Raw genomic sequence first — 285025 nt, forward strand, 5'->3', positions numbered from 1 at the left:
GCCGAAGACAGATGCTCAACGACCAAGTCACCCAGGTGCCCCTTAGAGTTCCTTCCTAAGAGCCAGGTCCTCTCCTTGATGGTTTATAAGGAACTTAGCTTAGAAATAATGTTCCCTTAGGTGGTGCCTTCAGTGCGACCAGCTGGCTGTGGGGATTGTTTGTGCTACTGATCCCCCAGTGGGGGCCGAGGGACTCCTGCAGGCACCAGCCCCTTTGTCTGTGCAAGGGAGAGGGTCTGGTTCCCCCTTCCTCACAGGGTCACTGTGAGTATTCTGAGATCTTGCTTTGGCACAGTGCCTGTTGCCTGGTAACATACGCTCTGTTCACCATGTCTGCCTCCTTTGCTGCTTAGAGCAGACACGGTGGTCTAACAAGTCCCCCTCACCCACCGTCCAGGTCCCTGCTGCAGCTGCAGACAGGGCAAGAGGCTTCCAAGGCTAACCGAGTCGCAAGGGTAATGGGTATGCTGGCAAGAATGGACACCCAGCAGCAGCTGGGGGTCCTGCACGCTGCTTCTCCCCAGCCCCCTCCAAGCTGTTCAACACAGGCTGTGGAGACACAGGCGTCCATGCCCCGATGTGGCAGGACAGTTATCCTTGTTGGGCCTGTCCAGGGTCTGTTCTCCTTCCCAGCCCTGGTAAGCAGTCCCCTGCATGTGCCCTGGGCAGATGCCCTGGGATGGGCAGGCCTTTCGAGAGCCCCATAGCCAGGAGTCAGCAACAGTGCCTGTGAGAGGCACAGGGTGGGGTGGGGGTCTGGGATGGAGACGGTTACCAGCACTAGAGTTTCCGTGCCTTATTTCCTACCTTTCACAACAGTGCTGTCCGTTAAGGACTGGCAGTGCCCCTTATGGGTGAAGAAACTGAGGGTAAGAATTCACCCAAGCCACTCTCCTAATAAGGGACAGAACCAGCATTTGAACGCGGATTGTCCAAGTCCAGAGCCAGGGTCTGGCCTGAACTCCACAGCCTTTCTCCCCTCTGTGATCCACCCACACATCAAATTCACGGGGACAGAGAGCTCCCTGGGGCCTCTGGGAGCATGGGGAGCACTTGGCTTGGCCCAGCTAAGGCTCCTGAGTGCTGACTTTGACAGCTTTGAAAGAGAAGAACCATGCGGGGAACAGTGCCAACATTTTGGAAGAAAATACCCAAGGAATTAGCGGTCCTAAAGGGCACAGTCGGAGGGATCTTGGAGGCCGTCTCCCCACATCCCTCATTTTCCAGAGGAGAAAATGGAGGCCCCCGTGGGGAGGGGAGGTCCCTGCGTGCAGAACTTCTGACTACCCTGCAGACTGCCCAGTGTGCTTGGAAGCCCTGTACTGGTGCCCAGACACCGGCAGGGGGAACAGACTCAAATCCAGCCCCGCCTCCTCCTTGCTGGGTGGCTCTCGGCCACCGCCACGGAGAGTATCCCCAAGTCAAGTTCTGCAGGTTGTGGGGCTTCAGAGATCGCGGATGTGGGGAGCCCACTCAATACCTGGCCCCTGCTGGGTACCCAGTGAACCTCAGCTATTATTACCACCCTGGTTCAGTGAGTGCCAGACAGCACCAAATCTCTTAGGTGTCGCTTTGCTTCTCTGGTTCCGTGGAACTCCATTCCTAGGACCAGAGAGGAAACAACGCCCCCTGTCATCACTGAACACTGCGATCCATCTCAGGGAGGGCTGAGCTTCAGCGCTGTACCCATTTAGGATTCAAATCCCAGAAGAAAGCCCTTGGGCTGTAGCTGAGGTGGCAGCCCAAAGTTCCCAATGTGCCTGTGGCTCCAGGCCCATTGCTTAACCTCTGCCTAGGTCAGATTTCTGTCAGCCAAATGAGCATGGTAGTGACCTGCCTCCTTACCCCCTACCCCGCCACGGGAAGTTTACTGTGTCCATCTGAGGGAGGGATGGCTGTGAAGTCTAACGTCATTCAGAGAGGCTATGTCCCTGTGGGGGTTTGCTCGGGGTGGTGACATGGGGGTGTGTGGGGGCAGGGCAGACAGCCTTCTCTTCCAGACAGAGCTACCAGGGAGTGACAGTTGATACAGAAGTATAGCATCCTCACCACTGAACCCTGGGGATTAAGAGGTGAGACCTGTGGAAATCCTGCCAAATTCCACCTCTTCCTTCCTTCCCTCACCTCATACAGCCCTCCTTCTAGAGCCACCAGAAACCCCATCAGCCTGATTGCAGTTTCTAGCTTCATCCCCCATGCCTAGGCGTGAGTTTGGAGCTTCTCACTAGGGGTTGATGTAATGTCTTTGGGTCCCACGTCCTCTCACCTGGTTTTCTCAAGACTAAAGCAATTAGGCACAGGCCAGGCTGGGCTGAGGGAAGCAGCCAGTGGCAACAGAGGGCCATCCTCCAAGTCTTTCCACTCTGCTGCCCCGAGAGCCTGTGTGGAAGTGGGGCCACAAGGAGGCCAGTTCCCTTACATTTTCTTATGGTTTGGAAATGCCTGTGGGGCCTGACTCTTAGGCAGCAAGCTTTTCCTGGCTTCCCACAGAGGGCATGATCCCTGGATCAGCCTCGTGATTCCTGGGGAAACCAGGAATGGCTTGGCTTGACAGTGGTTTTCTCTATGGAGATGAATCCTGGCCCCTCTGGGGGTCTAATTAAACTTCCCAGGCAAGAGACACCCGGGAGAGCAAGGCTGGCCCACGGCTCCGGGGCCAGGGGCCTCCCCACAGCATCTCCTGTTGTTCCTGACCGCCACCTGCCTCGGGCCTCAGATTCCCTGCTAGTCTTTGTGAGACTCTCTTTGTACACTCTTTCCAAGGTCCTATTCTTGGGGCGGGGGGGGGGGCTGTTTCTGGACTTGCCGACGTGCCCTTGCGGTCTTGTTCGGAGTGAGGAAGAGGGTACTGCAGTAGCGACCATGATCTTTCTGCAGCAAGAACTCATTAGGCTTTTCTTTCTTCGTTTTCCTTCATTCCAACAGAAACGGAATGGGCCTCTCTTACACGCATGGTTCAGTCCTGCATGCTGGAGAAATGGGGGAAATGAGTGCTGCTGATGGCGGTGGTTGGGGAAGACCTGGGCTGTGACCTCACCTTTGCCTGAGTCTTGAGGCTGCTTCATTTAGAGTCAGGAACCTAATGTGGGCCAGGACCCTCTGTGAGAGCCAGTGTCCAGTAGCACCAGGAAGAAGCAAACTCCGTGCTAACTCTGCCCGCGTCCAGGGACCAGCCTGCCCAAAGTCAACTCCCAAGTCCCTTCCAGCATCCTGGGCTCCAGCAATTCCAGGCAGCTCTTTTTTCTGGAACACATCAAGCACTGCCATCCTCTGGACCTTTGCTCTCACTACTCAGGCATCCAACACCTTGCCCTGCCCTGCCTCTTAAGAATTTATTCAGGGCGCCTGGGTGGCTCAGTGGGTTAAATCCTTTGCCTTTGGCTCAGGTCATGATCCCTGAGTCCTGGGATCGAGCCCCACATCGGGCTCTCTGCTCCGTGGGGAGCCTGTCCCCCCCCCCCCCCCCGCCTGCCTTTCTGCCTACTTGTGATCTCTGTCAAATAAATAAATAAATAATCTTTAAGAATTTATTCAAAGGTTTATCCACCTTCTGTGAGAAGCCTCCTCTAAGACTACCTTGTAATGCATTATTCCTTTGTGATCCCTGCTCAGTTTATGGGACATTTACCCACTTCGAGTCTGCTCTGTGCCACACACTGTGTGGAGCCCACCTTGCCTTCTCCTCTGAACAGGAGCCCCTCACATCGGATTCTCAATGCCTCCGGGGCTGGGGCCAAATCCCTGTGATTTCTGTGTCTGTGTCTCACCACCGTGTTTTGCACTCTGTGGAAAGTGCAAACGGAGAGATGGCTTCTAGACTGGGCTCTGCCCACTAATTAGTCGTGTGGCCTCGGGCCAATCTTCCAGCCTCTCTGGTCTCCTTTCTCCCTGACAAATAACGGTGATGATACCCACGGTTGTTCAGGGGACAGTGAAAGGTCTGGAGAGAAGACTTCTGAAAGCTGGGAGCCCCAGGCCAGTGAAAGATGTGGGGGTAGTTTTACCCCCATCCTTTCATCGGCGGCGAAGTCGAGTCTCATCCCCTCCGCTCTCTTCGAATGTCAAGTGCACCAGCTTCCAATCCCTCCTCGGGGCGGGCCTTTGGGCGGCTGGGAATCCTAGGCTGCGGAGGATTCCGGGGCAAACTCTCGACTCTCCTCCCGCCCAGCCGTCCCTTCCTGAGGCCTCGCAGAACACACCTTATACCCGGCGTCAGAGCGCAGTTCCGAGCGCAGCCCAGAACCGCAGCTTCGCGGCGCGGTCCCGGGCCGGGGTCGCGCATCTCCAGTCGGTGACTCAGGGCCGCTTGGGCCGGGGGTGCGTGGAGGTAGGCGGGACCGACCAGGGCCGCGCGGGAGCAGGCGCTGGGCGCCGGGTCGCTGAGCTGTGGGAGCAGAGGCTGGCTCTGGCCCGTCGCCATTCCACCGCGGGCGTCTGGCTCGCGGGGCCTTGCTCCAGCGCCGCTTCGCACCCGCCGTGCCCCTCTCCCCGGGCGCAGCGGCCGGGGCAGCCGGCGGGGGCTGGAGTGCGGGGCGGGCTCTGCGCGCGAATGAATGGGCGCCGGGGGGACGCGCGCGCTCGGGGCTGAAGGGCATTAGGACCGTGAGGATCGCTCCGCGCTCCTGTCTCTCCCTATCACCCCCCCACCCCCCACCTCTCTCCCTTTTCTGCTCTGCAGGACTGAGCAGCCAGGCGCGAGCGAAAACAAACAGCTGGGGCTGCGAGCGCCCCCACCCCGGCCCCGAGAGCAACCGGCCCGGGCCCCCATTCGGGGCGCCCGCCCGCCCACCATGAGGAAGATCCGCGCCAATGCCATCGCCATCCTGACCGTAGCCTGGATCCTGGGCACTTTCTACTACTTATGGCAGGACAACCGAGCCCACGCAGCATCCTCCGGCGGCCGGGGCGCGCAGAGGGCCGGCGGGAGGCCAGAGCAGCTCCGCGAGGACCGCACCATCCCGCTCATTGTGAGTACGCCCTGCGCGCCGGGTGGCCGGCCGGGGAGCCTTGGCTCGCGTCCTTAGCCCCGCGCGGCTGCAGAGGGCGCGGGGCAGGGGGCTGCGTGCCCGCCGCGCCCTGCCGGCTTTGTATATGTTGGAGCATTCCTGTCCGTTGTTATGGCAACCTCTGTCGGGCCAGCCGGGCCAGGGCGCACGGATGGAGGGAGGGTGACAGCGGATGGGGGCTGGGAGAAAGTGCTGCAAGTTTGGTGGGCCCGGCGAACGCGCGCGACTGGGAACGCGGCTCTCTTAGCACTGCGCGGGCGGAGCCGGAGGCTGGGGGTCGGGAGCCGGGGACAGTCCGTACCTCGCCCGCCCCAGGAAGGCAGCTGGACCTTGCGCGTAGCGAGCCGGCAGTGGGAACCTCGCGCGGCTGAGCGTGTAGGAGGCGGTGCGCACCCCCTCTCTAGTCTCCGGGGGCAAAGGACGTGGGGTGGGAGCGCTGGGTAAGGCAGGGTCGCTAGGGGCTGGCCCGGGCTTTGCGCCCCTTTTCGGCTCGGATCAACTTGAACTTGCTTCTCTCTCACGGAGGACTCGAGTCCCCACTGCACCCGTGGCGTTCTCTGGGTCCGGGAAAGGTCTCTCTTCCTGTATGCGCCCTTCACCCCAACACGAGGGTCCATCACGACTGGCGAGCTGGCAGTGTGTGCGCTAGGGCTAGGAGATTCCCTCTCTCGCGGTCAACTCCGCGATGCGCCAGCGGGGAAACAAAGGTGGCGGAGCACGGCGGGGGCCTCCGCGGCGTTGCCGGGGCCCTAGGCGCTCCCGGGACTTGGGCTGGGGCGTGCGGAGCCCCCGCCGCCCTGCAGGGGGCGTTGCTGTCGCTGCCTCCGCCGGGGCCCCGGGTGACAGCCCGGTGTGGCAGGGGCACCTGTTGAGGCGGGAGGCTCTGGGACCCGCGGAGAGGCGCGGTCGGGGGACCGCGTTCTTCCGACAGGGGCCGGTGGTGGGCGAGAGCCTTGGGCAACCCTCAGGACAAGCTGCTGTGCTGGGGCAGCTCTGCCAGAAGAGGACCAAGAGGAGGGAGAGCAAAGTGAAGGGCCAAGGGGGGAGAGTAGAGCTGGGTGGCCATTCTGATGGAAAAGATCTGGGTCTGGGGAGGGAGGAGTGCGAAGCTCCTCTGGGAGGGGAGATGCAGGTTCAGGAGGTCGAAGGCTTGTGTGGAGTAGCATCTGGGATATTTCTGCAAAGGCAGCCGAGCCCCAGTAATATGGTGAAGGTGGGTGTCAGTGTGGAAATGTTCACATATTCCCAACCTGCCCCAGATGCCATGTCTTGTCAACCCCCCCCACCCTCCCCACCTTTGGAAGAAGTAAAAAAACCGCTGCAGGGGATCCTTATTTCCTAGCTTTGCCTCCGGAGACCTTAGGCTTTATGGGTTTTCCCCAACTCCCTCCCCCAACTCCCAGATCCCTGTCCAGCTGAAGTCTGTGGGTGAGCCTGATTAGGTGAGGTGGTCCCTTCTGAGCCCAGGGTCCCTGTCACTAGGAACTGTTTCCAGAGCACTTGAGGATGTTTGGATGGAAAGGCTGATGAGCTTAAATCCTCCAGTGTAGACTCCAGGGTATTGGGATCTGGGCAGACTGACAGAGTGGAGTGGGAACTGGCCAAACCAGTAGTGGCCCCAGACCTGCAAGGGAGCTTGTGCAGGACCCATCCGAGCGGCCCTGTTCTTTCACCCTGAGAGGGCCAGCCCGGATCTCAGGGTAGGTGGGCTTGGATCGGCTGGGGAGAGGCAGGCTGGCCAGATGTTCTGTCCTTCGCTCTGGTGACGCCCTGGTGACGTGTGGGGAAGAGGGTCTGAGCTGGAGCAGGAGTGGGAGGGGAGAATGGAAGGGAGAGAGGAAGGGGAAGGAAGGAAGAGAGCCCAGGGAAACTGCCGGTGGGAGCTGGAGTATGGGTCTCCTCACAATTGTCTCTCCTTCAGAATCCTGACCTTGCTCTTGGACCTCTCCTCACTCCTCCTTGCCCTCCGAGATCTGCCAGAGATCTGCCCGGAGGGCCGCTCAAACCCAGAGCCCTGGAACGGTGCGGGGCTGGCGAGGGAGGGGGTGGGCTCTGCTGGAGGCCCAGGCCGAGTTTTGAGGGGAGGAAATTGGAGGTCGTGAGGGGGCGCGCATGAACAACCTCCGGCCCTCTCCTTGTTCCCATGGGGTTCGACTTGCTGCAGATTGGAGCAGGGCTGTGAACTGGAAGCTAAGTTTAAAGTGTGAAGGATTATCAAGAAGATCCCGGGAGCCAGGGAGTGGAGGTGCAGGAAGAGAGGGAGAGTGGGAGTTCCAGGGCTTGAACCACAGCCTCTTCTCCGGCCACCGCGGGCCATGGCCAGTGCCCTCTCTGTTCTTCAGTTTTAGCTCTGTTCTGCTGCGTAGACATTGGTCCCCAGTCACACACCTCCCTGGACACAGCCTTGCATTGTCTTCCTATCTTCCGAGGTATTTCACTTCAGGAGGGTTCTTAGTCATATAGGCTGTCACGCAGGGACTATGCTGGAAGCTTCTTACATCTCCATATTGATGCACACAGCCAGACTTAATAAGTACTTGTTAGGCGAATGAAGTAGGATTTCTGCCCGTCTCTGGGAGCAGCCAAGCTTCACCCCCCCCCCACCGCAGGTCCCCCACCCTAGCGTTTTGTTCCTGGCTCCAACCTGAGCATAACTAAGGAGGTAGGGGAATGCATGTTCATCTTCCCCCGGGGGTTGAACCCTATGTCCTGCCTAAAAGAGGCAGGTGCCTCTGAGGGTTGTTCTCTCCCAGAACGCTGTGGTGAACCTCTCACTGGCCTCCCTGCCCTTCTAAAACATGTCTCTGTCTAGTTGGGCCAGGACGCTGCATGTGGGTTTTCAAATTCTTAGGGAGTGATGTGGCCAGCACTGCTGACAGAGGCTGAGAAAATTCAGACAAGCGTCATCATCACTCCCCTGGGGAATTGGAGAGCAGAGCTGGGAAAGGGAGGGTCTGCCTAACAGCCTGGGCCCGGGGGGGGGGGGGGGGGGTGGGGGTGGGGTGGGGGGGGGTGGGGGGGGCAGCTCTGCCTTCACAATGTCTGGGCTATTCGAAGCCAGCCAAGTTGCTTCTAGACCTTGGAGGCGCTGTTTGGCATTGTGGGGTGTCGGCATAGCAACCGTATGGCCCGGATTTCTCAGGGAGGTCCTGATTTTTAATATTCTGTCCTGCTGTCAGCCCATGTGTCACAAATTTTGATGTGAAAAATTGGTTACGGAATGTGTAAAACTACAGGGAGATACTGACTCCGTCCCTAAGTGGCTGCTGACGATGTGGCAGGACTCGTGATTTTTCCATGCCGTTTTTTCTGGGCAAGGCAGTGGATTTGGGGAAATCCACTTGAATCTACATTGATGCATGCTGGCCCTGGACGGCCGCTAAAAGAGGCGGCTGAGCAGACACGGCCGGCCTTCGGTCCTCAGACCTCGCAGTCGGGAAGAACATTTGTGATTGGTTTGGCACCCAGGTTTTCCATATGCTAGTTCTCTAAGAGGCATGGGTGGGATGTTAAGGTGCTACACGGAATTTCACTTCGCAGGCATATTTTTAAAAGACTGTCCATTACGAATATTTTCAGGAAAGGGGTACTCATTTGCAACATTGCCTGTTTGGAACCGTGAAAGTCTTAGGCACGAGGTTTGTTTTTTTTTTTTTTTTTTAAGATTTTATTTATTTATTTGACGGAGATAAAGAGCACAAGTAGGCAGAGCAGCAGCCAGAGGGAGAGGGAGAAGCAGACTTCTCTCGACAAGCAGGGAACCCGATGTGGGACTCGATCCCAGGACCCTGGGATCATGACCTGAGCCGAAGGCAAACACTTAGCCAGCTGAGCCACCCAGGTGCCCCAGGCACAGGTTTTCTTATCCTCCAATTCGAATCCTGCTGATGATCATGAACAAAGTATTTTTATCTCTGGACCTTGGTTATTTTATGTCAAATGGTTTAATGATTTCTAAGGTTTGTTGATCCTTAGACAAGCTCATGAGAGCTTCATTTCTAGAAGCAAATAAATTGGCTTCAAGGGAATTTTCCTGAGGGGCGTTGTGAGGTTTATGGCTTGTGGAGGGGCAGGTCCCTGTCAGGAGGAGGTCCTGCAATGACCCCCGAGGCCTCGAAGGGATCCCTGCTCATCGAGCAGGAGGGGACACAGGTGACGGATGGCTTTCCTGGTACTGTGCCCTGAGAGCGGAGGCTTCAACAAGATCTTGATGGGTTCATATTTTATTTATCATGTGTGCATTTCGGAACTGTGGAATAGGGTTTGCCTAAAGGACAGAAAATGATTTTATATTTCATTTATCTAGGTGCCACACACAAGACAGAGGATGGGGAGGGAGATGCGTGATCACCCACAGCTCCCCTTGCCAAACTGCTCAGATTGGGAAGCACCTGGTCTCCTGTCACTTGGGTCCCAGCCTGGGTCATGCTGAGATCTTCCTGTAGGACTTGGGGACAGCACATAGGCACCAAGACTGATAAGGGCCTGAGAGCCTAAGAGTCACCTCCCTGGGAGGCCTGAGGCCCGAGGTCCCAGGATTCCAAGGTGCTGCTCACTCTTCAGATGGCGCCATATTTCTGTGCAGTAGCAGCAGTTCCTGCACGGGCTGCTCCAGGCCTTGGCCCGGCTTTCTTCTCCGGTAGTCGAGTTTACCAGCTCTGGGAGCAGAGGAAGCCCTTGGGTCTGGAAATGCCATTTCAGGAGATGTGGAGGGGCGCAGGCCAATCAGACTGTTTCCTGGGTGCACTTGCAGACGGTGTGCAATGGCTCTGGAAATGGCCTGCAGGGCCTTGGTGTCTCTCCTCTAAATGGACACTTGTGCTCTTTGATCCCTACCTGTCTGGCCTCTGTCAAGTCCGTTACCTCTGTGTGATGTTTATGGAGGCTGCATTCGTTGGCTGCTTCTATGGTAGATGTCTCACAAACTTCAACCTCTCAGATTCCCCTCAACAAGCTGACGAAGTAGGTGCCATTATCAGGTCCGGCTGACATATGAGTAAACTGAGGCTTACTTATCCACAATCAGGCAAGTAGGAAGTGCCTTTAGAACGAGGTGTTTCTGTCTGTGAGGCCCGAGCTATGTCTTCTTTCCCCTGAAGCATCTTTTTTTTTTTTAAATATTTTATTTATTTGACAGAGAGAAATCACAACTAGGCGGAGAGGCAGGCAGAGAGAGAGGAGGAAGCAGGCTCCCCGCGGAGCAGAGAGCCCGATGCGGGGCTCGATCCCAGGACCCTGAGATCATGACCTGAGCCAAAAGCAGAGGCTTTAACCCACTGAGTCACCCAGGCACCCCTCCCCTGAAGCATCTTTAGGGCAAGACCAAGGCTGATGCCCCAGCGTCTCTTTCCTGGAGTACTTAGATCAGCTTTGTGTTTACTCCATAAACATTTGGTGGGGGGAAGAAATGCAAAAACCTTTGAGAACAAGATGTTAGCAGTAGAAAAGTAGGATTATGGGTAATCCCTCCCATCTGTCTTTTGGCTTTTTTGACAATTTTTTTAAGTAGGCTCCATGCCAGGATGGGACTTGAACTCACGACCACGAGACCTGAGCCGAGATCAAGAGTCAGATGCTTAACTGACTGAGCCATCCAGGTGCCCCTCAAAAAAATTTTTTTAAAAGATTTATTAATTTGGGGCGCCTGGGTGGCTCAGTGGTTTAAGCCGCTGCCTTCGGCTCGGGTCGTGATCTCAGGGTCCTGGGATCGAGTCCCGCATCGGGCTCTCTGGTCGGCAGGGAGCCTGCTTCCCTCTCACTCTCTCTGCCTGCCTCTCTGCCTACTTGTGATCTCTCTCTGTCAAATAAATAAATAAAATCTTTAAAAAAAAAAAAAAGATTTATTAATTTGAGAGAGAATGAGAGAGAAAGAGAGAGCGTGGTAGGGGCAAAGGAAGAGGAAGGGAGAAACCCAAGCAGACTGTGTGCTGAATGCAGACCCCGACGCGGGGCTTGATACTACGACCCTGAGATCAGACCTGAGCTGAAACCAAGAGTCGGGTGCTTTAACTGACTGCACCCCCCAGGTGCTCCTTGACGTTTTTTTGTTTTTAAGATTTTATTTGTTTATTTGACAGACAGAGATCACAAGTAGGCAGAGAAGCAGGCAGAGAGGGGGAAGCAGGCTCCCTGCTGAGTCCCTGTGGGGCTTGATCCCAGGACCCTGAGATCATGACCCGAGCTGAAGGCAGAGGCTTTAACCCACTGAGCCACCCAGGTGCCCCACCTTGACGTTTTTTATAATAAACATCTTTTAACATTATAATGACAAAGCCCTTTGGGATAAATATTTTAAAAAATATTCAGTGCTGAATAAAATCACTCTCGATTCCTCGATGGAAGTAAACTTCTTAACCACATCTCACACTTCTGACTCTCCCGTCAGTGCTCAGCATTGAGCCAATGGAAAAGGCGAGGTGTGGCTCGTTGTACATTAGGAACAGCATGTCCCAAGGCTCAGAGGTGGGTGACATCTTTCGACACGCTTAGAGTGTGACACCTGCCATTAGAGGTCCTTGCAGGGCCAAGAACTGGCAGAACAAAGTGGCCCGAGATGGAAACAGGTGTTGGCCACTGGGGTTGGAGGTGTGAGGGGGTGGAGAGATGATGTGGAATGAAAACCAAGTGACCCATTTCTAGGGTCAGCCTTGCCCCCAAGGGCTGATGTTTTCTTAGGTGAGTCACCTCCCCTCTCTGAGCCTTAGTCCCCTCATCTGTCAGATGAGGGTTGAACTATAGGATCTCCAAGGCGCCTTCTGACTCAAACTATCTTTAGCTTTGTTGACCTACTTCTGAGAAGTGAGGTGGCCCCAAACCAGGGCTCAAGGTCTGCAAGTGCCTAGATGAAGGAGAATAAGGCCAGAGGGTGAGGTGTACAAAGAGCCAGACCATTCGTGTGCAGAAGAGCATGAAACCTTCAAGTTCTCGTAAGGAATAAGCTGGACCTACTCCGTCCCCATTCTCTTCCCTTCAAATGCTGTCTGATGAGCTGCGCAGCTCCCTTTCTGCTACACTAGAAGCCTGCGTATTTGTGTCTCTCGGGTTGCTCACAGACACACATGTCGGGGTGTCTGTGGGTGGACTTCAGACATCTGGGCCATCTGGAGAGACCAAAAAGAAACCACACAGACCCCCCTCCCCCAGCAGAGAATGAATAGTCCTGCATCCTTACACTTGACTCAGAAGACAGGTATGGAATTGCCCTTAGGCCACAACCTGGAAATGAACATCATAAAAATCAGTTTAAGGAGATCAGGAGATTGGCCATCTCCTGGTAGCCTGTTGCTTTTCCGGGGTTACAAACCCAGCAGATTAGAAGAAGTGAGATGAAAAAATTGCTAGGAGCTGCGGCTACTCTGAGAAGGGACGACAGTTGACAACAGAGGACCAACCAGGAAGGGCTGTAGGAGTTTGGAGCAGTTCCCCGCTTCCTGAACAAACACACACTGGTCAGAAATGCTGATGGTATCATTATTTCTTCTCTTGACAATTATTTGCTGAACGCTTACTATGTGTCAGGACTGTTCCAGGCTCTGGAGATAACAAACTGGGTAAAAGGCTCTGCTCTTGACAAGCTCGCATCCTAGTCTGGGGGAGACAGACCATAAACAGATAAATATGCAATGCATTATGTGTGTGTGGGGGGGCAATACCATAAAATAAATACCATGAAAATAAAATAAAGCCACAAAAGGAGACAGAGAGATGAGAGAAGGATGGCCAGGAGAGGCCTCTCAGATAAGATGATGTTTGAGCTGTGGCATGAATGGAAAGAGAGCCATACGGGCATCTAGCGGGAGAATGTTCCAGAGGGCCAAGGCCCAGGGCACAATCTCTGCAGGGTGTGTGCCCAGGGCACTTGGCTGGGGCAGGCTCAGCAAGGGTATAAGTGGCCCAAGGTGGAAGTCTGGGTCATTAGGCCCGTAGGCTGTGGGGAGGAGGCTCAGGAATATGTCCCTGAGTCATCAGGAAGTGATAATTTACACCCAGTGTACAGGCTGGGTACATCAGCGGACTGTCATTCCGTTCAGAAAATCTTCCAGAAATGTGATCAATATAATGGGAAGTGTTGATTCTTAAAGAGATAACTAAGTTCTTCGAAAAACAGTCTATGGCTGGAACACTTCATTTCCTTATAATGTGAGATCAATGAGGTACTTGTGTGTGTTGTCTCTCTCTCTCTCTCTCTCTCTCTCTCTCTCTCTCTCTCTTTCTCTCGGAGGGGGAATGGAGAGTGCTGGTGCCTGAAGAGATTTAAAAGACAAAAGATAATGGGGCCCTTGTTGAAATACTGGAGTGAGGCAGGGTGGGGGAGGGCTCTCTCTCAGGGAGAGTTCTGTGTGGGAAGAATTCCTCCATATGGTGGTACGTGGTCGAGTCCCTCTTTGTTTCCTCGTCTGCTTCACTGCGTTCTCCTCAGGTGCATTTGGGACGCCGGAAGGGATGTTTTCTGGCAATGCAGGAACTTGGAAGTCTTGTCCTTGTGTACAAGCAGGTTCCCCCTCTGTACCGGCAGAACCCTGAAGGCAGAAGCATCCGGGGCCTTCCCTCAGACATGGCGTGGGCCCCTGAGGCCTGGCAGGATCGAGGACCCCACACAGCTTTTTATTAGGCAGGCAGTGGAAGAAAGGGGCTGCTTTCAGGGGCAAGACCGCTCTGCCTAGGCCTGTCTGAGACTGTGTCCACTGATGTCCAGGTGGCTTCCCCAGTGCCCCGGTGGCTGGTATGATAAGGCTTCATGTGTCCCTGGAAAGCCGCCAGTGCTCTCTCTGTGGTTCAGGTCACACACCCTCAATTCCAGACCGCTGTCAGTCATGCCCTTTCAGAGGCTGCTTTTCAGAGTTCAGACTTTCATCCTTTTATCTTCTCCCAGCAGCGCTGGCTTTTAGCTTCTTTCAACCAACTGTTGGGGAGTACTTCTGACATTCCAAGGTCTTTCATCTCAAGGGGGTCTGGCCCAGGGAGGCCACAGCCAGAAGGGACCCAGGTTGCCAAGTTGCCAAGTCTTCAGTCAGTTTTGAGGGGTGGGGGATAGCTTCTGGCACCTCACATGTCTCTGACCAGATTCTTTGCTTAGAAACAAGCTTTTCCCCTCCATGTGAAATTCCTCCTTGTGGGGTTAGGAGGGGAAGAGGCTGAGGAGAGTAGGAGAGGTTGGGGGTGTTATCCAAGGGTTTGGGGTAGAGCTCTGCCTGAGGCTTAGGGAGAAAGAAGATGCGATCCATTAGTGATGTCTGAGCTGGTGTTGATGGCTTAAAGGAGTCAAGTGGTAGGATTGAGCCAGAGCCCCCAAATAGTTCACCGGACCCGAGGCCAGAGGGAGAAAGGGAACCCAGGGAGAGAGCACACACACTGCAGGGACCAGGGAAGATGATGGAGGACTTTTGGGAACCATAAGCCAAAAGGGATGTGCCGATTAGAGCCTGGTCACAGGGGATCTGGTGGAGGGTGGCCCCTGTCCCTGGGTAGCCAGAGCCCTGCATGGTCCAGATGAGCACTGACCACTACGTGACCATAGCCACATGTGGCTACTGAGTGCTTGACGTGTGGCTGGTGGGACAGGGGGAACTGAGTTTTAATTTTATTTAATTTTAATTGATTTAAAGTGGAAAAGCAAACATTCATTTCAGTTATTGGGCAAATTTTAGGAGTGTTTGGAAGAACTGAAGTTTGTGGAATCCACATTTTGAACTGTAAAGTTTATGAACTGTCAATATGGAGCAAGTATTTCCGGCGAAAATTTAGTGTCTCAGTTGAAATGTGCTGTAAATGTGACATACACTGAATTTCAAAGACTTAGTACAAGAAAAGGATTTTAAAATATTGACTACATTTTGAAATGATAATATTTGGATGTATTGGGCTAAATGGTATATACTATTAAAATCATTTGTATCTGTTTCTTTTTACCTTTTTAATGTGGTTACTAGAAATATGTAAATTCTGTGTGGCTAGCATTCTGTTTCTTTGGGCTGCGCTGGTCCTTACACGTGTTCACGAGCCCTCTCTAAAGTGCTAGGAAGTTGTGGGCAGAAGGTTTTATGTAAAGTGAAGAATGTAGCTACATTCCCAGTTTACCTTGACTTCGGGGTAAGTCCTTTCCAGTCCTGCTGCTGCAGAGTCTGGTTCCTAACACGCCGTCATCTGTTGGGCAAGGACACCTCCCAGCATGGGCCTTCGTCCTCATACATCATTAAAACCAAGGCCAGTGTTTTCTTGAAGCCTCTTTTCTTTTCAAAATCCCTTCTAAGCTCTCGCTGTGATGAAAATGGGTTTTGGGTAGGAGGGGTCAGAGCAAGAGAAGCAGGGGGCCTTTTACTCCCTTGGAAAGTAGAGGGATTAGTTCCAGTCTGTTGCTTTCGGTGTTCCGTCTTTATCCTGTTAGAGCCAGAATGATAAATAGGTCTCGGCTCCACGGCCAGCCCAGAACCTGTGGAAGAGGCCGCCAGCAGCCCCGCGGGGAGAAGGCTGCTGAGGCTACGTCAGGACTGAGTGGGAAAGAGGCAGCTGATTAGCCATGTCTGTAAATGGCACGGACTGGGACTGTAGAACACGTGCTTTGTATACACTGATCCTGCCCTGATGAGGTTGTCTTCTTAGAATTTTCCTCCACTTTAAAGACCTGCGACATGTTTTAAGAAGTTGGCCACTTAGAAGAAGCAGGGATGAGGCTTGTGCTGAGTTAGATGTGCAGAGAGGAAGTTGATCATCTCAGCTGATCAGAACCCTAACCAAGGAGATATGACAAGAGCTTTAAAACACTGTGTGGACTTTTAAAACACTTGTTCACTGACTCAGGAGAGGTGCGTTGGCTCTTGTCTGGCACCAGTCTACTGGCAGGATAAAGACAGATCTGTAAGCCCAAGGAGAAGGGTATACACCTGGAGGGGCTGGGAGAAGAGAGGAGGTTGGTTCTTTTCCCTTTTTTCCATACCTTTCCTCCCTTAAAAGTGGGCTCTGAACTGGAGCACATTTGCTTCTTGGTGCCACATTTCTGGTTATGGCTTTGTTCGAGATGCGGAAAGAGAGTGGCCAGGAGCACAGCCCCTGGAGCCATGTTCCAGCTCTGCCACTTACTGCAACTTATTTAAACACGCCGTGCCTCAGTTTCCCTATATGTAAAGTGGAGATACCAGAAGTCCCCATTGCAGATGGTTGCCATGAAGATTAAATGAGTTCATCCCCATAAGGTGTTTGGAATCATGCCTCGAGCGTAATAAGTGCTACACTAGCATTGGCATACAAGTTAGTAACGATGATATAAATTATCATCATTTGTTAACTTGTGTATTACTTATTTAAAGCTGTGTAACAAATCACCCTAAAACTGAATGCCGGAAAGCTGCACAAATCATTTGGTCTCTCTCTTCTGTGGGGTCAGGTATCTGGAAGTAGCTTGGCTCCGGGTTTCTCAGGGAGGTTGTAGCCAGATGGGAGCTGGGATTGCAGTCACCCAAGGGAGCGAGAGTGACTTTCTCACGTGGCTGGCCAGCTGTTGGCCGGGGGCCTCCATCCTTCTCCACATGCGTCTCTCCACATGTCTGCTTGAGTGTTTTCATGGTGCGGGGGCTGGGTCCTCCTGTAGCCAGCAATCCAGGAGACCAAGGAGGGTATTGCAAAGACTTCTTGACCTAACCTGGGAAGTCACAGAAGCAAAGGAGTGATGTGATCAGAGTTACGTTTGGAGAGATCTCTGTGGCTGTTGCTTGGAGAAGAGACAGGGGAAGGGCAAGGACAGAAGCACTTTCTGACGGCCTGGTAAGTGTCAGAAGCTTACCAGCTGGGTTTCATATACTTTCCCCTTTATCCATCATAGCAGGCCTGTGGCCTGAGTTTTACTATCCCCATTTTACAGACAGGGAGCCTGACTCAGATTGGGCAGGTTACCTGCCAACAGAGCCAAGAGTTACCCGGGGTTGCCTGGCACCAAAGCCTGGGGAGACACACGAACTCTCAGGATGGCCCCCTCGTGATGCTGTGGCTTACAAGGGAAAACACTTTGTGAAGGATCTTAATTCCTCTATTTCTCCAAGTCAGGATAAGGAACCTGAGAAAGCCAGACAGGGGAGGAACAGGGCCCTGGTGATCTTGGCACCTGCCAGAGCTGGGGGTGGAGTTGGGGGAGGGGTAGATCAAGGGGCTGGGGCAAGGTTTGGAGGATTGTATGGACCAAAAGGTGTGAGCTGGGGTGAGACCCCCACACTTGGCTAAGTCTCTCCAAATTAGCAGAACTTTTGAGGTCAGGGAAGCCTTAGTGTCACCTGAGCCCTAGAGATTTCACACAGGGGGATCAGGCCTTCCCACCTGCCAGCCGGCAGTAGTGAAATAAATGAACTAGACCAATATATATCTGTGCAAATGGAGCTTAAAAACATGATGTTAGGGGCGCCTGGGTGCCTTAGTGGGTTAAGCGTCTGCCTTCGGCTCAGGTCATGGTCTCATGGTCCTGGAATCAAGCCCCACATCAGGCTCCTTGCTCAGCGGGGAGCCTGCTTCCCACTCTCCCTCCTTCTGCCTCTCTGCCTACTTGTGATCTCTATCTCTCTGTCAAACAAATAAATAAAATCTCTTAAAACAAAACAAAACAAAAAACAAACAAAAAAATGCATGATGTTAAGGATGCCTGGGTGGCTCAGTTTGTTAAGTGTCCAACTCTTGATTTTGGCTCAGGTCATGATCTTGGGGTGGTGGGATCGAGCCCCATGTCGGGCTCCACACTGGTCATGAAGCCTGCTTATGATTCTCTCTCTCCCTCTTCCTCTGCCCTTCCCCTCCCAGGCATGCACTCTCTCTCCCTTTAAAAACAAAACAAAACAAAAAAACCCACTTGATGTTAGAGGAGGGATTGCAGATGATCTTGTATACTTTTATGCAAATCAGAGTAATACAGTTGTGCTGTTGTTCCCGGATGTAGGTGAGTGTGTGTGCATATCTCTCTCAAAGTGTAACAATGGACTAAAGAGGAGAAGCAGCACACTTAGAGCAGTGAGTGTTCCTGGAGAGAGACGGAGGAGGGGACCAACAGGGAATTTGATTTTATTTGCAATGTTTTATTTCACTTGTTTTTGAAAAGAGAGGCTTGAAGCCAATCTGACAAAATGTTAATAAGTTGTTAATTCTGGTAGCTGTGCAGGTGATTTCTAGTCTTTGTACTTTTTAGAATTAAAAAACAAAAACAAAACCCAAAACCTTAGGTCTAAAAACATTTTAGAAGGAAGGGAAAGGAAGAGTGGGTGCCCCAAGGTTGCTGGGTCTCAGCTGCATGAAGATGGAGAAGGAGGGTAGTGGAGGGAGGGTTGAGGGCAAGATTCCTGCCCCCTAGCTCCCCAGAGAGCCTGACACCCACGCAACACTGTTTTCACTTGCCTGGAGAACTGCAAAACGATTCTAGGTTCTCAGTTCTCAGGGCTTAGGTGTGTCTTCTGCACCTGAAGATCAGCGGAGGAGGGGCCGGCATTGGAGGTAGTGGTGCTGGAGCACTCCCTCCAACAAAGTCCCAAGAGTTGGGGGTGCAGGGGTCCCGGGGGAAGGAAGGGTCAGGGAGGGGGAGCCCAGGCAAGCAAAACTAAGAGCCAGAGCCTGGGAGTTCCATCTGTGAAAGGACGTGAATAGTAAAAATGTGTTCTTCACTTCTGTTGGGGTGAGTGGATGACAAAGTCTTGTGATACAGATCAAAGGTATGAAGTTTCTCTCTATTGTTCTCTTTTCTCCCTTTAGACACTTACATGTTTAATATACAAAAGACAGGAATTTGAGAAGGAGACAAAAATCACTCCAAATCCCACATTTGGGCTTACTATTACTAACATTTTGATGAATAATCAATTCAGATCCTTTTTGGTGGATTTATTTATTTATTTGACAGAGAGGCACAGCGAGAGAGGGAACACAAGCAGGGGGAGTGGGAGAAGGAAAAGCAGGCTTCCCGCCCTGAACAGAGAGCCTGCTGCGGGGCTCGATCCCAGGACCCTGGGATCATGACCTGAACTGAAGGCAGACACTTAACGACTGAGCCACCCGGGCTCCCCGTTGGTGGATTTTTTAAAATGAAATCGTATGGGGCACCTGGGTGGCTCAGTCAGTTAAGCATCTGCCTTCCGCTCAGGTCATGGTGTCGGGGTTGTGGGACCGAGCCCTGTGTCTTGAGCCTGCTTCTCCCTCTCCACCTCTGCTTATGCTCTATGTTGCTCTCTCTGTCTCTCTCTCTCTCAAATAAATAAAATCTTAAAAAAAAAGAGAGAGATCATATATTTTATGCTGTTTTGTTACTAGTTTTTTTCATTTAGCACTGTATCATGAACACTTTCTCTGTCAAAGTTTTCTTCCAAATGTTTTTTTATGGCTGCCTAGATTTTCATTGGGTGAATATTCATAGATTATATAATTGCAATTCGTGGATCCTGGAGATTAGGTTAGATTGGATAATATGAAATTGTTGTTTTTAGGTAAAAAATGGTCACCTTGGCAGTTTCAAATGATCAACCAAATACGTTTTCCAGTTTTTCATTTTTATGAACAACACAGCAATGAACATCTTTATAGGTGAACCTTTATGCATAGCCTCAATTAATTCCTTAGATAGAGTCCTGGCAATGGAATTGTTGAACAAAATATCAAACATTCTGCTAAAGACAGATCGGATAGGGCTGGGATTAGGGAGAGGTGAGTGGGGTGAGTGGTTTAAGTCAGGACCAGATCTGTCCATATCTCAAATGTTAGTTTTTGCTTATTCTGGATATTCTGCAGTAATTTTGATTTTTAAAAATATTTCTTTAAAATATCTATCTTGGGGCACTTGGCTGGCTCAGTTGGTGCCCCTACAATTTATTTTTTTTTAATGGTAGACTCCATGCCCAGTGTGGAGCCCAATCTGGGACTTGAACTCACAACCCTGAGATCAGGACCTGAGATCAAGAGTAGGATGTTTAACCAAATGAGCTGCCCAAATAAAATCTTAAAAAAAAAAAAAGATAAAATATCTATCTTGAAGGGCGCCTGGGTGGCTCAGTAGGTTAAGCCTCTGCCTTCGGCTCAGGTCATGATCTCAGAGTCCCGGGATCGAGCCTTGCATCGGGCTCTCTGCTCAGCAGGGAGCTTCCTGCTACCCCCCCCCCCCCCCCCGCTTGCCTCTCTGCCTGCTTGTGATCTCTCTCTCTGTCAAATAAATAAATAAAATCTTTTTAAAAAAAATCTATCTTGATCCCTGAGTTCGTTTAGCGTCCTCTTACATTTCACACCCCTCGTGAGTACCTCGCTGCCTCCCCCTGCTCTGGCCCCGGATAGTGAGAGTGTTTCCCCTGTGGCATCATCATCATGAGTGAGGCTTGTAAACTTCTCAAAACAGTGTCGGTGTGCTCAATCAGCATGTTTATCTCGTTTCAGAAAACGTGTCGTCGAGCATATGGCAAGCGCTAAGCTAGAAGTTGGGTTGCCAGGGTGCGTTAGGTTCCTGCCCTCAAGCTGCTTGGGAGAGTAAGGGAGCCCACCGGGGTGGGGAGCGGGGTGGGTGCCATCGCAGGGCATGAGCTAGATACAGCGAAATCTTTGCCTCGCACAGCGATGGGGGGGTGATGATGTGGGCTGAGTCTTTCACCTGGGCACATTCTGGTTGCTCCCGGAGTGAAAGGGACATGAGGTAGGAGGCGGGTCCTGAGCCAACATGCTGTGCGGGAAGCCTAGTTCCAAGTCATTCTGTTAGTAAGGTCGTAGTCTGCAATGGGAGGAAGACCAGGCGGAGAATGAGCCTCAGCGGCGGTAGAGAGACACTGGGTTACTGGGGTTCTGCCCTGAGCCCCATATCCGTCTGTTCCGAAGTCACACTGACCATGGGAAGGCCAGGCTCCTGCAGTCCGCTCACCCTCCCAGGGGCGCCTCCTTCCTTGTATCATAGATAATGGTAACATGGATGCCAAAGGTTGATTTCTTCTTTTTCTTCTGATTTTCTTATTTTTAATCATGGCGTAATATACATAACATGAACTTTACATATTAACCATTTTTAAGGGTCCACAGTGGCATTAAGTAGCATGAACGCTCACAGGTTGTGCATCCATCACGACCGTCCATCTCCAGAACTTTTTCATCATCCCAAACTCAAACTCTGTCCCCATGAAACACGAACTCCTCAACCTCTCCTTCCCCACCATTCTACCTTCTTCTCTGTGAATGTGCCGATTTTAGGTGCCTCCTGTAAATGGAATCATGTGGTCCTTGTCTTTTTGTGACTGGCCTGTTTCACTGAGCATCATGACCTTGAGGTTCTTCCGTGTTGTAGCCCATGTCAGAATTTCCCGCCCTTTGGAGGCTGAATAATATTTCATCACACACATATACCACATTTTGCTTCTCCATTCATTCATGAATGGATACTTGGGTTGTTTCTGCCTTTTGGCTGCTGTGACTAATGCAGTCGGGAACATGTGTGTGTAAATATCTGTTTGAGACCCTGCTTTCAATTCCCGGGGGTATATCCCGTAAAATGGCATTACTGGATCATATGATAATTCCATTTTTAGTATTTTGGGGAACTACCATCCCGTTTTCCTATTCTGATTATTTTTGCCAGATCGGTCAGCTGAGGCACCCAGCACAATGCCTGACACACTCACAGTGCCTCGTGAGTGTGCAGTGGACACTGGTTGCCAGGATGAGGCTCTTTGAGATGGAGTAACTCACCCAAGGCCCCACAGCTGGAGGTGGGGGGGAGGGGCCAGAACACACTGGAACCCAGGGCCAACCCCAGAGGCCAAAGTCTATCTCCAGGCTGTACCTGCTATCTGAAAGGGCCTGGCTCTCCTTGGTTCTGGGAGAAGTCTCATCCTCCCTACTCCCCCCTTCCCTCTCCTGGGGGCAGAAGCTGAAGACACAGCCCTTAGGGAGCCCCCAAGCTTCAGAGCAATCAGCTGCAAACGTTGCCAGTGACAGTCGTGACTCTCAGGAAAAGAAAGGGGCAGGTGGGTCCAATTTCGATCACCAGAGTTCAGGAGGAAATCTCAGCTTGGGCAGCTCAGGGCAAGTGACAATGAGGAGCATTTGCCACATGTCCACAGCGTGCCCCGAGCACTAGAACTGTTGCTGCTGTGTCTCAGCCCAGCCATGCTGTAGACTGCTTTTCTTCAGCTGTCCCTCGCACACCAGTGGACAGGGTCAGCCCTCGTATGTGACCTCTGCGGCGCCTGGTACACGGTGAGCACTCCCAGAGTCTGCTAATGGTTGAGCCCGCAGGGCGCCTGCGATGCTCCAGGCCTGGAAGACCTTGATGCACGTTCTCAGATATAACTCTGCAAGCTAGGGACTGTCCCCATCTCCACCAGCTGGATGGAGATCGGAGGGTCAGAGAGGGAGTGACTTGCTCTTCTTGCTGACTTGTTTGATGTGTTTAGCTGATCAGTCAGGGTGCTGGGCTCAGAAGCAGGCGTCGGCGCTCCTCACCACACACTTGTCTAAGGAGAAGGGAACCCGGCTCAGCTCCAGACCTGGGCAGGTGGGATTCTGCAAGGGAAGCGCCTGCTTGGATCCCTGGCATGGGAGCGGTGGGGAAAGGGATGCGAGGAAAAGGCAGTTCCCAAGCCGGTGGACCCCAGCGCCCTGCTTGTCTGCCCTCCCGGCTCTTCAGTGTTCTGTGAGCTCAGGCGGTGGAAATCCCTTTCCTCTGGCTGTGTGGTCATGACACCAGCCCAGCCCTCCAGCCTCCCAGGCTCCATAAGCTCACGTGACCCCGGGGAACCCGCGCTTGCTTAAAAACGATGACATCACTCTCTTTTCTCCCAGGATACTGGCTTGTGGTGTTTCTGCGACCTGATATTTCTCAGGCCTGGGGACCCCATTATAGTCCCCCTTCACTCCAGACACAGCCCTCTGCCCGGGCATAGGGGTGCTGGGTAGGAGCCGAGCCTGTCTACACCCCATGCCACTATGGTCGTCATTAGAAAAACAATATTCATTCTGAAATGACTTCTGGCTGGTGAGAGTTTGCATATACAGACCTCTTCAAGGACCAAGTGCTAGGACTCTTACTTTGCATAAGTTACGTGTTGGGGTTTGCCCCAGAGGACCTCTGAGAGATGTTGGAATTGACATAGATTATGTCTACACTGGCTGATTTTTTTCTTCTTTACATGTAGACGGTTTAAGCTGCACGGTGAGGTTTTATATCCTTCAGAGGGGCTTGGAACCCCAGACCACCCTGGTCTTCCAGACATGAACTCTGTGTAGTTCCCCACACAGTCGGCTGGACATAGCATTGTGCGTGGGAGCCGGGCCTGATTCGAGACCTCCATCTTACTGATCTCTTTCGTTCCCTCCGTCCACTGTGCCCCAGCCACACTGCCTTCCTGTCTTTCCATGGGCGCCTCAAGGTGTCCTGCCCCAGGCCCGTGAGTCGTACCCTCTGCCCAGCCCCCTCTCCCAGCTGACCATGGCTGGCTCCTCTCTCCAGCCCTCTGCATCCCTTTACCTGTTTTACTGCCTTCCACACACTTATCACTCCCTGATCATGCTCGCGGGCCCTTTACTGCTCTCCATCTCACAGCTCCCATGGAATGTGCTGCACGTGAGAGGAGAGATGGTGTGGCGTGCACGTCTGTACCACCGAGCAGGGCCTGCCCTGTAGTTACCTGTAACTATGTGTCCTTGACCACAGATGAGTGACTGACCTCTCAAACCTGTTGCGTCATCTGCGCGGTGGACAGGAGTCACGAGGATTACATGAAAAGAGCTCTACCACCCCCATGGGCTGCGGCCCCCAGTAGACACATGAGCCGGGGACCGTCCGTCTGGTTCGCCCAGACAGTGCTGGCACCTAACGGGCTTGCCGGACGTGTGGATAGAACTGGAGGGAGCCTGACGGTTCGGGGCATGGCTGCTGTATCTTTGCTCACAGCACGGCCCCTTGCAGGCTGTATCACCAGGTCTGGGTTGTCAGGACGTCAGCGTGTTTGCCAGGTTCACACCTGGCCTCTTATAGGTCCTGATTCTTGGGCTCGCACAGGTGAGGAGCTTGGTGTAATCTGCCAGGACACTTTTCCAGGGTCAGGAAGATAGGGTGATGGGTTTCATGGATGCTGAGACTGTGGACTCTGCCAGAGTTCAAGTCGAGCTCCACGACTGACTAGCTGTGTGATGGCGGGCAAGTTACTTAACCTGTCTGTGCCTCAGTACCTGCATCCCAGGGTCGTTATGAGGATTGGATTACATACTCTAAGTAGTCTCTTTGAATGGTGCCTGGCACTTGGTAACGCCACCTTACCTGTGTTGTTGGTATCCCTCTGTTTTCTCGGCTTCCCTGTGTCATGTCTTCATGTATTAAAGCTGTAGTCATAAAGCACCTACTATGTGTCACGGGCTGTGCTGGGTGCTGGGGGGTCAGAGATGAATGACATGACCCAGCCCCTGTCCTGGAGGTGTGGGAAGAGATGATGACTGGGTCATGGACAGATGCCGGGTCATACCTACCTAAGAGTGATTCGGCTCAGCCGGGTCCCTCCTGCTTTGCAAAAATAGATTCTAGGTGATCACACCTGTTCTGCTGAACCATCTCTCTAGCCCTCTCCTGGGTCTAGCATTGTCTTAACAGGGCCATGGAGACCCTGCATCTCGTTCATATCTTCCAGCCAACCCCCCTGCTGAGTTCCTTCAGCCCCAGGGATCAGGGAGTGGTAGCTGACCTGCCGCTATCCAGACTCAAGGGGCCCTGGGCTGCCGCCATCAGCGAGGAGAGATACGCAGAGTTGTTCCGGGGATGGGGATGCGGGTGGAGTGGCAGTGTTGGCCGCCAACAGATGGGTATCAATGAGGGAAGCGCAGCCCCGGGTCCACCCTGGGCCACCACTTGATGTCGTCACCCTGCCTGGTGTGTTCCAAGAAAGGGGAGAGTCAGGAGCCAGAACCAGGAGGCCCTATCCACGTGGCCTGCTCACTTGGGAACAATGCTCCAGAGCAGAAAAGTTGCCCCCCACCCTGCACCCAGCGCCGGGGCCTCGACTGAGCACCTGCTCATATGCACGAGCTGCTCTTCCAGCAAAGCGTGGGCGCTGGCAATCCCTGGACGCAGCGAGCTCTGCTTCCACGGCTTACAGCGAGCTGGGGCAAATTATGTCTCCGTCCTGTGTCTGTTTCTTCACCTGCAAAACAGGGGCAATAAGAGCAAAGTGCCTCTGTCTGGAGAAAATTGCTGTGAGGATCAGCCGAGATTGTGCATTAAAAGGTGTAGTATTGAACTTGGCTTTATTGCCCTTATTAGGCTGATGTCATTTGTTTTGGCTGTCATTTTCCAGGGACATTCAGGTTGTACTCAGAGCTCATCTCACAGAGAAATAGGGTGGCTGTCATGTAAGAAAGATCCCTCTTTTCCAAAACAAACTGTCCTAGGTACCACATGGGTGTTTCTCTTTTAGGGGTGCTATTGTCATTGCACAGAGAGACCCATCCAGGTTCCCTCAGACTCTGGACACCCAAAGGAAACTGAGGGTCTCTCTCCTGTCCCTCCCTTAGTAACCATGTCGTCCCTCACACAGAGGTGCTCTCTCTCCTGGGTACACACCCAGCGTTCCTCACTAACTCTGACTTCTCTGTACTTCTGCTCAGTCCCGGCATGTGGCTCGGGACCACTGCGACTCTGTCCCCATATCTGCCTTTAGCTCAGTGTTTTGGCCCAGCCAGGGCAGCCTCACTTTCCGGCTTCCTGAGAGAGACTCTCATTGGCCCAGCTCATCCTGCTAAGCCAGACCACAGAGGTTAAAGGTCACTAGTGAACTCCTAGATGGGCTGCCTTTTCAGAGTCACAGACTAGGGCAGCCGTTGGTCTGGGGATGCTGGGTTGAAAGCAGGGCAGAGGCCTTTGGAAAGGGGTGGAAAAGGGAATTCTCTGGAGTGATACTGATGTTCAATTTCTTGTTGGAGATTTGTATCACACAGGTGTATGCATTTAACAAAATTCCTCTGAAGATACTCTTAAGATCTGTGCATTTTACATGCACTCGCACACAAGCTTAAACAGATGTTGACCTCTAGTTAATGACGTACATGCTGGCGGGATTCAGGGGTGAAATACAGTGAGGTCTACAGCTTCCTTTGAATACACTGGACCGTGCAGATGGACCGATTGGCAGATGAAAGACAGGATGAATAGAAGGACGGATCTATGAGGAAGTAAATACAGCGAAATGCTAATGGTAGAACCCAGGTGGTGGGTACAGGGGTGTTCACTCTATAATTCTTTCAACTTTCAAACATTCAAAGAATTTTCAAACATTCAAAAATGTTTATGAGACAGTGTGAAAGCTTTTATAGGAAAAGAAAAAGTATGTGAGCAGCCGGGCTCTGTCATCCCAACACTGTGCTCCTTCTCCAGGACATCTGTGCCCCAGGCAGGCTACCGAAGGCCCTGCACGGGCTGACCAGTATCTCACTCGCATCAGAAGCTTAGAGGAGTTGATGAATAATTGAGAGGCTCTAGGATATGTGTGAGGCACCCAACGCTCCTGGTTGTCCAGACCAGGCCCACATCCAGCCGGGTCACTGGAGAGGGACATACCTGGACACCATTCAGGATCCTGTTCACTTTTGGACGGTCTTTGTAGAAGTGCAACTCTGTGCCACACCCTAACTTTTATAGTGAGTGTCTCTTGTGTCGTCACTATTGACATCATTGTTGTATGTCCACAGCATGAGCGTCCCCAAAATAAAAATCTCTGTCTCAGAGCCTCGGGTCTGGTTGCTTTTGCAGCCCAGCATGGCGGGCCTCTCCCAGGTGCTCCGTCAATGTTTACTGGCTACATGCAAGGATGAGTGCATTGTAGAATTCAGCACAGAAAAGAAGCATCTCTCTCCCGACTGGTGGCAAGCTTTCTTTTAGCAAACAGCGAGGACAAAGCAGTGCGTAGTGCTTCCCTTTTGGTGTGGGTAGAAATTCAATATAGCAATTATAGCTGTTCTGGTGGCCTGGGGTCCCTCACTGGGAGTGGGAGGGCTCCCCACTCCTTCCCTTTAGTAACTCTGGGGTTTTTGCCTTCCTGTGTCTGATGCTACAGGGAATACATAATAAATAAATGAATAAAATCAAGTCCAATTCTTTCATTTTGCTGTGAGGAAAATGATGCAGAGAGGTCCAGTGACTTGCCTGAAGGCAAACAGCAGTCTGATGGGCAGCTGAGTCAACCCAGATCCCGGCTCTCCCTCCTTCACAGTTCTTTCTCCCGGACCACACCGTCTCCCGTGCTCAGATCTGAGCCAAAGCCACAGCGTGGAAATGACGCAGCTGGCCTGGAGTGAGATGGGCTGACCAAAGTCCGGACTGTGGGGCCCAAATCCAGTAGAAAATTCTCGCTTGATCCTTATCTGGGTAGTGAGTGATGAGTTCTGAGGACTCAGAGAGAGCCCTCCCTGGTACCCTGAGCTCTGAATGGCCCCTGAGGTCTCCTGAGTCCCGAAAGACCATGGTGCTAAGAAACCATGGTCTAAGAAACTTGGCATCGGTGACCTCACAAGTCCAAAGCAAACCAGCAAAAGTATCTGCGGCCACCTCTCTCAAGTCCTGGCGCCCTGAAGGCCCAGGAGGGTCTGAGGAAATGACCTGGAGGGCCACCTAGTGGTCTGATTTACAGGAGGAGAGAGGGTCCCTTGCTGAAAGTCACTGGGCTTGTTCCGGCCAGCTGATGGGGAGCCGAGGGCTGGGATCCAGGCCTCCCGGCCTCCGGCCACAGCTCTTCCCACAACAACATGCTGCCTCTTTAAAAAGCCGCAGGACAGTTGTTCTGCATTGGGGCAAACCAGAAGGCAGCTGGAACGGGCTGAATGCCAGCTGTGGAGAAACCTCTGATGCAATCGCTGGTGAATGAATTCAGCAGAGACGCCGCCAAACCTGACCCGCATGGACAGCTCAGGCCCTTGGGGCCACAGCACTCCTGCCAGAAACCCCAGCACCGGAGTGTCCCCAAAGCCCCACAGGGCTGATGGCACTGCCCCCGTTTACCCCTTCCTTGAGGGAGCTCCGAGGCTGGCCCAGCATGTTGTAGCCCCGGACCTTATAGGACTCCCTCGGACATGATGCGATTCATGGGCCTCTCACAGGGTACATCCTCGAAGACCAGAAGTCTCCATTAGGTTTCCAGAATGCTATGGATTGGAAAATAGTCTCTAGGGCATGAGACACTTAAAAACTCAACCCAGGGTCTGTAAAAGTCAGTACCTGGAGAATGAGAGCGTGCGTGGCCCAGGCTCCTGTTTTGAGTCTGATGTTGACGCGGACTTTTTTCCTGGCCAGTGGACAGAGATCATCATTGCTTTCCTTTGGGGCCTCTGAGGGATGCTGAGGGGCTAGAGGCCTTGGAAAAGCCGAAAAGGGCTGAGCCTATGTGTAAGTCATCGCTTTGATGGGAGTGCCGTTTTGGAGTCTCTGAGGGTAAGTTAACATGAAAACGAGTCATGGATAGGACTCGATAAACGAGGCACGTATAGGATACCTGGAAGGCTGGGAACCAGCCACATCTGGTGGTCCAAACCCCTGAAGGCCTCACTTTGCTGGAAGGTTGACTACAGTTCTCCTGCTGCCCACCTTCTGTCCTGTGGTTACCCTTTGGCAGGAAGAAGGGGGATGCCTCCAAAGGAGTCCGCAAGGACTACTTTGGCTTCCATGGTCATGTTGGAGGGGGTGGAGAAGACCCTTGGATTTCCCCTCCCAGTGAGGTTGCCTCAGAGACAGGAGGCAATTCCTTTAAAGGAAACCAGGTGCTCTTTAAGGGGTGCCTGGGTGGCTCAGTCAGGTAAGCATCTGCCTTCAGCTCAGGTCATGAACCTGGGGTCCTCGACCGAGCCCCACGTCGGGCTCCCTGCTCAGCGGAGAATCTGCTTCTCCCTCTCCCTCCACCCCCTCCCCCCATCTCGTGCTCTTGCTAGCTCTCTCTGTCTCTTTCAAATGAATAAATTTTTAAAAAGAACCTTAAAAAAAATAAAAGGAAACCAGGGTGCTCTTCAAAAGGGGAAACGGATGCTGGCTTCCCAAAACAGACTGTCTTCCATGCCCAGTGCAGAAATTGTTCTGAGCTATTTTTGTTCATTAACTTAATATGACCATATGCTTTGTTGGTCAGTGCCAACGATCTAATATGTATGATTATTTTTTTCTTTTTTTTTAAAAAGATTTTATTTATTTATTTGAGAGAGAAAGAGAGAGCATGAGCAGGGAGAGAGGCAGAGGGAGAAGCAGACCCCCCACTGAGCAGGGAGCCCCATGCAGGGCTTGATCCCAGGATCCTGGGATCATGACCTGAGCTGAAGGCAGACGCTTAACCGACTGAGCCACCCAGGTGTCCCAGTATGTACGATTCTTAAAAGCGAAAGACAGTGCCACAGGACTAATTACTGTTGCACACTGGTGCGTGCGTCTCTGTCATCAGAACTCTTTGTAGGTGTTTCCAAGTTTGCCCTTCAGCCCGCGCCGTCTTGCTCTGTCTTCCCACGGTTCCTGGGACACAGCTGTGCTACATTCAGTCCTCCCAGGAGAAGGACACTTTGCCTCTGGAAACCGACAACTTGGATGGCCTTACAGGCAAACAGGAAAGTGGGGGAAGAGAAAACTGTCCCAGGACATCAGCAAGGAACCGCCAGCTGCCTGAGCCGGGAACAGCTCTCCAGGCACCATCTCCACAATCATCTATCTTTGGTGCCTCCCCAGAGACACTAAGACAAAAACATCGGCGTGGGCTTTGCCCTTTGGTTTCACTGTTGATGATTTTAAACTGACGGAAGCAAATAAGAAGGTTATAAACATAACAAGGTTCTCATTGACCCCCAGATGCTATGGTGGAAAGTGATTGAAAGATTCGCATTAAGAATGTGCCTCCCGAGAGCACCTTCCGGCGCTCAGAGCTGCCGAGGAAAATTCCCTGTACGCTGCACCTCTGGGCTGGGAGCAAAAATCACAGCCCAAGGTAATGGTCTCAGAAAATCATCAGCCCTTGAAAATGAGGGTGGAGAATGAAAATGCGATTTCAGCCCTCTCTGGAAAGAATGAAATGCCCAAACCCTCCATCCCAGTTCCACTACCAATGACAGTTAAATGGTGTCAGAGGAAGCAAACATCACCTGGTAAGGCTCCCCAGAGCTTTCAGGATGCATGGAGCTCCCTGGAAGCCTGTGATTCTTGGAGGAGGTGGGGACGGTGGCCCACAGGGCAGGAGAGAGGATTGGAGGTCTTCCAGACCAACTGGGGCTCACTGATTCTCCTTTCATGTTTAAATTCTTAGCTTCAGTGGTCTTTACCTCAAGTTAAGGGATAAGAGAGATTCTTTTTGGAAGGACTGGTCTTTTTTGGGTTATATTTAATATTTTCAAATTTTACATAGAGATGTTTGAGGTTTGTCCGCAAAGTCTCTTGGGGGGACTCACGTGTGACCTTCTCACATCTTGACCCTGGGGGGTCTGGGTAGACCAAGTAGTGCAGACAGCTGGGCTGGGGCAGAGACAGCCTGGTGGGACTAAGGCCTGTCCCACCTGTCCTGTTCTTTGTGGCCAGGGCAATGGGAGGGGCCGCTCCTTCCACAGACATACATCAGGTCCAGACATTGGCCCTGGCCCACCAGGCCTGTGTTTGCTGACTGCTGGGCCCAGGAGCTCAGGCAGGATAGCCACATCAAAACTCCCCTCTGCCAGGAGGGCTGAGAATGACGTGGAACAAGAGCTTGATGTGCTGGGTTTCAGGCCCTCTTCACCAGCTATGGAGCCCCTCTTGAATTTCTCCATTTTCTAATGTGTAAGGTGGCTCTCATGGTAATACACAGAGGCTTATCAAGTGAGATCGTGGACTTGATGTTTCTTTACAAACTGCCAAGTGTCTTAAAAGCATAAGGAACCCGCCATCCTTACCGTAGTGGGTGCCCCAAGTCCCCTAATGGGTGTGATGCCACAGGCAAGGCTCTGTAGGGAAGGATGTGGGTGTCCCTCTTAGGCACAGACCGGGAGGCATCCTGTTGGGTCCCTCTTTCAGACGGGAACTTGGGATGGGGTAGGGGACATATGGATGGCTTGCTCTCAGCCTCAACACCAGCTTCTGTTTGTGGAACTTTAACTCGGTGCCGGGAACCGTGCTGAGCATTCTACACCCACCATGTCATTGTCTTCTCCCAGCATCCCTGTGGGGTAGGGACCGGGGCACGGAGAGGGGAAGTAAATTGCCCAAGGCTGCACAGCTAGTGACAGAGCTGGGACCGCCCCCACTAGGTTGTCCCCTTCTTCAATTAATGCCCTTAGCCTGTATGCCTGATCACCTCTTCATTTTCCATGATGACCTCTGTGCTGGCCTGGATGAGACACGGTGGATCGGCCTCTCATGGGCATTGCCTATGCTGGGCCCTGCGCCTCCAGGGAGAGAGGACGGAAGCCAAGGCAGGCAGGGTAGGGAGTGAGAGCACCATCCCAGGACCCTGGGGAGCATATCTGACGGCTCCTCCCCATTTATGCCCGGAAGACACCAAGCAGGACTCCCTCCATACGCTTTGCTGGTCTCAGTGGCCCTACCCCTGCCACCCTCCTACACCCACCTTGACCCGGCCACCCTCTCTCTGCTCTCTGGGGAGGTGGAGAATTATCCCATCCTCCCATACATTTCTTTTCCCAACCTCACAGAGCTACTTCAATTCCTCATCCTTTGCTCTTGCTGGCTTCCTCCCCTCCCCCGTTCGGCGGGCAGGCACCCTGAGCGGCAGCTGGCAGATGGCCCTGGGGAGGACAGAGTGGGCCCTCTAGGCAGCCTTGACCCAATGTGGAGAGGCGCTGAGCACAACGTTTCTTTGAGTGTTTGGTTCATCTTCCTCTACAAAGCGCAATGCTTTCTTAGTGATTTGCCATGAGCAGTATATCTGTAGGTGACAAGAAATTTAGAGAGAAGACATCACCTCCGTTTGTTAAGCCCTAAGTGCATGCTGAGCACCCGTGAGACTCACGCTACACATATTGCAGTCCTCAAAACCCCCAAACTGGCACTTTTCTTTTCTGACCCATTCTACAGATGAGGAAGCTGAGACTTAACTGAAGTATCTTGTCACTGGTCTGATGGCCAGATCAGAAGAGGAGACAGAGTCAAACCACCCTGTTCTGTCTTGCCCCAAAGTCTTGGTTCGAAACTTGCCAGCATACTGTCCCAGCACCTTGCAAAGGAACACAGGCTCTGAAGTACACATATTAGGGGTCGCGCTGATTCCCCGCTCCTGTCTCACCTCTGGATGTCTAAACCAGAGAGAGAAAGGAGCTCTTCATGGCTCATCTGTAGGGTTTAGCACTTTCCTTTCAGACAGACGACTTCTTTTTTTAAGGTGTTTTGGTTTTTGTGGGTTTTAAAATTTTTTTATTTTTTGAGAGGAGAGAGAGAGAGAGAGCACGAACGGGGAGAGAGGCAGAGAGAGGAAGAACCAGTTTGACCCCGGGATCTTGACCTGAGCCAAAGGCAGACGCTTAACTGACTGAGCCACCCAGACGCCCCCAGACAGACTATGCCTTAAAAGGTTTGGCTGTTTACTCCATAAATATTTCAGAATACAACTGGACAACCCCAAGCCATTTGAGTCAATTAGATAGTGGTTTCTTCCTTGGCTAGTGTTTATGAGTACTTAACATTTATCAAGCATTTTGTGTTATTTTTATTTTGTTCTCATACTACTCTGAGTTAGGTGGTGATATTGTGAGTGCAGTACATGGTTAAGCACTGGGCCCTTAAAATCAGGCTACCTTCTCTGCTGCTTGCTAATCATCTGACCTGTGCAACCAAGGGCAAGTCACTTAACCTCTCTGTGCCCTGTTTCCTTATTTGTAAATTGTCATCCACAAGAGAGTTGGGAGGCTTAAATGGATTAGCCATGTAAAATACTGGGACACCTGGGTGGCTCAGTGGGTTAAACATCTGCCTTTGGCTCAGGTCATGCATGATCCCAGGCCCTGGGTTTGAGTTCTGCATTGGGCTCCTTGCTCAGCGTGGAGCCTGCTTCTCCCTCTGCCTGCTGCTTGTTCACTCTCTCTCTCTGTATGTGACAAATACACAAATAAAATCTTAAAACAACAAAAACAATGTAAAGTACTTGGAACCACTAGTGCCTGCCATTGTAGTAAGCCTTAGATGCAAAGCTGTAAAGCTGCAGACCACTTTACAGACAAGGACGGAGGAAGGCAAGTAACTTGCCCAGCTACATTGGGAGAGCGGGCATTTCAATGCAATGAGTCTAATGCCAGGACTCATGCTCTTAACCACGACCACCTACCTCTCAGTGGCTCCAGTTCCCTTCCTTTAAAAAAATATCACTTTACTGGGATATTTGACTTGCTCAGTCAGGGGAGCATGAGACTCTTGATCTTGGGCTTATGGGTTCGAGCCCCACAGTGGGTGTAGAGACTGCTTAAAAATAAAATATTCAAAAAAAAAAAAAAAAAAAGAACAAACCCCAAAACCCATTTTACTGAGGTATAACTTACATACCATGAAATGCACTCGTTTTAAGTGTATATTTCGATGACTTTTATTAAATTTATAAAGTTGTGCAGCCATTACCATAATCAAGTTTAGAACATTTTTATGATCCCCCCCCAATCTCTCCTGCCTATCTGCAGTCACTTTCCAGTCCCACGGACCCGGGCAACCACTAATCTACTCTTTGTCTCTATGGATTTGCCTTTTTGGGGCATTGCATATAAATGGCATCGTTCGGTACAGGGTCACGTGTCTGGTTTCTTTCACTTCCGGTGATTCTTTTGCAGTTTGTATCAGTGGTTTTTTCTTTTAACTGATGAGTAGTATTCCGTTATATGCATAGATCACATTTTATTCACTCATTCGCTAATTGATGGACATTTAGGGTATTTCCACCTTTTAATTTGTATGAAAACCTTTTAAATTGTATTAACTTATTATGAAAAATTTCAAAGGTACCGTGAGCCCCGCAGACCCATCAACCACCTTCGACAGGGGCACCAGCACCCACACGGGTGGTTTTACATAGACCCCCACCCAGACATCGTATCCTTTCACTCTTCAACTTCCTCCAAGCATATGAATTTGCATTTACTTTTGAATAGATAATATATTCATAAGATTCAAAGATCAAAGAGTATAAAAGACGTACAGTGAAAAGTTTCACTGTGGAAACTTCTATGCCCTATCTGCTCCATTTTCACTCAGTGCCTTCCAATGACTGTTATTTTCATGTATTCTTCCAAAATGCAATAGAAGAAAATAGGAATATACAGTCTTTGCCCACTTTTTACACGAAACGTAGCATATATCATTATACTGTTCTGCACCTTGATTTTTTTCACTTAATAATATAGTTTAGAAATCTTTTCATATTGGAAGATAATTTCCTTACTTTTTCATTTTTATTTTTACGGCTTTGTATTATTCCATTGAATGGAGGCCCCTTAGCTTTATTCAGTCAGTCACCTACTGATGGACCTCGGGGCTGCTTCCAGTCTTCTATAGGCAATGAATGCCATTGTCCAGAAACTGTACACACATCATTTCTCACTTATCCCAGAATATCTGTAGGATAAATTTCCTAAAAAGGAATTGCTGGGTCAGGGTATATGGATTCGTAGCGTTTGCGATTTTCATTGATTTGCCCTCACTGACAGTTGTACCAATCGACAACCACCCCCCAGCAGCATATATGCAAGTACTTGATTTTAACTTTTGCACAGTAATTCAGTTCTTGCCTCTTTATCTTTCTTGCCTTACTCTCTTTCTTTCTTTCACTTGGTATTTCGCTTTAGTTCATACATCTTTATGTTCAGAAGTTTTGAATGGGTTATTATCTGCACACCTTGAGTCATTTTTTAAAACATTTTTGTTAACAGCTCTGTTGTGGTATAATTCACATACCATGCAATTTACCCGCTTAAAGTACACCCTTCAATGGTTTTTAGTCTGTAGCCCATTTTGAATGCTCATCTCTAACCTTTTAAAAATGTGGGTTTTTTTGGTTTTGTTTTTTTAAAGATTTTATTTATTTATTTGACAGAGAGAGATCACAAGTAGGCAGAGAGGCAGGCAGAGAGAGTAGCAGGCTCCCTGCGGAACAGAGAGCCCGATGTGGGACTCGATCCCAGGACCCTGAGATCATGACCTGAGCCGAAGGCAGCGGCTTAAACCACTGAGCCACCCAGGCGCCCAAAAATGTGTTTTTTCTAATTATGGAAGTAATACCTGTTCAGTTCAGAAAACTTGGAAAAAACAAAAGCGACTAAGAAAAATAATGTAGTGCCATCACTGTTAACATTTCTTTTTATTTTATTTTATTTTGGTTAACATTTGGTTAACATCTTTTTTTTTTTTTTTTTTTTTAAGATTTTATTTATTTACCTGACAGAGAGAGAGACAGAGAGAGAGGGAACACAAGCAGAGTGGGAGAGGGAGAAGCAGACTTCCCGCTGAGAAGGGAGCCTGATCCTGGGCTGCATCTCAGGACCCCCAAATCATGACCTGAGCCAAAGGCAGACACTTAACGCCACCCAGGAGCCCCTGGTTAACATCTTTTTAAACAAAAATGGTACCTGATGTATATATTATGCTGAGGTTTGCTTTTGCCATTCTCAGTCCCTTTAAGTCTGTCACTCAGATCTTCAACCCCTAGGGCTGCTAATTGACTTCATCACCATCACTAGGACAGCAGTGGCAATACCAATGCTAATATTCCCCACTCACACTGATCTGGCTGGGTGCCAGATGCTGGCCATTGCACGCTTTATGACATTGATACTATGCTCCTCCCATTTTACAGCTACAGAACCAGGCTCAGAGAGGCTAAGTAAGCGGCCCAGTGCTAATCAGGGAACAAGTTCACATCTTGAACTCTTATCTATGTGACTTCAAAAGTGCTGGTGACTAACCTATACTTCCAGTGAAAGATGTTCAGGCATGGTTCGAAACAACCAGCTTCTCCCTCAGGAAGATTCTCGGTAGAACCCGACTTCTGGGCCAGGTGGGGTGTGGATGCCTCTGTCCCTCTCTGCTCCTTTAGCTTCTAAAAAGAGAGTGGAGGGTGGGGGGACGGGTTGCTGGAGAAGGGAACCCACCACACCAGTCGGTTCATAGCTCTCCTAGCCCCTACCTGTTGGTACAGAATTATGGAACAATTCAGAAAGCACTGAACCCTGGGCTTCATGTTCCTTTTGTTTCTCACGTCCTCCCACCATGTTCCAGCCTCTCAGCCACTTCAGGGGTATCTTGCCCTAAGTTTGCTAAGCCAAATAGCCAGTGGGAGGCTCCTGCCTGTTAACTAGAACAGCAGGTTGGCTGCTTGGTTGCCGTGGCAACAGCTGTTGTGAGTAAGTGGTCCTTGTAGCAGAAGACAATTTAATAAACCAAATTCGGGGAAAAAAAACAAAAAACAAAAATAACAACAACACAAATTTGGGGGACCAGTGGACATCTACTGGAGGCTTTATTGGGTGTCTTCTGGGGCACTGGGCTGCGTGCGGGATGTGACCTTGGAGGTGCCTGCCTGCTGCTGCGTCCTCTGTCCTCAGAGATCCCGAGACTCAGCACGAGTCATCATCACCCAAGGCAGAAGCCTCGCCCTTCTGCTCCCAGCTACAGTGTGTGGGAGCAGCCCTCCTGCTCGGAACAGCCGGAAAATCTGGACAAAGCATTCAAAAGTCTGTGTGAGGTTGAGAATGAGGTGGCGAGCGCAGATGTCCACCTCTAGGGACCCATTTTAGTGCAGGTGCAGTGGCCCCGGGGAAGCCGGGGAAGCCGTGAGCCATGTGCTGCTGTGAAAATGGCAAAACTCTAGCAAAAACTTGTCGGTGCTCACTGCCCGGCTTCTCTCCTTCGGTTACTTTTTGATTCACTCAAGTCAGAGTTTTGTCCCCACCGTTCCTCTAAAATGCTCTTGTCAAGTTCGCCAGTGGCCTCCAAGTGACTAGATCCCTTCCCTAGTTCTTGGTCCTCCACTTTCTTTTTTATCAGCTGCCTTTGACACTGTCAGGCCCTCTCTCTTCTGCTGCTTTAGGGAAACCACACGTATCAAACCACCCTTTCAGGGGCGCCTGGGTGGCTCAGTGGGTTAAGCCTCTGCCTAAGGCTCAGGTCATGATCCCAGAGTCCTGGGACTGAGCCCTGCATTGGGCTCTCTGCTCCGCGGGGAGCCTGCTTCCTCCTCTCTCTCTGCCTGCCTCTCTGCCTACTTGTAATTTCTCTCTCTCTGTGTCAAATAAATAAATAAAATCTTAAAACAAAAACAAAACACCCTTTCTGGGTGCTAGGGCTTCCTCCTCCCTGACCCTTGAAACTTGGAGGGCCCCAGGCTCAGCGTTTGGTCCTCTGGCTTGTTCAGTCTTCACTTGCTTCCAGAGGGATCTCACCCAGACTCAGGTTCCCGGGAAACAGGCTCTGGGAGTGCCTTGGGATGAGTACCTGCAAGGCAGCGAGGCACTCTGGGTTGGAGGGACAAGTTGACCTATGACAGCAAACGCTTTGGCTCATAGCACTGGAATCTGGGGAGCGGCGGGCACTGGGCTCTGCAGGAATTCGCTCACTGAATTCACCTAAAGCCTCTGTGAAGGGGGTTCTGTCATCGTCTCCGTTTCGCAGGTGCAGGGTTGAGGCTAGGTGAAGTTATCCAGCCCGCCCACTGCCCACCGTGAGTAGCTGGGACTCAGACCCTGTCCATCTGCCCCCCAGAGCCCCAGCCACCTGCTGCTCTTGAAGGAGCATGCAGAGTCAACTCTTGGGCCAGGTCCCTCAGAGGTCCTGCATGCCCCTCACCATCAGCACCCCAGAACACACACCACGGGGCTCCTCAGGCCTGCCCCCAGAACCCTTCACCATGCCGAGGAGAGGACCCATGTCCCTCCCAAGGTCTGGGCCAGGGCCTCAGGCCCCACAAAACTGTAAGGGTCTCTTGTTTCCTTCAACGATGCATGAGAACTTTGTACCTGCTTCTTGGTTAATAGAAAAGTAATGTCCCATCTCCCGAATACTTGAACAAAAGGAAGAAGCACAGTGATTATCTCATGGCTTTGTGCTTCCCTGGATGGATTACCTCATACCCTTGACCCCTTTAGCTAGTAGATGTGGGGACTGAAATGAGGGCAGGTGAGCGGATTCTGCTTCCCCCTACCCCCCACCACCTTCCTTTCCTGTCCTTTCTCCTTTCTTTCCTTCCTTTCCTGCCTTTTCTCCAGGTGCTATGACTCACATCCCCCCTGGGCTGGCTGCCCTCAGGTTGGGGGTGGTGGAAGGTGCTGCTAGAGGGGCCTCCCTCGGATTCTAGCCCGATCTGCTCCTAACACACGGAGGCTGCCGTGTTTCAGGATCTGACAGAGCTCTTCTCTGCCGATCAAAGAATTCAAGCAGCCCCAGAGGCAAGGTGAAGGCATGAGCTCCCGGAGAGCCAGACCCCCCCTTTTCCCAAGTCCCCTAGTGGCTGCTTCCAGCACAGAGCATGTGGACTTCAGGGAGGGACGTTTCCTACCTTACTGCCATCTATCACGAACGGTTCCGAAATTGGAGGACAAAGAAAGTTCAATGTCATGCAAGCGTGCAGACCCAGAACTGGAGACCCCAGCCAGAGTCAGGACTGGGACGAAGCCGTTCGCACCGTTGCTGTTGGTGCTGCGGTTGCTGCCAGGTCCACCTCCAAGAGCTGTTCTTCCCCAGGGCCCTGGGGACGGTCTCTGATCCCTCTGGAAGCCGTTCTTGCTCTTGCCTACTCAGAGCTGAGGTGGTGTTTGAAGGGTGCAGGAGAGGCTTTGAGTGTATCTTGGGGGCATGCCCAAAGAAGCACCTGCAGAATCTTCACTGCATGCACCCTGAGGCGGGAGGGAGAATGGGGTAGGCGGGCTTTAGGTGTGATGGCCTGGGTGTCTCTGACTTTTGAAGTGCTGGGCATCAGTTTGGGGCCCCCAGGAAGAGGGCTGAAGACTAGGATTTTAGTTTAGTTTTAGGTGGGAGTTGGAGGTGGAGGAGGGGTGCTGGTCCACTGTGGAGGCCCTGGAGTGGGGTCCTGCCCAGACCGGAAAGAAAAGGAATGCCTGCCCAGTGGCAGAGGCCAAGGACATCGGTTGGCCAGTACCTTCTCAGGTAGCAGTGCTCGGTTTTAGGGCTGCACGCTGTGCCCCTAACCTTGGCCTAGCCAAACAACACAGGAAGGACTGGAGCTTGGCAGGTCCCTCCAGCGGGTCAACAGTCACATGGCAGGCACGGTCCGCATTTTACAGAGAGGCCATCAGGTCGGACAGCTCATAAGTGGCAGAACCAAGAATAAAAGCCCATGCTCTTTCTTTGAAAAAGATGATTCGATTTTTAAAAATCACAAAACCGTGGGGTGACGGCATGGTTCAGTCGACCGTTGACTCAGGTCATGATCTCAGGTCCTGGGATGGAGCCCTGAGTCTGGTCGCCCTGCTCAGCAGGGAGTCTGCTTCTCCCTAACCCCCAACCCATTCTCTCTAGCATGCACTCTCTTTCTAATAAACAAATAAAATAAAATCTTTTAAAAAATAGATAAACCACAAAAGCTACACATGCCCATTTTAATAAATGCAATAATACAGAGCTATCTCAAGGAGACATTAACTGTCCTCCTGCCCCTCCTTGCCACCCCACTCCAATACCTTCTACCTGAGCTTAACATTCACAGACTGCCATGTGACCTTCTTTTCCCGATCATCCCAGAAATGCACACACACAGACATAGCTAGCTCTCTCTCCCCCTGCGCTCTTTACACAGGAGATGGAATCTTACCCTTTACAAAAGATCCGTCCAATGTGCTTTTCCCCTTAAAATACTGGGGACATCTCTCCAGGACAGGGTGCTTTGATCTACCTCATTCTATAGAACAGCCTTATGACAGTTTGTACAATGGGTCCCCGCTAGTGGACCTTCGGGGTGTTTCAAGCCCTTGGCAATATACACAACGCTAGAAGAAACATGCGAATGTGGGGCGTTACACACTCGTGCTTTTCTTTCGGTTGTGTAAAGCTCCCAGACTGGAATTACCACTCAGAGCTCCATATGTTCTATTTTTTAAATTATTTTTTAAAAATATTTTATTTATTTATTTGCCAGAGAGAGAGAGCGCGCGCGAGCGCATGGGTACGAGCAGGGGCAGAGGCAGAGGGAGAAGTAGGCTCCCAGCTGAGCAAGGAGCCCGATGTGGGACTCGACCCCAGGACCCCAAGATCATGACCTGAGCCAAAGGCAGATGCTTAACCAGCTGAGCCACCCAGGCATCCTATGTTTTATCATTTTTTAAAAATTTTAAGACAATTTTTTTAAGCTCTGTAGGTGTTGTTTTTTTTTTTTTTTAAGATTTTATTTATTTATTTGACAGAGAGAGATCACAAGAAGGCAGAGAGGCAGGCAGGGGTGGGGGGGGAAGCAGGCTCCCCACTGAGCAGAGAGCCTGGGCGGGGCTCGATCCCAGGACCCTGAGATCATGACCTGAGCCCCCTGAGCCACCCAGGCGCCCCAGCTCTGTAGGTTTTAAATGTAAACACACCTTGCTAAATTATTTTCCCCGGGGTGGTAGAAAGGAATCCTGCTGGCTGTGCTGTCTGCAGCCTCCCCAGCCGTGCTCGGTGCTCTTCCTTTTCGTGTCTGCCTATCTGACAGGTGAAGACGGCGTCCTCTTTCACTTTGATTTTCTACCTCTCAGTTGTCCCATATGTTCATTTGCATTTCTTCCTTGAGGAATTGTCTGTGTCCTATGCCCATTTATCATTTGGGTTGTTTGTCTTTTTTTTTTTTTTCCCCCTGAGTAAGCTCTTAGGCCCAGCATGGGGTTCAGATTTGACCCTGAGAACAAGAGTCCCACGCTCCACCCACTGAGCCAGCCAGGCGCCCGTGTTCGTCTTACTCATATCAGTTTGGCAGAGCTCTTAACATATTTCAGGCATTAATCTTTTATCTGTCAAGTGTATAAATACTGACTTATTAAATAATAAGATATTATTCGTCTTTTGAATTTGTTAATAGTATTCCTGCCATGTGAAAATTCTTGATTTTTGTGTAACCCAGTCTAGCTACCTTTTTTTTTTTTTTAAACCTGTTTATGGGCTTCCTGCCCTCCTTAAGGATCTTACTCACTATTTGGCTATTATACTAACTTTTATTACAATATATATTCTTCTATAGGTCTATTTCATTTTATTGTCTTTTTCTTCAAGTTTTTATTTAAATTCTAGTTAGTTAACATATACGGTGAAATTGGTTTCAGGAGTAGAATTTAGTAAGTCATCACTTACATACAACACCCAGTTCTCATCACAAGTGCCCTCCTTTTTTTTTTTTTAAGATTTTATTTATTTGAGAGAGAGAGAAAGAGGGCACACCTGCGAGCACAAGCAGGGGGAAGTGGCAGAGGGTGAGGGAGAAGCCCCAGGACTCTGGGATCTGGACCTGAGCCCATCTAGCCCCACCCCCCGCCACCTCCCCTTCATCAGCCCTCAGTTTGTTCTACTTAAGAGTCTCTTATCATATGTATATTTTAAATTCATCTGGAATTTGTTTCAGTATCTGTTGTGACGTGAGGGCCTAATTCTGTTTTCTTCCATATGAATAGCCAGTTATGTCAACACTATTAATGCCAGACTCTCTTTTCCTCACCGAATTAGAATGCCGATTTGTCATATACTGAGTTCTTGTATATATTATTTCTAGATTATATTCTGTTCCACTGACCTGTTTGTCTTTTCCTCAGCCAGCTCCATATCGTTTTGATTAGAGAGGCCTTGGATTAGGTTTAATAACTGGCAAGGCAAGTCGCTCCCATTGTTTTTGGCTTTCTTTTTTGGGGTGGAGGGCGTGGGATGGAGAGATCAAGGCTCTTTTCAGATGTTTGTTCTTCCCAAGGACCTTTCAAATCTTTTTGTCAAGATGAAAGGAAAGAGAGAGAAGATGACGGGTGTTTCCCCTGGAAGGGTATCCGGCAGGTGTTGGCATGAGTTTGGGAGCCCAGTCTCCTGCCACGGGACCCCTGGACAGGGCTGTCGCTGGCCTTGGCTGGCCTTGTGACCCCTGGATCACACAGGAGCGCTGTGAAAAAGATAAAGGCAGCTTTAGGCTGAGCTGGGAACTTCTCTGCAGAGGATTGTTGTGTTTTCCCTCGGAAGAGAGACACAAATTCATATTATGGTCATTGGGTTTGGTGATTATCTTTTGGCTGAAAACCGATCATGGGTTGGAGAGAACTTTGTGCTGCTTGACAAACTTGAGGAAAATTGCCCTGTATCTGCCTTTTTGGGTATGCGGGTAAGTTCTGTTGGTGCATTTTAATAAAAGATGTCGGGAGGCAGAGTTGCTAGATGGGAGGGTGTGCAGAGTTAACATTTCAATAGCTCCAGCCAGATTGCCTGGCCCTGGGCAGGGGGGGCGGCCCTCCTAGGCTCCCAGCATTCTCCCCACCTTGTCCAGGGTGCCTGCTTGGTTCTCGGAGTGGAATCCGGGTTGGTTCACTGAACAGCTGCTTGAGAGAGCTACTGCAGAGAGTGGGCGGCAGACGTGGGGCTGACACAATACTCCTTTATCCATTCCCCTCCTCCCTGCCCCTTCACCCCTCCCAAAGGCACAGATCACACAAGTACGAGGCACCAATTCTGCATTTCCCTTCTGGTTCTTCTTCCTGTCTGTGGAACCCGGGCCAGCTTGAACACTTTCCAGCAGTAATTCTCCTTCTGCCTCGCAGCTTCCCACCCCCCAACCCCCCCAGCCCCCCCTGCCCCATTGCTCTGGAAGCACTTGCTGTGTGACAGTGGCCTGGGAGCACTGGGCTAGATTCTATCCCTGGCTTTGTCTGTTTTTTTTTTCAAAATCTATATTTAACCAGTTTGGCCCTAAGGGGAATTAGCCAAGTCAGGGCTCGAGTGAGTGCCAAAGGCTTAGGATTGCACCAGGAGTTCCGAACCCAGAGTCCAAGAATGGACCTCTGGGAGTTTGTGAAGGTCTTAGGCCGCCCACAGAAGCATGTGGGGTTGGGTGACCTCTTTTTTTTTTTTTTTTTTTTCACTTTTTTCCCCCCTGAGGAGGGTCCTTAGCTTTTAACAGGGTCTCAGAACAGATGTGTGACCACACCCCTTCTCCCCAAAAAGAACCCCTGCCATGAGGACAGGATAAGTAGCTTTATAAGCAAGCAGAATAAATGAATGGCATTCTAGAAACCCAGGGAAAGGTCTTGACAAGAAGGGATGGGAGGGGGAACTGTATGCAAAATTCTGTTTGAATATTGCTTCTGAGAATAGAATAGAGAGCTTTCATTAGATCCCCAAAGTGTTCATAACTTCCAAATTTAAGAATCACAGATACAGAAGCTCAACGACATTAAAGTATTAATGTCATCTGAGAGGATAGATATTTCTAATAGAAATTTTTTTCAAAATGTAAATATTCATAATTCATTGTAGAAAATCTGAAAAACTGTTCTGGAAATCTTCTAAAATTCACTTATAATCCCAACGTCCACTTCTTTTTTTTAGGATTCCTCTAGAATGTCTGCTGTCTGTCTCTGATTCTCTTGCTCTCCCTCTCCATGTATGTTCATGTGTATATGCAAACTTAGAATCATATATTTTTTTAAGATTTTATTTATTTATTTATTTGACTGACAGAGATCACAAGTAGTCAGAGAGGCAGGCAGAGAGAGAGGAGGAAGCAGGCTACCCGCGGAGCAGAGAGCCCGATGTGGGGCTCAATCCCAGGACCCTGAGATCATGACCTGAATCGAAGGCAGAGGCTCAACCCACTGAGCCACCCAGGCGCCCAGATCATACTGTGTTTTTTGTTTGTTTGTTTGTTTTTAGTTTTTTTTTTTTAATTTATTTGACAGACAAAGGTCACAAGCAGGCAGAGAGGCAGGCAGAGAGGAGGAGCAGGCTCCCCGCTGAGCAGAAAGCCTGATGTGGCGCTTGATCCCAGGACACTGGGATCACGACCTGAGCTGAAGGCAGAGGCTTTAACCCACTGAGCCATCCAGGCACCCCATACTGTTGTTGTTTTTTTTTTAAGATTTTATTTATTTATTTGACAGACAGAGATCACAAGTAGGCGGAGAGGCAGGCAGAGAGAGAGAGGGGGAAACAGGCTCCCTGCTGAGCAGAGAGCCCGATGCCAGGACCCTGAGATCATGACCTGAGGCGAAGGCAGAGGCTTTAACCCACTGAGCCACCCAGGCGCCCCTAAAAAATGAGTTTTAATGGCTACATGGTATTCGACCATATAGATGTGTAGTGTAGCCAGATTTAGCAAATAAAAATATAAGACATCTAGGTAAATTAGAATTTCAGATAAACATCGAATAATTTTTTAGTATAACCATGTTCCAATTTTAATCTCAGAGAAACAATAAGTTCTTTTTTGGAATAAGCAAATCCCATGCAATATTTGGGACATACTTAAGTGCTAAAAAATTATTATTTATCTGAAATTCTCATTTAACAGGGCATCCTGTATTTTACAGGGCAACCTTATGATGTGCCGTAGGTTATCTAACCAAGCTCCTATTGTTGGACATTTAGATTATTTCCAGTGTTTTACTAGTATAAAAAATACTGAGTGATTTATCTCTGTACCCCATCTTCATAGACGTCTTATCTAATAACATCCTAGAATCAGAATTGCTAGGCCAAAAGGTGGTAAGCACTTTAAAGATTTTTGGTACCTGTGCCATGTTGTTTTCCACCAAGGAAAAGGTACCCTCAAGAGCGGTGTCTAAAAGAGCCTGTTTCTGGGGCGCCTGGGTAGCTCAGTGGGTTAAAGCCTCTGCCTTCGGCTCAGGTCATGATCCCAGGGTCCTGGGATGGAGCCCCGCATCAGCCTCTCTGCTCAGCAGGAAGCCTGCTTCCCACCCCCCTCTCTGCCTGTCTCTCTGCCTACTTGTAATCTGTCAAATAAATAAATAAAATCTTTAAATAAAAATAAAAGAGCCCGTTTCTGGAGGAGTTAAATGTGCACCAATCCATTATTCGTGATTTGGTTTGGGTGGGTGTTGTGCCCTGGCAAGACCCTGAGGCAGTCAGCTTCAAGGCTGGCAAGTTCGATCCTTGGGGTCCAGGATAGCTAGAAGGGTCTGGTTAGTCCAACAGCATCTGGGTGCTTGGGGTCAGGAGTCAGGGCTGATAAGAAATAGGGTAGAGATGTGCCGGCCCCTGGGGAAGAGGTCACCAGGATAGACTTGGCCCAGGAGAAGTGAAAGCAAGCTGTACAGAACTAGGCCCATGGTAAGGCATTATTTTTAGTAAGCAGCCTCGCATTCCATAAAGACAACCATTCCAAGGAGGGGAGAGGCCACAGAGGAAAAGGTCTCAAAGGAGGTTTTTTCCACTTGAAAATAAACATTACATAAACATAGTAATAACCAAAAGGATAGAAAACCATCCGTAATCTCCCGCTCCTAACAAACCAGTTTCTATTTTTCAGTACGCCTTTCTGGTCAAGCTCCGTCATTTTCAGAGAGCTGCAGTCGCCCAGCGTCTGGGATTTATGGGCTGCCCCTTTCTTCCCGTTACCGAGCCAGCATTTTTCTGGGCCGCTCCAGAGCTTTCAGAGCTAATATTATTAACGCTATTTTTTCTTGATTTCACAGGTAATAATTATTCATTAAGACAGATTAGAACGTCCAGATAAACAAAATGCGGTTGCGATGCCCATATTAATTTGTAGCTCGCTTTTCTTCACTTCGCTTTCTATGGCGAACAGCTTCCCATGTTAAAAAAAACAACAACACATTTCTACATCTTTTTATTTTTTTTTTAAAGATTTTATTTATTTATTTGACAGAGAGAGAGATCACAAGTAGGCAGAGAGGCAGGCAGAGAGAGAGGAGGAAGCAGGCTCCGCGCGGAGCAGAGAGCCCGATGCGGGGCTTGATCCCAGGACCCTGAGATCATGACCCGAGCCGAAGGCAGCGGCTTAATCCACTGAGCCACCCAGGCGCCCCTCTACATCTTTTTAAATGATGGCAATATATTCTATTGAAAGCCACACCATAACTTACTGAACCAATTCCCTATTATGGGAAATCTAGGATTTTTTTTTTCTCCACAATCTTTTGCTATTATAAATGGAACCCATTTTAATAATTTCCTGAGGAGGGATTCCTAAAATTGAATCCTACATATACATCATTTTCAGACCCTTGATACATACTGATAAGTTTACCTCTAGAAGATTTATACGAGTTTTTACTCCCTCTAATAAAGCATGAGAGCATACTTGTTTCCCCACAGCCTATAACAATTATTGTAAATGGCTGCTAAATATTCTTTTCAATTGATGGAACGTAATTTACTTACTTTTTGCCCCAGTGTTGACATTTAGACTGTTTTCAAATGTTCATTCTTATAAATAAGAACATTGTGAACATCTTTGTGCCTAATATTTGTCTATGACTAATTGTGTGATTAAAACAGGAATCCTAGATGAGAGGGCACATTTACTCAATTTACTCCCTCCTTCCAAAGGTTAAAATTTAAATCTTCTGGATATATGGGAGATTTGGGGCCCAACTGGCACCCTGCCATGACTAGGGGAAGATAATGGATAGAATAAAATAGAAAAGGCTGTGTGCCAAAGGCTATATAGCACTAGAAATGTAGTGCCAGACTGTTTTCCAAAAGGGTACTAATTTAATAACCATTCTGGTGGCTTAAAAACAATTTAATGTAATATTCAAAGATATTAGTCAAGAAGAAGAGCACTGCCCACCATTAACCCACAACAATGTCATTCCCCACAAAGGACACTTCAACTGCAATAAAACACACGTTTCTGTCCCTCTCGGACTCAAAGCTACCATGCCCATCTGCCCAGCCCGTGCACTTGGCAGGAGCCACTGGTGGGGCTCCGGGGGGAACCCACTTCCTGAAGCTTCCCCACCCCAGAGACCCCGTGTTTTCCCACCTCCCGCCCAAAGCTTAAGGAAGAAGCAGGTTCTCTCTTGGTGACACCTGACCAGAGCTGGGGACCACTCTCCTGGCTCCCGTGGAGCGAGGATCTCAGGGGCACCGTGGACATGCCTTCTTGATGGGACAAACATCCCCTGAGCACCTACTGTGTGTCAAGAACAGCAGCAGGTCCTAAACAAAGCAGCTCTTGGCTCTTCAGAGGGGTTCCGGATCTGTAATAAATACATACTGAAGAACGATGGGGTGAGTGGATGTTGTTCCAGATCATCTCAAGTTTAAGATGGAGAGACCTCAGAGAGCATCTTGCTCAAACCCCCTCCTTTTGTTCTTTGATTGTTGAATCTTTGTTTTTAAGTTTTTATTTAAATTCTGGGTAGTTAACCTACAGGGTTATATTAGTTTCAGGTGTGCGACTAGTGATCCAGTATTCCCATACAATACCCGGTGCTCATCACCACAAGGGCACTCCTTAATCCCCACCCCCTGCTTAACCCCCCAGGCCCTCCCCGCTGGTAGCCACTGGTTCGTTCTTTGTAGTTAAGAATCTGTTTCTTGATTTGCCTCTCTCTCTCTTTTTTTTTTCTCCTTTGCTCATCTGTTTCAAACCCCCTCCATTTATGAGTCATTGAGAGAGGGCTTCCCGTGGATGTGGACAGGGTGCAATGATTTTATTTAATGCGCTCAAAACCCCTGGGCGGTAAGCATCATTACCTCCTTTCTGCAGCTGTGGAAATGCTGTTCACAGAGGGTACTCAGGCCTGCAGAATGGCTTGTGGGCTAGCCTGAGGGACTTGACTGACAGCCCTTTTCAGCTCCCCTTGGCCCTTCCGCCCCTTTCAAACAAGCTACTAAGCTAAGCACTCCATACAAAGAATTTTACAAGAGGTTTTTGTAAAAAGCTAAAAACGGACAAATGGTAAAGGCAATGTCTGACTACCGTCCTCTTCAGAATGTTCTGTGGTCGGTGCTTAGAGCACAGGTGAAGTTCTGGCCCTGCACCAGGGCTTGCCTTCTTAGCCCTCCCCCCAAGCCCCATTTTCAGTTGTTAGGCTTGAGCTTTGGGGAGAAATCAGGAGACGTTAAGCTGGACCTCCAAGCATTGCCTGGTAGTTGAATTCATCGGCTAGAACACCCACCCACACACTCGAGGGCTCATCCACCGTGTACTGCTTCCCTCCTGCCTCTACTTTGAAGGGTAGCAGAAAACACCACCCAAAAGATGCCACTTTGGTATGTTGATTATTTTGAGCTGTAGGCATTTGAAAACCAGCAAATGCAGGAAGATGCTTTCTCTGAACTCTCATCCCCTGCCTCAACACAGATCCTCCAACAGGAAATCACTGGTCATAAATCCCCTTCCTAAGAGTTTCAGCGGCCAAGGAAGACTGACTCTTATCATGGGAGAGAAGACTAGAAGTCAATACCACACGCGGGCAAACTGTCACAAACCACCACACCTCCCACCTTGTCTTCTAAGAGCCCATTCATCTTCCTAAACACCATTTACTCTCCCCTAAGAGGTCTACATCCTCCTCCCCTTTCTCTCTCAAGATGGTGTGTAATCCTGAATTCCGAGTGCCATAGGGAGTTACTCATTATTCTCGGTATCATCCATGTATACATGTTAATAGACTTCTGTTTGTTTTTTCTCTTGTGCATTTGTTGTGATTTATAAGAAATGTATCTTTGGTCTCGGTCCATGGTGCCTGGCTCACAGCTCCCAAACCCTTGGAATGTCCAGGGATAAGAGCGATGGGAGCATGCTCTATGATAATGTCGGGTCTCCTGTCCTCACTCATGTTAATGAGGTGACCTTGGATGGGGGCTGGTTGCTATGGGAATGAACTCCTTGAACCCTGAATAGAGGAGTGGACCTTTCAGTTCCCACCCCCTGATTTCTGGAGGGTAGAAGAGGCTGAAGGCTGAATCAATTGCCAATGGCCAATGATTTAATCAATCACACCTATGTCATATAAGACCTCCATATAAGCCAAGAGGAGGAGGTCTGAAGAGCTGCCTGGCTGGGGAACCAGAACTCTTTCACATGCCACCCAAGCTCCCCCAGAACAGAAGCTCCTTTGTTCTGGATTTTGCCTTATGTATCTCTTCATCTGGTTGTTGATTCGTATCCTTCAGGAGCCGGTGATGTAGTAAGTAAGCTCTGAGAGGCTCTAGCAATGTAACTGAACCCCAGGAGGGGGTTGTGGGTTTGTAGTCAGTTCATCAGAAGCACAAGTAAAAACCCGGGCTTATGACTGGCACGTGAAGTTTGGACTGTCCTTGGGCCTGAGCCCTCCACCTGTGGGATCTGAGGCTGTCTCCTGATATACAGTGTCAGAATTGGGTTGAATTGTAGGATATCCTGTCATGTCTGAGAAATGCTTGTTAGTGGAGAAAACCCTGCCATGTTGGAACTGGGTTCTAGAACACTTTGTGTGTCTTTTATTTAGGGAGTCTCAGCTAAGAACTCAGAAAAGTAGAGGGAAAAATTACTTTTCCCCCCCCTGCAGCTTCCCTTCCCCTCCTTTCCATCAGGAGCAACCTGTTCCTGGCTGGTACTTCTGCCCCCAAATATTTCAGGTGAGGAAAGTCTTACTTTTCATCTATTTATATCTGAGATTCATTCTGAAGATGATGTTGATGATGACAATAACTTAGCTCAATTCTTTTATCTTAGATAGAGAGGAGTTAAGGTTCATCTGACTTTTTTTTAATATTTTATTTATTTATTTGACAGAGAGAGAGGTCACAAGTAGGCAGAGAGGCAGGCAGAGAGAGAGGGAGAAACAGGCTCCCTGCTGAGCAGAGAGCCAGATGTGGGGCTCGATCCCAGGACCCTGAGATCATGACCTGAGCCGAAGGCAGAAACTCAAACCGCTGAGCCACCCAGGCGCCCCAAGGTTCATCCGATTTTTGTAAAGAATTTTATTGTAGGGGTGTGTGGGTGGCCTAGTTGTTAAGTGTCTGCCTTCGCTCAGGTTGTAATCCCAGAGTCCTGGAATGGAGCCCCTTGTCAGGCTCCCTGCCCGGGGTGGGAGGGGGCACAGAGGGAAGGAGGTGTCTGTTTCTCCCTCACCTTCTGCCCCTCCCCACCACTCATGCATGCACCCTGTCTCTCAAATAAATGAAATCTTTAAAAAAAGAATTTTATTGTTGAAGAATACGTATTTCTAAAAAACCAGGCTTGTGTAAAGGAAAAGGTAAACAAAATTCTTCAGTCTTCCAGCCCACTCCTGTTCTGCTTTTTGGAGGTGACCACTGTATACCAGCTTGCCATGTATTTTTCCAGATATAGCTATACATTGACACACATGTATGTTTATGAACTGTTTATTCAAAATGAATCACAATGTACATCCATAACTGATTCTAACATTTACTTAGAATCCTACTCAAAGGATAAACTATAGTTTAAGGACCTTAAAATCTATTACCTAAACTAAGACAAATTCTAATTCACAGGGGCTCCTGAGAACACAGGTGTATACTGGGACTGTCTCAGGAAAACCAGGTTTATGTTTACCTAAAAATGGAACTTCTACTGAGTCGGAAAGTAGTATTTAAAATGATGTTGTCAAGAGTGTCTAGTTGGCTCAGTCGGTTGAGCATCTGACTCTTGGTTTTGGCTCAGGTGACGATCTCAGGGTTGTGAGATGGAGCCTGACCACGCCCCCATTTTGGGTTCCCTGCCCCCACTTTGGGCTCTGCATGGGGTCTGCTTGAGAGATTCTTTCTCTCTCCCCTTCTGTTCCTCTTCCCAACTCATGCGCTCTCTCATATAAATAAATAAATAAAATCTTTAAAAAAAAGAATAAAGTGATGTTGTCAAATGATCTTGGTCATACCAATTTATAAACTATTAACATATGAGGGCTTCTGTTCCTTCAAACTTTCAAAGTCCTGAGCATTATATATAATTATTCTTGGATTTGCCAAATTAGTAAGAAGTTATATCTTACCCTAATTTGCATTTAATAATCAATAGTGTTGAATATCTTTATTTCTCCTTTTTTTAAAAGATTTTATTTATTTATTTGACAGAGAGAGATCACAAGTTGGCAGAGAGGCAGGCAGAGAGAGAGAGGGGAAAGCAGGCTCCCCACTGAGCAGAGAGCCTGATGTGAACCTCAATCTCAGGACGCTGAGATCATGATCTGAGCCAAAGGCAGATGCTTAACCCACTGAGCCACCCAGGCACCCCATCATTTCTCCTTTTTTTTTTAAAGACTCATTCACAGAGGGGCACCTGGGTGGATCAGTGTGTTAATCCTCTGCCTTCAGCTCGGGTCATGATCTCAGGGTCCTGGGATAGAGCCCCGAATCGGGCTCTCTGCTCAGCAGGGAGCCTGCTTTCCCCTTCTCTCTGCCTGCCTCTCTGCCTACTTGTGATCTCTCTCTCTGTCAAATAAATAAAATATTTTAAAAAATGACTCATTCACAGAAATTGAGAGAGAGAGAGTAAGCACTCGCATGCACATACACATGCACTTGCAGTAGGGGAGGGCCACAGGGAGAGAGTCCTTCAAGCAGACTCCCCAACAAGCCAGGAGCCCCACAGAGGCTCCATCCCACAACCCATGAGATCATGACCCAAGCTGAAACCAAGAGTCCGTGCCCAATCTACTGAGCCACTCAGGTACCCCTCTTTCATTTGTATTTCACAAATACAAATTTGGTCATTTGTATTTCACATTTCTATGAACTACTTGTTCATATCCTTTTGGTCTACCTTTCTTTTGAATTATTGGTTCTTTTTTTATTGATTTATAAAAGCTCTTTGCATACTGAAGGAGTTAGTTCTTTGGCCTATATTTGGTTAATATTTTTTTCCCAGCATGATGTATGTATCTTGACTTTGTGGTACTTTTAGCCTTATAACATTTTTAAATCTTTATGTACATTTTTTGGGTAACATTTGGATTTTATACCTGAGATTGCAAAAAACAAAAACAAAAAGTAATTTTTTTTCATACATTTTAGTTTCTTTTTTGTTTTACTTTACTTTTTTAAAGATTTTTTAATTTTTAAGTAATCTCTACCTGCAACGTGGGCCTCAAACTCACAACCTCCAGATCAGTAATCACATGCTCCACTGACTGAGCCAGCCAGGCACCCCTAGTTTCTTTTTTAATTTTGAGCCACCAAGAATTTATTTTAGCTTAAAAAATAAATTCAGCTTTATTTATTTATTTCTCTATTGTCTGGTCACTTTTCCTAATATCAGTCACTGAACAGTACATCTCTCCCTTCCCCCTGCCATTCGAAATGCAACTGTACCTTGTGCCAACCCTCCGTATGTACTTGGTTCTATTTCTAACCTCTCTGTTTTCTTTTATTGATTTGTTTGGCTTTATACCAGTAGTATCTTGCTATATAAAGTCTGCAGTCTTTCATATGTCTTAAGATCTGGTAGGTCTATTTCCCTATCTTCAATTTTTTTCAGATTTTTCCTGATTGTTCACTGCTGTTTAAATTCTTCCGGCTGGATCCCCCGCTCTCCCCAACACCCCCAATACAGTTGTTATTTGATCAGGATTGCATTAAGTTTGTAAATGAAGTCAGGGAAGATTTACTTCTTTGTATCACTGAGACTTTTTCAAGAATGAGCCTTTAAGGCTCTGTTTAAACTACAGGATGGTCATCGAGGAGAACACGGACAAACATATAGATTAAGGGGTTCATTTAGGTTACATTGCAATGCATGACATAGTCATTGTGTTACAGCTTATTAGAATGAGGTGCATAACACTTTGTTTCCATTGATTCCAGCCATGATCAGATGATTTGTGCCTCTGATTTTTGTTTGAATACAACAGCATTCTGAGGGCACCTGGGTGGCTCAGTGGGTTGAGCCTCTGCCTTCGGCTCAGGTCATGATCTCATGGTCTTGGGATTGAGCCCCGCATTGGGCTCTCTGCTCATCAGGGAGCCTGTTTCCCTCTCTCTGTCTGCCTCTCTGCCTACTTGTGATCTTTCTCTGTCAAATAAATAAATAAAATCTTTAAAAAGAAAGAAAAAAAAAAAACAGCATCCTGGGACACCTGGGTGGCTAGTCAGTTAAGCGTCTGCCTTTGGCTCAGGTCATGATCCCAGGGTCCTGGGATGGAGTCCTGCATCAGGCTCCCTGCTCAGTGGGGGTTCTGCTTCTCCCTCTGCCTGACTCTTCCCCTGCTTGTGTTCTCTCTCTCTAACAAATAAATCAATAAAATCTTTAAAAAAAATTTTTTTAAACCCTGCATCTTTAGCATATCCTGGAAGAATTCATCAAAAGGGCTCTGTTCATTAAAAAGAAAATCTTAGCATTAGTCCTGTTTCCAGATTTTATGGCCGTTTTGTATATTGCACCTAAGTAAAATGCTGGACTGTAGGGGGAGGTGCCAATCTAGGGACACAAGTTGTACTCACCCCCCGCAGTGTCTCTTGAAGAAAGTCACATGAGCCAGGCTGCTTTTTTCCTCTTCCCCTTTCCCTCCTTTTGCTTTTTGCTTACTTTGATTTTAAAAGTCTGCCTTTGTAATGAATGCTCTCTCTCTCTCAGAGGGTATGACCTAATTGTTTAATTATACTAATTATATTAATTATATACAAAGTACAGGTAATGTACTTCTAAACTTGACCTACCATGCCAATAACGTACAGTGCCAGCTCACTACACTAATTTGGCTCTTTGTTCTAAAAAGTGATATAAACTGAGGCACCAAGCCACAATCAGGCCGTCCTGAATACTGACCGGCGGGATTTGATCCTGGCCCAGCTGGGATCCTCAGTGGGTGAGGCAAGGGCCTGCTGACACTCTTGAAATTGTCAGACTGAATGTGTTCTGTGTAGTACATGGCCTGTGCTTGCTTGTATTTTTCCAGTTAATATCTAATAGGTTCAAGTTCAGTAGACTGAATATGAAACACAGAAATTCACAGATGACCTACAGACACGGACATGTGACACCTGCATGACCTGCACTGTGTTTTTGCTAGAAGGGTGTTTGTGGGGGTCTGGGGAGCCCTGAGGTGGCTCTGTCTCAGCTGTTCCTTCTGCTCACTTCCTTTCTCTTGGCCGCAGACCCTGGCACTGATTTTGGGGTTTGGGGGTTGGTACCTTCAAGCAGACAAGAAGCAGGAGAGGATTTGGCTTTGTCCCCTTTTTCTGTGGCTGCAGCTGCAGGTCGTCAGGACCCTGAGGACGTGCCTGGCTGGGAAGACCAAGGAGGGCCCCAGCTGACCCAAGGAAATTGGGTTATGTGCTGTTTGGGTCTGACTAATACAAACTCTCGTACTTTTCACTTTTTCCGTGTCCTTTCTAGCCAAAGCAGAGAAGTGTTTCCATGCCCATGGCAAGCCAAGAGATGACTGCACTGGGCAAGTCCGCCTCTGAGCCATGAGCGGATGCTCAAAACCCTGGGCGCAGTGGGGAGGCAGCCTCCAGCCTGCACTTGTCAGGGCCTGGTTGTGTTCTGGGCACCAGAGGCCAGCTTGTTTTGGAGCCAAGGAACTCAGAACTGGAAGGGGGTGCCGAGCCCATCTGTGCCTAGGAGTAGTCTCAAGACAGACGGAGAGGGGCACCTGGGTGGCTCAGTGTGTTAAGCCGCTGCCTTCGGCTCAGGTCATGATCTCAGGGTCCTGGGATCGAGTCCCGCATCGGGTTCTCTGCTCAGCAGGGAGCCTGCTTCCCTCTCTCTCTCTCTCTCTGCCTGCCTCTCTGTCTACTTGTGATCTCTGTCAAATAAATAAAAAAAAAAATCTTTAAAAAAAAAAAAAAGACAGACGGAGAAAGCTTTGTGCTTAGGCGCTGCAGCCAGAGAGGCTTGATTCCAGGCCTAGCCGGGCCACTCGGCAGCGGTGTGACCTTGGCATGTTGTTTTACCTCCCTGGGCCTCAGTTTCCACTACTGTAACAGCAGGCTCAAGGGAACACCTATTTGGGAGGACTACTTGAAGCTGGAAATAAGCACCTAGCGTAGCACCCAGCTCACAGTAGGCCCCCAGGGAGCTGTCGGCTTCGACTTATTACTGCAGGAGAGCCCTCCTAGTTCCTTATACTCAGCAGCAGCTGTGACAGGGGTGGGGGCAAGGGGTGGCAGGGTTCCATACTACTCAGGCTGGGTAAACTGATATGTGGCTGGAAACTGAGCTATCCCACCACAAGTCCCTAGCATGGCCCGCCTTCAGAATCCCTCCATCCCTGGACGCCCCCTGAGCCAAGCGAAGTGTGGAAAATGGGACCTGAGGATCTTGATTAGACCAGGAATCTTTCTGAACAGAGACCATCTGGGGAATGCACTCTCCCTCCTTCTTGATGAGACCACTGGCGTCATAAGGCTGGGAGGTCATCAGCGCGCCCCAAGAAACTGGGCTGTGGTGGCAGATCTAACTGGAAGCCCAAGGTGGGCTCCCCAGGAGGCCCTTACCCTGTGCTCCACTCCTTGGTGTGGAATTGATCTAGAGCCTTCAGGGCATGTGGGCCTGTGTTGCAAGGTGGTGGTTTCTATAGTAACAACGAAGGCTCCAGCTGAGTCCAGTTGGCTCTGCCGATGGAGAAGCAATACAGAGGCCAAAACCCAGACTCTCCATGAGGCTCCTTGGGAACGGGGTCAGGGGAGATGGCCTCCAAGGTCCCGTGTGGTGCTTGGTCCTGTGATTTCACCAGCTCACCGTTGTGCATCTCTATAAAGCAGCGACGCAGCCTTGCTAGGCTGAACACCTGGAGAGCTTTAAGAACTCCCAACCCTAGTCTCCCACCTATAGAGAGTCTGACTGAGTTGGTCTTGGGTAGGGCCTGGACATTGGGATTTTTTAAATCTTCCAATTCTTCAGATTCTAACCTGCAGCCAAGGTGGAGAACGACTTGTAAAAAGGCAGGAGAGCAAAAACATAATTAATAATTATAATTTATCTGCCAGATAGTGTGCTAATCACTTGATTTACATCGTCTCCTTTAATCCTCACAATAATCCCCATTTTCCAGATGGAGAAGCACACTCAGAATGGGTGTCTTCCCAAGGCCAGAGAGCAGTAAACACCAGCCTTCTACCCCAGAGCCGTCAGATTTCAAAGGCCTGGCTGGTAACCCTTACGTAACTGCATGTGAAAGGGGACATGGGGACATGTCTGGGGCAGGTCCTTGAGGGACCCTTGATACCCAGGCGAGGTTTCCTGTATCCAAGCTGAGATCCCCAGCCCCATGCCAGCCCTAGCATCTTGTCTGGTTGGATAGGAGCGCAGGCAGGCCAGAGGGAGTTGGCTGCCTCCCCGGAACCCAGCGGCTTGCTTGTGGGGAGGCCCGGTGGGACCCGCCTTTTCATTTGGGAGAGGTGGAACCTGACACCTTGCCCTCAGAGCTGGTGAATCATGTGCTCCGTTTCCCAGCCTTCCTGATGAATGGCAGTCTTTCAACTTGGGACTGCAGCATCAGATGAGGCTTTGTTCCCAGGGGAGAGGGGAGTGGTTGGAAATCACATTTTGTTCACCAGGTGTTTGGGGTTTAGAGCAGACTCAGGAAAAAAGTCAGGAGCCTCAGGAACCAGGGCCTTTTTATTTGCAGTTTCATTGAACTTGAGTGAAAGGCCGGCCCAGCAGGTACCTGTTTTACTGGCAGTAAAAAGAAATTAGGCAGCAGTTAGTTAAAAGGAGTGTGAGTTGTTTAAATCTACAACTTAGAGGTGCGTGGATGCTTTAAAAGAAAGTTTACAGGGCTTGGGGATTTGGGTTGAATTGTTTTTGATAAAAAACGATGTAGAAAATATTTTCCTTTCTTATTTTAAACCTTCCCCTTTGCTGTTTGTTTCCTAAATTAGCAGTCAAGAAGAAGTAAGCAAATCTAGCTGGAAAAAAACTGAAGCCAGTCAGGCAAGATTCAAAGTTTAACGGAAGTGACGGACTGAAAATAAAACTCTCCAAGATGAGACATAATTCTTCCCATTTTATAGAGCAGAGTCATTATTTCAGCTTATACAATTTCAGATGTGATTGACCTTGTTGGATATGGAAGTGCTTCCCAAAAAGACAGACCGGTGAGGAGGCCGCCATCTAAACATCTAAGCCTTGGCCCAGAGCTCTTGGAGGAGGCTGGAGGGCTGTGGGAGGCCCAGCAGGCTGTCACTCACCATCTCCCTACCCTCCTTCCTTGCCAGGGCAACTCAAGAAACCCTTAAATTGTGGTCCGGTTGGAACCCCCAATCTGAAACCCTGACCACAGCCCTGCCTGCTGGCGAAGGCAGGGAATGCCTCACCTGACTGGAGGCTCAAGTCGCTGGGCCGGATGCTAGGGATCATCCTGGTATCTTAGAATGGATGGCTGCCACCAAACTGTCATTGCCATTGGTGGCTCATTTTTTGTTTTTTTTTTTTTATTTTTTTTTTAAAAAGATTTAATTTTTTTTTTTTATTTGACACAGAGAGAGAGGTTGCAAGTAGTCAGATAGGCCGGCAGAGAGAGAGGGGGAAGCAGGCTCCCCGCTGAGCAGAGAGCCTGGTGTGGGGCTTGATCCCAGGACACTGAGATCATGACCTGAGCCAAAGGCAGAGGCTTAACCCACTGGGTCCTGGTTTTTTATTTTGTTTCTTACTTTAAAAAAAAAAAAGATATTTATTTATTTATTTGAGAGAGAGAGTGTGTATGCGCTTGGTTGAGAGCACAAGCAGGGGGAGCAGGAGAGGGAGAAGCAGACTTCCCACTGAGCGGGGAGGCCAAATTAGAACTCAACCCCAGGACCCTGGGATCATGACCTGAGTGGAAGGCAGATTCTTAATTGACTGAGCCACCCAGGTGCCCTTGTTTCTTACTTTTGGAGAATGGTTTTCTATTCATTGCAACTACTGAAGGACTGACATCTCTGTATTTTTGGTTATTAGAGAAGATAGTCAACTCAAACTAGTTTAAGCAAAAAAAAAAAAAAAGATGGAACAGAGAGGTAGCAGGTAGATAGGTAGGAAGGTAGATAGGCAGATAGATATAAACAGATACAAAAAAACCCCACAAAACCCCAAGATGAACTGGGATCAGATATAATAGCCCCAGGGAACCCTAAGTAATATCACTATAGCTCTTTCTTTCTGTCTCTTGGCTCTGATTGTTTCTTCTTGGCTTCATTCTCCAGACAAAATTTCTCTATGTAATAGGTAAGAGGACTTGCCTTCCATGTTTAGCAGTGATGACAAAATGAGCTCATCTTTATTTATTTATCTTATTAATGAGCTCATCTTATAGCTCAGTCTCAGCATGGATTCCGATTGGCCCAGGCTAAGTCAAATGACGATTTCTTCACCAAACTCTCTAAGAGATCAGCCTATCCTGGGCCTTGTGCCCACCCTAGTGGTGGTGGTGGATCAGATGGGACAGGAGGACAGTGACTAACAGTCCTGCCAGGAGACATGAGTGGGAAGGAGATCCCCAAGGCAAGCAGAAACTATCCTGCCACCAACTTGGTCCACGTCCATTCCAAGGAATGTGTTAGCCAAGTGCACATGCACGGGAGGGGAAGGGGACGAGTAGGGTCATGACCGTTCATTGCTCACGTATTCATTAGCCATTGATTTTGAATCCTACCAGCTGTTCCGGGTTTTGGGATCCAGCATTAAATAAAACAGACGATCCCTGCCCTGGTGACTCTCATATTCTTGTGGGGAGAAGCAGTCAGAAAGATAAAATAACTAAGCAAAATATACCTAGAACATCAGATGACAGTAAGTGCTAGAAGGAAATTGAGAACAGGCAGGAGGATAGGGAATGTGAGGCTGGGGTCATAGTGTTACAGGTAGGGGGGCGGTCAGGGAAGGCTCACAGGAGAAGTGAGGTTTGAGCAGAGCCTTGCAGTGGGGTGAAGGAGGGAGCCGTGCAGACATCTGGAAGAGCCTTCTAGAAAGGAGAAGGAACAGAAGGGTTGAGGAGAAGGGGGCCAGCAGGCTCAAGGAGCATTAAGGAGGCTGATGTGGCCAGACCAGAGCCAGGGAGGGAGCAAAACCAGAACCTGAGCCCCTGAGGGAACTGGCCCCCCCCCCCCCCCCCGCTCATAGTGTCCTGGGCCACCGTGAGCAGAAGTCCCTGAAGATCATGTGACCTGTCAGAGGATTCCTTTTTGTTTACTGTGGTTTTCTCCCCTGTTGATTATAGGTAAGTTCAGAGCAGGGATGTTATTTAGGTATTCATTCATTCTCTCTCATTCATTCCTTTATTCTGCAAACATCCATTCAGCACCTACTATATGCTGGGTGCTGGGAGCTCTTTTTTACCATCTAGTAAACAAGAAAGAGCAGAAAAGCACAGATGTCTGTGAATTCCACAAGCAGCTCCAAGCGCCCTCATCCCCTCCAGAAAGGGCAGCAGGACAAGTCCCATAGAGTGACTCCACCTGGCTCCAAGCCCAGGATCTCGGGTCTCCCAGGCTGATCCCGATATAGCTCCTCACGGTCCTGCAGCCTAGAGCCAAAAGATGCACTGACCCCCTAGCCAGCGTGCTTAGTAAGCAGTATGAGTGGGAAAACTGGGGAGAAGGGAATAGCATTCCCTGGTCCCCAGTCTGTGTCACGTGCCCCATCTCTGGACTCCTGTTCCAGCTAGAGTTCGGGTGGGACGGGCTTCCATGGCCACTTCTCCAGCTACCCATGATCTGAGGTTGAGGGTGAGGGTTTCTTCCTGATCTTGCTTGGCCATGTCCAGCATGGGATGGGGGAGCTGCGAGGGGTGATCTAGGTTCCCAGATTTCTGGGGTCTGTAGTGCTTTTGTTTATTTCCATCTTCCCAGCCTCTTGCACGGTGTCTGCACACACTAGACTTGGAGGAAATATTTGTTGATTCAGCACCAGTGGTGAGCCCATTGGACACCGCTGTGGATACGCAAGGCAGTGATCTCGGTCCGGCTATGGAGCATCAGGGAGGACGTCACAGGCGACCCCTGTGTGTGTTCCTGGGAGGACCAGGAGGCTGGGACTGCCCACCTCTGCAACAGGCAATGCAGAAGCAGCAGCCTTGGTCTTCAGTGCCAAATTCGTTTTGAGATGTTGAATTTGCAGAACCCAGGGGAGAGTCAAAGTCCTGAAAGTCTCAAGATCAAAGAACAGGGCCAAAGGGGAAGGAGCGTTCAAGAGCTGGGAGGAAATGAGCTGCAGTGTGGGTGTGTGAACAGGTAGAGGAGCTCTCGGTAGTTCAGGGAGAGGCCAGGGAGGCGCCTGGGAGACAGGAAGTTACAGTCCTTCCTCTGTGTCCCCTCCACTTGGCTGACTCGGGGCCAGCTGGGGTTTCAGCTGTGGGCCCCAGAGATGTGGGTCAATGTGAAAGCAAGGCTAAGACCTTTGGGAGGGTGAAGGGACTGTGTCTCCCCAGCACCCTTCTTTATACGTGAAGAAGGTGGCTCATAGGCGAAGGGTCTGACCTTGGAGGACCATTGGAGCATCACCCAGGCTATGGGTCTGCAGGAGGGAGCAGAAGATGCTTCTGAACAGCATCTTTGAGGATGTCTAGCACAGTCTGGAAGCCCCAGAGGGAACTTCCTGGTGCACCTTGGCCCAGCCCTCTGTCTTCCACAATATTCTCTACAGCCCTGAAGAAGCTTCGCCTGAGGCCTTGAGGCTCAGGAAGGCAGCAGGCTGGGGTGGGAATGAATTCAAGCATTCTTTTTTTTTTTTTTTGAAGATTTTATTTATTTGACAGACAGAGATCACAAGTAGGCAGAGATGCAGGCAGAGAGAGAGGAAGAAGCAGGCTCCCTGCTAAGCAGAGAGCCTGATGCAGGGCTCAATCCCAGGATCCTGAGATCATGACCTGAGCCAAAGGCAGTAACCCACTAAGCCACCCAGGTGCCCCGAATTCAAGCATTCTTTTTTTTTTTTTTTAAAGATTTTATTTATTTATTTGACAGACAGAGACCACAAGCAGGCAGAGAGGCAGGCAGAGAGAGAGGAGGAAGCAGGCTTCCTGCGGAGCAGAGAGCCCGATGTGGGGCTCAATCCCAGGACTCTGGGATCACTACCCGAGCCAAAGGCAGAGGCTTTAACCCACTGAGCCACCCAGGCGCCCCGAATTCAAGCATTCTTAAACAAATGAATGAATGATCAGATAGGCCTTGGAACTTGCCGAGGGGTGTCCCAAGGCCTGGTACATGTACAGCTCTCAACCCATGTTTCTTGGGTGATGGGTGAGTGTGGGATGAGGGCTCAGAGGTTTCCTGAGCCTGCAGTGTGGCCAGAAGTCCTAAATAAGCAAGCACAGTTATTTCTCACAGTTGCCTCGCAGGATAATTCAGTGGCATATTCTCTGTCTGGGAGCTTCTGCAGTTTTTCTTTTATTTTACCTCAGACATCAACTGGAGGCTGCTTTCCATTTCTCTGACCTGGGCTGGGAGGAATTGCGGGGGCAGAGTTAGCATCCATCCTTCTCCCAGGTGGGAAGGACCCAGAGGACCTCTCATGCTCACTCTTAAAGTTGGACAGCTTCGGTCCTTCTAGCAATCCAGGGTTCAGGTCAAAACAGACTTCCTCTCCTTCTCCCGCCCTCCTTCCTTCCTTCCTTCTGTCTTTCCTGAAATGGATTTCCAGCCCATGGGGGCTGTGCCACGTCTGTCCAGCCCTTGGCACAGCACCAGCTCCAACTATCAGTCAGAGCACGGCTGCCAGAGAGGTGATCACTATCCCGAGCACCTGTGTCTAGGATGGGGCTGGGCCTGGTGGACACAAGGAAGGCCCTCTCACCAGCTCTGACCTGAGGAGCTTAGGGGCTGGCTCCTAGCACAGGATGCCCCTGGAGGCTGGAACTTGACAGATGGGCATCCTTGAAGGAGCTACTTGCCCCCTGGAGCCTTCTGCATTCTAGTCTGGTGAGGTCCGGGGCTAGGCTTTCATGGAGGCCCTGGGCTGCTGTGGATGTCCCCCAGCATCACCCAGCACCTCGGTCTCCTTTCCCCAGGTCTGGCTGTCTTCCAGGGACCATCACTGTGGGGTGAGGCCTGTGATGGGGTCCTCATGCAAAGTGCTGTGTCTGAACAGTCCTCGCCCACCTTCCTGCTGTCTCTGGGGGCCCACAGGTCCAGCCTGGGCTGCTGGACATGTGGAAGGGTTGCAGTCAGGGTGCGCTCACCGTCGATGCTATTTCGAGGCACTCTGGGGGAACATCCGGCCAGCAGTTTGGTTCAAATAATGAGATGTCAAGATCCATCTGTCTCTCCATTCATCTCAGATGTGTCCTTCCCCAGGGTCTTTCATGGAGGGACTTTGGGAGCACAGAGTGGGGTGTGGCTAAGAGGAGAGGGGCTGGGTCGTGGCCGGTGTCATCCCTCACTCCCTGGCACTTAGCAGCAGTGAGCCAGCCGCTCTGACATGGGGCGAGGTCAGCAGCAAGCACCATCCTGGAGAAGAGGCATCGCTGACTGTATTCATGTTCTGACAGCTTTAGCACGAGCCACGAGGGGCCTGCGTGTCCTCACAGGTAGCTCTCTAAACTCTAAACACTAAACACAGCAGCTTGTCTAAACTCTTGGTATCACACTGCATGCCCAGTCTGGTGTCAGGCCCAAGTTCATCCCTAGGATGCTGTACGTTGCTTGGCGACCAACAGCTTGGCTGGTGGTCCCCTCAGGACACTTCATATTGGGGGTCACCTTCTCCAAATCCAACAAAGACCACTGGTCAAGAGACTGAACTTCAGGGTCGGAACAACCGGTATGAATCCAGAACCTGTGAATTATTAGCTCTGACGTTGGGCTTTAAAAAAAAATAGACTTCATGTTTTTAGAGAAGTGTTAGGGGCATAAAACAGAACAGGAAGTACAGAGAATTTCCATATGTGGGGGTACTGTTTTTAACTTCTTGAGCCTCAGTTTCCCTATCTGTACAAGGGGGGGAAATAACCATCTCCTGCTCACAGAGTTGGGATAAGGTACAAATGAGGTAACGCCGCTGGCCCCACACAGTGGCCGCTTTATCCTCCTGCCTGTCACCCCTCTGATGCTGACCTTTGTCTCAGGTGACAGGAACACCTTCCAGAGGCTTCGATGAGAAGGCATACCTGGCAGCCAAGCAGCTGAAGCCTGGAGAGGACCCTTACAGGCAACATGCCTTCAACCAGCTGGAGAGTGACAAGCTGAGCCCCGACCGAGCCATCCGGGACACCCGCCATTACAGGTACAGTCTCCCTTGTGCCCTGGAGGGAAGGGCTGGCACGTGTCAGCTCACTTCCGTTCCTCACATGGACTGAGGAAATGAGAAAGATTCCCTCAGGCTCTGTCTGGTTGTCGAGACCTCAAACCTTCACCCTCAGTTGTTCTCTTGTCTCCTCTGTTTCATTGACCTCCGGAGGGCCCGAGATGGCCAAGGAGACTCGGCGGGTACCAATGAGGCCCCCCAGCACCTCAGTCTGGAGTCCCAGTGAGAGTGAGCTGCCAGGGGACCACAGGGAGGTCTGAGCGGGTGGGTGGGCCTGCTGATGGTGCTTGAGGGGAAGAGGGGCCACTGACCCTGCCCACACTGTGCAAGGGATTCTGGGCATCAGAATCCCTGTCCTTCTCCTCTTCCTGCCCTGTGGCCCCCATTTCCTCAGCAGTTCCCAGAAACACTTCCCAGCCTTGCTCTTGGTTCTCCCAGTGTGGTAGGTGGGAGAGGCCCCAAAGCGGGACCAAGGACACCTTCCACGATGATCCCCACTCTGACTCCACTTGGTGTGAGTGACCGACTTTGCACGCCCCCTCCTTGGTTCAGGCCCGTGATGTGTCCTGTCTAGATTATAGTCACCATCTCCAGTACCTTCTTCCTACCCTCACCTGCGGGAACAGTCTGAGGTCCTTACCCAGAAGCACAAGCCACCTCTCCCGGCCCTGAGCCACTGCTCCTTTTCACCTAGCACTCGATGCTCCCACAGCACTCTACCCTCCTGTCTCCCCTCGTCTATGCACACAGAATCCCCCGCCCAAACCCTCACCTCCCATCTGCATTTTCACAATTCTTCTCAGTGACCTCTCATCTGGGGAAGGTTCCTTGCCAACTCAGGCTGGTTTGGAGGCTTGCTCTGTGCACACAGGGTTGTTGAAGCAGACTCAGCCACGTGCCTGCAGTACTGAGCGACCAACGAGGGCTGTGTTGGACCCAGCTGTGTACCTAGCACCAGGCTGGTCCTGGTCTAAGGGTAGGGGGGATGATGCAGGTCAAGGTTGCTTTTCCTTCTGAAGCAGCTACTCCGCAGCACAAAAGGGGTGTGAGGGATAAGGGTGCAGAAGGGGACATGCTTCTAGCACCTTGGAAGGGAGCTTGAAATCCAGTGGACTTGGCAGCCTTCAGGGTGAGATGGACATGGAGTTGGGGGATCCCCAGACTGTCCTAACTGTCATGACACAGCACTGCCAGCCTCCAGAGACTCATGCTACCAAGTATGACAATAATCCTGCCACTCAGAAAGCACACCACCACCCCCCCCCCCCAGGTCCAAAGGCCAGCTCAGATCTCAGAAGTTCTTTCTCGGTCAGTCCTGGTGCAGAGTCCACCTGCACTGTGGGGCCTACAAGACTATGTCCACACAGCCCTACTAGAGGACTTTTCCTGGAAACCCTGGCCATGGCCAACCTTGACCCCAAGGCCTGGAGATCCTACGGACCCAAATCTGAACTGATACAGGGTTAGCCTGGATCACCTCTGCCCTCCCTCCCACCAAGCCCCACTCATACCTTCTCAGGTGTTCACTGAAGAGCTTAAAGGAGGAATTCCTCTTGGGGTGACACGGGTTTTAAAATGAGACTCTTCGGGGCACCTGGGTGGCTCGGTGGATTAGGCCGCTGCCTTCGGCTCAGGTCATGATCTCAGGGTCCTGGGATCGAGCCCCGCATCAGGCTCTCTGCTCCACGGGGAGCCTGCTTCCTCCTCTCTCTCTGCCTGCCTCTCTGCCTAGTTGTGATCTCTCTCTGTCAAATAAATAAATAAAATCTTTAAAAAAAAAATAAATAAAATAAAATGAGACTCTTCTTCATTTAAAATGAGCAGGGGTGTTGAGGCCAGTCTCCCTTCCTGCTCCCATGCAGCTACCAGCCCTCCCGGAAGCCCGAGGAGGATGGGGTGGGGTGGGGGTGCGCACGCCCGGGCATGCGTGTGGAGGTGGAGCAACGGACGGAGATGCGGGCTCTCACGTGCTGGGGTGAGCCTTGCTCTTCTCCTTGGCCCTCCGGACTGCAGCTTCTGCTGGTCTCTAAATTGTCAGGCTAGTTCCTAGTCCAGCCCTCAGTCTAGGGAGCCCCCCTCAAGGGGAACAGAGAGTCCAGGCAAGACAGACCTTCTAGCATCACAAAGAAAAAACCCCAGCAGCCCCAAACTTGAAACCCAGGCCTGGGGCAAACCTCTTCGGAGGCTCTTGGCTCCTGGGACCAGGATAAATTCCCATCATCACCGTTGTAAATCCCAGAGAAATGCAGAGTGGAGAGAGTTGGAGGAGGCCGGTAGGGAGGACGTCAAGTCAAATCTCCAGATGGGGTACGGGTAGGTTGGCCCCTTTCAGGTGAAGAATGGGCATCACTATCCAGATTCTCTCCTTCCTGGGCACCAGATGGTTGGGGTTCATAGTCACTGTCCCTAGAGGTCAGTGTTGGGGGGCCTGGAAGACAGGAGGTGGCTGCTTCTCCCAACACGATCCATCCCCCCCCCTCCCCCCACAGTCTACACGCCTCTGGGAGGATGCACTTGGGAAACCTGTCTTCTCAGAGGGCAGAGGTGAATTTCCCCACCCCTCCCCTACTCCCTATACCCCCTCTCAGGGAGAACATTTTCTAAAGCCTCTCAGAATTCCTCTCATGGGGGTCCCCGGCTGGTGGGACTCCTGCCTTACTGACCCAGTCTGCTCTGCCAGGCAGGAAATGGGCCTGGGAATTCAGCTGTAAGCTGCTGTCCGGGCGTGAATCGGAATGAAAAAACCATCCCTGCTGGAATAGTCGGAGAGCAATTGTAATAAAGAAGATTGTCATGAAAACCAGCTGCCTTCCCGCCGGCCCCAGGAACACGCATAAAAGCATCGGCGGAAGCGACAGGGATGGAGGCTGGCAGGAATGGATTGTTTTAATTCCCTTTCCTGAGGAGGGGGAAGCCAATGGCTAAAAATGTGGTGTGAGACGGAGAAGAGGAGCACAGAGCCGCTGGGGGAGGCAGTGGGTTGGCAGGCACTGTTCAGGGTCTTCTCGAGGCTTCTGTGTGCTCCAGGAGTCCAGGGCCCTGGAGCGGTGCGGCTGCGCCCCTGGCCCGGGTCATGAACTAGCTGTCCCTGCTGGGCAGCGAGAGGGAGGGAGTCACAGGAGGATAGGAGAGGGGCGATTCCTCTCCAGATCCTCCAAATGTCGTGAGTCAGGAGAAGAGAAAGAAGCTACAGGATGCCAGACACAAAGCAGAGGCTGTCCCCCCCACCCCCCCGTCTCCCCCATTTTGTCTCTCTCTGGCGGGCAGGGAGATCCGGCTGCTGACCCAGGGCTGCGTCCCCAGGCCTGGAGCAGTGCCCACACAGTCATGATGGTCAGGGCCCTTCTAAACAGTTCATTGACAGGGGCTGCGAGGTCTTTGGTAAAGACGACCAGGCCTGGGAAGCTGCCTCGGCCTGTGGCTTCCCTCCAAGGACTCCAAGCTGGATGGACTGAGTGGGGGGAACGTGGGCGGGAAAGGGCAGCCTCACAGCCTGGCTTCAGGCTTGCCTTCTCTGTCCCACAGAGGTATTCCTGGGGGCAGCAGGCTAGACAGAGAGAAGCCTCAAGCCTGCCCTGAGGAGGCCCTCACGGTGCCCTCTGACCCCTGTGCTCCATTCTCAGTTGCCCGTCTGTAACCTACTCTGCGGACCTGCCGGCCACCAGTGTCATCATCACATTCCACAACGAGGCCCGCTCCACCCTCCTGCGCACTGTGAAGAGGTAAGCCCCATCTCGGGGACCCTCATTTCGTGAGGCCTCAGGAAGACCGGCCAAGCCCCTGGGGGGGAGGGGGCGGGGGGACGGGGACATGGAGACAGGGCACCGGGCCAGAGGGTGTGAAGCGCTCAGCCACTGGGAGGGGAGTCCTGTCCTTCTGAGAAGCTGGAGCTAGTGAATCAGGGTCAGGGAGGCCCTGGAAATCCGGCTGGGATTATTGGAATGCGAAAGGACAAGGTCAGGTCTGCAGGACAAAGGCAGATATTCAAGGGTCAGGAGCCAAGGGATTCAGGGATGGGCGGGAGGCCTCAGAAGGATGGATGTCAGCCCGGGAGGTGCCAGTCAACGGATTCAGAGGGAGGTCTCTATCCTTCTTAACTTGGTCCTGCGGTCAAGTTTAACTCCTGCTCACCCCATTTCTTTAATGAGAATAGGATTTGGATTGTGCCAGGGATTGAAGAAGTTTGGGTTTCCTTTCCCAGTGAGTAGAGGAAGAGGAAGAGGAAGGATGGTGGGAAGGAAAGCAGGCGGGCAGTCCCAGGCCCAGCTAGGGTCTGCCAACCCCTCCCTCTCCCCACCCTAGCGGGGGCTTATTAAGCAACTACAGGTCCTGTCCTGACAACTCAACTGGGGCCGTTCCCACAAACTATCTGGCCCATCCCAGGGTCAGCAGGTCCTCGGAAGAGCCCAAGGGGCACACCCCTCCTCAGCCTCTCACCAGGGCCCCGGAGTTTGGCTCGTGGCTAGTGTGCGGATCCCTGAGCTGGGTGATGGGGGAGCTCTGGGGCAGGGAGAGTTAAGTGGAAGGTGAACCCTAAATCCTGGCTCCTCTGTCCCCATCACTCCAGCGTCCTGAACCGAACTCCAGCCAGCCTGATCCAGGAGATCATCTTGGTGGATGACTTCAGTTCAGATCGTAAGCTTCTTCCTCCTGTTATTTGCAGCCTTCCACACTCATATCCCCAGAGTATGAGCCCAGCCCTCTCAAGGCCGGGCTGGATATCACAGGCTGACCTCTGCCCCCTACCCAGGATCTTTAGTCTTTTCTAGGTGCCCTCCCTGACTCTGTTCCCAGGTGCCAAGGAAGGGGAAAGCGTGGGGTTGTTTGCCACTAGTGAAATGACATTTTTTAAAGACAGAAGCAACATCATCAGCATCCTTTGTTATTACAAATGCCTTATGCTGAGGCTTGTCCCTTCAGTGTGGCTGCGGGGGTGGGGGTGGGGGTGTTGGCTGGGCTCCCTGCTGACCTGCTGGTGCTCTCTGCTGCCCCCTGGGGGCAATGCCATAAGGAGTCCTCAGTCTGGCCTGGGAGTGGGGCACAGGGCAATCCTTTGGCCATAGAGATGACCATGCCCCTGCGTACCTCCCCATCTTCAGCCCTTTCCCTGGACCTACTGTGAGACACCTTCTGGGCAGTTCCAGGGGCGACCAAATCTCTTGTGGTCTGACGTCCATATCTGAATGAGCTTGCTTCCTTCTCTTCACCTTCAGCTGAAGACTGTCTGCTCCTGACCAGGATCCCCAAGGTCAAGTGCCTGCGCAATGATCGGCGGGAAGGTGAGTTCTTGGACCCTGGGTGCCACTGCAGACCCATTTCGGTCTATACCTCTGCACCTCCCCATTCCCTTTTGGCACCATGTCCCACTAAGCCAGCATGCTCCTTCTGCATTCCTTGTGGCCAGGACCACGGACTGTGGAAAGACTCTTCTGCTAGCCTGGGTCAGCCCCGGCCACAGCATGACTGTGGGCAAGTCGCTGTACTTCTGGCTGCCTGGGTTGTCTCTTCTGAGAAGTGGAGTTAATAATAGACCCTTTCTGCCTTGCGTGGCTGTTGTAAGGATTAAATGAGGTAAACTATGTGGAAATGCTTTGAGAAAACCAAAGGGCATTATTTTTTTTTTAAGATCTTATTTATTTACTTGACGCAGAGAGAGAGAGAGTGCACAAGCAGGGGGAGGGGTGGAGGGAGAGGGAAAAGCAGATTTCCAGCTGAGCAGGGAGCCCAATGTGCAGCTCAATCCCAGGACCCTGGGATCATGACCGGAGCAGAAGGCACACGCTGAGGCCCCCAGGTGTCCCCAGAGGGCATTATAAAGCAGATGTAGCCTCACTGCCCATCTAGGGGTGTTTTGGGGCATCAGCCACACAGCCTAGTGTTGTATGTGGCACTCTAGGAGACACAGGAGATGGCCCCTGCCGTTGGAGAACCCATCGTAAGGCCAAGGAGTCAGGACCCACCTCAGGGACAGGTTGGTCGTGATTATGTGCAGTAGATCAGAGACCCTAGGAGGGGGGCGTGATAGGGGCGAGGGCCTCGACTGGGTGAGGGCATGGTAGAACAGGTGAAGGGAGCAAGGCAGGGCAGTCCAGGCTTGAGGGCTCTGCAGGCACGAACACTGGTCAGGCCCAGGTGCCCCTGTAATGCTAACAGCCCTCCTCCTGAGTGCTCGCCCATAGCAGGCATCCACTCTGCCTAAGTTCTCACAGTCCCTCCTCCTAACAGTCCATTGTTCCCTTTTGCACAGAAGGGAAGTGAGACCTCAGGAGGTTCTTCCCAGGATGATCTGCCCAGGGTGATGAGTAGAGGAGCCAGAATTCCAACCTGGAGGCGGGAGGCTACACTTAACCTCCCTCTCTTCCTCCTTGCCTGGGAAAATCTGGGTCTGGTCAGCAGGGGAAATGGTGAGGTGAGGGTAGATGGCAGAAGACCTTGGAAGCCAGAGACGGGCATTTAGACTTGATAAGGCAGGTAGTAGGGAGCCACTGCAGGTTTGAGAGAGAGAGAGAATGAGAGAGAGATGCGAGGGGCATAATTGAGAAAGACCAGTCAGACCAAGGAGACCTTCTCAGTGGCATGGATGAAGCCAGAGAGTAATTTCTCCCAAGCACTGGGTTGCAGGTACCTTTAGGCCCAGGAATATAGTGTTTCCAGGGGTTTGCCCAACACAGGTGCAAACCTTAAGTACTTGCTAGCCTGATGGAGTGCAAGGATGGGACAGATGGATTTTTGCACAGATGGATGAATAGTCAGATGGATGGAGGCCGAGTACAGGGCAGAGGCATGGCCAGGGAACTCTCTCCAGGAAGCAACTGTATTCTTAGCTCTTAGAGCGAGTCCCCTCCATCTCCACGGCTCACAGGGCACCAGCGGCTGCTCTCTTAGCACTAGCTGGGCCTCCTCTCTCCCCAGCAGTCGAGTCCCCAGGCCTGACCGGGGAGCTGCCAGAAGCGAGGCCATTCTTTGACAGTTGGTGAGCCATCAGCAAGATTGTTTGGGGTGGGAGCCAAAACAGAGCGGAATCTAGCCCCTGGAGACCTCCTAGACACGGGGCACTCTCCCCAGCAGGTGGGGATTATTTTTTTCTCTGAGTCTTTTAGCTAAGAAAACCCAAGCTCAGAGAGGTTAAAGAACATGCTTAAGGTGCGTGAAGGGGCTGACACACTGACTCCAGCCCCCCTTAGTGTAGAAGATTCTCACCAGGTCACACGTGATGATGCAGCTGAAGGGGATGGCCTGGAGATCCCCCGGTGGGGGGCGGGGACAGGGAAGAAAGGGTTTTGGTTTCTGGTTTTCTTTGGGTACCAAAATGCCCTCCATTGCACTTTCCATTCACTAACGCCTGACTGTTTACCAGTGTGTCCCCAGAGCCCAGAACAGGGTCTGGCACACGAAGGGCACTCAGCACTCAGAGAATGAGCCTGGAGTAATAACGGTTGATGAGTGGATGCGAGAAAAGAGAGGGACGGAGGAAATAGTCAAATACAAAGGAAAGCTCAATCACAGTAACTCAGAGGAAGCCTAGGCCCCTGATGGGTGCAGAGCCCTGAGCCTTTTGAGGGATGGTGGGGAGACCAATTGGCCCTGTCCCCATACCAACCCCTGTCCACTCCCATGGCAGGGCTGATCCGGTCCCGAGTTCGTGGGGCAGATGTGGCCACGGCTGCCGTGCTCACCTTTCTGGACAGCCACTGCGAAGTGAACACCGAGTGGCTGCAGCCCATGCTGCAGCGGGTCAAGGAGGTGAGTCCCTCCGTCCCTCGGGGAGCTCTGTCCTTTGGGACGTGCCCACCATGTTCTTGGCATGAGGGCACATAAACAGTCATTGGCGTGATAGATAGGCAGAGTAGAAGCCTAAATGTTCTGCTTCCTCCAGAGTGATGTCATGTTAGTGAGCTTTCTCCTCCAAAAATGGGGTAATTGTAATATTTGTTTCACGGGGTTGTTGGGAGATTTCATGTGGACATGAGCTTGGGTGAGCTGTCAAGCTCCATCTAGGAATGGTGGGGTGGTTTTCCTCCTGGAGGAGACGGGTCCTGTGCTGGGGCAGGGGAGAGCTTAGGGTCAAGGCTGGAAAGTTTGAGAAGGAGGAAAATGGGGGGATGGTGTTGTCAAGAAGAGATGAGGACAGGGGCCCCCAGCACATGCCAATAGTTCACTAGAAGGGGGAGGAGGGTAAGGCAGGTGGAGGGAAGGATGAGGTGATCACGGGTCAACCATAAAAAGACAACCAAACTCAAAAATGGGCAAAGGATTTGAAGGACATTTCTTCAAGGCAAATACACAAATGGCCAACAAGCACAGGAAAAGATGCTCAATATTGTTAAGCCTTGAGGGAAACAAGTCAAAACCACAGTCAGATACCCCTTGAGACCTACAGGATGGCTGTGACCAAAGGATGGACAGTAACGAGGGCTGGCGAGGATGTGAAGAAGTGGGAGCCCTTTCACTCATTGCTGGTGAGAACGTAACCTGAGACAGCCGCTCTAGAAAACAGCCCAGCAGTTCATCAAAAGTTTAAAGATTTTTTTATTTTTTTATTTTTTTTATTTTTTTTTTTAAGATTTTATTTATTTATTTGACACAGAGAGATCACAAGTAGGCAGAGAGGCAGGCAGAGAGAGAGAGGAGGAAGCAGGCTCCCCGCGGAGCAGAGAGCCCGATGTGGGGCTCGATCCCAGGACCCTGAGATCATAACCCGAGCCGAAGGCAGCGGCAGAGAGAGAGGGGAGGAAGCAGGCTCCCTGCCAAGCAGAGAGCCTGATGCAGGACTCAATCCCAGGACCCTGGGATCATGACCTGAGCCGAAGGCAGAGGCTTAACCCACTGAGCCACCCAGGTGCCCCTCATCAAAAGTTTAAACACCGAGTTACCTGATGCCCCTTCCACGGCGGGGTACACCCCCAAGAGAAATGGAAATATATCCCCCACAGGCAAAAACTTACCCTTGAGTGTTTGGGGCACTATCACTCAGAAAAGCCAAAATGTGGAAACAACCCAAATGTGTACAGATATAACCACATGATTACTACTCAGCCATAGTAGTGATACGTGCCAAAATGTGGAAACAGCCCAAATGTGTGCAGATATAACCATGCGATTACTACTCAGCCATAGTAGTGATACGTGCTACAGTGTGGATGAAAACGCTTCCCTAGATGAAAGAAGATGGTCACAAAAGGCCATGTGTTCTATTCTGCTGAGGTGAGATGTCCAGAATCAAACAAAGCCATAGAAATAGAAAGATGATGAGTGGTTGTCAGGGGCTGGAGGGAGAGAGGATGGGGGCAGGTGACCGCTAACAGGTACAGGGTTTCTTGTTGGGGTGATGAAAATGTTCTGGAATTAGGTGTGATGGGGGCACAATCTTGTGACTATATTGTAAGCCACCGAATTTGTACAAATTAAATTGGTGAATTTCATCATGTGTCATCTTGTGACTATATTATAAGCCACCGAATTTGTACACGTTAAATTGGTGAATATCATCATGTGTCATTACAGCTAGTGAAATTGCTATTAAAAATGTGAATTACACCTTGGAACAAAAACGTCTATGAAAAGGCAGAGGCAAGGCCCACACAGAGCTCTGTGGGAAACCATGGGAGGTCTCCCCTGCTCCGCCTCCTCCCAGGCTTTTGTGGTCCTGAAACAGGGTGTGAACTGAGGGGCAGAGCTGGGTGGCCTCCAGGTTGCAGACAAGAGGATTTTGAAGGTCAGCACAGAGTTTGGGGAGAGATGAGCCTCTAGGCTGGGTCCCTCTGTGGAGGGAGAGGCAAGAGAGGGCTGATGGCAGTTGATAGTTTTGCATGGGGTATATGACATAAGCCCCCAACACCACTACCTCACGTCCCAAATCTTTAATAAAATTGACATTACCCCCCCAATGCTTTGGAGGTGGATTTGTGTCTAAGGAGGATGAAGGGAGTGGTGAGTGTGACCTTGAAGCAGATGTGGCTTGAGAGAATGACAGCCAAGTTGCACAGGGACCACAGAGTCAAGCTGCTGGTGGTCCAGTTGGGAAGACTCAACCGGAACATGTACAAATGATGAATAAAACAGCAGTTCAGACCAGCACCAGAAGAGCCACCTCAGGCAGCATAGGATTCAGTGCCCCAGGAATTGTCTAGACTGTAATTGTGAGAGCAGCTTAAAAAAGGATGAAATCCTCAGCCTGCAGCAATCCAGCAGGGCTTCCCTGAGGAGGTGAGATCCCAGCAGGGCTCAGCATGCTGTGAGAGGAAGAGGCTGGGAGAGGCCATGGGACCCCAGTGGGTCCTTCCAGGAGCCTGGCTGTGGGGCTGCAGGACAGCTCCCAAGATCCTGCCACGTCCTGCGGGAAGGGCTGAGTGCCCCATGGTGGGAGGGAACTTCTCAGAGCAGGCAGCTGGGCCTTTCTTCACGGAGTCCCTGGCCTCACACCATCTCGTTCCTCCCCTAGGACCACACCCGTGTGGTGAGCCCCATCATCGATGTCATCAGTCTGGATAACTTTGCCTACCTTGCTGCATCTGCAGATCTTCGTGGAGGTGGGTCCATCTCCCAGAGGAGGGGCTGTAGACTTGAAAGGGGCAGGTGGGGGCGATCTAAAGCCTTGGTTTGGTGCTCTTCTACCCAGCTGTGCCAGAGCGTCTCACACCACCCCCTTACCTCCAGAAAATGGAAAGGGATGGTGGAAAGCTCTGGGATTGTGGACAAAGCCCTCTGGAACAATAAGTGAGAGGACCAGGCTAGTCTTGTGTCTTCCCCTCCAAACAAACACTGACACATCCTTCCCAAATGCTGCCAGCCCAGGGACCACGCCTACAGTCCTGGCAGAAGGACATGCTCGGACAGTGTCTTGCGTGAATTCCTAATACATACACCTGGGGGTGGTCTGGACCTGGGCTATCGACCAGAAGAGCTATTAGCTACATTTGGCTGTTGAGCTCTTAAAATGTGGCTGGTCTGCATTGAGATGTGCTGTACGTGTAAATACATACCAGGTTTCAAAGTCTTATTACAAAAGAATGTCAAAAAAATCTCATCAGTAGTTTTTTATATTGATTACATGTTGGGATGATAACATTTTCGGATATATTACATTAAAATATATTATTCAAATTAATTTCATACATTCTTTTTTTTTTTTTTAAGATTTTATTTATTTATTTGACAGAGAGAGATCACAAGTAGGCAGAGAGGCAGGCAGAGACAGTGAGAGGGAAGCAGGCTCCCTGCCGAGCAGAGAGCCCAACGTGGGACTCGATCCCAGGACCCTGAGATCATGACCTGAGCCGAAGGCAACGGCTTAAACCACTGAGCCACCCAGGCGCCCCTCATACATTCTTTCTTTTTGATATGGCTGCTAGAAAAATTTTTTTTAAGATTTTATTTATTTATTTGACAGAGAGAGAGAGAGACAAGCAGGGGGAGTGTCAGGCAGAGGGAGGGAGAAGCAGGCTTCCCACTGAGCAAGGAGCCCGATGAGGGACTCGATCCCAGGACCCTGGGATCATGACCTGAGCTGAAGGCAACCTGAACCACCCAGGCGTCCTAGAAAAATTTCAATTACATATGTAGTTTGCATTTCTGGCTTGCATCATTTGCATTCTTTCGGACAGCTCTGGTCTAGACTTTATAGCCGTGCTGCTATAAGAGCCATATTTGGCTATTTAAATTTAAATTAATTACAATTAAATAAAATTCAAATTCACTTCCTGAGTTGCACTAGCTACATTTCAAGTGCTCAATAACCCCATGTGGCTAGTGCCTACGATATTGGACAGTCAGTGCAGATATAGAACATTTCCATCATTGCAGAAAGTTCTATTGGACAGGCTGCACTAGACAATCTGTTGCTAGGAGCTAGCGGGCAGAGTGGTTTTCCTATTTGGGGCCCAGACTTCCAAAAAATGGAAACAGCTGTTACTTAGATCTTAGAGTTGAGTGGGGTTCTGAAGTGAGCCAGGCGTTTCTCCTTTGGGAAATCACCTCAGGGCCTTTGCACTTGCTGTTCCCCCTGCCTGGAATTCCATTTCCCCAGATACCTGCATGGATCAGACTTTCAGGTCAAAAGTGATCTCTTTAGAGAGCATTTCCTGACTACCCTTACTAAAATAGCATGGGTACCTCTCTTTTCTTTTCAGCACTTTTCACCTGTGGCAGATTATTCCTTTATTGATTTCTTTTTGTAGCCTCTGTCCTACCCAGTAAATCAATGAGGTCAGGGACCCATCTCCTTCTGAGTGAAGGAATGATTGCATGAATTGCCCAGGGTCCTCTGCGAGCTGGGCTCTGACCAGGGGAGACCAAGGGCTGGTGGAATGAGGGGGACAGCAGCTCTGCCCTGAGCTCTGTCCTCACCCCTCTCTGTCCATTAGGATTTGACTGGAGCCTGCATTTCAAGTGGGAGCAGATCCCTCTTGAGCAGAAGATTGCCCGGACCGACCCCACCAAACCCATAAGGTCAGTGCTGCTGTGGGCTCCGCAGAGACCCCTTCCTTCCCTGGGCCAGGGGCATGGGAATCTGCGGCGGGGTGGGGGGGGGTGCATTTCAGTTGCTGGTGCTCCTGAGGGCACACTATCTAAGTGCTGACTCAGTTCTGGACTCAGGGATAGAGAGGACAGAGGCCAGGGAGCTGCTGGATGTCCTGCCCCTGTGACTCTGCAAGTGGGGGATTTTGGGGCAAATGACCTGGTGTTCTGGGGCCATCTAGAAGGGCTCCCAGCCTCTCCAGTTCATGTGTTGCCTCTTTCCTCTCCTTGCTCCCAGGACTCCTGTTATAGCTGGAGGAATCTTTGTGATTGACAAGTCCTGGTTTAACCACTTGGGAAAGTATGATGCCCAGATGGACATCTGGGGGGGAGAGAATTTTGGTAAGTTGGAAATAACACTAACAGTGACAACAATAGTAGATAACCGTGCTCGAACACATTCTATGCATAAGACCCTGTTCTACACATGTATTCATTCGTTTAATCTCACAGCTCCTCGAGGTATGTATTATGTCTCCATTTTACTGATAAAGAAACTGAGGCACAGAGAGGTTAAGTAATTGGTCCAGAGCCACACAGCTAGTAAATATTGAGATGGTCAGGGGGAGCCTGTGGTCCCACAGCTAGACGTGTGTGGAAGAACAGACAGACTGTAACCAGGGCTGCAGCTTAAACCCACAGCTGATTTTTCTTCCAGAAAAGCCAGGGGTGGTGAGTGCAGCCGAGTTTGATGGTTAAATGTAAGGATGGGGCCAGATGGCCTGGGGGCAAATCCTGGCGCTCCCACCTGCAAGCTGTCTGGCCCTGGGCAAGTTAAAGTCTCCCAAAGCCTCAGTTTCCTCAAGAGGCTTGTATGAGTGCCAGCGAGGAGATAGGTTAAAACACAGGCGCTCTGCTGGCGGCCATCATCATTACTTCCGGGGCCGGGGCGCCCTCTAGCTCCAGCAGGAAAGGGAAGAGCCCAGAGAGCTCCCAGTGTCACCAGCAAGGTTCTGTTAGCTAAAGGCCTGATACAAACGGATCAGCCAACTTGGGTACTATAAGGGGGTTTATAAAGAGACTGTCCACACAGTGTGGGTGAGACATAGGGAAACTCTGGGACAGCGTGGCCCTGGGCTGGGCTGGTGACTGCTGGGGGTGTGGCCATGCCTCGGTCCAGAAGATGGGGAGGGAGCGCCCCCTGACAGGAGCTGTGGTCTTGGGGCACCCGAAGCCAGCCCATAGCCCAGGCAGAGGGTGTCAGGGGAGATAAACACCAACCCTGCCTCTCCCCTGTCCCAGCTCTGACCGACCCTGCCAGCCCATAGGAAGGAAGCCCGTGGTGGGCAGCCCACTCGTCAAGGAGTGGGGTGAAGGATGGGGAGTGACCCGGGGGTCTCCTGTTCTTTGCAGAGCCTTCTGTTTCCTTGTTCATCCTCACCAGGTTTCTTGCGAAGTAAATACGGCCAGTGGTGTCTCACCCGTTTGACAGGTGGGAAAACTGAGGTGAATGCTGCCTTCCAGATTTCAGTCAGGAAGCTCCACATCTGACGGGTGTGCGTTGTGCCCCAGCCAGAGCAGCTTCAGTGTTGTGAGGGGTGATCAGAGCATATTCTGTGTTTCTGAGAGGTGAGGAGCAGCTCCTTCGCCTCTCTCCTGGATCAGGACACAGATGAGCAGTGGGCCTTTTTTTTTTTTTTTTAATTAAGATTTTATTTATTTATTTGACAGATAGAGATCACAAGTAGGCAGAGAGGCAGGCAGAGAGGGGAAGGGAAGCAGGCTCCCTGCTGAGCAGAGAGTCCGATATGGGGCTCAATCCCAAGACCCTGGGATCATGACCTGAGCTGAAGGCAGCGGCTGTAACCCACTGAGCCACCCAGGCGCCCCTTGTTTTTTTTTGTTTTTTTTTTAATTAAGATTTTATTTATTTATTTGAGAGAGACAGAGATAGCGACAGATAGCAAGAGAGAGCACAAGTGGAGAGCAAAGGAAGAAGCAGGCTCCCTACTGAGCAGGGAGCCCAACACAGAGCTCAATCCCAGGACTCTGGGATCATGAACCAAGCCGAAGGCAGATGCTTAACCCCTTCATTGGCTGAGCCACCCAGGCTCCCCAGCAGTGGGGTTTATCACAGATCTGATCTTAACTCAAAACCAACCAGAGTGGAAAGAGGCATGGAATCTCCTCCCTTTTGTAACTTATTCTTGGAAACCATTTGCATACAGGCACTTGGAGAAGTAAATTCTGGGAACCAGGGTGCACTGACCCTTCCCTTCTGACCTCCTTTCGCATGGTCTGGGCCCAAGTGACCTCCCGTGTGCCCCCAGTCTCAGCCTGAAGGGAGCTTTGGCAAAGCTAGTTTCCTGTACAGACACAGAGGACTGGGAAACTGTCGGTCTCTCCTGAATCCAGGAGCTTTTTGCTTTTTTCCTTTGTCTTTTCTTTTTCTTTTTCTTTTTTTTTTTTTTTTACACCTGGTGAATGACAGAGGAACAAGTAAATGATCAAATGGCTAACTTCAGATTCTGCCTGAGGCGAGGGCTCAGTGGTTGGGAAACTTGAAAGGTGAACCACAGAGTGGTTCTGGGAAGGTTTTTGTTTCTTAGAAGAAATTAAAAGAAATTTTTAGGATAGCCCTGGTGCTCACACGTTCAGCTGCTGGGAGCAGTTTTGAGTCAGGAGGGCTCTGCTGCTGGTGGGTTGGCGCCTTTCATTTCACTCTTTTGTTGAAGGAAGGAAGATGCCCAAACTGAGACCCCTTCCTGTGTCCCCTCAGAGAGTCCCAGAGGCCACCGCAAGTGGAGGTGGCAAACATGAAAACCTTGGGATTCCCATTAGAGCACCTTTTATTTTTATTTTTTTAAATACATATTTTTTTAAGATTTTATTTATTTATTTGACATAAAGAGATCACAAGTTGGCAGAGAGACAGGCAGAGCAAGGGGGCGAAGCAGGCTCCCTGCTGAGCAGGGAGCCCGATGCGGGGCTCAATCCCGGGACTCTGAGATCATGACCTGAGCCAAAGGCAGAGGCTTAACCCACTGAGCCACCCAGGTGCCCTTAGAGGGCCTTTTAAAAGGTAGTCTGATCATGTCCGTCCTCAACTAAAGACCCTGCAGGGACTCTGTCCCATCACTGAGAGTAAAGCCCACAGTCTTCACACCATCTGCCCTTCCCCCACAGCACTCTACCAGTTCTGCCCAAATCTCCTGCCTCTCCCACCCTGGCCTCACTCCACCCCAAGCTGCCTCCTCCAGGCCTCCTCCCGGCCCTGGAACTTGCCGCCTACTCCAGTCTCCACATCTTTCCCCTTGCTGGTCCTTCTCTGAAATGCTTCTCCCATAAAAGCCGCAGGACTTGCTTCCTCACCTCTTTCAGGTCATAGCTCAGATGTCCCCTTTGGATGAAGAACTTGCTAATCAGATTAAAATTGTAGCCCACCCCGGCCCCAGGGGCTCTCTTCAGCCCTTCCTGCTTCATCCGTCTCCCTTGCTCTTAGTATCATCGGAAAGACTGCATTTCACTCGTTTTCTTGTCTACTTGCATTTTTGTCCCTTATTTTAGTGACTTCTTGTCGCCTACCCACGAGGATTCTAGAACAGTGTATGACACATAATTAACAGGTGCCCAGTAAAATTTTGCTGAATGAACTAAGGGATCTGATTCAAACAGGGCAACTTGTTGGACAAAATGTGAACTTGACATTGTTAATTCTGCAACAGGGTATTTGGGTGGTCTTGGAGAGGTTAACATGTTTGAGCTTCCCAGTCCTGATTAAAAAACATGGGGAGGGGCGCTTGGGTGGCCCAGCGGGTTAAAGCCTCTGCCTTCAGCTCAGGTCATGATCCCAGGGTCCTGGGATCGAGCCCCACATCGGGCTCTCTGCTTGGCTGGGAGCCTGCTTCCTCCTCTCTCTCTCTCTGCCTGCCTCTCTGCCTACTTGTGGTCTCTATCTGTCAAATAAATAAATCTTTAAAAAAAAAAAAAAAAAAACATGGGGACAGGAGCACCTGTTTGGCTCAGTTCACAGAGCATGGGACTCTCAATTTCAGGGTCATGAGTTTGAACCCCATGCTAGACACGGAGTCTACTTTTTTTTTTTTTTTTAAAGATTTTATTTATTTATTTGACAGAGAGAGAGATCACAAATAGGCAGAGAGGCAGGCAGAGTGAGAGGAGGAAGCAGGCTCCCCACGGAGCAGAGAGCCTGATGCGGGGCTCGATCCCAGGATCCTGAGATCAGGACCCGAGCCGAAGGCAGCGGCTTAATCCACTGAGCCACCCAGGCGCCCCTGGAGTCTACTTTAAAAGAATAAGTAAATTTTTAAAAAATTAAAACAAACAAAACATGAGGGTAATAATACCAGCTTCACGGGCTTGCTGTGAGAATTAGACCTGGGTTCTAGAGCATGGCACATAGTAAGGGCTCAGTAAATGAGTGATGTAACGTGTTGTGGGTAGTGAAATAACAGTATGGACAGTGCAGGCTGGCAGGATGAAGTGACTTATTAGCATAACCAAGTTAGTCTGGTAGGAATGGAACCAGAATGCAGCTCTTCTGTCCCCCAGGTCGTCCCTAGTTCTAAATTTCACTTTGCTGACCCAGCTGCAGAGCTCTTCCCAGGAGAAGGAACACAAGCCTGGCAGTTTGCAGGCTGCCCTAGGGAAGCCCATCAACATGGCCACCCTTGCTATGCCACGTGTCCAGCCCTGGCCCCTGGCCTACGTCTGGAAGCTTCTGCTGCCCACAGGCTGGACAGAGGCGGGTTTCACCTCAGAAGTGTCTTCTTGGCTCCAGATCTACCCACTGAGGGGTAGGCAGTGGGCCCTGACAAGCTGCACCAGGTGAGAACTGCCTGGCTTGTCCAGGGACAAGGAGTGTCCGTACTGCCAGCTGGGGAGAGGGAAAAGGGACCAAGGCTAGAAGTCATGAGAAAACGGTCTTTCTTTCTTTCTTTTTTTTTTTTAATTAAAAACAAAACAAACAAAGAGAAAACAAGGGTTGTGTATTTTCTGGGATAGGAATGAGTGTTTTAATGTCAGAGGTGTCTGTCCAGCTGTAGGGTTCATATGAAGGGGTAATTGGAAGAGACTGTGGGAGGTTCAGCCAGCTGCCCGGTGGGTCTTTGCCAGAAGTGACAGCGGAGTGGGCAGTTTGTGACAGCCTCCTCTAGGAGGCACAATGGCCATTTGCATCTCCCAGCCCTAAGGGGGACCACAGTCCCTCGCAGTCCTGCACAAGCTCATTCAGCATCCCCACCACTATCACAAGGAAGCATGTCTCAAGGGGGCCAGTGGGAGCCTGTAAATGGAGACCCCCGGGCCAAGAGGGAGATCTGGAGCCAGGAAGATACCAGCCGGAGTGGCCTTTGGCCTGGTTGGTGGCTGGTGTTCCAGCCTCGTGAATGCCCAGAGCGGACTGACGAGCAAATGCGTTCTTCCTTAGCAATGTCTGGATGGGGCTTTCCAGGCAGAGGTTGGAAATGATGCTACCGTTGATTCAGTTTTTCTTCTCCTCATGGTCTTGGTGCTGCCCAGGCTCTCCCTGCTGCTCTTCCAGGACTCAGATGTGGGCAGGGTGTATGGCGGTCGGCAGTGGAGGGTGTGTGTGTAGAGGGGGGTGGCTATGTGTGGTGTGTGTGGGGCAGGATGTGTACGTGTGTGTGTGTGTGTGTGTGTGTGTGTGGTGTCTGGGGTGGGATATGTGGAGAGGGTGTGTGTGTAGGGGGGTGTGGGCCGGGTTGTATATGAAGGGAGTGTGGACGTGGTATATACGGAGAAGGTGTGTGTGGGATGAGCTATGGGGGGTGGGGTGTGTGGAAGGGGATGTGTGTGGTGGGGGGTGGGGGTGAGCACATTCATGGAGTGAGCAGTCAGGAACATGTGCAAGCGTGGGCACATCCCATGTAGATGGGCCCAGAAACCCCAAACCCCACCTGTGCCTCCAAGCAGACACCCAGGATGCTAGCTCCTTCCCACTTTTGCTCCATGGGGACTTGCCAGGGGCTCTTCCCTCCTGACGGCTGCCGTCTCCTGCAGAGCTCTCCTTCAGGGTGTGGATGTGCGGAGGGAGCTTGGAAATCGTGCCCTGCAGCCGGGTGGGCCACGTCTTCAGGAAACGACACCCCTACAACTTCCCTGAGGGCAATGCCCTCACCTACATCAGGTAGGTGACAATGCAAAGAACACCAGGCTAGAAGCCAGGACACTTCAGTCCGAAACCCCACCAGCCCTGTCAGTCATTCCTACAGCTTTGGGCAGCTGCCCCTCCCCTTTTTTGGGCCTCAGTTTCCCCATTTGTTCCTTCCAATTCTGAGATTCCAGGTACCCTGAGGGGTGGAAGGATGAAACTGAGAGTGTTGCCACCAGGCCTCCCTTGTCTTAACCCTCTTTGTCCATGAGCTTCTTGGAGAACTGGCCCAACCCCTGACTGGGGGCCGCCCTCCACTCACCGGGCCCAGGTTCCGGTCATGGGTGTCTTGTCCTGAGCCTGACCTGGTCAGCGTCTACCCATCCACGTCCCCAGCCACAGGGTGCACTTGGCCCTAGAGTCCAGCCGTCCCCCACACTCCTGGTGGGGACGGAAGGAGAAGAGGGTCCCAAGCACCCCCCGGGAGGAAGTTCTTTCGCTTGTCAGGCTGCGCTTCCTTCTTTGCCGCAGTGGCTCCCCAGTCTAGCTAACCGCTGCTTTATTATTTTGGTTTGCTTCCCCCAACCCCATTTTTTGTTTCTATAATTATAAAAGTAATCCACGTTCATTACAAAATGTAAGCTGTACCAGAATATACGACACACACGTATCTCTGTCTATCATACAGAGAGGAAAAAGCAAAATTTCCTTTTACCCGATCTGACTCCTATCCCACTTGTCTCTCCAAAAGTAACTTCTGTGACTAGGTTTCTGATCTATCATTTCTGGCCTTTTAACTCGTTACTTTTCATATATGCAGTTCACGTAGAGAGAAGCACATACACCATTAACTTTGTGTTTTTCTATAAACGGGGTCACGCTATGTGTCCTGTCGGCGGCCTGCTTTTCTGCCACTCCACCCTAAATGACAGGCATCCTTCTGTGTCCATACCTGCTAACCGGGGCGTGCCCCCCATCCTGTAGCAGCATCATCTAAAAACCGTTATTCTCCTATGGATGGGCATTCAGGTGGTCACCCATGTTTTATCAAACAAATATTTGGTACATGTTCCTTGCGCCCACAGGCAGCCATTTCGGCAGAACAGAGTCCTCCAGGGGACTGTAAAGGGTATGCGGACATGCACCGATGGCGGTTCACAGACCCGACTCATCTCTCCCACCCCAGTCACTATTACTTTGCATCACCCTGCACGGCACAGAGCGGATTGCGGTCCTCACTCGGTCACCTCCCTGGTGACTTTGTTTTGTTCCTTCCTCCCCTTTTAGGAACACCAAGCGCACCGCAGAGGTGTGGATGGACGAGTACAAGCAGTATTACTACGAGGCCCGGCCCTCGGCCATCGGGAAGGCCTTTGGCAGGTGGGCCCCTCCACCAGCCCCGTTTGCCTCCCTCCACCCACATTAGCACAACCAGAACAAAACAAAATGGTGTGGACGCCAGGGAAGCGCTCACAGTCTCCTTGGTAACTGAGCCCCTCCCCGCTGGGCTCTTGGGAGTGGGGGGCTCTGGTAGGAGAGGCAATGTGAGGCAGGACCGGGCCCTTGAGGACCACGCAGCCACATGGGGAGAAACAACAGCCAGAGGAGGCTCGCTGCGGAAGTAGAGCTCCCGTTCGCCAGCTGCCCGCAGGAGAAAGGACATCTGTGGGAGTAGTCAGGGCCTGGCCGTCTGCAGAAAACACTTGGGGTCTGGCCGCCGTTCAAAACACGTCTGTGATCTTGTTAGCCTGTCTTCCTGTCCTGGGCTCGTATGACGACAGTCTAGTTAAGCATTTTCAAAATGTAGATTGGTTATGAAATCAATTTCATGGGTCGTGACCGACATTAAAAAAAAATCGTAGAGAACATGATAGATTGGACCAGAGCAGAATAGAAAAGAACAGTTGATTGCAGTTAAGGCTAAGTATTGTTTGGTGAAATGTCTTTCAGTTAGGTGTGTGTGCGTGTGTGTGTGTGTGTGTGTGTAGCTATATATGCATATGGGAATACTCAATCACGATGTTGGATACGTTTATTTCTAAAGGTTGTGATCAGAACATTAGTGATCATCTCCAAATCTTCTGCACTCTGTTTATTCTTAGCTATATCCCTTAAAAAAATTACATCACTATTTCTTTCCATGGTGAACTAACCTTTACTGAAGATCTACCCTGTGCTAGGCTCCTATCCTGTCTTAATTCATTTGATTCTCTGAAAACCTTCTGGGAGAGGTGGTTGTGTTTACCGGTGGAGAAACTGAGGCTCAGAGAGGCGGTGAGAGTCATCCGTCAGTGGCCATTCCCATCGGGGTAGCTGAGGACACTGGGGAGAGGAAACTGTGGCATCCAGGGGCACCTCAGAGCGATCTCATTTGCCAAAATTCCTGAAAGACCTTTCAAGCGTACTTTTCTCCTTGGGCCCTTTCTGCTGAAATTGGAATGCAGGAAGGGAAAACTTGGAATTCCTTAAGGCTTTGTTTAAGGGCCAGCTAGGGGTGTGCTGAGGTCTCGAGGTGTGAGAAGCCTGAGTCAAGCAGGGCCCCTGGGGGGCTGCTCTGATCCTTGAAAGTGTGCAGGAATTTGGGGAAAGAAATGAGAAATAGCAAGGAGACCTGGGGGTCCTTGAAGGGCAGAGAAGGATCTGCGACAGGTGACCACGCTGGAGGGCAGGCTGGGACAGCTCCTGGCCCTGCCCTGCCTGGGGTAGCCAGAAGGAGGGGGCCAGCCTCCTGGGGCTTCCTCCCTGCACCCACGTGCCAGAGCCTGAGCCTTCCCTTCTCTTTCAGCGTAGCCACACGGATTGAGCAGAGGAAGAAGATGAACTGCAAGTCGTTCCGCTGGTACTTGGATAATGTCTACCCAGAGCTCACGTGAGTGCGGCCCTCAGCTTGCGCATCTGGCCTGGCTGGGGGGCCAGCAGTTTGGGGGACCCCCAGCCTGAGATCTTCCCATCTTGGGCAGTCCGGTTCTATCTAGCTGTCAGTGTTTCATCTTCATGTGAAGGCTCTAGGGGGGAAGGGGAAGGAGTTACAAGTAAGACGGGGCAGGAAGCAATTTTTAATAGACTGGGTCACAGAGCCGGAAATGGGCCTTATCCCCACAGGGAAGCAACCCTGCATTACGTAGCAAAAGCTGCAGAAATAAAGACTCATCCCTTTTGACTCTGTTCTCTCCCTTCTGGGAGTTTATCCTCAGGAAGTAAAGCAACCGAAGCAAAAAACTATTGACAAGAGCTATTCAGCGCAGGCTTCTCGGCTGCTGTGAAAAATCTAGAGATAACTCATGATAAGGGGTGGGTTTAGTGAGTCCCAGTGCGTGGATCGGAGCAAACAGTAGGCGTCCATTAAGATCGAATCAGAGAGACTGCAAAGCCCCGGGGAAATGTTTGCTCTGACAAACTGGAAGTGGACACAGATGCAGGGCGCTGGACCCGTGGCTGCTTCTGAGCGTGTGTGCAAGCTCCCCGGCTAGGGGTGAAATGTAAAGCTGCTGTACGGCCATGAGGCTTCCTTTTTTCTCATTTCAAAAGCCTTCTCAACCACCTGGCTCATGGCCTCATCTCCTTCAGGTCTCGACTCAAGTGTCCTCTTCTGAGCGGGGTTGGGCGGGTGGGGTGGGCTCCCTGAACAGTCTGTGTTTGCAGAGCACCCCCTTCCCCAGCATCTCCTGTTCAGTCCATGCTCACCACCCTCCAGCACCTATGTGGCCAACTCATGTCCTTATTGCCCCCCCACCACGTGACAGTAAGCTCCCTGAGGGTAGGGTGTGATCTGCTTTGTTTGCTGTTGGCCTCCAGCCCCTACGACAGGGCCTGTCACAAAACGGGCACTCAATATGTACCTTTAACCGAACAAATTGCATAGTCAATAAGCCTCAATAGTAATAACTCGGGAATTAGCGTTCTCCTTTCTAGAGCTATCACCTTAGGGAATGGGTAATTCCATCAATGTCAGTCCCAGCAGCTTTCCAGAACACTCCACCCCTCAGAGCCGGCAGGTCCTCGAAAAAGGTGACTCCCTGTTCTTTAAAGGCAGCTTTGTTTTTTGGAAAAGAGCCATAGTTAGGTTGTCACCAAGTCCAGCGAAGAAGGTGATTCCCCCCCACCCCAAGGTGATCCTGGCTCCCTGATAGAGCATGACGAGGACTGAAACAAGTCAAGAATAAACTGACACTGGGAGCGAGTGTCAAGGATTTCAAAACAGTTCAAGCAAGAGCAGCATCTTTTGTTTATTTATTTTTAAGATTTTATTTGGGAGAGAGAGAGAGTGAGTGTGTGTGTGTGCACAAGTGGGGTGAGGGTCAGAGGGAGCCAGATGCAGGACTGGATCCTGGGACTCCAGGATCACAACCCGAGCCGAAGGCAGACGCTTAATGACTGAGCCACCCAGGCGCCCGAGAGCAGCATCTTTGAGAAGAGTTGGCGGCCTAGATGAGCCAGCCCCCAGATGAAGGCTGTGAAAGGAAAGAACATTATACTTTTTTATAAAAGTATAATAAATGGACCACTTTCTCCAGTGGCCACTTTTAAGGGAAGTAGTTTCATTCAGACGTGTCATTTCTGAGGCCAAAAAAAACACAATCGTTTCTTTATATCCTGTCAGAGTTCAGACAACACTGGGATGGAGCCCCGGGCTCTAGGCCTTGGGCAGGAGCTGGGAGGCCCATGGGAGACATGGGGAGGACCGGGAACATGCCTTTTCTCTCCACACCCAATCCCCATGGACAGTTTCCCATGTCATCCCCTGAGGACTGAGAGGAAAAAGTGTTTTATAACTACCAGAAACCTGGACCCACCACCAGACAGGACAGTGGATGAAACCAGCTACGTGAAGTGAGGAGTATGAGTCTTCTTCTGTTTTTCTGTCACCGTGGGGAGGTGTTATAAAGCGATCTTGTGTCAGTAATGAAGCCATGTGCCTCATTCCTGTCCAGGTTACCATCCCCGGTCCACGCTCCAAGTTCTGCCCGGGGTGAGGGGCCAGCAGCGGCTCAGGTCGTTGGTGAGGAGGGACTTCTGTATGCCAAGTGGTACAAGCTTTCCTCCAAACAGGGCAGCCTAATGGTTGGCCCCACTTGCAGTCAATCAGTGGGGAAAATGAGGTGGCGAAGGGAGAGGCCTCTGCTTTCCTAGGCCTCAGTCCTGGCCCAGCTCTGCCCCCTGCAGACCGGAGTCCTGCTGGCCTCAACAACTGCAGTGTAGTCCTTTTGTTAGGACGGTCGGGAACAGTAGGGCAAGCTGTGCACACCACACGTGCCAGGGCGCTAAGCACACTGTAGATATTGTACATTTATTCTAACACTCCCTGGCAGATGGCAATAAAAGTCTTCTAACAAGACTGGTAGATTATGATAGTTTTCTAATAGATGGAAGTAAAAAGTCTCGAGGAAGGGACACTTTTGCTCTTTCTACAAAGGCATTCTAAGGGCTGATGGCTGCCCTGCTGGGAGGAGGCCCACAAAGAGGGAAGCAGATGCAGACGTAGTCGGGCTCCGCCAGGAAGCCGAGGGAGGGTGGTAGAGACGACCATGCCAGCAGCTCCAGGGCTGGGACCACAGGGACACCTCACGAGCCACTGCGGGTTTGGAGATTATTGCCCAAGCCCCGCATATCCTCCCCCCTTCCCCCGCAAGTATCAGTGGCCAAGCCTTCCTGCCAGTGGCTGTTGCCACATGTAGACAGTGCCCACCTCAGCTCTGGAAGCCGACCACCCTGCACATCTCCCTGAGGACAGGGCCAGGGAGAGGAAGCACGCAGAAGGATCTGGAACAGCCTGGGCTGTATTCCTGAGCGGGTCCGAGGGGCCTCAGCAGGCATCTCTTCTCCGCAGGGAGGGGTAATAGAACAGGTTGCCCCTGGATGAAGCAGAGTTGGGGGAGTCTTTGCATCCTAACACCCTCGCCCTCGGGAGAGGTTACGAATTCAAATCCTACAATGATCGGTTGGGTGATGCAAACCAATCAGGTGGGCAGCAGGGAGAGGCCTAGGGAGTTGTGGCGACCGTGGCCAACTGGCATGCAAAAGCCCGTCCCCCAGGGGGCAGCACGACCTTGTGTTAGTGCCTTGAGTGCCTCGTGGAACTCCAAGGTTCCGTGTGGCCTCATCTTCCTTTTTCTCAAGAGAAGCTGGATTTAGATTTCTTTGTGTAACCTTCAGATTTTTAATATTGCCAATTAGCTAAAAAGCCACAACAACCACGCTATGTAGGACAGACAAAATGTGTTTGAGGCCAGAGCTTCCCCACAGCCCCTGAATCAGAGGCCTCCCCTTGACACCCTCTGGCATGCGCCCACCCGGATCCCAGGACCGAGAGACAGGAGGGGGCAAAGAGCTTGAGGAATGCCAGGCTCCAGCTGGCCTGGGGTTGTGTGGAAATTTGGACTCGGAGGGTCTGGGTTGGAGAGTGATTCAGAGGCTGGTCTGGGTACCCAGGACCTCAGGGTCCTGACTCCTAGCCCTTATCTTATCTTTCTCTTCTGCTCCCTGCCCCTAACAGTGCTAGCTACTGGGAATAGAGCTGCCCTGGGGCCCATCTGCCTGGAGTCCAGGGGGATTATGCCAGAGCTCTCCTCTCCAGTGCCACGACTTAGAAAGCCTGCAAGCAAGAGTCAGGGTGAGGGGTGGAGAAGGACTGGGTCCCTAGGAGCAGTCTGGGGTCTTGACTATGGACTGTCCAGCCTCTAGGTGGGTCTAAGTCTCTGCTCAGGGTCAAGGTAGGAAAGAAGATTCTGATCCAAAGGAAAGGAGGATGAGGTGCCTGGCTCAAGTCAGTAGAGCGTGTGACTCTTGATCTCGGGGTTGTGAGTTCAAGCCCATGTTGGTGTAGAGATTACTTAAAAAATAAAATATATATATATATATATATATATTTTTTTTTTTTTTTTTTTTCAACGGAAAGGAAGATAGACAAGGAGCAGGGAGGATATAGGTGAAAGAGGACGGAGGTGAAAGAAGTGGAAGACGCAGTGTTAATGGTTGGCAGGAGGGGAAGGCATCCAGAGGAGAAGGACAGGGATAAAGGGGGGCAGTGAAGAGTTGCTGAGAGTGGAGGGGGCTGGGCCGGGGTGGGGGTGGTGGGGGGCAGAGCACTACTGATAGGAGCCTTTCTCGCTGGGGAGGAGCTTGGCGGACTTGGGAACAGAGAGGGGCCTTGTGAACCAACTGACATTGCATCTAATCTGCCACTGGGGGGGCTGAGGTCATTGCTAGACGGGGACAGGATGGGGAGGGTATTTATAAAGGCTGCTTGGTGGGAGATGGCACCTGATGGGGGGCGCTGGAGGGTCTCTAGGCATTTCTGACCCCTCCCAGAAAGGAGGGTGGTCCTTTCATTCAAAGCTTCAAACACCTTTGTATTAGGGGGTTATAGGGGGCATTTTATTATGGGTCATACTCATTATTATCTTTTTTATATTACTACTTTTATTAAACTTCCCTCTACTGACAAATTGGGAGCAAAATAAGTATTTATCTCTTTAAATGCCATATTCCCAGGAGGGATTGACCCTGATGCTCTGTGAGGCAGTAAAAAACCAATAAAGATGACTTTTTAAGCTGAGAAAAAACATGAAAACCTATCTGGGACCATATTTAGCTTGGGAGCCAGCAGTTTCCAACCTATGGTCTAGAATTATGTAAATTCTCAAGAGGGGCCTTGGCAGAAGGATACGAGAGAAAGTGAAGGTGTCTTCCTGAGGCTCTGTGAGAGTGAGTTGTGGTTTGGGGTTTCTGGGGCATTCCAACCAGCCCTGAGGAAGGAGGAGCTGGTATGGTTGAGATCAAAGAATGCCAGAAGTGTTATGATGCCCCCTCCCCAGACCACTTAGGTTCTCTTTGGATAGAGGTAACAAGAGGAGGGTTAAGATTAGGTGCATGGCCACACTCTAAGCCCCATCACTCGCTGGGGCCATAACCCAAGAGTGTGTGTGACCTTCCAAACCCAGGAATACAAGCCTGCATCAGTTGGGCCCAGCAGCCTCCTTGGGTTTATTAACCACAGTGTAAGACAACGTGTCATGTAGGGTGTGTGTGTGTGTGTGTGTGTGTGTGAGAGAGAGAGAGAGAGATGTGTGTTTAAGCATATTTTCCTGTGCATTTTAAAATAATATTTAAAATATTTTGAAACACCTGTTTTATTTAACAGTATGTTCTAAACATCTTTCTGTGATATCAGATACTCATTTGGAGTCATTGTCAATGACTACGGGGCTTTCCATCCTAGAGATGAATCAGTATTTAATTAGCCTGTCCCCTATCGTTGGATATCTATGTTTTCAGTATAACCAATCACCCTGCCAATAGCCCCAAAATTATTGCCTCAGGATAACAAAGTTCCAGAAGTAGGATTAGGATTGTTAGGTCAAAAGTATGTCCATTATTTTTTGTGTGTTTTTTGTTATTGAACTACAACTGACCTACCATGTTGTATTCATTTCTGGTGCGAACATGGTGAGTCAGCAATCTCTGCATTACGCTGTGCTCCCACGGTAAGCGTAGTTAGTTGCCACCTGTCCCCATGGGACGTCATTAGGGTAAGTTTGACCATCCCCTAGGTTGGACTTTTCATCTCTGTGACTTATTTTATAACCCGGGGTTGGCCCCACGTAACCGTTTTTATCTATGTGTGCCCATTTTTGAGGCTTTGGATACACAATGCCACTTGCCCTCCAGAACCTCTGGGCCAGTTTATGCTCTCCCCCGCAGGGACCGAGAAGGTTCGATCCTATAGCTATTGCCAAACTGGGAACTGAGATCATCCATTGGTGGTGTTACAATAGAATACATATGAGGTATTTTATATAAATAAAAATCAAGAAATAATGCATATTATTATATATGATATTTTCTGCACATAGATATGGTAAACAGACAGTGGGAACTCTCGAATACGTATTTCCTTAATCATTAGTGAGATTGAATGTATTTTCCTATTTGTGGGTTTTCAATTTGCCTCTCCGAAGTGACCTCTTCCCTGTCATATTGAGATGTCATATTCAGTCTATATTTAGGCCTCAGTCTCTCGCCCAGGTTTTCTTCTTTCTGGTCTGGGGAGCCCTGGGTTTCTGGTCTGAGCTCTTTCCCCAGGGTTCTCTCAGGCTTGGCCTCCAGGGCTGCCCCTGGGACTCCCGCAACGGCTCAGATCCCGTGGGGCGAGGCTCAGTCTTCCCAGAGGCATCCCTGTTCCTTCTCCCATCCCCTGCCCTCCTGCCCCTGCCAGCTAGGGCTGCTCCCCAGGACCCCTTCCCACGAGACTGAGACCAAGAGCATCGTTCCCCGGGGAGCTGACCAAGCACTGCCCTTACTCAACCCTCTGGCCGGGGGCAGAAGAAAGCCTGATTGCTCCGTCTTCTCTCAGAGTCCCTGTGAAGGAAGTACTCCCTGGCATCATTAAGCAAGGAGTTAATTGCTTAGAGTCCCAGGGCCAGGACTCAGCTGGAAACTTCCTGCTTGGAATGGGGATCTGCAGAGGGTCTGCCAAGAACCCCCCAGCACCCCAGGTAAGCTGCTGAGGGCCTTGAGGTTAAAACCGGAAGAGGGGAAGGGAGCCTGGGTCATTGTCCAGGAGTTGGGGTGGCAGGAGAGGGGGCTTCCCTTGGCTCATTCTCATTTTATTTCTGCTTACACCCTCCACAAGTCCACTTTCCCGGGGACCACGCATACTGTCCCCCCACACTGCTCCTTGTGTCTGCTTCTGCCACATTTCCCTTTTCCCACCTGTTGCACAGTTGCCCTCTGGGTACCACCCACGTTCTCCTTGGAGGGAGAAATGCTACCCAGAGGGCACCTGGTTCTCTCCAGGGATGTGGCTATGGTCAGCATGAAGCGTGGCCAGACATCCAAGACTCCTGTGTGTACGTGTGTGTGCGACACAGGAGGGTCGTGGAATCCCCCAGCTGCCCTGGTCCTGTGTCCTGTCTCTCCCTGTCCCTCCTACCGCCCATAGCAGCCCTTGGTACATTCCGGATTGCCCTCCAGCCAGCTCCAGCCAATCCTTTTATTATGGAAACTTTCAAACATACAGAAAAGTTGAAAGAACAGTACAGTGAATACCCATATACTCACTCATATTATTTAGAGAAAATTGTCCCAACATAGTATTTGTCTTATCGTTTACCCACACTGCTTTCCTCACCGCATCCTTGGACTTGGCCCTTCTGGTCCCCATCTTCTAGGCATGGCTGTTCAGCGACCATCTCATCCAGCAGCAGGGGAAGTGCCTGACTGCCTCCTCCACCTCCGTCACCCCAGGCTCCCTGGTCCTGCTGCAGGGGTGCAACCCGAGAGAGGGCAGGCAGGTGAGTCTCCTTACCCTCTGGGGTGCGCAGGCTGGGTGGCAGCTCCTGGCAGGGGCGCCCTGGGCTGAAACAGATGGACTCAAGCCCTTCCAGAGGGAGGGGCAGTCCAAGTCAGCGGCAAGGTCCAGTCCGTTGTACTGATGAGGAAACACTTCTTCGAGTAAATATTGTTAAGTGTCCATCCCGCCAGCCTGTGAGCTCCACAAGGGCAGGGGCTGTCTGGCTTGGGTCCCTAGCCCCTGACAACCACCGCAGCCCAACTCAAGCTGGCTTTGACTAAGAGCTGGAGATAGGAGTTTTACACAGATGGTCTTACCTTACCCTCATGCCACCCCGGGGGTTTGGGCCCTTCTACTGTCCCCGTCTTACTGGTGAGTCAACTGAGGCTTGCTGAATTTGAGAAACAGGTGTCAGATGAAACCCAGCTGGGAAGGGATGGAGCTGAGATTCAAGGTCAGTGTGACCACTCAGCCCACGGTCTTAACCCAGGACATAGTAGATGCTCAGTAAGTATTTCGCTTGTGGCTGCCAGGAAAGTGAGACCAGGATACCCCGATTTCTAAGCTGGCACGACAGCCTCACATAAGCACTGCCTTTCCCATTTGTCAAACCCTCAGTCTCCCTGTCTCCATGAATCCTGGGAGATAGGCCAGGCCCACCGGTCTGGGGGGAAACTGGTATTCTGAGAGAGGCCATCACTTGCTCAGGATATGCAGCGGCCAGTGGCAGAGTCAGCCCCCTTCCTGGCTGGGGGGTGGGGCGGGGGGACCCCTCTGCCCAAGGAATGGGACACAAAGGCCAGAGGTTTGCTCCAGCCCTTCCACTGCCCACACCACCCGGAGCCCTCTCCGTGCTTGACCCTGGCCAGCCGGCGGGATAGTGCAGGGCTGAGGAGAGCGCCTGGCCGCAGGGTTTCCTCTCACCCTTTTCCTGTTTGCCTGGGTCAGCTCTTTCTTTAGGGATGACTGGCAACTTGCTATGCCATTCTGGAAAAGCAGCCAGATCCCTTTCCTCCAGCCTTTGAGTGTGTGTGTCTGTGTGTGTGTGGGAGAGAGAGAGAGAGAGAGAGAGAGATATCTGCTGGCTGGGCCTGTTGGACCCTTCTGACATGTTTCTGACTGGCAGATGACGTTTGTCCTGCTCCCTCGGGCTGCCTGCCCTCCGCCTCTGCTCTGCAGTGAGGAATATCCTCAGGTTCTTCTTCACTGGGGCCAGCAAACCTCTCCAAGGGTCAGGCTTTGAGCCCAGTCGCACCCCTCCTTGCCGAGGACAAGCGAGGAAGTAGCTCCTGGGATGGCCCCCACTTCCATAATTCTCTGGAGCTCCATCTACTCTGCGCCTGCAAGGCCTGCCAGGCCCCCAGCTGCATCTGGGCCCCCGGGCTCTCTCCTCCCAGAGTATAGGATGGGCGGGTCTCCCATTGCTGGGCCTTCCAAAGCTAGGCCTCCCTTCCTGGTCCACCTCCAGCTTCCAGGGCTGCTGGGCGTCATGGATCCGAGCGGCTCTGTGTCCTGGAGCCAATGGGATGGAGCCGGCAGGCCCAGCCCCGCCCCCTCTCTGAGCCTCGTCTCCTCCCTGCCTCTGCCCTGTTCTCTGCAGGAACAGAGGCTGAGGAGATAGAAGAGGGCCATGAGGGGCACTGTTTCTCTGACCAGGCCCAAGCCTGAGTGGCCGGGAGAGTGCTCAGTGGCACGGGTAGGAAGTGAGAATCCCGTGGTTCGGGGGGTACCTCCGGGGATCGGGTGATCCCTTCACTCCTCCACGCATTCCCACTTCATAAATAACACTGCGCTGGGTCCCTGCCCGTGCTTGGGAACGGACGGCTCTTGTTGGCCATGGGCAGAAAGGAGGACAGGGTCCAGTGAAGCCCAGCAGGGTGGGGAGCATGGCCAGCCCCTCCCGGGAGGTCCGGGACTAGAAGAGCACAAAGCATTAGGATGCTGTGAGTTCCAGAGGGACCAAGGCCCTGTCCTACTCACTGCCCAACTTTTAGGCCAGGGACCCCTCTCCCCTAGGGCTGCATGGGTGCCCCACAGGCCCACATTCCCAAGGGGAGTCCACACCCCCCACCTTCCCTCCCAAGTCAGATGGCTTCTCTGCCCACCCCAACCCCTGCAGCCCTAGGCCTGGCCCCACCCCCTCAGAGCGGGGAGTTGGGGGGGGGGTGGAGGGAGGGTCTCCGCCCATGGCTGAGCACTCCCCACTTCCTATGCTGAACAGGCGGGATACAGGGAGAAGAGAGATGGACAGACAGATTTCTCTCACTATTTATATTTCCCTGAGCCTTGAAGCCTGGGCCAGCCTCTCATCCCCTTCCCTGAGTCTTCCAAAGGACGCTCCGTCTTCCACCCAAGCACCCCCAGATGTTCCACAGGAACCCCTCTTTCCCCTTCATCAGGTCTGGAGAAGGGGAGGCCCGGGAGAATACGGTAATGAGCACCCCAGGCCTCCCACCGTCCCGCAGATCCTACTCCTCATCACTGCAGACAGGGTGGCCGGGAACCCCGTACGGCTCTTGGCCACCTGCCGCACGGTTACAGGCCAGGCGGGAAGCTCCGAGCTGTGGGGAGAGGAAGTCTTTTGGGAAGAAGCCATAGACTCATGACTCCCGTGCCTGCAGGGAGGAGTGGGGTGTGCTGCAGGGGTGGGGCGAGCTGTCCTGGGCAGGGCCTGGGGAAACGGAGAGCAAGAGCCCCACCTCTTGGAGGGAGCAGCAGCTTGTCACAGAGCTGCCCTAGGCCTCACTCACACCCTGGGCCCATGTCTAAAAGGAAGCTAGAAACGCAGATTTTCATGGGAAGAAGCCCAATTTCAAACAGACACTGTGCAGGCCCAACGAAATACAGATTCATTCGGCCCACGTACCTCCGATGCAGACTTCTGCTGAACTACGGAAGCAAGCGTACATCAGAAGGGAAGGGGTTTAAGGCTGCGTGGGGGGTCGGGGAGCCCTTGTGTCAGGGACACAGTGCGGGATGTTGTCCTGGGGATAGGCCCCTTACATCCATGCAAAATGAAGTTCTGGACATTATTGTTAATCGTTGTGTTTTTCTCCCTGGTTCTTCCCCCCAGAGATGGAGGAGAAAAGCCTCTTTCATCCAGCACTCGGTCAGCGGCCTCTGCCTGGAGGCCAAGCCCGCCCAGCTGGTGACCAGCAAGTGCCAGGCCGACGCCCCGGCCCAGCAGTGGCAGCTGCTGCCGCACACATGACGGTAGCCCCGGGCCTCCTGGACCTTTTGCATGAGACTTCGGGACCGGAAGCGGGTTAGGGTGGGGGAGTGTAAAGCCGTTCCCATCTCCTCACATTTCTGCCGGACTCATCAGCAAACACCCCTGCCACAACACAACGTCTCTCCAAAGCTTGTTTGGGGCGGGCGCGGGGAAGCAGGCCCGGATCCGCTGGCTGCCAGCCTGGCCTTGCCCCAGAAGAGAAGGTCAGGATGCTGGACTGCTGCTGGACAGAGACTGGGCAGACCCCCCTCACCCCCCCGCCCTTTGTCCCCTTCCCTTCACCCTCCTCGGGTCCTGGACAGTGTTTGGGGGGCCATCCCCCATTGGCTGGGGAGAGCAAGGAGAGAAGCCTGCACGGGACCCCTCCTGGGTTACAGGGCCTACCGGTGGGCTCGGCACGAGAGGAGACTGTGGACAACATGGATGGGGAGGCTGAGGGCTGGACGAGGAGGGGGCAGCCTGAAGGCAGGTGGAGAAGAGGAAGCAGGTGAGAAGCTCGGTGGCCTGTCCCAGGCAGGTGCTGGGTTGAGTATGGGAGGGATGGGATCTGGAGCAAAGGATGGATAATTTGCAGAAGGACATGGATGGAAAAGCAGCAAAGCACCAAAAGAGTCAGTCTCTTCCCAACAACCTATAGTTCCTCCCAGGCTGTGTCCGTCCCTGGGCATTGCACCCTGCATTCTGGTCTCTACGTTCCTGCCAGAGGCTGCAAGAGCCTTCATGAGCAGCCTTGGGACCCAGTTTATGAAACAGATCCCACTTCTGTTTGGCCGTGTGTCAGGCCAAGACCTCTTTCTTGGGCCTTAAGACCAGCTGGGGCCATGTCCCCTCTGCCTGGGCCCATGGTAATGACCCAGTAAGTGCAGGCAGCCACCGCACACCACAGGAACAGCCCCATCCTTGTTCAGGCCTTTTGACTCCTGCCTTCTCAAAAGCCTTTACCTCTGTAAATACAGCACTGGGATGTTGAAGTGGCTGGTAAGAACAGGACCTCCCTTCTGGAGCTAAACATTCCCGAAGACATTAGGGAGTAAGTCGTGGAGGCTAAGCCTCATCCACACCCCTCCCGACTGCAGGATGAAGGCCTGAGAAAGGGTGGGTTCCCACAGTGAGGGGGGAGGCTGGCAGGTGGTTCCTGTTTGTGTGCAGAGCCCCTACTTTCTTCTCACCGCCACTGGGCCCACAGCCTCATCTTGGAAACATCCCTGTTATTCCCCATTTCCTCTTCCCCAACCCTGCTGGCTCAGGCAGTGTGAGCTTTGGCAAAAGACCAGGAGTATGCGGACCCCTGGGTGTCTCCCTCCCAAAGCAAATCAACCTGGGGCTTCTAGGGAGTTCATGGATTCCAGAGGGGCTGGGGCTCTCCTGAAATTGTGCCCCAAATCATGCGTGTGTGTGCATATGTGCATTTCCTGGGGAGAGGGTCCACGGGTCGTCCCAGCTTCTTGCAGAGGTCCGTGATCCCCAAAGGGACTGAGCCTCTGCTCTGGACTGAAGCGACACCACCGCGCCACCCCCCCCCACCCCACCCCGGCTGGGCTGCCCTTCTCCCTCCCTGGCGTTCCTAGACTGCTAGTTCCTGCTGCCCCACGTGGCCCTCAGGCCAGAAGCCCCACCATGGGGGCCTCAATGGCTTCCTCTTGCCCCCCCCACCCGGCTCTCACCAGGCCCCCTCAAACTTCTGGGCCCCAGCACAGGGCCACCATCTCCCATCCTCTGTCACTGTGTTTCCTCCACCCCCATCTCTGTTGTGCGTGTCCCCCCCCGACAGGCAGCAGGACCCTTGGGGACAGGGAGGGAGGCTGCTGCTGGGAGAAGCCCCTGAGAGCCCCCTCCTTTCCGGCGGTCAGAGTGCACCTGTCAGCCATCCTTTGTGGGACTCAGCTCTGTTCTGTTCTTGCTTTTCCTCTTCTTGACCAAAGCATGTGCCACTCGCTGTCCCTGAGGGCCTCGTCTTTATAAAACACACACCTGGAATAAAACCACTTCTCACACGTGCACGCGCACCAGTGCCTTCCTCTCTTACTCCGAAGACACCCTCCCCCGCCTCATGGGCAAGTTGGGGCCTTGATGGTGCGAAACTCAACTGAAGGGGCTCGGGTCTCACCCCCTCCCATACCCGACAGCCTGCTCCTCTGCACCTCAGGGCGTCCTGGATGCAGCTCAGGGGAGGGGACCAGCAGGTGTCCCTGCTGCTGCGGCAGCCTGGGACCAGAGCCCCGCTCTGGCCTCATCACGGGACTCTACTTGGGGCTTTGAAGCGGAAACCACAGGGCTTTTCCTGAATGCCTGCTTTTTGCCAACCCTCTCTCCTCCCCTGGGTGACAGCCCTGACCTCACAGAACTGCCCTCCCCCGCCTCTACCACGCAAGAAGGCAGTGGGGAAATGCAGGTAGGAATCTTCCTGGGTAGAATCAGCAAAACAATTCCAGAAAGAGTCCTATCAGCCCAGCCTTGTTGATTGGGTAGCAGATGCTCTGCCTAATGTTTCCGTGGAAACCAGAAAGCCCCCCAGCGCTCCTGTGAGCAGAAGCTGAGCCTTCCCAGGTAAAAATAAACGCTGCTTCGGCGCACATGTGCACTGTGGCTTGCAGGCTCCCTGCCCTTCCCTGCGCGCAGCCCTTTCTGCCCCCCGCCCCCACTTCAGCTCAGGACTGCTATTTCGGGGTTCCCAGAACTTCTGGCCACCATGCTCCGGGCTGGTGACTGTTCCAAGCACACAGTGTGGCTGCAGAGCCCAGCTTGGGCTGACTGGGCATAGGTAACAACTCACTAAAGACTCTGGCTGTAGTCTCTGTCTGTCTGTCCATCCTCTCAAGGAGCACATCCCACTGCCCACCTTCTCAGGCCTCTGTCCTGGCCACGCTGGGCCAGCTCCCCACGTTCCTTCTGTTTTCCTTCCCAGCCTCCAAGGGCTCTGGTGCTGCTTCTCCTGAGTCCTGCTCTCTTGCCTCCTCCAAACCTACTTCTCTGAAGTCCCATTTTTCTCTTCCACCCCAATGGGTGGGGAGGGCAGGAGGGACACGGGCATGAGGCCAGCCTCCCTTTTATCCAGCAGGGATGGGTGCCTCTGTCCTTGGGCCTCTGTGACTTGCCTTCAGTTTTCCCCAGAGGCTCACCCCGCACCCCTCAGGAGAGGGCTTCCATCTGTAGTTGGGAGAGATAACACGGGCAACACCTGTCTTCCAAGGGGTCCGGCACCCCAGGCCTGTGGAGAATCTTCCATCACCGAGCAGGGTGTGGTCCCCTCCCACCAAGAGAACAGGAGAGGAAACCCGGAAAGGAGAAGCTACAGTTCGCGACACCCTCAGCTTCATTCCCGACAGTGCTCCCACCGTCCTTGGTGTGTCCCTGCCATGGTCGGGTCTGTTTCCTCCAGCGGGAGGCAGCTTCTCAGCTGAGAGGGTCTTCACTGCTGGGCAAAGAGCTCAGGTGAGGCAGGTGGGGGACCTCTCCTGGACCCACAGCCGGGCTGTGTGTGCTGCCAGGACGGTGAGGGCTCCAGAGCCATCTGAGGACAGCCCTCTGCCGTGGGACTCGGCCCCATGAAGTATGAGGAAGTGTGTAGATGGAGTGTGGACCCCAAGGCCCTCATCAGCCGGTCTGTCCCCACTCTGCCCTGTGGCCATGTGGTCTTAAGTCCCTCGTGTCATCTCTCAGCCTTGGGTTCCTCACCTGGAGGAAGGGGTTACTCCTAGCCCTGGAGGTGTTTTGTGGGGGAATGATTAATTCCACGAGGGCAAAGCATCTCTCTAAAAGCCTAGTAAACATGGATTCGTGCCGCTATTAGTAAACATTTTTGGAGTGCCTTCTTTTTAAAAAAGATTTTATATATTTATTTGACAGAGAGAGATCACAAGTAGTCCGAGAGGCAGGCAGAGAGAGAGGGAGAAGCAGGCCCCCTGCTGAGCAGAGAGCCTGATGCGGGGCTCGATCCCAGGACCCTGAGATCATGACCTGAGCCCAAGGCAGAGGCTTAACCCACTGAGCCACCCAGGCGCCCAGAGTGCCTTCTATGTCTACGTACTTTACCAGGGGTGGTGACACAAACATAAACAAACCAGAAATTATCTCTGCCCTTAAGAACATTCTAGCCAGGGACATGGACAAAGAAACAGGCTCCTGGGATACCACATGATAAAAGCCACAGGGAAGGCAGGAACTATGGGGGCAACAAGAAGAGGCCTCTTGCTGGGGGCTGGGGACCAGGCGTCCTGCTGCTCCTTGAACAGCTGCACATGACCTTCTGGGCAATGCCTGCTTGGGCTGGGCGGAGGGCTGGCTGGATGTGGCGTGGTGGAAGCTAGTCATGCTAGCCGGGCTGGTGTCTCAGCAGGTATTGTGGAATTGCCTGGGCTAGACCAGCCTATAATCATAGAAGGATTCTAGAAGGAAGCTGGCAGCGGTTTACACCCAAACAGATAAACCCTTTGCTTCTTGAGCTAATGACCATTCCTCTAGGGCTTAGTCTTCTTTGGTGAGGCCAGAGGAAGGGATGGGGAAATAGGTGGCCTGGAGAACTGGGAGGTTCTTACCTGGAGAGAATGAATACGAATAACCAGGTGATGTTCCAGAAAGACTTGTTTTCTCCTTCCTCCTTGGTTCAGCTTATCTCTGGTTCACTCAAGCCATTTGAAAACCGAGCCTGTCTCTCAACAATTTGTCTTTCAAGTAAATGTCTCTCAAGATTTAGCCCCTAGATAATCTGTGGCAATCACAAGAGGTGCTTGTAGGCATGTTTGTCTCTGGCCTCCCCACCCTCCACCTGCTGACTCCGAATTTCCTTGTGTGCCCTGCAGCCTCAGTGATACAGATGCCCTTGGGCTCTGCAACTCTCTGAAGCAGGAGGGAGACTTGGAGGCTCAGGGAGGAGGAGCCACGCAGGGGATAGTCAAGACGAGCCCTGGCTCTGGGGCGCCTGGGTGGCCCAGTGGGTTAAAGCCTCTGCCTTCGGCTCAGGCTGTGATCTTAGGGTCCTGGTATTGAGTCCCGCATCAGGCTCTCTGCTCAGCAGGGAACTTGCTTTCCTTCCTCTCTCTCTGCCTGCTTCTCTGCCTACTTGTGATCTCTGTCTGATAATCTTTGAAAAAAAAAGATGAGTCCCAGCTCTGGATTGACTACTCCAGTACTCGACCTCACTGCGAGCAGGAGAAGCCAAGCCAAGAGGAAAGCCACCGCCATGCTCCTTACCAGCAGAAGGCTGTAGTAGCCAGATATCTGAGCCAGAACGGGCCCCTGCGGAGAGCAGGGACGGAGGGATGCCCCCAGCTAGGACACCTCATCTGAACAAGAAACCAGGGCTGGCAGGAGAGTGTGGGGCTCTGGATCCACGACAGGACCAGAAGGGAAACATCTCCAGATGTGGTGGCTTGGGCCTCCCTGGGGCCTCTCCCCACCAGCCCCCCGCTGAAGTCCCCAGCTGAGTTAGAGGCGGCTTGCTGAAGTGTGGGTAGCCTTTAGGCCCCACAGCAATCTCAGACACCACCACTCACATTGGCAAGGGCGGCCCTCGCCCAGGGATGACCGCTCCCCAGAGCCTCGTTCTCTGCGGCGGTAGGAGAGCAGGGAAGGGGAAGGTTAGATCGGGTCACAGTGAGAAGTGGGGGCAGCAGGTAGAGCAGCAGAGTGGCCCCAAGGGGCTTTCTCCTGGGTATACAGTGCAACCTTAGCCCCGTGCTCACATCCTGCAGTCATCAGGTGGAGACTGATGGCCTCTTGCGTTACAGGGGATGGCCAGCAGGTGAGCACGTTCTGGCCAGAGGTCTGAAGTCCTCAGGGATGCCTCTTGTGGATTGTGCAGTCTCTTACCCCTGTGGTGTCTTCACCATGAACGTCACTGAGCCCACGATGATGTGCTGAGTACCTACCCCAGAGGATATACGATGGGCTCAGAGAGTCTTGCAAACCCCCAACAGTCAACGCTGTCCACTACTAGACACCAGACAGCCAGTCCAACCTCAGCTCCCGCCCTGTGTCCTTCATCCCGTGATCCAGCCACACTCACCTGTGACATTTCTGGAAGCTGCCTTCTGCCTTCTCTTGCCTGTGATTGCTGCTCCTTCCACTTTCCATCTTGTCATCTCCATGGGTCGATGCTACCCATTTTTCCAGACACATGGCTGCTTCCACAAGGAAACATTCCCAGGTCTCCCCCTTGTCTCAGGGCATCCCTCCAATGTGTTTCTTCAACATCTTGAATGTTCCGTCCAGCCGCAGTGCTCACCTTCCTCCATATGCTGTGATGAGGACTTGGCCTCTCAGGTCCTTATTTGTCTTCTCTTTGCGGTCGCGCTGTAGCTCTTGGATAACAGGACCTGTGTCTGTTCCCCGCAGCCGCAGCTCTGAGCCTGGCTCTCAGAATCACAGTAAATGCTGGCTAGCCAAATGAATGAACTCACGGATTCACCCTGGGCTGTGTTTTTGTTTTGTTTTGTTCTGTGTTGTTTTAGTGACAAGGCATTTTTACATTTAGGAATTAGGACAATGCATACAGAAAGTCCCCAGTCCACATTCGTTCATTTTCCCCCTCCAGATGAGCTTGAGATCTTCACGGCTCTACCTTCCTAGTTAGCTGTCTCCAAGCCCTCAACAGCGAGGCGCTGGTGATGCCGTGTGCTGTCACGGATGGAGCATTTCCTGGGTACCCCAAATTTGATACTGCTACAGGTGTTGGTCCCCGACGCCCCCTGTGAGGGAGGTCCTGGTGCGCCTACTTCCTGGATGAGGGAGCGGGGGTTTGGTCAGGAGAAGAAACTTACCCAAGGACAATAGCGAGGTTTGAACTTGGTCTCAGAGAAGTGAGCGTTGTGTGGGCCCACAGACCAGCAGCATCAGCAGCATCCGGGAACCTACTAGCCATGCAAACTCCTGGGCCCCACTCAGACCTACTAAATTAGAAACCCGCCCCCAGAGGCTTCTCAGGTTCACTGGAGTCTGACTCACTGGCTTGGTGACTAGGATGGGTCCTGGTCCCCTGACTGGAGGGCATGGGGCACCACCTGGCACAGAGTCCTGGGCTGTGATGAATCTCTCTGGGGTTGGGGGGTCAGAGACGAGGGCCAAGGCTCACTGCTGAGCCCCACGCCCCATGCCAACCTTGCTTTGTGTGATTTATGAGTTTCTGTCCCAACAGCAGCCACAGACGGCTGACATGTTTGTAGAAGAGCTCTCCCACCCCAGAAGGCTCATTAATCAGGGCCTCAGTAGTGGCGCGCCCCACAGCCTGCAGGACGGGCAGACATTCTACCATGAATGATGTGACTCGGTCCTTTCTACAGACCACCTGAGCGGTGACGTTCACGGCCAGTCCTATCACGTACTCACCAGTGGCTGAGCCTCCCACACGTTCACTTCCTTCCTCCTCACAGCAGCTCTGCTGGCTGAGGATTCTCATTACTCCTCCATTTACAAGCTAGGAAATTGAAGCCCAGAGAAGCCAGCACACCTGCCCACGATTCCCCGGGCCGGAAGGGGTAGAGCCGGGATTTGAGATCACAAAGTCCGCCCCAGGATCCCTGCCCTGCACCGTGCTTTCCTGCCTTTCACGTCTGAGCTCACAGCCTCGTACCAGCACCAACATGAGTGTATTGTTCTGTCCCCGCCTTGCACTGCGGAAAAGGAGGCCCCTCGCAAAGCTCTCAGTCTCAGCCCAGAGCCCAAGGTGTGGGTCCCGCCGCCCCACCGCCTTTCACAGCTGATCGTGGAAGCCGGAGGAAAGGCGTGGCCGGGGCTGGCTCATCACCTACAGGTGCAGGAGAGGCTGGGCCGCCCATGAGCCCCAGGTCACAGGCAGGGAATCAGGAACACCAGATGCCGTTGACCGGAGAACACGACAGACGGTCCCTTTCACAGCGACAGAAGCAATGGCTGCTGGCTCTGCCTGGCACTGGGTGTCTTCTCCGGAGCTCAGGGAGGTGAGACCCTCCCAGAACCTGGCCCACGGGCTCAGGGCTGCTTTGCCCCACCGTCTGCTTTCTCTCTGCGCGCCGGCGGGGCTCTTGTTTTTCGAACGCATTCTTTCTCCTTGGACACTAGCCTTGTGCTTGCGTAGGTCGCTTCTCCTTCTGCAGATCCGCCACTTTGGCTCTATCCCCCTATGGCAGGGAGCGGAGGGTGCCTCGTGAAGCCTGGGGGCTCACCCACACTCTGTACCAGGAGCCTGGGTCTCTGTGTACTCATCTGGCAGGTGGCCCGATTTTAAATTTACTCTACGCAAACATGTCCATTCCAGTTACTTTTGGCTGATTGACTGGGTGCCGGCAGGGGTGGAAGGGAGCGTTGTAGCCTTGCAGCAGTAGGAGAACATTCACTCCAGCTCTGGCCCAGCCATCCATGAGCTGGGTGACCTCCGCCAAGCCACCCAGACTTCCTGAACCACAGCATCCTCAGCTGAAAAATGGGGCTGACGTGGGGGAAGATGAGATGAGAATATGTGTGGGCTCAGGCCTTGGAAACTGGAAAGTGTGGGCCACAGTCTGGGAGCCACGAGGGAGCGTTTCTCTGACCCTGGGGCAGGCTGTGGATTTTCCAGATGCTGAGGACTTGCGCCAGCCATCAGAGCTTAGTCATGGGGGCCTGCGGGGGTGGGAAGCTAACTAGGAAAGAAGCGGACTTCAGACTAGTGGGGTGAGAAGCCAGGATGGGAGTCGGAGAGGAGGTTGAGGCGGGAAGAGTGGCTCTGTCTGGGGTCGTCAGAGCAGAGCTGCCCCTCTCTCACCCGCATCCCCCACCCAACATGGAGTAGGGCTCATGGGGCCTGCCCCATGGTGCAGAGGACCTGGGGACCCGGGCTGACTGTCCTCACTGGGGACCTCTGTCTGTGGAGGACACACAGGATGAGGCCTGGCCACTCTCAGAAGGCCTCAAGGAGGATGACCAAGCCACACTCTTGAGAAGGCCCCACAGATGCTTATCAACGACATGGAGAACACCATGGTTGGGAGCCCCCTTCCCAGCCCAGGGTTCAACCCACAAGCAGGACAGAAAGAGCCTGGGCTATGGAGTCAAACCTAGAGCTGAAGCCTGGCTGTTTCTGCTAGTAGCTGGGGCGCACGTGGCAAGTTATCTTTCCTTTCTCAACCTCAGTCCTCTCACTGGGGAAACAGGGAGACTACCACCCACTTCTTAGGGGTGTTGTGAAATTTGACGAGCTGACTGTTGTGGAGAGGTTGGAATAAAGAAAGAAAGGGGGGCACGGTGGCCAGAGGAGTGTCCACCCCCTTTGAGGGGATATTAGTCTTTTCACAGCTGGACCACCAGAACCTCACACACAGAATACGGTCAGTACGTGTTTGTGAATGAATGAATGAAGCTCTGTGTGAGGCAAATGCGTCTCCCTGGGAAGGCCTTGACTCCAGGGTTAGCCCTAGCCCTTGTCCGGGGTCCCCAGGACTCCGAAGGGAGCATGCCTTCAAGATAGATCCACGGTAGCCTAGTTAACTTGTTTTAAAATTTTATTTATTGATTTGACCGAGAGAGAGCACGAGTAGGCAGAGAGGCAGGCAGAGAGAGAGGGGGAAGCAGGCTGCCTGCTGAGCAGAGAGCCCTGATGTGGGGCTTAATTCCAGGACCCTGAGATCATGACCTGAGCCGAAGGCAGAGGCTTAACCCACTGAGCCACCCAGGTGCCCCTAGCCTAGTTAACTTTTTGGACTGACAAGTCCTGGCAGGCGAGGAACTGAGAGCTGGGCAAATGGGTGTCCTTTACGGGCAAGCATGCCTGAGTCTATCCCTTAGATTCTCCACCCCCATCCCTACCGCCTGGGTCAGGGGTCTTCCTAGAGGTTCTTTGAGCGTCTGCACTGCCGCCTTTGACTGTGAGTCACGGTCGTGTTGGAGGGGCTCCTGTTCTCCTATACTCCCACTAGCCTGCAAACTGCGTAAAGAAAAAGACGTGTCCACAGCGCCTGGTACAGGCCGAGCACCTGCCAGCTGCTCTGTAACTGTGTGTTGAGTGAATAGAGGAGTCTAATAAAACTTGCTATTCCTTGAGGGCCCAGACGCTCAGGTCTTGGAACACGAGGTCTGGGACGCATAGCGGTTTGCTCTCAGCTTTCTCTTCTAATCTGGCTGTTGATTCGGGTTTTTAAAGAATCGGGTGAGGTCTGACCAGTGAAAATTCCTTTTCATCAGGCACAGGAGACCCAGCATTTGCAAGTTAATGCGAGATCGGTGCCTGATTAAACAATGCATGTGAGGACAAGGGGAAACAGCAGAGATGATGTGGCAAATTCAGATGGGGATGCCCAGACCTGGGGAGAAAAGTGCCTTACATACTAATGAATGTGTCAAAGGCTAAGGCAATGAAAACTGCAGCTTTGGGATTATCAAAGGTTTTAGTATAACCTGACAGCAGAGAGAAAGGACGAAGGCTTCTCTGCGTACCAAGCTGTGGTCTTCCTGAAGCTTTTTGGGCCAGGGCCAGGTCTCAGCTCAGAATATAGAGTCTTTAGTTTATTTGCATACAAATTGCTAACATCAACAAAGTCTTTGCTCAAGCAATTTTTAAGTACAATGTTATTGCTTCCCTGAAGGCTATAACTCCTTGGTTTTTCTCCTCAACATTCTTCTCACTTAGCAGCCACTCACTTTGAGCCAGATCTTTCCAGCCCTGGAGTGTCCGGGGGAGTGGAAGGAGCCAAAGGAAGGGAGCACACAGAAGGGAGGAGCTGGTTGAGAGCAGCCAAACCTGCTTTTCAGGCTGCCCACAACCGGACCTAAGGGTTTTAAGTCTTATTTTGTTTAATTCTCAAGCCAGCTTGGGGGGTGCACACTGCACACTATTACCATCTCCATCTGTAACAAGAACACCAAAGTCAGGAAATGTTCAAGAGTCGTTCAAGGTCACACAGCCGGGAAATGGCAGGGCCTGGATTCCAGGGATGTCTGACTCTTAGAATTACGTTCTTAGACTAAAGATCCCCATAAATCACTTGCCTTTTGTAACCCTTTAAATATATAAGACAGTCCAGGTATGATTTTTTGATAGCGTGCAGGGGCTACTGGCTTGTCCCTGAACTGTATTCAACTCTGAGTGTGCTGGGGAACTTTCTAGAGTTATCACCGGGGTAGGGCTGGCTACGTAATTTGTGGGGTTCAGTGTTAAGTGAAAATGTGAGTCATCTCATTCACAAATTATGAAGAATTTCAAAAATGATGACAGCTGCATAGGTCCCTCGAAGCCCCGGGCCCCGTACAACTTTTTTTTTTTTTTAAAGATTTTATTTATTTATTTGACAGACAGATCACAAGTGAGCAGAGAAGCAGGCAGAGAGGAAGAGGGGAAAGCAGGCTCCCTGCTGAGCAGAGAGCCCGACACGGGGCTCGATCCCAGAACTCTGAGATCATGACCTGAGCTGAAGGCAGAGGCTCAACCCACTAAGCCACCCAAGCGCGCCGCCCCCCCCCCCCCCCCAACCCCGTACAACTTTTAAGTGCAGAGGTTGTATGCCTGTGAGGCTGGCCCCGAGTCAGGGTTCTGGGTGGAACCTGGCATTAGGTCTGGCACATGATAAACATTAAACACGTTGGCTAACTGAATGAACCAATTCAGTAAGTAGTCTACTGTTAGGAACCGCGCGGCGTTCTAGGCACAGCAGATACAGCAGTAAGCAGTATATGTCTCATCCCACAGCCCGTGGAGCATATGTTCAAGAGACAGAAAAACAAGTGAACCAAAAGATGCACAAGATCATTCCAAGATACTAATAGGTACAATACGGAAAATGAACAGGGCCAGTGTGATTGTGTTGCTAGGAAGGTAAGGGTTAACTTTTGATGGGGCAGGAGTTGACATTTGACACAAGACCTGAGCTACCGGAGCCAGCAGGAGGATTCTCTGGGGAAGAGTGTTCAGGCAGAGGGAACAGGGAGTTCAGGGCTTTGCAGTGCGTGCCCTTGGCCCTAATCAATGGGTGAGTGGGTGGAGTGGCTGCATCCCCATCGGAGTCCCTGTGTGGTAAGCTAGGGTCCTGAGCCGTGCCCCTCCATCTGTGACAGTCCCTGCCTACCTGTCCCTCCTCATGTGCTCCTCACCCTCTCAGGGTCTGTGGCAGTCTCCTTGGAATTCTGCAGAAGCACCAACCTCTCTACTGCTTAGAGCCTTTGCACGGCACATCCTCTGCCTACGACACCTGACACCCCACCCCTGTGCCTGCCCCCCTCTGTGTGGATCTTTCTCATCTTTTGGATCTCAGGTTAGTGCCAAACCTTAGAGGGGCCTCTGCCCATCCAAGCTCAAGGAACTCAAAATACCATTCTCTCTTGGGAAACCCTAATGATTTCCTTCACAATGGTAGCCACATTAGGGTCTAGTCTGGCCTGTAAGCACCATGAGGGTATCACGGACCAGGGTCATGCTGATTTCATTCACTATGAACCTGAACTGAGGCAGTAAAGACAAGTTGACCCCCAAGTCCTTCACTGGAACCAGCGTTGATAGGCAAGGGCAGGTGAGAGTAGCTCCTTGCTGCTGTTTCTCAATTGATTAGCTAAATGATTTACCAGTTAGTCGGCAAACATAAACTGAGAACCAATTATTTGGAAGGTACTAAAGATTCCAATATGAAAGATTAAATTCCTCCTTCAAAGAGCAGAGATAATTGAAGGTGGTGGGTAAGTCACAACGGCAATTTCACACAGTATAACAGCCATGATAGAGGACAGTACCAGCGCTCAGAAGCTAAAGAAGTAGAGGATTTGGTGATCACGGAGGGCTTCCTGGAGGTGGTGATGCCCGAGTTGCACCTTAACCTATGATTAGGGGTTAGAGTGTGTGGGCCTTGAGGAGGCAGACAGGCCCATTAAAGGCAGAGAGTATGCAAAGTCATGCAAGAGACGGTGTGGCATAGTCGTAGAGCTGTACAAAGTGTGGCCAGAGCAGGAGGGAGAGCAACTGGTCGGAGCCAGGTTTGACAAGCGGGCAGGTGCTAATCATGAGGGACTTGGGGTATCGAGCTACCACTTTGGATTTTAAGAGTGATAGAGAGCTGTAAGAATTTGAAGCAGGAAAGTGACATGATCAGATTTTTCATTATAGAAAAACCTCTCTTCTGTGACAGGATGGAGGACAGATTGGGAGAGAGTAGTGGGGGAGGGGGGCAGCTACACTTGTCAGCAGGCCCGCCCTTCCTTTCCTGGAACATGTGCCTTCCCTCATGCTGTGAACCAGAAGCTTCTGTTTTGTTAGAGACTGTCTCAGTTATCCATTACTGTGTAACAAATGACCTCGTCAGTTAGGGACTGACAACTACTGGCATTTATTTTCGCAGAGATTCTTATGTCAGGGATCTAGAAATTACTTAGCTGGATGGTTCTGGCTCAGGGATGCTCGTGAGGTGGGAGTCAGGGAGTCATCCAGGGCTGCTTTCGTCTCCAGACTCAACCACGGCTGGAGAGTCTGCTTCCAAGCCCACTCACGAGGCCTCTCTGCACAACATGGCAAGCTGGCTGCGCCCAGGGAGTGGTCCGCGAGAGTGAGGGAACACGAAGATGGGCGTCACAGTCCTTTTATGACTGAACACTGGAAGTGAGGTGCCATTGCTGCGGCGGATTTCTGTTCCTCAGGAGAGAGTTGTTCCTAAGTGCAGTCCTCACTTTAGAGTAGGGGTCCACACAAGGGCACGACTTCCTGGAGGTGCAGATCCCTGGGGGTCATTCAGAGGCTGCCTACCACACCGGTCCCACCTCTTCCTTCGGTCAGGTGACCCACTCTGGGTCAACCAGAACACTTCCTTGGGATTTGTGAACTCAACCAGAAAGATGAATGTGAAGTGAAGCTCGGAGACCCCGTGGACAGCCATGCTGCCCACTAAGTGGAAGAAGCTGGTCTTTGGGACAATGGAGGTGACCTCAAAAGGGGGTCAGAGATCCGAAATGGTAGGCATTCCCGACTGTCCATGTTTCTGGTTTTATTTGACCCTGAGATTCAAGTGTGTTCTGGCCATTCCTGTAGTGTGGACTCTGACCCAGTGAACCACACCCACTCTATTGCTGCCTCTGCCATGGGTGGCCGGCAACCCTATGCGAGACCGAAGCGCTGTTTTGGATGGGGTCAGCGAGGAGGGCTGATGAGTTCTGTCTTGAGCCGGCATGTGTTTTCAAGATGAGTGCCTGCTCTTAGGGAACAGAAAAGTTAACCTACCTACATGAGGAACATTCATGTTATTGCCTCCTTAACTCTGACCTTGTGACCAGCTGAATGCTACAAATACCCACACTCACACCACATTGACTCAGTAGAGAAAGACCCAATTTTGCAAATAGGCAATGCTCACAATCCTCTTGGGGAACTGGTTGGTCCTTGATTAGGAAGGGACTGAAGTTAGCACGAAAAAATCAGCTGTCAAGTGTCAGCCTAATGAGTCCTTCTGACTCCTAGCACAGTCCCTTTGGTCCCCTGTAGGATGGCTCACTTCCCAACCAAACTGAGGACGATTATGGAGAAGGGTCGAGATGCTCGAAATTGGGTATGCAGAAAACACATTTGCTGTTCTCTAACAGGGACGACGTGTCAAATGCAATTACCCGCGCTGAGGCTGAGCAGAGTTGACAGCTTTTTAAAAACTGGAGATGTACAGCTGTCGGAGGTGGGAATGCTGCCTTTTATACTGGCCATCCCTGTCCAGTCGGAAGCAGACAAGGGAGATGGCTAAGCAAAGGTGGTTAAATTCCCCCAGAATTTAGTCTGAAGTGCTGGCTCTGTTTACATCTCTGAAGGAAGTTCATTAGCACGTGTCAGAAATGCAACTTCGGGTGCCCACCGCACCCTCCCAGGCTGGCAGATTGCCAACCTGACGCAGCACAACCAGCTCAGCTCCCTGAGCTCCTCCTACCTGAGTGGCCAAATTGTAGAGCAAAGGCTTCATTTGTGGCCCAAATATGTCCTGCTTGGAGAATGGGGCATTCCCTCCCTGCCATTTCCTCCCACTGGCCTCCCACCGGGGAGGGAGCTGGGCAGGGTCCAAGGCTGGAGAGTCATGAAGGGGAGGCGTGAGGAGTGAGGGCCCAGTGCTCCTCGCAAGCCTCAGACAGGACCAGACTGGCCGTGGAGTGCTAGGTGCTCACCGCAGAGAAGTCAAGACAGGATTGTCACTGCGTTCTCAATGGTTTTTGTTTTTCACTTTTATTGTGGAAAAGTTCAAGCATGTCAAAAAGCAAAGGAATTAATAATGCTCACCGCCCAGATTCAACAATGATCAGTTTATGACTAATCTTGTTGCATCTATGGACTTCTACTGGATTATTTTGAAACAAATCACAGATATTATGTCATTTTATCTGAAAACATTTCAGTACCTCCTCTAAAAGGTACCTTAAAAAAGTAACAATACTATTAACAAACCTAAAGCTTCACAATAATTTCTTGAGGCTGGTGGAACCCATATCAGTGAGAGGAGCAGGGCTCTTGCACTCCCTTCTTTTTCACCCTTGATTTCCAGCAGGAACAGTGGATCAAATGCAAAACAACGGGGAAAAAGAGGCGAAGGTGAAGGATCAAGGCAAGACAAGATTATGCCCACACTAGGATCATCACCCACATATTTTGCAACTTTGGTAGTTTTATGTTTTATTAATTTTTTTTTAAAGATTTTTATTTATTTATTTATTTGAAAGACAGAAATTACAAGTAGGCGGAGAGGCAGGCAGAGAGAGAGAGGAGGAAGCAGGCTCCCTGCTGAGCAGAGAGCCCGTTGTGGGGCTCGATCCCTGGACCCTGGGATCATGACCTGAGCCGAAGGCAGAGGCTTTAACCCACTGAGCCACCCAGGCGCCCTATGTTTTATTAATTTTTAAATTTAAATTCAACTTAATTAACATATAGTGTATTATTTGCTTCAGGGGTAGTTTAGTAATTCATCCATTGCATAGAACACCCAGTGCTCATTAGGTCAAGTGCCCTCCTTAATGCCCACCCCCCAGCTACCCTATCCCTCCAACCACCTTCCCTCCAGTAACCCTGTTTCTTTTCTATAGTTAAGTCTCTTATGGTTTGTCTCCCTCTTTGTCTTATTTTATTTTTTTTTATTTTTAAAGATTTTAATTTTTTTTTTAAAGAGTTTATTTTATTTATTTGACAGAGAGATCACAAGTAGACAGAGAGGCAGGCAGAGAGGCAGGCAGAGAGAGAGGAGGAAGCAGGCTCCCCGCGGAGCAGAGAGCCCGATGCAGGACTCGATCCCAGGACCCTGAGATCATGACCCGAGCCGAAGGCAGCGGCTTAATCCACTGAGCCACCCAGGCGCCCCAAGATTTTAATTTTTTTAAAGTAATCTCTACACCCACTGTGGGGCTCGAACTCACAATCCCGAGGTCAAGAGTTGCATACTCCACTGACTGAGCCAGCCAGGTGCCCCACAACTCCAGTAATTTTAAAACATTTCTTGAAAGTTTAATAGAGAAGGTAAAGAAGACAGCGATCCTTGCATTTTTATCAGGCCTTCTGATGTTTCTCAGGGCTACAGACGGCCCATTAGAGAGCCAACAAGTGTTGGAAGGTGAATGAGATTCTTTGACCTGCTGGTGCCTGGACTACCAAAGGGTCCCAGGCTTCTATGAAGGTGCAGGGATGACTTTACAGTAATGTGAATTTTTCTCGACTTCTTTCTGGTAGTATTGTTTTAAATATTTCTGAAGAATAAACTTAAAGTACAACATGTTATATACACACACTTACGTGTAAATATGCATAAAATTCTTTTTATTTTTATTAACATATAATGTATTATTAGCCCCAGGGGTACAGGTCTGTGAATCATCAGGTTTACACACTTCACAGCACTCACCATATCACATACCCCCCCCAATGTCCATAACCCCACCACCCTCTCCTGACCCCCCCCAGCAACCCTCAGTTTGTTTTGTGAGATTAAGAGTCTCTTATGTTTTGTCTCCCTCCCAATCCCATCTTGTTTCATTTTTTCCTTCCCTATCCCCCAAACCCCCCACTCCGCCTCTTAAATTCCTCATATCAGGGAGATCATATGATCATTGTCTTTCTCTGATTGACTTATTTCGCTCAGCATAATATCCTCTAGTTCCATCCATGTCATTTCAAATGGCAAGATTTCATTTCTTTTGATGGCTGCATAGTATTCCATTATGTATACATACCACATCTTCTTTATCCATTCATCTGTTGGCGGACATCTAGGTTCTTTTCCATAGTTTGGCTATTGTGGACATTGCTGCTATAAACATTCGGGTGCACGTGCCCCTTCGGATCTGTATCTTTAGGGTAAATATCCAGTAGTGTGATTGCTGGATCGTAGCATAGCTCTATTTCAACCTTTTGAGGAAACTCCATACTGTTTTCCAGAGTGGCTGCAGCAGCCTGGATCCCCACCAACAGTGTAGGAGCATTCCCTTTCTCCACATCCTTGCCAACATCTGTCATTTCCTGACTTGTTAATTTTAGCCATTCTGAATGGTGTGAGGTGGTATCTCACTGTGGTTTTGATTTGTATTTCCCTGATGCCAACTGATGTGGAGCACTTTTTCATGTGTCTCTTGGCCATCTGGATGTCTTCTTTGCAGAAATGTCTGTTCATGTCCTCTGCCCATTTCTTGATTGGATTATTTGTTCTTTGGGTGTTGAGTTTGATAAATTCTTTATAGATTTTGGATACTAGTCCTTTTTTCTGATATGTCATTTGCGAATGTCTTCTCCCATTCTGTCAGTTGTCTTTTAATTTTGTTGACTGTTTCCTTTGCTGAATATACCCAAAATTCTTAAAGAGTTTGTTTTGAAATAGAGGCACCTGGGTGGCTCAGTGGGTTAAAGTCTTTGCCTTCGGCTTGGGTCATGATCCCGGGATCCTGGGATCCAGCCCCACGTGGGGCTGCTCGCTCGGCAGGGAGCCTGCTTCCCTTCCTCTCTTTCTGCCTGCCTCTCTGCCTACTTGTGATCTCTGTCTGTCAAATAAATAAATAAAAATCTTAAAAACAAAAAAAGTTTGTTTTGAAATAATAATAATTGTAAAGCTTTACAATTGTTCTGAGGATTAAGATAAACACTGAAAATGAGATGTAAACAGCACAACCGCTATTGGAGTAGCCAGTCATATAAATGTTTACCACGTGAAATCGTCTTTATGGGTGAGGAGGACAGAGGCCCATGATGGAATGGCATGGAATGGGAAGTCAGAAGCTAAGTGGGGGGACATGCTTTTGCAGAAGGTGGCCAGGTGGGGGGTGTCAGAGCCCAGGTGGAGTAAGGAGGCTGTCCATGGTGGGGGGAGGAGGAGCCTGAGTGATCCTTCCCTATCCACGGACTCTCAGAATAACATGCTCCATGTTGAGCTCCAACAGCAGCTCACTGCTGGGTGGTCCATTCAAAGGGTAATACACAATCCTTTATACCAGCTGCACAACCCCAGTATCTAGGTTGGTCAACTGCAGGGATTACTGGGCAATATTCCAGTGACTATTCACATATGGACACACAGGCCTCAAATACTCTATTAAGTAGAGCTCATTAGCCTCTTACATGAAGGAAAGGTGTAATTTTTCAATCCAACTACTTGAATAGATCCAGAGAGGACCTGGCTCAGAGATGCCACCAAATGCTGGAGATTCAAGACTTCCTACCTTGAAAAAAAAAAAAGACTTCCTACCTTGAGAGATCCCTAAAAGCGGCATCACGACTTCATGCTCATGAGCACTGGCCCTCAGTGGCCTTTCGTTACCTGCACCTTCAGATCCTTTCATAACACTCCTTTGAAGGGAATATGAGGCTAACTCCCCTCCCTCACAACTGCAGCCTCCTATGGGGACTTGCTTAAAAACTGGAAGGGCCGTATGGTAATCCTTCCTGTAATTGCATTACAGGTGGAAGGAAGTGGCGACCATGCTTCCAACAAGCATCTGGGCCCACTGTCAGTGTCAAGGACAAAGCAATCTCTGGAACGTCCAGGGCCACTGGGGAGAAGTGGCCCAACGTTGTTAGATGCTCCTCAAATTGTTCACCCTACAGCAGGTACTAAGACTCAAACATACTCTTTTTTTCTCAAAGACTAGAGGGGGAACATAATTGGCCAAGCCTGGGGGGCCCTAGAACAGAGTAGGTAATCTACAACAAGTGCCAGTAAGTAAGTAGAGTTAGCATCACCATAGCAACCCATCCAACCTCGGGCTTCCAAGGAAAAAAACCATGATCTATCCCATTTCTCTTATAGTCCAAAGACCTTAAATTCAAACTTCTGTGGACAAAGACACAGGGCCTGTCTCAGTTAAGTGATATAATCAGTCTTCATTAGCCTTCTCCCCACTCTCTTGAAAAGCATAAAGAAAATTACCTTTGGCACAAAGAGGCTTTTAAGCCAAGTTCTTCACAGCATGCCTCAAATTGAGTATCTAGTTAAAGCATGTAATTGTAAGAAAGAAAGAAGTGTGCTACGTAAGTTGACACAGGATCTCTAAACGCAGCTGAAAGGACTACCACTGTCTTCAAAGGTAAGATATCTTTTCTTAGATCAGGCTTCCAGGTAGAGAACTATGTAGTGTGGGAGACAGGAAAGTGAATCACTAAGAAATTATCTCCTCTGGTTTCTATCGCTGAAATTCCGCTCAGACCATCATCTAGCCTCTCCCGAATGTCTTCGTGATTTCAGCCTCTCAGCCTCTTCTTCTGTCTTAGTCCTTCACTCACTCGCCTATGTGTGCCGCCTGGAGCTTGGCTGCTTGTTTTTGAAGTATAATGACCATCCAATGTTACATTACTTTCACAGTTAGCCTTTCCAGATCATGCGTGTACCTATGATCATGTATATTTTATAATAAATTTTTAAAATCTTAGATCCTTCCTCTACTTTCATTACTTATATACATGGACAAATTGCCTTTATACATTAAAAAAAAAAAAATCTGTCCTTCCAACTCATCATTCCATAACACCACTTCCTTCTTTCAAGTTCTCAGTTAACTTTGCTTTCCCTGCCTTTTCCTATTTCCTGGGCTCTTCCCGCAAATTGGTTTTTGTCTTCATGTTACACTCCTGAAAAAACTGCCTAAATTCCAAATCCAAAGCCTTTATACAATTCCTCATCTCAGCTGTCTCACTGAAAAATTCTCTTGACTTGGCTTCTGGGACATTAAGTTCTCCAATTTTCCAAACTAGTCTACACAGAGCAGTGAATTTCATCCTCCTGATGCAGATTTGACAGGTTTGCTTTAAAAATCTTGAAAGATCATTCACAGCCTACAAAGTTAAACTCTGTGGCTGCGTGTTCCAGGCGTTCCCCTACCAGCTTTCCTGGCCTTTACACCACCGCTCACCTAAATACTCGTTTTACTCCCGCCACGATAGTTTCCTTGTGTTCCTCAAACATTACAGTGTTTACTGCCTCGTTATTTCTCCTGTCCTATTTTCCTATTTTCCAAGTTTAGCCACTTTTCAAGGTCCAGCTCAAATGTTACCTCCTGCATGAAAGTAAGCTAGATGTGCCCGCTCACACTTCTCAAATATCTGTGGATGAAGGCTTACCAAAACTTCTGCTCTATGGCCAAGTTTGACCTTGAGTTAACTTTCTAGCTCTGTTCCTAAGAAAAAATATGGTGGAACACATTTCTGGACAAGATCGTTGATGGTAAGATGACCTGTGATCATTTATGCTGAGAGTGGGTGGAAACAACAAATTCCTGGTGGGAAGGCAGAAATTTGTGCTTCCCTGAATGCAATGACTTGTAACTGGGGCAGGTCTCTTGGTGACCTAGAAGCTAAGTCTATGGTGTTATGACAGGAGACAGTGGCTCCTGTTGTACACGAGGCTTCTAGGCCAGTGTAGCTCTTGCATCTGAACTACCGTTTGTGTGTGCGTGCGCTGAACACTTCTTGGATTACTGTGTGAACTGCCATGCACCAATGGAAGAGAAACACTCCATAATGCTGGGCTGGCAAGCTGTTTTGTATCTTGTATGCTTTTGATGAAACGGGTGACAAATGAGACCTATTCAGGTCTTAGGAATCTAAAAAGCTTCCTTTGACAGGCAGGGATCCATTATTTAGCTCACAGCTATTCATTTTGGGGGGCCCTACTCACCTCAAGATCTGAGGTTAAGACCCTGTCTTTTTCAGCTAGTGAAATCCCTATGGTTATGCTGTGTGATCTGGGTGAGGGACTTGAACAATCTGAACCTATTTTCTCACCATTAATAGAGGAACAATTATTTCCAACTTCAAAGGGCCGCTGTGCGGATTAAAGAAGGTGTATGTCAATGTTTCCTAAGTAGGAAATGCTATGTCTAAGGGTTAATGTTAGGAGCTTTACACCAACACACAAATTATTCATCTTTCTTCTAATGTATCTGTACAAATTTTTTTTTTTTTTTAAGATTTTATTTATTTATTTGACAGAGATCACAAGTAGGCAGAGAGGCAGGCAGAGAGAGAGGAAGGAAAGCAGGCTGCTCACTGAGCAGAGAGCCGGATGCGGGACTTGATCCCAGGACCCTGGGATCATGACCTGAGCTGAAGGCAGAGGCTTTAACCCACTGAGCCGCCCAGGCACCCTTGTATCTGTACAAATGTAATGAAATCTAACAGTTCACTTATTTTTGCCGATTCTCATTCTGATCTTTGAAAAATTAGGGGGCGCCTGGGTGGCTCAGTGGGTTAAAGCCTCTGCTTTCGGCTCGGGTCACGATCCCAGGGTCCTGGGATCGAGCCCCGCATCGGGCTCTCTGCTCAGCAGGGAACCTGCTTCTCTGCCTGCCTCTCTGCCTACTTGTGATCTCTGTCTGTCAAATAAATAAATAAAATCTTTAAAAAAAAAAAAAAAAAGAAAAATTAGTAAAAACAAGTTTGATAAAGGAAAGGCCAAACTGTCATGAGGCTGATGTCATACTAAGAACTGCCCCGCGCTCCTTCTAACCCTGTCTGGTCTGCTGCTGGAAGGAAAACAGGCCCCAGCACTCCCAACGCAAATGACAGGAGTAAGATCCATAACTTGTCCAAGCAACGCCCAAGGCATTTAGTAAGGTGCTGCAAATATTTTAACCCAAGAACTGCCAGTGAAGTGAGACAGTTAAAATCCCCCTTTTACATTCCTTTAACCTTTTAGATCAAATGCTGAGAGAAGGAACATTGTCAAGAAATATCTTAGAAATGCTCAGGTATATAAAATAAGATGGAGAAGAGAACCAAGGATTTTGTAACTTGTCTGTAGGTTTCACTTGTAGGTGGCAGTGTGAAATATTACTGTATGAACAGGAATCAGACCTGCATTCCTTGTGGTTAGGAAAAGGCCAATCAATATACCAACTCTTAACAAGAGGGGAAGGGTGGCTATAGCTTGGCCAAACCGCTTAAGGTTTTATCAGACTTCACCTCCACGGTGAAAGTCTCCTTCTGTTCCTTTTCTGTGTGATTCTGCACGTAAATGTCTACTTCCACATTTATTCCAGTCCTATTCTTCCTTAAGCCTTATAAAATATGATCCGAAATACTGCTTCCTTCCCTTTTGCGCTCATCACCCAAAATCTAGGACCCAGATATTTTACACTTTCCTTAGAAAATAGTATTTTCCTCTGTAAGCCCAGTATTAGAAATTGTATTGTATCTGAGTATCAAGGGGTCCCATTCCCTCCAGATGTGCTCTAGAGTTTTTTTCAAAAACTGAAGCCAAGATCACATCTGTTACAGAAATAAAACTATATTGGCAGGACAGACCAAATGAAAAGCAAGATAATCTGACTTAACTGTTGGATCTATTCCTTTTTCACTGAGAACATTTAAGCTTTAAAATCTGGCTGATTCACAGTGAAATATTAACCACAGCTATACGTAACTTAGTGTGTTATGCACCTTAATTTATTTTTTAGAAAACTTTATTTGACAGAGAGAGAAAGCCCAAGCAGGGAGGAGGAGCAGAGGGAGAGGGAGAAGCAGACTCCCTGCTGAACAGAGAGCCCAAAGTGGGGCTTGATCCCAGAGTTCAGGATCAGTGATGAGGCAAAGGCAGACACTTAACCAACTGTACCACCCAGGCATGCCAAGCACCCTAACTTTTAAAAAAGATTTTATTTATTTATTTGACAGAGACACATCAAGAGAGGGAGCACAGGCAGGGAAAGTGGGAGAGGGAGTAGCAGGGAGGCTGATGCAGGGCTTGATCCCAGGACCCTGGGATCATGACCTGAGTTGGGGGCAGATGCCTAATGACTGAGCCACCCAACTGCCCCCAAGCACCCTAATTCTAATGATCCTTTGGTACAGTGATGATGTTTTTTAAAATAAGATTTTATTTATTTATTTGATAGAGAGCACAAGTAGGCAGAGCAGCAGGCAGAGGAAGAGGGAGAAGCAGACTCCCTAATAAGCAGGAGCCCAACAGGGGGTTCAATCCCAGGACCTTGGGATCATGACCTGAATCAAAGGCAGCCGCTTAACTTACTGAGCCACCCAGGTGCCCCAGTGATGACATTTCTTAATACAAAAACTAATCTACAGATTAAGTGAGCACACAAAACTATGAACTCAGAATTTCATTCTGCATAAAATAAGAAAAATAGTTAAGGCTCTAACGTGGAAGTAGGGCTAGGGACATGGGGAAGACCGATCACAAAGCCTCCAAAGAAAATGCCAATCTTAAGGAGTGTGTAAAGATACTGGCTGTTGGTTAAGTGTGAGAACAGCTGAATTGGGGAATGTTTGCACATTTGGGATGACTGGAGGTACAGTACAGCGTACGTTTGAGTCACAATGAGATCAACACTCTTTAAAAAAGCAAGATTATCTTGTCCTTTTCTTTGGTCGTTCTGTCACCTTCACACTTTCATACAGGAGTGGTAAACACTGTTCAAGTGCTGAAGACTGAGAAGGGCACGAGAACCTCCCAGAAAGAGAACATTACCAAACTAAGAACCTGGCTGCTACTACAGACAAGCTATGTCACCAGAAAAACCCTTCATAACATTTGCATCAATAGCAAGTACAAACCTTGGAGCTACAATCAAGACTTACTTATTAGCCTGGAAAAAGGAGGGGAAAGCTTGTTAGCTTCACATAAACCACAGTGAAATGTACTCAACACATACATACAAGGTTTCTCCAAATTCTCTGTGTGGCAGCCTAATGGTTTTGAAACTGATACTTTGTAAGGAAATTCAATGTTCAGAGACCAAGAAAAAAAATCACTCAAGGGGAAAATATAACTAAAGAACATTTATTCATTTTTTCACTAAGACTTTATCTTGAGGACATAACTAAACTGCCACCACCCCCCACCCCAATCTGAAGAAGGGTTAGTACAGTGAATGTTATAAAGCAGATATGAACAGTTTGAAGGATTGGAACCAACATTAACTGACAAACAACCTCCATCTAAATTATCATAAAAATGTTTAAGTAAAAAAAAAAAGGTGGGAGGGAAGGGGGCAATGGGGGTTTCAGATTGAACAAGATCCTCACATTTCATCTAATACATTCAATCCTGGCTAGAGTATACCAAAATGGAAACAGGATTACTATAATACAAAACTTCCACTACAGCACGCTGTACACACCTGTGTTCCAAGCCCACCCCCATCCCCCTGCTGCTTCCAACTCAACTATTTCCCGGCCTGTTGAGCCTGCCGACGAAGGAGCACATAGATCTTCTCTTTAATCCAGTCTTTGTTATAGGGCTGGTATGTCTGGGTATCAGCTCGGTAACTGAGGGACAGAAAGGTAGAAACAGTTATAATGGTCAATTACTGTTGTGTTTTTAAAACCCTAAATTATAACTGACCCATAATGGTACAGGTGGGCATGTTTATACATGAACTTAATGAAAACATTAAATGAGCCGCTTACATCACTGCTGAATTTCAAGTGATAGGAACTTTAGACCACCAAATACAATTTTACAGCAGAAAAAGAAACCAAGGTCTAGAAACCTTAAGTTAAATGCTCAATGTGTTATACACATTTACTTCTTGACATAGTATGACCAGAAACTGTGTGTTCTTTCTCCTATCTAGTTACAACTTTCATGGTTTCTTTATTATTAAAATACAAAAAACCAAACACTGGTACAAACTTGAGATTTGCTAAATTTCATTAGAATTAACTAAAAAATCTTAAAAAAAAATGTTACTACTATGAAGACTTCTTCCCTATAAAGTGTTAAGGAAATCTTTAAACCTATATCTCAGGATTTGCCCTTTTTTAAAAAAAAAGAGTTTATTTATTTGAAAGAGAGTGCGCACACGAGTGCACAAGCAAGGGAAGGAGCAGAGAGGGAGAAGCAGACTCTCCACTGAGCAGGGAGCCCAACTCAGGGCTCAGTGCCAGGATGCCAGGATCATGACCTGAGCTGAACGCAGAAGTGTAACTGACAGCCACCCAGGTGCCCCAGGATTTGCTTTTTATTTATTTATTTTTAAAAGATTTTATTTGACAGAGATCACAAGTAGACAGAGAGGCAGGCAGAGAGAGAGGAGGAAGCAGGCTCCCCACCAAGCAGAGCCCGATGTGGGGCTCGATCCCAAGACCCCGAGATCATGACCCAAGCCGAAGGCAGAGGCTTAACCCACTGAGCCACCCAGGTGCCCCCAGGATTTGCTTTTTAAAGTAATCATACTACAGGCTAGTACAGAATTACTGGAAGACCTAACAAGCTTCAAAACAGCTCTAATCAGAAGCTTAGGGTCAGGAGAGCCAGGACTGGCAGCATTTAGCAATGAGACTCCAGTGGACTCCAGGCAGCCTCAGGCCAACGCATCAATGAATAGCCAACCACTCAGAGTATCTGTACAAGACTCAGAACAAACATTCCCGGTGACCTACCACTGAAATCTCACTGGTTAAACATTAAAATCATTTTTGGGGTAAAAAACTAAGGCTAGAGTATAAAAAAGCAGACCATAAGTAACCAGAGATTGCACAAATACAAATCACTTCAGTGTCTCAAAGGCATGTGTACCATGTGGTAGAAACACTACATGGCATCCAAGAGACAAAGATGCACTTTGCCTTAAAAAAAAAATTAAAAATTGAAAAACCCATCAACCTTAGGGATACTAAAACAAAAGGATACAACCTTTTGTTTTAGAGAAACAAAATATCTAAATTATCAATTAGTACTTATCTGAATCAACTCACTTAATCCTTATTACAGCCCTATGAGTAGATACTATTTTTTAAAATTTATCTGACAGAGCACAAGCAGAGCGAGCAGCAGGCAGAGGGAGAAGGAAAAGCAGACTCCCTGCTGAGCAAGGAGCTTGACGCAGGGCTCAATCCCAGGACCTTGGGGTCATGACCTGAGCCAAACCAGATGCTTAACCAACTGAGCCACCTAGGTGCCCTGCGAGTAGATACCATTACCTCCCCTTTCTTTTTACAACGGAGGAAACCAAAGAACAAGCAACTTACTAGCTCATTGATTTGGGCAGGCAGAAGCTTAAAACACTCCTGGACCAGAGTCCTCACTCTTAACTACTGAGCTAGGAATCTATGCTCCAACTATTGGCATGACAGACAAACTCCAAAGAAGGAACGTTTTATACCATTATCATATTCTTCCCCTGAATAGTAAGGTCAGAATCTGGTTTATTAAAAATGCATAAATCATCTACTTTTACAAAATGCTTAACAAAAAAAATAAAATAAAATAAGGGGGTACTAATCTCCTTTTGTTATGAGAAATATTCAAAAAACTTAAATAATTTTCTCTGAATATTCTTTTTTTCGTGCTTCCTAATTAAGTAAGGGTTAATCTAGTCTACTTCAGATATGGTACAATAGACTACAATATTTACATCAACACTGGAGAAGAACTAAAACAAGAACAGAATTTTTTCAGAACTGTATCAGGGTGGGACAGACTTAAGATTTAATTTAATTTAACTGTATCAGGGTGGGGGAAGTGCACAATGAGGGGGAGGAGCAAAGGGAGAGGGACAAGCAGACACTTCACTAAGCACGGAGCCCAATCCAGGGCTCAATTCTGAATCCCTGAGATAATGACCTGAGACAAAAATCAAGAGTCAGATGCTTAACTGACTAAGCCAACTAGGTGTCCCAATAAAACTTTCACACTGTGGGGGGTGCCTGGGTGGCTCAGTGGGTTAAGCCTCTGCCTTCGGCTCAGGTCATGATCTCAGGGTCCTGGGATCGAGCCCCACATCGGGCTCTCTGCTCAGCGGGGAGCCTGCTTCTCCATCCCTCCCTCTTCCTGCCTCTCTGCCTACTTGTGATCTCTCTCTCTCTCTCTCTCCCTCTGTCAAATAAATAAATAAATAAATAAATAAATAAATAAAAAAAATCTTTAAAAGAAAAAAAAAAACTTTCACACTGGGGCTCCTGGGCAGTGGTTAAGCATCTGACTTCAGCTCAGGTCATGTTCTCAGGGTCCTGGGATCAAGTCCTGTGTAGGACTCTGTGTTCAGCAGAGAGTTTGCTTGACCCTCTTCCTTTGCCCCTCGCCCTTAGTTGTGCTGTCACTTGTGCTCTCTCTTAAATAAAATCTTTAAAAACAAAATAATAAAAACCCCTTTAAATATATATTTCATTAAAGACCAGACCTGAATCACTGGAATGTTTTGAGTTAGCTAAGTAAAACTCAAATATTCCAACAAAATATAAGTTTTCAACAGGAGTCATTGGTGAGACAGCAAGTCCTGGTCCTGCCCCAGCTATAATCCAGGAGTCACATGAAGTGCCTGTGAGTAAGACATATATATTTCAAAAACGTATTTGCTTCTAGAAAGTATCTGGTATGTAATATTCAAGCACCTGATGACTAAAGATCATCTCATTATAAGGTATTCTCATTTTTCCTTTGTCATGAAAACAAAATCATCTTAGTTTTAAACCAAAGTCAACTGTCAACTGCTTTAGGACAAAGACTTTGAGGGAGAGAAAAAAAAAAAAAAAACCACCTAAAACCAAAACGAAACCAAACCCAAAATGAAACAAAAAAACCCAAAAACCAAATGACTTTGGTTTAAGAAACCAAGATCAGAACTTTGAACTTCTCAGCATTCTCTCTGCATACCAACTTCCATCAATTAGCAAAATTCTCAAGCTTCTCTTAGGCCTTTAGGTTTATGTTGCCAAATTAACTTATCAGCCATATGTAGATGAAATATCACTACATAGTAGTCAAAATGCAAAGACCAGTGTCAGGCATAGAGTGATCTCACAATACCATAAATCACCTCAAACGGCTGGATGAACAGAAAAATACACCTTAAGAGATATGGTGGCTAATACTTACACAAGGCAGCTGAGGTCTGCCAGATCGTCAATAAAATCAAACAACTGACTGATATCATATGTGATAGAGGGGCTGTTGGGATTCATTCTCTTCAGATGTTCTTCATACATTTTACAAACACCTATGAGAGGAGAAAAAACAAGGTCTTACAACTGTATAAACTTTAGGTATGAACAGCATATATATAACATATATATAGTCATGCCATAGTATTTTTTTAAGGATTTAACTTTCTAAAGTAATCTCTACAACCCAATGTATGGCTTGAGCCTACAACCCTGAGATCGACAGTCGCATGCTCCATTGACTGAACCAGTCAGGGACCCCCATAATACTTTATTTTTATAAAGTTAGGCTGGAGTGGGACGCCTGGGTGGCTCAATCGGTTAAGCCACTGCCTTCAGCTCAGGTCATGATCCCAGGGTCCCAGGACCAAGTCTCACATAGGGCTCCTTGCTTAAAAGGGAGCCTGCTTCTCTCTCCGCCTCTGCCTGCCTCTCTGCCTGCTTGTGCACGCGCCTGCTTTCTCTCTCTGACAAATAAGTAAATAAATAAATAAATGAAATCTTAAAAAAAAAAAAAAAAAAGTTAGGTTGGGAAAAGAACAGTAAGTTGGTCACTTTTGTTTTAGCTTGTCACTAGCAAATTTCTTTTATCTATTTGCCAGAATGTTCAGTATTTTATGCCTTAATAATAAAATAAAATGATTACTTCAAGCCACTAAGTCTAAAAGAACTTTAAAGGCTTGTCATATGAGAGTTCAAACAAGTGATGACAGTGTGGGTCTTACCAAGTTTTTCAATAAACAAATATTTCTAAAGACTCAGAATAAATAAAGAAAAACAGCACATTTGGGAATGAAGGATGACAAACAGGCTTTTCTATCCTGCTTTCAACTTTTGATACAATGCAAAAACAAATGAACAAAAAACTGGCACCCAGGAAGAGATTATGTTAAGAGTACTGTACTTAAGAGACTGGACTCTGGGGGCGCCTGGGTGGCTCAGTGGGTTGAGCCTCTGCCTTCGGCTTGGGTCATGATCCCAGGGTCCTGGGATTGAGCCCCACATCAGGCTCTCTGCTGGGCGGGGAGCCTGCTTCCCCCTCCCCCTCTGTCTACCTCTCTGCCTACTTGTGCTCTCTCTCTCTCTGTGTCATATAAATAAGTATAATCTTAAAAAAAAAAATAAGAAGTAATATTCAACTAAAGATCTATGAAAAGCTCTCGAGTTAGGGTTTTTGACTGGTACTGGCACACCACACTGTGATCAGAGAGATCACTCAGGAGTTACTGAACAGAAAGGTCGAAGTAGAAAGGAAACAAAAATCAGCAAAATGGGTGTCCACCAGTGGTGCGCCTCGGCCCTGAGGAGCCGTTGAGGGGTCAGGGCTGAGGCCCACTCATGTGGGAGCCGTTGCTGCTGCTGTCCTCCCGCCCGCCTGTCCCTTCTTCCTCCCGGTGGCCATCACATTGGCACTCATCTCCCGCCTGCTGGACTGGTTTCAGTCGCTATTCTGCAAGGAGGAGATGGAGCTGACGCTGGTGGGGCTGCAGTACTCGGGCAAGACCACCTTCGTCCGTCAAAGTCATCGCGTCAGGTCAGTTCAGCAAAGATATGGCTCCCACAGTGGGCTTTAACATGAGGAAAGTAACTAAAGGTAACATCACAATAAAGATTTGGAACATAGGAGGACAATCCTGATTCCGGAGCATGTGGGAACGGTACTGCAGAGGAGTCAATGCCATTGTTTATATGACGGATGCTGCTGATCGTGAAAAGATAGACGCCTCTCGAAATGAACTACATCATCTTCTAGATAAACCACAGTTACAAGGAATTCCAGTGCTAGTACTTGGAAACAAGAGAGATCTTCCTAATGCCTTGGTTGAGAAACAGCTAACTGAAAAAATGAACCTGTCTGCTATTCAGGATAGAGAAACTTGCTGCTATTCAATTTCTTGCAAAGAAAAGGATAATACAGATTCACACTTCAGTGGCTTATTCAACATTCAAAATCTAGAAGAAGCTGAAGCATCTCCTGAAGTCTTCCAGTCCTTCCCGGCTATAATCCTAGAATTACTGTCCGTTCCTCTCAAGTACTTCCAAAAATACGGTCCTTCGAAACCCAAGAAATTGCCTTTTCCAGAGTTTATTTCTCTTGTGCACTGCTGAAGGTGTGTATCCCTAATCCTTCATAAAGAATCAGCTAGAGTTGTCATGATAAAGTCAGCACACACAGAAAAGCTTCTTATACATACTTGTCTTAAACAGCGCGTAGAGCCTTTTTAAAAACAAGAACAACAAAAAAACACACAAAAAAACACCTGACCATCTTAAATCAAGAAAATGGCATATTTCTGCTCTGGTCTTCCTGGGCCAGATTTTCATATTGGTTTTCAGTAAATGTCTATGATATTTCATTGTAGAATCCATTCGCTTAATACTAATACTGACTTGACACAACATGAAGTTTCTAGTACCGCACAGTATTTAGGAAACCTCAAGCTTGACTCACATGGGATATAAACGTAACGTTTACATATCTCACAAATGCATGTGAAATGTATAACCACACCTTAGGAATTTTAAAAGACGGTCTGCAAAGAGTGAGCTGAGGCACCAGATCAGTGTTGTTATGGTTTTTTACACTGGCGAGATCATATATGAATTTTAAAAATATCTGCTTTCTGATAATTCTTCATCACAGATAGCAGTTGGGGATATGAGAGGAACTAAGGCATGCTGTTGTGTATCTGTCCAGATCATTACTTCTCTATTTTTTCTTCTTTTTCTCTTTTTCAGGGGTGGGGTGGGTGGAACTTAACACACTTTTTTTTAAAGGGCTGGGAATTGAAGATTTTCTCAAAGGCTTTCATGGATTTAGAGCATTCCAGCCAATGTCATAAAATGTGTTAAGAATGTCAGGCTTTGTTCAAATACCTGTTTGTTCTTTCTATCTCTAGTCATTAAATCAGTGCTCCCGCATGACACTCTCTCGACTTTTTATATCCAGCCTGCTTTCCTTTCTCTCTCTGCCTGCTTGTCATCTGTCAAATAAATAAAATCTTTAAAAAAAAAAAAAGCTCCATGTACAACAGCATCAAAAAATAAAATTCTTTGTGGGGGCGCCTGGGTGGCTCAGTGGGTTAAGCCTCTGCCTTCGGCCTAGGTCATTATCTCAGGGTCCTGGGACCGATCTCCGCATCAGGCTCCCTGCTCAGCAGGAAGCCTGCTTCTCCCCTCTCTCTCTGCCTGCTGTTCTGCCTACTTGTAATCTGTCTTTGTGTGTCAAATAAATAAATAAAATCTTAAAATAAAATAAAATTCTTGGAATAAATTTAATAAAAAGAGCATAGAACATACACTGAAAACTACAAAATGTCACTGAAAGTAAAGATTTCAAGTATTTGAAGATCTAGTATTCATGGATCATGAGACTTAATATTAAGATGGTAATGCTCCACAGGGACACCTGGGTGGGTCAGTTAAGCATCCAACTCTTGATTTTAGCTCAGGACACGATCTCAGGGTTCTGAGATCTGAGCCCCTCATCAGTCTCCTGGCTCAGCAGGGAATCTGCTCCCCACCCCCACTCATACTCTCTAATAAATAAATAAATCTTAAAAAAAAAAAAAGAAGAAGATGGTAATGACTTCTAAAATGATCTATAAATTCAATGTAATCTCTACCAAAATCCAACCTAGTTTTGCGGAAATTGACAAGCTGATCTTAAATTTGATATGAAAATACAAGAAGCCCAGGATAACCCAAAGGATCTTGAAAAAGAACAAAGCTGGAAGACTCACAATTACCAATTCCAAAACTCACTATGAAACTACACTAACAAAGAGTGTGGTACTGCTTCTACATTAAGTATGGGTATACAGATCAATGGAACAGAAAAGGGGGTCTGCAAATAAACTTTCACATTTATAGTCAATTGCTTTTTTCTTTTTTTAAAGATTTTATTTATTTATTTGACAGACAGAGATCACAAGTAGGCAGAGAGGCAGGCAGAGAGAAACAGGGGGAAGCAGGCTCTCCGCTGAGCAGAGAACCCGATGTGGGGCTCGATCCCAGGACTCTGGGATCATGACCTGAGCTGAAGGCAGAGGCTTTAACCCACTGAGCCTCCCAGGTGCCCCAGTCAATTGCTTTTTGACCAGGATACAATGACAAAACTCAAAAAGAAAGAACAGTCTTTTCAACAAATGGTGCTATGACAGCTGGAGAGTCACATGCAAAAGAATAAAGTTGGGCCCTCACTTCACATCATAAATGGCCCAGAGACCTAACTGTAAGAGCCCAAACTATAACACACCTGAAAGAAAATACAGGCACAGATTTTCATGACTTTGAACAAGGCAATGGATTCTCAGATATGGCACCAAAACCATCAGAAGAAAAAAAAAATAAATTGGAGTTCATCAAAATTTAAACCTTTTGCGCTTCAAAAGGCACTATTAAGAAAGTGAAAAGACAAGCCACAGACTGAGAGAAAATCTCTGCAAAACATACATTTGATATAGGACTAGCATCCAAAATATACAAAAAACTCATATAAAACTCAACAATCAAAAAAAACCAAACACCTCAGTTAAAAAGTGAGCAAGGGGGGCGCCTGGGTGGCTCAGTGGATTAAGCCGCTGCCTTCGGCTCAGGTCATGATCTCAGGGTCCTGGGATCGAGCCCCGCATCGGGCTCTCTGCTCTGTGGGGAGCCTGCTTCCTCCTCTCTCTCTCTGCCTGCCTCTCTGCCTACTTGTGATCTCTCTCTCTGTCAAATAAATAAATAAATAAATCTTAAAAAAAAAAAAAAAGTGAGCAAGGGATCTGAACCGATAGCTCACCAAGGAAGACAGCTCACCAAGGAGATAAACAGATGGCAAATAAGCATGATGAAAAGATACTCAACATCATGTCATTAGAAAACTACACATTAAAACAAGGTATCACTATCTACCTATTGGAATGACAGAAATCTGAAACAATGCCAGCACCAAATGCTACGAAGGATGTGGAGCAATGGGGATTCTCATTCATTGCTGGTGAGGATGCAACATGGTACAGCCACATCTGAAGACAGTTTGTCAGCTTTTTACAAAGTTAAACACAATCTTACCATATGATCCAATAATCACATTCCTCAGTATCTACCCAACAGGGTTGAAAATAGGTCCACACAGAAACCTGCACTTGAATGTTTGTAGCAGCTTTATTCATAACTGCCAATACCAGAAGCAATTACTATGTCCTTCAGTAGGTAAATGGATAACCAAACTGTGGTATATCCAAACGATGGATCACTTAGCAATAAAAAGAAATGAGCTTTCAGGCCATCAAAAGATACTGACGATTCTTAAAAGTACACTCTCTTGGGGGCACGTGGGTGATCTACTGGTTAAATGTCTGACTTTGGCTCAGATCATGGTCTCAGGGCCCTGGGAATCTCTGCTCAGTAGGGAGTCTGCTTGTCTCTCTCTCTCCACCCCTCCCCTGGCTTGTGCTCAAATAAATAAATTCTTTAAAAACAAACAAAAAACCACTATTTTGTGAAAAAGCCAACTTGAAAAAGCTATACACTGTAGAACTTCAACTACATGACATTTTGGAAAGGTGACGATGCTATGGAAACATTAAAAAGATCAGTGGCTGCCAGAAGTTTAGGGGAAGGAACAGGTGAAGCACTAGAGATTTTTAGGGCAGTAAATGGTAGATACCAGTAATTATATAAGCCAAAACCCAAAAAATGTCCGAAGCAAAGGCTGAACACTAATATAAACTATGGCCTTTTAGTCAATAATAATGTATCAGTACTGGTTCTACAACTGTAACTAATGAACCACAGTGAAACAGGATGTAAGTGGTAGGGGAAACTGGAAGGACAAGGTAGGGAAGAAATGGTGTGATGGAATTCTCTGTACTTTTCAATTTTCCTATAAACCTACAACTACTGGAAAGAAACTAAATCTATTAATTTAAAAAGACATGAAAAGAACCTCAAATGCATACTGCTGAGTGAAATAAGCCAGTCTGAAAGGGCTACATATGGTAATGATTCCAACTCTATGACATTCAGGAAAAGGCAAAACTAAGGAGGTGAACAACAACCAACAGTTGTCGGGGGCAAAGGGTGAACTGGGGAGGAGGGATGAACAGGTAGAGCACAGGGATTTTTAGGGTAACTGAAAATTGTTCTGTATGATACTATACCAACGGGTATATGTTGTGCATTTGGTCAAACCCAAAGAACTGTACAACATGAAGAATGAGCTCTTGTTAATAATAAAAAAGACTTTAGTTAATAGTAGATTTTAGTTAGTAATAATAATAGACTTTAGTTAGTCACTGTATCCATACTGGGTTCATGGGGAGCCTGGGTGACTCAGTTGGTTAAGCATCTGCCTTTGGCTCAGGTCATGATCTCAAGGTCCTGGGATCAAGCCCCGCGACGGCTCTCTCCTCAGCGGAGAGCCTGCTTTCCCCTCTCTCTGCCTGCTTCTCTGCCGACTTGTGATTTCTCTCTCTGTGTCAAATAAATTAAAAAAAAATCTTAAAAAAAAAAATCTTTATAGGAAGAAATAAACAATGGACAACTTGCTAAAAAGGGTGCAGAATGTGCACAACTGGTTTACTTGACATGATGATTAAATGTAAGGATGAATCCAATTTGTGATGATCCAATCTATACCGTCTCATCCAATGGTTTACTGAGTAAAGAAACATTAAGGGCTAATAGATCCCTTCAGGGTGGCGTCAGCTTATCAAATGCACAATAAATTATACTTACTTGGTTCCATTTGCTTTTATTCTCTGAGCTAATTTTTAGTTTCTAACACTCTGATGGAGTATAACTAAACCTCAACAGTTTTTAATGTTTATTTGTTCAATGACCAGACTAACAGGTTCTGAAGATATCCCTAGAGCCTGTCTTAACAACTCTATAGTGCTTGAGTTTAACCACAATACATTAGGAGTAACTGGTAAGATATTTACATATCACAACAAACAATGGAATATCAACATAACAAAGGGAGGCTTCAGAAAGTCATTGATTGTGGTTAAAAAAAAAGTCATTCCTTCTAATCATGAGCTGGATAAAAAAATATTTGCAGCAGAAAGATTATATAATCAATGCTTGAACATTCAACAAATATGGTCCTTAATAACTTCCTTCCCTGTTCAAATGAATAATTCAAGAAGTCTGAAGAAAAAATAAGCCCAGTTCTTAAACGAGACATGTTCTAATGTGAATGTCAGGAAAACAAAAATAAAAACTCTTGATTAGTGTTAAAACTCACCCTCCATGCATTCATTCACAGATTCATAGTCAGCGTAAGTTCTGCCTTCTGGCCTCTTGGTAGGCTGTACCAGCAAAATGGTGTGAGACTGCAGGGGGAAAAGCGATTTCAACATAAATCTCCAACTCACATTTGAAAAATTCACAGTATAATGTAAAATCCTCAGCCATGACACAATGACCATTGGTTATTAAAACATTATTAATTAGGGTGCTTGTCCTACATTTATGCCTTTGTGCAAGCGTCAGAAGGTGGACTGCCAGCTTCTCCCTAAGTTCTCTTCTCTGTAAGGTCTCCCAGTCCTTAAGGGCTGCTTTCTCCAACTGCTGGACCTACTGCATGCAAGCATTCAGCATAAACTACGTTGTACTCTTTTTTTCTTTCCTGTCATTGTCCCCAACCAGATCATAAACGCACTTTGTTTTCTATCTCTACTGGTCACTTTCTATCTCTAGCCTTATTAAGTTTCTTAATAAAAACTCAGATGAGGCCACCTGGGTGGCTCAGTGGGTTAAAGCCTCTGCCTTCGGCTCAGGTCATGATCTCAGGGTCCTGGGATCGAGCCCCACATTGGGCTCTCTGCTCCTCAGGGAGCCTGCTTCCTCCTCTCTCACTGCCTGCCTCTCTGCCTACTTGTGAACTCTGTCTGTCAAATAAATAAATAAAATCTTTAAAAAAAAAATTGGTTAAAAATATGTGATTTTGAGGGGTGCCTAGGTGGCTCACTTTTTTTTTTTTTTAATATTTTATTTATTTGACAGAGAGAAATCACAACTAGGCAGAGAGGCAGACAGAGAGAGAGGAGAAAGCAGGCTCAAAGCAGGCTCAAAGCAGGCTCCCTGCGGAGCAGAGAGCCGGATGCGGGGCTCAATCCCAGGACCCTGGGATCATGACCTGAGCCGAAGGCAGAGGCTTTAACCCACTGAGGGTGGCTCACTTTTTAAGGCATCTGCCTTCAGTTCAGGTCATGATCCCAGGGTCCTGGGATGAAGCCCCATGTTGGGCTCCCTGATCGGTGGGCCTGCTTCTTCCTCTCCCTCTGCCTATTGCTCACTACTGCTGTGCTCTCTGTTAAATAAACGGATAAAAACTTTTTTTAAAAAATGTGATTTCGAGACTCTTAAGGTGAGTCATCTACTGGGTGAATAGTTTAACGGTTTTTCTAGGGTAATGTTAACTCTATTAATTTTATACTGCCCATTTATCTTCTGCCTTCATGTTGGAGTCTAAGCCCCAGCTAAGAGGTGACTCCACTGTTGTGCTAAGGTTGGAAAAAACATAAATCAGATCCAGTGCTTACAGTCATAATAGTGTTTCCCTTTTTCTACTTTTATCAGCCTCCATCTGAGTTTTCATTTTTATTTTATAAAATATTTTTTCACATATTTTTAAACACTAGAATCACACGAAATAGATTATCACACTGTGATGACTGTGAATATGCCTCCAACAGCAGATAGACTTAATATCTTCCATCTCATCATGCTCAGTGGGGGCACATTTTTGTTAGTGGGTCTATTTCACAGTTTCTCAGTCTCTGTACTTTTACAATCTGGGCTTGAAGGTTTCTCTTTTTTTTTTTTTTTTAAGTTTATTTATTTATTTATTTGACAGACAGAGATCACAGTAGGCAGAGAGGCAGGCAGAGAGAGAGGAGGAAGCAGGCTCTCTGCTGAGCAGAGAGCCCGATGCGGGGCTCGGCTAAAGACAGAGGCTTTAACCCACTGAGCCACCCAGGTGCCCCAAGGGTTCTCCTTAACAGAGGTAGTCTCGTGCATTGTAGGATGTTCAGAAGCATCCCTGGCTTATTCCCACTAAATACCAGTAGCACTTGAACCCCCTGCCCCTTCCTGAACAAAACCGTGACAACCAAAAATGTTTCGAACTACTCATCTATTAAAATTATGGCCCCTTCCAATCTTTTGCCAAGTGTGTAAGGTCAATTAATTAAATGCAAGTATGATGCAACCTCACTGTAAACACAATCCTCCAACTATTCATATTTTTCTCTTTTACTTTTTGGGGTTCCAAAAATCCTTTAAGGCAGGTCCCCCAAACTGTTTTGAAGTGATAAGAATTTTTAAGCATCAACATACTGGAACTGAATAGTTGAGACCTAGAGTTTCTGAATAAGCATCCAAAAAACCCAGTACTCTGAACACTATATAAAAAGCAAAGAAATTGTTCATATTCCTCCCTCCCCATCAAGAACCAACTCACTGTGATGAAAACCCTTCCCCCCTCCCAAAGATTTTATTTATTTATCTGACAGACAGAAAGTGACAGCGAGAGGGAATACAAGCAGGGGAAGCGGGAGAGGGAGAAGCAGGCTTCCCGAGGAACAGGGAACCCAATGTGGGGTTCTGTCCCAGGACGCTGGGATCATGACCTGAGCTGAAGGCAAATGCTTAATGACTGAGCCACCAGGCACCCCTGATGAAAAGTTTGAGAGGATGTGAGATAAAAATAGACGTTGGTGACAAGAGATGAAGGGTAATTTTCACCTATAATGACCTGAGCAGTCAAGACCTTTGGTTAAGGGGCGCCTGGGTGGCTCAGTGGGTTAAGCCGCTGCCTTCGGCTCAGGTCATGATCTCAGGGTCCTGGGATCGAGTCCCGCATCGGGCTCTCTGCTCAGCAGGGAGCCTGCTTCCTTCTCTCTCTCTCTGCCTGCCTCTCTATCTACTTGTGATCTCTCTCTGTCAAATAAATAAATAAAATATTAAAAAAAAAATACCTTAAAAAAAAAAAAAGACCTTTGGTTAAACAGGCATTATAAACCAGAGAAAGCACTTTATTAGACTGTTACACAGCATTTCTTCTAAGTCACCTACTCAAAAAACAGTAGTTATGATGGATCACATGTTGAGAAAAAAATATTTTTATAGAAACCACACTAGCATTCCTGCAGTATGGCTCTCGCTCTGTACATTAGCCACACCAGTTGCTACTATATTAATTTTGTTCTCATTCTAATGCAAATTGAGGGACTAATTTACTTAAAGAGTAAAGATATGGAAATGGTTATTCACTATGCTAATTTTTACATCTAGTCTTAAAATGAACCTCTGACAAAGCTCAGTATTATCAATACTTGCTACGCAAAGATGAGGATTAAAAACTACTAAGAACAAAAAAAGACTAAATTTACAAATCTGTAACCAAAACGATTATTATTTTTAAGTGGCAGTGCTTTCTTATTAACATTTTAAGATCATAAAACTTCTCAAATCAGTTTTGATCACTTTTTCCTTACTGGAGCTATTTTCGAAGCCATTTGGTTTTATTAAAAAACAAATACATATGCACAATGTAAGTACACACAAGCATACACATATGTATTTAAATTTCTCACAATAGAAAAATAAAATTACAAAACCTAAATCAGGAAGAGGTATACAGAATTACCTTAGCAAAATCCTTATTCTCTCTGATTACCAGGCACAAGTGACCAGGCACAAGTGAATTACTTTAACGAGTAATCTTGAGTTACTAACTTTTTAAGTCTCACGCACATGAACTCTAAGAATCATTCTACTACTACAAAACAATACATACGATTTCCCCATACCTTCAAATGCTTCTCCCAAACTACCAAAACAAAACAATAAAAAACAAAAAAACCCCTACACCTAAAGTTTTTATTTTTAATAAAGCCAAAGGTATTTAAGACCATTGAACCAGGGGTGCCTGGGTGACTCAGTGGGTTAAATCCTCTGCCTTTGGCTTGGGTCATGGTCTCAGGGTCCTGGGATGGAGCCCCACATTGGGCTCTCTGCTCAGCAGGGAACCTGCTTCCCCCCCTCCTCTCTGCCTGTCTCTCCGCCTACTTGTGATCTCTATCTGTCAAATAAATAAGTAAAATCTTAAAAAAAGACCACTGAACCATTAATTATTTGTTTTATACACAAATTCTAATTTTTAATGCTACTTGGACTGAGAAGGAATTATCACTGATATTTGCCCAATAAAAATGGGTTATTAATTGCTGCCACTTCCTGAGATTTTAAGCATTATAACACAATACCGAATAGTGACATAAAAGGCAGGGAAAGAAGGAAACTCAGAGATGGAAACACTTGTCCAAGGTCACATTGTTAGTTACGACAAAACAAGAACTGGAAACCCAGTCTCTTAATTCCTGGTGGTTCTCTGGGAAACCATGCTTGATCAAACACTGAAACATCTCAATTCAGAAAAGTACAACCTCAAAAAGTTCCTTGCTAACAACAGCTGTGTAACTTGTTAACAGTAACTGGAGCGATCAGAAAACGAAAGTGAAGTGTGGAAGTAGCCATGATTCCTCATGATCCCTGTGGACCATCTCCTTTTTGGCGGAATATAATAAAAAATGCAAACAAAATATCCACTCACTCCACTACCACCCCTTTCAGATCTGAACAACCTGGACCCTCAGCTAAGCCTATCTTTTCCACTTTCGGTCCCAAGAGAATGAGTACGAACAGGACTGAGGGCTGGGAGAAACGCCAGCTCAGGCATCTGGGGTCTCCGAGAAGAGATAAAACGTTACATGTATATTTAAAGGCAGAGCACAGAAAAACAAGAGAGGAGTTGAGAAAGCACACACAGGGCGCCTGAGTGGCTCAGTTGGTTAAGCGACTGCTTTCATCTCAGGTCATGATCCTGGAGTCCCAGGATCGAGTCCCGCATCGGGCTCCCAGTTCCACAAGGAGTCTGCTTCTCTCTCTGACCTTCTCCTCGCTCATATTCTCTCTCACAGTCTCTCTCTCAAATAAATAAATAAAATATTAAAAAAAAAAAAGAAAGAAAGCACACACAAAGCAAAGACGATCCCTCCCGGCCCACACGCTGGGTGTAGTACACTCAATCTGTCAGCTCTGGGGACAGGTTTGTCAGATATCCCTCGGCCATTGTTCCTACATTGGGCCAGGGGGTATGGAGGGAAAGAGCAGCATCCCCACGCCTGCCTCTACCAAGCAGCAACTGGGACAAAGAGTACCCTCCACACCGCACTTCTCGCCGGAGCCCGCAGGCGGGCGCGCAAACGTAGGGCGGACCCGGGCTCCGGGGCCTAGTGCCAGACCAAGCGTGTCCGCGGCGGGAAGGGGAAGGGTCCAGTCACAAACTGGTGGGCCAGGGAGCTGCACGCTCGACCTGGATGGGGTGGGAAAAGATGTATAGGGTTGGGATCACCCCAAAGGCCGGAGAATCGGGAAGCCGCTGAGGCCTTTCTCACCATCGCGCCAAACTCTTTCGCTGCAGCCGCTGCCGACACTACCGCCGCACACGAGCTTAGCCGCAACGCCGCCAACAGCCAATCCCCGCGAGAGGAGCCGACGGAAGTCGTCAGAAACGCACCGCGAAAGAGCCTTTTGGACCATAGAGGCGCATACATTTCCGGCAGCTAGAGCAGATACTGTCTCTGTCTCAGCCATCTTGGATAAGGGCGATGAGATACACAGGGAATTACTGCGGAACTTGAAAAAATATCATTTCTTGTGAAGACACAGTCTATCATACTCTCGTTATCAGAAATACGGCTAGAGTAAACAGAGCTATGGGCTCTGACACCAAACATCTTTCATTAGCCCTACTCAAAAATGGCGGTAGCATAAGAATCCCGGGCCATAGGTCGGTTGTAAACCGGAAGTACTCTTCTAAAAGGAGGGGGGCGGTGAAGCAATCCGGAAGTGGATGTAATGAAGAGGTGCCACTTGGCGGCCATGGCAGCTGTAGTATCCGTGGCTCTGGGTCAAGGCCCAGTGGAATGGAGTAATATGGGCAGCATCGGATATAGGGCAGAGACAGCTTTGTATAAGCTTCGCTGCTGAACCCCTGAGCCCATCGTTAGAGACCTGCAGGACTCTTTCCTATTCTAGACTCGGAGGAGAGTTTCCCGGGACTGGTGGGCTGGTCCCAGCCTAACGGGGACTGCCCCAGGGACGTAGGGGCGCCGGGAGGAAGAACAAATTTGCTTGGGTTTTCCTCCTTTTCCACCTGGGACGTTGCCTGTGGAGGGAGTGGACTGATTGTTCCACCATCACGCGACTGAAGAAATCTCCCGCATACCTTTAACTGCTAACCGTAGGGAATCCAATGACTGGCCTCTGAAAACGCAGGGAGCTGGGACCTGAGATTGCTGAAAGTTCTCTCTGGTGCTAAGATCAGCAAAAAGGGGCTATTTCCAGGTGCGTTCCAGAGAAAGGGGTTTCGTGAACACGTCTGCTGGTGGGGAGGACGAAAGAACTGGCGAGTCCACTTGTTCTCTTGGAATCACCACACGCGTTTAAGGACCTCCGGCCCCTTTGAACCCACTGAAAATTTGTAGTCTGGTGGCGGTGGGTAAATAAAGGAGGACAGAATGGATGATTTCATCTCCATTAGTCTGCTGTCTCTGGCTATGTTGGTGGGATGTTATGTGGCTGGAATCGTTCCCTTGGCTGTTAATTTCTCTGAGGTAAGAAATTCTCAAATTTCTGTCAGCTGTTAGGATGGCTGTTGGGAAGTTGTGACAGTAGTAAAGGGAAGATGCTTTCTCAATATCAGAACTAAAAGTCTTACTAAGGAAGGCTATCTTAAAAAGATGCATAGTTGGATCTGGCTCTCTTCTCAGCGGGGAGCCTGCTTCCCTTCCTCTCTCTCTGGCTCCCTCTCTGCCTACCCGTGTTCTCTCTCTGTCAAATAAGTAAATAAAATCTTAAAAAAAAAAAAAAAAGATGCATAGCTGGGCGCCTGGGTGGCTCAGTGGGTTAGAGCCTCTGCCTTAGGCTCAGGTCATGATCCCAGGGTTCTGGGATCGAGCCCCGCGTCCGGCTCTCTGCTCAGCAGGGAGCCTGCTTCCTCCTCTCTCTCCGCCTGCCTCTCTGCCTACTTGTGATCTCTGTCTGTCAAATAAATAAACAAAATCTTAAAAAAAAAAAAAAAAGACGCATAGCTTTTCATAATAGAAACGAACCTTGTTTTAAGCACTAGAGTCCTTAACGTGGGGTGGGTGAATCCACTGACTATCCTGGGGTACTATGAACCTTGTGAAATTGCGTACAAAAATTTAGGGCTCTGTGCGTTTTCCTGGAAAGAGGCACCATAACATTCTTCTGATTCCCAGAGGTTCCAAGGAATCGAGGTTCTGGATTGCTATCAAGAAGCATAAATGGAGGGGCGCCTGGGTGGCTCAGGGTCCAGGGATCGAGCCCCGCATCGGGCTCTCTGCTCCGCAGGGAGCCTGCTTCCTCCTCTCTCTCTGCCTGCCTCTCTGCCTGCTTGTGATCTCTCTCTCTGGCAAATAAATAAATAAAATCTTAAAAAAAAAAAAGAAGCATAAATGGAGAATATTATTTGTCCATATGCGTAGAAATAAGTATAGCTCCTCTTTTTGAGAAAATGAAGCATAGTTTTTGGGGGGAAAGGTAGTTTTTTGGATTAGAATCCAAAAAAGCTTTCTGGTGATTTGATTTTTTGTATTAGAATAACGATAAGAAAAAAGCTAACTTAGATTGCTCTTAACTCACATTTCCTTTTAAGGAAGCATTGGAATGCATATTTGAAGTTGTTTCAAATCTTTGCTTAGAAATGAAATTTTTGTGAATGTGTTTTGACATTTGGATCAATTTGTTCATTTGTCATTACTTGAACAAACATAACGAACAGACATTAACTAGTGGGGAGAAAAGATGAAAGCAGTGAAAATGCAGATAAGTTCTTCATAAAGACTTCATAGCATGCACAGTGCTCAAAAGTTTTAGGGAGAAAAACTACTACATTTGGAGGAAACAGGATTTTATGAGTATCTTAGGGGTCCACAGTAAAATAGGCCCAGTTTCTCCACCATGAAAGAGCTTCATGAAAGAGCAAGCTGGTAGTCCTACCACAACTAGCCCACAGGCTTATTTTGTTAGAGTAAGTGGCAGAATATTCATTTTTATTATTGTTATTGATTTTTGTCTGCATTTTCTCAAGACAACAGTTGGCTAGAGCTGAGTAGCAGTAGATTGTCACAGTCCTCCTTGGATGTTGAAGCCTGCTTCACTTATTTTGGCCACCTGTCCAGTACTTTGTGAGCCTGCTTTATTTGGCCATGAACTGTATTTTCTTATAACTGCATTAAAATTTAATTGACCCTATTGGGGCTGACATTTGTGAGATTTAAGTTGGTTTGTATATTTAAAAACTGATTGAGGTAACTTTGATCAGAAATTATAACTGATTCAAATTAGAAATCAACAAACTTTTTATTTCTATAAAATGTTTAGAACTTTTCCAATTTCAGTATTTTCTTGAACTATCTTGAGTGATTTTTGCAATATGCAGGTATCTGCTATATTCTTTTTCACTGAGAACAAAGCTAAATTTGTAAAGGAGGCCAAATATACATGCGTGGTATAATTAACCAAGGCATTAATAAAGATAATCTATATGACATGTCATTTATGGTTGTCTGAATTGATGGCCAAGTGATCTTCTCTATCTGTAGGCCTTAAAATGCTATAAATCACATTCAAAATATCTGTTTATTATAACAGCAGGAACAGTGCATTTTGAGCTCTTAGAATAAAAATGGAAGTTATATATAACTTAGACATCAACTTAGAATTCAACCGATGTTTTCTTTCTTCTGGTAGTTAAACATTTTTTCTAGATAGATTATACTATTATAAATTGACGTAACATGAAACAAGTGAGATAATTTCGTAAAAAGTAAACTTCATTCATGGGGGGTTGGGAAGCACAGTTTCGGCCTTTAGAACAGTTTCTACCCTAAGCTCCTCCATTGGCTAAACTACTTTACTTTTTAAGGAAATCTGGCTTTTCTTAGGGACTAGTGTTATTATAAATAAAGAGACCAATCTGATTTATTTTGCAGTTCACTTTCATGTATATGGAAAGGTATGCTATTTATTCATGTTCTTAATCTAGCTGCTGTTTTGTCACTCAATACTTTTTTCCCTCAGAATTTCCCAGAGGCAGGAATAAGAGTTCAAAAAACCATTAATTATGGCAGGATTAGTATTTAGAAATGAGTTAAAATTAAGTGACCCAAAAATTGCTGTAGCAGTTGGTGCCTGCCTGATAAACCTGACCCTCAAGAGGTTTACATGACATTGATCTCTCAGTCACTTTCTTCAACATTCCTTGTCCCCAAATCAACTTTCTTGATGCTTTTGTAACTTCTTCCTTGCTTTTTGACCTGGTGACTTTGTCTTTATGCCTAAATGATTTCTGAAACAAAGGAAAAGAAATCTTTGATTCTTTTTTTTTTTCTTTTAAGATTTTATTTATTTATTTGAAAGATAAAGATCACTGAGTAGTTGGACAAAACTCGGTGCTGTTACAGAGAGTAACACTGTTCAGCACCAAGGCATGGAGCTCTGTGCATCCACATGGCTGGGCCCAGCTTGTGCCCCTTGGAGCCTGAAGCTTTCCAATGCTCCCAGAAGGAGGCATCAGAGAAAGACGCCCCAAGTTTAACTGGCCTGACCCCCTTCCCCAGGGAAGCCCTGTGAACCTGAGCCAAAGGGCTGATGTGCACTTGTTTACTGTGTAAGCAAGAGTAGAGGAATGTCTGATGTCCAGTGAAACCTTGTACAGAATAAATAATAGCTTTGAGAAAAAAGTAGGCAGAGAGGCAGGCAGAGAGAGAGAGGAGGAAGCAGGCTCCATGCTGAGCAGAGAGCCCAATGTGGGGCTCAATGCGGGGCTCAATCCCAAGACCCTGGGATCATGACCTGAGCCAAAGGCAAAGGCTTAACCCACTGAGCCACCCAGGCGCCCCAGAAATCTCTGATTCTTGAAAGCACTTATGAGTAACTGATAATCAAGATGCTCTCTTCTTCAGCCTATGGGAAGGAGAAAAACTGAACTTGGAGGCCAAAGCATACCTACACCAAGGAAGTTCCATGTGGTAAAGGAGTTGGAACCACTAGTTTAGCACTCTTTCAATGTTAGATTCAGTTGGTAATGAGCAGTTGTCTTTGACTCTAAAGGAAAAAGCTACATAAGTAGGTTGAGAGCCTACAACTTAACATTACCTAGAATTAACCCCACTTAGCAGGAACTCTGATTGATGAATGAAGTTAAAATGTAAACCATGGCCAAAGTGGTTGTAGATTGATTATCTGAGGATTGTTACCTACATGAGCATGTCTCCTCTTTGCCACAGAGCTGGTAACAGAGAGCAAGCTGTTTGCACCAGAGATCTAGGGCAGTGCTCCTCCAACTATGTCGTAAATGACTAGCTCTTGTTTTTGTTTAATTTCCATTCCATTGCAGACCAATATATTTATAAAAATTAAATACTAAGAAAATGAAGTGACAAAAAAAAAACAAAATATAAACTCAAATGTAGTGTTGTTATTTTTTAAGATTTTATTTATTTATTTAAAGATTTTATTTATTTGACAGAGATCACAGGTAGGCAGAGAGGCAGCCAGAGAGAGAGGAAGGGAAGCAGGCTCCCTGCTGAGCAGAGAGCCCCATGCGGGGCTCTATCCCAGGACCCTGGGATCATGACCTGAGCCAAAGGCAGAGGCTTTAACCCACTGAGCCACCCAGGCACCCCTAAGATTTTATTTATTTATTTGATAGAGATAACAATTAGGCAGGGAGGCAGGTGCGGGGGGTGGGGGGGGTGGGGGGAGGTAGCAGCCTCCCTGCTGAGCAGACAGCCAGATGCAATGCGAGGCTCGATCCCAGGACCCTGAGATCATGACCTGAGCCTAAGGCAGAGGCTTAACCCATCGAGCCACCAGGTTATTATATTTACTAGACATACTCTTACATGTCTGTTACTCCTCTGATTGAAATATTCATATTCTATGAAATTTTTTTGAAGACTTTTTCTCAGTTTCATACTTTCCTTGTTGCAGACCAGTTTGGATTATAATGCCACATTCTTCATGTGTTAAAATAGTATGGACCCACGGGGCGCCTGGGTGGCTCAGTGGGTTAAAGCCTCTGCCTTCAGCTCAGATCATGATCCCAGGGTCCTGGGATAGAGCCACACATCGCATCAGGCTCTCTGCTCAGCAGGGAGCCTGCTTCCTCCTCTCTCTCTGCCTGCTTCTCTGCCTACTTGTGATCTCTGTCAAATAAATAAATAAAATCTTTAAAAAAAATAGTATGGACCCATAGGTATGCAGGTGAAAGTAGTGCTGCTCTTACTTCAATAAAGGCTTCAAATACCAGTAATGCACGAATCTTCCAGGAACTGTCTGGGACAGGTAGTATAGTTCAAAATCAGTTTCACTATTTGAGCAAGCTATTTAACATCAAAATCTCTTCTTTTAAATAACCTTATAGGATTGTTGTGAGGATGTAATGAATTAATATGCATGCAAGACTGTATTCTAGAATGTAATAAGAACTTTAGAAAATGTTGAGGATTATTCTCCTTACTAATTATGAAAACGTCTTTAAGATTTTCATTTTTAGAACTTTGTTCAAAATTATAATCTTTAAGCCTTTATTTTGGAACAGACTTCTAATAATGGGTAAACTCCTCCATCTCCCTCTCCAGTTACCAGAAACTTCTCAACAGTTTGGGATCTGAAAGGTCTTGTTTGGCGATTGGCATTCCTATTCACCATGAATATTCCATGTGGAGAGACCAAGTCTTCTCCTCTAGTCTCCCTGCCTTATAGTATTTTTATTTGTATTTATCTTTCTTTTCTTCATTTATTTTCATTTTAAGCCTTGTTTTGTTTTTCATGTGTTAAAAAGTTTTGTTTTGTGTCTAACCGTGGTAATTGACTCATTCAGTAATAGATATCTTGAGGCCTTTGAGTTACCAACAAATCAGACATTTGTGTCTGAAGAACAAATTTGTTCAGTTAGTCTGCTCTTTGCTGACAGTTGGTTCTTTTTGTTCTGTTTTGTTTTGTTTTAATTGGTTCTTTTTGAAATATATGTGACAAAGTTGCATTTTTCAGGGCTTTTGCATTGGATGTTGAAGTTTTATTCTCTTCAGGTAGTGTAACAGATGTTAATGTTGTGCCTGTTGGGATTTTCACTTCTAAATTGAAACATTTTACACTTTGCATTCTAATTTACCCATGTCTGGAAAGCAATCAGTAACTTTGCCTTTCCTCAGATTATTATTATTTTTTAAAGATTTTATTTATTTGATAGAGGGAGACACAGTGAGAGATGGAACACAAGCAGGGGGAGTGAGAGAGGGAGAAGCAGGCTTCCTGCTGAGCAAGAAGCCCCATGTGGGGCTCCATCCCAGGACCCTGGGATCACGACCTGAGCTGAAGGCAGACGCTTAATGACTGAGCCACCCAGGTGCCCCAGATTATTGTTTTATAAGGTTATTGTTTCATAAGTATCTTTGCTAGATAAAAGTATTTGTTTTGTTTTTTAAAGATTTTATTTATTTGGCAGAGAGAAATCACAAGAGAGGCAGGCAGAGAGAGAGGAAGGGAAGCAGGCTCTCCGCTGAGCAGAGAGCCCGATGCGGGACTCGATCCCAGGATCCTGAGATCATGACCTGAGCAGAAGGCAGCGGCTTAACCCACTGAGCCACCCAGGCGCCCCTAGATAAAAGTATTTGGATTAGATAAAATCTGATTGAATATTTTCCTGAAAAGCTTTATTTTCTCTAGGATATTCTATGGATAAGTGTTATTGAAACTTACCTGTTTAATAATACTAGTAATAGTTAATGCTTATTGAGTGCCTTCTGTGTAGTGCCAGGAACTGATGTGCATTGTCTTACTTAATCTTCAGGAGGAGACTGAGGTAGATACTGTTAAACCTTACTTTACAGATGTGCACATTCCTGCTTAGAGAGTGTGGTAGACACTGGTAGAGATGGGATTTGAAACTAAGTCAGTTTGATTACCAGTCCAAAGCACTTGACTGTTAGGTGATACTTCTTTTTTCTGATGACCAGTGTAAAGAAGAATGAAAATACCAAGGATCTAAATTGGCACCTTAGCTCCCCAAATTAGGAATGTCTTAACACAGCTAACATTATCTGCATTAGCTCCCCAAATTAGAAATAGCTTTCACATCACTGACATTTTACCTTCCACAGTAAACCTCCTATCTTGTGTTTTGTCAGTGTAGCAGTAAACCATCTTCAGGTAGCATTAAAACGTTTAAGAAAGAGTGGATTTTATCTTAGATGCCCTTTTTTTTTTTTTTTTTAAAGATTTTATTTATTTATTTGACAGAGAGATCACAAGTAGGCAGAGAGGCAGGCAGAGAGAGAGGAGAATGCAGGCTCCCTGCTATGCAGGGAGCCCGATGCGGGGCTTGATCCCAGGACCCTGAGATCATGACCTGAGCCGAAGGCAGAGGCTTAACCCACTGAGCCACCCAGGCGCCCCTCTTAGATGCCCTTTAAATCGACACCTGCCAAGTTAGAATCTGAAGCATTTCCCATTTTGAACTATCCAAAATTAATTTCATACTTGATGTCTTCATAGTCAAGTCAGTTCTAAATTGTGATGTTCAAGAATTCACATCCTTTTTGAGGGAAGAAGACCTGAAATGTATTCTGAAATGCTTCTGTATGTGACAGGCTTAACCTTTCCTTTAATTGCAGAAGTGCAACTCTGTTGAATGCTAACAAGGTTTAAGATCCTCTATAGCTCAGTTTGGAATTCTGGGTAACAAGTAGTAATACTAAGTGTAAATATAGGTATTTCTTAAAACCTATGACAGAATTCTAGAATGTTGAATGTCTACTTTTACTGAAATACAATAAAATAGAAATAGTATCAGTTGCTCTGGAAATTCTTTTGCCCCAGTTACATGGATTTTTAAGTGATGATGTCTTATGGTTAACTACTGGATAAATACATCATACTATCTATTGCAAGCCCTGTATTTCTCTGGGAGTCAGTTTTCTAGTAACCAAAAAATTATACCCTGGCTTCTGCACCTTGTGTGTTTCTTTCATGAATTCTTCATGCATTTGACAAGGGCAAATTGGGGAAACAAGACAGGTGCTCAAAGCAAAAAATGAAACAATGAAATGGGTTTTGTAGTGAAGCAGTTTAGTGTTGTGTTTAAGAGTATAGATTCTGGGATGAACCTAGAGGGTATTATGCTAAGTGAAATAAGTCTGTCAGAGGAAGACAAATACTGTATGATTTCACTCATGTGGAATTTAAGAAACAACATGAATGTAGGGGAAAAGAAGGAAAAAAAAAACAAGATGAAAATAGGTAGGCAAACCATAAGAGGCACTGAACTCTAGGAGACAAACTGAGGTTTGCTGGACGGGAGGTAGATGGGGGTAGGGGTAATTGGATGATGAACATTAAGGAGGGCACTTGATGTAATAAGTGTGATATGCAACTGATGAATCACTAAATTCTACCCCTGAAACTAGTAATATACTATATGTTAATGAAATTGAATTTAAGAAATTGATTTGAAGAAGAGTATAGATTCTGGAGCTAAATTACATAGATTCAGATTGTGGCTCTGCCATTTGCTGCCTGTTGTTAGCTTGGGTAAATTACTTGAACTTTTGTAAAGTGAAGATAATAAAAGTATCTATCTCATAGGATTGTTGTGAGGATTAAATGAATTGATATACGTGAGATGATTATAATAGAACATTCTTGGCATAGTAAGTACTTAATAAATATTAGTTATTATAATAGAGATGAAGGAGAATTTTGGTAGCACCTCTTTTTTTTTTCCTTTTAAGATTATTTATTTATTTATTTGACAGAGAGAGATCACAAGTAGGCAGAGAGGCAGGCAGAGAGAGAGGAGGAAGCAGGCTCCCCGCTGAGCAGAGAGCCCGATGCGGGGCTCAATCCCAGGACCCTGAGATCATGACCTGAGCCGAAGGCAGCGGCTTAATCCACTGAGCCACCCAGGCACCCCTTTATCTGCTTTATCTGCTTTAACCCACTGAGCCACCCAGATGCCCTGGTAGCACCTCTTTTATGTAGAACTTGTCCATCCAGAAATTTTGTTAATCTACAGCACCAGAAAAGTATGTGAGTAGCTAAATAGGTAGCCTGAAGAGCAAGCATTTTACTTGCTCTTTTCTTTTCTTGGGTGTCACTTGGCTTCTGTGTCTCTTTTGTTTTTTTGTAATTCTAGTAGGTTAGTGTGTCAGTTATCAATTTATTGCCTTTCAGCTCCAGATTTACTCTTCATCGACTACTCTGCAGAAACGGATCTGAGCCCTTTAATTATTTTTCTTTTGCCAGCTGGCACAGTTAGACGATACTGGAGAGAAATTGTAAGAGGAAGGGTTTTTCCTTCTTGGTCCATGTTTGCTCCTGGGCAACGACTTGGGTGACAATTCTTAGAGTACAGGCAGCCAGCCTCCCCAGTGCCCAGCTTCCTCAGTGCAGCCTTCTGCACACACACATTTGGCTTCTCTGGCCTCCAGGTAGGCTTCTCCAGGGCCCAGCTCCTGCACTGCAGGGAAGTTTTCAAGCCGGAGGCTCCTGCTAAACACATACTTCTCCAGCACCCAGCAGTCGGTAGTTCTCGCTGGCACCACCCTGCCTTGGGTAGTTTTATAGGATAGGAGAGTCTCTCCTTGTAAGACACTTTCCCAGCAGCCAAGAGTACAGATTTCTAGCAAGTTCCACCAGTGTGGCACCACAGAAACTTCTCTGCTTCTAATATTGTGCTTTATAATCAATATAGATTTGATCTTCCTGTTTCCAGCACAGAGGCCCTAAAACCCTGGAATTTCCAAAGTGATGAGAGCCATAAAGATGTCTTTTGCTTTGTGAATGAGATGATTTTTAGAATGCCCCTAGGTAACCGAAGGTTGGAGGCTGGTTGCCAGGAGAACCAACCATGTGATTGGAAGGTTGGAACCTTCATTCCCAACCTGGAAGGGAGAGGGCCAGGAGGTTAAATCAGTTGCCAATGGCCAATGATTTATTCAGCCCTGCCTATGTAATGAAGCCTTCATAAAACCCAGAAAGACAGGGATCAGAGAACTTCTAGGTTGATGAACACATGGAGATGCTGGGAGAGTTTTATGCCTGGAGGGGGCATGGAAGCTCTGGGCCCTTTCCCCATACCTGGCCCTGTGCAACTCTTCTATCCGGCTGTATCTGAATTATACTTTTTCATAATAAACCAATTAATTAATCTGGTAAGTAAAATGTTTCTTTGAGTGCTCTGAGCCACTGTAGCAGATTAATCAAAACCAAGGAAAGGAGGTCAGAAACATAGGTGACAATCTGGACTTGCACTGGTGTCTGGACGTAGTTGGGGTGTAGGGGCACCTGAGCACCTGGCTCCGAGGGGGAGGGGTCCCAGACACACCAAGTTTGGCCACTAGCTGCTGACAAAATCCGAAGGCAGAGAGATGAGTAATTGTGAAATGATAAAGGAGTTTATGTCAGTGAGGTCACCACCATGATGGCAGCTGGACTAAAGTCTCAAAGAGGTTTTTCCAAAGTGCTGAAAATATTTCCAGGTTTATATGAGGAAAATGTGGCACAAAGCTCAGTGGGTGGGTGCAGGTGGGCAGTAGCCAGGTCAGTCATTGCCTTGGGGTCAGTTATACAGGGTCTTGCTGCCTCAGGGCAGCCATTACTGTTTCAGGGGGTAGTTTTGTTTCCTTTGGGGGATGCTTTGCCTCTAGGGTCTTTTGCCACAGGTAAGAGATAAGCTGGAAAGAAGAACTTGGTAAGTTAGAAAGGTCGAGGTCAAAATGGAGGCAGTCGAAGTTCTCTTTTATAAAGGTGGGGGGCAGTCTTATAGGATCGAACCCTTAACCTGTGGGATCTAATGTCTCCAAGTAGATAGTGTTAGAATTAAGTTGAATTGTGGTACACCCAGCTGGTGTCCCAGCATTGCTTGGTGTGGGGACCCCCGACCCCCAGAATTGGTCCCAAAACCTTTTACAGCTCTTGAGTCCCAGGCATGCCCTTTCAGCAGGGTTTAGATCTCCACACACATAGGACCTCTTCTTTGACCACTCTTACCTCAGTCCTACAGTAGGCGCTCCTCCTTTTATCTGCTATTCTTTTTTTTTTTTTTTTTTATTTGACAGACAGAGATCACAGGTAGGCAGAGAGGCAGGCAGAGAGAGAGGAGGAAGCAGGCTCCCCGCTGAGCAGAGAGCCCGATGCGGGGCTCGATCCCAGGACCCTGAGATCATGACCTGAGCCGAAGGCAGCGGCTTAATCCACTGAGCCACCCAGGCACCCCTTTATCTGCTATTCTTAAGAGTTTGGTCCTATTAGTTAATTTCTCATTATTCTGTCCCCTGTTTTAAACTTCCTCTGTTCAAATTATGATTTCTCTTTCTTTTTTTTTTTTTTTAAAGATTTTTTATTTATTTATTTGACAGATAGAAATCACAAGTAGGGAGAGAGGCTGGCAGAGACAGAGAGAGGAGGAAGCAGGCTCCCTGCCAAGCAGAGAGCCCGATGCGGGGCTCGATCCCAGGACCCTGGGACCATGACCTGAGTGAAAGGCAGAGGCTTTAACCCATTGAGCCACCCAGGCGCCCCATGATTTCTCTTTCTTTTTTTTTTTTTTTTTAAAGATTTTATTTATTTATTTGACAGAGATCACAAGTAGGCAGAGAGGCAGGCAGAGAGAGTGAGAGGGAAGCAGGCTCCCTGCCGAGCAGAGAGCCCGATGTGGGACTCGATCCCAGGACCCTGAGATCATGACCTGAGCCGAAGGCAGTGGCCTAAACCACTGAGCCACCCAGGCGCCTTTTTTTTTTAAGATTTTATTTATTTATTTGACAGAGAGAGATCACAAGTAGACAGGCAGGCAGAGAGAGAGAGAGAGAGGGAAGCAGGCTCGCTGCTGAGCAGAGAGCCCGATGCGGGACTCGATCCCAGGACCCTGAGATCATGACCTGAGCCGAAGGCAGCGGCTTAACCCACTGAGCCACCCAGGCGCCCTGATTTCTCTTTCTTGATTGGACCCTGACTAATACAACTAGGTAATGGGTCATAAAAGTCAATAACTGCTAAGGCTGAACAGTGAATCAGGCCTGGAGTAAGATAAAACACTTAAAGGGCCATGATACATGGTAGCTGACCTTGAGTGTCAGTGCCTGGGAGTTATGAGGGCGTGGTAAGAACTGTGGTCATCTGAACAACCTGTGTCATTGGACGACCTAAGTCTTGGTGTGGCCAAATCATCCCACTTTTCAGAAGCTGGAAATCAGGGTTTTTACATGAAATGTTCTGAAGTTTACATTTTGGCTCTAAATCAAATATTTTTAGATCACTGTGTGGGCCACACAACCCATGTTTATGAATTGTCAGTCTCTAACCTCTGGGCTAGACCAGTTTTTAAGCCCTTTGAAAACTAGAAACAGCGGGGTGCGTGGGTGGTTTAGTGGGTTAAGCCTCTGCCTTCAGCTCAGGTCATGATCTCAGGGTCCTGGGATGGAGCTCCACATCCAGCTCTCTGCTCAGCAGGGAGCCTGCTGAGCTCTCTCTCTGCCTGCCTCTCTGCCTACTTGTGATCTCTCTTTCTCTCTCTCTCTGTGTCAAATAAATAAATAAATAATCTTTAAAAAAAAAAAAAGAAAGAAAAATAGACTAGCTTACAGGCATAAAAAAAGAAAAGAAAAGTAGAAACAGCAAACCAGAAGGGTTGGGGGAAGCAAGTAGGGAAAATACATCACAACATGACAAGAGGGGAGACTAGAAAACATTTAAAATTATTACAGAACATTGAAGTGCAGTTGTTAGAACCACTTAATAAAGGGGAAAACATCTCCAAGTATACATTATTTTTTTTTTTTAAAGATTTTATTTATTTGTTTGACAGACAGAGCTCACAAGTAGGCAGAGAGGCAGGCAGAGAGAGAGAGGAAGAAGCAGGCTCCCTGCTGAACAGAGAGCCCGAGGCGGGGCTCTATCCCAGGACCCTGAGATCATGACCTGAGCTGAAGGCAGAGGCTTTAACCCACTGAGCCACCCAGGCGCCCCTCCAAGTATACATTATTAAGGGCATTGTGCTCTCTAATCCAACCACAGTATAATAATTAATAATAATAATAGCTGCAGTGTTAATTTATGTGTCAAGATCTTTGTGGATTTTAACAGTAATCTTGAGAGCGAAGAATTCTTATCCTGTTTATGGATGAGGAAACTAAGTTCAGACTGAGTTTACTAAATTCAAAGCTGCTATTTATACAGCCTCTAAATAAATGAACAAATTAAAAAAAAAAAACTTGGCTGTATAATAGAGGCTCTTTGTGAAAATTTAGAAAATATGTTCATCTGTAAAAGGAAAATAAAATCATCTGCTCTCTCACTGTCCAGTGAGAATTGCTCATAACATTTTTTATATCTTTCCATTCTTTTTTTTCTATTTGCATTTTTAATGTGGTTAATTATGTGGTTTATGTATAATTTTATGTTCTCCCTTCTTTTACCTGGTAGTATAACATAAGCATTTTCTTTTATTACCAAAAATGTATTCTAGGCACTTTTTAATGTTTTCATTACACTCAGTTATTTTATGCATAGAAGTTCTTATTATGTATTTAACTTGTTCTCACATTTTTGCTCTGATAATAGTTTTGAATGAATGTTTTTGTGTCTAATGTGAACATATTTCAGATTATGTCCTTAGGAGTAGAATGACAAGATCAAAGGAAATAAATGTTCTTAAGAAGGTTCTCAATCTGTTTTATGAAGTTTTTTTTATGCATTTTTCCAACAAATGCAAATGACATAGTCTCACAAACGTTGAATACCAAGTTTTGTTTGTTTGTTTTTAAAGATTTTATTTATTTATCTGACAGAGAGAGTGAGAGCACACAAGCAGAGGGAACAGCTGGCAGAGGGAGAGGGAGAAGCAGGCTCCTGCTAAGGAGGGAGCCGAGTGTGGGACTCCATCCTAGGACGCAAGAATCGTGACCTGATCCAAAGGCAGATGCTTTACTGGCTGAGGTATTCAGGCATTCTGAATACTCGGTTTTTAAGCTTCGCTAATTTGATAAAGGAAAAAAATTTTAGGCAGAGTGGGACAGAGGGAGGGAGAGAATCTTAAACAGGCTCCATGTGTAGCATGAGCCCCATGTGGGGCTCAGTCTCACAACCCTGAGTCACGACTTGAGCCAAAATCAAGAGTTGGATGCTTAACTGAGTGAGGAACCCCAGAGTCCTGAGGAAAATGTATTTTTATGATTTTAATTTTCTTAGGTCAATTAAACATCTTACATATTAATAATACAGTATGTATTGCCAGCGTTTTCCCAGTGGGTTTTTGTTTGTGTTTGTTTTTGTAGTCACACTGAATCACCATAAAGGGGATTTCCATTTATGCTTAGCTCTTTTATGTTTGAAAAAATGCTTTAAAAAAATCAGTCTTGTTTTCCAAAATTGGAGGAAGTGGCATTAATAGAGTATTGCTTATTATTATCTCTAAGTCAAAAGAATTAAGAAAGGGGAAGCTTGTATGCCACTGGGAAAATGGCAAATATCAGAGCATTATTTGCTGAATTTTTATCCAAGTATCTGGGGCTTGCTTTGTTATTCTTGCAAAGGAGGGGCTTAGGAGGCCCTTTCTGCATGCTGCTAATGATGTTAGAGATAAGTCATAGTGAGCATTGCTCTGTGCGAAGTGTGCTGATGTCCTATCCTGCATGATAATAGCAGTGTGGTCGCACCCCTCACGGAGGAGGACATTGAACTTACTCAGGGTCACTGCTGCAACTTAGAGGCAGGAAATTTTTGGGCATCTTGTCTTCAGTTGTCCGGCCTTGAGGAGCAAGTTCGTATTTGAGTTTTCTTCACTACCTGTTCCTGACTGTTAATAGTTAAATTGGCATAGGAAGTATCGCCTGGAAGTAGGTTTGTTTGTAAGAATATGGAGATGGCCTTTATGGCTTGAACAAGAGTTACTGTGGACCCTAGGATATTTCTTCTCTCAGTGCCTTGAGCTTTGAAGGGAGCAGTCTTTTTTTTTTTTTTTCTTCAAGATTTTGTATTTTGATTTGTCAGAGAGAGAGAGCTGAGCAGAGAGCCTGATGTGGGGCTCAATCCCAGGACCCTGAGATCATCACCTGAGCTGAAGGCAGAGGCTTAACCCACTGAGCCACCCAGGCACCCAAATACAAGCTGTTTTAATTAATACATCTGGTCAGTCCTTTGGCTCAGTCAAACTGCAGCTGTGAAACCATAGAATGAAATATTGGTTAACGGCATTTCATAGTCCATGCTTCTCTTGAGCAAATATGTCATTTCTCTGACAGAAACTATTGCTTTGGGAACCCCATTTTCATCTTGAACCACACTTGGAATTTGTAGTTCTTCGTTCAGATACATCCTTATCGTGGTTTACCATAAGCAAAGGCGAGAACCTGTCAGCATTTTAACTTTGACATATGCACAGTTTAGAGCTTGAATCCCAAGTTGTAAAGCTGTTGAAAAAAAATACAGCTATGCAAATAACACAGAACCACATCTTAGTGCTTGAAATAAATCAGATTGCATCTAAAATAATTTAGGTAGTTAATAAATTTTTATAAAGTAAAAATAGAAACTACAACCTGTGTCAGTGATGCTTATCTTTTGAGAACGGATTCTTTTTGTCATTACAAGTGGTACCTCTGTAATATTAGTCCCCCTGAGAAGGTTAGTAGACATTTACCTAGCTCATAAAAGTTACAGGAGGATGAATAATCTTCGTAGTGCTTCGCTGAAGATTGAAGTAGTAACTGAGCAATGTTCTGAGCTCCTTGGGAAGAAAAAATAGATGTCATTTAAGATACTTGCATTAATGAGACAAATGACAGCACTGCTTCACGTTTACTATAGTGGAATCCCATTGTGGTTCTTTATTATATGTACTTGAATAGACCTTGAGCTAAAGCAGCTAACCACTGAAAATTCTTTTTTTTTTTTTTTTAAGATTTTATTTATTTATTTGACAGACAGAGATCACAAGTAGGCAGAGAGAGAGGGAGGAGGACGCAGGCTCCCCGCTGAGCAGAGAGCCCAATGCTGAGCTGGATCCCAGGACCCTGAGATCATGACCTGAGCCGAAGGCAGAGGCTTTAACCCACTGAGCCACCCAGGTGCCCCACCACTGAAAATTCTTGATATGATTACACTTGTAAGGAATATGTTAGGGCTATTTCCCAGGCGTAAAGTGGTTCCACTATGTTTGTGTATCTGTTGATACTAGAGCCAGTGAAATGGGGGGGTACCATGCCCCTAGTGCCTTTGTGTGGTGCTGGGCATTTAGTTCTTTCAGTAAATATTTAGGGAGAATTTGTTATATGCCAGTTTCTGTCCTATAAACTGTTGAGCATTGATCAGTAAATTAAAAACAAAAATCTCTTTTCCTTCATGGAACTTAAAATTTTGGGGTAAGGACAAACATAGTATTCAGTGGATGTTTCGCTTCATTTGGTAAATATATGTGCTTTACTTAATTTCAGAAGGAACTAAAACATAATATAGTAATTTTAGCTCACACTGTCCTTTCTCCAAGGAGGTTTTATAAAACTAGATGATTAACTCACATTTACTTGGATCTCTCACAGTTTCTCAAATTCTTTGTTTCTAATTTGTTTATGGTATTATAATACAGATCTCATGTTTACACTGAAGGTCAGGGGTTTCCAGGCTTTTGGGTTTCACAGACCAGTAGTATTTTTGAAATTAGGGGAAATTGACACAGGATTGCCTGCTTTTAATTTTGCCAAGTAAGGATGCTAAAAATAAAAACGATTGTCACCATAATTTTTTTTAAAAAAGGACATTCTAAGATGAAAAAGCAGATAGGACGTAATCTCAGAATAAAGAATAGTCTTCTACACTGAAGAAATAACGCTAGGAAAAGGTTGGTACATTGTCCTCCTCGTACCTTGCCTTGAAGCTTTAGAATTTTGGTTTTCCTCTTGATGTTGTTTAGGGATTTTCCCAGCTCATAATATTTAAAGAGGTGGTGTGATTGAATGTTACCTTTCTTCAGAGATAAATTTTGTATAACAAATTGTATGTATTGTGCCATGTGTTGAAACATTGTCTTGGAATGTATAAGGGCAACAGAGTGCATTGTCAAATCTAATCATGTCCCTACCCTAACTAGCTAAGCCATGGGATCTTTTTTTTTTTTTTAAGCTTTTTATTTCTTTATTTAACAGAGAGAGAGATCACAAGTATGCAGAGAGGCAGGCAGAGAGAGAGGGGGAAGCAGGATCCCTGCTGAGCAGAGAGCCCAATGTGGGGCTCCATCCCAGGATCCTGGGACCATGACCTGAGCCAAAGGCAGAGGCCCAACCTGCTGAGCCAACCAGGCACCCCTAAGCCATGGGATCTTAAGCAAATTATTTCTCACCTTTGACCTTTGATTCTTCATCTGTATATCGAGAGAGGATCATTCTTTACATTATCTTTCAATTCTTAAATTTGCATTCTGTATTGATAACTTTGGTAGCTAGTGTATCCCTCTTTTTAAAGTATGTGTCTATAAAGATTAACAAAATGAAAATAATTTTCACTGTGTCTTTCTAAAAATTTGGATAAGGCAGCATTTTAGGAGAATTATTTTTTTACTTTATGGATTTGAAAGTTTTTTTCTTAATGCCCGTAGATGTCTTAAGTTATTCTGGATGGCATGTATCCCTCCGTTATCTTACATGGTACTACTTCACCTGCAACTTCATATTGTAGTACACAAGCCTCAAGAACTCACCTCTGTTCCTGCTTTTTAAATCTTGTCTCTATAGTACCTCACATGACACCGATGTAGAATATTCTTTTTTTTTAATTATTTTTTTTAAGATTTTATTTATTTATTTGACAGAGAGAGAGAGATCACAAGTGGGCAGAGAGAGAACGGGAAGCAGGCTCCCTGCTGAGCAGAGAGCCCAATGCGGGGCTTAATCCCAGGACCCTGAGGTCGATCATGACCTGAGCCGAAGGCAGAGACTTAACCCACTGAGCCACCCAGGTGCCCTGCCAATGTAGAATATTCTAAAGCACCTGGTAAGTGCCTAGTGAATTTGTGGGTTGGTCCAGAATTGTGAATACCTCTGGTTTTTCCAGCAGTCCTTTACATAAAATTGTGAGGAATGATTTTATTTTGCCCTCTTTTTTCAAAGATTTATTTATTTGAGAGAGAGAGCATGAGAAGGGGGAGGGTTAGAAGGAGAAGCAGACTCCCTGCTGAGCAGGGACCCTGATACGGGATTCGATCCCAGGACTCCAGATCATGACTTGTGCTGAAGGCAGTTGCTTAACCAACTGAGCCATACAGACACCCCTCGTGAGGAATTATTTTGTTTTTTTTAAGGATTTTATTTATTTGACAGAGAGAGAGATCACAAGTAGGCAGAGAGGCAGGCGGCGGGGGTGGGAAGCAGGTGCCCTGCTGAGCAGAGAGCCCGATGCGGGGCTTGATCCCAGGACCCTGAGATGGTGACCTGAGGTTTAACCCACTGAGCCACCCAGGCGCCCTGTGAGGAATGATTTTAAAGGAATGTCTGAATGACAGATGAGTTATTTAAGAAAAAATTTTGGAAGTATCTTTAGTATTCTACATAGACTCTGAGCTTGTTTTCAAAGAGCTGCCATGAAGAAGCTTTGTTAAAATTGAATAGCTCTAAAATGAATCCTTTCGGGGTCCTGGCTGAGTCAATCAGTACTTAGGTAGTTTTTTATAGATATGTAATTTTGTAGAGTAAAAGGTACCTATCTTAATGCAGTTTGATGAATTTCGACAAATATATAGAAATGTACCTCATGTCCCAGTCAAGATTTAGAACATTTGCATCATCCTAAAAAAAAAACTTGGTGTCATTTTCTAGTTAATGTTAATCCCTCTGGTCACTATGTTCTCACATTAACCCGTTTTGCTGGAGGCAGCTGCTGTTCTGATTTCTTTTGCTAAGGGTTAGTTTGGCCTGCTTTTAAACTTCATATAAATGGACTCAGACAGTAAGTAACTCTTTTGTGTAAGGCTTCTTTCATTCAAACATCAGGATAATGTTTTTGAACTTCATCAGGTGTCTGTAGCAACTTTTTTTTTTTAAAAGATTTTTAAAAAGATTTTTTATTTATTTATTGTCAGAGAGAGAGCACAAGCAGGCAGAGTTGCAGGCAGAAGCAGAGAGAGAAAGCAGACTCCCTGCTGGACAAGGAGCCCGATGCAGGACTCAATCCCAGGACCCTGGGATCATGACCTGAGCTGAAGGCAGCGGCTTAACCGACTGAGCCACTCAGGTGTCCCATGTAGCAACTTTTTCTTTTTTTTTTTTTTTAAATATTTTATTTATTTATTTGACAGAGAGAGATCACAAGTAAATAGAGAGGCAGGCAGAGAGAGAGAGAGAGAGGGAAGCAGGCTTCCTGCTGAGCAGAGAGCCCGATGTGGGACTCGATCCCAGGACCCTGCGATCATGACCTGAGCCGAAGGCAGCGGCTTAACCCACTGAGCCACCCAGGCGCCCCCCATGTAGCAACTTTTTGTTACTGAGTAGTATTCTGTTGTATGAGTGTACCACAGTTTGTGTATACATTCTCCTGTTGATGGACAGCTGATCAAATTGTGCCTATTATTGATAAATCTCTGTGAACATTCTTGTACAAGTGTTTCTGTGAACATACATTTTTATTTCTCTTGGAAAATACCAAAAGTGGAATTGCTGGTTTAACTTGATAAGAGACTAATAGTTTCCCAAAGTGATTGTATCATTTTATGGTCCTGGCAGCAATGCACGGAGAGTTCCAGTCATTCTGTATCTTTGCTATCATTTAGTGTCATCGGTCGTTAATCTGAGCCATTCTAGCGGGGGTAAAGAGATATTTTGTAGTTTAGATTTGCATTTTCCTGTTGAGTAACGATGCTGAGCATCTTTTCATGGGCATATGGGACATTCATATATCTTTGGTGATGTATCTATTCAATATTTTATTCATTTTTTGTTGTTTGGGGTTTTTGTTTGTGTTTGCCTCTTACTGAGTTGAGAAAGTTGTGGAAGTTCTTTATATTTCACAAGCCCTTATCAGTTTCTTAGGTTGGGTTCCACAGAAAATAGACTGAGAAGGAGATTTGCACGTAGGAAGTTTACTGGGGAGTGCTCTTGGAAATAACATGTGGGAAAGAGTATGTAGGGTTAAGCAGATGGAGAAGTTGAACTGTAATTCAGTTACAATAGAGGCCTCAGCTCACCTGGCTCTTGAGAGATACCCAGAATTGAGGCAAGGGGACCTGGCTTTGTACCTCCTTCCATACAACGCAGGGGACTAGTCTTGGGATGTGGACTACCCTGTCAGAGGGAATATAGTTTTAGGTTAGTCGGTACCCTTGGGCCCAAGGTCAGATCCTCAGAGGGACTGAGCTGTGAGCCAGCAGTAGGCAACACTCCCAGCAGCTTGGGGAGCAGGTGTCTCCAGCCTGGAGGAGATGGATGTGGGCAGTGTCACCGCAGCATCCACAGCAGATAGATGTGTTGCGGATATTTTCTTCTGCCATGTAGCTAGTCTGTTCATTTTCTTAGTGGATCAGCAAATGTTTTTTTTTTTTTTTTAAGATTTTATTTATTTATTTGACAGAAATCACAAGCAGGCAGAGAGGCAGGCAGAGAGAGAGGAAGGGAAGCAGACTCCCTGCTAAGCAGAGAGCCCGATGCGGGGCTTGATCCCAGGACCCTGAGATCATGACCTGAGCTGAAGGCAAAAGCTTAACCCACTGAGCCACCCCAGGCGCCCCTCAGCAAATGTTTTAAATTCTTTTTGTGTGTGTCCTTGCTAAGAAATTTTACGAACACTAAGATTGCAAAAAATACTCTTCCTTCTAGAAGTTTTGCGTTCTAGATTTTATATTAAAGTATAATCCATCAAGAATTAATTTATGCTTATGATGTGAGCTGCCACCCAAGCTATTCTTGAGGGCGCTCAGCTCTTTCTCTTTTAAATACATCCCTTTCATCACTTCTCATCTTCCCTTAATTTGCAAGGCAGGGGCATCTTTCATTTCCATTTCCCAGAGTAGAGCATAGTCACAGTCAAAATGCTGACAGGACGGCTTTCTTCCCCAGCAATTTATTCATTAGTTTGAATTGTGGAGTTCTGAAACCAAGTCCCTACAGTGAAATGGTAGGCTTAGTCCAGTTCAGTTTACCATTGTTTTTGTCCTTCCTCAGGAGTAAAACTTTACATTTAAAACAAAGGTGACTTTTATGACTTTGTTAGAGAAAGTGATAAGAAGACTAAGTCATATACCATGTCCCCTTTTACACAGAACAGAGCTGCTTTTCCATCTTGTTTTCTCCATGCTCTGACAGTTGGTCTCAAATGAATGCCATGATTAACAGTGCTTTGATGAGTTTAGTAACTTGTAAAAGACAAAAGCTCTTAGAATAGCTCAGTATTAAATATTAAAATAGTAACACCAGTTGTTTGGTGTCATGGTTCAATCACTTTCAATCACTTTGTCCTGTTGCCTCCTATATAAGACATGTAAAAAAATATTTATTTAACAGAAGTAAAGCTAAACTACTCAATTATTAATGATTTTTTTTTTTAATTTATTTATTTGACAGAGAGAGAGATCACAAGTAGGCAGAGAGGCAGGCAGAGAGAGAGGAGGAAGCAGTCTCCCTGCAGAGCAGAGAGCCCGATGCAGGGCTCGATCCCAGGACCCTGAGATCATGACCTGAGCCGAAGGCAGCGGCCTAATCCACTGAGCCACCCAGGCGCCCCTAAACTACTCAATTATTAACCGTGAAGTCAGTTCTGCCTTCCAAGCCAGTGCCCCCAACTGCTGGGTGCATTCAGAATGCTCTGTTTACAAGTAGCTAATGTTGGCCTTCCTGAATGTAGGAAGGACTGACCTGGCCTTTGTGCTAGGGAGCAGGGAATTCCCCTCTTGCTGTATAGCAAGTATGAGTTGGTGCTGACATTTCAACTGTGGTTTCCCCATTTTCACTAGACACAATGAGATACAGATTCCTTTCTTCCTCCCAAATGAGGGGGTGGTAATGCTTCACCTAGCCTGTCAGCTAAGAACCCATTTTCCCATAGAGACAGCATAAATGTATGTATGTGTATATTATATACTTATCCCCTAGCCTCAGAGTCACAAGTTCAGTAGTATGTCAGAGATAATATAGCCATTGTTATTTTTGCTAACCTCTTAAAACTAAAACAGAAAAGGGAAGTACATGATACTCCATTAGTTACAGAAACTTTTTCTTAAGGTACAAAATTTCCCCCTTTTAGTTTTTAGGATCATTTTTCATAGTGCTAAGACTCCAGGAAGCCAGATAGGGTACACCACTACTTCAAGAAACTTTGAAATGTAATCTTTTATATCTCGTATGTCAGGAGGCAGTCTCTCAAAGAAATTTGGGTAGTAAGAAAAAAATTGAGATTAGCTCAGATCAAAACTATAAATCATTAATGGCATTGATTGTGATGATATTTTCACAGATATCTACTTATTTCTGTACACATCAAATTGTATACATTAAATATCTACAGCTTTTGGTATTTTAGTCATACCTCAGTAAAGCAGTTTTTAAAAGACATCCATAAAACATTTTAGTACTGTATTAATTAGGCATATTTTTATTGTATGAGTAATACATATTCATTGTCATTCACTTACAAATATTTTTGTAAGTTGTGTATTACATATTATGTTTATATTTTATAAAGTCAAAACATTTGTTAATGTTTGATTTACACTTGTTTTACCCATGTGTATACTTTTTATTACAAATATGAGATTAGCAATGCATATTGTTTGCCACCAGCTTTTTCCTCATATCAGTGCATCATGACTTTGTATATCTGTGAAGAGATCTGAATCATAATGTTTAATGGCTGGGTGTTGTACTGTGACAAAGTATTACAGTTTAGTCAATCAATCTCCTTTTTTGAAGATTTAGGATATTTTTAGGTTTGCACTCTTAGTGCAGTGATCATCTTTGCATAGTTCTTTCTTAGGATAAATTTCTAGAAGTGAAATTGCTGGATGAAAGAATTCACATTTTTGAGGCTTTAAATTGAAATTGCCAAATAGCAGTCACCATACGTTGTAGTAATTGACATTTCCGCCAGCCTCAGACAAATGTGCTATTTCTCCCATCATGGACTATAGACAAGTTTTCCCACATCATTGCCAATCTGGTAAATTTATAAGTGGCATCTTCCTGTTTTAATTGGCATTAATTTTCGTGAAGCTGACCCTGTTTCATGTTCACTAGCCATTGTAGATTTTGGTCTCACAAATGAGCAGCTCACAGTCTTGATTACAGATCCTTCAGAAACTTTTTCTCATTCAGTCATCAATCTTTTCAGCAGTTTCTGGTATTTTCTTTCCAGGAGCGGCTAAAGCTGGTGACTGTTTTGGGAGCTGGCCTTCTCTGTGGAACTGCACTGGCGGTCATCGTGCCCGAAGGAGTACATGCACTTTATGAAGATATTCTTGCGGGTGAGAGACAAAGAAGAGGGTCTTCTTTGAGATATGTTGGTGATATGGAGGACTGAAAGGAGAAGCCTCATGGGTTTTTTTCCTGAACATAGTTCATATTTGCCATAGAATTCTCTCTTGGGAAGAATTCTTAAAACATACCTTTTGACGTCTTTGACATTGAACACATCCTTAGCAGTTTGTGAATTGAATTCCCTATTCGTGAATGCCACTTAAGATTCATTTGCTAGGGGTGCCTCGGTGGCTCAGTGGGTTAAAGCCTCTGCCTTCATGGGCGCCTGGGTGGCTCAGTGGGTTAAAGCCTCTGCCTTCGGCTCAGATCATGATCCCAGGGTCCTGGGATCAAGCCCCGCATCGGGTCTCTGCTCAGCAGGGAGCCTCCTTTCCTCCTCTCTCTCTCTCTCTCTCTCTGCCTGCCTCTGTCTACTTGTGATCTCTGTCTGTCAAATAAATAAATAAAATCTTTTTAAAAAAAGCCTCTGCCTTCAGTCCAGGTCATGATCCCAGGGTTTTGGGATCGAGCCCCGCATCGGGCTCTCTGCTCAGCAGGGAACCTGCTTCCTCCTCTCTCTCTGCGTACTTGTGATCTCTGTCTGTCAAATAAATAAATAAAATCTTAAAAAAAAAAAAGATTCATTTGCTATAATGCATGAATTCCAGTCTTTCTAAGTATGACAGTCTTTTTTACAGCCCACTTAAATTCTAAATGATAGTAATTGTATTTTTAATATTCTTTAATTGAAAAAAGGAACAGATGATACACATTTGGATTTACGGAGTCTTTTCAGTAAACTTATAGGTGATTGGTGAGCATCTCTGCAGTAAAGGAGACCTAAAAAAGTAAAGTCTTTCCTGACCCTAAGAACAATAAGCAGAGAACGCACAGTATAGGTGTGTGAGAGTAAATACTGGGCAGGCAGCTTGCGTCGCTCACCTGCTAGACAGTTTGGTCCTCACACCTGGAAACATACTTGATTTAGATTTGTGACTCAGCAAAATCAGATTACTGCTTGTCACAAGACTTTAGGCACCTGTGAAAGATTGATATCACAACTGTTACATTGATGAGTGAAATCTTCAAGTGCCAGGACTCTACTGGACTTTAAGAGTAGTATAGAAAAGTAGGCACTTTCCAATTAGCAATAATCGTGCCTCGGATAAACCTCATTGGCTACGATACTGCCACTGCCAAAGCTGGCACTTTCCAAACTTCATACTAGATACAATATAATAAACAGCTTTTCAGATCTCAGTCAGGGAGAAAAACTGTCTTTTATCTAGAGTGATTATGCTCTCCTCCCTGGGGTGTGCATATAGGCATAATGAATGGTGTTGGGTAGGCAGAGGGTGGTGTCCAATGTTATGTATGAGGATTGTGGGGTCTTATTGCAAAATAGGAGAGAGGAATTTTTTTTCAATTCTTTTTTTTTTTTAAGATTTTATTTATTTATTTGACAGACAGAGATCACAGGTAGGCAGAGAGGCAGGCAGAGAGAGAGGAAGGGAAGCAGGCTCCCTGCTGAGCAGAGAGCCCAATGCGGGGCTCGATCCCAGAACCCTGGGATCATGACCTGAGCCGAAGGCAGAGGCTTTAACCCACTGAGCCACCCAGACACCCTGATTTCTTCTCTTTTTGATCATCCATCCTGTTGGGGGTTGGGGGGAGATAAGCATGTACTGTTGCACTGATTTACTGTACATTATAAAACACAAACCTAAAATAGAAAATTTTGAAGTATGAGATTTAAAGTAAATGTGTATAGAAGACCAATACGGTTGACCCTCGAATAGCACAGGTTTGAACTATGCGACTCCACTTATATGTGGCTTTTTTTGAACACAGTACTGTAAATGTGTTTCCCCTTCCTTAATCTTTTCTCTGGCTTACTTTATTGTAAGAGTACAGTACATAATATGTAGAACATACAAAATATGTGTTAAAAGACTTTATGTTATCAGTAAGGCTTCTGATTAATGGTAGGCTATTCGTAGTTAAGTTTTGGAGGAGCCAAAAGTTATATGCGGGTTTTCAGCTGTGCAGGGGGTCAGCACCCAACCCCCATGTTTTTCAAGCATCACGCGTATTTTCTTTGCTATCCCAGTGGATCATCTTGAATTTTTCTGACGTGTAATTTTTTTTCAGAATGTCCTATAAAAGAAATTGTGCATCCTTTTGGTCTGGCTTCTTTTGCTTAGCCTAATGCATATGAAAGCTATGATGTTATTCTGTGTATCTATTGCTGGTGTGTGGTGCCTTTTTTTTTCTGAGTAGTATTCCATTGTTTGGATGAACCGTAGTTTGTTTTTTCCTTCACCTTTTCCTTCCTTCCTTTAAAGCCATATTGGTTATTTTCAGTTTGGGTGGAAATATGAATAAAAACACTATAAACATTTATATACAGGTTTTTGTGTGAACCTGAGTTTTTTTTTCCCTTGTGTAATTACTTGCAAGTGGGGTGATTGGATCATATGGCAAGTGTATGTTTAACTTAAGAAATAACCAAACTCTTTTTCAAAGTAGCTGTACCTTTTTTCATTCCCAGCAATAATGAGTGAGAGTCAGTTGCTTCCCTTCCTTGTCAGCTCTTGACGCTGTTTATTTTGTTTCAGTTTTTATTTTAACTGTTCTAATAGGTAGGTAATGCTATCCCTATGTGCTTTTGATTTGCAATTCCCTCATGGCTAATGATGTTAAACATCTTTTCATATGCTTGTTTGCCATTATTATGTGTTCTTTAATGATTCAGAATTTTGCCTATTTTTTAAGTTGAGTTTTCTAATTATTGAGTTTTGAGGGTTCTTTACATGTTCTGGGTACAAGTTATTGTTTTTTTTTATTTTTTGTTTTTAAGTAAGCTCTAGGCCCAACTAGAGATTGGGACTCAAACTCATGACCCCAATATCAAGAGTTACTTACTCTACCAACTAAGCCAGACAGGGGCCCCCGAATACAAGTCTTTTCTTTTTTTTTTTTTTTAATAGAATAGAAGGAATTCCTTTTTTTTTTTTTAAGGATTGAACTTATCTATTTGATAGAGATCACAAGTGGGGGGGGTAGGGGTGGGGAAGCAGGCTCCCTGCTGAGCAGAGAGCCCAATGGGGGCTTGATCCCAGGACCCTGGGATCATGACCTGAGCCAAAGGCAGAGGCTTAACCCACTGAGCCACCCAGGCACCCCTGGATACAAGTCTTTTATCAGATAGATGATCTGCAAGTCTTTGGCTTATCTTTTTTTTTTTTTTTTTTTTAAGATTTTATTTATTTATTTGACAGAGAGAGAGATCACAAGTAGGCAGAGAGGCAGGCAGAGAGAGAGGAGGAAGCAGGCTCCCTGCAGAGCAGAGAGCCCGTCGCGGGGCTCGATTCTAGGACCCTGAGATCATGACCTGAGCCGAAGGCAGTGGCTTAATCCACTGAGCCACCCAGGCGCCCCTGGCTTATCTTTTCAGTCTCTTAACATTGTCATTACAGAGTAGTTTTTAATTTTAATGAAGTCCAGTTTGTCAATTCTTTCATGAATTTCTAAAATCCCTTTGCTGAACCCAAGTTCACAAGTGTTTTCTCTTTTGTCCTCCTCTACAAGTTTTATAATTTTCAGTTTTACACTTGGGCCTGTGATCCGTTTTGAGTTAATTTTATATCTAATGTAAAGGTTCAGTTTTGGGGGGGATATGGATGGATGTCCAGTAGTTCCAACACCATTTGTTGAAGAGATTAATTACCTTTGCACCTTTGTAAAAAATCAATTGACCACATTTGTGTTGGTCTATATCTAGACTCTCTATTCTGTCCAGTTGATCTACATTTCCATGTCTGTCCTTTGCTAATATAACCTTTTTTTTTTTCTAAGATTTTATTTATTTGAGAGAGTGATCGAGCAAGAGCATGAGCAGCAACAAAGGGAGAAAGAGAAGCAGATTCCCCACTGAGCAGAGAGCCTGACAAAGGGCTCAATCCCGGGACCCTGGGATCATGACCTAAGCTGAAAGCAGATGCTTAACCAACTGAGCCACCCAGGTGCCCCCAGTGCAACCTTGTCTTGATGACTATATCTTTACAGCAAATCTTGACATCAGATGGTGAAGTCCTTCTAAGTTTGTTCTTTTTTTTTTTTAATATTTTATTTATTTATTTGACAGAGATCACAAGTAGGTAGAGAGGCAGGCACAGATAAAGGGAGGGAAGCAGGCTCCCCACTGAGCCGAGAGCCCGATGCGGGACTCGATCCCAGGACCCTGAGATCATGACCTGAGCCGAAGGCAGTGGCTTAATCCACTGATCCACCCAGGCGCCCCTCTAAGTTTGTTCTTATTTTTCAAAAGTGTCTTGGTTAAACTAGTTCCTTTGCTTTTCTATAAAAACTTTAGAATCAGATTGTCAATGTCTGCACAAAAAATAACGCTGAGACTCTGATTGAGTTGAATCTATAGATTAATTTGGGGAGAATTGACGTCTTAAAAACATTGTATTTTCCAATCCATGAATATAACATACCTCCATTTTTTCCGGTCTTTGATTTCTTTTATCAGTGTGGTAGTTTTTTAATTTAATTTAATTTTTTTATTTTTATTTTTATTTTTTTTTTAAAAGCAGGCTCCCCACTGAGCAGAGAGCCTGATGTGGGGCTCAGTCCCAGGATCCTGAGATCATGACCTGAGCCGAAGGCAGAGGCTTAACCCACTGAGCCACCCAGGTGCCCCTAATTTTTAAATTTAATTTAATTAAATTAATTACTTTTTTTTTTTTTTAGTAACCTCCATGCCCATCATGGGGCTCGAACTCAGGCCCAAGAGCAAGACTCTTACGTTCCACTGACTGAGCCAGTTAGGTGCCCCCAGTGTTGTAGTTTTTAGCATACAGATCTGCATGTCAGATTTATACCTAAATATTTTCCTGTTTATAGTGTGATTGTAAATGATACTTAAAAAATATTTCTATTTCCAGTATTCTAGTATATAGAAATTTGCTAAACTCACTTGTTACAGGAGCTTTTCTGTGGATTCCTTGTGAATTGGTGCACAATCATATCATCTATGAATACAGACAGTTTAATGCTTTCCTTTCCAGAGACACTTTAATGATTTTTTTTCCAATATGCTTAAAAATTTTTTTTTCTTTTCCATATTGCTCTGGCTAGACCATTTAGTATGAGGTTGATTAGGAATGAAAGTAGTCAGCCCTGCCTTATTCTCACTCAGTCTTTCATCATTAAGTATAATGATAGCTGTAGATTTTTCAAAGATTCCCTCTTCAGGTTAAGGAAGTTTCCTTTTATTCCTAGTTTGCTGAGAGTTTTTATCAAGTTTGTTAATGTGGTGAAGTACGGTGATATTCAAATATGCATATGCCACCCCCCCTTATTGGCAGGGATTATCAAGACTGGATTCCATGTGCTAAGATCCTGTTGAGGAGAGGCACCTAGGTGGCTCAGTGGGTTAGAGCCTCTGCCTTCGGCTCGGGTCATGATCCTGGGATTGAGCCCCACATCTGGCTCTCTGCTCAGCTGGGAGCCTGCTCCTCCCTCTCTCTCTGCCTACTACTCTGTCTACTTGTGATCTCTGTCAAAAAAAAAAAAAAAAAAAAAAGATCCTGTTGAGGATATTTGTATCTCTGTTCGTCAGGAGTATTGGTCTGTGGTTTTCTTTTCTTACAATGTCTCTATGGTTTTGCTCTCAGAGTGCTGACTTCTTAGGGATGGAAAGTGTTCCCTTCTCTACATTCTGGAAGAGACTGTATAGAATCAAAAATATTTCTTCCTTAAATATTTGTGAGAATTTACCAGTGAAACCATCTGGGCCTGGGGTTTCCTATGAATTCAGTTTCCTTAATAGATATAAAATTATTCAAGTTACCTGTTTCTTCTAAGTTGAAGAATTATTCATAGTAAGAGTTGTTCATGGTAATCTTTCACTATCCTTTTAATGTCTGCAGTAATGTCTTCTTCTAAATTTTTTTCCCAAAGAACCATGTTTGATTTCATTTTTTTTCTGCTTTGTATTTTATGGATTTCTACTTTGCTTTATCTACATTAAAGCTTTTTGGTCAGGTGCTTACATAGGGTTGCTATGTCTTGTTGGTGAATTGACCTTTTTCATTATTATGTAATGTCCCTATTTATTCCTGGTAATAGCTTTATTTGATATTAACATAGCCACTCCAGTTTCCTTTTGATCAGTGTTTACATGATACATCTTTTTTTCATCCTTTTACTTTTATTTATTTTCATTTTTTATTTTTAAATATTTTATTTTCTTGACAGAGAGAGACAGCTAGAGAGGGAATACAAGCAGGGGGAATGGGTAAGGGAGAAGCAGGCCTCCCACGGAGCAGGGAGCCCCATGCGGGGCTTGATTCCAGGACCCTGGAATCATGACCTGAGCTGAAGGCAGACACTTAATGACTGAGCTACCCAGGCAACCCTCATCCTTTTACTTTTGACCTATATGTCATTCACTATATTTAAATTGGATTTCTTTTTTAAAAAATATTTTATTTATTCATTTGACAGAGAGAGAGAGAGAGATATCACAAGTAGGCAGAGCAGCAGGCGGGGTGGGGGGAAGCAGGCTCCCCACAGAGCAGAGAGCCCGATGCAGGGCTCGATCTCAGGACCCTGAGATCATGACCCGAGCCGAAGGCAGAGACTTAACCCACTGAGCCCCTCAGGTGCCCCTTAAATTGAATTTCTTGTAAACAGCACATAATAAGTGAATCATATATATATATATTTTTTTTTTAGATTTTATTTATTTGACAGAGAAATCACAAGAGAGGCAGGCAGAGAGAGAGGAAGGGAAGCAGGCTCCCTGCTGAGCAGAGAGCCTGATGCGGGACTCGATCCCAGGACCTTGAGATCATGACCTGAGCCGAAGGCAGCGGCTCAACCCACTGAGCCACCCAGGCGCCCCAAGTGAATCATATTTTTAAAATCTGATTTGACACTCTGTCTTCTACTTTGTGTATTTAGACGGGGGTCAGCAAACTTTGTATATAACAGGTCAGACTTTGGGAGCCATGTGGTCTCTATTGATACTGTTCAATTCTGTCATTGTAACCAAGGGTACTGATTCTTTCCTTTGTGATCATCAGTCCTCTAGTGAGCCATTCAGTGAATTTACTGTACTGATACTACGTTTTTCAGTTTTGAAATTTCTACTTGGTTTCTTTGTATAGTTTCTATTTCTTCAAATGACATTCATTCATTTGAAGTGTTTTTTACCTTTACCCCAGAGCACATAGTTATAATAGCTGCTTTAAAGTCTTGAGTATTCCAGGAGTTGCCTTGGGACTGGATTGATTGTTTTTTTTTTCATTCATAATTGGTCTGGTTTTTTTTCTGTTTTTTTTGTTTGTTTGTTTTTTAAGGTTTTATTTATTTGAGAGAGAGAGCGTACACATGAGACAGTGTGTGAGAGAGCGCATAGACAGGGTTGTGGGGCAGAGGGAGAAGCAGGTTCCCCCCTGAGCAGGGAGCCTGACATGGAACTCAATCCCAGGACCCCAGGATCATGACCTGAGCCGAAGGCATATGCTTAAATGACTGAGCCACCCAGGCGCCCCGATTTTTCTGTTTCTTTGTATGTTAAGCAAGTTTGGGTTGTATTCTGTACATTTTTAATAATGTATTTTGAAACTTTGGGTCCTTTCAAAATCCTCTAGAGAACATTTATTTCTTTTGTTTTAGCAGTCCCTTAGCCTGGTGAGTTTCAGGCTGCCAGTTCTGTGGTGCCTTTTTGTGTGATGGTTTTAATTTTAGTTCAGTTTTCAAAGCCTTTGTAATGCTGCTTTGGGTATGTCCTATCCCCGCAGAGTTCAGGGGTAAGTCTGGGACTTGTGCCATTTGTACGAACTGTTAGGGGAGCCCTCCTTAGCTGTTTCCTCTCCAGTATTCGTCTCACACTCTCTGGCTCCCAGGGGACCCTTTACCTAGTCCTGTGGCCCGAAAGATGGGTTTTTTCCTAGGAGTTGTAGCTGCCTGTGCTGTCACTGCACAGTTCTGTGTAACTTGGGATGCCCTCAGGCCAAAGTGGCAGGAGAAAAGAGAGAACAGAATAACCAGATCCCCCCCCAACCCCTTCCTGGCCCCTGTGCTTTTCCGACCACTCTGGCCAAAAGTATGGTGTTTTTCTGGAGGCTTTCACTGCCTTTGTTGCTGCCATGCCGTTCTCCAACGGGGACTGTCTTCAAGGCCGGGCTGAGAAAGAAAAAAGGGGTGGTTTCCCTCCATAGAGACATCCTCCAGCAGCCCCTTTCCCTGGTCTTCTGGCCAGAAGGATGAGGCAGTTTTTGCTGCCCTCTCTTCTCTGGCTTTTATTTACATGTGTAGTCCTAGGTAGTTTTTTGGGCGTTTTATCCAGAGTTTCTGTAGTAATCATTGTGATTGAGGCGACACTAGGTTTACTCCATCTGAGCCAGCTCCAGAAGTCCCCATTATTTTTTTTTTTTAAGATTTTATTTATTAGAGAGAGAGAATGAGATAGATAGAGAGAGAGAGAGAGCATGAGAAGGGGGAGGGTCAGAGGGATAAGCAGACTCCCTGCCCAGCAGGGAGCCGGATGTGGGACTCTATCCTGGGACTCCAGGATCATGACCCAAGCCCAAGGCACTTGCTTAGCCAACCGAGCCAACCAGGTGCCCCCCCCACATCATTCTTTTTAAAAAGTAAAATATTAATACCTCACTCTGTGAAAAGTTCTTTAAGGTAGCTTAACCGTCATAGTAACTGTAAGCTGTCGCCACATTTTCCACGTCTGTCTGCACACTGGTGAGATTAGTCACATCACTTTTTTTTCTGCTGCTTTATCTTTTTCTCCCCCCACCCTTTCCCTCTTTTTCTTTATTATAGATCCAACCAGCTTTTCTCCCAGCTTCAAGAAAGGAGTTTGTGTACATGTTTACTACAACCTATAGTTTAGTTCTTCTGGGGACCTTATAATTATGATAATTAACATATTTTTTCAGAGCTCAATAGATCATGTTAACTGAGTGCTCTGGCACTTTAATAAGCATTAGTAAATACCAATTAATGTAAAAAGGAACCTCTCACATATTTTTCTGTAATTATAGCTCTAAAATCACTGGAATTAGACCAGCATTCCTGTGAGAAGACTGTCTTTCTGCAGAAACAAGTTTTTATAAAAATATAATCTATTGAGGACTGTGGTGCTTGTTTACCATGGGGCTACATTTGAAACCACCATAATTCTTTGGAACATGAGAATTGGTATATTGAGAAAGGCCATAACCTTTCTCAAAGGCTATGGGGCCAAAGACCTAAACAGAAACCTGAAACCTGTATTATTCATAATTGTTAGGATAGTCACTGGAACTGTTATCTGGAATGGTTCAATATAGATTATTTCACTAAATTTGTCCATGAATGCCACATATCACATTTTTTAGAGAAGTACAGTTATCTTATGGTTTTGTCATTTTGCTCTACATTTAAATAAAGAGAAAGGGTTAAATCTGTTATATTTAACTAACTCTTGGCCTGTCATTCATTAATAAAAATAGAGCTCTTTAAAACTCTTACACTTAAAAATAAGTAAGTAAATAAATAAATAAACAAAAATAACTCTTACACTTTATCCTCAGAATTCTGAAACATGGATGATGGGGGACTGATCTCTATCTCTTCTACTTCTTATTTTGTCTATTAAAATGTCTTATCTCTGCTTTTCCCCCTAATCCTTCCTCATCCTTCCCCCAACATTGTTTTATTACTCACTGTTGTTTCTGACTGATACTCAGATCAATTGTATGACGTAAGTTGTTTAAAAATGAATCTCCCAAATTCTATTTATTATATAACCATGTTCCTCAACATTTAGCGAGCCCTTAGCATATACCAGGTGTCGTGTGGAGCCCTTCACATTAACTGTCTCATCATCACAACAGCCATCTGAGGTGGGTGCTGTTTTGCAGATGAGGACATGAAGCCGCAAAGAGATTGAATGACATGTCCAGGGTAGTCAGCTAGTAAGTGTCACCATTAGGATTTGAACACAGGCAGTCTTACTCTAAAGCCTACATTTTTTTTTTTAACCTTAAATTTCACCACAAGGAAAATTTTGTTGATGTTGCTAGTTTATTTTCCTCTTAAAAGGCCAATTGTAACAAAATGAAGTGAACATACTTCAGGATTTTACTGTCTTCATACCATAATAAAATACGAAGCTCAGAACTAGATCGCATGGCCTTTTCTCTTCGTATCTCATCCCAGTTCATACTGCTTGCATCTCTTTTTTTTTTTTTTTTAAGATTTTATTTATTTAGGGGCGCCTGGGTGGCTCGGTGGGTTGGGCCGCTGCCTTCGGCTCAGGTCATGATCTCGGGGTCCTGGGATCGAGTCCCGCATCGGGCTCTCTGCTCAGCAGGGAGCCTGCTTCCCTCCCTCTCTCTCTCTCTCTCTCTCTCTCTCTGCCTGCCTCTCTATCTACTTGTGATCTCTGTCTGTCAAATAAATAAATAAAAAAAAAGATTTTATTTATTTATTTGACAGAGAGAGATCCCAAGTAGGCAGAGAGGCAGGCAGAGAGAGAGAGAGAAGGAAGCAGGCTCCCTGCTGAGCAGAGAGCCCGACATGGGGCTCGATCCCAGGACACTGGGATCATGACCTGAGCCAAAGGCAGAGGCTTTAACCCACTGAGCCACCCAGGTGCCCCCGCTTGCATCTCTTAATGGCCAGCATTCTCTCAGATATGCAGTTGGACTCAACACATTCAACCCTCAGCACGGTCTTCTTTGGAGTTTTAGCTTTTTTCCAGAAAATCCACTTAGTCTGCCCACCATAGCCACTCTTCCTGACGTTGCTTTCCCTGGGTGTAGAGAATCTTTGCCTTTCTTGTACTGTGTAACTTCGTGGGGTTGGTACTTACAGAAACTTTCTTGCAGAAAGTCTGGTAGGTTTTGGGAACATTCACCATGTTTGTGAGAGTGCTGTCAGCATGGAAAAAAAATGAAGCCTACATTCTTAATGATAGTCTGCTACATAGTGTGCTTCATAAGGAATTTAAAATCACCATTGTAGTGTCTATCTGCTGAAGAAATTTTTTTTTTTTTTTTTTGAATCCTGGAGCCCAACACAAGGCTTAAACTCAGGACCCTGAGAGCAAGACCTGAGCTGAGATCAAGAGTTAGGCCCTTGGGGCGCCTGGGTGGCTCAGTGGGTTAGGCCTCTGCCTTCTGCTCAGGTCATGATCCCAGTGTCCTGGGATCGAGCCCCATATCGGGCTTCCTGCTTGGTGGAAAGCCTTTAAAAAAAAAAAAGTTAGGCACTTAACTGAACGAGCCACTCAAGTTCCCTGAAGAAATCTTAAAATAGATTTTTTTCTTTTTAGGGGTGCCTGGGTGTATCTGTCAGTTAAGGGTTGGACTCTTGATTTTGGCTAAGGTCATGATCTCAGGGTTGTGGGATCGAGCCTGCATCAGACTCTGCACCCAGTGGGGGATCTGCTTGAGACTCACTCTCCCTCTCTCTGCCCCTTCTCCCCCGGCCCCATGCATATGCCCATGTGTGCGTTCTCTCTCTCTCAAATAAATAAGTCTTAAAAAATTAAATATGAGGCATCTGGGTGCTTAGTCAGTTAATGTCTGACTCTTGGTTTCGGCTCAGGTCATCATCTTATGGGTTGGGGCATCAAGCCCAGAGTTGAGCTGGAGTTTGCCTTCACTGGGCTCAGGGGGAGTCTGCTTGAAGATTCTCTCCCTCTGTCCCTCCCCCGCTCACATGCATGTGCACGTTCTCTCTCTGTCTCAAGTAAACGAATCTTTAAAAAATAAATTAAAAAAAATTAAAACAGTAATATTTTGATCAAAGATTCATTAATTAACATCCCTTTAAAATGTCAGCTTTAGGGGCCCCTGGGTGGCCCAGTCAGTTAAGCATCTACCTTCAGCTCAGGTTATGATCACAGGGTCCTGGGATGGAACCCCACATTGGGCTCCCTGTTCACTGGGGAGTCTGCTTGTCCCTCTGCCCCTCCGCCTGCTTGTGGTCCCCTCCCCCTGAAATAAATAAATAAAAGCTTAAAAAAATAAAATGTCAGCTTTATACATTTGACTGTGATCAGGTTTTCTCTTTTACATGAGAAATAATACATCATCATTAAGCAGAAGTTATTCTGCCCTTATTACTAAAAATACATGTCATGTATAATGAATTAATTATCTTTGTTAGAAAGAAAAATACATAATAGAGAGCTGTAACAAGTTGTAAGTTATGAGTAGAAGTTAAGAAATTAAAAAACAATCAACAAAGGCCAAAAATATAAAAACAAAACTGGAGATGACTTTTTAAAAAAAGCCAGACTACCTGCAAATTTGTTTCTTTTATAGAAGCACATTTTAATCTGAAGGAGAAGCTTCAACAAATGTATGCAAAGGGTAAATTGATTGTTACCTTGATGTTAATGTATGTCTGTGACAAAGGACAGGTACATACCATACTAATGAAACTTACTGGAAAGATTTCTATATAAACATCTAGGCAAAGAAGCAAGCCCATAGTGATTTGCTGAATACTCTCTTAGTGGCAGGAGAAAGATATGTCTGATGTATAGTGTCCAGTGATAACACCATTGGTTTGTGTACTTTGCAGCAGGGAGTATGACGTGGAACATGTCTTGGCTAATGAATTACCAACCTGAAAGCTTATTCATGAATGAGTAACATATGTATACAACTTAATATATTTTAAATTTATTTTATTTTATTTTTATTATTTTTTTAAGATTTTATTTATTTATTTGACAGACAGAGATCACAAGTAGGCAGAGAGGCAGGCAGAGAGGCAGGCAGAGAGAGAGGAGGAAACAGGCTCCCCGCTGAGCAGGGAGCCCGACGCGGGGCTCGAGCCCAAGACCCTGGGATCATGACCTGAGCCGAAGGCAGAGGCTTTAACCCACTGAGCCACCCAGGCGCCCCAATATATTTTAAACTTATAACTGGTTTTTCAGATCCCAGTTTTTGCTAGTTTCAGTTTCATGTCCAGAGTAGAAGAAAGAATGGTATATTAATACTCAATATCCAGATTCCATTACTGATTTGTGTATGTACCATTAAGGTGATTATCACTCACTTTAAAAAGGATTTATGGGGACGCCTGGGTGGCTCAGTTGGTTAAGCGGCTGCCTTCAGCTCAGGTCATGATCCCAGAGTCCAGGGATCGAGTCCCACATCGGGTTCCTTGCTCGGCAGGGAGACTACTTCTCCCTCTGCCTCTGCCTCTGCCTGCCACTCTGTCTGCCTGTGCTTGCTCACTCTCTCTCCCTCTCTCTCTGACAAATAAATAAATAAAATCTTAAAAAAAAATAAAAAGGGTTTATGTGGTTTTTTTTGGTTAATGTTTGCAAATAAAACAAAGGCTTACCATTGTATGTATATTCCAGTAAGTATTTCATGTTTTTATATAAAGTTAAATTCCACTTAATGATAAGCATTCAGATCTTTCATGAGAAACCTCAATCAACAGCACACTTATTTCAAGCAATATTTATTATATTTTGCTGACATATTACTTCTTTGCCAAAATGTTACATCAAAATAAGTACTAACCCCCCCAAAAAAGTACTAACCCCTTCAGAATTATAATTCATGAAATTAAGTACTTATAGAAGTGATTGCTCAAAAAATGTTGGAAATCATTCTTTGATTTATCTCCAGAATGTGCAGCACATTTAGATAAATATTATTAGTAGCAGCAGTATTTTCCTTGAAAGTAATTTTGGTTTTGGGGAATACAAAATTTGTTCGATGTCAGTCTGCATAATGAGATAGCTGATCAGTTTATTCAGTACTATTTTATATCAAAAGCAGGTATGGCTATAAAGTAATGACAATTTTATTATGATTCATAAACTTGACCCTTATCCAGTGAAAAGAAAATTTCCAAAATTATTTAAAGAAAGCATTGCTGGCACCTTACTTCTGTCAGAATGCCTAGAAGCAAAAAGACAATCAGAAGACAGTGTTGGCAAGGTTGCAGAGAAAGGGGAGCCCTCGTGCACTGTTGGTGGGAATGTGAATTGGTGCAGCCACTGGAAAACAGTATAGAGGTTCCTCGAAAAATTAAAAATAGAAATACTGTATGAACTCGTAATTCCACTATTGAGTATTGACTTAAAGAAAACAAAACGCTAATTCAAAAAGATATATGCACCCCTGTGTTTATTGCAGCATTATTTACAATAGCCAAGATATGGAAGCAACCAAGGTATCTATCTATAGATGAATAGATAAAGATGATGTGATATATATGATATATATATATATGTCATATATATAACACATATATGTGTATTTTCTTTTTTTCTATATTTACTCAGCTATAGAAAAGAATGAGATCTTACCATTTGCTGCAACATGGATGGATCTGGAGGGTATTATACTAAGTGAAATACATCAGATAGAGAAAGACACACAATGTGATTTCACTTATATGTAGAATGTAAAAAACAAAAAACCCCCACTCTTGGGGCACCTGGGTGGCTCAGTCAGTTAAGCATTAGACTCTTGGTTTTGGCTCAGGTTGTGATCTCAAGGTCATGAGATGGAGCCCCGCATTGGCTCTATGCTCAGTGCAGAGTCTGCTTGAGATTCTTTCCTTCCCTCTGCCCCTCTCCCTGCTCGCGTGTGCGTGCACGTGCACGCTCTCTCTCTCTCTCTCTCTCTAAAATAAATAAATCTTAAGGGGGAAAAAAAAAACAGCCTTTTAAATGCAGAGAACAAACTGATGTTTACGAGAGGGAAGATGCTTGGGATGATGAGAGAAATAGGTGAAGGGGATTTAGAGGTACAAGCTTCCAGTTATAAAATAAGTCACTGAGATGGAAAGTGTGACATAGGGAGTTTAGTCAATAATATTATAACAACGTTGTATGATGGCAGATAGTAACTATACTTCAACTGCGGTCAACACTAATATAAAAAATTGTTGGATCAATATGTTATGCATCTGAAACAAATACAACATTGTATGTTAATTATATTCCGTCTTTTTTAAAAAGCATTGTTGGGATAAGAAGGATCTTATACTTGTACATTTTAATAATCTGATATAGGAGCACCTGGATGTCTCAGGATCCCAGGGTCCTGCATCAAGCCCCACGTTAGTCTCCCTGCTTGGCAGAGAGCCTGCTTCTCCCACTCCTTCTGCCACTCCCTCTGAGCTCTTTCTGTCTCGTCTCTGTCTCTGTCAAATAAATAAATAAAATCTTTAAAAAAAATTCTGATACAGTTACACCTCATAAAGTAAAGTGATGTTGACCATTCTTTGAAGGTTGTAAATAGGCAGAGGGAGAGGTGGGAACCCAGGTTAGGTGTTAGGTGGGTACCTTATGAAAATGTAATCATTCATATCCCCTCCAATAGCATCTTTCTAAATAGTATCAAAAATTGTAGCTACCGGGGCACCTGTGTGGCTCAGTGGGTTAAGCTACTGCCTTCGGCTCAAGTCATGATCTCAGGGTCCTGGGATCGAGCCCCAAATCAGGTTCTCCACTCAGCGGGGAGCCTGCTTCCCCCTCTCTCTCTGCCTGCCTCTCTGTCTACTTGTGATCTCTCTCTTTCTCTGTGTCAAATAAATAAAACCTTTAAAAAAAAATTGTAGCTACCAAAATTCTGTGATTTACTTCTGATGGGTAGCTTCTTTTGTTTTTTTGTGGTTTTTTTAAAAGATTTTATTTTTTTAGGGGCACCTGGGTGGATCAGTCATTAAGTGTCTGCCTTCGGCTCGGGTCATGATCCCGGGGTCCTGGTATCGGGCCCCGCATCGGGTTCCCTGCTCGGTGGGGAGCCTGCTTCTCCCTCTCCCACTGCTGCTCTGCCTACTTGTGCTCTCTCGCTTTCTCTGTCAAATAAATAAATAAAATCTTAAAAAAAAAGATTTTATTTTTTAAATTTTAAAAAAGATTTATTATTATAAATTATTATAAATTAAATAATTAAATTATTGTTATAAATTATTATTATTTATTATTATTATTGTTATTCATGACCTGAGCTGAAGGCAGGGGCTCAACCCACTGAGCCACCCAGGCACCCCTAAAGATTTTATTTTTAAGTAGATTTTATTTTATTTTTTAATTTTTATTTATTTATTTATTTTTAAGATTTTATTTATTTATTTGACAGACAGAGATCACAAGTAGGCAGAGAGGTAGGCAGAGAGAGAGGAGGAAGCAGGCTCTCTGCAGAGCAGAGAGCCCAGTGTGGGGCTCGATCCCAGGCAGAAGGCAGAGCCGAAGGCAGAGGCTTTAACCCACTGAGCCACCCAGGCGCCCCTAGATTTTATTTTAAAGTAATCTCCACACCCATCATGGGGTTCGAACCTACAGCCCTGAGATCTAGATTTGCACACTCCACTGACTGAGCCAGCCAGATGCCCCACATGGCAGTTTCTTTCTTTTTTTTTTTTAAGATTTTATTTATTTACTTGATAGAAAGAGATCACAAGTAGGCAGAGAGGCAGGCAGAGAGAGAGAGAGGGAAGCAGGCTCTATGCTGAGCAGAGAGCCCGACGTGGGATTCGATCCCAGGACTCTGAGATCATGACCTGAGCCGCAGGTAGCAGCTTAATCCACTGAGCCACCCAGGCTCTCCCATGGCAGTTTCTTAACATCTATAAATATGAAGAATTAAATCATTGTTATCTATATTTAAATGGAAGTATACCCAGAATTGTCTTGTCTTTAGCAAAAACAAGATGTTTTAGTTCATTTATTTCACATTTTTGAGACCGTGCTAAATTAGTCCCCCAGCTAACAAAGAAGACCCTAGTTGAAGAATGATGGGTGCAGCCATCTCAGTATTGGGCACCAGAGTAATACATTTTGAATTTATTAATTTTTGTCAAAATATTACATACAAAAATATACAAATAGGAAAATATGCATATTGGCAGGGTACAGCTCAATGATTTTCACAAACTAAATACAGTCATGTTACCACAAGGCTACATTTTAATTGTTCAGCATTACTAATTCAAGATTCTTGGCCTCCTTTTGAAACTTAATTATTTTTCATCTCTGAGCTTTCAGTCAGTTCTTTGGCTTAACATCCTTACTGCTAACAATTTATTTTGTGTAAGGAACCGAGTGGGCACCTACAATCTGCCCACTCTTTTCTCTTAGGCTTGTTTAATGTTCAGTTCTCTTTAGTTGACCACTGCAGCCCAGGCTTCTAATTTCCAGAAAGTGCCCCTTATTCCAAAATCATCCATTTCTCCTCTGAGTCCATTAATGCTTTGAAACTGAAGGTAGCAACTCAGTGGGTCTTTAGATAAATTTAGTGAGTTGGACTTCTGACCAGCATTTAAAAAGAGCCTGGTAGAGGGACCAAAAAAAAAGAGGGAGAGAGAAAGAAATGGAAGACTGAGTTATAACCATTATAAGCTTCACTATTTGGTGAAACTTTGTATTTAGTTTTTCATATATATAAAATTTATTTTGTACTATATAGGTCATGGTCTTGAAAGGTTTTTTTTTTTTAAGATTTTATTTATTTTTTGACAGAGAGAGAGATCACAAGTAGGCAGAGAGGCAGGCAGAGAGGAGGGGGAAGCAGGCTCCCTGCTGAGCAGAGAGTCCGACGCGGGACTCGATCCCAGGACCCTGAGATCATGACCTGAGCCGAAGGCAGCGGCTTAACCCACTGAGCCACCCAGGCGCCCAAGTTTAAAAAACATCATAAATCTCATTTCAGTAATTTAAAAATACTAAACATCAGAATAACTGTTGATAGTCATAGAACTTTTTTCAATCAATAAAATGGAAATGTATTGGCTGAAGGAAGTCTTTTCTGTCTGTCTCTTGGAGGAACACCCCAACTCGTTTTAAGATACCAGTGTGATTCAGAGATGTTACCAGAAAAGAGTTAGAGGTAGATACTGCTCATGAATGTACACACAGCAGTCCTTTACCAATGTAGCAAACTGAATCCAGGAGTATAGGAAAAGGGTAACACGTCTTGATCAATAGGAGTTTATGCCAGGAATACAAAGTAGGGGTTGGAATAATATTCAAAAACCAGTTTAATTCATTATGTTAATCGAATAATGTAGAAATACTATTTGATCATCCTTTTTTTTTAGTATATGTGCTGCTGAAGCGAGCACTGATCATCCTTTTTAAAAAAAAAAAAGATTTTATTTATTTATTTGACAGAGAGAGATCACAAGTAGGCAGAGAGGCAGGCAGAGAGAGAGAGAAGCAGGCTCCCTGCTGAGCAGAGATCCCAAAGCGGGACTCGATCCCAGGACCCTGAGATCATGACCTGAGCCGAAGGCAGCGGCTCAACCCACTGAGCCACCCAGGTGCCCTGTTTGATCATCCTTAACAAGTACAGAAAAGAGTTTGACAAAATTAAACTCTCCTTCATTAAAATAAAGTACAGCAAACTAGGAAAGAACTTCCTTACTGAGAAAGAGCGTATTCGAAGACACCATGGTTAAGACACCTGTAAGATTCAGAACAAAGCTAGGCCATCTCCTCTCAGCCACTGGTACTTAACATTTATTTGGGGTCCTGGCCAGAAAAAGAAAGAAAAGGCATAACGATTGGAAAGAAGTAAAACTGTTTGCAGATAATGTGATTGAGTATGTTAAGTTTAAAGCCTCATATTATCAAATGTTGACAATGGTATAGAGCAACTAGTACTGTCATATACTGCTGTTAGGTGTGTAAGATTGTACAATCACTGTGGAAGACAGTTTTTTATAGCTAACCCTTCTGCAGAAAGACTTGTACCTGAATGCTCATAGAAGCTTTACTTATAATAGACCATAACTGGAAATAACCCCAATGTCCATCAGTAGGTGAATGGGTAAACAAATTGTGATATGTCCATGCAGTGGAACATTATTTAGCAAAAAAAGAGGAAAAACACAAACTGATACATGCAAAGCATATATAAATCTCAAAACATTGCTATAAGCAAAAGAATCCTTACACAAAAGTTATGCATTATATTAGTCCAATTATATAAGATCCCAGAACAGGGGAAAAAAAGTGTTTCTGGGGACAAGAAGCACATCAATCCTTGCTTGGGACCAGGAGCGATATATTGACTTCAGAGGAGCATAAGAGAACTTTTCTGGGATTTTAAAATGTTTGGTATCTTGGTGGTACTTACTAGAATTTTTTCATTGTGAAAGCTCATTGTGTCTTATTATATGTAAATTATACCTCAATAAAGTTGATTTTTTACAAAAGTAATAGATTTGGGGTGTCTGGGTGGCTCAGTTAAGTGTCTGCCTTCGGTTCAGATCATGATCCCGGGGTCCTGGGGTTGAGCCCTGTATCTGGCTCCCTGCTCAGTGGAGAGCCTGCTTTTCCCTCTCCCCACTCTTCCTGCTTGTACGCTCTTACTCTCTGTCAAATAAAATCTATAAAAATAAATTTTTAAAAATTAAAAAAGAGAGATTTGGACATTCAATTTAAAAACAAGTAGACAAAATCACTGTTAGGAAAAACAAACAAAACTGACCAGATTAAAAAATTCCATTGGGCTGATGAAGAAGTTCTAGAGCTAGGTGATGGTGATGGTTGCAGAACAGTGTGAATGTACTTAATGCTATAGAAATCTACACTTAAAAATGGTAAAGTGCCAGATACCTGCGTGGCCCAGTTGAAGCATCTGCCTTCAGCTCAGGTCATGATCCCAGGGTCATGGGATTGAGCCCCACATTGGGCTCCCTGCCCAGTGGGAGCCTGCTTCCCATCCCTCCTCCTTCTCCCTCTGCCTGTTGCTCTCCCTGCATGTGCTGTCTCTCTTTCTTTTCTTTCTTTTTTTTTTTTTTTTTTGCTATCTCTTTCTATGTCAAATAAATAAGTAAAATCTTGAAAAGAAAAAAAAAAGATCTGCATGTCAAAAAGAGTTTATGATTGGCTGGATTATAATATATGAAGTAGATGTCTTTGCAGTAAAGTAAGTAGAGCTTGAAATACAGAAGAATGGGAGCATCTATAAAAATGTTCCAAGGAGGAAAACATTTTCTCTTCATGGTTCTTTCTGTTCTAGGTAAACACCACCAAGTGAGTGAAACACAGAATGTGATTGCATCAGACAAAGCAGCAGAAATACCAGTTGCCCATGAACATGAGCACAACCATGACCACACACAGCTGCATGCCTACATTGGCGTTTCCCTTGTGCTGGGCTTCGTTTTCATGTTGCTGGTAGACCAGATTGGCAGCTCCCATGTGCATTCTACTGACGGTAAGTGGCCCCAAGGCTTTCTGGGCAGTACAATAAATTTACAGTTTAGAAAGTCACAGATGATTGAATAATTCAATATGTATCAGTGGCCTTCTTTGGTGCCAAAAACTCTTGTCTTTCTTGGGTACTAGTGAACATTTTATTCAGTTGGGGGAGCTGGTGAGTTGTGACATGTGGCACAAGAGAGTGCTCCTTGGGTTATTACCATGCTTATCTCAAAGCTCTCTCATTTTGTTGAGTCTGGGGCAGAAATCTTTAACCATTTTTGTGCCGTGGAGCCCTTAGGCATTCTGAAGCCTGTGGACCTTTTATTGGAATCATGTTTTTAAATAAGTAAACCATAATGTGTAGGATTACAGAGAAAACCCGATTATGTTGAAATACAGTTCTAAAACATTAAAAACAAATTTATGATACAGTAATGTATGTCTTCTTTATTGATGCATTAACTAATCAAATAATGTATTTAAATCATATGCAAGGTGGAGTTAAATTTTATTTTTTTAGGACAGCAGCATGACAGCTTTCATTGCTTAGCTTGGCTAAAAACAAAATTGTGAGAGGGGATTCAAGAAGGCAACAGAGTGTCAAGTTGAACATCCACTTGATCTGGTTTTTTGTTTTGATGGTTACTAGTATAGAAATTCTTGCTTCAGGAAGATATTTTCTTACAACTACACTTAAACACATTCATAGCTTGCTTTCCAAGGAAAGATACACTTCCTCAACTACAACTACAATTCTCCAAGACTTAAAATTTAACTCCAGGCATAGTAACTTTGAAAAAAAATTTTTTTTAATTAATTACTTATTTATTTATTTTTAAAGTAAACTCTAGGGGCACCTGAGTGGCTCAGTCGTTAAGCGTCTGCCTTCGGCTCAGGTCATGATCCCAAGGTCCTGGGATTGAGCCCTTCATCGGGCTCCCAGTTGGTGGGAAGCCTGCTTCTCCCTCTCCCACTCCCCCTGCTTGTGTTCCCTCTCTTGCTGTGTTTCTTTCTGTCAAATAAATAAATAATCTTTAATAAATAAATAAATAAACTCTACACCCATCATGGGGCTCGAATCTATGACCCCAAGATCAGAAATCACATGTTCCACCAACTGAGCCAGCCAGGCACCCCCAGATATAGTAACTTTTTTGTATTAAGATCAATGAATTCATTATGAAACAAGATAGGTGAACATAGGGGGAAGGGAAGGAAAAATAAGACAAAAACAGAGAGGGAGGCAAACCATAAAAAACTCTTCATAGGAAACAAAGTGAGGTTTGCTAGAGGGGCAGTGGGTGGGGACATGGGATAATTGGTGGTGGGCATTAAGGAAGGCATGTGATGTAATGAGTACTGGGTGGTTTTGTTTTTTTTTTTAAAGATTTATTTATTTACTTGACAGAGATCACAAGCAGACAGAGAGGCAGGCAGAGAGAGAGAGAGGGAAGCAGGCTTGATGCTAAGCAGAGAGCCCGATGTGGGACTCGATCCCAGGACCCTGAGATCATGACCTGAGCCGAAGGCAGCGGGTTAACCCACTGAGCCACCCAGGCGCCCCGTTTTTTGTTTTTTGTTTTTTTCAAAGATTTTATTTATTTGACAGAGAGAGATCACAAGCAGGCAGAGAGGCAGGCAGAGAGAGAGAGAGAGGAGGAAGTAGGCTCCCTTCCGAGCAGAGAGCCCAATGTGGGACTCGATCCCAGGAACCTGAGATCATGACCTGAGCTGAAGGCAGAGGCTTAACCCACTGAGCCACCCAGGTGCCCCAGTACTGGGTGTCTTATACAACTGATGAATCACTAAGTTCTACCCCTGCAACTAATAATAAACTATATGTTAACTAAATTAAGTTTAAACTAAAAAAATTTTTTTAAAAGATCAATGAATCCATCTTTGGCTGGGTCAGCATCTTTAATATGGCTTATATTATAAAAAAAAAAAATTCTTGTCCTAGATACAACATTAATGCCTCCATGATAGAATAAATTTGGAAGAGTTGCATCAAACTGTCCTAGAGTTTGGTGATAGAGGGGTTTATGGATAATCTCTTTTCAAATACAGTGACAGAAGTTTGCAGACAGGAGCTGCTGGAGAGCAGCATAGAGGTGTCGGTCCCCAGTGAGAGATCCTCTGACTCCTGCTGTTTAGTAACTGAATGACTGTGTGTGTAGAGTTGCCTGATAGGTGCCCAGCTTCGTCACGTGAGCACCTGCAAACATGAAGACTGTCATCGTGCAGTGTGGTGGCATATTAAAGTAGTTAAAAGGCCGTTAAAGTAGTGATGAGTGGAAGCAATGATAGGAAGATATTCACGGCTGTAAAATAACATGAAGTTATCAGAGTACTCCTGGCAGTGAATATAGGCAGTGCCGGTATTTGCAGTTTATGGTTTGTACCCATAATCCAAGGAAGTGGTGGGTTTCACTTAGAGGTTAGTAAAAATTAAAAATGCGCTTTTTTTCTGAGTCAGGGTCTCAGGTACCCCCTGCATTGCACCTGTGTTCTTCTACGTGACCCTGGGTTAAGAATGCATGGCCTACAAAAAAAAAAAATCTGTGAAAAAGCAGGCAAAAGACATGAACAGATAGTTCATAAAAAGGTAATTAAAGTGGTCCTTAAACATAAGAAAAGATGTGCAATTTCACTTAAATCAAAACTCTCAAAATACCACTTCAGACCTGTCAGGCAAAAATTCAAAAGCTTGACAGTATACTTTGTTATCAAAACTACAGTGAAACACACCTTTACTATATCTATCCTTCAATGCCAAAAATGCCACTTCTTTAAATTTTTTTTTTTTAAGATTTTTTATTTATTTATTTGACAGAGAGATCACAAGTAGATAGGCAGGCAGAGAGAGAGGGAAACAGGCCCCTGCCGAGCAGAGAGCCCGATGCGGGACTCGATCCCAGGACCCTGAGATCATGACCTGAGCCGAAGGCAGCGGCTTAACCCACTGAGCCACCCAGGCGCCCCCAAAAATGCCACTTCTGAGAATTTATTCTGATAATGCAGCTCCAGTAGGAAAACACACATGCATGAGATGATTCCGTGCAGCATTATTGATCATTGTAAAACCACTTAAATGTCCAGTCATGAACATTGGTTGAATGAAGTGTGATGTGTGCATAGAATGGAGTTCTACAGGTCGCTCTGGAAAAGGATGAGGAATCAGTTCTATGTGAATTGATAGGGAGAGATTTCTAGGAGATACTTTTAAGGGGGGAGGGAGCCAAAATGTAAATTAGTATCTCTCATATACTACATTTTGTGTAAGAAAGAGGGGGACTAAAACACATACATCTGCTTATTTTTACAGAAAGGAAACCGAAAGCTCAGCTAGACAACAGAGTTACCTGTAAGAGGTGGGTAGGATAGGGTGAAGAGTTTCAGGAGGGCCATGGCGCTTCCCTGGGCACGCCTCTTTGATGTAGTCTTGACTTTTGGAAACATGCTGCTGTTTCCCATATTCAAAAAATAAAATGAAATCAACAAGGTTAGGGGAAGCTAACTGAACCAGGTGAACTATAATTCAAATGAATAACACAATCACACTGAAGGGGATTTAAGGAAAAAACTCAAATGACATATGAATGTAGTATTTGACTATATATTTTAGTTTTGAATGGAGTTGGAGGAGAAGCATAAACAATTACTGAACTCTTTTTCGTAGGCTTTGCTTTTTGTGAAGGTACAGGTAAAAACAATTCTGAAACTGTTTTAGGTGTATTCTAGGATTAAGCAGGTGTTACTCTCACTTGAGTAAGTGTGTTGCTGTTGGTGGAAGCAGAGTTCTTACTGTGGAAGAGGGGACGTACAAATATGGAATGGGGGAAGACAAGAAAGAACCCCTATAGGGATGGACTGGAATTGGAACTATTGGACTCATGATTTCTGAAATGTATGTGTGTGTATGTGTACATATATACGTGTGTGTTTATGTATACATGTATGTATGTCCTAGCTCTGTCTGCAGAGAGGGCCTAGAAGTAAAGACACCCCAGTAGCAATGAGCATACCAGTGCTCTTCAGAGAAATGGCTGATTCCAGGAGAGGGGCAGGGTAAGTACAAAATGAGCTTGGAACATCTAGTGCTCAAAAAAAAAGTAGAAAGGAAGGGAGAAAATGGAAACTTGTCACAGAATTTAGAACCAGCTTGAAGGGGTTCCCGCTGGCCAGATCTAAGACAGTTTGAGCACCAAAAATAATTACGAACAGTAATGAAACAAAAACCATTGAGAAAATGGGAAGCGCTGAGCACATCCATGTGAGAGAGAAGAGGAGGAGGGAGAACACTTGCTTCCAGTGGGTTGCTAAATGCCAACTTGTAAGTGTAGAAAGAGTGCTTGCAGGAGAAAAATCCTTTTTGCAAGCTTCGTGATAAAAATTGGCACATGCCAGAATCAACAAATGTTAAATCTAGGGGGTAAATTTTGATTTGTTTATTAGTTGCAAGGGAAAAAGGAGCAATGAAATAAAGAAAGCCGGTAGTACTTGACCAGATGATCAAGGTTAAAGTCATCGGTGTCTGTTTGCTACCTGGGCAAATAAGTGCCTGTCAGACCAGCCTCCCCACAGATAACTGGGAAATTTTTTTTAAAAACCTATATGAAAAGACACTAGAGAGTGGCCTAAAGCAGGAAAATTCTGAAGGGGAGTCAACTCCTAGAATAGGGTAAATTTCTGTTTTTACTGCTTTTAAGCAGTCAGCACCCAGTTAGGGTAGCTAAAACTGATAGAAAACTCAGTCTCTCTGGCCTAAGGAACTAGAGGTCAGGGTAGCTACAGCCACTGGAAATTGAGAGGAGAATCTTAGAAAGGAGAGATACAGAGAAACACAGCCCCAGATTTTATGGATAAACTCAACCCAAGTCTGGCTGAGCCCCAAACCAGTCTCTTGCAGGCCGACTCAGTTAAAGAGGAAGGAACTGACCTGGGATTCGTACAGCTGCCCGAAAGACAGAGTTGGCAGTTTAAGCCAAACCAAGTGACTTCAGGCAAAACATAAAGTGGACACTCTTTGGAGGCATATAATTGAATCCGGAGTATCCACAAAATGACATTCACAATTTCCAGGATATAATCCAAAATACACTGTACTAGCAAGCAGCAGATAGACATACTTTCTGTGCCTCTAGACATTCTGAGAAGCAGCACCTGTGTGTTATTCCATCTGAGGATGCATAATCTCAGGCTGCATCAGACAAACCCAAAAGGAAGGGATCATTCTTTCTTTCTTTTTTTTTTTTTTAAGATTTTGTGTATTTGACAGAGAAAGAGCACAAACAAGGTATGCAGGAGAGGGAGAAGCAGGCTCCTTACTGAGGAGGGCGCCCGACATGGGACTCCATCCCAGGATCCTGGGATCATGACCTGAGCCACCCAGGTGCCCTGGAAGGGATCATTCTATTAAAAAAACAAGAAAGGCTCAGAAAGAGACATGTATTCTTCAAAGATATCAGTGTTGCAAAAGTCGAAGGCAAAGAAATGCTGCAGATTAAAGGGGACTAAAGAGATACAACTAAGTGCATGTATGATCCCAGACTGGATCCTTCCTGGGAGGGAAAAAATGCTCTGAAAGACATTCCTGGGCAGTTAACAAAATTAAAATATGCAAGAGAAATTAGAAAAAAAGTATCAATATTAAATTTACTGAAGTTGATCATTGTAATGTGATTATGTAAGACAATATCCTTTCTCTTAGGAAATATACTTTGAAATATCTGGGAGTAGAGAGTTTTCATGTATGCAGCCTACTTTGAAAAAAAAATCTGTGTGTGTGTGTGTGTGTGTGTGTGGTTTGGATACAGAAAGAACATGAGCACAAATAATGAAGCAAATGGGGCAAAATGTTAGATAGTAGGTCATTCTGAGAAATGAGTAGTGAATGTTTTTTGAACATTCTTGAAACTTTTCTTCTGAAGATTGGAGAGATTATTTCAAACTTTTTTTTTTTTTTAAAGATTTTATTTATTTATTTGATAGAGGGAAATCACAAGAGAGGCAGGTAGAGAGAGAGGAAGGGAAGCAGGCTCTCCGCTGAGCAGAGAGCCCGTTGTGGGACTCGATCCCAGGACCCTGAGATCATGACCTGAGACGAAGGCAGCGGCTTAACCCACTGAGCCACCCAGGTGCCCGATTATTTCAAACTTTTATTTGAAAGATTACTTGAAAGATTTGAAATTATTTCCAAATAAAAGGTTTTATTTGTTGTTGTTTTTTTTTCCAAATTCATTGAACTTAATTAGCCTTTTTAGTCCAAGGGTACTTTTTGTTTTGTTAATCTCCTTGCACATACTATTTCTTTTCAGTATTTTTCCATACACTTTTTCTTTTTTAACGGTCTTACATGTATTGGGAAATTGATTTAGGGATAAATGGTTTCATTTGTGTGCTTTTACTAAATAGCAAATGAGAAGCACCCTCTGGTGGGATGGTGTTTGATTCCAACTGCATTACATAGTTGCTCCCGGTGGCGTTTATGACATTTTCGTGATTCTCATCAGTTTCGATTTTAAATGCATTTAAAGGCCCACTGGTGCCCTATAATCCTATACAAAGAATTAAAAATAGCTTGTGTTCCTTTATTCTTCCTCCTGTTTCATCTCTGAAGTCACTGTTTTTGCTTGCTCTCATGTATCCGACAATTTGGTTTTACCTATTATCTACAGGGTTTTATATATTATTAAATATCAGTAAAAATTCATTTATTAAATTTATGCTGAAGTATGGTCTTTTCCTATAGATTTATAAAAACTCTGTTTTAATTTTAAAGCCTCTAATATTTAAGATGCTATTTATAACCAGACCTCAAGACTGTATAAAGGAAAGTCAAAAAAGCTTGGCACACAGTATAATATGATACTCTTCACAGTTTGGGGCTACATTGAAATATTTGGTGTCTCTGACCAATTAGGGGCCTTACTGTCCCTTTCTTGTAGTGTTTAACCAGAAGATAATTTTATTTTTACTAAAAAGATAACATGTTACTTTACTTACAAATGTTTTTTTCCACTATAAACCATTCCTTCTGTGTTCTGTTTTTTTCCAGAAGATTAAATCCTTTGGAATTTATTTGGCTCATGTCCATCTGTCATTTCATCTGGCTTTTTGATGTCCCTGTCTTTTAATTTTATGTTGTTCAGACATTATTTACTCGCTTGTGTATTTCCTGCTATAGCAGAAACATTCATGTGACACAGAGAAATATTTTTCCCCCTCTCCAATAAGGATTTTTAAAGCAGCTGTTGGGTTTCCAGTGCTGTGCTACATTCTTTAAGATGTAAAAAAGAAATGGAAAGAAGTGGAAAACTCATTTTTGTGTAGTCTACAGTCAATCTGGGGATATAAGACCTATTTGAGTCAAAACAGCTGTATATATCTCGGTGTGGTCTAGGAGCAGCTCTGAAGTAGCATGTAGAGTCTGTGCACATAGAGCTCTTGGTTTCTAGGCAAGGGGAGCCTTTTGACCTGGAAATAAGCTTTGATTCTTTCTTGAGGGAAGTGGTCCTAGAATTAGACTTTGAACAGTGGCTAAGTTTCAGATTGATGAGCTGAGAAGTTTAAGTTCATGCCCAGAATTAAGGAAGAGAGATTTGGGGGAAGAACAATGAGAAGGTTTTGTTAGAAGGTGTGAAAGAAACTGGTGTAACTGGACTGAGTGGTGAGGAATTAGATCATACCAGCTGATAAAGAGATTAGGCACCCAGTGTGGACTGAATCTGAAAAGCAACAGATAACTGGCATTTCCGAAGAGTGGGGTGATTCAGAGTTGAATCTGACAAGGATGTGGAAGATGAGTTAGATGAGGGAGAAATGAGAACAGGGGGAGACCAGCTGGGAGCCTGTTGCTCATTCACGTTCAGGTAGATGCAGATTTAGGTTAGGACTGTGGCAATAAAATAGAGAAGGGCAAACATGACAGACATTTTGGTACTGGAATGAAGATAAAGTTGCAGGAGGCTGGGGGAGAGGGGTGGGTGGGCAGTGACGAGATAGGTCTGCGGAGACACACCAAGAGGCCACGGAACACTTTCCAGGGGGAGCTGGAGGGTTAAGAGGTGTGAGGCAGTTGAGGCAGTTGGCATATTGTATGTTCAGGGAAGGCTGGGACTAATGAAGTGTTCCTCCTGCCCCACCTCTTTCAGGACAGGGGAGACTTCTAAGTGTTTGAAGCCAAAAAGAAAAGACAGTCATAGGGAAAATACAATGAAAACTTGAAGAGCTTTCAAAGAATTCTACCTCTAGGTCATTTGTTCTAACACTTTCTGTTTCACATTGCTTCGTGGCTGACTTGTTTATTTGTACTTCAGATCCAGAAACAGCAAGGCCCAGTAATTCCAAAATCACCACCACCCTGGGTCTGGTCGTCCATGCTGCAGGTAGGTAGGGTTGGGTGGTGGTGAGACCCCTTTCTCTTCTGTCCTGGCATGGGAGGCTTAGTGTGTACATCCCAGGGACTGTCCACATGAACTGCCCTTGGGCTGGCCTTTGGGGAGAGGGTTACTTCATGAAGTCCTCCAACACAAGCCCTGGCCCAGGCGGACTCAGTGTCGGGGATTTGCAAGCTAAGAACAGTTTTATATTTTTTTAATGGAGGAAAATATTTTGTGGCACATGAGAATTACACACAATTCTAATTCTAGTGCCTATAAATAAAGTTTTTTGGAATATAGTGATGTCCACTTATTTACATATTATCTGTGGCTGCCTTTGCACAGTGATGGCAAAATGGGCAGTGACTCCAAGGGAGCAGATGTCTTGCAAAGCCTGAAATATTTTGTCTCTGGCCCTTTAAGAAAAAATGCGCTGACTTCTGCCCTAGAGCCTCATCTGGAAAAGAGCCTTGACATTTTGGTACTGAAGAGCCCTGTTGCTCAGTATAAACCCAAAGTACCTGTTAAGGCAGGGGTGGGCTGTAGAGTGCAGATGGCGCGGTGTTGCTGACCGGGCATGCCTTAGAGTCATAACTGAAGACCAGTCCCAGCAGTAGATGTCTGTGACCAACAAGGCGTGTGGGAGAGGACACACTGTCACCTGGACCTTTCTAGTGTACCATGCTTGTCTGACAGAAGTTCACTCATTTAGCCAATATTTACTTCTTGAGTATAAGTCACCTATGTGGAGTTGGAGTCTTTGTTTTGTTTTGTTTTTCATCTACAAGACGCAGAGATGCTTATTTGCAATCTCTGCAATTTCTGTTATAACAGCTGACATATTGCGTACTTGGGGCCAGGTGCTATGCTGTTTACATATGTTATCTCATTTAACCCTCATGGAAATCCCAAAAATACATACTTCCTTGAGCCCATTTTAGAGATAAGAAAGCTAAGGTTCAGAAAAGTTAAGGAACCTTCCCAGAGTCACACAGCTCTACCTGACTCAAAAGCCCACACGTGATACTACTACACTGTTGTTGTTTTTATACTGTTTTACATTTTATTTTTTTCCAAATTTAGCGGATGGAGTGGCCTTAGGAGCTGCAGCCTCTACTTCACAGACTAGCGTCCAATTAATTGTGTTTGTGGCAATAATGCTACATAAGGTAAGCAGAACTTAAGTGGAAGATTTGATATTGAATATATTCATAATTAAAATTTCTCTTGGTCATTGATATTTTTTTGGAACGGGAAGATTTTTTTAGTTGTTTTCCTAATTGCCATTCATTTGAGATAATTGACAGGCTCTGTTCATAGCTAGGGTTTTTTGTTACTCTTTTCTTAAGCTCTCACTTGAAGGGACTTTTTTTATGGTCATGTACACAAACTTTTTTTTAACAGATAATTTTTAATTTTATTTTGTTAAATTATCAATGGTAAATCAGTTAGTCTACCAATTTTAACACTATATGGATCTGTGTAGCCACAATCAGGACATAGAACAGCTACATTACCCCAAACCTCCTCCCACTCTCTCCAACCTCTGGAAACCACTCAGCGGCCTCCCCGCGGCTCTGTCTTTTGAGAATGTCATACGATTGGAATCATATAGTACATACACTTTTGAGACTGGCTTCTTTCACTCATAATATCAACCTTTTCATACACTAAAAGGTTCTGTCCTGTGCTTTCCATCCTGTTCTGTCTTTCCTTGTTACAGTATCATGCTGTTTCCATTACTCTCTGTAACCTTACTGATGCCGCTCCAGCGTCTCTGGGGTCTGTCCATGATATCTGAGTATCATTCGCTCATCCTTTATTGCCCAGCAGTCCCTGGTGTGGATGTACCACAGTTGTTCATCCAGTCACCTGCTGATGGACACTTGGGTTGTTTCCAGTTTTTTGGCAATTATAACTGAAGCAAGTACAAGCATGTACAGGTTTTTGTGTGAACACAGCCAGTGTTTCTGTCATGTACACAAACTCTTAAATTTTCTATAGATTTCTATATATATATTTTTAAAGATTTTATTTATTTATATATTTGACAGAGAGAGAGAGGGATCACAAGTAGGCAGAGAGGCAGGCAGAAGGGGAGGGAGAAGCACGCTCCCTGCTGAGCAGAGAGCCAGATGCAGGGCTCGATCCCAGGACCCTGAGATCATGTCCTGAGCCGAAGGCAGAGGCTTAACCCACTGAGCCACCCAGGTGCCCCGAGATTTCTATATTTTAAAGTAATTTTTCTTCATAAGTGTTTTTGTTTTCTTGTACTCTTTTCTTGCTGAAACACACACACACACACACGATATTTTCTTAGCTTAGAACATTAATTCCTAAAAGGCAGAACTCAGTCTTGGTACCATGCCTGGTTGTTTTTTTGTTTTTGTTTTTTTGGTGAGAATTCAGTCAAATGACACATGCTTTGTAATATAGAAGTGATCCATACTTTAAGAGTAATTAGGAATACTTTTTCTTTTCTAGGCACCAGCTGCTTTTGGGCTGGTTTCCTTCTTAATGCATGCTGGCCTAGAACGGAATCGAATCAGAAAACACTTACTTGTCTTTGCACTGGCAGCACCAGTTATGTCCATGGTGACATACTTAGGACTAAGTAAGGTAAGTCTGACTCATTCCTAGCTTATTTAGACACCTACCAGAACCTGTGGTCTTCTATGTTGAATTATGCCATTAAGTTACCCATTTAAACTAAAGATGAAATTAAGAGTAAAAGCCAGTACAAAGTAAACATCTTAATTCCATGGCATTCTCTTCATAAATTTAGAGCATTTTCCTATTCATTTATTTTGAAAATTTCTTCCCCATCAGTTCTGGAAACATTTGCACAGATATATGATCCTTATTTATTTTTTTAATCTTTATTTATTATTTTTTTATTCTTTAAAGATTTTATTTGTCAGAAGGAGAGGGCACAAGCAGGGGAGCAGCAGGCAGAGGGAGAAGCTGAGCAGGGAGCCCAGTGTGAGACTCAATCCCAGGACCCTGGGATCATGACCTGAGCTGAAGGCAGACGCTTAACTGACTGAGCCACCCGGGCGTCCCCAGATACATGATCTTTAAAATAGCTTAACTGGGGGTGCCTGGGTGGCTCAGTGGGTTAAAGCCTCTGCCTTCAGCTCAGGTCATGGTCCCAGGGTCCTGGGATCAAGCCCCGCATCGGGCTCTCTGCTCGGCGGGGAGCCTGCTTCCTCCTCTCTCTCTGCCTGCTTGTTATCTCTCTCTCTGTCAAATAAATAAATAAAATCTTAAAAAAAAAAAGAAAAGAAAAAACTCTTTAAAAAAAATAGAATAGCTTAACTGAAGCCTAACCGAACACACTAATTTTGTTTGACAGGTATATAATAAGTCACAACAGTACAAATTTAATGTTTAAGCAGGTGCATGAAGAGTGAGGGAAAAGCAAACAGCAGTTTTGAGGAGAATAGGGTATGAGCAGAGATGTCTATATTCTCATATCACCAAATACTGAATATCCAGTTCTTTATCATTGCACTGAACATAACATCAGACCTCAAGTAACATGTGTTCTTTGTCAGTTCTGAGCCTGGGCATTCTTCCCTGTTGTTCAAGGTGGACCTTTCCCTGCCTTCCAATTCTGTCCCCTGGGGCTGTAGTCTTTTTTTTTTTTTTTTTTTTTTTTTTTTTTAAGATTCTATTTATTTATTTATTTGGCACAGAGAGACAGTGAGAGAGGGAACACAAGCAGGGGGAGTAGGAGAGGGAGAACCAGGCCTCCTGCCGAGCAGGGAGCCCTATTCGGGGCTCGATCCCAGGTGGGATCATGACCCAGGTTGAAGGCAGACGCTTAAGGACTGAGCCACCCAGGCATAGGGCTGCAGGTCTTAACAGCCCTCCCTGTGGTACTTCAGTGTCAACTGATCCGCCACAGGAGGAAAATCTTAGAACCAAGCTGACTCAGGGCTAGTTCATAGGAACTGCTTTCCCCCCTACTCTCTCTGACGGTCATTGGTTCTGAGTGTCATTCCATTCATAGTTGATCCAGTAAAATTTGTATTTAAAAAAAAAAAATACGAGAAATGAGGTCATTAAAACACGATTAAGTTCCTGTTCATCAGGTTCGTTGATCTGGATTGCTAACAAATGAAGTGTTGTAAAAATGCCCTCTGATCATTTGAAGATGCTTTTCTTCTTCTCCCTTTTTTTTTTTTTTAAGATTTTTGTTTATTTATTTGACAGTGATCACAAGTAGGCAGAGAGGCAGACAGAGAGAGGGGAGGAAGTAGGCTCCCCACTGAGCAGGGGGCCCAGTGCGGGGCTCAATCCCAGGACCCTGGGATCATGACCTGAGCCGAAGGCCGAGGCTTTAACCCATTGAGCCACCCAGGTGCCCCGATGCTTTTCTTCTTTCAGTCAACAAGCAGTATATAGTTCCTTTTTAAGTATTACCCTGTTTATCATAGAACTTCTGACAGGACGGTATAATTCTGGAGGCATGGGGTTACATGTTATGATATGGTGTATTCTCTTCTTAAAAATTTAATTAACTGTCATAGTCCATAGGTCCACTTTTGTAATAGAAAAAGTTGAAATTCATTGTGTCAGGATTAGCTTATAAACTGTTTCCAGCCTCTGTGAGGGCAGGTACTGCGTCTGGATTACCACTGTATCTCAAGCTCCAGCCTAGAGCCTGGTGTATAGGAATGTTCGTTAAATGTTAGTAGAATAGATGAATGAATGTGTGAAATTGAACACCTGCATTAATAATGCCGTCGGTTCCGTTGTAAGAATAATACATGCCAGACCTGTTCAACCAGACTTGAAATCTGTTTGAAAAAGCAGTCGTGTTTGTGGCAATTAACAGCAGTTTATAAAACTTATAAAAAGCAGTTGTGTACGTCATCAATAGTCTTAAATTTGGAAGTTTCTCATCAATAACAAAATTGCTCTGATATCAAGATGTCCCCAGTGTCCCATATCACACCAGTTGTGATACTGAGTGTTTTTTTTTTTTTTTTTTTTTTTTTAAATCAGGACTTTTTCCTGACCCTGAATTTTCCTGGTTTTAATTTTTCTTCTTTCTCTCTCTCTCTTAATTCACAGAGCAGTAAAGAAGCCCTTTCAGAGGTCAATGCCACTGGAGTGGCCATGCTTTTCTCTGCCGGGACATTTCTTTATGTTGCCACAGTACATGTCCTCCCTGAGGTGGGCGGAATGGGGCACAGCCACAAACCCGACCCCACTGGCGGGAGGGGCCTCAGCCGCCTGGAGGTGGCCGCCCTGGTCCTGGGTTGCCTCATCCCGCTCATCCTGTCAGTAGGGCACCAGCATTAAACGTTGGATTCCGCCTCGGCTGTTTGCCGTCCTGGGAGGACACCAGCACGGGACAGCTGCTCACTCCCTCGGTCTCTTGTCTCACCTTGCCCATCTCCACCCGTATTCCTAGAGTCCAGAGGGAGGTGAGATTAAAACCTGGGGCAATGGAAAGCTTTTAGAGTAGAAACAACACGCTGCGACTGGACACAGACATTCCGTTGTGTTGTTTTTTTAAAGGGCCCTTGGCATTTTGAGTTTTGATGTTTCTCTTAACCCTATTCTCAGGGAAGATGGAATTTCATTTTAAGGAAAAGTGGACAACTTCATACTCACAATGAAACAGTAATTATGAAAGTACAGTGTTCCGTAATTAAGCTAAATCTCTTTCTTGGTTTACTTTGTCCATTGATTGTGAACATGGTTGTCGCCGTGTGAGACCGGTGCTTTAGCATCTCTGCCACATACCTTGGTAAAGGTTATAATGCCCACTGTCTTAGATGCTAAAGAGAATTGTAGTTTATTTGGGGCAAGAGTCAGGAAAATGACAGCAAGGCACATGAAAAGCTGACTTTTTACTCGAGAGCTGTCCATTGAAAAGAGGATGTCTGGAGAGACTTAACATCTCCTTTTGCACCTGCCTCTTTAAAGAGAGACTGCTGTCCCATCCTGGAGCCACAGAGATGAACTAGCATTGAAGGGGAGGCAGCGAGAATTTCCTCTCAAGGTCTCCTTTGCAGAATTCCTGCCTCCCGAGCAGAGGAGCCAAGTTCTGGTAGGTTCAGGCCCACTCGGGCCTTCCTTCGAGAACAGCCAGGTCCCAAAGTATCTTTTGAAATGAAAGGATGTTAATTTTAAGTGAATTTGGGTAGTAACTGACATCTTTGTCATAATCTTTTCAAAAGTAAGATTACCAAGACCTATGTTGTCTCTTTTTTTTCTTTTTATATATTTATCTTAACGCACTAGCAGTCCCTATGGCAAAATACTTGGTGTCCCTTGGGGAGCGCTAGGTCAGCATCACATAAGCACCTGTAGTAGTGAAGAAAGTCAAGACATATGACAAGTGCGAAATGTTTGCCTCTTGATTTAAAGCTTATTGAAATCATGTCCGTTGTCTCTTCATCTTTTCCATGCTTTTCTCTGGACTCCTCCCCCATGCCCTGCCTCCCTGTCTATAATTTGCTGCTTACTGCGGGTGGCGATGTTAGTTATCTGTGTGAATTGAATTCTCATCAGGACAACCACTTCTTGAACTGTGTTGATGAAGATAACATTGTCTCTGTTCTTTATTCCCTTCAATGAAGTTACCATTGTGTCAAATGCAACTTCGTTAATCCCTTAAAATATCACTTCTACGTATATGAGATGACACAATCACTAATATTCTGGTCATTTAAACAGTTGAGATAGTAAAAGTGTTTAACCAACTGGGATGGTTTTTCCATATTTGCCAAAATCCCTGTAAACTTTGTGTTATCAACTAAGTGTATAATACTGTTATTAATTTATTTTGATTTTCTGTACCATTTCAAAACACATTATATAAAGAGGGAACCAAGGCTATTTTCTTCAGGGCAGTGGGTTTAGGAGTTCGTAAGATATTTTATATGACGTACATGCCAGCATGCCTATAATTTCTTTATTTCCTTCCTAGATTTGTCACTGGGTCCGCAGCTATGGAAATAGAGCTTGTGAGCCCTCTGCTGGCTGTAGACCAAAGTAGCATCCACAGGATATGGTTTTGTATAGTGGCTGGCAACCATTGCATACATATCAAAACCAACAGAAGGTACAGTCTGGAAAGTCTGAGTGACTTTCCTGATAACAACTCTGACTTACAGGAGTCATGGGGCTTCGTCTGGTCCTCTGAGACGTCATGGTTGCCTTGATTCTCCCTGCAAATTTACTTTGTTAAATAAATAGTACATCTTAGTGTCTGGTTTGGTTTGGGTAGCAGCACTTTCTATCATCCTGTTGCGTGCAATGATGAGAAATTCATTCTGCCGGCCAAAGCCTCTTTGAGCAGTGCCTTGCCATCATTAAAAGTTTGGCTAGAATATATTGCCGGGGGTAGGGGGGCTGGGGGAGCTCTGGCAAGGATTGAACCATCAAACCTCCAAATTTGCCTTCCCCTCTGGACCTCACATTAACAAGCACACCTTTTAAGGCCTGTCAGCCCTCGGGAGCTGTGGGCTTCCCAGATTTTAAAGCTGCTGCCTCTGGAGCTACTCATTTCTCTCCTGGTCAGCAGGCAGAAACGGCCATATTAACCTCAGAGGGCTCAAAGGCACCTCCAGGCAGCAGGGGACCGAGCAGCATGGCAGAGGCCTTCTTCACAGGGGGACGAACTTGCTCGTGCTGGGCGATGTCCCAAAAGGGGCCGCAGTGGTCACTTACTGGCACATTTCAGTTCTGTTTTCCTCTTGTGTTTACTGCCTCCTTCGATGTAGATGCCTTAATGTGCTCACACATTTGGAAACATTGGCAGTCTTAGGTTGCTGCCGTGATTACAGATGGAATTACTGGCTACCAAAGAGATGCAGCTGATGATGACGGGCCTGGCCCTCCTTCCTCGTAACCAGACTTAGTCTTCATTGCAATTTGTCTCCATTTCCTCGGTAGGGGCAGATTTCTTCAGATTCTTAAATGGCAAATGAAAGTGGAAAACGCTACTGGTCCATTCCCCTCCCTTGTTTTCCAGCGGATAGCATATCAGTCCCTACCTCCCCGAAGCAGCGCCCTTCCAGGGCTGGCTGCTTTCCTGTGCACGCTGCTGCCAGATTTCTTTAGGCGAAGGCTCTGCACTGGAGCGTAGAGAATTGGAAACAGTTCCATCTACACAGATCTCTTCCCCCATCACCTTTTTATCTCCCTATTCAAAACAGTTGAGTCAGCCCTGTTTCCTGTATTTTGAATCATTAGAGAAAGGACAGAGGTGGTCATTTTGAGGGGTCAGTTCTTTGTAGAGAGGAGACGATGAAATTGTGTATTTTACCAGCCTACTTCTAAGTGTCACTGCCTGGTTTTTCTCTTTTTCAAGGATTAGAACTAGGAAGACACACCAGCATTGGAGTGTTACGCCCCTCAAACCCATGGTAGCTAGGTACTAAACAGGGGAGCTGTCTACCAACAGCACAGGCCCCCAGAAAATGTTCTTGCCTACAGGTCCTCTGGGCCTCTTAAGAGACTGGGAATAGTGACCAGATTCTCCCAGACTGCTGCACTGGAAGGTGATCTATAAGAGAACCATCCTTCCATTAGAAAAGTTCTACTCAAAACAGAGTGATCCCAGGAGCACTGTTGAAGATGCTATGACATTAAAACCAGTGATGGAGCCCACCCCCTGCCCTGTACCTGAGACATCTAGATTCACCCCAGGAGACTTGAAGGAAATTTGTGACTTGTAGGAAAGGACTAGACAACCATTGGGAATTCTCTAGATATGCTCAGCCAAACAGAAGGAAATTGGCTTTGATTTGTTTTCTGATAGCATCTTCTAGCAAGTTGAAAGTCTCATGGGATAAAACTGCAGTTCCCCTGGTTCAGTAGTAGCCTGAACAGCGATTTTTAAATGTCCCCCTTTTCTGGATCCTTTGTAAACATGAAATCATTCCATGGATGGCTGCCTTATAATTTTGTCTCTTTCCACGTTAATTGTGAATGGTTAAAAAAATTTTTTTGCTGTTTTCTGATTTGTTTTATGATATTAAATTTTTATTAGTGGATACCTTATGTGAGTGGCTCATTACTTAATCTCTTGGCAGTTTGCTTCTCTGTTTGACGACTAGACTTGACTCACATTTGAACATCAGAAAAGGTAATGAAAAGCTTTCAAGGACAGGGAAAAGATGCACCCACTATATGCAGATCCTTTAGGGAAGGAGGGATGCAAAGGAGGAAGAGAGATGAAGGAAACTCATTGACTTTTACTCTGCTTTCCCAGCATTGTTAAGAAATATTTAGGGAGGTACTATACTCCCAGAAAAGAGAAGCGGGCAACAGACCCCCATCACAGTGAGTTCAGTCCAAGGACAGAACTAGGAATATACTTTTGAATTTAATTTAGAATTTAATTTAGAATTGCTCTAGGAATATACTGAGGCTGTGAACACCTGACCCTAGAAAGAGATTTTTTTTTTTAAGATTTTATTTATTTATTTGACAGATCACAAGTAGGCAGAGAGGAGGAAGCAGGCTCCCTGCAGAGAGCCCGATGCGGGCCTTGATCCCAGGACCCTGGGATCATGACCTGAGCCGAAGGCAGAGGCTTTAACCCACTGAGCCACCCAGGCGCCCCGAAATAGGGATTTTAATAGAAGTTCAGTTTGTAAATTTGTTTCTAATGCCTAGAAGTTAGGGCAGCATCCTATAGTGTAGTTTTTTACAGTGTCAGAAATAAGGGACCTTGTGTCCAATCCCTCTGTCTAAAATGCCCTTCCCCAGCTTCCTCACCTCTTTCTAGCCTTGATCTAAAGTCTCCTTCAGTTAGGCCCCCTGTGGCCATCCTTTTTAAAATTAATCTGTCCCACCTTGCCCCAGTGCTCCTTAGTTTGTTCTGTTATTTCTTTTTTAGTAGCACTGGTCACCTTTTAATTTGCTTTCTAATATATATCCTTACTTTGTCCTTCCCTACTAAAATATAAGCTCCCGGAAGCTAGGTTCTGGATAAATAGGTGTGGTTGAATGAATTGGTGTTCCCTGAGGGGGCACTTTCTAACCCGAGGCCGAGGGGCACTAATCTGTAGCAGGGCTCTAGCCAGCGGCAGAACCAGCTGCCAGCCCTGCATCTGGCTCTGCCCACGCTCACACTGAGGTGCGGAGTCTGCACACGGGGCTGAGTGTACAGGTGGGAAATTAACTAGGTTTGGGTTCCTAACCCACAGCCAGCTAACTGGTAAGGTGCTGTGTGACTGACTGAGGGACCTGAACATCTGGTTCCCATTTGGGGCTCCGCTCCTCATTCTGTTGCAATGTTCGCCATTGCCCAGTTTATTCTAAAGTTGGGTAGGAATGTGAGGGAAGACCTGTCCCGTACCGACTGCCTTCTTTATAGAGGGATCCTGACAAATACGAGAGCCATCAGAGGAGGGAACCCAGTGGAGACAGGATGGGAAGCCATAGCGTTTGAAGAGATGTGGAAAGAACTGAACGTTTGCCTTCATCTGGAATGTTCTTGGGGGACAGAACTTGGTAACCACCATCAGATACTTCAAGGGCTGTCAAGTATATGAGAACACAGATCCTGTTTTATCCAGAAGGTGGAATGGGATAGAAGCTGAGCCCTACCTCTTCTCCATTTACCTCTTCAGTCAGCAGCGTTAACTCAGCACGGAGCCCTTCCTACAGACCGGACACTCGAAGGTGCTGAGTGTTCAAAAGGGAGTAGGGGTCACTTCCAGTCCATAAAGAGCTTGTGATTCCGAGAGGGATTCAAACAAAAAGACAACAGTTGCCAGTAGGACCAGGAGGCAGGCACAGGGTGCTCGGGGAACGCATGGGAGCAAGGAACCCACAGCGAGGCTTCAGGAACGACATCAAGAGGGAGAGGAAGCCTGCGTGAATCACCGGTGGACCTGTCGGGAACGGTTCTCTGAGCAGGAGGACCTCCGTGGCAAAGGCCTGGTGGTACAGGAGAGAGAACACGGACTCTGCATAGAAGGTGCCACAAACTGGCTGAAGGACAGGGGAGGTACCAACAGGTGATGTGTGACGTGTGTCCATTCCCTAGGTGACGTCTGTGCTTCCAGATGTAAAATTGCACAGATAACTGGGCCTAGCCAGGGTCTCTGTGATTCCCTCCTTGCCGGCATCCGTCCCAGGCGCAGTGCCGGCTGACCTCAGGAGTTCTGTCATCACTTGGATCATTCATGGACATGGTATTCCAGAGACCCTTGTGCTCCAGAGGCTCCTCTGGCCCCTCAGGGTGGAGCTTGGTGGCTTTTTTTCCTTCCTCATCCCTGCTTGTCTCCCTCACTTCCTGGCTGGGGCCCAGAGACACCCCCCCATCCCCCTGGCGAACGTCTGGATTAGTTACAGTTCTGTACAGAGGGCCAGGTGGAAGCTCAGTCTTCCTTCCATCCTTTGCTTCTCCCTCTCCGAAAGTCCTCTGCCACCCCGCACTCCGATTTACCCAAGGGCACATGTCGTGGAACATGGCCCCTCTGTGGTCACTGTCTGACTAGAGTCTCCACCCTCCACCTCTTCCAGCTGTCCAGGCCCTGTGAAGGTGGAGGTGGGAGCAGGAGGGGCAGGTACGAGAGCAGATCCTATCCCCAACCCTACCCCATTCTCTTCCACCCCTGACGTTGCCCTGCTCGGTATTTGGAGAAACCAGAAAAGAACGTCTGCTACTGGACCTGGAGAAAGCGTTCCAAGGGTAGTAGCATGATGCTTACAGTTGGCGGGGCCCCTTTTTGATACATGAAGCCGCGAGGTCTTTGATATATGAAGCCCAAGGTCTTTAATTAAATACAGGTGGAGCCCTTGGCACCTGATCCAGTGAATTGCTAATTTTGTTCCAGATGAAAAACCAGCCCCTTGGCTCTTCCTCAGAGGTCCTGGGAGAGTGTGTGGGATTGTAACAAGAAATGGCTTTGAGCCTGTTGGCCAGACTGAACACATCCCTCTCCCCCAGTGAAATGTACTTGCTCTTAGAAGCCAAAGGAATGTATACATTTTAATCCGCACATCACCCACAAGGGGGAGCACCGGATACCTTCAGGGTTCCTAAGTGGTGTGCTGCCCACAGCGATGGCCTTGGATGCCAAGGGACCATGTTAATGCCCCGAAGCCACTGGCAGGCGGGAAAGCAGTAAGTCCTTGGGCCCCTCCCAGAAACACTTCAACATTGGCAACCTTGGGTGTGAGCCGTCTCCAGACAGAGAGAGGGCAGAAGCTTGGCCAGAGGTTGACCCTGCTGATGAGAACAGAACTATTTCGTGTAATGCAAGAATCTGCCAGCTTCAGGCCATCTCAAATGTGGGACAGCCGGGACCCAGGGCCATTGGTCTATGCTGGCGCATACTCTCCTTTAACTCCCCGAGCCCCTTCACTTGGCCTCATGGCTTTGAACATGCATGTGGTGCCCTGTACCCCACTCCTCCTCCCTCTTGGGTTTCCCTGGGCGGCAGCCAAGCCCTGTGCAGGCAAAGGAGCCTGAGACCCATGGTTGGCCTTAGAAAATGCGGTCATGGGAATACAAGTTGGTGCAGCCACTCTGGAAAACAGTATGGACGTTCCTCAAAAAGTCAAACAGAGCTACCCTACACGCCAACACTCCTGGGTATTTACCCCAAAGATACAAATGTAGTGGTCCAAAGGGGCATCTGCACCCCAGTGTTTATAGCAGCAATGTCCACAAGAGCCAAACTATGGAAAGAGCCTAGATGTCCATCAACATATGAATGGGTAAAGAAGATGTGGTATATATACACAATGGAATACTATGCAGTCATCAAAAGAAATGAAATCTTGCCATTTGCAACGACATGGATGGAACTAGAGGGTATTATGCTAAGAGAAATAAGTCAATCTGAGAGAATTATCATATGATCTCACTGATATGAGGAATGTGAGAAACAAGACAGAGGATCATAGGGGAAAGGAGGGAAAAATGAAGATGAAACCAAAGAGGGAGATAAGCCATAAGAGACTCTTAATCTCAGGAAACAAACTGAAGGTTGCTGAAGGGGAGAGGGGTAGGAGGGATAGGATGGCTGGTGGGGAGGGTATGTGCTATGGTGAGTGCTGTGACTTGTGTGAGACTGAGGATTCACAGACCTGTACCCCTGGAACAAATAATACATTATATGTTACTAGAAAAATAATAATAAAATAAAAATTTTTTAAAAGTTGCCACATTTCCCAACCACTCTTTCAATCCAGTTGTGACTAACATTTTGGAGAAATAATTCCTGTGATAAATTCGAAGCAGTGTTCAATGTGTTAGGATTCTTAGAAAGTCAATAAATTTTTACTTAGAATATTAAAAAAATAAATTTTAAAAAGGAAAACGCAGTCAAAGTGGAATACAATTCAATAAAAAGAGGTAGGTGGTCTTCTAAACCTCAGGAGGGGAGGCGGGTGTGGCTTCACAAAAGATGAGTCATCCGAGCTGAATCTTGCACTCGGGATTTGGGGGAGATGAGAAGAAAAGCACTCTGGACTGAGGGGCTGTGAAAGCTTGGTGGCTTCTCAGAATATCAGACCTGGCGTGGCTGGGGCAGCATTGGGGGCGAGAGTGGAGGGAGAGCCCAGACAACAGGTTGGGACGAAGGAATGCGACCCAGTGGGGCTGAGGGAACACCAGTGACTGTCCTCAGTTCACACAACTGATAGCAGAGCCCGGATTTAAACCCGTCTTAACACTAAAAGCAGGCAACAAGTCCGCCATCTCCAGATTGTTTTCTCCTACATTCCCCACCATACCAGGATCCTGTTTTTTTTATCGAGGCCCCGGGGTGGCGGTTGGAGGGTCGGGCTCCATATGATGTGCAAACAAACAAGAAATTGCAGGCCTTGAATGGGACCAAGTAAAGACTGATGGATTCAGTAAGCGTTTCTTGAGCATCTATTACAGGCCCTAGACTCTGTCTGTCCTCAGAGATCTCACCATCTGGAAAGGACGCAAACAGAGAGGAAAGTGCCAAAGGAGGCAGACAGACCTGTACTAGGATGGGAGGAGGGGCAGAGTTCCACGGGAACCAAGCAGAGATAACCCGAGTGATGGTGGTACGGTTCCTGCTGAATTCGTGCCATACCTGGTGGAATCCAGGACTGGAACCCCAATGATGGAAGTAGGGTGGGAGAAGGGAAAAGGTTTCCATGAGATTTGATGCTGCAGAAGGGCCTGGCCTGGAGCCCAGATCTCTTCCGCCTCTTCGGCTTCTTGGCCCCATAGGGATGCTTGTGCTGGGCCCAGCTAGCAGCCTGACATCAGTGCCAGGGCAGCCTAGGGAACCCAAAATGGGCACACTTCTTCACTTGGCACCAACCTGGCCCACCTGCCTGAGACTGGGGTCGGGACAAGAGGGCTGGGAGCTGAGGAGGCCGCCCTGTGGGAAGATCTGCTCTCGTCCCAGGTGCTGGGAGCTTTTGAGGCCCGATTAGGATGTGACTCCAGAGAGACCCTTGTCACCCTTTCCTGAGAATGTCCTCCTGCCCATTCCTGACTGGAGTGGGTTAAAGAAGACTCTGGCTCACTCTAGCTGAAGTGTAAGATCAGTGAGCTGCACCCCAGTCAATATTCACACATGGCCTTACCATGGGCTGGTCACGTGTTGTGCCCGTGCCGATACCTGCTTCATGCAACAATGGTGACTATCACGTGGGCGTGCAGACAGATAAAGGCGACATCATGGTAATGTATGTTCTTTCATACAGCCAAGGAAATCATCAAAATGGAAAGGCAACCTAAGGAATGGAGGAAAATATTTGCAAACCATATATCTGATAAGAGTTAATATCCAAAATATGTAAGGAACTCATAACTCAGTATAACCTGATCAGAAAATGGGCAGAGGCCTGGAATAGACATACGAGTACCAAGGTAGGGCTGTTGGTATGGGTGCCAACCGAGACGCTTATGTGCAATGTAAACACACCCTCTGATGATTTAATGGGACAAAATATATGGTATCATCCACCAGGGAATATGCCTAATCCAGGGGTGGTATTGGCTCATGAGGACCAAACCACTACTGTGTTATTATTAAATGAAGATTTACCTAAAGCAAAAGCAAAAATAAACAGGTGGGACTACGCTGAACCAAAAACCTGTACAGCAAACCAGCAACAAAATGAAAAGGCAACCTATGGAATGGGAGAAGATATTTGTAAATCAGTGATCTGATAGGGGGGCTAATATCCGAAGAAGACAACTCAATATTTTTTTTTAAGATTTTATTTATTTATTTGACAGACAGAGATCACAAGTAGGCAGAGAGGCAGGCAGAGAGAGAGAGAGGAGGAAGCAGGCTCCCTGCTGAGCAGAGAGCCCGATGTGGGGCTCAATCCCAAAACCCTGGGATCATGACCTGGACTGAAGGCAGAGGCTTTTTTTAAAAAGATTTTATTTATTTATTTGACAGACAGAGATCACAAGTAGACAGAGGCAGGCAGAGAGAGAGAGAGAGAGAGAGGAGGAAAGGAGGCTCCCTGCTGAGCAGAGACCCGATGCGGGGCTCGATCCCAGGACCCTGGGATCATGACCTGAGCCGAAGGCAGAGGCTTTAACCCACTGAGCCACCCAGGCGCCCCCAACCCAATATTTTTTTTTTAAATCCAACTAAAAAGTGGGAAGAGGAACTGAATAGATATTTTTCCAAGGAAGATATACGAATGTCTAACAGGTACATGAAAAGGTGCTCAGCATCACAAATCAGGAAAATGCAAATCAAAGCCACAATGAGATATCATTTCACACATAGCATAGCTGTTGTCAAAAAGGAGATAGTAAGTGTTGGCAAGGAGGTGGAGGAAAGGGAACTCTCGTGCACTGTTGGTAGGAATGTAAATCGGTACAGCCACTATGGAAAACAGCATGGAGATTGCTTAAAAAATTAAAAATAGAACTACCCTGTGAGCCAACAATATCACTTCAGGGTATAGTATTCAAAGGAAGTATCCTGAAGAGATGTCCACACTCCCATGTTCGTTGTAGTGTTATTCACAACAGCCAAGATATGGCAACCACGTGAGTGTCTACAGGTGGATGAATAAATAAAGAAAATGTGGTTCATATATGCACAATGGGATAGTATTCAACTGTAAAAAGAAGGACTTTCTGCCATTTGCAATAACATGGATGAATTTGGAGGACCGTATGATAATGGAAATGAAACCAGACACAGAAGGACAAATGCCCTCTGATCTCACTTATGTGTAGAATCTTAAAAAGTCAAATTCATTGAACCAGAGAACAGGGAGATATTGATCCAAGGGTACAAATTTTCAGTTATAAAATGAGTAAGGTCTGGAGATCGAGGGTACAGCATGGGGTCTGTAGTTAATAATACTGTATTGTATACTTGAAATTTGCTAAGAGAGTAGGTCTGAAGTGTTCTCACCACACACAGGCACACAAACAAAATGGTAACTATGAGGTGATGAATACATTAACTTGATTGTGGTAAGCATTTCCCAATATACATGTAGTAAGTCATCTTGAACAATCTAAATATTTATGTCAGTCATGCCTCATTAAAGCTGAGGAAACAAATAAAGGCCAAAAGAAAATAAAATATACATTCCTGTCACTTCCTTCATTCGCACATAATTGAGGGCGTTTTGTGCTCCAGAAATGACTAGGGGAGTAGTAGATGACCTTTTTGAAAAGTAGAAGACAACGTTTTGAACTTCATTTTACTCCCCAGGAGAATGAAAACTAATACGTACCTCATTGAAACTGTTTCAAAAATTCAACTAAATGGATAGGATGTAAACAAGCTATTTAGATCATCAGCTTTCAGGCTGAGCATTTGCCCTTGACTGGTCTCACCCAGTTCCTGGTTAAGATTGAGCAACACTGGCCCCCACCGGGTCCAGGGCACTGAATTGTCACCAGCTTATTTTGTCTTCCTCAGAACCTGAAGGCCTGGCCTTCAGCTGTCCCACCAGCGAGGGTAGAGAACACAATGGAAGCAGAAACGGCTTCTCCCAGGGCTCACTTGGTATGATCTGGGCTGCTTAGTTGAGGGAAGCATGCCTCAACCATTACCTAAGGTCAGGTCAGGTGTCCTGTGTGTAGAGGGGACTGGCAAAGATTGGTTTCTCTTCACTCCCGAAGAAACTTGTGCTCTGTTTATTCTGGTAAAGACACTGAACCTTTCCCAGGAGCCACTTGGGCTCATTCCACCCAGCTCCTTGGGAAGGGTTTCCTTAAGAATTATTCCAGGGGGCGCCTGAGTGGCTCGGTGGGTTAAAGCCTCTGCCTTCGGCTCAGGTCATGATCCCAGGGTCCTGGGATCGAGCCCCGCATCAGGCTGTCTGCTCTGCAGGGAGCCTGCTTCCTCCACTCTCTCTGCCTGCTTCTCTGCCTAGTTGTGATTTCCCTCTGTCAAATAAATAAAATATTTTTTAAAAAAAGAACTATTTCAGGTATCCTACCTTTCTCCTTCCTATGGCTCATGAGCTCAGCACTAGTCCTTCACAAGCAGCCAAAGCTGGTCCTGACCTGATTAAGCAGAAAAGGAATTAATATATTAAAAGGACATTGGCACGGCTAGAGAACTAGTCCTGACCAGAGGTAAAGCTTCCGGGAATGCTGCCACGCTGAGGAAGCCGGCTGATGACAAAGCTGCCGCCACCACCGAGCCCTTGATGCTGCTGTCTGCATGTCACCTGCCCAGGACGGCCACTGCAGCCAGTGTGGACACTGCCTGCTGCCTGGGAGGACGCAGTCTTGCAGCCACAGCTGACCCCCAGTCACGTGCTCCTAGTACCCCCTTCCCTGGAGACACCGATGCCTCTGCAGGCTTTTTTCTTCTTGTCTGTCACCTGCATCTCCAAGTCCTGTCCTAGTACCCTCAACCCACGCACTCCACCCCAAAGGCTTCCAGCACAAGTTTCCTAGCTTCCATCTGGGACAAGCAGGACTCCTCGAGTGGGAAATTTTTCATGCTTCGGAACCCGTGTCCAAAAGAGCCCCAAAGCATGTGAGATGTCCACTCTGTCCTCTATCCTAGCCCTGTCTCTTCCCACCTGGTGGACCGGGGCCCTGGGCTGGACCTGACATGTTTCTGCAGGGGCACGTGCATGAGGAGGCGCAAGGGAATTCAGATGAAGTCGTTTGGGCAGTGAGCACCAAGAGATGCAGCTGGGGCTTGGGAACTACAGAGTTCATTAGGGGAAGGTGCGGGAGCCCTTACGGAGACCCCTTCTTGACCAGACTCATGGAATGTTAGACCTGGGAAGGCCGTGGGAGCACGTAGTGAGGATCCCAAGCTCAAATCCCTACAGGGGGGAGGCAGGCAGTTAATAAATGAGCATGGCAAGCTGAGCAAAGGACAGTAGGGTGTGGTGGGTCTGGAAGAAGGCTATTTTAGGCAGCAAAATTTTAAAAATGTTTAAAGGTGTGCAAATGTTGGTAAGAGAAAGCAGTTGCTTAGGAGGGGGTGGGGGATGGCAGTTGACTGGACAGGGGCAGGTGGGAACTTTCTGGGGTGATGGAAATATTCTGTATCTTGTTTGGTGGTGGTTACTCTGCGTACACAGTTAACAAAATAAATTTCGTCAGATAAATACTTCAGGTCTGTGCATTTATCCTGTAATAATCTCACCTCAATTTTTTACTTGGGCAAATTAATACAGTATATCTATAAACCGATCTGGCTCTTAGGCGACCCGTTTGCCAACTTCTGTTCTAATCCGACTCATTTTTCTTATACAGTTGGAATCAGAGCTTCTGGGGGGCGTGGCGTGGGGTGGGTTTTCTCAAGGGCACAGAGGTGGCTCCTCCGCCCGGGAAGGATGACTGCAGTGTGGTCTAGCAGGCTGCCTCTTACTGCGCAAACTCAGTCCCCTGCGTTTGGAGCGGTGCCAGCGGGCCGCGGGGTACCACAGCCTGGACAGATGTCTGTCTCGGGCGTGGAGGCCAGCGGGTCACCCAGAGCCCAGGCGGAGAGGAGCGGAAGTGGGTGGAGCGCCGGACCCCGCAGCACCCGCCAGGCGCGCAGATAAATCACGGACGCAAACTGCACTGACGTTCGGCACTGGCACCGAGTGCCAAGTGCCGAAGCGGACAGCCAAGTTATGGGAAGAGGAATCTGATCCCGGCGAGGCGCTGGCGGTGCGGACTGAAACCCACCCGAGGGGGGCGGGGAGGGCGGGGAGCCTGCTCTCCCTGCGGGCGCTTCGGGCACTAACGGAATTCTTACCTGGCCAGCGCCCAGCCCGAGGAGGCACTGGCATCTCCGCTTTACAGGTGAGAGAAGCAAGGCTCTCCGCAGCTCCTCGGAGCTGCGTGAGGACTCAGTTGGGGTTCCAAGCCCGGCTGTCTAACACCAAACCCTTGCCCCTTGCTCTCCTCTACCCAGCTCGAGTTGGTGTCTGCAGGAGTGACCAAAGCCCATCACAAAGCCCACGAGTTCCCAACTTCGGTGAGGCCGTGCCCGCACTCGGGAGGGAACAGGAGGTGGCGGCGCGGGGTAGAGCGGGGCACGAGGGGTGGGGGTGGGGAAACGCAGAGGCCGCATCCCCGGCCGAGCGACCCGCCGGGACCTTCCGGGCGCGCGGAGCCCGGCCCTCCAGCCGGCGCCCGCACTGATTGGCGCTCGCGGTCGGCCTCCAGCAAGCTCACCTGCCCCTCCCAGCCAATCGGGGCCACCAGAATTGGGATTGTCGCGGGGAGCTGGAGGGAGATGCTGCCGGCTGGAGGCTGAGCCGCCCTCCCCGCCGAGTTCCCTCCGGGCCTGCCCCTGCCGCGAGTCCAAGGCGCAGGCTGCGCGCCCCTCGACCCTTTGGCGCCGCGCTTCCCACCCCGCGCGCTTTCGGGCAGCGGGTCCCGGCCCGGGCGACTCGGCGCCTCTGCGGGCTGGAACGCGCCCCGACGGCGCCCGGAGCCGCGCGCCGACGCCGCCACCCCGCAGCCCTCCGTCGCGCGCCCGCCCTCGCCGGGAGCCCCCAGTCTGTGCCGGCCCCGGGGAGTGGGTGGGCCCGGCCCGGGGCAGCCCCGCGGAGGCAGGATGTTCACGTCCAAGTCTAACTCGGTGTCGCCCTCGCCGTCCCTGGAGCAGACTGACTCGGACGCGCTGGACATCAGCACCAAAGTGCAGCTCTACGGTGTGCTGTGGAAGCGGCCCTTCGGGAGGCCGTCGGCCAAGTGGTCCCGGCGGTGAGTGCGCCTCCTGCGCCCGGTGAGAACCGCCTGGGGAGGGATCCCGGGGCCTAAGAACCCTGTATCATTCTCGCTATTACCGTCGGCCTCTGACTTCCTTGGTGACCTTGGCCTCGCCCTATTTCACTCCTACCTTGGCTGTCCCTGGAAGATGTGGATCTCAGCTGGGACCCGGCCATCCCTGTCGGAGTGCTGGCCGACCCTGGGTGGTACGACTGGCCCGTGCGCAGCGGGGATTCCTCTATGGAATGCATCTAAGTCTGAGTGGGGAGGTAGGGCGTGGGCCGAAGAGGTCATGGCCGTGGTGAGCGCCCATCTGGGTCAGGTTAGGTCAGACTCTGCCTGGGAGGGAAAGATATCCTCCTGCGATCCCCAAGGACATTTCCATCATCTCCACAAGCCCCCCTCTCCCAGGCCTCCAGGGTCAGGCTTAGAGGTGGGGCGGTGGGGTTCCCCCACTCTCCCCCCTCTCCCTGTGCCAGCTCCACCCTGGGCTTCTGAAAGACTCCCCCGGAGAGAGAGGAAGGGTGAGGAAAGGTGTGTGCCTGCCCCTGGTAGAATCATGTGGCAAGCTCTCCAACTCTCCCTTGAACTGATTTTTAGAAATCTGAACCTTAGGGGAAAGAGTCTCCAGTGCTCCCGCACAGAAACCCAAGAGGAGGAACTGAGCGGAGGCAGAGATGCGTGGAGACTGAGGGGGCAGGGGAGGGGATGAATTGGTCCTGTCCCAGGGATTGATCCGTAGGAAGGGGTGCTAAAGAGGGTCAGAGCAGCCCCAGCCCTGGCTTTCAGTGCAGGTTTCCCTGTCCACAACTCAGAAGGGACGCCCCAGATGCCACGCAGTAGCCACTTTCCACTTACAAAGGGACCCAGAAGGTACTGGAGGAAGGGGCTTCTTACTGGAGGAAGGTATTGGAGGGATGGCTCATAGCCCTGAACTTGCGGGAAGCTCCCCACGCTGGCTGCAGGAACAATGGGCCATCTTCTGGACAGTTTCTACCCTCAAGCCAATCTCAGAACTGACCATTAGAATGGTCGCTAAAGCTCAGACCCTGATCCAGCCTCTCCCTGGAGGTGTGACCCGGCGGGGAAAGGAGGAGTGTGTCCAGATGCTCTTTCCCATCCCCCTGTGAGTCCGTCCTGGAGCAGGGCCTCAGATATCCCAGAACCACAGATCGCAGAGATGCAGCAGCGGTTGGTTCTGATGTTCTGTTTTGATGAATAATTTAATATTTCTATAAGACCCGTAGAACAAAAGGATCCATGGAAGGTGTTTCATGATTTATGGAGCTGGTTTCACCTGCCTTTGTTGGTTCTGCCAGGTTTCTCTCTGGGATTGAGTGGGAGATAGATTTCTCACATTCCTCCAAAATTAAACTTCTCTCTCATACCCTAAACGGAGGCCTGGGGCAACGCGGAGGGCATCTTCTGGGGGGCGTCCAAGGTTGGGCTAAGAAGCAGTTCCTGGTCTTTAGCGGGGCACCCTGGTGGGGAAAGGGAGTGGGAAGTTTGCTTGTAAATACAAGTACCATCGTCGAGTGACCCCCATGCCCTTCTCTTCTGCCTCAGTTGCTCCCGGCAACAACTGGTCCCACCCCATCGGGTCTGGCTCCTGCCCTGAGTCTGGGTCTCACCCTCCAAGACCTTTCTTGCCAGCCACTTGCACCTGATCACATCTTTGGTAAATACTAGGGGCCTGTGAACCCCAAGGTCTATCTCCTAGTCCCCCTCACTTACAGTGGTGGGGACCTGGGCCCTGTACCCACTGTTGTTTTCAGGGTTGGGAGGTGTCAGGGGCAAAGGATCCCAGCTCAAAGCCCGTTGGGGGCACCAAGGGAGGCCTGGGAGGCTTTAGCTCCCCCCACCCCATACTCTCCATCAGCAGCCCCCACAGCCGCTCCAAAAACCGTCTAGTCTCATTGAGAACAGCAAGCGCTCTGCAAATACAGCTTCAGCTCAAGTCCTCCAGCCTCCTTCTGAGGGGGTGGTCACCTCTGTTCCCTTCTTTTATAGGAATTCTGGAGCTGCCACTTTACAAAGCGTCCCCCTCCCCTGGGGTTCAGGAAACAACTAACAGCCCACCTGCCATTTGGGGGTGGGGGAGGCCTGATGCTAAGTTTAGCCCCCTCTTGCTTCCCGGCAGGGCCCCCTGGGCCCCAGTTCCCCATTTGTGAAATGGAGTCTGGACTTCAGCTAATTAGTGGCCACTGGAAGGCTTGGGGAGGGGGCAGCCTAGGCCAGCCCCTGCAGAGCCTTGCCATTAAGGCAATCGATGCCCTGGCTGGGGCAGCTGAGGGGAGGGGGCCTGGAAAGGCTCCCACCGCATCAATAACGGGCAGGATGGAACCAGCGGTGGCCAGCTGGGTTCTATAAAGCCTCTTCCGTGTGTCTCAGGGCCTGTGCCTCCAAACCATACCCCACCCGAACCATACCCCACCCGAGCGGCCTGCCCTTCCTGGGGTGGGAAGATGCCCTCAAGCTAAAGGAGCCGCTTTCTCCCCAGCGGCAACCAAAGGGGAAAGGAATCAAAACCTTCCTTAGAAGAGAGAAGAGAACCTGGGAGGAGTGTCTAGAGGGTCAGGTTGATGACTCAGTGCTCCCTCGGCTGTGAGCAGTGGAGATGCAGAGGCTGTTGGCAAAGACCAGGCAGCCCAGAGACGAGGAGGAAAGGGGCCGAGAGCGCCTCAGCCTCAGTCAGTGTCAGTTGCCGCAGGTCTGGACCCACAGGCAGGCCGGCCCTCCCAGGGTTCAATTCTTTCCCCATCCTCTAGTCCCTCTCCCAAACCCTTCTGAACAAACGCCAAGGCCCGAGCCCCTGATGAGGAGGGCCCAGCCAATTCCTGCAGCAGGGCCTTCTACACTGCCCTGGGGTCCTCCTTCCCCACATATAAGGTGGCCAGTGGGGCTGAGCCCCAGCAAACTAAGAGTCAGTGTCCACTAAGTGCCAGGGGAACCGTGACACGGTGGCCCCACTTCCCAGATCTCAGGGCATAACCTGCCCGGGTGTGGAAAGATCGTCTGTGATCACTGTACCAAAAAGATCTGGGGGAGACTCTATTCCCACAGGGATTCGAGTCTGGGAGTTTCATCAGTGGCCCCCAGCGCTGTTTCGTAGAGATGACGTCACCACGCGGAGCTGGCCCCCAGACTGAGGGGACGACCTAGCATGTCGGCGGCACACGCCAGGCTCAGACTCTTGTGGCAGTGCGACTTGGTCTCGCGTTCTGGCTGACACAGAACTCTGCACAGCTGGCTGCGCGAGGTGTCCCACGGGCAAGCTGTAGCGTTATTGCTCATTTTCTCCCAGCTGGAAGGTGCCTGCGCACTCCTCTTCTTATCGTCGACTTGGGTCCTTCAGGTTTCATCTAGTGCCACAGTGTGGTGGGAGGTGGCCATGGGGCAGCTGCGGGATCTCCCCAGATCCTTTGGTCCGTTACCCCTGCCCTTTTTGGAGGTGGTGGCATCCAGGTTCCCCTGAGCCCTTAAGTTAAAGAGGTGGGCGCCGTCTCACAGCCAAACAATGCAATACCAGCCGTTCATTCCGGCTTCACTGACACGTGATGATTCACGGGGACTTCTGAAGGGAAGCGGTTACCAGTGCAAACGAGCCATGCTTCCCTCTGCCCCCAAGCCCAGGAGCTGGGCCTCGTGGCTGTTGACGGCCTGTTTGAAAATGGGCCTCCCCGGAATAGGGGTCAGACCTCAAGCAGGACCCACACAGGCAGTTCAGGACTTGGAAATATGAAAGCGACTTCCTTTGAGAGCGGCTCTGGCTGTGCTGGAAAGCAAACCTAGGCTTAGAGGCGGGCGCTCGGAGTTTGGGTCTGGGCCTGCAGGGGACCAGCTGCTGAGCCAGGCCAGGGGCCCCGCCCCATCTCACCTCACGGGCCGCGGCAGTGGAGATGGGTCACTCTGTGGTTTTTCAGCTGTGTTCCATGGAGGACTCTAGAGATCCCTTGACCATACCACAATGGGGTGGGGCTCCCAGGCTCTGCCCACTTCACCCAGTACCTCTGCACTCCGATCCGTGTTCCATAGTAACCTCGTCTTTACTGTATTGTTTGAAGAATTGCGCTACCATTTGTGAAAACTCCCTTGGACTTGATGATGTCTGCATAAACTCCAACTTGTCATTCCTGGTGCCCTTCACAGCGAGGTTTCCTACTGTCCTGCTGTCCACACAAGTGACATAGGCCAGGACAAGCGTCCCTGGAGCCCACCGGTCACTCGGCATGATCAGAAAGGGACGTACACTGGGGGCTGTGACCTTTCTTACCTTCCTTCTGTCACTTCTGAAGAAGGACACTTCTGACAAGCTATCCTTCCCCGGCTTTAGGATTTACCTGGCCCCAAACACCACACACCTGTTCTCAGTGCCCGAGAGTCTCAGGGATAAGGGTGAAGGCGTGCCGGTCTATTCTGGAAGTTTGTGCCCAGGGAAGAAGGGGCAGCCAGGCTGGACATCCGCCTTCCGGTGAAACGTAACCCGTGTGTAGCTCACCTGTCTACTGGGCTCTCGCTGCCCTCTTGAGAGTGAGTTAACAGACCCGAGGTCTGATCCCACATCCTGAGGAAACCCACACCTGCCCCAGGGCTTCTGGTAATCCTCGGGGAGCTCCGAACACTTATTTCCTTGTTCATGGATTACTGAGCGGTCTGCTGCAGGTGGTCCTCGTTGCAACAGCTCAGCTCATCCCTCCGTCTCCTCACCCCCCCTTCCCCACCCCCGCAGGGACATACCCGCCTTTCACACAAGGTATTTGTGAGTCTAGTAGGCTATGCCGAAGAGAAGGTTTGGCAATGAAAATGACGGAAGAGGCATTTAAATCGCAGAAGTGCGAACCCTGTCTCATTGAATGCTGGCTCCCTGTTTTCCCAAGCCTTCCAGACACCCCGTCTTGCCACCCCCGGAGATGGGATTGTTCGCCATTGTCTCTTGACACTGTAGGACCCAGACTCTCACATCTGCCCTGGGTCCTCTCTCCTCTGTGCTCTCCCATCAACCCTCCTCCCCACGGCCCTCCAGGATTTCCCCTGGCTCCAACTTGCTCTCGCTCTCGCTCTGTGCTCCAAGGCCCTTTCTGGCCCTGACTCCTAAACTTGACTTTTGCCTTTCCAAAGAGTAAGGAGCTCAGCAGAGTGGATCCCTTTCTTGAACAGGACCTGCCCAACTTTGAAGACACCTGTGGGTCTAAGCATGCTGCCTGTTCTCTCACTTCCAACTGGATTGACCATGAGGCCAGTGTTGGCCATGAGGCTCTGGCTGAGCCCTCGTTGCATTCAGAGCACTGAGGCAGGGAGTGAAGGTGGAGACAAAGCTTAGGAAATCCCTCCCGAGTTCCCCTGTTTGTACTGGATGGCACTGGGGTCCACCCTGTCACCTGAGCCGGCAGCTGCCCTCATCAGCAAGAAGCAGCCCCACCCTGCTCTGGTCCCTGCTTCTCTCTTTGACCTTCACTCACCCCCTACTGCCCTGCCCCCACACCCCTGCCTACCCCTTTTCTATTCATCTGCCAGTAATACCAGACATGTTTTGTTAACCTTGAACACATCATTCTTTACATGTGCTGTTCCTTCTGTCTGGAATGCATTTCTCCCTTTGCCTTCCTCCCAGAGTCCTGAGACACTCCTATTCAGCCTTCAAAACCCTGCTCGGTTGTCACCTCTCAGAAAATTCTCTTGGCTGGACACCTAAACCATCACTCCTCCCCGGTCTATACTCTTCTTGTACCTCATACAAACTGGCAATGTCAGCATTTATCTGCGTGCTTTACGGTGTCCCAGGGTGTGCTGGTGCTTGGCCACGTTGCAGTGCCCCCCCCCCCCCATGCCTTATAATCATCCCAGCTCCCTCACTTACCAGCTGTGTGACCTAGGGCATATGACTTAACGTCTCTGCGCTCATCATCTTGCCTCGCTCATGTGAGGAACGAATGAGTTAACACACATAATGATGTTACCAGAACAGCACCAGGCGCAAAGGAGAAGCTCGATAAGCATTAGCTGTTTTTTTAAAGGATTGATTTCTACTGGTCTCTCCTGTATTCGACGCTAAGCTCCTCGAGGGCAGGGAGTCAGAAAGCCCCAGAGCCCCGCTGAGGACTTGGCTGTACCCGGTGATTCATTAATGCCTCCTGACCTGAGCTGACCGGGAGCTTGCCATCCGTCTGCCGAGATGAGTTCTAGGAAGACAGCCACTGTAGGCAGGAGGGATCAGGAGGGTCAGGCTGAGCCATGAGGACCGGCCATCCCAGAGCACAACAGTCCAGAACATAACATCAGCTGTGTCAGCGGACGGAGCTGACTTCCCAGCCTGCCCCTCCCTTGCTGCTTGATCTCCCTGTGCCTCCACTAACTCACCAGGTTCCAGAAGCACAAATACCTCCGTCTCTTAGAGTCGCTGTGAGAGATAGAAAAAGCTAATGCCAATGAAATACTTGCCAAAGTGAGCGTCCTGGCACCTTGCAAATGCTCATTTAGAGAGAGGAGGCGGTGGTCTTGACCGGACCCTTCCCCTCACTCACACGCTCTGGGCTGCACCCCGGTGGAGTGGGGCTCACTAGTGGGGCTGCCAGGGAGAGGCCTGGGACTGCAGACAGAGCTCTGGCCAGGCCTGAAGTTGTTCCTGGTTGGAAGGGTGGACCTTGGACAGGAGGGAGCTGAGATGCAGGGAGAAGCCCGGTGCTTGGAGGACAGGGGCTGGCCAGTTGGGCTGGAGGAGCCGAGGGCTGCTGCCAGTAGGAGCCAGTGGGGTGGCAGGGAAGATGGGAACAGAGGCCGGGGCAGGTTGCCGCAGACCCTAAAATATAAATAATAATAAATAATATTATGATATTTATTATGACCATAATAAATAATAACAGCAGTAATAAAACTAAGCATTTATTGAATATTTACCATGTGTCACAATATACTACGTCTTTATGTGAACAAGCTCATTTACTTATCCCCAAAACCCTAAGAGATGTAGCTGCTATTATTGTCCTCGGTCACACTAGGACCTGAGGCCTGGAGAGACCAGGTGACTTGCTCTGGCCACACAGCTGATACGTGACAGAGCTCTGACCAGTGGCTCCCCAGCCTCAGCACCTGTCGCCTCTGGCTGGTGGTTTCCTGCCCGGTGCCGGCATGAGCAGAAGTGGCTCCACACACGGGGCGGTGTGGGAAGTAGGAGCAGGGACTGTGGTCTGTGGGCTCCTGTCCCAGCCCCATCGCTGCCCGAGCTGGGTGACTTCACCCACATTATTTTTGCTGTGGGCCTCAGTTCCCTCATCTGTCAAATGGGAAAAAAAAGTCCCATCTTCAGGATTGTGACCTCGATCAAATACTCAAGCACACTCAGAACACGAAGCAGGGCAGCCAGCACACGAGAACAGCTAAATAATGGGGGTTGTCTCGGCCCTGGCATAGTCCGCCAATTCTACAGAGCACGGAAGGAGATGCCTCTGGCTCACAGTCAGAATGAGAGTGTCTGGGAGCAAGGAGATTTTGAAGAAAGGGACGGAAGAAGTGTCCTTCTGTGCCAGGCCACTCAGGTCCTGGGTTCTCACCTGCTGAGGGGAAGCTGTGCGTCATCAGCAGGAGTAGGGGCTGTCACTGAGACAGGTTTATGAATGAAGGGGGCTCCTGGGATCTGGAAGTGTACTGGCCGAATGCACCCTTTGTTGGGTGATACTCACCCCTGCCCGCTGCGGAGTCGCCCTCCTCCAGGTTCATGCCGGCTCCTCTCCCTTGACCTTCACTCCCACCCAAACCAAGCTGAGCAGAGCTGGCGTGAGGCTGGGCTTGGCGTGCATGGTGTGTGGGCCCTTCATGGGCCCTGTTATCCGGTCTTGCTACAGCCATGCTGTGAGCCTCGCGGTTCCTTCCAGAGCCCCACACGCTTCTCAGGGCCTTTGCACCCGAGGCTTCTCTGCCGGGAGCATCTTCTCGAATGTCACCTTCATGATCAGGCTCTCCCTGAGCACCGTGTTTAATATCGAAACCCCCACCCACCACTCACTCTGTTACTTATCCCACTTTATTTCCCCCCGAGCATTTGTTGGTATCTGGTACGTGGACTTTCTCTCTTGCTTACTTACCGTCCGCCCCCACGTCCCCCATGCACACATACTCAACTCTAAGCTCTGTGTGTCTCTCCTGCCCACAGTTCGCTCCCTAGCACCGAGTACAGTGCCTGGCACACAACGGGAGCTCAGCAATGAATCTTCACAGCAGCCCCAAGGGACAAATATTTGCACCCCTCATGTTATAGAGAAGCTTTGAAAGGGAGGCTTAGCAAGGCTGAGAGCTCGCCTGAGATCGTGGCTTGAGGGATGGGCACTGTTCCACGCCAGAGCCCCTGTTGTCTCCCTGCCCATTGTGGCCAGTGACCATCCACCTGTTGTCCCTCCTCCCCAGCTACGTTCCTGGCACAGTGCTGTACCCTCGGGGGAGGGGACTCCGGAAGTGTCAGGAAGGAAAGAAGATATTTGTCTTTGTTAGGCTCCCGTAACAAAACACCAGAGACGGGGTAAATAGCCACTTAAACTGTTCCAGCTCTTCTGGGGTAGGTGTTATCATCCCCATTCCACAGGTAAGTAAACTGACGCTCAGAGAAGTGAGCTAACTCGCCCAGGGTCCCCCAGCTGGGACATGGCAGGTCTGTCTGGTGCCAAAGCTTGTGTTCTTGACTACCCTGTGAAGTTTCTCGGAAACCGGCAGGGGACCTCTCCCTTGCCCTGTGGATCAGAGAGGTCATGCCCCTGCCCCTCAGGAGCCCAGCATCCCCTCAGGACAAGATGAACACCTGCGCATTCGGGTGCTAAGGGCCCAGCGCACGGCCCAGTCGGCAAGGGCAGGAGGAGCTGGGATGGCACTGTGGGCTGGGCAGGTCCCCAAGGAAGGGGACAGCCAGATGTAAAGCAACAGGCGGGGCTTTCCCGGGAGGATGGCACAATCTCCTTCACAGGACTGTGCAAAATGTAGTGAGGTGCAGGGTGGTAAGGTCAGTGTTGGCTTGGACAGAGAGGCTGAAGGGCAGAAGCAGCAGGAAACCACAGAGGTTAGGGACTGGAGGGCCCAGACTGTCCCTGCGCCTGGGCAGAAGGTGGTATTGGTGTCCTTTCTCCATCAGGGGCAGAGAGGCCTGGGGGAGGAGGGCCCTGGCAGGATGTCCACAGCTCCATTCGGTGTCTGGCTGGGCCAAGAGGGTCGGTATAAATAAAGAACAAGGGTTGGCGATGGGCTCACACCACAGGACAAAGCTGAGCTTCTCTTCCCTGGGGGAGGTGAGGTGGCAGCTGTGGGTGCCCCGGGGACCCTCTCCCTGCAGTTGTGGCCTCAGGAAAGGTCATGTGGCCGGCACATACCATGCCACCGCCGGTTTCATGATTACTTGTCAGAAGACGCATCTTGGGATCTTGCACAATCTGTCAGCGAGGAGGGAGGCCTCCCAAAGCTCTGTGTTTCCTAGAACAGGAGGCTGAGGGGCAGAAATGGTGGGAAAGCTTTCTTCTTTCCCTCCTCCCCCCTCTCCTGGGGGAGACCCTAAGCGACTAGAGCTATGGGTCAAGGGGTCGAAGATACCGGAGGGGAAGGACTACAGGTGCCCTCCTGTGCCAAAGGGGCCAGTGTGGCAGGATGGAGGTAGCCAAACCTGGGGGCCCGTTGTGGGCGTCCCACTTCCACTGCCCACTGGGGCGAGGGTCAGGCTGCTCTGACGGTGCGTGGCTGTCCAGCTGAGGCCTTAGCCCAGATGGGGAACGTGAGTTGGTGATGAGTCTGATCTGGTGTCCCCAGGGTGGCAGGACCTCCGAGGCCTTCTTACTGTCCCAAGAAACCTCACGCCTTCCCTCCTGGTTGCCCCTTCTTCCCCACCACCCTCTCTAGGTTTTTCATCATCAAAGAGAGCTTTCTTCTTTACTACTCTGAGAGCGAGAAAAAGAACTTTGAAAGCAATAAATACTTCAATATACATCCTAAGGTGAGACATTCTCCCCCCAGGGCCACAATGGGGAGGGTCTCGTGGGGGCAATGGCGGAGGGTATCCTGTAAGGGTAGAAGACCTTCTCTCTTCTTGCTCTGGTCTAGCAGAGTCTGGAGAACAAATCCTTCCTGGGGCACGAGACTCCCTGCCTCTCCTGGGCTGGGCCCCCACCCTCCTGTGCCCAAAGCCTGCCCCAGCCCTTCCTCTTCCTTTTGGGAGTCAGTCTGGCTCCCAGCCTGGGGCGCTGGGTAGGACCTGGCTTTGGCTGAGGGCTCCCAGAGGCCTTGAGTGACCTGGGCGGGGTGGGGGCCGCCTGTTCTGGTTCTTTTCCAGGGTGTCATCCCCCTGGGAGGCTGCCTGGTGGAGGCCAAGGAGGAACCCAGCATGCCCTATGCCATGAAAATCTCCCACCAGGACTTCCATGTGAGTAAACTCTCCCCCTAGCGTGGAGAGCAGGGCAGACCAGCCTCTCCGAGGACCTCCAGATTCCCTAGGGGCAGCCTGTCCAGTGGCCTGGCCTGGGAGGGTGTCCATGTCCTAGGGACATGTGATGGAGGAGTAGAGCTGGGCCTCTGGGGCCTTGTGGGCGGTCTCTGACGTCCCGGGAGTGGCCTCCCCTCAGGGACACCTGTGGCTCCTCTTCCTGGCAGGGCAACATCTTGCTGGCTGCGGAGTCCGAGTTCGAGCAGACCCAGTGGCTGGAGATGCTACAGGAGTCCGGGAAGGTGTAAGTGCTCATAGGCAGAGGGACAGGTCCCGAAAGGGAATGGTTACGGGCTGGGTCCACCCTGATCTCCTTGCCTCTCCACTGGGATCCTAGGTGGGCACTGAGGACCCCAGGAAAGGACAGGGTAGGGAGAAAAATGGCTGGGCCTCCTTGGAAACAGAGCTGTGGATGATGGTTAGGATGGGGAATAAAGGCCAGGCCAGGTTTAGAGCATCTGTGGGGGGATCTGCTAAGTGGGCTTTGAGCACAGTGAGCTTGGCCTGTCTGGAGTCACAGGTGGCAGACGTGGACAGCACTCGTCTTGAACTCCTGGGAGCAAATCCAGCATCGCTCGGGGGATTTGGCTGCCTCCCGACGCCCATCTCACCTCCCCAGGCCCACAGTGAATCCTGGCACAGCCTGATGCTGGTGCTTTGTAAACCAGAGTCCAGATCATAGAAACCTCCAGCCTAGTACGATCTGTTTATACGTAAACCCCTGTCCTGGCACCTGCCTGTTCACGCCGGGTCATGCTTTCAGTTCAACAAATAACACCGAGCGGGCCCCACACCAGGCCCTGTGCCCACGGGTGGCGTGCAAGGGTGTGGAAGGAGCCTGGGAAACAATCTCTTCCCCGCTCCGCAAGTGCTGCTGGCCCTGTCCACGGTGGCCCACTTCGCAGCCTGGGCCAGCCTCCAGGGACGGTAACCGATCGATGCTGGTGGCATGCCCAGAACCACGGATGCCGGCATGAATGGGGCTGGGATTCTGGAGGAGACAGGATGGGCGAGCACAAACCATGCCCAGTCTCCTTCTCTGCCAGCCTTCCTTTGTGACGATTTTGTTTCTTCTTCTCTTCTTTGTCCCATCTGCCCTCCCTCCCCAGGACTTGGAGGAATGCCCAGCTGGGAGAAGCCATGATCAAAAGCCTGGAGGCCCAGGGGTTGCAGCTGGCCAAGGAGAAGCAGGAGTATTTAGGTTGGCTAGAGGGATGGACTGGAAGCTGAGGCTCCCTAGGTAGCAAGAACTTTGGGGCCAGGGATTAGAGCCGGAGCTTGGAGGTGGAGCCGGGGGCAGGGTTTAGCAAGCTATAGGGAGCCACAGACCAGCCGGAAGCCAGAGGCTTTGACCTTGTAACCTGTGTCCTTTTGGCCAGCATGACAAGGGGCAGGAGGACCTGGTGGCCAGGAGCTTGAGCTCTAGCCACAGCTTTGCCCCTTCTCTGTCAGCTGTGTGTCCCCACGCAGTGTAGCCCCCATAAGCCTCAATGTCCTCATCCTTAAAATGGAGACGAGAATTGTCCCTAGGTTTCAGAGGTGGCAGGGGGCCAGGGCAAATGAGAACATGCCTGAAAGCCCTTGTTTCTTGCCCACACGGTATGGGCCCCATAAATGGAGTTGATGTTATCCTGCCGTGGGTCCCCAGGTCCCGGATTTGCCCCTAATCCCTCCCACCTGCCAGCTCACTTTAAACCTGACCTTGTGCTGGTGACTGGCTGGCCAACATGCTCTGTTTGGGAAAGAAGGTGAGACTGGGGGTGTGATCCTTTACCTGGGAACCTCTCCCCTGCCACCTCCTTAGACATTTAGGGCCTCAGCACTGGTTCCTTAGACAGCCCTGTCCCCCCAGGACCTGCCCTCCCCCACCCGCCAGACACTAGTGCAGAGGGGTGGTGATCTGAGGAGCAGCACAATTAACAGCACTTCTAGGGGGGTATAGACACCCACCTGAGCTTCTGAAGATGAGGCCATGCTTGCCTTGTGAATGCATGAACAGGGACAGTGAGTGGAAATGAGGGCGGCAGCTGAGGCCAGCACGGCGGCTTCCAGCCCCCGGAGCTGGCTCGGCTCTCTGGCCAGACTGGGCATGACAGGACGGACCGTTTCCCTGGGAGATCCTGGGAGTGAAGGAGGTTCCTGGAAGGCACCGGCCCCTTCCTCTCCGGAGTGGAGTGAGCTTTCTGTGAGAGGGTGTGTGCTTGCTTTGCAGACAAGCTGATGGAAGAGACGGAAGAACTCTGCCTTCAGAGGGAGCAGAGAGAGGTAAGCGCGCTGGGCTGCTCAGCACGGCTGCCCCTCCCCAGCACGTCCCACTCTGGTGGCCCCTTCACAGACTGGCCTGAGTTTCTGGCATTTGGGAATCATGCCGGGGAGCAAGGCCCCCAGAGAACTCGCTGGAAAGTCAGCCAGGTGGAGCAGAGAGGCCATGGGGTGACAGTGCTTGGGGCTGGCTCGGGCTTCTTGTCAGCAGTGTGTTTCTTTTTGCCAGTGCCCAGAGACAAAAGTGAAAAGCGTAGGTGACCACTTTCTAGAGAGAGTCATCCCCAATTTGTATGAGCTACGTCAGTAGGTAACGAGCTGCTTGTCACTGGTGATCTTCGTGGGAGTCTGGCATGGCCTCTGTGATCTGGAGAGGGGCTTCTGCATATCGGGGTGATTGCATTGGATGATTTCAGGGGTTCCTTCCTTCTCTAAGTGACACAATGGAAGCACCAAAAAAGCCAAGCTAATGGGACTTTAGCCTGGGGCAGCCTGTAGAGAAAGGGAGACCCTGGCCTCATTGAGGACAGGGAGCCACTGAAGTCCCCTTCATTTGGAATCTCCATGCAGCCTTGGGCCTTGCCTGTCCCGAAGGGCCATCGGCACCCCTGAAGGTCAGAGACAGGGAGTGTTTAGCAGTGCAGACTTGGAGTCAGGCTGACTAGGTCTGTGTTTGATCTTTACCGCTTCTAGCTGTGCAACCTTGGACAAGTTACCCACCCTCTCTGAACGTCCATCTTCTTACATGAAAAATGGAGATCATGGAACCCATCTTCTTAGGATGCTGTGAAGATTAAGTGAGATGTTACATATAAAGTACTTGGCACACAGGGCTGAGTGAATACCCATGTTTGTCAGTATCATGTTCAGGTTATTATTAACTAGGGGCCCATCCCGCACGTGAGCTGCCCGAGGCCTGAGGCTGCAGAGTGGCCTGCCCACAGGGGGAGCCTGATTCAGCCCACTGCTCTTTGCCGCCTTGATTTTCCTTGTCCTCATGGGGCCGGGCCCGTCAGCCCCGGCTCCGTGCCCGCCTCTGTGACTTTCATCTCGCCAAGCACCTTTCCCGACCACCCCTCCCTGGGCTCTGAGGCAGACCCTATGGTCAGGAAGCGTCACCTCCCTGGAACAGCCCGAACATTCCCTGGGCTCAGTACCGCAGCTGGCCCGGGGTGAGAGCTTGATAAATGCGGGATGACTCAATGAGTGAGCATTTTTGATTCTTATAATTTCACATTACATCTTGATTTTCGTCCACTGGGACGATTCATCCTCACTTTTCTCCTTCCCCAAAATGGTATCTGATCTTCTTGCGCACTCATCCCTCCAGCTGGACTTGTCACTCATTTTGTCAATGCACAGCAACAGGGAAAAAAAACCAAACCCAACCAAACACAAAACAAAACCCCAAAGCCAGTGGGGATTTGTATTAGGATTGCGTGGATTTGAGGACTGGCCTCGTGACAGCGCTGAGCCTTCTCCCACCCGGCGGGTTTGTGGGCCTCCCCGTGTCCCTGCTGTCATCCGGGTCCTGCATGAGACTCTTGGCATTTTCTTCACACAGTTCTGTCACTTTGAGAATCGGGACTTCCGGCGCCTTGTCGACAACCTAGAGTCAGGTAATTGAGGAAGCCAGAGGAAAGGATGGAATGACGGACACAGCCACCGGCAGGGAGAGAGACAGACTTATCCATCAGAGAGGCTAAATCTGGGGCAGCAGTCAGCCAGAGGAAAATTTAGAAACTCTATCTAGGTCTTTAGGCAGGAAATGAGGACAGCGGAGACCCACCGCACGCTGGCCTCACTTAAAGCCATAGCACGTTGAAGGAATGAGGCCTGAGAGCTGTGAACTCCCTGATTTTGTGGCCCAAGATGTGAACGTGACTCCCTCCGGCCCGGGTGATTCCCACAGCGAAGGCGGCTGCGGGCGGGCAGAAGGGAAAGGTCCGGGGCCAGGAGACTCAGATTGGAGTCTCAGCTCCATCAGTGAGTGCGTGGCCTTGGGGGCCTCAGTTTCTCCATCTGTGATACTCTGATAAGAGTTAACGACTATGCCCGCCCAGCTCCTGGGTTGCCGTGAGGCTCGGTGACTAGAAGGAACAGAGTGCATTGAGGACACCCAAGGCCCTCTCAGGTGTGTGCCGTGCGTGGTGGGACCACGCCATCCTCCATCGGGAAGGAAGGCCCTGGGACTCTAGACATGTGAGCAGAGAGTGTAGGTGGAACCCCCCACCCCGTTCCCCGGGTTCATCTGCCCTGGGGCCAGGAGGCCATGCCCTTTCCTGGGTGCAGGTCCCTCCAATGTCCCTGGTTCCTTGTGACCTCATCTCTCTCATCCCCTGGAGCAGGGTAGCCTGCCTACCTTTCCTTTTCTGGCTGAACTCAGAGCTCAGCCTTGCCTGTGAGCAGGCACATGGGAAGTTAGAAATGCCCAGGGCCCGTTAGGCAGGCATCTTGCCACCCAGGCTGCTCCTGGTCAGAACAGACTCTGGGTGTTGGAAAGAACCTTCCACTTCAGGGTGAGGCTCTCTGCTCACCTCCCTGATTCTGTCGTGGGTAACTCACACGCTCTGGAGCTATTCTCTGCCTTATTGCTCTGTTGTTTGAAAGCTCTTCCTTTCCTTGAGCTGGAATTTGCCTTCAGGTGACTTCTCTCCAACCTTGAGTTCCTGCACCTTAGGTCAGGCCCCAGGGGTCGGAGGAACAAGCCCTAGATGGCGAAGACAGGCTTCAGCTGCTGCAGGTAGGTCTTGGCTGACCTCAGCCGGTGGCAGGGTTTCTCCAAGTGCTCAGACCCTCTTGGCTCCAGGAACAGGAGGTTCTGGATGCTCCGGGTTTATAGATTCTGCTGTCATCCAGTCTTCTCAGGCTACACCTGGATATCAGTTTTAGTTAAGACTCACACAGGTGAAGTGAAAGTGAGCGACCAGGAAGAGGATTCTCTTTCTTTGTCCTCATTAGTCCGTAACCTTCTTGTTAATAGTAGAAATCATGCTCTCTGTAGAACAGCCAGAAAACAAACGTTATCCTCGATCCCACAGTCGACAGACAACTGCTGCCAACATTTTGGTATTTTTCTTCAGTCTTTAAAAATACATATTATTGGGGCGCCTGGGTGGCTCAGTGGGTTAAGCCTCTGCCTTCGGCTCGGGTCAGGAGCTTGGGTCCTGGGATGGGGCCCAGCATCGGGCTCTCTGCTCGGCGGGGAGCCTGCTTCTCCCTCCCTCTCTGCCTGCCTCTCTGCCTCCTTGTGATCTCTGTCAAATAAATAAATAAAAATACATAGTATTGTAGGGGAGCCTGGGTGTCTTCGTCGGTGAAGCATCCAGACTCTTAGTTTCAGCTCAGGTCATGATCTCAGAGTTGTGAGATCGAGTCCTGCAGTGGGCTTCACACACAGCATGGAGTCTAGCTGACACTCTCTCCCTCTCTCTGCCTATGCCCTTCCACCTGCTTGTGCTCACTCTCTCTCTAAATAGATAAAATATTTAAATATATATATTATTCTTATACATATTTTCAACATAATAGGATATTCAGTTTTATTTATTTATTTTTTAAAGATTTTATTTATTTATTTGAGAGAGAGAGTGAGAGAGAGCACGAGAGGGGAGAAGGTCAGAGGGAGAAGCAGACTCCCCATGGAGCTGGGAGCCTGATGTGGGACTTGATCCCGGGATGCCGGGATCATGACCTGAGACAAAAAGGCAGTTGCTCAACCAATTGAGCCACCCAGTTGTCCAAATATTCAGTTTTATAGCCCGCTTTTTCATGATACCTTCATTAACATTGTATCTTTAGCAAGTTTTCACGTCATTCAACATTCTTCGAAAACTTCATTCTTGATGACCGATCATCCGATGTGATGTTCCATTTAACTACTCTTCTATCTTTGGATACCTAGACTGTTTTCACTATTTTTTTAAGATTTTATTTATTTATTTATTTGACAGAGAGAGATCACAAGTAGGCAGAGAGGCAGGCAGAGAGGGCAGGGGAAGCAGGCTCCCTGCTGAGCAGAGAGCCGGACTCGGGACTCGATCCCAGGACCCTGAGATCATGACCTGAGCCAAAGGCAGAGGCTTTAACCCACTGAGCCACCCAGGTGCCCCTAGACTGTTTTCACTATTATAAATTATGGCACAACAAACATCTCTGTACACTTATCTCTTGGTCTGCTGTCTAATTGTTTAGGAGAGATTCCATTGGGGGAAATCACTGAGCCTGAGCAAGAAATTTTAAGACTCCTGATGCATATTGACAAATTGCTTTCCAGAAAATTTGTACCAGCTTTCACTCTCCCCAGCAGTGTGTGGCCATTTCCTTCTTGCTCTACGCTGCTAACCACGTTTGAGCCCTTCCTTCATCATTGACTGGCTACGGTGTGGAGAAAAGGGAGGAAGACAAGCATCACTTTGAACAAGTTTCCTTGACATTTAGATACCTCCGTTTTTCTCATCTGTAAGATGAGGATAAAAATATTATCCACTTTCAGAGCTGTTATGAGGATTAACTGAGTTAATACGTGTAAAGTACTTAGAACAGTAAGCTCACAGAGAATATTATCCATCATTGTCATTATTATCACGTACAAGACCTGTTTCAGAATTCCTTTTTCTGTTCCTTTGAATTGCTGTCTATCCGTGAACAGATACCACACAGTTTTGGTTTATAATACCGTCTATCCTTTATTAAGCACTGACTATGTTGCAGACAATTTGCATAGGTTAACTCATGTGATCTTCCCATTAACCCTACAAGGTAGTACTGCCCATCTCTAAGAGTAGCCCCCATACCCTCTCTTCTCTCTGCACTACATCCAAAGGCAGTTGAGACCACACCTCTGGCTTCATTTCCTGTGTGTGTGTGTGTGTGTGTGTGTGTCTGTGTGTGTACAAATGACGCCCCATTGACACGTGCAGTCCCTTTTCTCTGCTGAGCTCCAGCCCCTTAATATCCAACTGTTGATGTCACATCTCCAGCCAGATGTCTGAAAAGTACTGCAAACTCAGCATGTCCAAGGGCACTCATGATGTGCCCCAGCAGAGCTGATGGTCCTCGAGAGCGCCCTCTCTCAAGGAATTCACCACCATTCATTGTTGGTGCAGACTGGAAACCCGGGAGTCATGCCTCTCCCAAGGTCTGATAGCGTTGCCCCCACAAGCTCTTGAACTTACCTGGCCACTTATCTACATTTTACTGCCCTGTTCTGGCTCACATTACCAGTTCTTGCTGGACTAAGTCAGTGGGCTCCCACCGGGGTTCCTTGTATCCCTTCGGTCCCCTCTTCATCCCTTTTCTCCATGCTGCAGCCAGAGTCACAGTTCACAATGGAAGTCGAATTCTGTTGCCTGCCTTCTTCGCCTACTCTTTGCCCAAAACCTTGCTTTTGCTCAGGAAAAAAGACCCAAATCCCCAGCATAGCCCAAGGCCCTGTGTGGTCTAGACTCCTCCCACCCACCCTCACTCTGGGCCCAGCTGTATGAGTCTGTCTTGCTTCTTTCGGGGCAGGAGGTTTCCGAAGGGCCTTTGCACATACTGATCCTCCTTCCTGGCATGTTCTTCCCTCTTACTTATCCTCCTTCACCTGTTCTCTCAAGAATCTCCTGCTACCCCCCACTAGTCATACCCTCCTTCTTGTCTAAGGCAGCTTTCCATAGACCTGTGTCCCTGTCCTCCACATCACAGGCCTTGGTTTGTAAACATACTCTCGTGTGTACTTATTTTATTAGTTTCTGATTCTTGCGTTGAGCCAGAAGCTCCGTGAGAACTGAGACATGTCTGGTTTTGCTCATCTTCACATCTTCAGTGCAGAGCCTGGCAGGTGCTTGGCAATATTAAGCACCCAATAAATATGTGTGGCATGAATGAATGAAACCATTAAAAAAAAATCTCATTGGGATTTTTACTGAAATTGCATTGAGCTTGTAAATTAACTGGGAAGAACCCTTACTATAATCGTCCCAATCAGGGGCCTGCATTCTTTTCAAAAGCGTAATTACTTTTACTGGGGATTTAGAAATAATTCAGTGAAGCATGGTGGGCAGGGATTATCTGGCTTGGAGGAGAGGAGACTTGGGGACAGAAGAGCCGTCCCCAACACCTGAAGGGAAAACAGATCAGTCTTGTTCTGTGGATCTGAGGGGAAAAGCTGGACTTGCCGATGGAAGTTACGAGAAGGCAGCTTTGGGCTCAGATGGCCCAGGTGGATGAAACGGGCTGCCCCTTCTCCTAGGTGTACTTGGAGGACTCAGGGTGTCCACAAGTTGGCTGTGTCCTTGGCTTTGCCAGTCTTCTGTTTGGCTAAGCGCCGTTCCCTGGCTCTTCCTTTGCTGGCTGGGGTCTTCAGGGTCCAAGGCTGAGGAATGGTAGCCGAGGACAGCAAGTTCCCAGCAAGGGAGGCAGATGCTGAAGGGAGAGAGTGTGGTCCAAGGACAGAGGTGGTGACAGGTGCATTGGAGGGAAGTTTTGCTCCATCAACGAGAGTCAGCCCTCTCCTCTGAACCCCGCAAAACTTGCGGCAAATTCTGGACCCTTCCTCAATGCTTCCATATTTGTAGCTTTCAGAGAGGGCCCATGCTGAGGTTGAACCCGGAAGGAAGTGCTGTGAGCAGGTTGTTCTGGAATGAAACAGGCTGTCTGAAGGGGCGAGTTCCCTGTCATGAGAGCCACTCGAGCAGAACCCGGGCCATCGATTGGCAGGAAAACTGATCCAGGGATTCGAGGGTCTGATGAGGACTAATGCGCCTTTTAAGTGCCCTTGACTGTCAAGGGCTCTGACTCATGGGTTCCCATTTCTCTGACCATCGCCCAGCACTCAGTGTGGGCTGGGCCCGTGGTTACAGACTCAGGTGGGAAAAGCATGTATGGCACAGACCTGGGGCCAACACAGGGGGGAGGGGTAGGAGAAGCCAGATGACTGTTGGGCCATGTTATCTTCAGGAGCATCGGTTTCACTCTCTGGTTCTTAGAGGCATCTCCAGGGTCTGCTGGCATCTGAAGTGCCAGAAAATTCTGTCTTCCTGCAGTGTGAACTGTGGAGGAGCAAAGCAGTTGTCGCAAAACTGCTAACAGCTAAGCTTCTCTCCAAGCGCACCCTGCAATTCCACTGCTGGTGAGGCCTGGGAAAACGGGGCCTGTGGAGGGCACATACTTGCTGGGAAAAGATGGTGCTGGCCAGCTTTCCTGACAGCACGAGTCTGGCCCTGCTTGGGGGCCCGCCCGGCGCTTTCTGGCTCTCCTGTGCCCTCCAGGCCGAGCACAGGGAAAGTTGCAGTCACTGGGCTGCTTCCTAGAAGCCTGGAAGAAAAGAGTCCTGATTTTCTGACTTTGGGGAAATGGCTTTTCTTCGCCACCCTTCACAGATGGCACTCTAGGGATCTTTGATGGGGATAGACACTCATCCCTTTTTCCTCCAGCACTTGAGAGCCGGCCAGCATGCCTGAGGGTGTTAGCGACTGGAGCTGTCTGGCAGAGTAGACGTCTAGAATGATCTCCACCTCCAGTCCCAGGGAAAGGACGTTGTGAGCCTTTCTAAACCCTGGCAGCAGCAGGCTCAGTGTGTCTGATAAGGCCAAACCCCGCACAGACCTTGGGTTTGTTGAGACTGGGTGTCGTTGAGTGGGACCAAGCCTCCTTGGGACTTGCCCCCGACTCTGCTCCCATGGAGCCTGGCCTGGACTGCATCCCGGGGGCTCCTAGACAAGAGCGGCGCTTCTGACCTTGGGTCCTTCGCTGCCCGTAACTCTTCTCTTCCCCTCTGGTTCTCCTCAGGAGCTCGAACGCCTGAACCAGGTGCTGGAAGCCGAGAAGCAGCAGTTTGAGGAGGTGGTGCAGGAGCTGAAAATGGAGCAGGAGCAGATCAAAAGGTGGGGGTGGTGCCCAGGAAGGGGTGGGAGGGAGGTGCGCCTCGGACAGAGGGTGAGAACCCATGTTTCCCGTCAGGCTGGGGAGCTCTCGGCCGGCAGAGCCTCACTACGTGATGGCTTGGTTTGGGTCTCTCTTCCCAGTGCTGCAGGCCTCGGGGGAGCCTAGAAGGAGCTGTAGACCCCACACAGACTGGACGTGAGGCACGGGCAGGTGCAGACCAGCGCTCCCTCCCCACCAGCAACAATCCCCTCTTACCTCTGTCCAGCCTTCCTTACCCAGGGGCAGATGGGAGGTGCTGTTAGCCAAGACCCCCAACACCCCCTGTACAGTCTCTTCCCGTTCTGCCTAATTCTGTCCCTTGGGATCTTTAGTCCTGGGTATGGCTTGCAAACCCGGTCGCCCAGTTGCATATTCCGATCGTGGAACAGAATGAGAATCTCTTGAAGGTAGGGCCCAGAGCGCTAGATTTTCAAAAGCTCTCCAGGTCACTCTGATTCGGACTATCTAGGGATTTGGAGACTAATGCTCTGGGTTCTGTTGTGGGGGTGGTTGTCACCCTCCTCCTCCTCATCACTACTGATAATCAGTGTTAGCTCAGAAAGGCTTTTCTTGTAACAACCTTCTAAAAGGAAGTCAATTAGACAATGGCTGCAGGGAGGGAGAAGCTCCAAGAATCTTAACAAGTAAACAGCCAAGCACCTGCTTATCTCCAGAATGTGCCAGACACTGGAATAGAAGAGAAGTTCTCTTATCTTATAGTGCAGAATCTTACAGTTTGGTTGGGAAAACCAGACTTACACTTAGGAAACATCAACACAGTAATATATAATCAGTCATTAGGAGGCACAGTGCAGACCCCCTGTGTCATAGGAATTAAGGTATACATGTGATCCTCATGGGCAGAAGAGAGGTTCGATTGAGCTGGACCTTGAAGGATGGGTAGGTTTTAGGAAATTTGGGCAGGAGGAAGGGAAACCAGGGGTAAATGCCTGAGGGGGCCCAGGCTTGTTAAGAATGCAACAAGGCGATTGTCACCCCAGAGAGGGGCCTCAGCTATGTCCCAAGGCAGAGTGAGTAGGGGTTCTACAAGGGTCCGTCTGCAGAAGACAGGAGGTGGGACCAGGATCCCCATGGTTTCTCCAGTGCTTCTCTCTGCCTGCGGGGTGGTCCTGGGTTTATCCCACCTGACAGATGCCTGCATACCTGGAGCACGTGACTTCAACCCCACTTGTCTGGCATCCCCTTCTTTCAGCCCCAGGTCCCTACAGCTGCTGTCAGGACCCCGCCATGCAGAGAGGGACTGGCCTTCCAAGGACCCCTCTGAGTCATATCGGGAGGTGAAGCAGAAGCATTTCTGTGTGCAGAGGGGATTGGAAGGGGGGGTGGGCACAGCCATACCCAGCCCTCTGTCCCTGCAGGGAGCTCGAGCTGACCGCAAGATGCCTCAAGGGTGTGGAGCAAGAGAAGAAGGAGCTGAGGCACCTCACAGAGTCCCTGCAGCAGACGCTGGAGGTGAGGGGCCACTGGTCTGATGGTTGGCCTGGAGCCAGGCTGGTTGGTTGGGCCATAGGACACTTTTCCCAGCAGCATTTCCCCAGAGGGTTCTCCACAAAGGGAACGGGGCATGATGGAGTGCTGATCTAAAAGGTTTCTTCTCTGTGGACTAGCGAGCCCAGGAGGCCAATGCAGGACCCAGAGGAGCAAATTCAAATTTGTCCTGCTGTGACAGTGTCCTTGGGAAATCCACCTTCTTTAGTGTTCATATATATATATATTTTTTTTTAAATAAATTTCTTTTTTTCTTTTCTTTTTTTTTTTCAAGATTGTATTTATTGGACAGACGGAGATCACAAGTAGACGTAGAGGCAGGCAGAGAGAGGGGAGGAAGCAGGCTCCCCACTGAGCAGAGAGCCCGATGCGGGGCTCAAACCCAGGACCCTGGGATCATGACCTGAGCCGAAGGCAGAGGCTTTAACTCACTGAGCCACCCAGGCGCCCCCAGTGTTGATATTTTTATACCAGATGGAGAATTACTTCTTGTGGCTCATTCACATAGCTGCTCCTGGGTGAAACTGATCAGGAAGGGAAATCAACTGTCATGTTACCTCCGTTTGATACCACAGAAACTGTGAGGGGGAGGAAGGAGGTGGCATGTACAAGGACCAAATGCCAACTCTGTCCCCAGCTCCTCCTTGACTTTCCCTTGGTTGTTCCTCCACACCTCACACAAAGACACTCTGACCCCTCCTCCAAACCACTGAGCTCGTGTGTCCCCAGGAAGCCCAGCTCTTTCAGATTCTACTCCTTTGCCCAGGCTGTTCCTTCTACACAGAATGTCCTTTCACCTCTTCTCTGCCTGGAGAACTCATCCATCCTTCTAAGACTCAACTCCAGCATCACCATAGCCTAGCTTCCCTGACTCTTCCAGGCAAGGGTTTGCTCTGAGCTCTAGGCTCCTGCTGCACTTTGCACACCTGTTATGCGACACTAGGTTGTGTTTTCCAAACTGTGAAGTTCACTAGACTGTGTCTTAAGATCTCTTCAAGCGCAGCACCTAGCAGGAGCCTGGCACATTGCTAATGTTTACTGAATTCATGAATTGCCTTAAAGGCTGCAAGGTTTCTATTTTCTCTCAGCTGACTGGGGCTTTGTTTCTGGTGCTTTTATTTGTTTATCTTTCCACTTCACATCATGATAGATGGTTCTCGTGGAGTGTTTCAACACCAGAACTTTTGGGTAGTGCAAGACCCCAGCCTGATAAATGCGGATGACGTCTACTTCTGTTCTAGGCTCACTCCTCTTGGGTGTCTTTCATGAGCCCAACACTCTCCATCACTCGCCCTTGGAGGAATAAAGACCCCCAAAGTTCATGGTGCCCTTGGGCCCCAGCTGTACAGGTGTCAAGTTCCCTGGAAGCTGCATTGGGCTCCTCCCCGAGTCCCTTGGTGGAGAAGTAACCTTGCCTCTTTGTTAAGGAGATCTTGCTTGACCTTTTATCACCAGGGAAGAAAGAAGATATTTCAGGTGTCTCTCCTAGAAGGTTGAGTGAGGATGGCATCACTCCCTGAAATTGAAGGGCAGATGAGGGCAGCCATGTTGCAGAGCCTAAATTAGGCTCTTTATCCTAAAAGCCCTCCCTCCATGCCAGGAACTCTCCATAGAGAAGAAGAAAACCCTGGCGATGCTGGAGGAGAATGAGAACCAGCTGCAGACACTGGCCAATCAGAATGAGCAGCCCCCTCCCAGTGGGGGTCTCCATAGCAACCTGAGGCAGATAGAGGAGAAGATGCAGCAGCTCTTGGAAGAGAAGCTCCTGGCTGAGAAGCGGTGAGAGGCCCCTTCAAGCCCTGAGTCCAGTGTGATAATGTTCCTTGAACTGCACACCCACATTCTTGAGTTCTACCTGGCATTGACCAGATAGATCACTTACTTCCTTTTGCCTAGGACTCAGTTTCCCCATGATGCAAAGGCAAAGAAAATTTTCACTACCCAGAGCTGACTTGATCATTATCTCTTGCAGTAGTGGGAACCATACGGACAGGCATTAGGGCGATCTAACAGTGCTTTGTCACAGGCTGGGGACGTCTTCACACCTCCTTTGTACAAATGAGGAAACTGAGCCTCGGAGGGTTGATAGGACTTTCCTGAAGTGGCAAAACTAGCAAGACCAGGACCCAAGACTCCAGTCTTCTGACTCTAAGCCAGGGGCTTCCCCTCACTGTCCATACCACTCCTCTCATCCCCTGGGTGCTAGAACCTAGAAAGTTCTGGGGCTCAGGAAGCCTGGGTGTCAGAGCTTCTCCAGCCAGGTCTCCAGGAGGGGCTGCCCTCCCACTGGAAAGCCCCCTCCATGAGAAAGCACTAAGCACCCCTTCGGCCCTGCAGGATGAAGGAGAACGAGGAGCGCTCTCGGGCCCTGGAGGAGGAGCGGGAGTTCTACTCGACCCAGTCCCAGGCCCTGCAGAACTCGCTGCAGGAGCTGACCGCAGAGAAGCAGCAGGCCGAGCGGGAGCTCAAGGTGTTGGCCAGGGCCTGCAGGGAGCTGCCTGTTTTTGCACCTTGCCTCTCACATCCCTTACCCCACCGCTACCTCAATTATCTCTGCCAGTCTGACCCGCTAGGGGCAGGCGATGGAGCCACCATTTGGGGAGCAACTAGCCCGCTACTGGGGTGCAGAGGCTGAGTCCGGGCCATCTGGTCAAGGGCGCCTACCCTAGGCAGGATATGGTCACTTCCATCCAAGTCCAGAGGCAAGCAAGCCCTCTTGATCCGGGAGGGTGACCAGGGAAGGCTTCCACGGGAGATGGCAACTGCTCCCCAGGACCCCTTTTCGTCTGTTTTCCCTCTCCCCGCCCCAGGCCGAGGTGAAGGTCCGCATGGACCTGGAGAGGCGTCTGAGGGAGGCAGAGGGGGCCTTGCGGAGCCTGGAACAAGGGCTCAACTCCAAGGTGCGGAACAAGGAGAAGGAGGAGAGGATGCGGGCTGACGTGAGCCACCTGAAAAGTAAGGTCCAGCACCCGATGCCAGCCCCCAGCCCTCGGGCTCAGCCCCCGCGAGAGTCCAGACCCTGCGGAGCCGGGATCCGGGCCGGCAGCGCCGCACGCGGCCCGGGACGCATTAGGCGGTCCGGAGCTACGGAGGGGTTTCTTCAGGCTCCTGCCCAGACGCGTCCTGGGCTCGGCTTCCTCGGGCTCTCGCATCCGGATGGGGGCGCGGCGGGGAGTTCCGTGCCCTGCCCGGGCGGGTGAGCGGGCGGTGCGTGTTTGCAACCGAAGTGGGAGCCGGGAGCCGGGAGCCGGGAGAGGGCGGGGCTGGAGCACGGAGCCGGGAGCCTGGGGCCGGGCGGGGGCCGGGCGGGAAGGACACAGCGGCACTGCGGCCGCAGGGTTCTTCGAGGAGTGCATCCGGAACGCGGAGCTGGAGGCCAAGATGCCGGTGATCATGAAGAACTCCGTGTACATCCACAAGGCGGCTACTCGCCGCATCAAGAGCTGCCGCTTCCACCGGCGCCGCTCCAGCACCTCCTGGAATGACAGTGAGTGCCTCTGTCCGCGCGCCCCTGCCAGGGTGGGAAGTGCTGATCCAGCTTGGAGGCCGGACTGGGCAGCCTGGACCAGGCTCCCCCGGCCTGGCCTCGGGCATCTCCCAGGATTCCGGCCGGCGGGTGCCGAGAAGCTTGTGGGGTGCGGAGCGAGGGTGGCGGTCCGGGTTTGGGGACCCGGGCAAGCCTCGGTGGAGGGAGGCTGCTCACGGCCTCCCTCTCCCCAGTGAAGCCGTCCCAGTCTTTCATGACCTCCCAGCTGGATGCCAACAACATGGAGGAGCTAAAGGAGGTGGCCAAGAGGCTGAGCCGGGACCAGCGCTTCCGAGAATCCATCTACCACATCATGGCAAACCAGCCAGGAGCGCCGTCGATGGTTCTGCGGGGTGGAAAGTGATGAGGGGGCCTCCCCTGTCTCCCGGGTCTTTCCTCAGCTGCTGGGTGGGCGAGGGGGCGGCAGGGGGAGGTCTGACTCTACCGGGCACCTCTCTGCTCCCCTCTGGACCAGAGCTCCACCTGCAGCAGCCTCACCCTCAAAGCACAGGGATGGCCCCTCCCTCTCCCCCACCCCAGACCCTATGGTACCCTGGCGTTTACATCAGGTCCAGTCAGGCCCCAGCTGGGTGCTGCCTGGTGCTCACCTCGGGCTCACTTGCTGAGGCCAGGAGGGGCCTGGCTGCGCTTGGAGACCTTTTGGTTGGCGAGTGGTGTAGGCTGGGCCCACAGCCCTTTCTTGTGCCCACTACATCTCTCTGTGATTCTGTCTCCCTCTCCTTGTGTATAAAGGCCTCCCCCCCTCACCTTGTCACCTGCTTCCCCCTGGGGTTCCTAATCCTGTCTTTGCTTCTAAGACCCATAGATAACCTACAGCCAAGGCCCTCACTTTTACTACATTGTGGGGCAGGGAAGAGAGGAGGCCTAACACAGTGACTTTTGGGTTTGTGGCATACCACACTTGCCATGGTGTCTCCTTTCCTGAGGTTAGGCCCTGATGGAGGGGCTACCCACTCGCTCCCCTTCTCAGGAGAGTTCTCCCACCTGCAGCTTCCGGTGGCTTGGAGGGTGACGGGACCCTGCCCCTTTTCCCCACATTGCTCCTGCTGGGTATATAGGACCCAGGGCCCTGACTGAGATATGGGGCCAGCAGTGATTCTGAGGGCTCTCCGGGAGGACAAGTAGTAAGCTTAGGGGGTGGGACAAGGTGGCATTGCTTACTCCTGGTTGGATAAGGAGGAAGCTGCCTCTGGCTGTGGGGACCCTGTTGGTCTATGGGATCCCAGCTGCCTCCCTCTGAGCGGCTCCTCCTTTAGCCACCTTGCAGCCTCCTCTCCCTGCAGAGGCTTTACCCACTGAAGCAATGTGACCCTGGAAGATGAAGGGCCTGGACCTGCATAAGACCAGTAGCCATTGGCTGGCCCCATGTCATTGGTGGTGAAGCTGAAACATCTTGCTGGTGGTCTGTGGGGGGCATCCCTCAGCCACAGACTGTCTGCTCTTCTCTCTTCCTAGCCACACTCTCCAAAGCTGCCTGGGTCTGTTGATCTCTCCAGAGAAAGGGGGTCTAACTTGAGATCAGGGTGCTCATGGTCACTGTTGGTATTAAAGGTGCTGATCCTCTGCTACTTGGCAAACAGAACGAGGAGCCCGGTCTGAGCGGTACACAGATGGCTGCTGGGCACGTCCCAGCAGAGGTGCTGCCCTGCCCCCGCCCCCCCCCCCATGCGTGCATATCTGCTGGATGCCCTGCTCGTGGTGCTCACGGCTGCCCGGTGAAGCTAAGGGGGACTCAACTAAAGTCCTGGATGGACTCTGATGGCTTTAGCCAGTCTCTGCAGAACCTGGGTGGGGACAGGGGCAGAGACACTTAGAATCGATGCGTCTGAAAAGGGATGAGTCTAAATGTAAAAACTGCAAACATATAGAAACCTGCATAGACCTGGAACTCATTTACCTAATATCTATAGACGATGGACTTTGAAATGAGGAGGAAGAGGGATACAGTCAAGATCACCGTGTTCTTGTTTTTTTAAATAATTCTGTTAATAATGGTTTGCTCTTGGAAAAAGATCTTTTGGAAATTTTCGAATGCATTTTCCCCACAGGCAAGCTATTAACCGGAAGAGAAAGTGCTTTTCCGTGCACAGTCATCAATCCTTATTTCCTCTCCTCCCATCCTACCTTGTACTTTCTATACCTCAGGCAAATCTCGGTTATCTGGGTTATCTTCACCAACTGAGCCGTCCATAAGTATTTATTTGTTAAAAGCTCACTATGTACCTAACACTGTAAATAGAAAAAGAGCAACATCTCTATATGAAAATATATCACAGTGGAAATTACTTATTGGAAATGAACTGATCTGATTTAAAAAAAAAAACAAAACCCGTACTCCTTAGCCAATTAAATGGGTTTCTTGCAGTAACGCTTCTGGTGTGATCATTGCTGGAGAGATATTGCCCCCTGCAGGCCAAATGTGGACTTGTGCGATTCCCTGCAAATATTTATTTTTATTTTTTGTTTTCCATTAACTTAGTGTATTATTTGTTTTAGGGACACAGGTCTGTGATTCATCAGTCTTACAATATTCACAGCACTCACCATAGAACATACCCTCCCCAATATCCATCACCCAGCCACCACATCCCTCCCATCCCACCCCCCAGCAAGCCTCAGTTTATTTTCTGAGAATAAGAGTCTCTTATGGTTTATCTCCCTCTCTGGTTTCGTCCCATTTCACTTTTTCCTCTCTTCCCCCATGATCCACTGCCTTGTTTCTCAAATTCCATATATCAACAAGATTGTATGACAATTGTCTTTCTTTGAGTGACTACTTTCGCTTAACATAATACCCTCTAGTTCCATTCATGTTGTTGCAAATGGCAAGATCTCATTTTTGATGGCTGCATAGTATTCCACTGTGTGTGTGTGTGTGTGTGTGTGTGTGTGTGTGTGTGTGTGTGTGTACGTACCACATCTTTAATCCATTCATCTGCCGATGGACATCTCATCTAGGCTCTTTCCATAGTTTGGCTCTTGTGGACATTGCTGCTATAAACATTATAAACATTGGGGTGCACATCCCCTTTTAGATCACTACATTTTTATCTTTGGGGTAAATATCCAGTAGTGTGATTGCTGGGTTGTAGGGTAGCTCTGTTTTCAACTTTTTGAGGAACCTCCATGCTATTTTCCAGAGTGGCTACACCAGCCGGCATTCCCACCAACAGTGTCGGAGGCTTCCCCTTTCTCTGCATCCTCGCCGATATCTGTTGTTTCCTGACTTGTTAATTTTAGCCATTCTGACTGGTGTGAGGTGGTATCTCACTGTGGTTTTGATTTGTATTTTCCTGATGCCAAGTGATGCCAAATACTTTTTCATGTGTCTGTTGGCCATTCTTTGGTTGGTTGTCTTCTTTGCAGAAATGTCTGTTCATGTCTTCTGCCCATTTCTTGATTGGATTATTTATTCTTTGGGTGTTGAGTTTGGTAAGTTCTTTATAGATTTTGGATACTAGCCCTTTATCTGACATGTCATTTGTAAATATCTTCTCCCATTTTGTCAGTTGTCTTCTGGTTTTGTTGACTGTTTCCTTTGCTGTGCCAAAGCTTTTTATCTTGATGAAGTCCCAAGAGTTCATTTTTGCCCTTACTTCCCTTGCCTTTGGCGATGTGTCTAGGAAGAAGTTGCTGTGGCTGAGGTCAAAGAGGTTGCTGTCTGTGTTCTCCTCAAGGATTTTGATGGATTCCTCTCTCACATTGGGGTCTTTCATCCATTTTGAGGCTAGTTTTGTGTGTGGTATAAGGAAATGGCCCAGTTTCATTCTTCTGCATGTGGCTGTCCAATTTTCCCAACACCATTTATTGAAGAGACTGTCTTTTTTCCATTGGACATTTTTTTCCTGCTTTGTCAAAGATTAGTTGACCACAGAGGTGAGGGTTTACTTCTGGGCTCTCTACTCTGTTCAATTGATCTATGTGTCTGTTTTTGTGCCAGTACCATGCTGTCTTGATGACTACAGGTTTGTAATAGAGCTTGAAGTCCAGAATTGTGATGCTGCCAACTTTGGGGTTTTTCTTTTTCAACATTCCTGTGCCTATTTGGGGTCTTTTCTAGTTTCATACACCGCATGTAGTCTTTTTTTTTTTTTTTAAAGATTTATTTATTTATTTATTTATTTATTTATTTATTTATTTGACAGATAGAGATCACAAGTAGGGAGAGAGGCAGGCAGAGAGAGGAGGAGGAAGCAGGCTCCCTGCCAAGCAGAGAGCCCGATGCGGGGCTCGATCCCAGGACCCTGGGATCATGACCTGAGTGAAAGGCAGAGGCTTTAACCCACTGAGCCACCCAGGCGCCCCACTGCATGTAGTCTTAATAAGGCATCGCGTTTGAGGAAATACTTCCCACTGCTGCCCCTCCTAGGAGTGGCTTCTTAATAATGACCTGAAAAATCTGTGTTCCCACGCTGAGGTCCTGGCCATCCCCATGTAATGAGGACCATGAGCTATATTTTATTCTGATTTGAGCACTGACCAAAGGGAGCAGACTACATGTGTGGGAATAGCCTCAGGGTAGGCAAAGGACACCTGGTTTTATGGCTTGCTGGTTTCAGTGTCCCACTGGAAATTGACGGCATGCCTTCTCTGCTAAGGAGGGTTTGTGCTTTTGTTTTGTAATCCTATATGAAGGCGCAAGAAATGGTAATGACTGGATTCTCCTCCTTTTTGGTTTGTTTCCTCCCTGGGGATGGATGATGGATCATCATGCGCAGGACTCTCCTGGCTTGTATTGTTTCCCAGCATAATTATTTCTTTTTAAAGATTTTATTTATTTATTTGACAGACAGAGATCACAAGTAGGCAGAGAGGCAGACGGGGGGTGGGGGGAAGCAAGCTCCCTGCTGAGCAGGGAGCCCGATGCAGGGCTCGATCCCAGGATCCTGGGATCATGACCCGAGCTGAAGGCAGAGGCTTTAACCCACTGAGCCACCCAGGCGCCCATCCCAGCATAATTATTAATGGCTCCCAGCTTAGGTGATACTTCTCTGGTCATTCTGGTTGTAATACGGTTCCCTGAGAGTACGTTAATGGGTGAGGTAAGAGATCTTAAAACACTCAGGTCCTGACCCACTGCCCAGCTCCCAACTCCCAGCTCCTGGGAAGGATCAGCTGCCTGTATTTGTCTCTGGAGAAATGTCACCCCCTAATCCTATCCCACCCAACTCTGCATGACCTGGGGAGCCTGTGGGTGATCAGCTACCATCTAAGTAAAATGTGGAGCCCACCATGAATGAATGATGTTGGTGGAACAGAGACTTACTCCATTCTCAGGGAACCAGCCTGTGTCAGATTTGGTCTCCATGGAAAGTAGTCATTGAAACAAAAGGGCTGCTCTGAAGCCCTCAGATAAAGGCCTGCAGCCCCTGGGGAATCTTGTGCTTCTGCAGGAGCTGGGATGGGCCTGCTTAGACTCCGAGGCTGCTGCAAGGGCTCCTGAAAGTCAGAAACCCTTATTGATTCTTGGGAGGAAAGGTACTGACTTCTTTTACCTCTCACACCCCTGGTGAGTAAGGGTAAGGAGTGTTCTAGTTTTGCTTCTGGGTGAGAGTTGGTGATCGGGTAGAGAAGTTGGGTTGAGACACGGTTGCTCAAAGGCAGGCGGCTCCGTCTCAGGGGTTCCAGAAGATTGCAGAGCCGAAGTCAGCTGCCAGGGCACTTGGGGGCTCATTCTCTACACTCTGTCTTGCTTCCCCTGATGGATCTGATCCCTGCCTCTAGGCTGAGGGTCCTGCTATGAACAGAATCAACCTGTCCTGTTCCCCAGCCAAACGCTGGGGCTGAGGGGCCTTGGAGTGTCGCTGATCACAGGAGAACATTTCCTCTAGCAGAGCACTAACCCGGCCACAAGGAGAGAAGGGAGGGTAGTTGGCCCCCTTGCACTTGCTGCTGTGGGGGTGGGGTGGGGGAGTCTCTGATGGTGAAAGGTCAGTTCTCAGCTCTGTAGGTTTTAATAAGTCACTAATTAAGATGCCTTTTCATAGGGGGATCTGAATGGTTCAGTCGGTCAAACATCTGCCTTCGGCTTAGGTCTTGATCCTGGAGTCCTAGGAGTGAGCCCTGCTGGGCTCCCTTCTCAGTGAGGAGCCTGCTTCTCCCTCTCCCTCTGCCTGCTGCTACCCCTGCTTGTGGGCTATCTCTGTCAATAAAATAAAATAAAATAAAGATAAAATCTTTAAAAACAAAAAAATGCCTTTTTTTTTTTGCATTTCAATTAACTTTATTGGAAGGTATAGCCCTGAGTATCAAAACATAACGCTAGTTCTCGAGGCTACCTCCGCCAACTCAGAATTAACATTGATGTAGTCAAATTATTGAAATCTATCAGCCTTTTGGGAAAACTGAAGTTATCCACAAAACACAGTTCACAAAAGTATAAGATACATTGTGGGTTTTTGGTTTCTTTTCCAGTGCACATTTACCCATAACATGATATCAAAATTGGGTACAGCCATTGTGGATGGACTCAGGCTATTTGTTGCACTGAGTAATGGTTTACAACACGTCCAATGCTGTAGATCTCCTTACAGTCCCTGACTTCATAGAAAATCTCGAATACTACCTTAGCAACTTCGTAATTACGAAAATTCCTCCTTACTTCATTAAAGACTTTTTTTTTTGGCACAGGAGGAGCAATTAGTGAGAGCATATTCTCTTTCTTTAAAAAATTCTAAATTAGAAGCGATAGCAGTTTTTATAAAAACAGGCCTTAGTGAAAACTTCTGGAGTGTTAAATCAGCAAGTTTTGGGGGCGAAGTTATCTTGAATTACTAACACAATAAAAACAAATTTTCTGGATGAGATTAGATAGAGGCAAAGGATACTGTGTAAATGTTATCATGGATACAAATATCACCTGTTTATTAGAAAAAATATTAAAGATAACTTAATGTGCTAAAATGACTAAGACTGTAGTTTTGCTTTTATAAAATGCCTTCACATTTAAGTGTAGTTCCCAGGTATCAATAAAGTCTAATCTCTGGATTATCTATTACTTGCACTACAGGTACCAAGGAACCATTTTATTTATTTGACAGAGAGAGACACAGTGAGAGAGGGAACACAAGCAGGGGGAGTGGGAGAGGGAGAAGCAGGCTTCCTGCCGAGCAGGGAGCCCGATATGGGGCTCCATGCCAGAATGCTGGGATCATGACCTGAGCCAAAGGCAAAGGCTTAACCCATTGAGCCACCCAGGCGCCCCCCACCCCTGCCAAGGAACCATTTTCACATAAATCTCTCAAATCTCTCGAGGCTGCTTGGAACCTTTGCAATTCTCAAGTTCTATGAACTGGGAGAACTGGGAACCTGCAGCTCTGGGGTGAACAGAAACACGGCTGCCGCTACCAGGGCTGATCACAAAAATACGGTTCTTAGGGAGGAAAGAGGTTCTGGCTCAGGGTGAACTTGATGCCATGGCATTGTCAGAAAATATTAGTGTGGAGATGAGAAGAGGAAAGATAACTAACTTATCACCCCAAAGCAAAGGCAGTGGTGATTAATCAGTCGCTTGGAAGGCCACCCTAGGAAAGGAAAGATGTCCAGTCTCATGTTCATCCTGATGTCTGAGACCACCTGTCAGGCATCAACAGATATTTATTGGGATGCCATGGCCTGAAGTCAAGCACCCACCGTGTGCTTATTATCTCTATCACTTACTGATATTTTTTTCATTGTGGCAAAATATGCGTAACATAAAAGTTACCATTTAGGGGCACCTGGGTGGCTCAGTGGGTTAAAGCCTCTGCCTTCGGCTCAGGTCATGAGCCCAGGGTCCTGGGATCAAGCCCTGCATCAGGCTCTCTGCTTGGTGGGGAGCCTGCTTCCTCCTCTCTCTCTGCCTGCCTCTCTGCCTACTTGTGATCTCTGTCTGTCAAATAAATAAAATCTTAAAAAAAAAAGTTATCATAAAAAAAAAGATTTTATTTATTTATTTGACAGGGAGAGAAGCAGACTCCCCACCCACTGAGCAGGGAGCCCAACTCGGGAAAGCCAAGCCCAGGATCCTGAGATCATGACCCGAGCCGAAGGCAGATGTCTAACCAACTGAGGCACCCAGGCGCCCCCCATTTTGACCATTTTTAAGTGCACAGTTTAGTAGTGTTAAGTGTATTCACAAAGTTGTACAAACCCTTCCAGAACTTTTCATCTTGCAAAGATGGAACTCTACCATTAAACAGCTCCCTGTTTCCCCCTCCCCAGCCCCTGGCAACTACCATTCCACTTTCTGTTTCTATCAATTTGACTCCTTTAGATACCCCATAAAAACAGAATCATACCATACGGTATTTGTCTTTTTATGACTGGCTCATCTCACTTAGCATAACTGTCCTCAAGGCTCATTCATACTGTAATGTATGTCAGAATGCCTTCTCCCTTTTTTTTTTTTTAAGATTTTATTTATTTATTTGACAGACAGAGATCACAAGTAGGCAGAGAGGCAGGCAGAGAGAGGGGGGAAGCAGGCTCCCTGCTGAGCAGAGAGCCCGATGCGGGGCTCGATCCCAGGTCCCAGGACCCTGAGATCATGACCTGAGCCGAAGGCAGAGGCTTTAACCCACTGAGCCACCCAGGCGCCCCAGAATGTCTTCTCTTTTTAAGACTCAATAATACCCTACCACTTTTGAAAAGAAACACTGATTGAAATCTTATTTTTCTATAAATTGTTGGTCCATGATGAGGCATCTGCCTGTCTTAAGGATAAGAGAGTCACAGGTGAGGGTAAGGAAAGTTGGGTCCCTGTGCTTCCCTTTTCTTCCAGGTGGCTCCTCATAATGGCCTGAAGGGACGCTGTGGAGTTCACTTCCTCCTTCTTCCCACCAGATGGCAGCATGCTCTGCGCTGGGCTGACAAAATCTGGGGGCCAAGTGAACGAAGGCTCCCAGAGAAGGGGGAGGGCTTGGGGACACTGCTTGGTTTCTGCGTTATTGATGATGAGTCTCTCGGTTGTTCTCCCTTTTAAGATATGACAGAAAAGTTTCCGCTTCAGCCGTCATTTATTAAGTCTGTTCTACATCACGTGCTCTCACATTGATTTGTCTTTATTTCCTCAACAACATTCCTCTCCTTGAAAGCCAGAGGTTAAGGGAGTTTGGTCCAAGGTCACGTAGCTTCTAAGTGGAGTTTCAGGTATCTGAGTTCATAGCCAGTGTTCTTTCTAGCATATGTAAATATGTAAAATAGCATATGTAAATAATTCCATGTAAATTATTTTTAGTGGGTTTCTTTTCTTTCCCCCTTCTTCCCCACCCCTGCCACTCCTTCCCTCCATTTCTTTCCTCCTTCCTTCAGTGAATATAAATAGACCGAGTTCCTCTATGTTCTAGGGGCCAGAGTCTGCCCTCAAATTTTTCCTATTATGCGTTCTTAAGGGCTTGACTCAACTGTTTGGTGACTGAGAGTTTCCTGAGAATTCTTCCATTCTGAAGATGTTAGTCCAACATAGCAGGCCCTAAGGGTTGGAACTTCTCAGCCTAAGAACTTTGTAAAATAACCAGGCCTTTTCTTGCTGCCTCCAATGCCTCCCAGGCTGGCAGTCTCTTGCCCTTCACCCTCCTTTGCCCTCCCCCACACTTCCCTGGCCAGTGTCCTCTGGAGCAGAAGCATCCTCTCTGGGAGGAGGCAGCCAATGGGAAGCCCTTGGGCTGGAGATCTAGAGGGTCTGGGTGGTCCTGCAGAATCAGGGATTAATTCCAAGAAAGGGCCAAACCATTTGATCCCCCCTTTGTACAATGAGGGTGTGGAATTAGATGCTCTCAAAACCCTTCTATAATTCTGGTGATCACACTTCTCTGCTGGGAATTGCCTTAGGGGTGGGCATGGGATAGCAAGGAGACTGGTCCTTACTGAGTCTTCACTGAGTTCACCAGTCCTGGGTCTGCCCTCTCTCAGAACTTCTTGTTATGTGACCTGACTTATCTTTTCTTATTCTTTAGGCCTTTTTGACTGGTTTTTCTGTTATGTTCAAACAAGAGCTGCCTCATTAATAGTCACCTTAGCTTTTTCAGAGTTGTTGTGTGATCCCCAAAGACTGAGAATTGTTTTCCTAAGGAAATCACAACATTTCCAGTCATGGACTGGGAACTAGAATTCACCTACTCATCCAGTCAACAAATGTTTGTTGAGAACCCACAAGCATATTTTAAAAAATTCTAGACACACCCCCTCCACAACTCAAAATCTCTGAAATCGGGGTACAATTTAAAATTCTTAAGTCTCTTTATTTTTTAAAGATTTATTAATTTATCTGAGAAAGAGAAAGAGAGCTCGAGCTGGGAGAGGGGTGGAGGGAGAGAGAGAAAGAGAATCTCAAGCAGGCTTCATGCTGAGCACAGAGACCCACACAGGGCTCGATCCCAGGACGCCGAGATCATAACCTGAGCTGAAAACAAGAGTCAACTGCTTAACCGACTGCACCACCAGACGCCCCCGAAATTGGGGTATATTTCAGATTGCTGCTGGTCACATGGCCATCTCCGTGAGGTTGCCACTGCCTTTGCGACTTCAGACATCCCAGCATCACAAGTTGTAGACTGTGTGTCAACAGTTAGGTGAAAAAAATCTGCAAATACTCATGGAGCATACTCTTCATAAATAAGGGTCACGTGGTTGTCGGGGAGGTGCTGAAGTAGACATGTTTGGGGGCCCAGAATCGTAAAGCTGCTGCAGAGCCCAACACCCATGACACTTCATTCTTTTATGGATTCTTTTGAGAAAGGCTGCATCATCAAGCACCTCAGAGGAAGAGACGGTGCTTATCTCAGTCCGATTCTCAGCGAGCGAGAGAGAGGAATCAGATTTGGAATGAGAAGCCCTAGAAATACCTTTGCCCATTATTTCACTTCTATTTCCTGATTTTATTATGCACAAGCATGATTTACAATGAAAATCCGTGACTCATCAAATCCAAAAGGACTTTTTCAATAAGTGTAAAATAAAAATCCAGAGTGAAAGCATCATGTCATAGTTTAATTGGCAGCACTTTTAATTTCTTAGTGGGACATAAAATAATGGTATGCCTTATAGTCAATGATGTCTTAAATTGGAGAATATATACTCTGGGCCAACCTCTGCCCTGGCACCAGGAGATGACTGTGAACAAGACTCAGAACCCCCGGGGTGCCTGGGTGGCTCAGGGGGTTGAGCCTTTGCGTTGGGCTTGGGTCATGATCTTGGGATCGAGCCCCGCATGGGACTCTCTGCTCAGCAGGGAGCCTGCTTTCCTCTCCCCCTCTGCCTGCCTCTCTGCCTACTTGTGGCTCTCTGTCAAATAAATAAATAAAATCTTAAAAAAAAAAAAAAAGAGTCGGAATCCTGGTTGTTCAGCTTGGCTTTGGAGAGTCCTTTCGATGTCAGTCAGGGACCTATAGGACAGCCAGTTTCTTTCTTTCTTTTTTTTTTTTTAAGATTTTATTTATTTCTTTATTTGAGAAAGAGAAAGAGAGTGAGAGAGCCCAAGCACAGGGAGTGGCAGAGAGAGAGGGGGAAGCAGGCTCCCCACTGAGCAGGGATCCCGATGTGGGGCTGAATCCCAGGACTCTGGGATCATGACCCAAGCTGAAGGCAGATGCTTAATCCATGGAGCCACCCAGGTGCCCCTGACAGCCACTTTTCACCTATAAACTTGTGGCTTCCAAGGTTGCCCTTGGGATTAGTCTCCAGCAATCCATAAGAATTTCCCCTTTCTGTAGTCCCTGGGAGGAGCCCCAGCACCTCTGTCCTCACTTAATTGGTAGAAACTCGGTCACATGGCCTCATCCCCTGCAGGAGAGGCTGAGCACCCAGGGTAGAAGGTGACTAAGGACGGAGGCTAATGAGCAGCCAGCGGTCTCGATGGGCCCTTTAAGCAGCACTGTGGAGATCGGGGAGAGTCGAAGCAGCCAAGAGCCTCCTCAAAGGAAGCGAAAACACCAGTGTGCCCCGTGCCCATTCTGCCGTTGTGTCTCTGGGGAGTATCAGGTACATCATTGCTTCGGAAGGTGTTCCCGCCTCAGAATATTAGCCCCATTGGTAACCGGTTTTTGATAGCCCTGATTACCCATGGGAGCTAATGAGGTTAAAGGAGTGTGTAGTGCTTCTCCTAAACCATGAATCTCTATTTGAGATATTTTTGGGCAGAAGAGATTTTTTCGGGAATGCCTGTAAAGCCCCATCACTTAGCACTGCCAATTCCGCCTCTCTGCCTGCTGGGGGCGGGGGGCGGTGCTGGTGGGGCTGGATGGTTTGCTCACTGGAATGTGTGCTAGTGACTCGGCCTGTGGGGCTCCAGCCTACAAGATACAGAACAGAGCAGGGCGCCTGGGTGGCTCAGTGGGTTAAAGCCTCTGCCTTCGGCTCAGGTCATGATCCCAGGGTCCTGGGATCGAGCCCCGCGTGATCGAGCCCCGCGTGATCGAGCCCCGCGTCGGGCTCTCTGCTCAGCAGGGAGCCTGCTTCCTTCTCTCTCTGCCTGCCTGCCTCTCCGCCTACTTGTAATTTCTGTCTTTCAAATAAATAAATAAAATCTTTAAAAAAAAAAAAAGATACAGAACAGAGCAATGGTGCTGAGGCCATCGGACATCCTGGGGCAGAGCTTGGGTCTCATCTATTCTGTGCTGTGTGATTTGAGCACATTCCTTAACATTTCTGGGCATTGGATCTCTCTGTTGTGAATGTGCAACCCACAAATGTAACCGTAGCAGCAGTGCCTGCCCTTACCACCTCACAGGGGTGTTGAGAAGATCCAGAGAGCTGCTGTAAGGGAGAACTCTGTCATATGTAAATGCTGCATACAAACAGTACTTCGCGTTGGTGAAGAGAGTGCGGGGTGTGTACTGCGGGAATGCTCCTTGGGTGAGTGACGGTGGTCTGGCTCACTCTCTCTGATGGGACATTTCTTTCTTCTTTTTTTTTTAAAAGATTTTATTTATTTATTTATTCATTTGAGAGAGAGAGATCACAAGTAGGCAGAGAGGCTGACAGAGAGAGAGAGGGAAGCAGGCTTCTGGCTGAGCAGAGAGCCCGACGTGGGGCTCGATCCCAGGACCCTGAGATCAAGACCCGACCTGAAGGCAAAGGCTTAACCCACTGAGCCACCCAGGCGCCCCATGATGGGACATTTCTAAGTCACTTGGTTGAAAGCCTCTTCCTTTCCTTACACACACACACACACACACACACACACACACACACACACACACACGGAGCTTGTTGTGTTTGGTATTCAAGGTAAAGCCTCTACGTCAGGGCTGAGGAACTGAGGCCTAACATTAGCGGGGAAGCCGGGGCCATGGCTGCCTATCCCCTGAGTGGGAACTGAGTACATTTTTGTTGGCAGCTGGGGCTGGCTGTGAGTGCCAGGAGGCGCCCATCCGTATGCCCAGGTTGGCACAGCACACAACTTTGTCTCCCCTCTCTGGCCAGCTCTGTGCACGGACTCCTTTCTGTCTCTCCACCTCCCTTCAGCGTGAACCCTTTCTGTCATCCTCTGAGTTCTGGGACACATTCGCGGGTTCCTGGGCCTCTGGAGCTGCGCTATCTCCTCTTGCTCTGCTGTCGTTTCCTAGATGAAAAGAGGTTGGGAACAAGATGCGTTCTCTCCTCTTGAGAGCGATGTGAATCAAGACAGAGAAGGGAAGGCATTTCTTCAGATGGGGCAGAGAGGAGGATGGAAGGCAAATGAGAAGAGTTCGCTTGGAAAGAGGGAGGGCCCGACAGGACACTTCCGTTTGCCCTGAGAGAACATGCCGGCTCAGGAGGCTGGAAATGTCTCTGAATCAAAGGACAGGCCTCGCGGGGCTTGGAACTGGAGACCCTGCCACCAGGGTGTTGGTTCTCTCTCTGCTTCTCCTGGTTTCTCTTTGTGTGTTGACCTTGCCCTGTCTCACTGCAAGCATCTGGGAGAAGACCTAGGACAGCTGCAGGTTGGCCAGAGGAAGGAGAGAGCACCTTCCTTGAGGCTGCCCATACTCATCCCGGGGAAGGGATAGGACCCGCAGCTCGGGTCCTGTTCCCGCTGCTTGGCTGAGCTGTACTTTCCCAGGCAATCCACTGGTCCAGAGCTGGGTGGGAAAGGTATATGCAGAGGATAGAGGTGGCGGTGTGTGTGCATGTGCGTGCACCTGTGTGTGTGTGTGTATGTGCGCGCGTGTGTATGGTGCAACCTGTCTGCCAGGACGGCGCCGTCAGGGGGAGTGCAATGCCCCCAGGGGAAGCAGCCTCGGCAGCAGCCGGATCACGTCCTCCCTGGGCTCCAGAGGCTTCCTGAAGGCGGGTCAGCAGCGGTTGTCATGGCAACAGCCTTGTGGGGAGGATCTTAAGGAAAAGACTGAGGCTGGAATGTTGAGAATATTTGCCTACAAATGAGTCTGTCTCTTGCTAAGAGCCAAAGAGAGACAAAGCCCAGCTTTTTGGGCATTTCAGTCTGAGTAGAGTGGTGGGCAGTGGTACAGGGGGGCTCAAATGTGAGTTTCCCTCCCTGAGATGGAGGAGGATGGAGGATGCCAGGGGCTGCAGGACTCTTCTCTCTCTTTTTTTTAAAATAAAGATGTTATTTATTTATTTGATAGAGAGATAGTGAGAGCAGGAACACAAGCAGGGGGAGTGGGAGAGGGAAAGCAGCTTCCTGCTGAGCAGGGAGCCTGTTGAGGGGCCCCCAGGAGCATGGAATTATGACCTGAGCTGAAGTTGCCACTTAACGACTGAGTCACCCAGGTGCCCCCTCCTTTTTTTTTAAAGATTTTATTTATTTATTTGACAGAAAGCCCACAAGCAGGGGGAGGGGCAGGCAGAGGGAGAGGGAGAACCACATTTCCCACTGAGCCGGGAGCTGGACACAGGACTCGATCCCAGGACCCTGGGATCATGACCTGAGCTGAAGGCAGATGCTTAACCAGCTGAGCCGAGCAGGCGCCCAGCTGTAGTACTCTCCTAACACAGTCCTGTGAACCCCACACCACCTGCCTGCCCCTGTGCTGGATTGTCTACCACAGACTATTGTTCTTCAAGATGTGACAAGAGGGTTCCCAACTAGCATTCAGGCAGCTCGCAGACAAGGACTGGTTTCATACACCAGAGCCCCTCCCAGCGAGCCTGCTGTTCCCCTGGGTATGCTCACTATCCATCTCCAGTCCAGCGAGGGCTTGCTGGAGTAGAGACTGGCCACATCAACAAAGGTCACCCAGATTGTGAGGTTCCTTGCCATAGGCTCTTTTTTTTTTTAATTAAAAAATTTTTTTTTCTTAAAGGTTTTATTTATCTATTTGACAGTCAGAGATCATAAGTAGGCAGAGAGGCAGGCAGAGAGAGAGGAGGAAGCAGGCTCCCTGCTGAGCAGAGAGCCTGATGCAGGACTCGATCCCAGGACCCTGAGATCATGACCTGAGCCCAAGGCAGAGGCTTAACCTCTAAGCCACTCAGGTGCCCCTTTGCCATAGGCTTTTACCTCCACTGGCTCAGCTTTCCTTCCAGTCAGCCCTTGAGGAAACAGCTGGTGATTTTACAGTTCTCATTTTAAAGATGAAGAAACAGGGCGCCTGGGTGGCTCAATCAATTGGGTGTCTGACTCTTGGCTTCAGCTCAGGTCATGATCTCGTGGTTGTGGGATGGAGCCCCACGTTGGGCTCTGCACTCAGGACAGAATCCGCTTCGGATTCTCTCTCCCTCCACTTGTGCGCATGCTGTCTCTCTCTCTCTCTCAAATCAATAAGATCTTTTTTTTTTTTTTTTAAGTTATTTGACAGACAGAGATCACATGCAGGCAGAGAGGCAGGCAGAGAGAGAGAGTGGGGGAAGCAGACTCCCTGCTGAGCAGAGAGCCCGATGCGGGGCTCGATCCCAGGACCCTGGGATCATGACCCGAGCTGAAGGCAGAGGCTTAACCCACTGAGCCACCCAGGCGCCCCATTAAGATCTTTTTTTTAAAAAGTGAAGAAACAGTGATCAGTGGTCAGAGAATGCTGGCCTCAAGAGAAACCTGAAACCCCACCCTCTTCTCCCATCCTAAGGAACAGGATGATACCTGGCCTGATTGTGTATGTGGGGAAGGAGTTTGTGTTCTAGGCCTGCATGATGGGAAGGCGTGCCCAGGGACTTCCCTCCCTGAGTAAGCATGAAGGTGTGGAATGAACCTGCTTTGCCTGAATGTTGGACAGAAATTTTTGCTCACTTGACCCCGGCATGCTTTTTGTGGTACACCCCTTTCTTTACTAAGGGAGCGTTAAGCTGTTCTGGGATTCAGGAGAAACGAAAAATGGCCCCCTCAGTGAGCCCTGGCCTACATTAAGGGGTCCCTTATGTGGAACAGCCTTGCCTACCGGGGCAGAGACACTCGGTAATAAAGGGCTTGCATTTCGCTTGTCTTGGGACAGGGTAGGGCCGGAGGATATGAGGTCTCTGGCCAGTTCCCGTTATCCTGTCACACCACACAGCAGCCATTCCCTCAAGGTCCCACTGCCACAGAAGGTAGAATTGGGGCTGGAGCTCAGCCTTTGGACCCAAGTTCCCATCTCTTTCCTTCTGCCCCTTCTAGTCTTGAGACAATGCCAAGCCGTAAGGGGGGATGGTTGTGCAGCCTTGGGCATCCCCGGGGGAGCTGTGCACACTGGTTCCGGGTTCCTGCTTGGGATCACCTGTTCCCGGTGGATGAGCTCCACACTAAGTCATCACATTCCTGCAGCTGCCCTGGGAGACCAGGGACATGTCCCTGCGGGAGTGATTATGACTCTCTCCCCAGAGCCTGCTACCTGGCGTTAGCTAAAGTCCTTATTCTGAGATTGCTCGAAGGAGGCAATTTGTTCTATCACTAACTTTCCTTCTGCCTCCTCTCTCTCTCCCTCCCGGTCCACCTTCCTTTTATCCTTCCTTCCTTCCCTCCTCCCTCCCATCTACTCACTCAAATTTAAGCAGATGCATCCCCAAGGCATGCTACCCACTGTCTGTCTCCTGTAGGTTAAAAAGCATCAGAAACCAAATACTTCCATAGAGCCATGCTGAATTATTCATAGACCAAATCTACGGCAAATTTCAGAGTGACTTTTATTCAAGGTTGAGGTTGTGAGGTTCCGGGTGAAAGGATTAATGACCACTCCCGACACAGCACAGCCCTCCCCGAGTCTGTCCCAAGTCCTTCGTATCTTCTCTTGCCTCTTGCCCTTGACTGTGGTATATGCATAGACCATTCCCTCCCTGCTATGATGGAAACTTCTAATTGTCCACTACTGTCCATTCTCTTCCCTTTTCTCGTAGTTTTAGCTTGACAGATGGCTAATTAGTCAGAGACTATATTCTCCAGCCTGCCTTGCAGTCGGGAGTGGCCATGTGACTAAGCCAATGAGGAGAAAGAAAACCGACGTACACAGCATCTACAGGAGGAAACTGTTTGCCTTCTAGATCTTCTTTTCTCCTGGAACACGGAGATGGTGCTGGTGAGTTAACACTGGTCATGCCAATGAGGAAAACACCCTAGAAAATGGCAAGGTAAGACAGAAGGAAGCTGGACAACGAGTGGCATGGGACCATCTACCCAGCCCAGACCACCTCCTTGTCCAGGCACCGGAACGCAACAGAAAAATAAGCCTCTTCTCAGCCTTGTGCTCATCCCAAGGCCTCACCTTACATGTGAGGCATAGGAAGCCCTTTTTCCTAGGAAGCCATCTTTGAGCCTCCCTGGACCAGCACTTCCTGGAAGCTTTCCCCCATGCCCTCACTGGCGCACACGCCAGAGAATCCTATAAAGGCTTGTCGGCTTGTTTGTAACACACACACTGCACCTGGCCCAGCCTGGGAGTGCTTTGAGGCAGGGACCACAATCTTACCCGCTCCTTTTGCTCAGGATCTGGAATACAGTAGGCACATAGTAAATGTTGACTCGTTCGATGGCAGAGCCTTACACCTGCATTCTGCCTTAGTTCTCACCTACAGAGATTTGAAGCCCTTCAAGCCCAAGCTGAAGAACGGTTCCCATTCTTCTGTCTTCCTACAAACACACGCAGGACTTTCCTCCATGTCCAGTCAGCCAGGCCAGACCCCAGGAAGGGTTGCTTCCCAAGGGGGATTGTTGACTATGGCCAAAGTGCAGCCCAGTGCTAGATCCCAATCCATGATCCCTGTTATCAGATGTGCTTCACCCAAATGTGAGGCCTGGCAGTGTTTTCAGTAGGTCCCTGACTTATAGCAGGAGTTACCCTTCCTTGATTATCTTTGCCTTGAAAACCTGGGTGAAAGTGGTGGGTGTTGTGGAAATCTATACATCACATTTAGTTGGAAACGGTGTGCAAATTCTTTTATAATTTGTTTTCAATTCACACAACGATGGAGGTCTGTTTACAAATCTGGGATGGGGCAGCCCTGATATATTTCTCTGGTCACTACATAGATGGAACCATGCACCATCTGACAGACCAAGGCTTTGGCAGCTGCTCTGAGAGCTGGGGCTCTGGCCTCCAGCCAGCCTTTCCTTGAAGACACTTCCCAAGAGCATTGATCTTGGTAGCACTTAGATGTTGCTGCTTCCTTTCCTTCCTTCCTTCCCTCCCCCTCTCTTTCTCCTTCTCTTTTCTTTTCTTTCTCTCTTCTCTCTCTCTTTCTCTCCTTCCTTCCTTTCCCCTTCCTTCCTCCCTCCTCTCCCCTCCCCTCCCTTCCCCTTCCTTCCTTCCTTCTTTGTCAGACCATTCTTTGGGAGTTCTTTGTACAGACAGCAGTTTTCACTGTGGCCTGAGGGTTCAGAAGAGCACAGTCTGCCCGCCTCACCACCGCCAACAACCTCAGTTTTGGGGACCAAATGCACAGCATCCTTACATTCCCAAACAAACCTCCAACATACACATCGTGATCCCACTGCCCAGAAGGCTCAGAAATAGCGTCAGCTTTCCAAGGGCTCAGTGGGTCTAGTGATCTTCAACCGGGGGTGTAAGCAGGTCTTCCGGAATTGAGTTTGCCCCAGAGCAGAGGAATGTATCCTTGAGCCAAAAAAGAATGAGACTGGTACTTTTGAGAGGACGGGCCATTGGACCCCGCATTTGCCTCAGGCATGTTCTCCACCGTGACAAGGAGATTTTAGTGGTTTCCTCCCCAGCGTTTCTGCCAGCATCCCACGCTTTTCTGGAAAGTTATAAAATGCTGAGCTCCCTCGGGCACAAATTCTGATGCCCGATGCTCCTGTTTGCTCCCTGGTGGAGCACGGGGTGAAGGGCGATGGGAGGAGAGGCCACCCTCAAGTAGCCATCAAACAGGGGAGTCCTCTGGTATCATTAATACCTTGAGCACACCCCTCATGGGGTCACATTAGCTAATGCAAGGTCACTGTAAGGACCTATTTAGAAACTGTCCCTGCTCCCCTTTCCCCAGGGGATTTACTTGGAAACAAGTCCCAGGAACCAGCTCCAGGTAACAAAACCCAGATACAAGGGTGGGTCAGGCCAGGTGGAGACATCCGAACAGTGGGGGGTTGCATACTGTCTCCCTGGTTACCAAGGAGTAGGGACCCCCGCCCTCTGGGAGCCTTTTTGGCACCAATCCTAATCAAGGTGTAATAGGCTGGTTCAAATGTCTACTAGGGTAAATTGTAACTCAATTGGTCACCTAGCATCACTGTAGAGTTTCCTGTGTGTGTTACAATCTCATTGGTCACCTGTGCGTGGCAAGGCCTGACCGCATGGCCTTTGCCCTTAAAAGCTAGTCTGTGAAACAGAGAAGGGTTGCCCTCTCTTGTAAGAGGTGCGGGCCCCGAACGTTCGGTTAGATTCTTGATGCTTGTTGTGAAATAAAGCTTTGCTTGACCTTCGCTTTATATCAGTCTCACTCCTTTAATCACGGACCCATTATTGCGGCATAACAGTCACCATTCCAAAGTTCATGTTCACCTTACTTAAACGTGTTCAGGTGTCGTAAGATGTGGAAGGCATGGGTCTTTGTGATCTTAAGCTTTAAAATACTCAATACTTGTTGGCTTTCAACGGTCACACTTTTATACTACATTCTAGCATAGATATCCAGAAACATGCGCCCAGGTCTTAAGAAAAACATCACTGGACATCATCTAAAATTAAGACAGCTTTTTGTTTCGACTTAATTTTGTCTGTGAATTAAGACAAAACCTGCCTTTATTCAGTTTGAATGGAACACTGACACCTCCTGCCAGCCTGTCGGCAACCCTCCCAGCACTTTCTCTCTGAGTGAAGTTAAGAGAAATTGTTCAGCTAATGGTTACCTCTGTTTCAACAGAATTCAACTTTTAGAAGCCACTGATCTTTTAAAAATAATGAGATTAATAATAAAAGCTATTTATTGAGCTCATGCTACCTGCCAGTCACTATGCTTTTTTTCTCTGCATGCTTTTTTTTTTTCATTTTATTCATTTATTTGAGACAGAGCAAAAGCAAGAGAGATCACAGAGGGAGAGAGAGAGGGAAAAGCAGACTCACTGCTGAGTGGAGAGCCCGACTTGGGGTTCGATCCCAGGACCCTGAGATCATGACCCGAGCCTAAGGCAGACACTTAACGACTGAGTCCCCAGGCGCTCCTTCTCTGCATGCTTTATCTCATTTTCAGGACAACCTGTCAGATAGTTACCATTATTGTCCCACTTTACAGATAAAGAAACTGAGGCTCAGAGAATTTGTGTAATTTGTCTAAGGTGACCCAAAAGCCAGGTGTGTCTGACTCTCCAGTTTTAACCACTACACAGTTTTGCAAGAGGGCTGGTCCTCAATGATATGGGAAGACACCAGGTTCCCTCACTTTGGGAAAGGCTGTGTGTCCTATCATCTATATCTGATGGTCCTAGAATAATACTCCCAATCCTTGTACTTTGTTGTAGGGAAGGATCCAGACGGGAACTAAATTTAAAAAGACAACAAAATAAGGTGTCTGAATTTCTGTCTTTTGTCTACTACAAGTCTAGTTTTGCAATTCTAAAAGTCCTAATCGCCCTCAAAGTTAAAAACTTCAGAAATTTTATCTCCTGGCATTTGGTCTACTGCCTCTTCTGCGAAGGGTAACAGTTTGGCAGATCCAGCTCGAACAACTCATGGGGTCACACGGGGCCTTGCACTTTGAAAGGCTTGTGCGTGGTTCAATGCTCTGCTGTAGCTGTCTTGAAATTGTTAGTCATATTTACATTTCCCCTTGGCACTGGGCACTACAAATTGCATAGCAGGCCCTGTAATTGAGGAGATAAAAGTAATGCATTTTCGACACCAAGTAGCTGCAGCCATGAACTAGTCCGGAGCCAAAGCTGACATGCCTTTGGCACTCCCTCGTCAACACGCTCCTTGTGTGGAGAGTAAGTGACCAGAGGAAGCCACACGAAGGAAAAGTCCACTCCTCTGCCTCACAGCAAGAGAGATTGTTGACGGCAGAGCAGAGGCTCAGCGCTGACCCCATCAGAAGAGTAGAGGGGAGTTGAGAGGGAGGCACTTCTGTTCCTATTTGAAAATCCCAAGAGAATGGGGATAGAGAGCTCTGGGTGCCCTGAGTTTGGGGTTTGCCTGATGCCCTGACTGGTGGCAAATGGCCCGATTTCAGTGCCTCTGACATGAGTCTGTCTTTCTGATCTCCAGTTGGAGTTGAGAGCCCTTGCTACCTCCTGTTTCAAAACCCAGCCGTTGAACTGTCATACCATTGGAAAGGCTCTGCTTAATCAGGTGGGGTGAGGCTGGGGTGGGGTCGAGTATGCACACCTGGCTCCCCGCCAAAGGATGTCTAGAGGTCTGGAGGTCCTGCCTCTGGGTTAGCCACAGTGAAGCCCAAACTGAAGGGCAGAGTTGAGAAGGAGAGTTGATGCCATCTGGTTTGGCTCCTGTCTTCACCCCTGTTTCCAACTCGCAGATACGCCCCTACATTGCCTGTTTGGTTTTCTCACTTGTTTATGATTTTTCTCGATCCCCCGCACACTGCCAACAGTCAGCTGTCTCCTAGAAAGCATCTCTGTGGGTGCCGGGTCTCAAGGAGCCATTCCTGCTGTGCTCAGGTGAATGCTGTCATTAAATATTAGGGAGGGGAAGCACAGATCCTGGTTCTTAGGCTTTGGCCACCCCACTAGCAGCAGGGGCTAAGGGTGCTATGGGCCAGTTGGCGGAGGCAACATCTATGAGACACACCATTGGACAACACTGGAGATTTATAAAGAATTCATCCAGTCACAAAGCACCGGCAACCCATTCTTTGCTGGATTCTCAGGATTTCTCTCCTCTTGTTCAGCTGTAACAGGAAGAAAGATCATCCCAGCTGCCCTGAACTCTTTGGCTTCAGTGCCAAAGTCAAGGTTTATGAGTGATCATTGCTGGACATCTGGAGACATTTGCTCACTGCTTCCCCAGACCCCTTTCCTAGAGTTTGGGCATTAACTCCCAGAATGCAATGCTGTTCAGGCTGACTTTTGGCATCCCCCACCGCCCTGAGCGATCTCTCTGCCATCTGCCCCTGGGGCCTTTCTCTGGCTGGCTCTTAGCTGGCACCCTGCTTGCGGCCCTGTGTTGTCATGGAGAAGGTTTTAGAAACATATTGTTGGATTGTGGGGCGTATATCTGCCACCTGGAAACAAGTGGGTTTGTAGAAGAGCCACCATGGAGGGAGGGAGAGGGCTCTCGGAGGGCGGAGCCAGTGCCAGAGTAGTCGGCTGGGGCAGAGGGACAGGAGCCCGCACTGCTGCTGGCTGTTTGGTATTCTGGACAGGCAGCCGCATGCCGATCAGCTTGCTTCTACAGGGCTCCTGGGAACGTGCATCAGACAGAAGGCTACAGACTCTGCAGAAAAGTTTGCAGATTCTAAGAAAATGCCCTGCGGTACGGCCCACTGCTATGTTGGGGGAGGCCAAGCGAGCTCCCATTTAGACACACTGATGTAAATTTTTGCTTCCTGCAGGTAGAGAAGCTGGCCTTTGCCTGTGCACAGCAGCAGGCTGCCATTGACCTCCCCAGGACAACTTCTGAATTCAGGGACATCTATTTTTGCATGAGACTTGGATACCCCAGCCATCTGGTCATAGCCTTCCTACCTCCACGCCTAGTTCCTGAGGGGCTTCTGACAGCCCATTTAGGGCGCCAGTCACCTTGCGGTTTGCTGGTTTGTAGGTCAGAAAACAGTCGAGTATTGGCAATTTCATATTGTTCAGCCAAATTGAAAAGCTCCAGGGCAATCTGGCACCTTTCATCAGGATTGGACAGTAAGAACAGTAAAGAAAATCCATAGTAGACTTTCTCTTGCCCAACGAATACAATCTATTACTTTCTGAATCATTCTAAACTCCAGTACTCTCTGTACATCTCAAGTCTTCACCTTCCCAGTGATGCACTTTCTACAAACATGACCTCACAGTTACGAAGCATACTGGCTTTCCCTTGAGCTTTTTTTTTTTTTTAAATAAAGATTTTATTTATTTATTTGACAGACAGAGATCACAAATAGGCAGAGAGGCAGGCAGAGAGAGAGGGGGAGACAGGCTCCCTGCTGAGCAGAGAGCCCAATTTGGGGCTCAATCCCAGGACCCTGGGATTACAACCTGAGTGGAAGGCAGAGGCTTTAACCCACTGAGCCCCCCAGGAGCCCCTCCCTTGAGCTTTGTATACTTTTTCTTCTGCTACTCGAGGTAGAAACTAGATCCATTCTGGGGCCTCTGGGTGGCTCAGTTGTTAAGCCTCTGCCTTCAGCTCAGGTCATGATCCCAGGGTCTTGGGATCGAGCCCCGCTTTGGGCTCCCTGCTCAGCGGGAAGCTGCTTCTCCTCTTCCATTCTCTTGCTTGTGTTCTCTCTCTCTCGCTGTGTCTCTCTCTCTGTCAGGTAAATGAATAAAATCTTAAAAAAAAAAAAGAAAAGAAAAGAAAGAAAGAGACTAGATCCATTCTGATGCCCACACAGAGAAGAGACATCTCAAATGTACCTCCTAATGGATTCCAAGGATTTGTTAACTGCTTTAGTCACTGGAAGAAGAAATTGTACATGTTTCCATTACTTGTACATTCTTTTTGCTAGAAGTTTTGGCAACTTTTGGAAAACCCCTTGGAGTCAGCTTGCCTACCTTTATCTATGTAGATCAGACATCTATGAACTATGACTGCATTTTGAGTTGGGACCCAAACAGCAAAGCATCAGCGTCTAAGGCACCTGCCCTCTCCTTTCTCCTCCTTGGGTCTTACTTCCGCTGCCTTAAGATGGTTCCAGTGAGGGGCCTCAAAGCCCTCTTGGAAACACTGACTTATTTAGCCATGTTCAGACTCACAAGGTATATGTCCCGCCTGTATTTTTCTGCCTATGGCTTCACTCTAGTGTGCTCTAGCCTCTCCTCCCTTCTTTTTATTCCTATTATTTCTAGGCCCTCATGGCATGTCATAGTGATGCTTTTACTTATTTTAATGACCCTTCCTCAGGCAGCCTTTTCTCCTCTGAAACAGCTCACTTCCCTCCCTCCTTGTTATTTGTTTGCATTTCTTTTAGTGGCTGCAGGGAACGGGAGTCCATGCAGAATTCTTGACCTGCCGATGGCAATGGAGGCAGGCTATGGAAAGTAAGGCCAGAAATTTTGGCTGGGCCTGTACCAAATAATTAAATGGCTTCACTCCTAATATCCTTTTTTCTTTTTTTTTTTTTTGATTTTATTTATTTATTTGACAGACAGAGAGCACAAGTAGGCAGAGAGGCAGGCAGAGAGAGAGGGGGAGGCAGACTTTCTGCTAAGCAGAGAGCCCAATGCAGGGCTCTATCCCAGGACCCTGAGATCATGACCTGAGCCAAAGGCAGAGGCTTAACCCACTGAGCCACCCAGGCGCCCCACTCCTAATATCCTTTTGTTGTGAATCTCAACAGGATGGGCTGGTCTGATAAATGATAATGGGTGTATCAGGTGAGGTGAAGCCCACCGTACTGGATTCCCCTTTGCAGGAAGGAAGCAGGTAAACCACCAGGCTTTAGCACTCAAACCCCTAGCTTCACGAGACAGTGAAAGCAAGCACTTGCGCCTACATGCAGGAGTAGCCGGTTATAACTGGGAATGGTTGGTACAGGCAACACCCAGAAAATAAAACACGGAGCTCGCACTCCAGAGATGGAGGGAGCAAAGGAGAGAGTTTTAGTAAACTGCTCTAATAAGTAGCTTTTTTTTTTTTTTCCTCCTTTTTGGCAGGGCGAAGTCTTCTAGAAAACCACGTGCTTACGGATAATTGTGAAGCCAAGTCCTTGACACCTGCAACTGTCCCAATAAGACCAGAGTGAGTGGAATGAGTTAGAGTGGGAATCCCCAGCAGAAGGTCTGACCAGGGCAGGGGACTTATTCACATCATTCAGATAGAGAGAGGGATGGACGGTGTCTGATTTCCCTTTGAGTCCTGAATATGATCTGGTGGCCTAGGAAGTAGAAGCCTAGCCCCAAAGGACACGAATTTGTCAGGAAGGAAAGAGTTGCCTAGAAACAAGGAGGTGAGGTGGTGGGAGAATTTACCAATGGGAGTTAATCACACCTGCAAAATGAACTGGATTGGGGCTTGTCTTCCAGAGCAGTGGCTGTCACACTCTAAAGAGCAGCGCATCAGGGCGCCTGGGTGGCTCAGTGGGTTAAGCCTCTGCCTTCGGCTCAGGTCATGATCTCAGGGTCCTGGGCTTGAGCCCCGCATCGGGCTCTCTGCTCAGTGGGGAGCCTGCTTCCCCTCCTCTCTCTGCCTACCTCTCTGCCTACTTGTGATCTCTCCCTCTGTCAAATAAAATAAAATAAAATAAAAATCTTTAAAGAGCAGCACAAATTAACTGGGAATCTTGCCAAATAAGCAGTCTCTGAATCAGAAGTTCTGGGATGGAGACTGAGTTCTTCATTTCTAACTGACTCCGAGGTGATGCCGGTGCCAACGGTTTGTGGACCACAGTCTGGAGTAGCAGGTTTCTCGAGCAGCGACCTGATAGAACTTCCCGTGATGATGGACATGTTCTACACCTCTGCTGTCCAATAGGGTGGCCAGCGGGCACGTGTGGTTACTGAACACTTGATAGATGGCTAGTGTGACTGAGGAGCTAAATTTTTAGTTTCATTTCAATGTGACTAACTTACATTGAAACAGGCCGATGTGATTAGTGGAAAGCATGGGTCTACAGCAGTGGTTCTCAAACTTACGTGCACACAGGGATGAAGGCAAGGTCCATACTGATACTGATCCTGCTGGCCTATGACCACCCTTGGAGAACTGCTCTGGAACATGCACTGTGCTTCACAATCTGCATGAGAATCTCTCATCTTTGCTCCAGGCAGCGAGCCTCAGTCGCACCCTCAGGGTCAGCACACCCGTTCATGGCACAGAGGGTGGTGAATTCAAGGCTGGCTTTGGAAGGCTCCGGGAGGGCCCCCTTTTAAAAAATATCTTTCCCACTGATGCCCGAGAAGTGATAGGACAAGACGAGTTACAAGCATTTACTGTACAGCCAGATGAACTGAGGTCCAAGCTTGGTTATGCCCAACACTAGCCTTTGTGACCTTGGGTGAGTTATTTAAACTCTGTGCCTCAGTTTTCTCATCTGTAAGATGGGAAGAATAATAACACTTACCTCATAGAAGCCTGCTAAGGATTAGGGGCTTAAAACAGCTGCGCAGCACGTGCTCAGTGTGGATTAGTTATCACGATCTGCAATCCCAGCGTTCACAGATCATTTACTCTGGCTATGGACGCACGTCGCTCACCCTGCCGGCTCTCTTCAAACAAGAAGATACTCCTGTGAGTCACGCTCAGCCTACCCTACTATTTTGCTGAGGGCTCAGGAGGCCTGTAAGGTCCACTGGGGCCTCCCTCTGGGTGCCCAAGGACAGAAGAAAGGTGACAAAGCAGGAGGACACCTCGCTTTCCGACGTACACGTGAGAGCTGGCACGGGCCACTCGGCTGTGCACTGCTGTATGTCCGGGACTCGACTTCTCCAAGCCCCAGTTGTGCCGCCAGCCCCCAGGCAGCTGTGTGCGGGGCCAGCGGGGCAGGGAAGGACAGCATTTTTCTGCACCTTCTTAGGAAAAGTCATCTGTTGAAGATGAAGCAATAAGAATATACACCCACCTCTCGCCTTCTGCTCCCACATCTGTTCCTACAATGAGCCATCAGCACTTTCCCAGGCTGAGCTTGTTCCAGACCCCGTTTCTCATGCCCACGTGGCCACAGCAGAGACAGCAGCCCATCCCAGAACTGCTGCCAGGCGTCACAGCTCGCTGTGCCGGCGCACCTCCCACCTCCTCTTCTATGTGGTTCTGCTAAAGATACTACTGTGGAATTTGGTACCATGACTGAAACGTCCTCTTCCCCAAGAAAGGCGCACCCATTTAAAAACATTCGGTCCTCTTAGCCATCATTTAGGAAGTCTTAAAATAAAATTTTGAGAATTATCACCAGATGTCAATTTTATTGCCAAACATTTGGTAAACAAGGTAATCCCTCCCTCCCCCAAACCTAGCCTATAGCACATCACTAGGGAAACCGTTACTCCAGAGCCCCTTCCTTCAGATTGCTTGGGGGATTGCCACACAGCAAGGGATACAGACAAACACAAAGGGCTACCATCAGAGCCTGGTGTCCAGTGGGACCACCTGGCTGGTGTTCTACCTACCTCATTCCTTCCTTTTCTACCCAAGTTCAGAATAACAATACTCATGAATTGAGTGTTATTTCCCAGGGACTGAGCTGCTTTCCAAGCATTAACTCATTTAACAGCTGCCTACCATGTAGGATCTGTTGTCCTCCTTTTACAGATGACAAGAGGGGCCATGGAATAGTATGTAATAGTCTGAATAAGTCAAGATACTTGCTTCTTTGCCAAACTCTTTGCCTTGAAGCTATGGCAGCCACATGGACTGGATGTTCAGAACTTTGTAGATTTTAGTCATCCCATCATGCTGACATGTTCTGAATGTCAACATTTTGGCATCCGAATTCCATTTCCCAGCCAGTCTTCCACACTGAGGAGCGGAAAGGAGAAGTATGGCGGCAGTATGAAGACGCTTGGTCACCCGCGTGGCTCATTGCTGGGCTCCAGAAATACGGACACTGTGCTTACAGGTTGGAGCCTGAAGCAGCTCTGAAGCTGGAGGTAGGTGGGATCGATGGACCCCTACCCAGGGGCAGCTCAGTTTCTTTCTTCCCAGGGAAGGGAGAATACGCCCAGCATTTCCCTCCCTCTGAAGGAACACGGATGCTGGAACTGGTAGGTGTGTGTGTGTGTGTGTGTGTGTGTGTGTGTGTGTGTGCGCGCGCGCACCTACAGACACACTCAAACACAGGAGTGGGTATGGATCTACTGTCTGACAGTCCTATGAATTGTGCAAGTGTCTGACACAAGAACATGCCACCAAAACCGTACTAGTGGAGAGGAAGAAAGGCATGAACACTTCAAAATGGCAGCTAATTTAAAAATCACTTTGGACTAAGTCTGTACTCACATGGGACACGACAGTATTTGATGAATCAGGAAGGAACAACAGGGCAAACAATGATCATCACTGTTTCTCAAAAGGAAACCACCCTCCCCTCTATGTCCTAACATCGGCTACTAACTCCACCTTCTGTCCCAGCCCTGACTTATGGGAAGCCTGAGCAGCAGGGCCCAGTCTGAAGGGACATGTGAAGGGATGGTTGGGGCTGGGAAGAGGTGCACCCAGAGGGAGCACCAGAGCTCCGTGGAACAGCAGACACAGGTGAGCAGACCAGGTGCTCTTCTTCTATACGGTCCGGTAATGAAAGCACATGATTGGTCAGAATACAGCAGGTGTTGCATCAGACAATCAAAGCCAAATGTGGATCTCATATGGGGCCCAAACCACATTTCTAGAACGGAGAGTTATCTGCTGGGTCCCCGAAACCTGCTTTCCAGGCCCTGTCAAGAAATGCCAAGTTTCCCTGTGTTCATCTGCCAAATGTTTCCGGGGGACATGCAGGCTGGAGATGGCAGACGTATGGTGGAGAAAAGGCAAGTCTACAGAGCAACCTAAGGGCAACCTTGATCACCTGGAAGTCTTAAGAAGAATATTTACTTCACTAACCGTTCTCATCAGTTTAGTATTGATCCGCTATCTCTTTTTGTTGGAACTTTTAAGCTGGAAATGCTTCCGAAATGTTGAGTTTCTGGTCTTAGCACCAACAGTCGAATGATGAAGCTGGTACACTGTTTTAGTGATTTGCTACTCCGCACGGCCTGAGGCTCACTCTCTGCCAATCATTACCTTTGTTTTTTTGACAATCATTGTTTATGCTGCCTTTGTTAATGTCATGACAAATAACATCCTTGAAGGTAATTATTCTCACTGTCTCTTGACTGTAATTTAAAACTGATCAAGTACATGACCTTATGAATTCGATCTGATTAATCAAGGCTCCTTGTTAATCAAGGGAAAAAGAACAACAGGGACTGAGTAATGGTGTCCTGGTTGGCAGATGGTATGGTGTGTCCTCAGAAAACTGAAAAAGTTTGAAGTTACTGCCTAAAGGACTATCAGATCTGCCCGTGGATGGATACCAGGGTGGGAAGGTAGTTAACCCCAATGAGGACATACAGATAGATGTCTGCTCATGACTGTAAAGCATCAATGGTCCCCAGGGTCAGGGATGGGACTTTGTCTTCCCAGCATTAAAAGCAGTGCCTGGCACACAGCAGACGTTCAAAGTAAATTTGTCAAATGAATGGAGGCTTGCCCACCCAATCTATCTTTCACAGATTTCCTCGGATCACCAGTCAGTTGTCCACCAGCCATCTACCATCTATCCCTCCCTCTCTCCATCTAGTATTTATGTGTATACCATATATGAGATGCTAAACTGTGAGCTAGACGGGATTCAACGCTAAACAATATACAGCCCACGATCCAAAGTCAGGCACCCCTCTTTCAAGGGACTTTTTAAAGGCGAAGAATGATAACTGGTGACCTTTACAGAGGAGCTTGAACACAAACTGCATTATGATATGACTTCACTCCTCCATCCACTCTTCACGTTTGGCAAATCCCTTGAAGATTCAGCCTGTGTGCTTCTGGAGGGAAACGGTCATCTTCCTGTCCGGAGGTGGTCATTGCTTGAGCAGGGCGCTGGGCTAGCTTCACCAAAGTTTCCATCTGAAACAGTTTTGTCCTGCTTATTTCCTTGGTAATGAACCAAAGACTTCTTCCAACCCTTCCCACTCCTTCTTACTCCATTTCACGTTTTCTCTTTTCGGAGCCAGGGGACTCTCCAAGAAGGCAAATATCAAAGTCTGAGACCGCTTTGGGGCTGCAATTTCCTGGATGGCGAGATAACTTCCAGCATGGTGCTCTGAGGTCAGTTCTGGGCACTTGTTAAAATGTTTACATTAGGAGAAGTACACCTTTCTTCACCCACCATCCCCACTGCCCCCCAACCCTCCAACTGTCCCTTGCTATGGGTCAGAATAAGAACCACTTCTCTCTGGTATCATGTCAAAGAGAATATAAATGAAGTGCCCAACAAAGGATTCTGGAAATTGCTCCTCCTCAAAGGGCAACATGACCATTTATCCTAGGATATAGAGATGGGTCTATATTCTAGAGGATGGTCTGAAATTTAGAAGAATCATTCTTTACGATGACTATGTTTGGCTTTTGATTTTGTTTTAGTTTTACTTAGCTGTGTGGATCTCTCTCTCTCTTTTGTTTTTTGGGGTTTTTTTTTGTTTTTGTTTTTGGAATCCAAGTTTTGTTGTTGTTGTTGTTGTTTTTTCCTTTACACAGTGCTGTTCTCTAAGTGCAAACCTCTAATTTGGTGACATTCAGATTCAGACCTGGGCCTTTGCATCACAGGTGACTCTATGATCTGCAATTTGCTTTCTTTTTTCAAGCTTTATTTAAATTCCCGGTAGCAGCAATGTGCTTTTTGAGACCATTCTTTTCTGCACTAGATCACGACAGTACATTGTACTCTCTTGCACCTGCAGTTCTAAAGTCATAGGGCTGAGAAACCACTTGATTCTGATTCATCTTCACAATGCTGAGGAGGGCAGAAGTCACGATACCTATTCCACAGGTGGGGAAACCAAGGCAGAGAGAGGTGATCTATCCAGAGTCACTCAGTAAGTCAGCGAACAAACTGAACAGAGGGCAAGGTAAGATCACCTGTGTACCTTTCAGTGCGTTATCCAGAAAATCAGATTGTGTCTTTCTTAAATGAATGCACGTACTTTGGAAAGAAAGTAGTTTGAGGTGGAATTTTCTATTCAGGTTTCAAAAGCTCTCTAGGAAATCAGGAGCCACAAGGTAAGAACCAGTAAGTATCAAATTAACCTTTTAGTTAAATGCCCCTGACTCACAGACAATACCAATTATTCCAGCTAGCTCACTGATAATCTGGTTACCGACAAGAAGAAAATCAGAGGAGAAAATTCAGCCATTCAAGAAATAAACCTTGGCACAGCTTCTGTGTAACACCAAAATATTGCTCCTTTCTACACAATGCTTTTGCACCTGCTGGCATGCAACTGGGGAAGGGGGTATAGATGAAGTGTGTGTATGTGTGTGTGTGTAATACCAGACATTTCAGGGACAATTCTGTCCAGCAGAATATACACAAAACATGTCTAATATAGTAGTTCTCTACCCTGATTCTTTTCTTATTTTTATTTTTTGGTAACTTTTATTTCCTGATCCTGATTTAATGTAAAATGTAATGTTTTCTGTGATGAAGGCAGAGTCAGTGGGTGGATATGGCCGGGGGCTAATTTCAGCTTCATGGGAAGGAATCACTCTAGACATTAAAGTTGCCTGAAGACAACTGAGTGGGACTTTTTGGACCAGGGAGTGGCCTGGTCTTGCAAATATTTTCCCCCAGAAGCTAGATGATTATCTGTTGCGACGCACTGCCCCTTCCAATGCCCAGGAATTCATGTTCCCAGAAATGAACTAGGCCAATGGCAGCCCTCCTGCCTCTCTACTCCAGGTCAAGAAAGGCACAAGGGAGACCAGCAAATAATACTGAGGCGGTGCTTTGGATCCAGAAGACCTTGAGGTACCAGGAGAAGAGTACTGACAGTCCTGTCTGGCCAGTGGGGAAGGTGAGGCACGGAGAGAATGATTCAACACTTTCAGCAAAGGTGAGGGGGAACCAGGACCTTAAGGGGGAACATTCTCTTTTTCCTCGTGTGAGGGAGGAGGGCAAGCTATACTACCAACCATAGCGGCCACAACTCTCCACAGCAAAGCGGCAAGGCTAGCCACCACAGATTACCCTGAGGGCAGCTGGATGATTCCTTCACCGAGGGGAACCTAGCTCCATGCTCGCTGGGCCCACCCTCAGGACTGCACCCAGGGCTGGAAACTGAGGCAGGATCGGCCTGGGCAGGCACATAAGGTAGGTAGCTCTGCTTTGTAAGGCATGGATGCTGTCTTTCGAGGAGTGGGCTCCACACTGGGAGGTGGGCATCAGACACAACCTCCCCTGAAGCTACCCTGCAAGAAAACAGAATCGGGGGCAACGATGCTGCCTAGGGAACTCATTGCCCCCAGGGGCTGTGGGCTTCCACTACAGCCAAATAGCATCACCAAACCAACCGATTTCTTGTGTCGCTGGGGAGAATTGGGGGGGGGGGGCACACAAATGGATCATTATTTGCAGATGATTGTCTAACTAGAAAGCCTAGGGGAATCAACCAAAAAACTACCATAACTGAGACCAGAATTTGCTCAAGTGGCAGATTAAAAGTCAAGCATACAAAAACCAATCGCTTTTGGCGGCCCTTGGTGTGGTCTAACACCTTGGAAGAGCTGTGCTTTTCTGCGAGGCCTCTGAGTTTTGTGCAACTTGCCATTATTGAAAAAGATGGAGGGGAGCCAAGGCCAGGCCACCTCAGCTACAGACACCAATGTCACCCCAGACAACAATATGCAGAAGGTGCCTAGCCTGACTGCTGCAGAAGGGGGCGGCCACCGCTACACCCTCTCCTACAGAGGCCCTCCCCCGCCTCGTCTTGACTCAGCCCCTCTCTCCCAGCTCTTTTTGTATTCCAACCCCAAAGACACACTGGGAAGCACGGCAAGGGCCGCTGCGGGAGCCACCCAGGGTGGATGTGGTTAAAGATTGTGCTACGTCATTTTCAAATGAAGTCCGTTTTTTAAAAAGGCGGTGGGCTGGCAGGTCTCTCTGTCCTCTCGTTGCCTCACTGGTCAAGACCCTGGCGAGGCCGGGGCGTTGAGCTGCAACCGAAGACTCCCCTAGTCTGGTCATAAACGCCAAGGGAGGCCCCGCCGGGCTGAGCCTGGCAGCCTGGCCAGCCCAGGGCGGTGATCATTTGCGGTCCAGGCTGGCATGCAGCTGGGCTTCCCGTACCATGCGGTCGAAGGAGCGCGTGTTGGTCTCCTCGCGTACCTTCTCCCGCACATGGAAGGAGGCCCGGGCCGTGGAGCGGGCGGTCTCCAGTGCGCTCCGCCGCTCCCGAGAAAGCTGCTCGCTCCGCTCCAGCTTGCGCCCGATGGCCTGCAGCAGCTCCCGCCGGCGGGAGTCTTCGTCCCTCTCCACCTTCTCCTTATTGGCGCGCTGGGCTCGTTCCTTCTCCAACCGGCTCTGGCCCACGCGCCTTGCCTTCTGCTGCACAGCTTCCTCGGCTGCCTGCGTAGCGTGCTGCAGCCGCCGCTCCCCGGCCCGGGCCAGCGCCTCCAGGTGCGCCTGGTGCTCGCGCCCTTTGCGCTCTGCCACTTCCTTGGCCCGCCTGCCCTGCAGCTCCTCCCGCTGGGCCCGCTCCCGCAGCTCGCGCGCGCGCTGCTCCACCAGCTGCTCGTAGTTCTCCTGTGCGCGGCCCAAGCTGGCCTCTAGGGAGCTCCGCAGTCCTTCTCGTTCCGCGCGCTCCTGCCTGGCCCGGCCTTGCAGCAGCGCCTCGTGGCGCGCGCGCTCCGCCCGGCTCAGCTCCCGCTTCTCCCGCAGCAGCTGGCCTTCCTGCCGCTGCTTGGTGCGGGCCGCGCGCTGGGCGCGCTCCCTGCGGACCAGCTCGGCCCGCTCGCGCCCTTCCTGCAGGCCCTCCTCCCGCTGCTTCAGGTTCTGCTCCTGCTGCAGCTTGCGCAGCCGATCCTCTCGGGCCGCGCGCTCGACCCGCTCCCGCCGCAGCAGGCCCTGGCGTTCGGCCAGCTCCCGCCGCCGTTCCTCACTGCGCTCGTACTGCCGCTGTCGCCGCCGCGCCTCCTCGCGTTCCTCGCGCCCGCGACGGCCGCGCCGCTCCTCCACCTGCGCCGCCCAGGCCCGGCGGCCCTGCTCCAGCGCGCGCTGCTTCTCCCGCTCCTCGCGCTCCCGCCGCTGCTCCGCCCGCAAGCGCTGCTGTTCCCACTGGCCGTGCGCCGCGGCGCGCTGCTCCAGCAGTAGGCGCTCCTCCTGGTGGCGCGCCAGCATCAGCGCCGCGATCTTTCGGTCGCGGTCCGGCACACCGCGCAGGCCCCGCTCAGCACGCACTTGGCGCACGATGCGCTCCACGTGCTGAGCGGTCTGCGGAGAGTGGCTCAGGTCACCTAGGCTGAAACTGCGGCCGGTGAGCGGCACCAAGGCCAGGGCGGAAGGACGGCCCAGGGGGTTGGGCGCGGAGGACGCGGAGCCCGCCGGACAGCTGTTCCTGGCCGAGGCCCGCGGAGGCCAGTGCAGCTCCCGCAGGCTCTCCCCGCTGTAAGAGGACGACGACGCGCCAGACTCAGAACTGATGGCGCCCTCGCGCCGGCGGGACAGCGAGTCTAGCGAGTGGCTCTTCCTACCTGCCCGCGAAGTCGCGGGTGGTGGTTGCGTCCGGGCGGGAGATGGGCTGGAGGAGGCCTTGCGGGCGGCACGCGGCGCAGGCGAGCCCGGGAGGCTGGCGCTGCTGCAGCTACTGCTGCTGCCGGCCGCGCCAGGGACCGAGGCGGCGGTGGCTGCGGTCCCCAAGGGCGTGAAGAGGCGGCGTTTCTCCTCACGCACGATGCGCTCTCGCTCCGCCCGGCACTGCTGCAGCTTGGCGCGCCGCTCCGCCTCGTAGGCCTCGTACAGGCCGGTGGCCACTCGCATGGAACGGCCCGGGGCCTCGCGCACCAGGTCTGCCAGGGCCCGTGGCAGCAGCTCCACGGGCTTGACTGCGCAGCGGGCGCAGGCCTCCAGCGAGCGGGGACTGGTCAGCACGTAGCGGCTGCCCTCGGCCTCCGGACAGTCGAAGTTGAAGAGGTCCAGGTGCAGCAGCGGAGACTGCTCCCGCCGCCCGCCCTCTTCTGCTGCACTCGGGACTTCAGCTTTGTGGGGCGCCGCCGCCGAGGCCGAGGCCGAGGCTGAGGCCGAGGAGGCGGCGGGCTGCTGGGCCCCCTGTGCTTCGGCGGGGCCAGGTGCGGCGGCTGCGTCCCCATCCGAACCTTCAGGCTCGGCTCCCTCCTTTTCCTCTTCCGGCACCGGGTCCACCATGGCTGAGTCCTTGGCTGAGTCCTGTCCTTTTGTGAAGTTCCTGCGCAAGACAAGGTAGGGACATCAAGGAATACATGAGAGCAGTCCCCCCCCACGCCCCCGCCCCCCGTCCCATTCACATACCCCCACCCCCAACTTAATCAGTTTTGGGATTAGGCTCAGAGGCCCGGTGGGACGTAAATCATAATACCAATGCCCTGAAAACCTAGGCGAGGGTGGAGGGGGGGTCAGGGAGAGGGGTAGGAGGGATGAGACTGTGCAACCGGGAAAGCCTCAACCTTCCTCAGCCAGGGTGTGCGGGGCAAGGGCCTGGGGCCCGGCTCCCCAGGGCGTCTGGCCCGCTGTATGCATCTCCTTCCTGCTACAAGTTAAGATGAAAAGATCGCGGGTGCAGGCAGTAGCCGGCCAGGAGGCGGTGGAGGATTCCCGGGAGGATTAGTGTATTTGTTTGTAGCTTAGGCGGGACTGAGATGCAGCTTTGCAGGAACAAAAAAAAAAAAAAAAAAAAAAAAAAAAAAGCCTGTTCATCCTCAAAGTGCATGGCTGCGAGGACCCCATTTACCTAGGGAAGAAGTTTATTTGGGATTAGACTCAGAGGCCCTGTGATTTGTATGATTAAATTTACATGATGTACACTACATGTTTGCCCCCGCCAAAGGAGACCCAGGCTCCGGGGCCGGAGCTGATGGAAGGGCTGAAACAAATGCCTCAATTACAAAAGGCCTGCCCGGGAGAGGTGTTCGATTCTTGTTCTGTCTTTTGGACAGAGCTTGCTGGGAGCTATGCCGGTCCCCCTACCCCCACCCCCGGTGTTTGCTGGGGGTGGAGAAGGCACCTGGGTCCTCTCAAATGCACCTGATCTCCTCCAAGTCTGAACGTGCTAAAGGCACCATTTACCCCCATCTAAGCTCCGACACCTGCCCCTGGATGCCCTCCGAGTCCCCCTACCGTATCGCAGCGAGGTGGGCTCTGGGGACTCAGGTAGCCGGGCCACGCCAGTGCCCGCCGCTCCCGGGTCTCAGGGCGGGTTCACTCACCGCACGTCCCGGGCTTGGGCCCCACGCCGAGGGCTTTTGTTCGCAGCTCGCCGCTCGCCGCTTTCCCGTGCGCGTCTTCAATCCCCGCGCCCGCGGGGTCGGATTACTGCCGGCTGCAGCCGCGGTGGGAGCCCCAGCTGCCACCGCAGCCACCGCCAGCGTCTCTCCATGGGGCCCGCACACATCCCAGACGCTCCCTACCCGCGGGAGGGGGAGTGCGACAAGGTCTCCCTAAAATAACGCGGCTCTGCTCCTTTCCCTCACACTGGTTCTTGAAAAAGGAAGCCGGGTTCCATCGCTGCTGCATCCCTCGCGTTCTCTCCAACGGTGAAGGGTACCGCAGGTCTGGCGACGCCCCCGGCGCCTCCTGGTGGACGTTCAAGGGTGTTGGTTTGTTTGCTTAGAGGGCGAAGAAGAGAAATACATGTATATTTGGCGGAGATGGATATATGTGTTTGGTAGGGATAGAGATCTATGCATCTATATATATATATCTTCATATATATATATATTTGGGGGAGGTGGATCTATATATATTTGATGGAGATGGATATAAATGTATATATATGTATGTATGTATATTTGAGGGGAGATGGATATATATGCATTTGATGGGAATGGATGTATATATATATATTTGGAGATGGATACACACACACACACACACACACTTGGTGGATAAATCTGCTGAAAAACTCTATTCCATAAGCACCTCAACCAGGTAGAATGAAGGAATAGCTTGGCTTGTTTCTCAAGGGGACCCCGAGAGACATATAAACTTGATAGCGAATAATTGGATAGAAATAGGGTTCCTAATCCAAACTATGATTTTATTTTTTTCAAGAAAAACTAAGAATGCTCAGGTAGGTTTGAGACAGTCAGAAAATGTGTGACTAGTGTTTAATGTAAATTTGGAGGACTTTCGGGTTCCTGGTAACACACATCAGAACCAATTAGGGCTGTTTAATGAGTGTTATTCTGAGACACCTCCTCCCTGCCTTTTTTTCTATTTGGAGAGGCAGTGGCCATAGAAGACAGATGGGAGGAGGACTCGAAGGAGGAGCTCGGCAGGTGGGTAGGACATGATGAACTATGTTGTTAATAACCTAGATGCGGTCAGATAGGCAGTGAGGAGCAAGTGAAGGATTAAAAGCAGGGAAACAACGTGATTGGATTTATATTTTTGGAACATAACCCTAGCAACAATGGAGTGAAGGCTTTGTGGGGGGGGGGGGCGTCAGCAGGATGCAGGAAGCCCTGTTAGCTGGACACTATAGTCACCCCAGGCAGGAAAGATTGGGACTTAAGGGGGAAGAGTAGCAGGAGCTTGGGTCTGGTTGACCTGGGGCATGTACAGATTCCTGAAATAGAAAAAGAATATTCAAAGATAGCTTGGCCCTGGGGGTGTGAGAAGCAGTGAAGGGATAGAGGTGACTTCTTGGAGCAGTGAGGTAGCTGGGTGACCCCAGTGAGAGCATGGACCCAGGAGGGAGGATTAGGTGATGGGGAGGGCCTGGGAAGGAGGGGTTCCTTTTTGGACCACTTGAGTGTGAGGCGGAGCTGGCCAGCAGATGGAGCTAGAGTTTAGGCATCATCCCTGTATACAATATTCCTGAAACTGGCAGAGGGAGCGAAATCACCCAGGAAGGGCAGGAGGAGCGGCAAGGGAGGCAAGAAGGGTATTGATGAGGCTGTTCAAGGAAAAGGAGTCCAGGAAGGAGACCAATAAGGCCAAGCATGAAAGCCATGGTGACATCAACAAAAACAGCTTCCGTATGGGTATTGGGGTTGATGCCGAAATGCAGGAGGTTAGGGGAAGGTGGGAAAATGAGCATTGGTAAATCTTAATCTTTTTTTTTCTTTTTTAATATTTTATTTATTTATTTGACAGACAGAGATCACAAGTAGGCAGAGAAGCAGGCAGAGAGAGAGAAGGAAACAGGCTGCTTGCGGAGCAGAGAGCCCAATACGGGGCTCGATCCCAGGACGCTGGGATCATGATCTGAGCCGAAGGCAGAGGCTTTAACCCACTGAGCCACCCGGGTGCCCCTAAATCTTAATCTTTTAGTGGGGGCTACTAGCAAACATGTTCAACCTTTACCCCAGAGGGAGGACAATATCTTCATCCTCCTGGACAGAAAGCAAGTCTTCTCTGACCCGGAGGGAAACTCTATCTCCCAGGGATGTTTGCTGTACACAGTTCCTTGGAAAAATGGTCCAGAATAAAAGCAGTTACAAGACATCCAGAAACGCTATGGAGAACTACCCTCAATAGGGAAAAGGCGCAATCAGTCAGGTGGCAAGGGAGAGGTGGGGCTGGGATTTGGACGAGGCTCTATCTGATCCTGAAGGGGCCACCATGCTTCGTGTTTCCACAGTAAAGTATATAGAGATGTGGATTTAGGTGCAGGTGAGAGGGCAAGCCAAACTCTCCAAACCTTGGTTTTCTCTTTGCACAGAGTCCCATTCCATTGCCTAACTCAAAGATCAATAATGTCTGCTATGAAAATGCCACCTTTGTCACTGAGAAGGGACAATAATTGCTACCTTCCAGGATTGTTGTGAAAACTGGAAAGATATAGGCACAGTACCTAGACCAACTGTCAATAAGCAGTGATAAAATAGTTACCATTCATTTTGATAAACCTCATCTTATAAGCATGGTCAAAATTGAGAAAGAAACAGATATTGTGTCTGTCAGTTTTTTTTTTAAAGATTTTATTTATTTACTTGACAGAGATCACAAGTAGGCAGAGAGGCAGGCAGAGAGAGAGAGAAAGGAGGAAGCAGGCTCCCTGCCGAGCAGAGAGCCCGATGTGGGGCTCGATCCCAGGACCCTGAGACCATGACCTGAGCTGAAGGCAGAGGCTTTAACCCACTGAGCCACTCAGGCGCCCCTCGTGTCTTTAAGTTTTAAGGGGAAACCCCACAAATGTCCCATGTTTGATTAAGGAAGGATTCATCAACTGGGAAGGTCACAGAAAGAGAGGGCATGGGAAGGGGACCCTGAAATAGGACACCCATCTTTAGCCAGCCACTTCAGCAGAACTGACTTGGCCAACAGTGTTGGTGGGAGCGGGGAGTGGGGTAGGTTTCACCCTAAACACCCAGATATCTCTCACCTCTCACCTTGAAGTGCCTTGCACATTTCAGGAGATGGGTTTCAAACAGGTTAAGTACTGATTTCCTTCAGGTTGGGAGTCCTAGCATGCCCAAGGTCGAAGGTGTTAAATCCAAGTTTATTATGGTACCCAGTAAAGATAGGAGCCCAGTTTGGGAATGCACGCCTGCCCCTTGTGGGTGAGGCAGTGGACATGGTGGTGAGGAAGGTCGGCTTAAGAGTCATACAGACTGCTCGTTCAAATGCCAGCTCAAGCAAGCTGTATGATTTTTTTTTTTATTTTATTGATTTGACAGACAGAAATCACAAGCAGGCAGAGAGGCAGGCAGAGAGAGAGGAGGAAGCAGGCTCCCTGCGGAGCAGAGAGCCCGATGCGGGGCTCGATCCCAGGACCCTGAGATCATGACCTGAGCTGAAGGCAGAGGCTTTAACCCACTGAGCCACCCAGGCGCCCCTGATTTTTTTTTTTAAGATTTTATTTATTGGGTGCCTGGATGGCTCAGTGGGTTAAAGCCTCTGCCTTGACTCAGGTCATGATTCCAGGATTCTGGGATTGAGCTCCACATTGGGCTTTCTGCTCAGCAGGGAGCCTGCTTCCCCCTCTCTCTCTGCCTGCCTCTCTGCCTACTTGTGCTCTCTCTCTCTCTGTCAAATAAATAAATAAATAAATAAATCTTTAAAAAAAAAGATTTTATTTATTATTGAGAGAGAGAGAATGAGAGAGAAAGAGAGCATGAGAGGGGAGAGATCAGAGGGAGAAGCAGACTCCCCACCAAGCAGGGAGCCCAATGGGGGACTCGATCCCAGGACTCGATCCCGGGCTCCAGGATTATGACCTGAGCCGAAGGCAGCTGCTTAACCAACTGAGCCACCCAGACCCCTCAAGCTGTACGATGAGACAAGTTTCTTAGCTTCTCTGAGCCTCAACTTCTCAAAAGAGGAGGCCACAATGGGGACCGTTATTTTACCTTGCACAGGCCTTTAGAGATGATGATTTGTTAAGTACCCTGTTTGATCCTTTAATATCCTAGCTCACCGGCAGTCTGGGGAGCTATAACAAAGTACCTCGCACTAGGCGGCTTAAAAAACAAATGTTTCTCATAGTTCTGGAGGCGGGGAGGTCCAAGATCAGGGTGCTGGCAGATCTGGGGTTTGGCGGAGGACTCCTCTTCCAGCCTTGCTCATAGCCAGCCCCTTGGGTTGGCTCCTCGTAGCAGAGAGAGAACAAGAGGGCACAAATTCTGTCTTGTCTTTTCTTATAAAGACACAAATCCCATCATGAGGGCTCCATCCTCATGTCCTAATGACCTCCCAAAGACCCCATCTCCAAAGATCATCACACCAGAGGTTAGGATTTCAACATTCGAGTTGGGGGACACCCAAACATTCAATCCATAGCTCTCACTTAATTTGGACCAAAAAACCCTCCAACAATGTAGACATTTTATCTCCATTTAAATTCGTTTTTCTCAGTGCCCACTACCAACCTCAGCTCTGTGCACTTGGGTTATCCCTTTTCTTCTCAATATAATTCTATTCACGGAACAGGGATTATTCAATCTAAAACTCTAAGCCAAGGGTTGGGAAACTATGATCTGTGGGCCAGACCTACTCACTGGCTGTTTTTGTGCATAAAGGTCTATGGAACACAGTTATGCTTATTTATTTTCTATGTTGTCTGTACTACCGGTTGTGTGACAATATCGGAATTGATTAGTTTTCACAGAAACGGTACGGTTCAGAAAGCTAAAATATTTACTACTGGGCTCTTTGCAGAACAAGCTTGCCAGTCCCTGTTCTAGTGACTGAAAATAGCGTGTGCCCAGTGATCAATTTATTGCCTTGCACCTCCAAATTCACTCTTCAGGACCTGTTCTGGGAGAGGGGACTTAATGCATTTTCTACCGGACAGTAAGGACAATGCTGAGGTTTGCCAGTAGAGGGAGCTGGAGGGACGTTGCAGGAGAAAGGGGCCCGCTCTTCCGATTGCTTTGGGCTGATTTGGGCTTTTACTGGTACCAGCTGCCGGATGAATGGGGCAGGCGACCATCCTGCCACACCCTGCTTCACCTGCATGCCCCGAACAGTCTGTGGCTTGCAATTGGGGCCCAGGCCTGGGAGCGCTTCTGAGGCAGACACCACATGCGTCCAACCTTGTGCCCCTAGTGGGGCCCTGACTCCCTCTCTCCAGCCTTATTCCCCTTTGAAGATCATTTCCTGCTTTGCGTGGTATCTGTGGAGCAGCCCCGCCCCAAACTTCTTTGCCATCTGCAGGCAGCAATCACATCCTTCCTAATGAGCTCTGAATCCCAATTGCCAGGCAGACCTTCCAAGTTGTCCTTCCTGAGTACTCTTAAGACTGCGTTAGGGAACCCTTGAAAGTTCTCTCTATATCTCTGTTTTTACTCTCCTTTTATAGCTTAATGCCTCCTTATTCCAGCTTCCTCTCTTTAAATTACTGTATCATTTCTTTCTCCGGATTAGACCCAGAGAAATACACAGTGTAAAATATAACCATTCCCAATTCTTGAGACTAAAGCCTGAAAGGGAAATTTAGGACACAGACGAGCAGGTAAAAGGTAATATCTGTTAAAAATAAAGTATTTATTTTGTACTTTGTTAGAGTAATAAATGTCTGTCACAGTAGGAAATGAGAAAATACAGGGGAAAAAAGAAGGAAAAATATCACCTGTAGAAAAAGAATTGTCCAAGACTACCACGCCCAACTTGGTGTGTAGGTGGTAGGGACTTGTAAGTTGTGGGAGGAGAGGTCCCTATCTGTTTCCACTCTCACCTGCTTAGGGCCTGGTCCACAGCAGACCCTCTTGCTGAATGCATCTACAAGAGAGGAGGAGTCCAATCGGTATTATTTTGTTCGCCATATATGCAAGGAAAGTGGCCTTGTCAGAATATTTTGAGCCGTTAAACCACTTTGATGAGTCACCGGCGTTCAGTATGGTGAACAGGTGATGGTCATGTCTGAGAACTGTCCTGTGGGATAGTGGAGACCAGCCTGCCCTAGACCGTGGAGGTGCATCAGCATGGGAATCTAGAGGGAATCTCACAGTTAATCTGATGGGGTTTTCTCTCCCTTCTGGAAGAGCCACACCTCATTCCATCCACTGCCCCACATAGCACCTGAGAAGTGCCCTTGTTCCTGAGTGTGACCTTGCCCTGGGGACGCTACCTCAAGGGCATTTTGTCTCTGAACAAAATGGATCTGCTCAAAAGAGTGGGCCATTGTTCATGAGCTGGCCTTGATTCCAGTCTCTCTGCCTGTCCCCTGGGTTGTCTGTTTCTGGCATGAAGCCACCGCTGATCAGCTTTTAGACCCCTTCCATTTCAAAGACCCCAAGGGCAGAAGTCACAGCTTGTGTTCCCCCAGGCCTCTCCCCTCACTCTCTGACACACACACACACACACACACACACACACACACTTACATATTCCTTGATTTAAATGGACCATCCTAACTTCAGACGTTGTGCAACATTACTCTCATAGGGTCTTAAACCAGTCATCCTGACGTTTATATTCAGAGATTCAGAGAAAAGTCATATTCTATTATCTAGCCAGAGATAGTGGCCCCTTTTTGCACGTTTGTCTTACTATTGGGCTCCGTTTTACTCATCCACATGGGTCCATCAATCACATAAGAGCAACAGGAACAAAGGCATGAAAACTTCTTGTTACAAAGCCCCCAGTGGGGCTGGGAAGCCTGGGGACACCGAGAAGTGTGAGACAGGACCCTTGCCCCATGTGCCAGTTGAAGTAACAATACCCAAACGTCCCAGAAGTTCCATAACAGTAGGGTTCAACCTGTTACAGGAGTTGGTAACCGACATAGAAGAGCAATCACGAGGCAGAATGTCATTAATGTGTAGTAATATGTGCGTTACTGATTCTTGTACAGTGTTAGGTAAATTCTTCAGCCTCTCCGAGTCTGACTCCCTTTCTGGATTGAATCAGTTTGCTAGGGCTGCTGTAACAGTATCTCACAGACCAGTGGCTTACCCAGCAGAAATTTGTTGTCTCATGGTCTGGAGGCTGAAGAACAGCTGGCTTGGTTCCTTCTGGCATCTTTCTCTCTCTCTGGGACATCTTTCTGTGACTCAGTCTCCTCCTCTTCAAGGACATCAGCCCACCCTGACGACCCTACTTTAACTCCTTCCAAGGCCCCCTCCTCAGTCACATTCAGAAGTGTTGGGGGTTAGGACTGCAACGTCTGAACTATGAGGGGACACGGCTCAGCCCATAATATTGATGAAGTAGAAACAAGGGTTCCCAGCTATCTTCAGTCACTCAAATATTGATTGAGTGTCTATTGTTTGCCAGGCACTGGGATCACATGGACAGGGCCCCACTGACATGGGATCCGTGATGGGGAGATGATTATGAATCAGTTACACCAGGGCTGGGAAGGAGAAGGGCTGCTGGGAGAGCATCAGATCAGGCACAAGACTGCCATGGCCTGAACTAAGGCAGCCACAGTGACAGGGAGAATAGAAAAATGTTAAAGATGGGGCCTGGGTGGCTCAGTCAGTTAAGCGTCTGCCTTTGGCTCAGGTCATGATCCCAGGGTCCAGGGATTGAGTCCCGCATTGTGCTCCCTGCTCAGCAGGGAGCCTGCTTCTCCGTTCATGCTTTTGCTCTCTCTCAAATAAATTTAAAAAAATTTTTTAATTCTAGAAAAATGTCGACGATATTTATGAGAAAGAATCAACAAAATTGGTACATCCTTAGGCGTGGGTCAAAATTCCTAGGTTTCAGGCCTGGACAACAGTTGTGCAGGGAAGGTCATGGTATTTGCAGGGTAAGTTCTGGCAAAAATGATGAGTTCCACTTTAGACCTGTTTTTCAAATTTATTTTAATTTATTTTTCATCATGATAAGTGCAGTTTAATCCCCATCTCCATTCCCCCCATCTCCCACCCACCTCTCCTCTAGTGACTGTCAGTTAGTCTTCTATAGTTAAGAATCTGTTTCTCGGTTTATCTCTCTCTTTTTCCCTTTATTTCCTTTGCTTATTTGTTTTGTTTCTTAAATTCCACAAGTGAGTGAAATCATGTGGCATTTGTTTTTCTCTGGCTTACTTATTTTACTTAGCATAATACTCTCTAGCACCATCCATGTCGTTGCAAATGGAAAGATTTCATCCTTTTTTATGGCCGAGTAATATTCCATTGTGTATATATTATCACCTCTTCTTGATCCATTCATCTCTGACACACACCTGGGCTCCTTCCCTATCTTGGCTATTGTGAATAATGCTGCTATACACATAGGGGTGCCCATATCTCTTTGAATTGGTGTTTTGTATTCCTTGGGTAAATATCCAGTAGTGTGGGATCGTAAGGTAGTTCTATTTTTAAGTTCGTGAGGAAACTTCATGCTGTTTTCCACAGTGGCTGCACCCATTTGCATTTTCACTGCCAGTGTAAGAGCTCTTTTTCTCCACATCCTCGCCAATGCTCGTTTCTTGTACTTCCCTTTGGGCCTGTTTATTTATTTTAAAGACTTTATTTTTTATTTATTTGACAGAGAGAGACACAGCGAGAGAGGGAACACAAGTGGGGAAGTGGGAGAGAGGGAAGTAGACTCCCCACCGAGCAGGGAACCCCAGGAGGGGCTCAATCCTAGGATGCTGGGATCATGACCTGAGCTGAAGGCAGACGCCTAATGACTGAGTCACCCAGGCGCCCCACTTTGGACCTGTTTAATGGCCATAGCCATCAGGTGTCTAACGTAATAGTTGAGATCATGAGTTTCTGAGTCTGCAAATCTGGGTCGAAATCCCAGCTTGTCCATGTCCTTGCTATGTGGTCCAGGAGAGCAACTCAACCTCTCCGAACTACCATTTGTTTGCTATAACCTGGCTAGCTCAGTTGGTGGAGCATGTACTCATACTCTTGATCTCGGGGTTGTGAGTTCAAGCCCTACGCTGGGTGTGGGGCTATGTAAGACAAAATAAAATAAGGCTGCTGCTGAGACTTAAATAAGATGAAATACATTCAGCACATAGCACAGTGTACCTGTGTACCTGGTGCAGAATAAGCACTCAATAAGTAGCAGGGCATTATTGTTCCTAAATTTGGATGAGATGATGAGCAAATCCAGACTTTCTTTTGGTTGATTTCCTTTGCATCTGTAGATTATGTCTCTAACTTAGATTTCCGTTCCTCTGCTCCCGGAAACATTGCCGTCCGCTTATTTTGCCTCTTGTTCCTGGAGATGAGAGGATTTCCCTGATGCTCTGGGAGAGCAGGGTAGAAGACAGGGTTGTTTCGTTTACCCAGGCGGGTTTGAGAAGGGACCTCAACGATCACTTCACCTTCTGGCCTCCAGGTGGCGCCGCTCCTCTGCTTAACCCGCGGCTCTGGCGCTAATCCTCTGAAGTGAGAAACCAGGCAGGAAAACACCAAACGGAATCCCTAAAGCCCAGCGGAGTGCTGAGTGCCCTTGAAGGACAGTTTCACAGGCAACTTGAAGACGGTGCCTCATTTGGGCTGTAGGAATTGACTCGTACGCACACTTCTCTAAGCAGGCTGTGGTGTTTGACGCTTGCACCTCTCGGCAGAGCTCTTTTCCCATGCTCCTCTGCCTGGTGAACTCCCTCTTGCCTCACACGTCAGCTCACATGTCCCCTCCTCCGTGAAGCCTTCCCTGATTAGACCTTCATTCCGGGTTGGACACCTCACCACTGTGCTTTCACCACCCCCTGAGCATTGCGTTTGGATGGAGCTACTATTATATCTATCTATATATATATATTTAACACTTTATTAGAGAGAACTTCAAATATTAAAAAATGGAATAAGTGATCTAATAACATCAGTCTTGCTGATCTGTAATTTCAGATTTTCTTATATGGTTCCCTCGCTAGACAGTGACCTCTATGAGAGGATCTGTATTTTATGGCATCTGGCCCCAGCCCCTGTGCTTGACATAAATATTCAATAAAGATTTGAGGTATAAGTGGAAGGATCCTTGGTCCTGTTTCTCTAGTCTACTTCCCCCTTTTTCTTTTTGGGAGGCTCTTCTCACCTTGCCTTTGGTCTTCGAGGTGAGCAGGGAGGGGGCTGTGGGCATTGCCAGCGGTGTACAGGGCTCAGTGTGGCCCTGCTGTGACTCCCTCCTACACCATGTGACCAAATGTCAACTCTGTCTTTTTCTTATGAACATGACAGATTAATGTTTCTGAGCCTCAGTTGCATTATTTGTAGAAGAAAGAAAGAAAAGAAGGAAGGAGATAGAAAGAAAGGAGGAAAGGAAGAAAAAAAGCAATGATGCTTGCTGTGCAGGGCTGTTGTGAGAATCAGATAAGATACCCAATAGCTTGGTACACAGTAGGTATGCCACAATGCTACTTTCCTTTCCTGTGGGTTTTATGTTGACTCGAGGGAAATGACTTCATCCTTGGGAAAGAATGGTTGTTATTCGTTATGCACCGGGAACAATGAAAACAGGAGTCTTCGGGAAACACCGGCTTCCCCTGCCTGGCATGGGAAGTGGAATGTCAGCCTTCCTGCATGGCCAAGGCCTCTGTATCTGACAGGGGAGGCCAGACTGGCCAAGGCAACATGAGGAGGGCAGCAGGCGCCCTGCACTGTGCCCTTTTAGTTCTGGTTGTCCTTTCTTCCTTCTCCATTCATCTGACGCCCAATGTTCTTGAGTGCCTTCTGTGTGCAGGCCCGGGGCTAGGTGCTCAGGCTGTAGTGAACAGAAAGACTTGACCATGCCCTCACAGAACCTGAGGTGTCTGTGGATGGGGTGGAGGGAGACACAGGTGCACATTGCAACGAGGGATAAGGGTGACGAATGGAAAGTGTGGGCTAGGAAAGCAAATGACAGGGGGATCTAACCTAGTCTGGGGAATAGGAGGGCTTTCTTGGGGAAGTGACATTGCAGCCAAGATATTAAGAACAAATGGGAGTTAGCCAGGCCAAGCATGTGGGGAGAACAGAACCTATCCAATCTCCCAGCCTGGGTCATCTCTCCAAGTCCACTCATGCAGTGCCCCATGTGTGTGCCCCACCCAGAGCTCCCTGTCTCACAGCTCTGCTTACTCTGCATCTCCCCCAAGCCTCCTAGTCTGGAGTTTCCTTCTCACCAAGGAAGTCACCCTTAGATAGCAGCTGAGAAATGTTTCCTTCAAGGAGCACTTGTCTTCTGCTCAAGGATGGTTACAGAGGAACGGTCTTTCAAGAACAAATTCCGAATAATGAGAATCGCAGGTACTTTCTGGCCAGTGTTTTGGGGGATCACAAGTGGCTGCAGATTCTTTCTTGAGCACAACCTCTGCCTCGCGGAGCAATCTTTCTGCTCTCTCTCTGTCACCGCAACCCTTAGCTTCTGCCCATCAGAGCAACGTGGCAAGACCCAGCGCCCGTCCTTCCCGATTTGGCACTGCTGGAGGCCAGGGCCCAGGGCAGCCGGGGCGGGGCGGGGGGGGGGGGGGATCTGATGAGGGCAGGTAGGTGTTCTGTTGCCAGGCAACAGGACCCAGCCCAGCTCGGGGCAGAGAGTGAACTTGACGTCAGCACTGGGTGAGGTCAGCGACAAAAATGGTCTGTGAACCTCAAAAGGAAACAAAAGAGCACCAGGAATGGAGCCAGTCTGCTTTCATTTCCTCTTCTTGACTAAGGTGGAGATCAGGGCAACACCGGCAATGGAAGGCGAGACCCTGGATTCCCCCTGTGGACGGGGATGGAGAAGCAGGTTCCCCATCAGACGATAGCCATATGGTTCATCTCTAGTGACAATGCTGTCCCAAATGTGGTGCCGTTCAAGGACTTTATGTGCAACTTGGACGTAGACAGTATGATCAAGCATGATGGTCATCTGGGCAGGGGACCATAAAAATAATTGTTGCTAGGATTTATGTGACAGACACTTTTCCCTGCGCCACATACTTTTAACTTTTTAGTGGATGCTCACGGTGACCCTAAAGTGTGGGGATTAGCCAGGTGACAGGTGACACGTGAAGAAAGAGATTGAGAGGAATTAAAATTCCCAAGGCCACACAGCTGACATTGGTGAGACAGGCTTGGAAAACCATCTAAAGCCCTTCACTAGCACTGAGAAACTCCATTCCTCATTCATTCCTTCACCTATTCGCCAGAAATTTACTGAGCTCCTTCCATGTGCCAGGCAGTGTTTGAGCAAGACAGACAAAATTCTGCCCTTATGGAGGTAAATCCTGGCAAGGAGAATGGGAATAAAAAAGTAAACAAATTAAAGAGATGATTTCAGGGACACCTAAGTGGCTCAGGTGGTTAGGTGTCCGACCCTTGATCTCGGTTCAGGTCTTGATCTCAGGGTCATGAGTTCAAGTCCCCCATGAGGCTCCACACTGGGCAGGGAGCCTACTTCAAAAAAATGAAAAGTAGAAAGAGAATTTCTCAGAACTTCTATCCAAAATGAAGTGGGCTAACAGAACCATTTGGACGGAATGGTCAGGGAAGGTGTCCTTGAAAAAGGGACATCTGTGTCAGAAGGAGCTGCCATAGGGAGGATCTGAGGGAACGTCCTTAGGCAGTAGAGGAAACAGAGTACCGTACATTAATGGGTTCTAAGGGAGCTGTCATTCTAGACTGATTTTCAGGAACTTGACTGGGATACAGAAAGATCCAGTACTTGGGCTCAGAACAACTACCTAAACATAGACATGGTAGACCCGTGTACACCGGCCAGGTGCACAGGGGCTGGAGGGTCAGTGATCCGGGAGGGTTAATATAATCTAGAATTACTCTCATCAAAGTAGGGCCTAGGGTGGGGTTAGGGGATGGATCCTCTCCTCCGAGCAGGTTACAGCCCACCCGGAGATCTGAGCATACTCTGGGCACTGACTGCAGCGTAAGATACTGACAGACGATAGTGAGATGGTCTCTGTGGAGGGCGGCCACGCCATGGTGGTGAGCAGGGCCAGAAGACCATTTATTCCAGGTGGAGAGCTGCCTCCAGAAAAATCTAGGATGGGCTGGAAGGAGTTACAAGGAATCTAATTTCTTTTTCTTTCTTTTTTCTTCCTGCTGATAAAATGAATATATGCAGACAATTCCCAAAGCAGAGAAAAAGTATAAAGGAAAAGGAAAAGAAATCACTTTATTCCCACTATCCAGAGGCAATCACAGGTCATATCTGATGTAATTCCTTCTAATATTTTTCTAGGCTTTAAAAAACGTAGTTGAATCAAAGTGCTCCTATCCATGGTTTTGTCAGTGTATTTGTGTGTGCATAAACGTTGGGAGAAGCGGCGGAACAAGCAGACTGGTCCGAGGCTGGGCTCTGGAGTTCTTAGCCTGGGCTTCAATCCTGACAATGTCCCATTTCAGCTGTCTGACCCATCCCACCCCCTATGCTATCCCTGTCGCCTCATCTGTAAAACAAGGATTATATTACCCTGCCGCACAAGGTTGTCTGAGGTGTAAATGAGCTAGTATTTATAAACCCTAAAAACTGTGCCTAAAGACACCTGCTGCACAACACTTACTAAGGGAACACTACCCTTCTTTTGTCGAATGTTGCATCATAACCATTACAGTGACACCAAGACACCAGTGACATCAAGATGTTTCCAAGATGGAAACATCTACTGTCTGAATCAAAGTCCATCCTATATGTTCACTATAGCAAACAGTCCCCTCGTGTTGGACATGGTTTATTTCTGACGTTTCAGATGGTGACCGCCTAGAACCAGTCACTGGGTCTACACCTCCCGTTGGTTTATGTGGATGGAGTCACAGAAGGGGATTAGTGGGTTAAAGGACATGGACTTTTTTTTTTTTTTTTTTTTGCTTTTTCAAGTCCAACCTACGCGGGGATGTTTTTTGCTTTTTAAGAAAGATTTATTTTTAGGTAGGAAAACATCCAACTGCTAAAAAATTCAAATAGTACAAAAGAGATTACAGTGAGAAGGACTGCTGTGAGTCCTGTCGTCCACTTTCCTGCTCAGGGCCACCAAAACTGGTTTCTTGTTTATGCTTCTGGAGCTGATCAGTAGAAACAGCAGATAGATCTCTAGCTCTAGCTCTAGCTCTGACGTGCATTTTTTAAAAAATTGTATGCTACTACCAGTGCATCTTGCCTTTTACCTAGCGTGTCTTAGAGACATTTTCTATTGCTACCTAAAGAGTTGCTTCATTTGTTTGCATGCCTGCGAAGTGTTTCTTATTAAGGCTAGGC

General features: G+C 48.1%; 5 protein-coding genes and 2 pseudogenes across 7 annotated transcripts; 4 read left to right on the plus strand and 3 right to left on the minus strand.

The window, feature by feature from the left end:
- Nucleotides 1-4164: 4164 nt before the first annotated feature.
- Nucleotides 4165-97128, plus strand: GALNT16 (polypeptide N-acetylgalactosaminyltransferase 16). 2 transcript variants are annotated; one of them, XM_046009896.1, is made up of 16 exons: nucleotides 4165-4327; nucleotides 4679-4967; nucleotides 62832-62989; nucleotides 66634-66732; nucleotides 67578-67645; nucleotides 68224-68289; nucleotides 70632-70753; nucleotides 73452-73539; nucleotides 75373-75457; nucleotides 75765-75868; nucleotides 81509-81635; nucleotides 82887-82979; nucleotides 84385-84468; nucleotides 90952-91093; nucleotides 91769-91891; nucleotides 94964-97128. In XM_046009896.1, the coding sequence occupies exons 2-16, from the start codon at nucleotides 4791-4793 to the stop codon at nucleotides 95099-95101; spliced, it is 1674 nt and encodes a 557-aa protein (XP_045865852.1). In that variant the 5' UTR covers nucleotides 4165-4327; nucleotides 4679-4790; the 3' UTR covers nucleotides 95102-97128. The 2 variants fall into 2 exon arrangements, with proteins under 2 accessions (XP_045865852.1, XP_045865853.1); XM_046009897.1 differs by having other exon boundaries at nucleotides 4165-4317.
- A 22340-nt stretch (nucleotides 97129-119468) lies between these two features.
- On the minus strand, nucleotides 119469-135970 carry ERH (ERH mRNA splicing and mitosis factor). Its single transcript, XM_046007220.1, has 4 exons — nucleotides 135839-135970; nucleotides 130621-130708; nucleotides 123319-123439; nucleotides 119469-119768 (listed from the first exon to the last, which is right to left on the minus strand). The coding sequence occupies exons 1-4, from the start codon at nucleotides 135839-135841 to the stop codon at nucleotides 119666-119668; spliced, it is 315 nt and encodes a 104-aa protein (XP_045863176.1). The 5' UTR covers nucleotides 135842-135970; the 3' UTR covers nucleotides 119469-119665.
- Nucleotides 123987-125406, plus strand: LOC123944775 (annotated as a pseudogene).
- Nucleotides 135971-136317: 347 nt separating the features above from the next.
- SLC39A9 (solute carrier family 39 member 9) lies at nucleotides 136318-197581 on the plus strand. The gene is made up of 7 exons (XM_046009336.1): nucleotides 136318-137059; nucleotides 159861-159969; nucleotides 179989-180186; nucleotides 188492-188560; nucleotides 189638-189723; nucleotides 191039-191173; nucleotides 193637-197581. Exons 1-7 carry the CDS (start codon nucleotides 136964-136966, stop codon nucleotides 193865-193867), a joined length of 924 nt encoding a protein of 307 aa, XP_045865292.1. The 5' UTR covers nucleotides 136318-136963; the 3' UTR covers nucleotides 193868-197581.
- Nucleotides 161016-161165, minus strand: LOC123945288 (annotated as a pseudogene).
- Nucleotides 197582-207425: 9844 nt separating the features above from the next.
- Nucleotides 207426-236717, plus strand: PLEKHD1 (pleckstrin homology and coiled-coil domain containing D1). 2 transcript variants are annotated; one of them, XM_046007187.1, is made up of 16 exons: nucleotides 207426-207770; nucleotides 207883-207945; nucleotides 208582-208679; nucleotides 210252-210363; nucleotides 218553-218646; nucleotides 218983-219072; nucleotides 219300-219376; nucleotides 220242-220333; nucleotides 221345-221397; nucleotides 229168-229262; nucleotides 230682-230775; nucleotides 232412-232590; nucleotides 233149-233281; nucleotides 233622-233766; nucleotides 234149-234298; nucleotides 234532-236717. In XM_046007187.1, the coding sequence occupies exons 6-16, from the start codon at nucleotides 219034-219036 to the stop codon at nucleotides 234699-234701; spliced, it is 1227 nt and encodes a 408-aa protein (XP_045863143.1). In that variant the 5' UTR covers nucleotides 207426-207770; nucleotides 207883-207945; nucleotides 208582-208679; nucleotides 210252-210363; nucleotides 218553-218646; nucleotides 218983-219033; the 3' UTR covers nucleotides 234702-236717. The 2 variants fall into 2 exon arrangements, with proteins under 2 accessions (XP_045863143.1, XP_045863142.1); XM_046007186.1 differs by lacking the exons at nucleotides 207426-207770; nucleotides 207883-207945; nucleotides 210252-210363 and having other exon boundaries at nucleotides 208424-208679.
- Nucleotides 236718-261707: 24990 nt separating this feature from the next.
- CCDC177 (coiled-coil domain containing 177) lies at nucleotides 261708-271015 on the minus strand. The gene is made up of 2 exons (XM_046007200.1): nucleotides 270721-271015; nucleotides 261708-269723 (listed from the first exon to the last, which is right to left on the minus strand). The coding sequence occupies exon 2, from the start codon at nucleotides 269681-269683 to the stop codon at nucleotides 267569-267571; it is 2115 nt and encodes a 704-aa protein (XP_045863156.1). The 5' UTR covers nucleotides 269684-269723; nucleotides 270721-271015; the 3' UTR covers nucleotides 261708-267568.
- Nucleotides 271016-285025: the final 14010 nt, after the last annotated feature.

Source organism: Meles meles, chromosome 6 (genome assembly GCF_922984935.1).
Source record: "Meles meles chromosome 6, mMelMel3.1 paternal haplotype, whole genome shotgun sequence".
NCBI classification, from domain to species: domain Eukaryota; kingdom Metazoa; phylum Chordata; class Mammalia; order Carnivora; family Mustelidae; genus Meles; species Meles meles.

Bases quoted from the DNA above. Each gene is read 5' to 3' on its own strand.
- PLEKHD1 (XM_046007186.1), top strand. From the start codon at position 208,531: ATGTTCACGTCCAAGTCTAACTCGGTGTCGCCCTCGCCGTCCCTGGAG. The intron at 220,334-221,344 runs GTTGGCTAGAGG...CTTGCTTTGCAG, and splicing joins GGAGAAGCAGGAGTATTTAG to ACAAGCTGATGGAAGAGACG. The intron at 221,398-229,167 runs GTAAGCGCGCTG...GGTTCTCCTCAG, and splicing joins TTCAGAGGGAGCAGAGAGAG to GAGCTCGAACGCCTGAACCA.
- ERH (XM_046007220.1), bottom strand. The intron at 123,440-130,620 runs GTGAGTTTTAAC...CTCCTCTCATAG, and splicing joins TGTGAATGAATGCATGGAGG to GTGTTTGTAAAATGTATGAA. The intron at 119,769-123,318 runs GTAAGTATTAGC...TCTGTCCCTCAG, and splicing joins GCAGACCTCAGCTGCCTTGT to TTACCGAGCTGATACCCAGA.
- GALNT16 (XM_046009896.1), top strand. From the start codon at position 4,791: ATGAGGAAGATCCGCGCCAATGCCATCGCCATCCTGACCGTAGCCTGG. The intron at 4,968-62,831 runs GTGAGTACGCCC...CCTTTGTCTCAG, and splicing joins ACCGCACCATCCCGCTCATT to GTGACAGGAACACCTTCCAG. The intron at 82,980-84,384 runs GTGGGCCCCTCC...CTTCTCTTTCAG, and splicing joins ATCGGGAAGGCCTTTGGCAG to CGTAGCCACACGGATTGAGC.
- SLC39A9 (XM_046009336.1), top strand. From the start codon at position 136,964: ATGGATGATTTCATCTCCATTAGTCTGCTGTCTCTGGCTATGTTGGTG. The intron at 159,970-179,988 runs GTGAGAGACAAA...TTTCTGTTCTAG, and splicing joins TTATGAAGATATTCTTGCGG to GTAAACACCACCAAGTGAGT. The intron at 180,187-188,491 runs GTAAGTGGCCCC...TTTGTACTTCAG, and splicing joins CCATGTGCATTCTACTGACG to ATCCAGAAACAGCAAGGCCC.
- CCDC177 (XM_046007200.1), bottom strand. From the start codon at position 269,683: ATGGTGGACCCGGTGCCGGAAGAGGAAAAGGAGGGAGCCGAGCCTGAA.